Raw genomic sequence first — 259,236 nt, forward strand, 5'->3', positions numbered from 1 at the left:
TTGACTCAAATCTTCTGCATCTAAGCTTGTCATTTAAAATAAATGATGTTATTAAATTGCCACAGTGGTGGATCAGTAAATTGCTGATACAAAGTTTTAATCAGTCAGCTGCTCTTAATTGCTGTGAGCATAATTAAAGTCTCAGACATATACCTAAAATAGACTTGCAGCTTTCAAAACCAACACCCAGTACTTAAGAATGAAGACAAAGTGGTACACAACTATGTATTTATAAAATGTGTTTTAAAATGTCAAGTGGGCAATTGCTCACAGAATGCATTGTTCTTAGTTTTGTATCACGCAAATCAAACTGTGGAAAGCAGATTCTGCACGTCAACTTTACATAAGCTGCAATAAGCTTCTACAACCTGCTACTACCACTGCTTCAGTTGAATGACAGAAACACCCTAAAGAAGAAATTAAACTGGTCTTTAATTTGTAGATGGAACATATCACTCCTGCAGTACGACATTAACAGTATGACCAAACTATGGTGTATATTTGTAGTCTAGTCTAGCAGTGAATGGTGACCCAAACTCAAACATCTGTCAGGATACAATCTGTGATAAATGACTTTTTGTTGACTCAAGAGACATTATTTTCACGTGAAGCAATGCTAATGGCTCTACTGTGGAAAGCCCTGCCAAGACATGTTGTGAAGGCAGATTCTTTTAATGCATTTGTGTACAGGCAAAATATCCAGGGCTACAGTTAGAATTTATAAGTTTGTTTATACATTGACATGTGTCTGCATGCATGTGGCACTCCCCTAACCAATTTGATCAACGTGCCTGGATGCAAAGATGGAAAATGAAATACGAAAAATAGCATTTCACTCTGCAGGTCAATATCAAAAGAGAATTGTATTAATATGTGTGTGTCTGTATATACAGTATTTGTGTATGTATTTACAGAGTTGCAAAGTTGAAAACTTATTTTGCAAATGTGAGTGATGCTGAGAGATCACATATAGTATAGTACAAGCAATGAACTTGAAGAGTTGTCATTATAAATAAAATTTACAATTCTAACCTTATTATTAACTAGGTGACCTGAACAAATGTTTGACTGAAAAAAAGGGTTTGAAAACCAAAACTTCTAAAGAAGATATTATTCCCTTCTGTCTGAAATATGCTGCAAGCATCAGTATGTATATACGCACATTTTAATACATCGAGTTCAGCTGCGATTCTGGGGCTGCTTCCGCCGGAGCAGGTCAAAGGGGGCAGCATCGCTAGTGCATTGAGCGCAATAGCACTCTCTGCACTAGCGGAGCTGAATTTCTGGGTTAAAACACGGAAATTCAGCTCTAAAAGTTAAAAGAGGTGGCTTGTTGCTGCCCTTGTAACCTGCTGCTCGCTGCCACTTGAGGCAAGCTACTCATCTTGCCTCATGGCAGGAGTGGCCCTGATCGAGTTTTAACGCTTGAAACCTTGTGTGGTTTATTGTAAATGCCTACATTTCATGTATGTAAAATACAGAAATCAGCTTTGAAAAATATTACAATAGAACATAATGTTTAATAACTGTATTAAGTTTTATTTACTTTTTTTCTGCAAAGAATGAGTGTATTTAATTTTTTAAGAAACAGCCACTTTGCCCTCATGGGTTCTGGTCATTCTTGTCACACTTTAGCATTACCTTCACTCCCATCCCATTCTTTGTGGTTTCAAATGCCTCAACAGCCTTTTCTAAGGGAAACCGGTGAGTGACCAATGGGGCGACATTGACTCTCTTTGATGACAGCATGGATATAGCCATTGGCCACCTACAAAACACAAAAACCCTCTATTAACCAAACTACCTGAACTAAGCTCCACAGAATAGGTCTGATTTGTTATTCTCATAAATATCCATATGCGTACATGTGAAATCTACAAAAAAATACTATTGTAAATGTGAATGTGCTGTGAATGTCATTGTTGCCTTATGTGAAAGGTCATTTCAAATAAAGTGGCTTTTCCATGATTATGAAAGTGTAATATACAATGCACTTCATATTCAAATCAACCTCTTTGTCAAAAAGATTCAATAAAAGTATAAACCAGTGCTTTTATGAGGCAATATATTTGCCATATGTTGTTTCAGTGTAGTTTCTTTAGTAAATGGGACAAGAAAATTGCTCATAAATTACTGGAGTGTGACTCACTTAGGATTATGTTTATTTCCTTGTGTCAACTGCCTATACCCATGGACAAGTAACTTAATAGATACTATTACCTCTATAGTGCAAGGTCTCATTGTTGTTTAGTAATTATGAGTACCACTATAAAATAATAAATAAATTAATATGAAAGAGGACTATGCTTTCCTTTTTTAATACATACCAAATACCTAATTCTCAAGATATGCCAAGGGCTTGCCATGTTTCTACAGTATTAAGCACTGGGAAAAATACTTACGTATTGCAGTATCTGAATATGCCCCTGATATCGACTTCCCTCACAGCCGCATTTACAATAGGAACATTAACCATTGCAGGACCCAAGCCAACGAGTATTAGGGTTCCACCAGAGCGAGTTGCCTAGAAAATAAATATTGAAACATAAAAGGACGAGAGAGCCCATATAAAGAATACATTAATTATTTGTGCTATGAAGATTCTTTGTTCCATTCAATTGACCCTCAGATGCACATTTGATAATTCAGAAAGACTGTGTCAGAGCGTAAGCAATTTGCTGTTAATGCAGACAGGCCAACTTTAAAGGGGTTGTTCACTGTAAAGTTTGTGAATGTTATAGAAATGTCCTATTCCTAGCTACTTTATTTGTGTTTTAATTATTTGCCTTCCTTTTCTGCATTTTTCCAGCTTTCAAATGGAGGTCACTGACCAAAGCAGGCAAAAAAATATTGCTCTATGACCTATTCATATTTCAGTCTCGTATTCATTGGATCTTCATACCATAAGTCCACTAAAAAATCAGGTAAACATTAAATAAGCTCAATAGGTTGATTTGCTTCTAATATGGATTTCCATAATGTGGAGCTTTCTGGATAACTGGTTTCTGGATAACGATCCCATTTCAAATCAACTGCACAGTTACTGGAATGAGCGGGCTCCCTAACTGTGGGACAGACAGTAGTAATGTGCGGGTTGACCTGATACCCGCGGGACCCGCAGGTCGGGCAGGTTCAGGTTAAATATTGGGTGTCCATGGCGGGTACGGGTTGGGTGCAGGTTATACTGGGGCACTACAATACCTCTTTCTAATTTTCTGGCTTGCCGTTCTGACCCACACATTGCCAGTCCAGGCCTGCTTGAAACCTTTTCTGGCATTTTCGTAGGCACCGCAAACATAGATTAGCCAGAAGCGCTGGACTCCACCAGCAGCCAAAGACCCTCAGGGCAACTCACTCTTCCAGTCACTGACTCGGCCAATGAGCAATCGTTAAAGAAAGCCTAATCGGTTGCAAGTCATGAGACTAGACAGCGGACTTGCTGATTAGCCATTGGGTTGTATGTTGTGGTTTCTATGGAGACGTGTAGAAACTATGCTGTCTCGGGCAGAAAGTTATAAGGAGTCAGGTAATGAGGAATTATAGGGCTGAATCCTGCGAGTCATGCAAAGGAAGTGCCATTCCCTTCTGCCGTGTAATTGCATCTGGTAACTATGGTAACTTGGATCTGTGTACCGCCATCTTGGTTGGGGCTAAAGTGGTTTTGGTTAAAAAGTCACTAGAAACGCATAGTGTTGGCCTCTAACTCCCAGCCTAGAGGCTCATATTAATATATATATTAATCCCCTGAAAGATGAAATATCCCTTCAGCTATGGGCGGAGAATTATATACGGGCTACAGGGGTCACAGCCACACATCAGAACTAGGGTAAAACCCCTCCACCACAGAGAGTTACACGGTGTAAGGAGGAGGGGCCAATTCATGGTGTTAACTCCTGGGGCCCAAGTTATTCCCCTGTGCTATGGGCTGATCATGCTGAGCCTTGGGCTCCATCTCCCCTCTACAAACCCATGGGCATAAGCTGGCCAATAGGATCCCACTACCCGGTCACAAACTGACCAATAAGATCTGCATGAAAGCAAGGGCTTTACTAACCCTTTAAATGTGAATCCTCTTTGGCTGATCTGATACGATGATTAACCCTTTGTGGTGAATGTTATAGGTCTGTACAGAGGGGCAGCACAACTGCACATATCAGCATGTTGCTCTGTCTCACTGTGGCTCATGGGCTCATGTCAATTCATGTCTTTTGCTTTTGTATACCTGACTGATTCTCATTGTGCTGTATTGCATTCATCAGGTCGTGGCTGTGTTTTCTGAGATCTGGCTTTTTGTGACTCGCATTACTCATGCATGTGCAGGTTGGGTGTGGGTCCTACAATGGAAATATTTTGCGGGTTAGGGTCGGGTGCGGGTTATGGGTTTGCGGGTTAGGGTCAGGTGCGGGTTGAGTTTTTCCTGACCCGCACATCTCTACCAGACAGATATACTAAAATAGAAATAGCCATGGGGAGGGAGATATAGTAAGTAAGAGAGTCAACTTAAACAGTTATATCTGAAATGTTTTACAAGTGACATTTAGAACTACTAATCCACTAATTACTAATCCACTAATTCATCTACCATTGTTTGTTGTTTTTTGTGGTACCTTTTTTATGGTGCTGTCTATTTGTGGTTAAAGAATTAGAGCATTAGCAGAAAACTGTCCCTTCCAAACAGTCGGAAGAAGAGTCAATGTTTAACTTACATAGATTCCTGCTTGGATACAGGATTCTGCTCCAGTGCACTCAATAGTAATTTCTGGCATAGTTCCAAGCAATTCCTCAACCCTCTGTGCAATGACCTCTGGTGGCTCAGTGGTAACTTGAACAACAAAATCGGCTCCCAGTTCTTTGGCCTTTTCTAACCTTGGTAAAGATAAATCTAGTAAAAAGTAAATGAAGGTGAGATGAACTTAATCTGTTCATTAGTTATAATTTACTATTACTACTACTACTACTACTACTATTATTACTATTATTTAACAAATCTATTTAGCTCATCATACAGTTCAATATAAGACTTGGAAGACAACTGGGATGCAAGCCTTGTTAACGCTTCCATGGTTATTCATTAAACAGGTATGAGACCTGTTATCCAAAATGTCTTTTAATACCTTCAGTCTACTAAAAAAAATTAAAAACAATACCAGCATGTTTGTTCTCTCTCCAATATATTGATATATATATCAACGTTTCGGCCCTCACATGGAGCTTGATAAAGGCTCCATGCGAGGGCCGAAACGTTGATGTAATAAATGCTTTATCTTTTTGATGAAAATCCTGGTGTGCTTCAGCTTTTTCTGCCTCTATATATATATATATATATATATATATATATATGTATATAGTATACACATACTTACCACTTATTGCAACTTGAGATGCTCCCATCATCTTCGCCACTAGAAGAGAAACCAACCCAATAGGCCCTAAAATATACAAAAGAACATTAAGTCTAAACAAACATAACAAAAAAAGACAGGTAAACTACTTTAATTCCTCAGCTTGGCCATGCTTAGACTACCTGCACCACAGATAAAAACTCTGCTTCCAAGAGTCACTCCAGCTCTTCTACAAGCATGGATCCCAACAGACAGAGGTTCAATCAGTGCACCTTCCTCGAATGTTACATTGTCTGGAAGCCTGAAATAAAATGTAAGCAAACCCCTTTATTGCAAATTACTGAGAACTGTGTTTTGTCACTGAAGAAGAAAGGAGGAGAAGAGAAGCTGAAGAAATGCTAAGGGGAGAGGACAGAGGAGAAAGAACAAGCAAAATTGCAAAATAGAAAAAAGTTGATAAAGGTAGATATTGATAAAAACAAAGATTATGGAAATTATAACATTATAGAAGAGGTCTGCTGGTTGTTCTTCAATAATTTATTAAATAGCCAGTGTCTTTTACCCTGCTGGATGCTCTGAGATACTCCACATGCCTTAAAGCATGTTTATGTTTAAAAATTCGTTAGTGAACAATGAAAAATAAACACCAAGACAAATTAAACTTTTAAATAGCAAAGCCTTTATTAAGAAATAACTTACAGAAAGTCCACTTCCTGTCCTCTTCAGAAACGGCGAAAAGGCGACCATCCATCCTGCAGCGATCGATTTCTCATCCCTGGCTATTCACTGAAAAGGCATCGCCTTCATCCTCCTCCTGGTGTCCAGCATCAGCGGTGTCATGGTCTCTCCTGCAATTTCCCGACTCCTGGTATGATAGCAGTGTCAAGTTTGTTCCTGTGCTGGCGCGATCAACTAACAGCAGCGGGTCCTCTCACATCCCTTCCACTAGAGTCTCCCGACGCACACTCGTTAGTGGCTGTAATAGTGCTGCCAGGACAGAGCACAAGACTTCCCCGGGTGCAGTTTAGTTCCAGCCGGTCCTGAAGCCGCTTTGCAGCTTCTCCTCTCGTTTTTTTTCTCTTGTCCCTAATGAATGAAGAGCTTCGTCTTGCGCCAGGGGTTGCTCCAGTTCAGCGCACTTTGGCTGCTTCTGGCTTCACCTTGTCAGGTGATTAACCCTTTGCTGAAAATAAGAAACAGCCCTTAAAATAAGCACAAAATAAGCAGCCCCTGTGTGTGTGGGGATCAGTTAGATTTCAGAGCGAGGAGGAGACTGAGAGGAGAGGCAGCAAAGCGGCTTCAGGAAATGCTGACTGCGCCCGGCTGGAACTAATCTGCGCCCGGAGAGTCTTGCACTCTGTCCTGGCAGCACTATTACAGCTACTAGCATGAACGAGTGTGCGTTGGGAGACTCTAGTGGAAGGCATGTGAGAGGACCCGCTGCTGTTAGTTGATCGCGCCAGCACAGGAACAAACTTGACAGGAGTCGGGAAAATTGCAGGAGAGCCCGTGACACCGCTGCTGCTGGACACCGCTGCTACTGGACACCGGGAGGAGGATGAAGACGATGCCTTTTCAGTGAATAGCCAGGAATGAGAAATCGATCGCTGCAGGATGGATGGTCGCCTTTTCGCCGTTTCTGAAGAGAACAGGAAGTGGACTTTCTGTAAGTTATTTCTTAATTAAGGCTTTGCTATTTAAAAGTTTAATTTGTCTTGGTGTTTATTTTTCGTTGTGCACTTACGAATTTTTAAACATTTTTTTTTTATGTTACTGGTCCTTTAAGCATTTTCTTTCAACCTGCTGTATGTTCACATAACAATAGCTACTTTAATGTTATGATTATAATAGCACAAAATGGCATTGAGTAGATGAACAAAGCAACTTGAAGGTAGAGATAATAAAGCTTAGACAGACAGAAACAATGGAAAGGACATCTCCTTTAGAGTGCATGTGTGTCCTGTTATTCTTAATTTAATTAAGTTAAATGAGGTGTGGCACAATGAGCCTTGAAAAGCACCCACTGTTGTCACTTAAGGCTGGTGACATACAGAAGGATTAGTCGCCAAGTGATAAATCTTCGCTGCTGCGGGCGACTTATTTCCCAGAAATGCCTTCCCACCAGCAAGAATGTGAATCTTCGAGGGAATTTGCATCACTTCTTTTTACAAAATCTCCCAAAGTTTCCTTGCGAGGTCACTTCGGAAAAAGAAGTGACGTGAATGCCATCCCACTGGTGATTCTAGCTGGTGGGAAGGCATTTCGGGGAGATTAGTCGACCTCAGCAGCGAAGATTTATTGCTTGCTGACTAATCTCCCCATATCCCACCAGCCTAAAGTATGGAAATGATGGATATGATAAGACTACAAAACCCAGAATTCTTCTATCTATGAATAAAAGCTGATTGGGGGGACAGGTCTGCAACATCTGGGGAGCCATAAGTTGGGGCCCTTGACTTATGTTGCTAAATGCAGGTGGCAGTTCTTACTGAAGTCTTTGAGTGGAATAAAACTGTAGCTAAAACTCATACTCACTTGTAGCAAAAGTTGGCATTGTGTGTATAATATCTGCATAAATTCCCATCATCAGGTGGTGTAGCACAGAAGAAAATGGTAGGCGACAAATTATACCTCCCCATTTTACAGAATTCATCTGTTTCTCTAGGAACCCCAGGCTCTATAGCAACTCGGTCACCTGTAAGAAACACTTGCAGCTGTAACTAAAACAAACATACTGTAAATGTGTGTATATCTATACAGTGACAGCTGTTGCCATTAAAAAGAGTCACCCAAAGACTATGCTAATGGCTGAGCTGAAATATGTAATCAGCAAAATATAGAATTGGCTGTTTTCTAAATAATTCAGTGCCAAACAATTAACATCACCTTACAGCTTGGAAACACTACACACCCATATGTTATATACACAGTGATGCCTATAGTATGCACACTATTATAAGTTTAAAATACAATGTTTATTAACTGGCACTAATGTAAAAGGAGGGACCCCGACTTTTGTTATCTTTGATATTATGTTTTTTTTAGAAGACTGTGATTTATTTGAATTTAATTGTTTCAAGAGAAGATCATGGCTAAAATAAGCAGAATTTTGCTACACCAAGCAATTTCTTTTTGTGTACATCACAGGGAATGTGCAAAAGGTGTAAGCAGTAAAATCCACCTTGCAGAGATGTTTGACAGCGGCAAATAGAGGGAACCAAATTAATTTAGTGCAGTCATTTATAATATATTTGGTATAATTGTTCCCTTAGCTAAGTCAATTATCTATAACCTTTTTATGGGTTATTGGTGGGCCTGACAATATTTTGGACCACAAAGAAAAGCCTGAGCCTGAAAGCCATGATCTATATCCTCCCATAGTCCCATAATCCGCATCTGACTAGGCAGCAGCAGTCAACAATGCAGGAAAAGCTTGAGTAATCCATATTCTGTATTTAAAGAACACAAAAGCAATTCCCTGTCCTTGAGAAAAGTTTGTAAATGTCATTTAAACAGCTTTAGGCAAATATTAAAGAGGAGGAGTGAGTATTGACAGAGGTTAAAGTTCATGTCAAGTTGTTTGAACAATCCAACAGCTCTTGCTACTGTAAATTCCTCCCTGCAGAAAGACTTTGGACACATTGAAGGCATCCAAGTTGTTGTTGCATTATTGTGTGCACATTGCCTTATCCCCAAGTTTTTTTTTTGTTGAGTGCCATAAGGAAAACACAGACAGACATGCTGATCTGGTTTCTGTGTGTTCTAAACTGAATTTGATCATAAGGTAACACTATGGATCATGCAACATAATATATTTGAAAATAATTGTGGATTGTATGTATGAATCTTTTTGAAGAAGTTGCATATGCAAATTAGGATTCGGTATTCGGCCCAATCTTTCACCAAGGATTCAGGGATTCGGCCGAATCCCAAATAGTGGATTCGGTGCATCCCTAAATAAATCTGGATGTTAGTATCCCATCTGGCGAACAAAATGCCTAGAGTGATTATTAGTTTTACAAATTACATCAAAAAATCCTGTGTACTACAGGCAATACAATTTTATGAACACTGGAATTTAATAAGGAAGCACTTGTATAAAATACTTATAGGTACTATCAAAATCTGCAAACAGCATGTAAACGCAATACAGCTTTTATTTTACCTGGTTTAAGGTGAGATACAGAGGCTCCTACTTTGACCACTGTTCCCGACGCTTCATGCCCTAGAACCATCGGTTTTTTCACAATGAAATCTCCAATACGACCATGCTGCCAATAGTGGACATCTGAGCCACATATTCCAACAGAATGCATCTTAAGCAAAACTTCTATTGGATGACAAAAAAAGGAAAAACTATAATATATGTTAGGATTCCTCAAGAATAATGTAATAAATGTTTTCAAAAGTCTAGTAAACCACTGCAACAGCTGGAGACAAAGTAATTACAGATACCTAACATATGGGGGATTCACAGAAGTGGAGAGAACATAAGTGGTGTAAATACAGTTTACATACGGAAATGTGTAAAATTCTATTTTAGTCTCCACCTTTCATTTTCTGTTGAAAATGAGTTTTTAAAAACAGAAACGGTGTACAAACATTTTCAATTAAACTCAAACTTGTTTAAGCTCATTAAAAGCCTGACAATAGAATTTAAAAAAAACGAAAAGTGAACCCTTTGTATTTAGATTTGACAGCACTGATCACGACAAACAGAAAAATTCCAATAAACAGCTAAGATCCTGAGTTCAAATCAATTGTGAAATGGCAATGTCTGCAGAGTTTGTATGTTCTTTTAAACTCCAAAAACACACAGACAGTTTAATTGACTGTAAGTTACAGTAGGACAGGGACTATGAGCAATCTCTCTAAAGTGCAGCATAACGTCCCAGCATTTGTTCAGCTACAGTATCCACAAACAGTTTTATGCTGTAGCTGTACAACAGCAGAACAGATCAAATACATTTTTAAAAATGGTTTCTTTCAAAGCTGTTTTACTTGGGGTCCTGTCATAAAACAGAACAATCTGAAACATGATGGGTATAGTAGACAGAGGGTTGCTTTACTTAGAGCATGTTAGCACTGATTCCCTGACTGTGCATCACTAGGAGACAGCTGAATGCCCTGCCATTTATTTATTTATTGCAAAGGGGTAGATATAGCTGGCAAGATAATTTGATTGACATGGTGTCTTATTAAAGCCAAGCACAGTCTGCCTGGAAAAACGTCCTTTGTAAAAGGTGCAAGATCAACACAGTAAGGTTTTTTTGGGCTGGGCTGCTCGCATGCTACTCAAAACGGCATAGTTACAAAATTAAAAAGACTTTTTCTGGTACTGAAAGCTATTTTTTCCCTGGATTCATGGTCCAGAGGTATTTGCCAATACCCTTTTGTCATATCTAGTGTAGATATATACTTTGCCCCACCTAAACCCATCAATTAAGTCATCAATTCTGGGTAGTGGAAAAGTTTATCTTAAGAAAATCAATACAGAATCTTATTTCCCCATTCTTTTTTGGTACCAAGACAATAGGTGAACACCATTCACTTTTTGAGGGTTCTATAACTCCAAGTTGCAACATTTTGTCAACTTCCTGGTCTACCACTGACTTATATTTCTCAGGTATTCTGTATTGTCTCTGCCGAATGGGCTTGGCCTAATGAGTATATTTATAGTATGTTCAATTAAAGAAGTACGTCCAGGGGTTTTTACTAGTGTGTCCCTATTTTGATTTAGTACAACTAAAAGGTCATAATGCTCTCTATCATCAAGGGGACCAATATCAATATCCCTTAAAGGTTCACTTGAGGAAGTTAATCTTTGATAGGCTTGCTCTGCCATATCAGGAACACATTCCTTTAATACCACCATTGATGCTTTCTCATCTCTCTTTCCATTTTCTTAGTAGGTTAACATGGTAGATAGTTTTCTTACGTTTACCTGGCATTTCAATCTCCAAATCAACAGGGCCTACTTTGCGGGTGATTAGAAAAGGACCCTGCCACTTTGCTAGTAGTTTGTTTTCCTTATTTGGCAACAGTAATAAAACCTTCTCACTTGGTTGAAATGTGCGGTACCTTGACTGGTCATACCAAATTTTTTGTTTATGTTGGGCTTCTTTTCGATTCTCCTGTGCTAACTCACATATTTTGGTTAATTGTTCTCTCGTGTTAATAATGTGAGTTAATATTTGAGGCTCTGCAGTATCCTAAACCCAGTTTTCTTTTATCACATCAAGAATTCCCCTGGGTTGTCTCCCATAAAGCATTTCAAAAGGAGAAAATCCAGTGGACATTTGTGGAACCTCCCTATAGGCAAACATTAAGTATGGAAGCCATTTCTCCCAATGTTTTGGGTCCTCCTCAACAAATTTTTGAAGCATGCGCGTCAGTGTCTGATTCATCCGTTCGATCAAGCCATCCATTTGACCTTGTACTTGTACAAACAGATTTTACCCCTAGCAAGTTGTATAGTTATTTTAAGAATGAAGAGGTAAAATAAGTTCCTTAGTCAGTTAATACAACCTTAGGAATTCCTACTCTGCTAAAAATTTTTACAACCTCTTCTGCAACTCTCTTTGCAGTAATGTTACTAAAAGGAATTGCTTCTGGATACCTTGTACAATAGTCACATACAACCAAAATATACCTACTACCCTTATTACTTCTCTCTAAGGGGCCCATTATGTCCATAGCCACCTAAACAAGCATTGCAAGGGAATAGGTATCAGTGGAGCTTTGTCTTTTTGCCTTAATGGTGCTGTCATTTGACAAGTGGAAGATGTATCACAACATGATGCTACATCTTTATGCACACCAGGCCAGAAAAATCTGTACAGAATACTTTTGAGAGTCTTGTCTCTACCCAGGTGACCAGCCATGGGTATTTCACGAGCCAGTCTAAGGATTTCTCTGCGATATTTCACTGGTAACTGCTTAACTCTGTAGCCAAGCTTGGGATGTTGACACACTCTCATCAAAATTCTGTATTTCAATACATACATTGGTATATTTGCACATTCATTGTCATTTTCAACCACATTTTTATCAAATTCTTTAAGAGTTTCATCTTTATATTGTTCATTTGCAATAACAACAGCCCAATTAATATGAGGTGACATTTTTACAAGGTGTTCATGTCTCCATTTTTTTTCTAAGTTTTCTTCTTTCTTATTTAGACTTATGGGGTTTCCCGCCACCTTGGAAAAGGTCATCCTCAAATAGAAAAATCTCATGCGAAGCATTTTTTCCCCTTTTGCTTGAGACCATGTAGTGACAGCTGTAATGGGTGCAGAAGCTTCACTCAGTATTTGAAAAAACCCTGGAAAGTCTCGACCCAAAATCACAGAGTAGGGCAAATTATCCATTACTCCAACAGTAATGGTCTGTAACTCATGTCCAAGATCAACAGTCACTTGGGTTGTTAAATAAGACTTTATATCACCATGGACACATTTGATTAAAGTCTTGCCCTTTCTGGGTAGATGCATCAAGACATTCCTTTTAAGTAAGGTCTGTGGGCATCCAGTGTCGATCAGGGCCTCAACTGGTTTACCATTAACTTTAACAATTTTTAAGAGCCCTTTCCCAGTACCCACTACTGATATTGGACTTGCTTTTTTATCTTTTTTACAAAAGCGAGAAATATACCCCTTTTCCCAACATTTAAAACAGGCCTGCTGAGCAGTAGGAGCTTTTGCCCCTGTATCACCACTCTGTGGAGGGTAGTGACATTGGGGAATCTTACGACAGGCTGCTGAACAGTAATTTTCCTAGCCTGGAAATAATCCTCAGCCAGGGCTACTGCCTTGGACCCTGACTCTGGATCCAGATGCACACACCATCTGGCAGGATGTTAAGGAATTGTTCTAAGACTATCACATCCAGGATCTCCTCCTTACTTTTTCCTGTTAGCTTGATCCACTTCAGGAGCAGCTCTTCCAGCTCTTCAAATGTCACAAAGTTTTCTTCGTGACATTCGGCGCATGCGCAGTAGAGCCGTACCGGTAAATGTTCCTACTGCGCATGCACCAGAAGACGCCGGTCAAAGCAGGAAGAAGACGCGCGTGGGAGAAGATGGCGACTGTGAACTCCGTGGACAGGACCTGCGCAGAGGGGTGAGTAACAAGTTAGGGGCCTTTGCCCAGGGGGGACAGGTAGGCCAGGGGGGAGGAGGGGCAACACAAGGAAGGGGGAGGGGTTTTGCGCCCAGGGGGTTTCCTTCTCCTTTAATCTCTGTTCATGCTTAGTTCCAGCAATGAAATTGCATCCCACTTCTGACACCAAGTGTGGTGTGGGCCCTTTAACAGAGGTTGCTGAAGCTTGCTTGGCAAAGAAAAATGTAGCTTTATTTCTTTAAAGCAGAAGGTAAAGTGTTATACAGCTCAATTCAGCATAGCATCAGAACAGCAGAGCAGTCTTTCCCTAGGTCTTTTCTTGAAGACAGCCAAAACCAGACTGACTCTTGCTGATTGGTAGCAGCCTTTTATACCCGAACATAGAGTGTAGTGCTACACAATCAATCTCACCGCTTTTTGTAGCGTCGGGTGCCGGCTGCGACTCTGTCTGCCCAGGTCCACTTCAAATTCCGATACAAACTCCAGCAGCACTCCGGTATAGTGAAAGCAATGTATTTGTGCAAATGAAGCAACGACGTTTCGGGCATAACCAGCCCTTTATCAAGCTTCTTCAAGCTTGATAAAGGGCTGGTTATGCCCGAAACGTTGCTTCATTTGCACAAATAAATTTCTTTCACTATACCGGAGTGCTGCTGGAGTTTGTATCGGCCTTTTATACCCAAGGCTCCCAGCATGCTTTGTGGTTCTGTGACATCATACATTTAAATTTTAACAATAATTACAATTTTTACCAGTAAATGTACATAACAGTCTGTGCAGATTATAACATAAAAAAATAAAAAAGGAAACCAAGTTTAAATTAAAAGCTATGCAAATGCCTGTGCACAGCTGACAATTATAAGGATACACCCTTGTGTTTCACCAAACCCTGAGCAAACTGAACAACTTGGGAAACTGAGGTAAAGAGTATTTTAAACTTTAAATGTTTAAAGTTTGCGCACTTACATCCAAAAACTGTGTTTTAGGTTTTAGTGGCAAGTTAGATGATTTTCTAAGAGAAAAAACACATTTTTAAATGATTTAGCATTTCAGATCTGCAAACAGCAGTTTTTCACAAGAAAGAACTAGTACTGTCCACAGATATCTTAAAAAAAAAATATTTAAGCTACATGACTCATGTCACAGGGGCGATTTAAAAAATCCAGAAAAGTGTTGGGGAAAAAAAGTGTGACTTTTTCGTGGCTTATTAGGCAACAAAACTGCGACAATTCCCGAATACAAAAATACTCCAGCTAAAACCTGTTGAAAACACGTAGAAGTAAATGGCAGATGTCCCTTTTACAACTGAAAGCTCTTTCTTTGATTAATGGAAGAGGTTTTTGGGTGTTTTTGATGCTGCTTTTGTGCGGCAATATGAAAAAGTTGGTTACAAAATTCTGTCCAGATCTGCAGTATGTCTCTTAGTTTAATGTTGTAGTGTGATGTACTGTAGTTCTACAGATGATCATTTTTGTAATTGTTAATTGGTATTGTTACACAAAAACTAAGGAAAATAAAAAATAAAAAGGAAAGGGAAACTAGAAAATAGCAGTACAAAATACTGTATATATATATATATATATATATATATATATATATATATATATATATATATATATATATATATATATGTAAAAGTCATGTAGCACATCAGGATATCAGAATTTCAAAAGTAACATGACAATTCCCAATCCCAATTCATGCCCCCATATTCCTCTGTAGTCTTAAAGTGGTAGATCCAATATACTTCCTTAGCTAATAACCTTTTATTCATATTACCAGATAACAGATTCCTTTGGAACAGAGATATCAGTGTCAAACATATTATATAATTATATATATATATATATATATATATATATATATATATATATATATATATATATATATATATATTGTTAATACTCTACAGGCTGAACATTGTTTTACTGAACCTGCATATTTAGGGACTGTCCACACGGGTTTAAAGAAAAATTTTTATTTTCTATTCGATTCAATCAAAGGGGCACTATATTGACTTATTTCATAAATTAGTACAGCGGGACATAGAGTCTCTGAGTGCCTCTGAAAAAGCCCATTATAGGCCCAAGAATTTAACCCATGGTGAACATCAGGCTTTACTTTCTTTAAGTCGTAATAAGAAGGTTGTGATAGGGGAGCATGCTTGCAATGGAGTGAGCAGCACGCACTGCGGAGTAGCTCCGTGCCAACTGAGCCCAAACATCTGCTAAAGCGGATTCTAAGGCAACCGGAAAGCACCAGGTAGTGCGGACAGAGAGCTGAGCCATTAGCGATGGGCAAGAAACGGCCCAAAGAAATGGCAGGAACGATGTCCCCGTACCTGCAAAACACACCAAGGGGCACATTTATCAAGGGTCGAATATCGAGGGTTAATTAACCCTCAAAGTTAAAAGCATTTAACAAAGCATTTAGCGCAAATCCTTCGATCGATCGAAGTAAAAATTGTTCGTTGGAGCGATAAAATCCTTCGAATCGAACGATAAAATCATTCAAATCTTACAATTCAAAGGGTTTTAATCGATTGATCGAACGATTTTTCTTCGATCAATAGTCGAACGATTTTTAGTTTGAATCGTTCGAGTCGAAGTCGAAGGTCGTAGTAGCCTATTCGATGGTCGAAGTACCCAAAAAAATACTTCGAAATTCGAAGTTTTTTATATTCGAATCCTTCACTCGAGCTTAGTAAATGTGCCCCCAAGTGTACGCAGGCCTCATCCAGATGGCGGAGAGGATTCGGATGCGGAGCCTCCACTTGACTCCTCAGCCCCTAGCTCTCCCGATCTGAAGGTGAGCAGGCAATTGTGAGTGCCCATACACCTACACAGAACCAAGAGCCAGTGACTGTACAGATCCTCTCACAGCACCTAACTGTACTGCATGATACAATTACCGCTACTATAGCAGATACAGTCAAAGCAACGCTTAAGGATATACAAATGGAGGTAATTAGCCTCGGGGAACGAACTGATCACCTAGAGACCACAACAGATGAGCTTATCCAAAGGCACACAGCCTTAGAAGAGGAAAACCAGTGCCTGAGATCTGAATTGGTCTCTTTAAAATTACATGCAGAAGACCTGGAGAACAGATCCCGCAGGCAGAACCTGAGGATCAGAGGTGTGCCAGAGGAGGTAGGTACACAGTATATTAGAACCTACCTGCGTACTTTATTCTCCACTATCAATCTAGATCTTCCACCGGAAGCTGTCATGCTTAATATTGAATTGTCTACAGCTCCAATGAGAAGTACACATTGGCGCTTGAATGAGTCCCTATTGAATGACACACAGTTATGTCTTGACGTATTACAAAGGATGAAAAATTATTTTAATGAGAATGTGAATTCTGTAACCAATATGTCAGTGCTGTGGGAAGCACATAAAGCAGTCCTCAGGGGTAAATTTATAGCGATATCAGCTCACAGAAAGAAGGCAAAGCTAAAAGGGGGTGGTGACAGAAATAAATTATTGCTACAGCGCGAGGCTAAATGGATCCATAAATAGAACACAATGGCACCACGTGGACAAAATGAGATGCACTCATTGGCATGCTTTATCTAAACTGTGTAAAGAAACCCTACCTATGATGTTCAAACTCGTCGATTCAAGAATGAAGTATATATAACTTATGGGGAATAGTTAGAAATTATTCAGGTTTTTCTTAATGTTATATGGAATACTCTTATTTGGACGATTTATTGGTTAATTTAGTTTACCGAGTATGTTGACAATAGGCAGTATCTCCTCTTTGAATGAATTTTTTTCATTCATCAGTGTGTTCTGAGCAGTCCTGATGCACCCCGAGAATTGGGGAAATATCAGATGATGAGCCCTCTAGAAAAAATGGGTGATATATAGGATGGGTCAGAAAACACTGGTAGGAGATAGACATTTTGCTGATTAACATTTACTCATTGGAAAAAGGAATGGGTCTGTTGATATTGAAAATTACTTATAATAATTGTCTGGATTTGGACTGTGCATTTGATCTGAGGAGATATGTTGAGTTTCCATATAGATATAGTTGAGATTGTTTTTAACCAATGATTTTAGATTTTACATGAAATAATGGTGTTCACTTATAATGTTTTTATATTTATTGCACATTGTCACTTTAGCACATTGAAACAATAAGAATTGGTCACGATGACCCTTAGTTGACATATAGTATAATCAGCATATATTGCTATTTGACTTTGTTACATCTGCAGTAGGTACAGACTTCATTAACTGGATACTTTTAGCACAAAATATATTTATTATCACTATGTAACATCATTTTATACAAACTATATTAGTGTGATGAGTTTAACAAATAGAGCACTCTATACACCTGATGTAAGACTCAATAAGTATGCATGGTGTGAAGGGGGGGTCCTATGTGGGTGGAGGGTATTTTAGTTTATTGGATTTTGGTATATTCACATCCTGATGACGGTCCCTTGAGGTACCGAAATGCGTAGATGTTTATATGATCTAGTAAAGGACTTCTCAAAAATACCTTTATGCCGTGAGTGCTTCCTTTTACTACTGGACTGTATATTGAACTTGGTTAGCACCCGGCGAAATTGCTTAATGGCGGAGGTGAGTGCCGGTAATCAATGTCTTATATATAGTAATTTTCTATGGTGATCTAAGGGTTAATGGTTTTATGGGTGAGGCTTGCCTTAATTCAAACCTGATGTGTGTGTGTGAACCAGTGTGTTTTTGAGAAAGTGGCTGGATAGCTACGAAACGCATTAAGCTTTGGTTCCTTTGGTTATGTGATGGAGTGCCTATTTTAATGAACAAATAAAATATTAACTTTTAAAATGACACTCAAGTTCAAGCTTCTCCTTCCGTGGGGCACCGGGGTTGTTACATGGTTCTGGATTACAAAGCTTACCAGGGAAGTTCTTCACGTGTTGCACATGGAGTATCGGTCTGCTCCCAGGTAATCTCCTTTTCCAATAATTGTACCAAAACACTCTAGGCTATGAACGATACAAGCAATGCCCTGTAAGGCTACAAATGTATAATTATTGGAACTTTTTATTACTCATCTTTATATTAAGGTCCTCTACTGTTCATATTTCAGTCTCATATTTCAATCTGGTTGCTATGGTAATTTGGACCCTAGCAACCAGATTGCTAAAACGGCAAATGGAAGCCAGTGTTGACCATTCCTCCTTTAAAACCATGTTAACCCATTATTTTAAGAACTTTTAAGACCATGTCCACATTAATGGTGGTAGCACACCAAAAAAACCAAATGGTTTGTGTTCACTGCAGAGATACCACTCATCACACATATGTGAAACATTTAAGTCATACCCTTAAATATACAATAAACCTAACCTCCCCAACATTCTTCATACTTTATGGATAACACAGCCCCCCAACACATGATTAAACACCTTAGTGGCCCCTAACAACAACTTCCAAATGTTATAAAACCCCCAGAAAAAACCCCGGGCTCACGTCTCACAGGGTACAGAGTAGGGCAGGTAGTGTATGGTACACCCAGGGAGCATAGGGTAGGCAGAGTATGGCACACACAGGGAGCATAGGGTAGACAGAGTATGGCACACAAGAAGCATAGGGCAGGCAGAGTATGGCACACATAAGGAGCATAGGGAAGGCAGGATAGAGCAGAAGACAGGATAAACTATCAGGACTCTAAGATGAACAGTTCATAATGTGCAACATACAGTGACACAATGCTGGTGCCCCTCCAGCAGTTTGTATGAGGTGTGAACAGGTGAACAATGTGGCCACTTTCAGTCAAGTCTGAGTTGTGAACAATACAGGGATTTATGGGTTTGAACAATAGAAGTGTTACAGGTGTGAACAATGCAGGAGAATTACCGGTGTGAACAATGCAGGAGTTTAATGTCTGTATTTGCAGGGGCCCATTAATATTAGTACTGATACCTTTTAAAGTTTACACAAGGCTAAGGAATCACAGCAGGCAGACTTTCATGTGGGGGCCAAACAATGGAGGATGCTGGTCATGCCAGTTGGACAGACCTGCTCTACATCATACTGAAAGTTAACTCAAAGGTGAATAACCCCTTTAATGGATGGGTTTGTCCTGGAAGTTAAAACAATTACAGTGGTCTTTGCCTTCAATTGACTGATCTATTTTGTCATTTTGTCACTTACCATTTGGACAAGGTTCTGGAATGGTCCGGTTTTCCTATAATCAATGAATGAAATATTTTTAAAACATATTAAATACATGCTGTTCCATCTATACAGGTGTGTTTATAGAGGAAAAGTTTGCGAAATTTAAAGTAGGGAACTCAATTTACAAAATACCTTGTTGCATTATGTCCTGTACCCACAAAAAGACAGGAGAAAATACTTAATGGACATTAACTATGAGGGATAGAAAGTGTATTAAACTAATATCTTACCAGACGAAGATCCCCAATTCCATGGACTACCACAGATAGGTTTTCAACTTCCGCACAGGGTTTATGTGCTGCCATTGCTTTCCCTCTCCCAATCCACTCTGCTGCTCTTTTCAGCACTGTTTCTTCTTTTACTTTGGACTTTTAGGTTAAAGTTTTAACAGAGACTTTTGTTTGCCTGATTAGGTTTAAGCTTTTGACCACAGTCCTGCAATGGAGAGTTTAATAATATTTGGCTTATACTTAACCTTATTACTTGCCTAGAGAAAATATATCATTAGATACACATTTTTAGTTCCAAGGCAGTATATTTTCCAACTGATTAATAAAGCAGTTATTAGTCGAATACTGGGGTGGATGCCAATTAGCAGATAATACCCCCCAGGTTTTTTATATATTAATTTGCAAAATAGAATAATAAAATTACCAATAGCAGAGGGATAAACAGATAGAAAACTACCTGTCTGCCACTTTCCTATGCAGCCAAGAAGCACATAAACTGGTAACAGCAAAACACTTGATTTGTCTTGATTTCATGTTGCCACTTTCTCAAGAATAAACTATAAGCCTGACTACAAAAGCAGATAAATATAAATACCTTCCCTTATGAGGCAATGATAAAACTATATTTAGACAAAACAGTTGTGGGTAACCTAGATTACTATAGTACTAAACTACATGGGAGATTTTGTAGGATGGTGTCAAATCGACAGATTGCATCCTACAAGTAAGATCAGGGACGATCCATGGGTTGCTGCCACCTGAGGCAGCAACCCCAATGCCGCCCCCCTCTCCCGCTCCGCGCTTAAAAGTTTAGCGTCAGAGCGGATCAAAAGGGGCGGTATCGCTAGTGCAATGAGCGTTTACTGTGCTTTCTGCACTAGCAGAGCCGAATTTCCAGTTTAAAAAATGGAAATTCGGCTCTTAAAGTTACAGGATGCAGCTTTTTCCCGCACCTTGCAAATGGCTGTTCACTGCCGCCTGAGGCAAGGTGCTCACCTTGCCTCATGGCAGGAACGGCCCTGAGTAAGATGTAGCTTCATGAGTTAAAAAATAATTGGAATGATAGATACATCTCATGTGTAAACTACATGGAAGTTTTGTTATCAGAAATGGCACTCCTGTCAAAAGGCAACACTGCTACACCTGACTAGATTAAATCCGATCTGACAGACTGAAATACATTGTATGTCTGCATAAACAAAACTCACCATTCAACTTTATCTGATCCGATTTACATTACAGCTGTGGGGAGCAGATGTAGGATCGTAAAAACCTTGTGCTGTTACATGACACGATTTTGTGGGTCAGATAAGATCTGACCCACAAAATCTGATCAAAATGTAGTGTTGTGTAGCCCATAATGACAGATTAGTGGTAGTTACCTCCTAGCATATTTTATCACAAGGACAGCAGTAATGATTTGCTTATTATATTTACAGAACACTAACACACAGCTACATATTTTTTTCACTGCTAGTCAATGATTCAAGTGCAGATTCCAACGTAACAACTTTTTAGCAAATTGAAGACAAGAGTAATGGCAATAAATACATTTTAAGCAACGTTGCAGAGATGTTACTAGAGGACAAACAGACCATGCGCTGCAGGGGTAATTGGGACTGCTGAGGGCTTTATGGGAGCAATTAATGAGCAAATTAAATATACTGTATATTGGTAAGAAATGTACATTTCTTTAAATTGGGGGAGCATTACAATTAATTTGGTGTGGGCCAAGTAATATTTATTTATTAATAATTAGTTATGCAAGTGATATTTAGTAGCGATATGCAAGCAATCTTTTTTAAGTAGCCTAGTAGGCTGCCCCCATTGCCATTTATGTGAATTGGCTAAGAACACTTGTTCATATCCTTATGCTTATCTTGCCAGATAGAAATAAAATGCATTCAGTGCAGCACTTTTTTTAAGGCTTCTCTTTAGTTTGGGCAAAAAAACTGCGATTAATATAGGTTGCAAACACCAACAAAAGTGTGTATTTACCTTTACAAATATCCACTTAATATTCTCCCTTCGACTTACAAAGTTTCATCTGCATTTAAGAGTTAACCTATAAAAATACTGTATATTAACCCCCCCCCTCCATACTGTATATACCAGCCCTCCCCAGTTTTTTTTGATACATGACTCTCTCCAGTCATATTCCTCTCATTCTCAGGAGGTGTAGCCAAGCTACAATGCTTTAGCAGGGAAATTGGTACAATACAAGTGCTATATTCCCCTAATTCCTGCCACTGCAAGTTCATTTGCTATCCTAACCTCCCCTAAAATACTTTCACAAAGAGCACATGCAAATGGAAACGAGTATAGCACACCTGATCTCTGTGCAAAGGTTGCAGCAAGCCTGGCATATGTCGGCAACAGAATGTTTTTTTCTTTCAATTAACTTTACTCAGCAGTGACATGAAACAGAACTGGCAACTGCTCGTGTTCTTGCCTATCTCCCTTGCTTGGTTTATTTATAATGTCTAACTTCGTTTCCATAGGGCATGGTAAGAAGGTGTCTAAGGATTAAATGGGCAAATTGGAGTTAAAAGTCACTAGATTTCAGTCTGTAATAGATTTTGCTTAACAACCTTAGAAATATAAAGTCATTTACAGTGGTGCTGCTTTTTCTGTTAAAGAAGAGTGGAATTAAATCAATGTTTTTCCATAATGAGTAATTTGGCCATTATAAAACTTTATAATGTTGCTTTTTGTAAAGAGTTTTAATATTAACCACAGATTTAAGACTCTGGGCACAAGCAGCATGAAGCAGGCTAAACATGGTTTCATGGTTTTTTTGTGGGGCAAAACAACATATTTTACAAGTAGCTATCAGCATACCTCCCAACTGTCCCTTTTTCGGAGGGACAGTCCCTCTTTTGACAGCTCAACCCGCAGTCCCTCATTTGTACTGGAAAGTCCCTCTTTTCTCGGCACTGAACAGCCAGAAAAAGAAGCAAAGTTTCTCACTTAATTGGCTTTTAGCAGAGAGCCCAGAACAGCTAACAGGTGCAAATAAGATACTTTGTAACAATTTTGAGACACAAAAACACAGTTTAGATAAGGAGAAATATTTTCAAACTTTCATAACCTGCCAAATTTTGTAAAACGAACATGGTAATTAAGGGGTGTGGCCACTGAAAGGGGTGTGGTCAAAAAATTTGCTGCGCTACGTGCAGAAAATAAATTTTTGTCCCTCTTTTTACTTCCAAAATGTTTGGAGGTATGGCTATCAGCAATAAACTTGTGTTACACTCGGTCCCTGATTCGCTCTCTCCGTCTTGTCATTATTTGCTTCATGCTTCATGAAGACAGAACAGAGGCTGTATGTAATTTGTATGTGAATTCAGAATACTAACTAGGAAATCTAAAAGTGTCAAGGTGCGTGACACATCACACGTCACCCCTTTAGGGGTTAATAAGGAAAAAATAGAAATGTTGTTGTTTTTTCTCACATATTTCAAGGTTTACCATATTAACAGTTGTACTACAATCTGTTTTAGATACAGTGATTTGTAATACAATCAGTGTGGCTGATGAAGTGATCACATCAACAACCCTACTGCAATACCTACTGCAATAATGTGCCCGAGGTAGTAACTGGGCTTTCAACCAGACAACTGTATGTAAAAACTCTTGTCTTTCTCTCATGAGCCCAGACTGCATTTGCAAGTAACCTTCACTTGTTTACATTATAAGCCTGTGTCACATTATGAACCAGCAACCCTTAACTGGGATTCAGGGAGACATGACAATCTCTGTTACTAAGGTAATATGTACCCACTGTTAACTCCTAAAACACACTTTCTTTTCTTTAGGTAGCATTCAGCTAAAAATGTATGAATACAGTATATACTTATAGATATACAGTAACATAGTAAGTAAGGTTGAAAAAAGACACATGTCCATCAAGTTCAACCTTTTAGTTTTTTGGGGGTTTTTTTTATCTGCCTAACTGCTAGTTGATCCAGAGGAAGGCAAAAAACCCATCTGAAGCCTCTCCAATTTGCCTCAGATGGGGAAAAATTCCTTCCTGACTCCAAAATGGCAATCGGACCAGTCCCTGGATCAAGTTGTACTATGAGCTATCTCCCAGTACTTATATGAGATCATTTTCTTTACTGTCTTTTCCTAAAAATACACTGTTGTTCTCTTTTCCTCCCTCTCTTTCCTTTCTTCTTCCTGCTACTGTGACTTTCCCTTTGATTTTTTTTCTCTCTTTTAGGGTAGGACTAAACGGACATTTTCGGCGTGATCTGACTCGCTGCAAAAACGCATGAGATCTCTTACCTTATTTCCGTTGCATGCGATTTGTCGCAACTCGTCGGATCACGCCGAAACCGTCCGTGTAGTCCTACCCTTATATTGTTGTTTTTGATGCTGCACTTTTTCCAGCTCTCCTGTGTTGTTTTTTAAATAAACCCACAGGCATGCAGGCTTTGAGAGGACAGCACTGTCCCTGACAATCAATCAGATGATTGCTTTCAGCTGACTGTTACTATGGGTTACTGCCCAGGTGCAAAATTGGTCAGTGTTTATAAATGATCCCCAGTACTGACTCTTTCAGCATCCTCTTGCAATGGCTTTTCCAAACACTCCTTTAGCCAGCCTATTGCACCCAGTGATGCCAGCAAGTAGCCATATTGGTACAGGAGAACCACAGTTCCCCATATCTCCACCTTCTATCTCTCTTCTTCCTCACTCATGTTTAACACTGCAAAAGTAATTGGACTGAGGCAGGAGTGAAAAAAAGAAGCCACCGAAGAATAGGGTTGTGTAACGACTCACCCTGGTGGTCTAGCGGGCCGGCGGGGAAGCCCGCTGCGCCTCCAGCGGGGACGCCCACAGCGTGCATCCTCTTCTGTTGCCGGTTGAGTTCCTAAGGCGCTCGCGGCCAGCATTTTCCGGGTTTTACGAGCCGTGTGCATGACATCACTGCGTTTGTGGAGTGAAATTCAAACTATTTAAAGGGGCTTTGAATACAAACTCATTGCCCGTTGTTTGGTCTAACTTGTTAGTATCCTGGGTGTGATTTGTCTTGTTTGATTCCAGTTTTTGACCCATGCCTGCCTGACTATTCCGAACTCTGCCAATCCTGATCCTTGCCTGCCTGACTATTCTGAACTCTACTGGTATTGACCCTTGCCTGCCTGACTATCCTTTCTACTCCGCCTGTACTGACCCCGGCCTGATTGTCTCTGCTTGAACTCCACCTGTACCGACCCCTGCTTGAACTCTGCCTGTACTGACCCCGGCCTGCCTGACTACGCTCTTTACCTACTCCCTGAACTGTTACCTTCCATCCAAAACCTTGGTAAGACCAAGCCCCTTTGCCTGTCTAGAACCCTTGCTTGGCTTCTCTCTTATCAAGACCTGGCGGCAGTAACTGAGGGCTCCTCCCGAGGCGAAAGGCGGCTGCTACAGGTGGAAGCAGAGCCGTGACCAGGTAGCCTAGCACCTGTTCTGGATTTAGGGAGCTGATCGTGACAGGTTGCCACCTGCACCGTATTTTACCGGGCAGGTGGGGAAATGCATACAAATATAGGAAGGCTGGTATTTTATTCAAGAAAAGGTCGCAACCCTACCGAAGAAGCTCTAAAAAATTGTTCACCTAACAGTTGGGATGTGGACCTGTCACATATCAGCCAACCTTATAGTTTTAAAGGATACACTTTTAAAAAGCAGCATGATAAGGCTGTGGAATTTTTTTTAAAAATTTCTGTATGCCCCACCTCAGGGGGGATGTGTCCAAATGTATCTAGATTGGGAGTTTCAGTGCACTCACGTAAGTATAATGCCTACTGAGAAGACTGAATTTTACAAAAGTCACACAGAAATGCACTTACTACCTCCTGTGTAATAGCTCAAACCCTGAACATAAAATTGGACGTGTCCATTTAGTTTCTACACTAAGCCATACAGCGACTGCAGGTAAAAACACTTCTGCTGTGAACTTTACATTATCAGTAGAAGAAATCTTTTTTTACTTTTTCTACAAGTTCAGAAAAATATATTAAAAAAAATCTCTTAGAGCGATGTCACGTACTGCGGTTTCCATTGCAACAGTGTATTATCCATAATTGTGCCAAAGCAATAATCCCAAATACAGAAACACAAAAAGCTTTATCTATAACATAGTTTATTAGGCAGACTGAAAAGTTAATATATTGTTAATATATTGCGTCATTTGAATATGTTCAGTAATTCTAGTTAGTTCTGTTTTATGGTTTTAAAACATTTGTTGGCACACATATCACAGAACATAAAAATATTTAGCAGTAATTACAGGAAAATATTTTTTCACAAATAAACACAATATCAATTAATCGATTTGAGTTTTGTCATAAATGTTTTTTCTCAAACATCGATATAGATAGATCAGCTGCTCTGCCTCTTCTAGAGAGACCTTGGAAATGCAAGTAAGATGGTGGAGTGGCATTGTGCTATTTTTACCCCAGGCAAGTGCATCCCAGGAAGGGAGAAAATTTAACGATTTAATTCACATATTGGCACCCCCCCCCCATATTGCTTTCCTTGTCCTTTAAAGGGCAAGCACAGGTGATATGTACAGTTATTAGACAGCCCGAATTCCATACCTGTATTGCAATATATTCAAGCTCACCAACTACATCCCGGGTCAGGCCAGTCCTACTCTGACTTTCATCTGATTGCTTAAAAATCATACTGCAGGTATAGGATCCTTTATCCAGAAAGCAGTTATCCAGCAAAGAATTACGGAAAGGCTGTCTCCCAAAGGTTTCATTTTATCCAAATATTCCAATTTTTTTTTCTCTGTAATAATAAAACAGTAGCTTGTTCTTGATCCAAACTAAGATATAATTAATCCTTATTGGAAGCAAAACCAGCCTATTGGGTTTATTTAATGTTTACATGATTTTCTAGTAAAGATCCAAATTACAAAAAGATCTGTTATCGGGAAAACCACACGTCCAGAGCATTCTGGATAAAAGTTCCCTTACCTGTATTTCAATATAGATATTCCTCAGGGACAAAATTTGACCTGCAACTTAATAAATAGAATCAGATGAAAGTAATTGCAGGTCTGTTAAGACCAAGGATGACTTTGCAGTCGGTGCGCATATTGAATATATTACAATATATGGACAAACTCAGGCCAGGATTTGTGGGCAGGCCACAAAGGCCCAGGCCAAGGGTGGAAAAAAGCTTGGGCAGTATGCCACCTGCTAGCCACAACTGAACCCACCCACCCGTTGCTGCACCTGAACATACCTGCCTGCTGCCACTGCATCTGAACTCACAGAGGGTCTTTGCAAGGGGGTTTGAGAGTGGGTCATGAGAAGGGGAGGCGAGCGGCCTGGGGGCGCACCTTTTAGAAATCCAGCCCTGGACAAACTAGGCTTGTTTTATTTAAAGGGAATGTCCGTTTTATTAGCTTCATCCACAAAATGCAGCAGCAATGGCCATTATTTGGTGACAATCTTGAGTACAGTATAAGGTCTTTAAAAAATTTGAGTCAATAAGTATATTATATTAGCATATATTGTGATGAGACTGGCTGAATTTACTGCCAGTAAAAATAATTAGTATTTCCATACCACACTACTACTTCTAATGTAGCTGCTTGATTTAGTTGCTTTTGCTGTCCTCACAAGAGTGCTGATCTCACCAAGCATCAAAGGACTTGAAAAATGTAAATTACAACCACAGTGGTAGTTGCAGGACCACAAAACCCCCCCACAGCCTGTTGTACATAAAACCCCATTTATTAAAGGTATTTGTGTCAACACTGCTCTCACATATAGTTGCACTACATTCTTCCTGTTCCAAATCAAGCACTGCTGCGATTATTAATACAGAGTAATGCTGGAGCTACCGGTTCCCACAGAACTCTTTTTCAATTGGCATTGTGCAGATTTTCCAGCTGAACATTTGAAATGACGCCAGCCAGACTAAATATTTGGCACAATTGTGTCCAATTTGTGTCAAAATGCAAGCCAAGTTGTGTTAATTTTGACACTCTGGTGCAACTGCATCAGTCGCAACTCCCTCCCAGCAACAACTGGGGTTCAGTTGGAAAGGATTAACTTTATGTGCTTTTGTCTTTTTCACCACAAATTACCTGTAACTATGCATGTACCACCATATCAAATATATTTGCTTTGTGTTCTTGGACAATGTATGAGCAATTGTACTGAAATTTTGAAACAACAAATAACAGGAAATAAAGAAACATGACATCAAAAGATATTTGATGGAATTTAATATTAACTTTAAGTTAACAATCTGTTTGTTTATTGGGAGAAAAATACCCCTAAAACTGGTAAAACTGATATTGTTGTGACATCAAAAAGGTTAAATGCAATATTTAGTCGCTGTCTACTTATGTCCAAGTTCCGTTTTCTACTAAGTCCTCACTAACCCCTTAGCCTTGTTGAAAGAAATAAGAACTAAAGAGTTTATAAATGATCCCCAGTTCTGACTCTACCAGCATTTTCTGCAATGGCTTTTCCAATCACTTCTCTAGCCAGCCTATTGCACAAGTGATGCCAGCGAGTGGCCATATTGGTACAGGAGAACCATACATAAATCTAATGGCATGCACTCAAATAAAGGCGATCTTCCAACAAAATGTAGAAATCAAGTAGAAACGATTTATTGTGTCCTCCACCTTACGCGTTTCATGTTACAAACACTTAATCATAGACAGGAGAACCATAGCTCCACATACCTCCACCTTCTATCTCTCATCTTCCAGTGGCCTTTCAAGGAAGGGTCCTTTGTCCTGGTCAAAGATACAAGAACTACATCAAGGGAAATCTTTTCTTCTAGAATTTAAACTGGAAGCAGTGGGCTGGTACTTGTCAGCAAGACACATAAAACAGTGTATCAAAATGTAAGATATGCATTGCAGATACAATACATACTGTATTATTTGTAAGTGTTGAGTGAAACTGTATATGGGAGATGTCCTACATGTATTTCTGAGCTTGCTAAATAAGAGTTTTCCAGATAATGGATCCCATACCTGTATAATGCTTAACTGTTTTCTTTGGAAGTGCTCAGGTGTACTACAGCATTTTTTAACAATATTTCATAAAACATCATAGGACTGTACAGAAACTTAAAACTTGTTCAAGTACAAGGTCTCAGCAACTGAGTAAGAGAACCCAATGAATCAAGTAGGCCAAAATCATGTTCATAAGTGATACATAGAAACAAGGCTAGGGTGCCCAAGAGTCATCCTTAAAGGAGCATTCAACCTGTAGTAAAAAAAAAAAACCCTCCCCCCTACCCTTGGTAGACCCCCCTCCCTATTTTTTTAATCACCCCTCTGTGCAGATTCTGGCCTCAGAGTTCAAGGCAGCCATCTTCTTCTTCTTCTCCGGTAATCTTTGTGTCTTGACGGAAGTTGGAGTATGCGCAGTTGGAGTAAGTTTCCGGTCCTGAGCAACTGCGCATGCACTAAAAGTCACAAAAAAAGACAGAAGAAAGAAGATGGTGCTCGTGAACTCCGAGGTCAGAATCTGCTCGAGGGGGGAGTAAAATATTTGGGGCATTTGCCAGGTAGGCTTTGGGGAAGAGGGAGGGGGGGTCTTCCCAGGGTAGGGGGGAGGGTTTTTTTTATTACAGATTGAATTCTCCTTTAAAAGTGCTCCAAATAAAAAAAAAAGGTGTCATTTTGTTCATACAAGCAGAATGATTTATGGGAATAAGGAAGAAGCTCACATTTCAAATCTGTTCTTTTCTATAGTAATTACAAGGAAGCAGCAAAGTAAAAAAAATCTTTGGCTCTAACGTATGTACACAATTAATAATGTATTTTGTTAACAAAGAAGAAAGTCCAGAAATGATTAATAAACTTAATATTGACAAGGTACATTGCCCTGATGGAATATGTAATAAGGTGGAAAAAAGTCAATTCAAAGAATGACTGTAACAGAGACATAAATGTTAATTTGTATTCTAGTATCAGTGAAGATAACTGTGATTTTGACACCTTAAACCAGAGTTTTTCAAACTATGGGGGATCCCAGCCAACCCCTTCCCCTAAGTAGTGCATGCAGTAGCAGATTGGACCACTAGGGCCAACCAGAGAACCAGATATCTGGGGCCCAGTGTAAACACTGGTTTGGCTCTCTGGCCATAATAAAGAACTGAGGGGAATTGTTCTGCAGATGGTCCACTAAGGACCCAGACACTAGGAGATTCAGGCTAATCTGATCCTGAGTTCATGGAAAGCTCAGTCTGAGGCCAATTTGGCATGATATTTGGGATAAATACTTATTTGTTCTCTAGCTTAGATTTCGGACATACTTATTTGATGCCCAAGATGTTCATGAAACTGAAATGCAAGGCTGCTTAAAACACATTTTCCTTTGGGGGAAGTACAAGACAATACTAGGGCTCCCTTGCAACATATTGAACAGAGCAAAGTAATAATTTACATTGTCCTGGTGATGATTGGAACCAGTCTATAGTTGTGCCCGCCCTATTGGCTGCCATTAGTTCAGAACTGTCATTATTGCCTTTTTTTAGATTAGTATTATTGAGGTTCTAAGGTTTTTTGTGTTCTAAGGTTTTTTGTGTTCTGGAGAGGGGGAAAGGATAAGAGCTAAGCAGGCAATCTAAGAACCATATACAGACTGGGCCAACAGGTACTTAATCTGAAAAAAGTAAACATATAAAATAGTATGATTCAAACAAGTACACAATAACAGACACTTAGTAACATTGAAGGAAGGGAGAAGCAGGAAACTGAAAGATTACTGGAGATCTGGAAAATCCCAAACACAGAAAAGGGCCTCACCCTGTTTCCTGGAAGAATGGAATTGTCAGCAATGTTATTGTACTCGTTTGTGTTTCACTGATACCAGGGGCCCAAATAGAAACCCTTAAAAACACAAGACCTTTCTACACCTCCAGCATTAAGTATTCAGACTGTCCATTTAGATTGTCTATCGCTCCGCTCTAGAGAACACTTTTACAGCACTCAACACAATACTTGCTATTACATATAAGTGTAGCTGTTCACACATAAAAAAAACAAAGTTTACAATAAACAGGTGTAAGGCTATAGTAAATCGGGCAGCAAAAAAAACTTCGACTTAATTTCGGTTGTTTTTTTTTAATTCGAATTTTTGAAGTTTTTCAAATTCAAAATTCGACCCTTAAAATAAATATGCCCCTTAGTCCCTACTTCTGGGCAATTAGTACCTGCGATCCTACTCCAATTTAGCACTCCTCAGTGGAGCCTGTGCTGCTTGAATAACTAGCCCTGATCTTTCACTCGTAGAGTGACCTATGAAAGTAAGTAGCCTATCACTAGCTTGACCTAACCTGGTTCAGCTTCAACTGCAACCTCTTCCTGCTTGCTCAGGTAAGGACCCTGAGCACATGTGTGCTCAGCTTATATATTATATAGGGATGCACCGAATCCAGGATTCGGTTTAGGATTCGGCCAGGATTCAGCCTTTTACAACAGGATTCGGATTCGGCCGAATCCTTCTGTCCAGCCGAACCAAATGGGAATCCTAATTTGCATATGCAAATTAGGGGAGGAGAGGGAAATCGTAAAAAATGTTTTCCCCTTACCACCCCTAATTTGCATATGCAGATTAGGATTCGGTATTCGGCCGAATCCTTCGTGAAGGATTCGGAGGGCTCGGCCGAATCCAAAATAGTGGATTCGGTGCATCACTAATATTATAATAAAACAATGCGACCTAGTGGCTAAATCAGAGAAATCTAGGGGTCATGCTTTGTACCAGGAAGACAAGCCTAGCTCCTATGTAAACTAAGGGGCCCTTCAATGGCCAAACTTTCACTCAATAAAATAAAAATATCATCAATTGACATGCTAAACTTGAGGCTAAAGAATTGGGTGCAGATGTCATTGATGTGGATCACTGGAAATGACTTCACTGAACATTTCAGTACAATTGCATCCCATTCACTTCACATGCAAATGGGATCATTTTAATGCTTGTAGAAAGTGTTTAAAAGTTAATAATCATGAAATTATCTTAATAGCACATGTCACAAAAGCACAGATGTGCTTTACACTCTTTGCCACTTTTTCAAATGCCCTCAAATGGCCTTTTTTCTCAGTGTACCATAATCTGCAGTTTATACACAAGAAGAGAAGGAAAGGTACCGCCCCCTCCTCGCCCACATTTGTGCGATCTTGTTCTGGTGTTTGAAGCTTCCCTGCAAGATATTGGAATCTTTAAAATCTCACCCTTGTAGTTATTGTACTGTTTGACATCAATACTGTGTTATTTAAGGGTCTTCTAAGAATAATACACATTGTGGGGTCCAGGATTCCGGCGCCGGGACTACCGGCCTTGGGGCGCCACACTATGGAATTTGGGCCTGTCTTTAATTTGTCTAAACCCCCCTAAAATGTTTATAGATCTTTTATGTAAATGTTCTGCATAGTTTTTTGTTATCAGCAAACACAGACACATTGATTTTAATGCCATCCTACAACTCTAATAAACAGATTGTTTTATACTCCTAAGAAACCAGCTTCAGTTAAAGCATACACAGTTGACCTCTCTATCCATACACAAATAGCATTTATAAAGCCAAAACTATAAATATTTATATGGGACAGTGTTAAACGCTCCAACGTCTTCCTCAATACATTGTAAAAAAAACATTTTTTACTTGATATGCCCTTCATAAAACCATGCTGAATACTACCTGTCATGCATTTCTCAAGATTTGTTTAATACCAGGTCATAATTTAATCAGAAAAGTCAGGAAACGTCTAATAAATGCTGGATTATACCAACTGCAAACGGATTGCATCCCTTCTACCTTCATTTTCTAATTGTCAGGGAGCCGGGATGCTCCCACCAGGGAGGTTGTCAGGATCAAAGAGGAAGCCCACAAGGGAGTCAAGGTCGCGGTGTCCAACAAGGGGTAAATCAGGAGAATAACCAAAGTCCAGGCAAGGGTTCAAGGGCAGGCAGAATATCAGCAAAGTCCAAAAGTCCAGGCAAGAGGTCAGCAACAAACAGGAACAAGATAAGTCTTCAGAAAAGCAGACAGGAAACCCAGGAAACTCACAGGAATGAATCCTATACTTGGGCGCCATTCTGGCGTCTTGCTATGGCTTTTAAATTTGAATTTGGCGCCATCCTGACGTCATCGGCGTCCTTGCACTGACGTCGACGCGCTGACGTCATCGCGCCGGCGCCGCTACCCACGTGGCGGCCATGGGGGCCGCCATTTTGGGAGCGACGCCGGCAGGGGAGGACCGCCGCCCGGAGCTCCTGCACCTGCTCCGGGCGGCGATCGTGACACTAATTATCTAATTTCTCTAATTATAGGATTATAAATAGGATTGAATAGAAAGTGAATGCATTTTTTGCTGGTGAGCTCACATTTTAATAAATGAATCTGCTCAGCAAATAGAGCCTCGGCAGCTGATATTTCTATAAACGCACGTGATCTGACCTGTCTCTCAAAAAATTACAAAACGGCAAAAAATTTGCTCATTGAAGTCAATTGGCATTATTTTGCATAGACATTTTTTTTTACTATTCATTAGCGTCTTAAGGAATTTTTTTATAGGCAAAACTCAGTGAAAGGTGGCAAAATATTCGGTCATCCCTATGAAACTGCTGCCTATGATTCTTATATCTCTGAATACAAGTAGAAAGCAGACACTCCAGTCTTGGCGGTGGTTCACCTTAAAGTTAATTTTTAGTATGTTATGGAATGGCTCATTCTAAGCAACTTTTCATTTGGTCTTCATTATTTGTTTTTTATAGTTTTTAATAATTTGCCTTTTTCTTCTGACTTCTGAAATGGGGCCACTGACACCATCTAAAATAATGTTCTGTAAAGCTATACATTTATTGATATTGCTACTTTTGATTACTCATCTTTATATTCAGGCCCTATCCTATTCATATTCCAGTTTTTATTTAAATCAGTGCATGGTTACTAGGGGAATTCAGACCCTAGCAACCAGATTGCTGAATTTTAAACTGGAGAGCTGCTAAATAAAAATCTAAATAACTCAAAACCCACATGTGATGGATCTGTGGGGAACTGTCCTGAAATCCAGCTGATTTATTTATGACCAGCTCTTCAAGAATTAAAGGTCCTGACCACACAGACCTCAGTGAAGACAATAGGGGTCAGATAAGCAATACCTTCCCCCTACAGGCTCCAGCAGTTCTGAGCACACCTACCTGAGAACAATAGGTACTTGCTGGGAGGTGGGGCTAGCTGGGGCATGAATAGGGCAACAGGGAGACTTGGTGGGAGAGTTTGTGTGCGAGAGACACGGACTCCTGTACTTTGGTGAGACTCTCTGCCTGCGGGCATGCTACTTTTTCTTAATTGTCACAGGGCATTTGGTACTTCTGAATGGTATCGGGCTTTCAAGGATTCATTGCTATCGCCAGTGTATTGGATATTTGGAATAAATTGTTAAATACAGCATGTTTTGTTTCTGTGCCCTTTCCTGGTGCACGCTGGTCAAACCTTAATGGTCACACCACAAATAATAAAAACATTAAAACCAAATGCAAATTGCAACATTTTGGCATGACTCCGAATACCGTATTGTAATGGCATGCAGTACGTGCCTCACTGGAATCCCCGCCTACTGAAAACAACACCTTTTCTTGCGAACATAATCTACTATCAGTCTTATCACAAAAGCCTTCATTTCCAGATAAGCACATTATTATCTGTATATGTACTGTGTATGTAATAGCCATGGCAATTTGTATTGTTATTTTTCTGAGACATTTACTTTTTTTCTTTTATTCAAAGAGCAAAATACCACTAAGTAGAACCACCTGCAACCAAAAAATACAGATGCTTTGAACTTTCTTAATCAAACATAAAAACAATGCTGACATATATAAAAAGGCATGGAGTTTGGGTTTGTTAGGGCACCATTGTGATGTATCTCCATTAACTGGAAATTCGTCAGAAATGGCATATTGATCACATCTTCTCAAGAACAAAAATTGAAGTGTGAAGTATGTGAACTCTTTACTCTGTATGCCAAATATTGATACAAATTAAATGTGATTTCTTTCTTGACATAACTGTTTCCTAGCCCATTGCCCCTGGCTGGGGTTTCAGGAAAAAAAAAAATTACATATAGAGGTGAATGTTGTCATATTTATAAAGAGCTTGATTTACATGTGAACTGCCCAGCATAATGTGATAATATGCCATATATAACATAGAATTAAAATCCAGATGTAGAATCCAGTGTAGAAAAGCTGTACATTATGTTTTGAGTTTACTTTACTAACTAACACAGCTAGCACAGCAGTCCAATAGCAGGGAGGATCCAAACATACAAAACAGAGGGGCTGATAAATGCAAGTGGAAATGACACTGCAAGGTTTTATAGCATGTTTGGATTATCCATCTGCCCTTCTTCCTGAGACTCTTCTTTTCATATAGGCTTTTGTTGCGCGCTTAGATGTCTGGAAAAATCCAGATTTAGAATCCATGCATTTTAGCCCTTTAGCCCCTAAAAGGTTTCCCTGTCTAGCAAGAATTGCAGGGGTCCTAATCTCTCCCATTCTCCTCTGTGCATTTGGTTAATTAACTGGCCTGGCCAATGTGACATGGAGTTTTTTTAACTCTAAAAAAAGTCTACAAACAAATTTTGTGTGAAATGTCTTCTAAGTATCAGAGGCTCCCTATTAAATAATACTGTTTGGCTGTTTGGAGTTGAGTATACATTTTTGAACTTTGATTAGAGTCAAGTTGCTATTTAAAAATGCTTACTGAAAACAATTCTCTTAGGTTTACTTTAATGATAACTTTTATTTACCCACATGTTACATTTTGCTTGCTTTAATGCTTGCTTCATTTCTTGGTTCCGTAGATTGTAAATTAGAGGGTTCAAGATAGGAATAACCAGTGTATAAACTACAGAAAAATTCTGTCTTGATCCAGGGAATAACTGGAGCTTGGTCTCAAGTACATAAAAACAACAATTCTTAAAAACATGAGACATACATGTTGAAAGAGCTTTGTGTCTTCCCTGAGGAGAGCATCGTCTAAAAAATGATTGTCGAATTGAAGCATAGGATATGACTATAACAACAATTGAACTTATAGTAACAGAAGAGACAAATATTGATACAACATACTCATTTATGGTTGTGTCTGAACAGGAAAGTTTTAGCAAGGGTGGGATATCACAAAAGCAATGTCTGATCTGATGAGAACCACAGAATAAAAGGTGAAATGTGCAACATGTCTGTATTAATGAGTGGAGAAAACCCACTATATAAGCGTCAGTCACCATCTGAAAACAAGTATGTTTGCTCATTTTTGGGGATTACATATTGCAACATAGTGATCAAAAGCCATCCCTGCAAGTACAAAGCTCTCAGTACTGCCCAGGGCTATAAAAATACATTTGCAAGGCACATCCCAAGTGGGATATGTTCTTTTCTGCAGACATCAGGTAAGTCAGCATTTTAGGAGTATTACCAGAGGAATAACAAAGGTCAATAAAGGCTAGATTGGCAAGAAAAAAATACATTTGTTTGTGGAGATGATTCTTCGTCCATATCAACAATATGATTCCAATGTTACCTTCTAAGGTAATAATTTACATGCGGAAAAATAATAGGAAGAGAAAAATATGGGAGTGAACATGGTCACTTAATCCTATGAAGTGGAAATTATTTTGAGATGACTAGTTCTCCATATTGTATCGTCTAGACAAAATATAAGAATTACTGGAAAACAATGATTAATTATATTATGGGAACATAATGTATGGGAATTTAGAAATATTTTTCAAGTTATTAGTATCTTTGTCTAAATGTTAGCAACGCAATAAACACCAGATATGTATAAAAAAAAGATGTAGGACATCTTGCACTGGTCATAACTAGTTAAGATCACTGATACTTGGTACAGTTTACTGAAGGATATATTTGATCTAGCCCTGTCACTTATAGTTTATCTGTTTAAAAATCTCTAGCTCTTCTGTTACATGAGACAGGAAGTCAGTGTAACAGGAAGGGGGAATATTAGAAAGTGTATTGAGTCTACCTTGCCAATTGAAGGCATTGAAGCTCAATGCAGTGTGCAATTAGTGTCTCAAAAATATGCTACAAAATGTGATGCTGTCTGAAGTACTGCACTTGAACTCCTGCCTAAAAATCACATAAATTAATTTTTTCAGAAAAAAAGAGGACAGATAAAAAGGATTGTTTACATTGTTCCTGGTTACTGATATGCACCTATCTGATCCTATATGGGGCATTTGAATGCGGATAGCCCTGCTCTGTATGTGTTGTGTTGTGCTTGAACTCCACCTGTACCGACCCCTGCTTGAACTCTGCCTGTACTGACCCCGGCCTGCCTGACTACGCTCTTTACCTACTCCCTGAACTGTTACCTTCCATCCAAAACCTTGGTAAGACCAAGCCCCTTTGCCTGTCCAGAACCCTTGCTTGGCTTCTCTCTTATTAAGACCTGGCGGCAGTAACTGAGGGCTCCTCCCAAGGCGAAAGGCGGCTGCTACAGTGATGGGTGAATAAATTCGCCAGGCATGGATTTGTGGCGAATTTCCACGTTTCGCCACCTGCAAATGTTTTCATGAAACTGCAGAGCAAATTTTCCGCTAAAGAAAAAATGTTGTGTGTTGACTTTAATGTATCTGGACAAAATAGTTGTGCGTATAAAAATTGTTGCTTGCATAAAAATTGTCTCACGTCAAAATTGTTTTGACGCCCATTGAATGCGTTTTGCAAATTTTTGGAGTGCAATGGGACAGATTCGCCCATCACTACTGCTGACACAACTGAACCATTGCATAATTGGAATTCTTCAGGTTCCAAACCACAAGGACAATATCCTCCACTTTGTCCTGAGGAAGGAAGAATTGCAATCAATTATGTCTATCTGGATTCCGAAAAACAGTTGAGATTTCTGATAATTTTCAGCCACCCGTACTCCGCCAACGTCATCAGTGTGAGATATAAATGGCAGTTCAACTCCTGTATGCTGGGTCCCTTCAAAAATAGGTCTTTTAAGTAACTGAATACCTGTACATCATTCAGGCGCAACAGTGCTACAACTGGGGCCAGTACTTTTGAAAGGCTCTCAGTGAAGCCGAATACCCATATGGAAGTGTGCGATACTGGTAATGATTTCCCAGTACTGAGAACCTGAGGAACTTCTGGTGTGCTGCAAAATCGGAACATTAAAGGGATACTGTCATCGGAAAACATGTTGTTTTCAAAACGCATCAGTTAATAGTGCTACTCCAGCAGAATTCTGCACTGAAATCCATTTCTCAAAAGAGCAAACAGATTTTTTTATATTCAATTTTGAAATCTGACATGGGGCTAGACATTTTGTCAATTTCCCAGCTGCCCCTGGTCATGTGACTTGTGCCTGCACTTTAGGAGAGAAATGCTTTCTGGCAGGCTGCTGTTTTTCCTTCTCAATGTAACTGAATGTGTCTCAGTGAGACATGGGTTTTTACTATTGAGTGCTGTTCTTAGATCTACCAGGCAGCTGTTATCTTGTGTTAGGGAGCTGTTATCTGGTTGCCTTCTCATTGTTCTTTTGTTTGGCTGCTTGGGGGGGAAGGGAGGGGGTGATATCACTCCAACTTGAAGTACAGCAGTAAAGAGTGATTGAAGTTTATCAGAGCACAAGTCACATGACTTGGGGCAGCTGGGAAATTGACAATATGTCTAGCCCCATGTCAGATTTCAAAATTGAATATAAAAAAATCAGTTTGCTCTTTTGTGAAATGGATTTCAGTACAGAATTCTGCTGGAGCAGCACTATTAACTGATTCATTTCGGGAAAAAATTTTTTCCCATGACAGTATCCCTTTAAGATAAACATCTTGCAGATCTATCTTCACTAACTAATCGTTTGCTTGTAGACTCCAGGCAATAAAACTCCAGCATTTCTATTTTGAACGTTCTCACTTTTAGAAAGGTGTTCAGATATCTGAGATGTTTAATAACATGGAATTCCCCCCGAAACTTCCTCTGGAAAAAGTGGGAGAACAAAACTGCCTTTTGATGAATGAGAGTTTTCATTTATGATTTTGTAACGCATTTATTGATAATAAATATTTTTAATTTGTTATTAACTATTATTATATTGCAGGCAATGAATTTTATGCATCACTATGGATTGGCACTTTCATGCTGATTAATGATGAACATGTTTGAAACCTTGTATAAATTGCTGGTGAAGGGTTAACTGAAAAAATGGCCAATCACATGGAGTTGAAGGGTATTTAATGCTATGTGTTCACTTGGGGGCAAATTTACTTATGGTCGAATATTGAGGGTTAATTAACCCTCAATATTCGACTGTCGAAGTTAAATCCTTCGACTTCAAATATCGAAGTCTGCAATTCGTTTGATCGAACGATTAAATTTTAATCCATCAATCGAACAATTTTTCTTCGACCAAAAAAAGATTGCAAAACCTATTGTCGAATAGTCGAACGATTTTTAGTTCGAATCGTTCGATTCGAAGTCGTAGTCGTAGTCGATGGTCGAAGTAGCCAAAAAAAACATTCGAAATGCGAAGTTTTTTTATTCTATTCCTTCACTCAAGCTAAGTAAATGGGCCCCTACGTGTGTAATTCACCTGAGGAAGGGGTTGTCCCCGAAAACTTGTGCCACATCTCTGCTGCAATAAAATGCTTTGAAGGCAGAAGCCGAAGTATGATGTGCTTCTTTTTCCCCTTTTTCAAAAGAACAAAACTGCCTTTGCTGGCTTGGTGGCACCATTGTAATTACCTTCTTTTTGAAAAGGTCTGATATAATATCCAACAGGGCCAGCTGGACTTCTACTGTACCTGGACATCTTGACTCCTACTAAATATTTTTTTCTGGTTTGCTTGTAAACTCCAAATAATAACCTTGAGACACCACCTCCAACACCCATTTGTCTGATGTGGTATTTGCCCAAACAGACTGAAACTGCAGCAGCCTTGCACCCCCAGGAGGCTGCTAGGCTTTGATACCATTGGAAGGATTTAGGCTTGTCTTGTTTGGAGTCCTTCTAGCTCTGATTTTGTACCCAACTCCTCCAAAAGGGCTGCCTCTCTTGCAGGAGAAAAAAACTCTTACGAGCTGACGCTTTGGAAATAATGCTATCCAAAGTGTAATTCCCCTTCAAACAGCAAAGCACAAAGATTACATTTTAAGGAGTATTTGCCTGCCAGTGCATCAGCCATAACATTCTTCTGGCTGCCACAGCACATCCCATATTTCTGCTAGCTAAGAACATCCATTGATGCTTCCATGATATACTCAAAAGCAACCTTGAGATCATTAACAGTGTGGATAAGGTTACCACTGTCTGTCTCCTCCTGAAGCTGTCCTTCCAACTCTTGTTTCAAATTTTCACTGCTTTGGTCACACAGGTAACTTATACTGCGGGCAAATTTATCCTGACAATGAATAAGCCTTCTTAAAGGAGAACTAACCCCCCAATAAGAAAAGCCCCTGCATAGTTCATTACCCTTCAAATTGCTCCTAAGAGTTTGCTCACGTATTGGTGCAGAGTAAGAGTTTTTGGAAGCCACTCTCCAGATCTCCTATATTCTTCTGTAAACGAACGCCATATTGGCGCATGTGCAATTGGAGCAGTCTTCTGGTTCGTAGCAAATGCACATGTGCCAAAAGTGCTAGAAAATACTAAAGCCTCCTTGGAAGGTGCTTTAAACATTGTATCTTGCTTTTTATCCTCTTAGGATCCTCCAGATCCAGGACTTTATGCATGGCTTTGATTAGTGGCTCAACCATATCTGTATCAAACAAATAATCTTTATCAGTGACAATAAGATTCACCTAATCATCTAAACTATCAGACTGGCTTTGTATTGGTGCCAACTGCTGGGGAAGAAGGACATCTTCTGATGATTTAAGGTTAGACGCTTCTACCGAAGGAGAAACATTTCAGAGCACATTCTCTAGGTCCTTCATAGATCTAGCCATTGATTCTTTGAACCATTCCTTCATAGAGGTCCACTGATTATCTGCTTTTTTGCTGGATATGACTTCTCAGCACACCCAACACACTTTTTCGTGGAACATACAATCTTCATCGTCTTCCTGAAGTGATGACTATTCCTGTGTCTTCTGGACGATCTGCTGAAACATAAAGTCACCACCATGAACAGTTGATCAAAACACTCTCTCTCTGTGTAACTTACCCCTTAGAAGGTGAACGGGATCTGTGACTCCTCGCTCCCCCCAAGGGCACCCAGCACAGGCAGCAGCATACTGAACTGTTACTGTGCAGCTCTAAGCAAACACCACAGTTTTTGACTTCTGCGCATCAATTGGCACATGTACAGACTTCATTATTTGGCAACTTACTGCGCATTGCTGCTTACAGCACAAAGGACGGTTTACTGTGCACCCACATGTTTACAGCGTTGGATCTGTGGGTCATAGACCTGAGCCAGGCTCCACCGGCTATCCTATTCAGTGAGGCTGCAGACTCACTCAGATCCCAACGCGAGGATGAACAAAAGAGATGAAGTGAGGGGTCGGTTAAGTCTCTTTTATACTGGTCTTCCTGTCATTCTGCTTTGCGAGGGGGTTAACCCATTACTGGACAGGAAAGAGTTAATAATATGGTCCCCTTATATTTGTGTACATAGTAACATAAACAAGCTCAATTTGGCAAGTCATTCTTTATAACTGAGACTTTCCATTCCCTTTAACAGCTTAGTTGTTCTTATTTGGTCTATAATTCAAATAAAGAGGAAAGGGTACATTAATTTTAATATAATGCTTTACCTGAAAATGCAAATTAATGCTCATTTTGATCTAATAATGGGAATACACTTTTAAAATAAAACCTTCATGTAGTCTAGTGAAGAAGTAACCTGAACGTCATATTTTTTCTAGTTGATTGTTATAAATAATGCTAGTATAAATTAAATTGTAATAGTACCAGTGTTTGGCTGGTTAAGAAATATATATATATATATATATATAAATATATATATATATATATATATATATATATATATATATATATATATATATATATATATATATATAGATATATATATATATATATATCTTCCTGTAATTCAATAGTTTTCAGGGGGTTCTGGAGAAAAATATTTGAAGATATGTTTTTAGAAGCGTCTTTGAATAGCATAGCTCCAAGAAGGCCAAAATCCAATTGTTAAAAAATATGTAATTTATTAATATCCATTTACAATTCGCATAAGCATGCCACAAAAATATTATGGGCTGCATGATTGACACATTTCATGGCTTCCCGACCACTTCCTCAAAAGCTAGTAACAACCATCACCCACCTTACATAAAACACAGACAATCCCTGCTCATATAGAACATCATTTAACACAATGGAAAATCACACCTATTCTCCTTTACAAGTGAAGCATACCAATTAGGAAATACAGAGCCTGTTATATAGCTTTGGTCACTAGGTGGCAGCATAATAATGGGTAAGTATATAAGCATTAAACATATACATTCTAACATAACTTTAAGCTGCTGAAACAGCACAAAAGTCTTTATTCCCCACATATGGCAACATTGTACAACAATATACATACATAAAATTGAGCTTTGAAGATGTTAACGTGCATTAACCTAATTTCCCCAGTAGATGTCAGCAGATGCATAATTTTGTATAGCTACTGTAGCTCACAGAAACCAAACAAATGCATGCTTGGTAATTATTGATTATGCACCAGTGTCAATTAGCAGCTTTGGGAGCAAGCAACGGCTACTAACTTCCCTAATGTAAAGGAAAAAATTATCAGCCAAAAAACGTAGGATAGAGCTGATTTTTACTCACCATTGATTACAAATTGAACAGACACACACAAGCCAGCTCAGATCAAATACATACAACCAAATTCAGAAGATAATCCACCACCAATCCATGATGACTTTGTGTTCATCACATCTACAAAACAACCTGCGTGCTCTCCTACTATAAAAATGTACTTACTTGATACTTCCTTATGGTTCTCAAACTCTACTGCCCACAGTTGGAAAATTTGAATGTGAAATCCGCTATAAAGACAAGCAACTTCCCACCACAGGTCTTATGCAAGTGCTTAAAGTGGTAATCTTGAAGTTTAGTTCTGAAGAAACCAAGGGGGAATTCTCTCTGGATGAATTCAGGAATGGCATTCCAAATGTAAGGCAAAGCAGCAAGACAGAAGTGTTTAAGGTCAGAAAGAGCAGTAGTAGCGGGGTGGTGCAAACTAGTGGTAGCTCTGAGACGAGTGGAGGATATGGCCAGGAACATATGGAGAGACAAGAGACGAGGTGTAGAGGAATGAAAAGGTTTCATTGTTGTGTAGAAGATTGCACTTTAAATTTTAAAATGTGGCCCGTACGGGGATCAAACCCGCGACCTTGGCGTTATTAGCACCATGCTCTAACCAACTGAGCTAACCGGCCAAGTGGCACTGGCAGTTGGATTTTGCTTAGGTGATTTAAGGTTGCCTTGCTTATACTAGAGAAGATATGCTAGGAGTTTGCATCTCCTTTCATAAACGGTGATGTTTCTGAAGTCCCAGCACAAGAGGGGTCGCGGGCCGCCAGTTGGACAGCCCGATATGGGGTGAAGGGGACTACAAAATAAGCAAGTTATTATGGGGAAATGTATCGAGGAATCATATTTAAAGAGTATCATGTCATTGATTTGAAAAACATGAACATAAATTGTGTTTATGTTAGGTTTTTATAACTTCATAAGTCAAACAGTGGCTCTCCAAAATCATACTATCAATGGTCAAGCTGTTAACTTCAGTTTGGCTAGCTTCTGGAAATATAGTTGATCTTGCCTGAGATTTTCCCTCTGTGGGCAGATCCAACACTTTTCCTGATATAGTTTGAGTAGAGTGGGAAATCAGATTTTCCTTGGGCAGAAAGGCAGAATCTTCATGACTAAAGTGTGGTCAAACTTTATCTTTTGAATTATACACAGGAGTCGAAGCATTAATATACGCTATAAGCTGAAAGACCACACTATCAACTTCACTTCCAAGAAAGTTTCTTTGCGATGCTTAATGTTCAACTTGGCCATTGGGCCCATCGGGCATCTCGGTCAGGCAGGTTTCGATTTTCCAGACGGATCGAGGACTGCATCGGCTAGTTGTTCTCACTCCAACGGCTTATATTCTGGCTGTTTTATCACCGTTGGGCCCTAAGCCTGATGTTGCCCACCTACGGTGGACATATATGGGGAAAGATCCGCACGTTTGGTGACCTCGCCAAACAACTCGGAACTTATTGTGTACTGCCAACTGAAGGCGCTACGCTGCAAGTGTTTTGTGCGATCTAATGGTTACATGTGATCTATCTGTTTAGCAGGCATTAGAAACCAAAAGGAATTTAGTGCACATGCTGGGTGAAAGGAGGGAGTAAGTGGAAATAACTGACTACTTTGTGTTTTATTGAGGGTTACCTATCTGACGGAGGTAATCTACTTTATTAACTCAGCTGGTAGATAATGAGAATTCCACTTACCTTATTGTCGTCAATTCCACGTTGTATTATAATGTATTATTTGACTTGTACTAAGGATAATATGGAAGTTTAACACACACACACACGCACATGTTTTGTTTGTTTTTTGTTCTCAAATGCACTTTGAAGTTAAGTAACTGTCTGAAGAACTTTTTTGTTAAAAGCACACCTCCCGGTCGGGGAATTAAACCCCAGTCTCCCGCGTGACAGGCGGGGATACTCACCACTATACTAACGAGGACTGGTTGAGGGGGCAGTTGTCGGATTATGTTACACCTGCAGTGTAGTCCTGCTGTGCACTCCTTTAGCAAACACATCTATATTTTTTATCATTTTGTCGAATGCCGCTTTGAAGACAAGTAATTGTCAGGAGTACTTACATATGAAAGCACATCCAGTAAATTCCAGCTTTGCTGCAGTCACATGGAGGAGTTGCACCTGACACACCTGTGGCTGATGCATTAAAATGAGTGCAGTTGTGTTTGCACTTTGGTGTGAATTGGATTGCGCTAGTAATTGTTTAAGTCCGGTTGATGCCATACTGCCCCTGGGCTGTCTTTCGGGTCTGTTGTTTATGAGCTATGTGTCAATCAGGCAGGTTTAAAAGTTTCATCTGCTGATGTATCATGTTGACATGGTACCTTGGTCGATAAAGACAGCTTCTCTTGACTTCATGCTATTGTCATCGTGGTTTCCAGATCCGCGGACTTATACTGGTACTGAAACAGTGGTGGAACTACAGAGAAGGCTGTGACTGTGAGGGGGAGCGGTTCTGCTTTATCTGCAGGGGGCCCATGGGGGACTTATCCGGACTGAAGGAGCCAAATGGCAGTTATGCCACTGTACTAAAAAGTTCTGTACATTTTGTTGGTTGGTCTATGGCCATTATTTCATTTTAACCAGATCTCAACAAAGGTCACCATTTAAACATTTGTCTTCCTTCCCCTTTAAAACGATAGCTCATATAGGCAATATTGGGAATGATAACAAAGACGGTTCCCGCTCGAGCTCCTTCAGTCTATGCGCGCCTGTATTTTAATAATGAGTCCTATTTCTATGTAATCGCTACCCCAATAATTATGTTAACAGGATGGCTATACCCCTAATTACTGATACTGACTCGTGGGCTTAGCATTTTTGTTCCCATACTCTTTGTCAGTAATAACCATGTTTATACACCTGCAATGCTTGTGTGTGTCTGAATAACACTGATTACTCGCTATGATTGATAGCTATACTTGTATCTCAGTACGGCAGCTAGCTGTGAGTACTTTGATTATCGGTATTTATTTGATAATCTGCTAGTTTAACACACACATGCACATGTTTTCTATTTGTATTTTGTTAAATGCCACTTTGAAGTTAAGTAGCTGTCTGAAGCACTAATTCAAAATCACACCTCCCCGTCGGGGAATTGAACACCGGTCTCCCGCGTGGCAGGCGGGGATACTCACCACTATACTAACGAGGACTGGCTCTGGAGCACTACCTCTGTTGATCTCACACTGGTAATGTACTCCTGCTGTGCGCTAATTTAACACACCTTTGTATTTTTTGATCATTTTGTCAAATGCCACTTTGAAGACAAGTAACTGTCTGGAGTACTTACATATAGAAAAAAAGGCACACTTCCCAGTCGGGGAACGGAACCCTGACGAACCATTGAACAATATTTTTCTTTTAGCGTACTGGTTCTTCCTTACATCCCTAAGCGGGGCAACTGTTTTGATTTCTCCTGCTAGTAGCTGCCTTAAGGTGTTGATTTTAATAGACATGTGCTGGTTGAATCTTTGAATTACTAGTCAATCGACCCTTGCCTGTTTGAGCACTCTTCTGGATCCTGACTCGGTACCATGTTACTGATTGGTTTTGACTCCGGCCTGTTTATCCTGGCTACGCTCCAGGCTCCTGATTCTGTTCTGCACTGTTTGACTGGTACTGATCCGGCCTGGTAATCCTGGCTGCGCCCCTGGTTCCTGAATTTGTACTGCACTGACCAGTAATGTCCCTGCCTGTTCCACATCTGCGCTGTCTGTTCCCCGCCCTTCCTGTAAACATTGCGGTTCCCTTGGCTTCCCAGAACTTACCCCTTGGTCCTCTCACTTTAAGACCTGGCGGCATCTGCGCAGCAGAGGGCTCCTCCCGAAGCGAAAGGCAGTTGTGAGTGGCAGAAGGGAAGCGTGAGCCAGGGCCTTGTGGTTTTACATCTCGCTTTTGGGATACCGTACGTGACAGCCATATAAGTGCCAGTTCCTAGTTCAGGTCTTATGCAAGTGCTTAAAGTGGTAATCTTGAAGTTTAGTTCTGAAGAAACCAAGGGGGAATTCTCTCTGGATGAATGCAGGAATGGCATTCCAAATGTAAGGCAAAGCAGCAAGACAGAAGGGTTTAAGGTCAGAAAGAGCAGTAGTAGCGGCGTGGTGCAAAGGAGTGGTAGCTCTGAGACGAGTGGAGGATTTGGCCAGGAACATATGGAGAGACAAGAGACGAGGTGTAGAGGAATGAAGAGGTTTCATTGTTGTGTAGAAGATTGCACTTTAAATTTTAAAATGTGGCCCGTACGGGGATCGAAACCGCGACCTTGGCGTTATTAGCACCACCCTCTAACCAACTGAGCTAACCGGCCAAGTGGCACTGGCGGTTGGATTTTGCTTAGGTGATTTAAGGTTGCCTTGCTTATACTAGAGAAGATATGCTAGGAGTTTGCATCTCCTTTCATAAACGGTGATGTTTCTGAAGTCCCAGCACAAGAGGGGTCGCGGGCCGCCAGTTGGACAGCCCGATATGGAGTGAAGGGGACTACAAAATAAGCAAGTTATTATGGGGAAATGTATCGAGGAATCATATTTAAAGAGTATCATGTCATTGATTTGAAAAACATGAACATAAATTGTGTTTATGTTAGGTTTTTATAACTTCATAAGTCAAACAGTGGCTCTCCATAATCATACTATCAATGGTCAAGCTGTTAACTTCAGATTCGCTAGCTTCTGGAAATATAGTTGATCTTGCCTGAGATTTTCCCTCTGTGGGCAGATCCAACACTTTTCCTGATATAGTTTGAGTAGAGTGGGAAATCAGATTTTCCTTGGGCAGAAAGGCAGAATCTTCATGACTAAAGTGTGGTCAAACTTTATCTTTTGAATTATACACAGGAGTCGAAGCATTAATATATACGCTATAAGCTGAAAGACCACACTATCAACTTCATTTCCAAGAAAGTTTCTTTGCGATGCTTAATGTTCAACTTGGCCATTGGGCCCATCGGGCATCTCGGTCAGGCAGGTTTAGATTTTCCAGACGGATCGAGGACTGCATCGGCTAGTTGTTCTCACTCCAACGGCTTATATTCTGGCTGTTTTATCACCGTTTGGCCCTAAGCCTGATGTTGCCCACCTACGGTGGACATATATGGTGACCTCGCCAAACAACTCGGAACTTATTGTGTATTGCCAACTGAAGGCGCTACGCAGCAAGTGTTTTGTGCGATCTAATGGTTACATGTGATCTATCTGTTTAGCAGGCATTAGAAACCAAAAGGAATTTAGTGCACATGCTGGGTGAAAGGAGGGAGTAAGTGGAAATAACTGACTACTTTGTGTTTTATTGAGGGTTACCTATCTGACGGAGGTAATCTACTTTATTAACTCAGCTGGTAGATAATGAGAATTCCACTTACCTTATTGTCGTCAATTCCACGTTGTATTATAATGTATTATTTGACTTGTACTAAGGATAATCTGGAAGTTTAACACACACACACGCACATGCTTTGTTTGTTTTTTTGTTCTCAAATGCTACTTTGAAGTTAAGTAACTGTCTGAAGTACTTTTTTGTTAAAAGCACACCTCCCCATCGGGGAATTGAACCCCGGTCTCCCGCGTGACAGGCGGGGATACTCACCACTATACTAACGAGGACTGGTTGAGGGGGCAGTTGTCAGATTATGTTACACCTGTAGTGTAGTCCTGCTGTGCACTCCTTTAGCAAACACATCTATATTTTTTATCATTTTGTCAAATGCCGCTTTGAAGACAAGTAATTGTCAGGAGTACTTACATATGAAAGCACATCCAGCAAATTCCAGCTTTGCTGCAGTCACCTGGAGGAGTTGCACCTGACACACCTGTGGCTGATGCATTAAAATGAGTGCAGTTGTGTTTGCACTTTGGTGTGAATTGGATTGCGCTGGTAATTGTTTAAGTCCGGTTGATGCCATACTGCCCCTGGGCTGTCTTTCGGGGCTGTTGTTTATGAGCTATGTGTCAATCAGGCAGGTTTAAAAGTTTCATCTGCTGATGTATCATGTTGACATGGTACCTTGGTCGATAAAGACAGCTTCTCTTGACTTCATGCTATTGTCATCGTGGTTTCCAGATCCGCAGACTTAAACTGGTACTGAAACAGTGGTGGAACTACAGAGAAGGCTGTGGCTGTGAGGGGGAGCGGTTCTGCTTTATCTGCTGGGGGCCCATGGGGGACTTATCCGAACTGAAGGAGCCAAATGGCAGTTATGCCACTGTACTAAAAAGTTCTGTACATTTTGTTGGTTGGTCTATGGCCATTATTTCATTTTAACCAGATCTCAACAAAGGTCACCATTTAAACATTTGTCTTCCTTCCCCTTTAAAACGATAGCTCATATAGGCAATATTGGGAATGATAACAAAGACGGTTCCCGCTCGAGCTCCTTCAACCTATGCGCGCCTGTATTTTATAATGAGTCCTTTTTCTATGTAATCGCTACCCCAATAATTATGTTAACAGGATGGCTATACCCCTAATTACTGATACTGACTCGTGGGCTTGGCGTTTTTGTTCCCGCACTCTTTGTCAGTAATAACCATGTTTATACACCTGCAATGCTTGTGTGTGTCTGAATAACACTGATTACTCGCTATGATTGATAGCTATACTTGTATCTCAGTATGGCAGCTAGCTGTGAGTACTTTGATTATCGGTATTTATTTGATAATCTGCTAGTTTAACACACACGCACATGTTTTCTATTTGTATTTTGTTAAATGCCACTTTGAAGTTAAGTAGCTGTCTGAAGCACTAATTCAAAATCACACCTCCCCGTCGGGGAATTGAACCCCGGTCTCCCGCGTGACAGGCGGGGATACTCACCACTATACTAACGAGGACTGGCTCTGGTGAGGCACCTCGGTTGATCTCACACTGGTAATGTACTCCTGCTGTGCGCTAATTTAACACACCTTTGTATTTTTTGATCATTTTGTCAAATGCCACTTTGAAGACAAGTAACTGTCTGGAGTACTTACATATAGAAAAAAAGGCACACTTCCCAGTCGGGGAACGGAACCCTGACGAACCATTGAACAATATTTTTCTTTTAGCGTACTGGTTCTTCCTTACATCCCTAAGCGGGGTAACTGTTTTGATTTCTCATGCTAGTAGCTGCCTTAAGGTGTTGATTTTAATAGACATGTGCTGGTTGAATCTTTGAATTACTAGTCAATCGACCCTTGCCTGTTTGAGCACTCTTCTGGATCCTGACTCGGTACCATGTTACTGATTGGTTTTGACTCCGGCCTGTTTATCCTGGCTACGCTTCTGGCTCCTGATTCTGTTCTGCACTGTTTGACTGGTACTGATCCGGCCTGGTAATCCTGGCTGCGCCCCTGGTTCCTGAATTTGTACTGCACTGACCAGTAATGTCCCTGCCTGTTCCACATCTGCGCTGTCTGTTCCCCACCCTTCCTGTAAACATTGCGGTTCCCTTGGCTTCCCAGAACTTCCCCCTTGGTCCTCTCACTTTAAGACCTGGCGGCATCTGCGCAGCAGAGGGCTCCTCCCGAAGCGAAAGGCGGTTGTGAGTGGCAGAAGGGAAGCGTGAGCCAGGGCCTTGTGGTTTTACATCTCGCTTTTGGGATACCGTACGTGACAGCCATATAAGTGCCAGTTCCTAGTTCAGGTCTTATGCAAGTGCTTAAAGTGGTAATCTTGAAGTTTAGTTCTGAAGAAACCAAGGGGGAATTCTCTCTGGATGAATGCAGGAATGGCATTCCAAATATAAGGCAAAGCAGCAAGACAGAAGGGTTTAAGGTCAGAAAGAGCAGTAGTAGCGGCGTGGTGCAAAGGAGTGGTAGCTCTGAGACGAGTGGAGGATTTGGCCAGGAACATATGGAGAGACAAGAGATGAGGTGTAGAGGAATGAAGAGGTTTCATTGTTGTGTAGAAGATTGCCCTTTAAATTTTAAAATGTGGCCCGTACAGGGATCGAACCCGCGATCTTGGCATTATTAGCACCACACTCTAACCAACTGAGCTAACCGGCCAAGTGGCACTGGTGGTTGGATTTTGCTTAGGTGATTTAAGGTTGCCTTGCTTATACTAGAGAAGATATGCTAGGAGTTTGCATCTCCTTTCATAAACGGTGATGTTTCTGAAGTCCCAGCACAAGAGGGGTCGCGGGCCGCCAGTTGGACAGCCCGATATGGGGTGAAGGGGACTACAAAATAAGCAAGTTATTATGGGGAAATGTATCGAGGAATCATATTTAAAGAGTATCATGTCATTGATTTGAAAAACATGAACATAAATTGTGTTTATGTTAGGTTTTTATAACTTCATAAGTCAAACAGTGGCTCTCCAAAATCATACTATCAATGGTCAAGATGTTAACTTCAGATTGGCTAGCTTCTGGAAATATAGTTGATCTTGCCTGAGATTTTCCCTCTGTGGGCAGATCCAACACTTTTCCTGATATAGTTTGAGTAGAGTGGGAAATCAGATTTTCCTTGGGCAGAAAGGCAGAATCTTCATGACTAAAGTGTGGTCAAACTTTATCTTTTGAATTATACACAGGAGTCGAAGCATTAATATACGCTATAAGCTGAAAGACCACACTATCAACTTCACTTCCAAGAAAGTTTCTTTGCGATGCTTAATGTTCAACTTGGCCATTGGGCCCATCGGGCATCTCGGTCAGGCAGGTTTCGATTTTCCAGACGGATCGAGGACTGCATCGGCTAGTTGTTCTCACTCCAACGGCTTATATTCTGGCTGTTTTATCTCCGTTTGGCCCTAAGCCTGATGTTGCCCACCTACGGTGGACATATATGGTGACCTCGCCAAACAACTCGGAACTTATTGTGTACTGCCAACTGAAGGCGCTACGCAGCAAGTGTTTTGTGCGATCTAATGGTTACATGTGATCTATCTGTTTAGCAGGCATTAGAAACCAAAAGGAATTTAGTGCACATGCTGGGTGAAAGGAGGGAGTAAGTGGAAATAACTGACTACTTTGTGTTTTATTGAGGGTTACCTATCTGACGGAGGTAATCTACTTTATTAACTCAGCTGGTAGATAATGAGAATTCCACTTAACTTATTGTCGTCAATTCCACGTTGTATTATAATGTATTATTTGACTTGTACTAAGGATAATCTGGAAGTTTAACACACACACACACGCACATGTTTTGTTTGTTTTTTTGTTCTCAAATGCTACTTTGAAGTTAAGTAACTGTCTGAAGTACTTTTTTGTTAAAAGCACACCTCCCCATCGGGGAATTGAACCCCGGTCTCCCGCGTGACAGGCGGGGACACTCACCACTATACTAACGAGGACTGGTTGAGGGGGCAGTTGTCAGATTATGTTACACCTGTAGTGTAGTCCTGCTGTGCACTCCTTTAGCAAACACATCTATATTTTTTATCATTTTGTCGAATGCCGCTTTGAAGACAAGTAATTGTCAGGAGTACTTACATATGAAAGCACATCCAGCAAATTCCAGCTTTGCTGCAGTCACCTGGAGGAGTTGCACCTGACACACCTGTGGCTGATGCATTAAAATGAGTGCAGTTGTGTTTGCACTTTGGTGTGAATTGGATTGCGCTGGTAATTGTTTAAGTCCGGTTGATGCCATACTGCCCCTGGGCTGTCTTTCGGGTCTGTTGTTTGTGAGCTATGTGTCAATCAGGCAGGTTTAAAAGTTTCATCTGCTGATGTATCATGTTGACATGGTGCCTTGGTCGATAAAGACAGCTTCTCTTGACTTCATGCTATTGTCATCGTGGTTTCCAGATCCACGGACTTATACTGGTACTGAAACAGTGGTGGAACTACAGAGAAGGCTGTGGCTGTGAGGGGGAGCGGTTCTGCTTTATCTGCAGGGGGCCCATGGGGGACTTATCCGGACTGAAGGAGCCAAATGGCAGTTATGCCACTGTACTAAAAAGTTCTGTACATTTTGTTGGTTGGTCTATGGCCATTATTTCATTTTAACCAGATCTCAACAAAGGTCACCATTTAAACATTTGTCTTCCTTCCCCTTTAAAACGATAGCTCAAATAGGCAATATTGGGAATAATAACAAAGACGGTTCCCGCTCGAGCTCCTTCAGTCTATGCGCGCCTGTATTTTAATAATGAGTCCTTTTTCTATGTAATCGCTACCCCAATAATTATGTTAACAGGATGGCTATACCCCTAATTACTGATACTGACTCGTGGGCTTAGCGTTTTTGTTCCCATACTCTTTGTCAGTAATAACCATGTTTATACACCTGCAATGCTTGTGTGTGTCTGAATAACACTGATTACTCGCTATGATTGATAGCTATACTTGTATCTCAGTATGGCAGCTAGCTGTGAGTACTTTGATTATCGGTATTTATTTGATAATCTGCTAGTTTAACACACACATGCACATGTTTTCTATTTGTATTTTGTTAAATGCCACTTTGAAGTTAAGTAGCTGTCTGAAGCACTAATTCAAAATCACACCTCCCCGTCGGGGTATTGAACCCCGGTTTCCCGCGTGACAGGCGGGGATACTCACCACTATACTAACGAGGACTGGCTCTGGTGCGGCGCCTCGGTTGATCTCACACTGGCAATGTACTCCTGCTGTGCGCTAATTTAACACACCTTTGTAATTTTTGATGATTTTGTCAAATGCCACTTTGAAGACAAGTAACTGTCTGGAGTACTTACATATAGAAAAAAAGGCACACTTCCCAGTCGGGGAACGGAACCCTGACGAACCATTGAACAATATTTTTCTTTTAGCGTACTGGTTCTTCCTTACATCCCTAAGCGGGGCAACTGTTTTGATTTCTCCTGCTAGTAGCTGCCTTAAGGTGTTGATTGTAATAGACATGTGCTGGTTGAATCTTTGAATTACTAGTCAATCGACCCTTGCCTGTTTGAGCACTCTTCTGGATCCTGACTCGGTACCATGTTACTGATTGGTTTTGACTCCGGCCTGTTTATCCTGGCTACGCTCCTGGCTCCTGATTCTGTTCTGCACTGTTTGACTGGTACTGATCCGGCCTGGTAATCCTGGCTGCGCCCCTGGTTCCTGAATTTGTACTGCACTGACCAATAATGTCCCTGCCTGTTCCACATCTGCGCTGTCTGTTCCCCGCCCTTCCTGTAAACATTGCGGTTCCCTTGGCTTCCCAGAACTTCCCCCTTGGTCCTCTCACTTTAAGACCTGGCGGCATCTGCGCAGCAGAGGGCTCCTCCCAAAGCGAAAGGCGGTTGTGAGTGGCAGAAGGGAAGCGTGAGCCAGGGCCTTGTGGTTTTACATCTCGCTTTTGGGATACCGTACGTGACAGCCATATAAGTGCCAGTTCCTAGTTCAGGTCTTATGCAAGTGCTTAAAGTGGTAATCTTGTTTTCCAACATGTTTTTTATTCATTAACAACATATATAGTATACGTTCACTTGTTGCATTGATATACACAGTTAGATCCAATATTGCGGAAGCTGAACAGTGTGCATAGATGATGTATCAACAATAATAACAAAACATACAGCTCTAACTATAGTATTAGATTTTAAGATGGACTCGGTGAGTACGTTGCCAACATTCTGTTTATCTGATGACTCCTGGGGGGTGCAAAGACCAGCCTGTCTTGTTCGCATTGCCAGTTGTCGAGGTATTGGGACGACTCCATCACAAGTGGGTGTTCTCTGAGTGTTTCCTCATCGAACCAAGTAGTTCGTCTAAATGTGTAGACCGTAAGACATCTAGTGTGATGTGGGAGTGATATTATATACGATAACCAGGTGTCAAACAATTTTGAAGCATTTTGTTCTTTTCTGGTCATTGCTTCCAACCAGTCCATATGGAACAAATGGTGTAATTTTTGTTTGACTATCAGAATAGATGGGGATTCCGCAGTCAACCATTGTTGTAAGATCGTTTTTTTTGCCGCTGCAGCTAATCTGCCCATTAGGCTTTTCTCAGATTTCGACAGCCGGGTATAGTATGTAGTGTGGCTAAACAACGCCCATTCAATTAGAGGTTGGAGGGGCTTCCCGATTATCTGGCCGCCGTATGCGACCACCTCTTGCCAAAATGTTTGCAGTTTTGAGCATGACCAGAGGTTATGTAGTAAATCAGCTTTCGGTGAGTAACAGCGCAGACAGTTGTCAGAGGAGAGATTTCCCATTTTATGCCTTCTAAGGGGGGTAAGATAGGAGTTGTGTAAAATTTGTAGGGACATCTCTTGATATCTACTCGCGGGGAGTAGCTTCATTAATCTCAAGTGATAGCTTAAAATATCTGATTGTGTTATGTCGGGGATATCCATGGTCCATTTAAAGATTGGGTTGTCCTCATTTTCTGTGTCTATTATTGTCCGTATAGTCTGATATATTAGTGATGTGGATTGTTTGATCATTGTGTTTTTCCATAAGTTATAAAGGGGGTCTTCCTTATCCTTATCATTTAAGTGAGGCAAGGTGTGGGTTGCGAAATGAAGGAGTTGGAGTCTCAAAAAGACGTGTTGCGTAGTGTATGGGTATTTTTCTATAAATTGCGTTTGAGTAATTGGGGAGTATTCATTCGTTAATAAGTCTTTAAGGATAGAAAATCCGTTATTACGCCATTGTAAGAGTATCGGGTTATGTAAACCTATGGGAAAGTGTTTGTTCCCAATCCAAGTCAAACATGGAGATACAGTCGGTGATAGACCTTGTTTCTTCCTGGTAGTGTGCCACGCTTTGTATGTGTCAGCAAAAAGAGGGTTGTCACGGAGGCATGGGGGGGTGTCGGTAGGTGAAATATGTAGTAGATAATTAAGCGAGTAGTCTCGGCTTAAGTATTGATCTAAGGAAGGTGACGCATATTGATCTTTATGGAGGAGCCAATTCCCCGCATACCGCAGTAGTGCTGCGGTGTTGTAATCTGCGATATTAGGGAAATTGACTCCCCCCTGGGCTTTGGGTTGTTCCAATTTGAATAAGCTGATCCTGGGTCATTTTTTGTTCCAAATAAAGGTTCGGAATATATGGTTGATCCGTTTGATATCTGTGGGTTTAATGTAATAAGGTAGCATTTGTACGGGATATAAAAGCTTTGGGAATAGGATCATTTTTATTAAGTGTATTCTGCCTAAAAAGGTGAGGTGTAGATGCTTCCATTGTTGAGTTTCCTGTTGTATTTCATCAATTGTCTTCCTAATGTTTAGTTCATATAGACGGTTATGGTGTGATGGAATCATGATCCCTAGATATTTTATGTGAGTTTTGTTTTTTTTAAAGGGAAAGTGGCGGAGCCAGTCCGTGGGATCGGAATGATGAAGTTGAAGTGCCTCCGATTTAGTTAAATTTATTTGGAATCCAGCTATGTTCCCAAATCTCTGTATGATATTTAATAATATCGGTATGTCAGTTTTGGGTTGTCCGAGAAAGAGAAAAACGTCTGCGAAGGCTGTAACTTTAAGGGTAGTTTGGCCTATTTGTATACCCTTGAACGATGTATTTTGAACTATATGTCTAAGTAGCGGGTCTATGGCAATGTTAAAGAGAAGTGGCGATAAAGGGCAACCTTGTCGGGTACCCCTTTTGATTGGGAATCTGTCTGAATTTATGTTGTTTACGGTTAGAAAAGTTGTGGGTGTGGAGTATAAAGTTTTATATAAGTTGAATATATTTAGGCCGAAATGTTGGAATTTTAATAGACGTCGTAAATGAGCATGTTATATTCTATCAAAAGCTTTGTCCGTGTCTAGGTTTATTAACATGCCGTGTCTTCTTTTTTCCAGGTTGCTATAATAGACTGCCGTCACGATTTTCCGAAGTGCATTAACTGGATGTCTGTTTCTAAGGAAGCCTACCTGATGCTCGGTGAGTATATTGGGTAATATTTGCTGTAATCTATCCACCATGATTTTAGTCATGATTTTAACATCTTGATTTAAGAGTGAAATCGGTCTATAAGAAGCAGGATCAGTCAGGTCTTTATTTTCTTTAGGGATTAAGATTATTCTAGCTACATTGGCTTCTTGCCATAAAGGTACACCCCTCAGGGTATCGTTATATAGCGTAACTAGGGTTGGGGTTATGTCGGCAGAAAGAAGTTTGTAGAATTCTGCGGTCAGACCGTCTGGTCCTGGTGATTTCCCATTTTTTAAGTGTTTAATTGTGTCTAATATTTCTTTCTCTGTTACAGGCTCGTCCAGAATTTCCCTGTCCTGGGCCGTTAGTTTATTCAAGTTGGCTTCCCTGAGAAATTGTAAACCATCGTGGGGATCATCTGTAGCGCTATCATAGAAAGTTTTGAAATAGTCAGTTAAAGTGTGTGTAATATGTTTAGGATCATGCGTCCATCCATCTGATGTTTTTATTTTCTGTATGAATGTATGGCGAGTGCGCCTTTTGGCTATTTGCGCCAGAAGTTTTCCCGATTTATTTCCGTATCTATAGTATTTGTTCGTTGTGTCGCTTATGGTTGTGTATGCTTTTTCTGATATTAAAGTGTCAAAAAGTTGTTTCGTCTCTTTGTATTTATTTCTGTCGTCTTGGGAGTTGGTTCGTTTAAAATCTGCGTAATGTTGGGTTAGTAGTTTTTGTAAGGTATGGTAGTTTGCGTTATAACTCCTTCTTAGTTTGATTAGGTAGGAGATGATCTGTCCTCTTAACACCGGTTTAGCCGCTGCCCATAATAGTTGTGGATTATCCCAATGGTCAACATGGTCGTCCAAGTAATTAGCCCAAGTTGTTTTTAAGAATAATTGAAAGTCTACATCGGCCGCCAGGTAAGCCGGGAATCTCCAATTATAGGATTGGACTCGAGGTATTTTCAACTTAATTGTTGTTAAGATAGGCGCGTGGTCAGAAATGTCAATATTGCCTATAGCAGCGGAGGATAGGGTTGGAAGCAATGTCTGTGATAGGAATATATAATCAATCCTTGAATGTATGTTGTGTACTCCTGAGTAAAAGGTATAATCTATTGTCGTTGGATGTATGTGTCGGTATGTGTCATATAGTTGTAGAACATCACATAAATTATGGAGTGGTTGTGCTCTAGTGCGTGAGTGTGGAGTTGATTTACCTGATTTGTCGATGGAGTCATCCCAGACCACGTTGGCATCACCACCAAGTATTATGCTGGAGGCCTCCCATTAGTTTAGTCTTTGTAGCACATCTGCGAAGAAACATTTATTATCAGTGTTTGGTGCGTACATTTTCACAATAGTATACACAGTCCCTTGTATATCAAGATTCACCATTACATATCTGCCATCTCGATCTTTGTATGTTTTCAGGACTTCACATTGAAGAGAGTTTTTAATGAGTATTGCTACCCCTCTCGATTTAGATCTATAAGGGGCGTCAATTACTAATTGTAACCAGCTATCTTTTAGCGTTTGATTATCTTTTTTACGCCAATGGGTTTCCTGCAAGAGAGAAAAGGGGGGAAAAGGTAAGTTAGAAAAATATAAGTCACTTCTCTCTCTGCCTGAAGAGATCAAGGTCAGGTGAGGCAGTTTGGAATGCAGAATGTCGGAACTTCATAACCGATGTTCAAAGTTAGTGGTAAGTCCCATTATGTAAATATGGATGAGCGAAGTCCTCTATGGATAGAGTTAGTCTCTGCAAAACAACTTTAAAATGAAGTCATTTTTGTTCAGGTGACAGATGTCTTTTCTTTGTAATATGCCATGGCCTGTGTAGGGTTGTCGAAAAATGTGGGTTTTCCGGTGTCTTTATCTATGATCTTTAGCCGTGCCGGAAATAGTAGAGAAAAACGAAAACCCGAGGTGAAGAGATTGGTGCAGACTGGTGAGAATTCCTTCCATTTTGAAGTCACCGAGGCTGAGAAGTCTTGAAAGATCAGTAAGCGGTTGTTCTCGTACTGTAGCGCTTTAGATTTTCTGTAAGCTGCCAGTATGTTGACTTTATCTGCGTAATTGAGCAGCTTGAAGATGACTTGTCTCGGTCTGGCATCAGCAATGGTAGGAGGAGGGCCAATTCGGTGAAATCTTTCTATGATGAAGTCAGATTGGGATTCACTCATGTTGAGTAAGGTCGGAATTTTCGTAGTCAGCAGTAGTAAAGTGGTAATCTTGAAGTTTAGTTCTGAAGAAACCAAGGGGGAATTCCCTCTGGATGAATGCAGGAATGACATTCCAAATGTAAGGCAAAGCAGCAAGACAGAAGGGTTTAAGGTCAGAAAGAGCAGTAGTAGCGGCATGGTGCAAAGGAGTGGTAGCTCTGAGACGAGTGGAGGATTTGTCCAGGAACATATGGAGAGACAAGAGATGAGGTGTAGAGGAATGAAGAGGTTTCATTGTTGTGTAGAAGATTGCCCTTTAAATTTTAAAATGTGGCCCGTACAGGGATCGAACACCACGCTCTAACCAACTGAGCTAACCGGCCAAGTGGAACTGGCGGTTGGATTTTGCTTAGGTGGCTTAAGGTTGCCTTGCTTATACTAGAGAAGATATGCTAGGAGTTTGCATCTCCTTTCATAAACGGTGATGTTTCTGAAGTCCCAGCACAAGAGGGGTCGCGGGCCGCCAGTTGGACAGCCCGATATGGGGTGAAGGGGACTACAAAATAAGCAAGTTATTATGGGGAAATGTATTGAGGAATCATATTTAAAGAGTATCATGTCATTGATTTGAAAAACATGAACATAAATTGTGTTTATGTTAGGTTTTTATAACTTCATAAGTCAAACAATGGCTCTCCAAAATCATACTATCAATGGTCAAGCTGTTAACTTCAGTTTGGCTAGCTTCTGGAAATATAGTTGATCTTGCCTGAGATTTTCCCTCTGTGGGCAGATCCAACACTTTTCCTGATATAGTTTGAGTAGAGTGGGAAATCAGATTTTCCTTGGGCAGAAAGGCAGAATCTTCATGACTAAAGTGTGGTCAAACTTTATCTTTTGAATTATACACAGGAGTCGAAGCATTAATATACGCTATAAGCTGAAAGACCACACTATCAACTTCACTTCCAAGAAAGTTTCTTTGCGATGCTTAATGTTCAACTTGGCCATTGGGCCCATCGGGCATCTCGGTCAGGCAGGTTTCGATTTTCCAGACGGATCGAGGACTGCATCGGCTAGTTGTTCTCACTCCAACGGCTTATATTCTGTACGTTTTATCACCGTTTGGCCCTAAGCCTGATGTTGCCCACCTACGGTGGACATATATGGGGAAAGATCCGCACATTTGGTGACCTCGCCAAACAACTCGGAACTTATTGTGTACTGCCAACTGAAGGCGCTACGCAGCAAGTGTTTTGTGCGATCTAATGGTTACATGTGATCTATCTGTTTAGCAGGCGTTAGAAACCAAAAGGAATTTAGTGCACATGCTGGGTGAAAGGAGGGAGTAAGTGGAAATAACTGACTACTTTGTGTTTTATTGAGGGTTACCTATCTGACGGAGGTAATCTACTTTATTAACTCAGCTGGTAGATAATGAGAATTCCACTTACCTTATTGTCATCAATTCCACGTTGTATTATAATGTATTATTTGACTTGTACTAAGGATAATCTGGAAGTTTAACACACACACACACGCACATGTTTTGTTTGTTTTTTTGTTCTCAAATGCTACTTTGAAGTTAAGTAACTGTCTGAAGTACTTTTTTGTTAAAAGCACACCTCCCCGTCGGGGAATTGAACCCCGGTCTCCCGCGTGACAGGCGGGGATACTCACCACTATACTAACGAGGACTGGTTGAGGGGGCAGTTGTCGGATTATGTTACACCTGTAGTGTAGTCCTGCTGTGCACTCCTTTAGCAAACACATCTATATTTTTTATCATTTTGTCGAATGCCGCTTTGAAGACAAGTAATTGTCAGGAGTACTTACATATGAAAGCACATCCAGCAAATTCCAGCTTTGCTGCAGTCACCTGGAGGAGTTGCACCTGACACACCTGTGGCTGATGCATTAAAATGAGTGCAGTTGTGTTTGCACTTTGGTGTGAATTGGATTGCGCTGGTAATTGTTTAAGTCCGGTTGATGCCATACTGCCCCTGGGCTGTCTTTCGGGTCTGTTGTTTATGAGCTATGTGTCAATCAGGCAGGTTTAAAAGTTGCATCTGCTGATGTATCATGTTGACATGGCGCCTTGGTTGATAAAGACAGCTTCTCTTGACTTCATGCTATTGTCATCGTGGTTTCCAGATCCGCGGACTTATACTGGTACTGAAACAGTGGTGGAACTACAGAGAAGGCTGTGGCTGTGAGGGGGAGCGGTTCTGCTTTATCTGCAGGGGGCCCATGGGGGACTTATCCGGACTGAAGGAGCCAAATGGCAGTTATGCCACTGTACTAAAAAGTTCTGTACATTTTGTTGGTTGGTCTATGGCCATTATTTCATTTTAACCAGATCTCAACAAAGGTCACCATTTAAACATTTGTCTTCCTTCCCGTTTAAAACGATAGCTCATATAGGCAATATTGGGAATGATAACAAAGACGGTTCCCGCTCGAGCTCCTTCAGCCTATGCGCGCCTGTATTTTATAATGAGTCCTTTTTCTATGTAATCGCTACCCCAATAATTATGTTAACAGGATGGCTATACCCCTAATTACTGATACTGACTCGTGGGCTTAGCGTTTTTGTTCCCGTACTCTTTGTCAGTAATAACCATGTTTATACAACTGCAATGCTTGTGTGTGTCTGAATAACACTGATTACTCGCTATGATTGATAGCTATACTTGTATCTCAGTACGGCAGCTAGCTGTGAGTACTTTGATTATCGGTATTTATTTGATAATCTGCTAGTTTAACACACACATGCACATGTTTTCTATTTGTATTTTGTCAAATGCCACTTTGAAGTTAAGTAGCTGTCTGAAGCACTAATTCAAAATCACACCTCCCCGTCGGGGAATTGAACCCCGGTCTCCCGCGTGACAGGCGGGGATACTCACCACTATACTAACGAGGACTGGCTCTGGTGCGGCACCTCGGTTGATCTCACACTGGTAATGTACTCCTGCTGTGCGCTAATTTAACACACCTTTGTATTTTTTTGATGATTTTGTCAAATGCCACTTTGAAGACAAGTAACTGTCTGGAGTACTTACATATAGAAAAAAAGGCACACTTCCCAGTCGGGGAACGGAACCCTGATGAACCATTGAACAATATTTTTCTTTTAGCGTACTGGTTCTTCCTTACATCCCTAAGCGGGGCAACTGTTTTGATTTCTCCTGCTAGTAGCTGCCTTAAGGTGTTGATTTTAATAGACATGTGCTGGTTGAATCTTTGAATTACTAGTCAATCGACCCTTGCCTGTTTGAGCACTCTTCTGGATCCTGACTCGGTACCATGTTACTGATTGGTTTTGACTCCGGCCTGTTTATCCTGGCTACGCTTCTGGCTCCTGATTCTGTTCTGCACTGTTTGACTGGTACTGATCCGGCCTGGTAATCCTGGCTGCGCCCCTGGTTCCTGAATTTGTACTGCACTGACCAGTAATGTCCCTGCCTGTTCCACATCTGTGCTGTCTGTTCCCCGCCCTTCCTGTAAACATTGCGGTTCCCTTGGCTTCCCAGAACTTCCCCCTTGGTCCTCTCACTTTAAGACCTGGTGGCATCTGCGCAGCAGAGGGCTCCTCCCGAAGCGAAAGGCGGTTGTGAGTGGCAGAAGGGAAGCGTGAGCCAGGGCCTTGTGGTTTTACATCTCGCTTTTGGGATACCGTACGTGACAGCCATATAAGTGCCAGTTCCTAGTTCAGGTCTTATGCAAGTGCTTAAAGTGGTAATCTTGAAGTTTAGTTCTGAAGAAACCAAGGGGGAATTCTCTCTGGATGAATGCAGGAATGGCATTCCAAATGTAAGGCAAAGCAGCAAGACAGAAGGGTTTAAGGTCAGAAAGAGCAGTAGTAGCGGCGTGGTGCAAAGGAGTGGTAGCTCTGAGACGAGTGGAGGATTTGGCCAGGAACATATGGAGAGACAAGAGACGAGGTGTAGAGGAATGAAGAGGTTTCATTGTTGTGTAGAAGATTGCACTTTAAATTTTAAAATTGGACAGCCCGATATGGGGTGAAGGGGACTACAAAATAAGCAAGTTATTATGGGGAAATGTATTGAGGAATCATATTTAAAGAGTATCATGTCATTGATTTGAAAAACATGAACATAAATTGTGTTTATGTTAGGTTTTTATAACTTCATAAGTCAAACAGTGGCTCTCCAAAATCATACTATCAATGGTCAAGCTGTTAACTTCAGTTTGGCTAGCTTCTGGAAATATAGTTGATCTTGCCTGAGATTTTCCCTCTGTGGGCAGATCCAACACTTTTCCTGATATAGTTTGAGTAGAGTGGGAAATCAGATTTTCCTTGGGCAGAAAGGCAGAATCTTCATGACTAAAGTGTGGTCAAACTTTATCTTTTGAATTATACACAGGAGTCGAAGCATTAATATACGCTATAAGCTGAAAGACCACACTATCAACTTCACTTCCAAGAAAGTTTCTTTGCGATGCTTAATGTTCAACTTGGCCATTGGGCCCATCGGGCATCTCGGTCAGGCAGGTTTCGATTTTCCAGATGGATCGAGGACTGCATCGGCTAGTTGTTCTCACTCCAACGGCTTATATTCCGGCTGTTTTATCACCGTTTGGCCCTAAGCCTGATGTTGCCCACCTACGGTGGACATATATGGGGAAAGATCCGCACGTTTGGTGACCTCGCCAAACAACTCGGAACTTATTGTGTACTGCCAACTGAAGGCGCTACGCAGCAAGTGTTTTGTGCGATCTAATGGTTACATGTGATCTATCTGTTTAGCAGGCATTAGAAACCAAAAGGAATTTAGTGCACATGCTGGGTGAAAGGAGGGAGTAAGTGGAAATAACTGACTACTTTGTGTTTTATTGAGGGTTACCTATCTGACGGAGGTAATCTACTTTATTAACTCAGCTGGTAGATTGAAGAAAATCTTATCATACTTACCGTGATTTTCTTTTCCTGGACTGTAACATGGCAGTGGGCACTAATGGGTTAACCCCCCCTCGTCATGAGCGGACAGGAAATTACATCTACATAAAAGACCTCCCTTACCCCTGACTCGTCCTCCTATTTTTGACTGTACAGATAAACTCCCCTCAAGGGTTGGGAAGTCTTGCCCACTGCCATGTTACAGTCCAGGAAAAGAAAATCACGGTAAGTATGATAAGATTTTCCTCATTCCTGGTCCTTCACATGGCAGTGGGCACTAATGGGATCTTACCAAGCAGTAAAGACACTAAGAGGGTGGGATAATGCTACTAAGAATTTTTTTATAAGTAACAGCTTGAAGAACTGATCTTCCAAAATTTGTCTGGCTTGAAGACCAAACGTCCAATTTGTAGAATTTTATGAACGTGTTTAAATTAGACCATACAGCGGCTTTGCATAAATCTTCTGCTGAAACTTGGGCTTGGAAGGCCCAAGACGCTGAGACAGCTCTAGTGGAGTGAGCCTTAATGTTAGGCGGGACTTGCACTGCACTTGACTTATAAGCCTCTGAGATACAGGCTTTAATCCATCTTGCCACAGTAGATTTTGAAGCTTTACAACCAGCCTTCATACCTGATGGAATGAGTAAGATATTCTTATCTTTCCTTACTTCCTTCACCCTATACAGGTAGGCTTTCAGGCACCTGATGACATCTAATTTGTGCCACACCGCTTCTTCCTCTGTTTTTGGAGATGGAAAAAACGCTGGTAGTATTATGTCCTGATTCATATGGAATTCGGATACCACTTTGGTTAGAAAGCTTTGAGGAGTTCTCAGAATTACACAATCCTCTTTGAAAATCAGGTGACTATCTAGGGCCAGAAGTGCTTGAATTTCTCCGACTCTCCTGGCGGAAGTTATGGCTAATAAAAAAGCCATTTTCCATGTAACGAATTTTAGAGGGGCCGTTTCCAATGGCTCAAAAGGCTCCTTTGTTAGGGCCTGAAGGACCAAAGACAGATCCCAAGGAGGAATTCTTTCTTTTTGTTTTGGTCTAATTCGTCTCAGAGCCTGAAAAAATCGAACAATCAAAGGCTTAGAAGTCCATGCCTCTCCATAAAGGGCAGACAGAGCTGACACTTGCCCTTTGAGTGTAGACACACTCAATTCTCTTTCCAAACCTTCTTGGAGAAATTCAACAATATTCTCTGGAGAGGTGGTACCTCTTGACTGATCTCTATGACTTGGAATTCGTGTTTTCTGTTCCATTGTCTCAGAAATTCCGACTGAAGGGGTCTTATATGGTGTAAGGCCCAATCGACTGCATCTTTTGTTGCCACTAATTTTCCCAAGGGTTGTTGGCATGTCGGTGCTGTCGAGGCTGGAAACTTGGAGAAACTGGTCACTAATTTTTGGATTTCGACAGCTTTCTCCGGAGTAAGGAAAATTCTGAAGCTTACTGTATCCAGAATTAAACCCAAATAATTTAGCCTTTGGGTGGGAATGAGAGAAGATTTTTCTAGGTTTAAAATCCATCCGTGTTGTTGTAGAACATTTTGTACTATCAATGATTGACGAACTAGGGTTTGAAGACACAATGCTTTTATCATTATGTCGTCCAAATAGGCAAAGATTTCGATGCCCAGGGACCTGATCAGAGCCAGTATAGGAGCTAGAACCTTCGTAAAAGTTCTTGGCGAAGTGGCTAAACCAAAAGGTAGAGCTGCATACTGGTAATGTCTTCCCAGGATGTAAAATCGGAGGAATCTCTGATGAGCTGGGTATACTGGCACATGCAAATAGGCGTCCTTTAGATCTATTTTTACCATCCAATCGTTCGGTCTTATCATCTGGGATATTGAACGAATTGTCTCCATGCGAAATTTTCTTATCTGTAAATATCTGTTTAACCTTTTCAGATTCAGGATAGCTCTGAATTCGCCTGAAGATTTCTTCCTGAGGAATAAAGGGGAGTAAACCCCTTGTCTTATCTCGCTTGGAGGAACTGGTACAATTACTTTCCCTTCTAATAATTGGAAGATGATTGATTCCAGAGCCCTTTCTGCTTCCTGATTCTTTAGTTTTCTTGAAGATACAAAATTTGGCGGAGGCAAGCTCTTGAGTTCTAGACAATAGCCTTGAGACACAATTTGAATCACCCAATCGTCTGAAATAGTTTGAGCCCAAACAGCTTGAAAGTCGAGTAGTCTTCCCCCAACCTTGTGCTGCTGGACTCGCGCACCTTCATAAGTTTTTGGTCTTATCGGGTTTTCCATCTTTTTGGTTTCTTTGAAAATACTGACTTTTTCCTTTCCAATAATTCTGTCTTGAAAACCCTTTGTAAGAAATTGCCATCTGGAGTTCAATTCATGGCATTTAATCCATATTTATGAGTGTGTAATATTGTGTAGTAAATTAATTGATTGTTTTGTGTTGTTTTAATTGTTGTTAAAATAATCATGGAGGTTTTAGCTAAAAAGATGGCCATGGTCAAATGCTCAGGACAGATTGTTAAATGTATGCAAGGATCTCCAGATCCATGGGCTAAGGCTCAAGATTATGTTGCCAGGGCAATTCATGACAAATCTCTGTCTAAATCAAAGGGTAAAGGTGCACTGGTTTATGCTGCCTGTTGGATAGCAGAACAGTATAAAATTTTATCTGTGCAAAAAGGGAATCTTGAAGAAAAGGTTCATTGTCTAAATTTGTTAGTAGATTCTCTAAAATTTTCTGTAGAAAATGCTGCTGCTATTAATGCTAGCAACCAGCGAACAACTGCAAAGTACAAGCAGGTTTGCATAGAGAATGAGCAGCTCAAACAAAGGCTGAGGGATGCAGAAAGTTTGGTTGCAACCTTCAGAAAAGCAGGGGCTGATCATTCAAATTGCAAATCTGAGCTTAAACAGTTAAAGGCTCAGTTAGGAGCAAGAGATTGTGTAGTTTCTGCAGTTAAAGTAGAGAAAACTGCTAAAAATGATAGAAATGTAACTGATGTGAAATGCATAAAAGACAGCAATATGAATTGTGAATTAGCAGTCAAAAGTAAAATGCTAAATGTGGATTGTTGTAGACAGGATAAGCCTCCTATAGCGACACTGAAATGTACAGAAAATAGGACTGCAGTACAAAAGCAGGACGTTCCTAAAGTACAGTTTTACAAACCTGTTCAACCCAAGAAGCAGCCTGGCAGTGAAAGGGTGTTTGCCATAAAGGCTACCCACCCTGAGAAACAAAGTGTGTACAGTACAGATAAAAAATGTTCACAAAAGAAAGTGTTTAGATGCTATGCATGTTCCAGAGTTGGGCACATAGCAAGAAATTGTACCGTGCAATTTAACAACACGAACAATCATAAAAATGTTTACAATGGAAATGGAAGTTGGAAGTCCTCTAGGTGGGGATTCCAAAATAAAAGCAAGAGTTGGAATACATGGATTCCCTACCATGTTCTTAAAACTCAAAATGAAAGGCTGAGTGAAGAGAACTCAAGTCTGAAAAATGCATGGGGAAAATTTAACAATGAATTGGAGAGTCTCAAGATAGAGATTTCTCAAATGAAAAGAACAAAAGATGATGTAAATCAGTGTTAATGTCTTCTATGAGTTTGTTTTCCAGGTAACAGGATGGCAGATCACAAAAAGAAGAATTTCCAAACAATTCCCTTCCCCCTTTTATCTCAAAAAAAAAAAAAGAGTTATAGAGGACCTTACCTATTTGTTTTTTTCTTTTACTTTTTGTACTTAAGAAAAAGCCTCTAAATTGATATGGTACAGTCAGGTTTACCAAATTCTAAAATATTTTTGTTTTTAATAGTTAGAATTGCCTGCACTGTGGAGTTTTGAAATGGTTGCTGCTTTAGTCTACAGAAGAGTAAAAAGCACTGAGGCATATTTTGAATTTTATTTTGGTGTATTTTTGCCTGAGTGACATTTTTGTTTTACTCTTGTTTCAGCAGCAACAGGTTATGAACATTTTTTTACATAGACTGCATGCTGCTTGATAACATCAGTATGTGTTTCTTAATCAAAGCAGTATTCACTCTATATTTTTTTTTCTTTTGATTTCTTTTTCAAAGTTTGTATTCATTGTTTGTAGTTTATAATTATTTGCAGTTCTCAAGGTGGGGTGTTCAAAAGAAAAAAAAAAAAAAGAAAAACACTCCAATATACAGTCTACATGTTAAAAGTTACTAGAGCCTTCAGCAAATGTACAAGTGTCTTACATTGATATGCATGGGGTTATTTACATAACAGATCTGCGAGAGACAGCAGTTTACTTCTTGTGTTGTTCTTTTGTTGTTAAATAACTCTTGTGGGTGTTCTGTCCCAAATGATCTCTCTTCTGATAATAATGCTAATTTCTGTTTTGTTGGGTTGTGATAATCTGGTATGAAACTGATATAGAGATACTGAGACAAAGGCGAGAAACATCTCACTAGTGATTTGGCCAAGATAGTGCTGCACACTTTAGTGTAGGGTATCTTTTGAATTTCCTGAGGCCAGTATTGGCATTACATACACACCTATCACTGAATTGAGGTTCTCTTTCCAGCTATGCTGATTAATAAAATGTGTCGCAGACATTTACACCCTACCCTAAAATAATAAAATGTTTTCCCTGTGTGGTCGCTTTAATATGAAAACTGTGGTAAGCAGAAATGTGTTGGGTGTTGCAAACACCAAAGTGCAAAGACCATGGTTTGTTAAAAGTAGAGGCCTAAAATGGGATCCAGCCCAGACCTGGGTGGAGCAGGGTCAGGTGGTAAGTGGGGCACAGACAAAGCAGCGCAATAAGCTGGATATTAAACCTCTAAAAGTTGGGGTGTGGGCTCATAACTGGCTGAAGGGTTATACATTATGAATATGAACAACTGTGAGTGTTTGCGTAATTAGGTTAAAATTCAACTCACAGTATCCCAAATTTAAAATATTTGTGAGTGTTACATCATTTAGGTCTCAATAATCCTATCACTTTCAGATCCAATACATACAGTAACAGTATATTAATGGTGTCCCTGCATTGGCAATGCTATGCTTTTTGTTAATTTAGAGGTCTCTTTCCTTGTGAAGTCCTGCGCCCTCTAGGTGGGGATTGTAAGAAATTGCCATCTTGATTTTGTTATTTAATATGAAAGCTGTTGTTCAGGGAACTTACATGAAGCCCTGATTATCATAACAAAGGTTTTCCTGTGACTACTAAGGCCTATGTCTGCTGTGGGGACCATAAAACTGATTGTGTATGTGAGAAAACTTGCTCAACAGGATGTAGGCAAGTTGGGGGTTTATCACAGCATCTTGGCAGTTGGGAGGGTTCCTGCGGGGGAAGGTGAGAACGCAGGATAAAAGAACACGAGCAGACATGTGAAGGGGCTGGGCAGCAGAGAGGGAGCTGGGCAGCTGAGAGGAGGCAGCTAGAGAGCTGGAGAAGCCAGAGGAGCCTGGGACAAGACATGTGAGGAATGAAGACCAGAGGGGAAGGCAGAGATGAAGCCGAACTCTATTCCCCTGCCTTTTTGGTAACAACTATGTAGACTTGTGTAATGTGTAACTGTAAATATTGTAATTTTTGTTTAGTCTAAGTGTAATCATTTATGTAGAACAATCAATTGATTTATTTTACAATACATCACTTTACTATACGCTCATTGGTGTGGATTCATTGTCTGCTTGCTCAAAAGAACCAGAAACCCTAGTAAGTGGGTTGAGGTATATTGATATTATTATTAATGATATAATATACATAGAAACTTATACCTTTGCCTGGTCTGTAGGATTTTGCTTCTCTAAAGGACCCTCTTGGAGTTCTATTGCCAAAACCTCCTGTTTGTTTCTTCTCTCTTTTGTCCTGTGGTAAAAAGGAAGATTTACCTGCGGAAGCTTTGGAAATTATACTATCTAACCTCTGTCCAAACAGCAGGTTACCTTCAAAAGGAAGAGAACAAAGATTATCTTTTGAAGGTGTATCAGCCATCCAGTGCCTTAGCCAAATAGAACGTCTGGAAGCAACCGCTAAACTCATCCCTTTAGCTGCGAACATAACTCCATCAAGAGAGGCTTCAGATACAAAATCATTTACTGCTTTAACTTTTTCTAACATCTTTAACATGTCATCTCTGCTGGTCTTTACTTTCAGAGCTTCTTCTAGTTCTTGGATCCAGATTTTGTTAGCTCTAGCCAAAGATGTAATGGCTATTGCTGGTTTGCAAGAAGCCCCAGCCACTAAGTAGGCCTTCTTCAGAATAGTATCCTGCCTTCTTTCCATTGCATCACGAAGTGACACCCCTTCGTCAACTGGCAGCGTGGTCTTCCTAGCTATCCTAGTAATGGAAGCATCCACTTTCGGAGCAGAGTCCCAATCTTTTACTTCCTCATCTTTAAATGGGTACATCTTCTTTATTCTTCTATTTAGAAAGAATTTCTTATCTGGTGAACTCCATTCTTCCTTAATCATATCTTTTATCACTTGATGCACAGGAAAAACTTCATTTTTCCTGGCGGAGGTTCTGAACATCAAATCTTCTGCTTCCGAAGTTTTCGCTGAACCAATCTTTAAGGTTTCCCTCATGGCAGTAATGAGGGGTTCCACCAAATCCACTTCTTCTCTGTCATCTGTTTGCTCATCCTGAGAAAAATCTGAATTACTCGAAATGGGAGATTCTGATAGAGATACACTGTGACTGGTTGCGGTTGGTCTCCTGTCACACTTAAGAGCAACCACTTTGGACATAACATTTTCAGTTACTTTCTCAACCATATCATTCACAGTTTGATCAAAAGATGATTTCATCCATTCCATAAACATCTCTTGTGAGGTGGAAGGTCCTGCTAATTGGTCCAGACATTCCTGACATAACTTTTTATTTATCAAAGTAGGATTGTTGCAGGAAAGGCATTCCTTCCTAGAGGATTTACTTCTGACCTCTTCCTCTCTCCTTTTACCAGGGGAGCTCCTGCAACAATAACATCAACATTAGTATGATGATAGCAAAGGCTCAGCTTTCACTGTCCACTCACCCCCTTGACGTAGAATGAGATCGCCTCCCAGAGCTCATAGCTGTTAGGGAACAGAGTAACAAGTTAGATTCTCATACCTGTTTAGCTGGTGTCAGCAGCATTAATTCCCTAGGGATGCACTTACTGCAGTGACTTAGTCCCAAACTGGAGGCTTTAGCTGTTCTCCTGTTATTTCTCTGAAAGAGTAGCGGGGAAAATCCAAAGAGAACCGCTTCCTATGCGCCGATTTCAAATCTCCCGCAATAGTGACGTCACTTCCGCCCATGCGGTCCGTCTATGCGGTTCAGGATGAACCGCGACTTACTGCGCATGCGCTCCTCAGGCAACCGGAGCATTGCGACTTACTGCGCTGGTTAGGCAACGAAAGGCCATGGCCCGGAGCAGGCCCTGCAGGGACACACAAGGCATTATGCAGGTCCCCCAGCATCAGTGGACAGAGCCCAGTATCCACCGGATTGGGTGAGTTTCCTGACGAGGGACAGGAAAAAATAGGAGGACGAGTCAGGGGTAAGGGAGGTCTTTTATTTTGATGTAATTTCCTGTCCGCTCATGACGAGGGGGGGTTAACCCATTAGTGCCCACTGCCATGTGAAGGACCAGGAAAATGAGAATTCCACTTACCTTATTGTCGTCAATTCCACGTTGTATTATAATGTATTATTTGACTTGTACTAAGGATAATCTGGAAGATTAACACACACGCACATGTTTTGTTTGTTTTTTTGTTCTCAAATGCTACTTTGAAGTTAAGTAACTGTCTGAAGTACTTTTTTGTTAAGAGCACACCTCCCCGTCGGGGAATTGAACCCTGGTCTCCCGCGTGACAGGCGGGGATACTCACCACTATACTAACGATGACTGGTTGAGGGGGGCAGTTGTCGGATTATGTTACACCTGCAGTGTAGTCCTGCTGTGCACTCCTTTAGCAAACACATCTATATTTTTTATCATTTTGTCGAATGCCGCTTTGAAGACAAGTAATTGTCAGGAGTACTTACATATGAAAGCACATCCAGCAAATTCCAGCTTTGCTGCAGTCACCTGGAGGAGTTGCACCTGACACACCTGTGGCTGATGCATTAAAATGAGTGCAGTTGTGTTTGCACTTTGGTGTGAATTGGATTGCGCTGGTAATTGTTTAAGTCCGGTTGATGCCATACTGCCCCTGGGCTTTCTTTCGGGTCTGTTGTTTATGAGCTATGTGTCAATCAGGCAGGTTTAAAAGTTTCATCTGCTGATGTATCATGTTGACATGGTACCTTGGTCGATAAAGACAGCTTCTCTTGACTTCATGCTATTGTCATCGTGGTTTCCAGATCCGCGGACTTATACTGGTACTGAAACAGTGGTGGAACTACAGAGAAGGCTGTGGCTGTGAGGGGGAGCGGTTCTGCTTTATCTGCAGGGGGCTCATGGGGGACTTATCCGGACTGAAGGAGCCAAATGGCAGTTATGCCACTGTACTAAAAAGTTCTGTACATTTTGTTGGTTGGTCTATGGCCATTATTTCATTTTAACCAGATCTCAACAAAGGTCACCATTTAAACATTTGTCTTCCTTCCCGTTTAAAACGATAGCTCATATAGGCAATATTGGGAATGATAACAAAGACGGTTCCCGCTCGAGCTCCTTCAGCCTATGCGCGCCTGTATTTTATAATGAGTCCTTTTTCTATGTAATCGCTACCCCAATAATTATGTTAACAGGATGGCTATACCCCAAATTACTGATACTGACTCGTGGGCTTAGCGTTTTTGTTCCCGTACTCTTTGTCAGTAATAACCATGTTTATACACCTGCAATGCTTGTGTGTGTCTGAATAACACTGATTACTCGCTATGATTGATAGCTATACTTGTATCTCAGTACGGCAGCTAGCTGTGAGTACTTTGATTATCGGTATTTATTTGATAATCTGCTAGTTTAACACACACGCACATGTTTTCTATTTGTATTTTGTCAAATGCCACTTTGAAGTTAAGTAGCTGTCTGAAGCACTAATTCAAAATCACACCTCCCCGTCGGGGAATTGAACCCCGGTCTCCCGCGTGACAGGCGGGGATACTCACCACTATACTAACGAGGACTGGCGCTGGTGCGGCACCTCGGTTGATCTCACACTGGTAATGTACTCCTGCTGTGCGCTAATTTAACACACCTTTGTATTTTTTGATGATTTTGTCAAATGCCACTTTGAAGACAAGTAACTGTCTGGAGTACTTACATATAGAAAAAAAGGCACACTTCCCAGTCGGGGAACGGAACCCTGATGAACCATTGAACAATATTTTTCTTTTAGCGTACTGGTTCTTCCTTACATCCCTAAGCGGGGCAACTGTTTTGATTTCTCCTGCTAGTAGCTGCCTTAAGGTGTTGATTTTAATAGACATGTGCCGGTTGAATCTTTGTATTACTAGTCAATCGACCCTTGCCTGTTTGAGCACTCTTCTGGATCCTGACTCGGTACCATGTTACTGATTGGTTTTGACTCCAGCCTGTTTATCCTGGCTACGCTCCTGGCTCCTGATTCTGTTCTGCACTGTTTGACTGGTACTGATCCGGCCTGGTAATCCTGGCTGCGCCCCTGGTTCCTGAATTTGTACTGCACTGACCAGTAATGTCCCTGCCTGTTCCACATCTGCGCTGTCTGTTCCCCGCCCTTCCTGTAAACATTGCGGTTCCCTTGGCTTCCCAGAACTTCCCCCTTGGTCCTCTCACTTTAAGACCTGGTGGCATCTGCGCAGCAGAGGGCTCCTCCCGAAGCGAAAGGCGGTTGTGAGTGGCAGAAGGGAAGCGTGAGCCAGGGCCTTGTGGTTTTACATCTCGCTTTTGGGATACCGTACGTGACAGCCATATAAGTGCCAGTTCCTAGTTCAGGTCTTATGCAAGTGCTTAAAGTGGTAATCTTGAAGTTTAGTTCTGAAGAAACCAAGGGGGAATTCTCTCTGGATGAATGCAGGAATGGCATTCCAAATGTAAGGCAAAGCAGCAAGACAGAAGGGTTTAAGGTCAGAAAGAGCAGTAGTAGCGGCGTGGTGCAAAGGAGTGGTAGCTCTGAGAGAAGAGGTTTCATTGTTGTGTAGAAGATTGCACTTTAAATTTTAAAATTGGACAGCCCGATATGGGGTGAAGGGGACTACAAAATAAGCAAGTTATTATGGGGAAATGTATCGAGGAATCATATTTAAAGAGTATCATGTCATTGATTTGAAAAACATGAACATAAATTGTGTTTATGTTAGGTTTTTATAACTTCATAAGTCAAACAGTGGCTCTCCAAAATCATACTATCAATGGTCAAGCTGTTAACTTCAGTTTGGCTAGCTTCTGGAAATATAGTTGATCTTGCCTGAGATTTTCCCTCTGTGGGCAGATCCAACACTTTTCCTGATATAGTTTGAGTAGAGTGGGAAATCAGATTTTCCTTGGGCAGAAAGGCAGAATCTTCATGACTAAAGTGTGGTCAAACTTTATCTTTTGAATTATACACAGGAGTCGAAGCATTAATATACGCTATAAGCTGAAAGACCACACTATCAACTTCACTTCCAAGAAAGTTTCTTTGCGATGCTTAATGTTCAACTTGGCCATTGGGCCCATCGGGCATCTCGGTCAGGCAGGTTTCGATTTTCCAGACGGATCGAGGACTGCATCGGCTAGTTGTTCTCACTCCAACGGCTTATATTCTGGCTGTTTTATCACCGTTTGGCCCTAAGCCTGATGTTGCCCACCTACGGTGGACATATATGGGGAAAGATCCGCACGTTTGGTGACCTCGCCAAACAACTCGGAACTTATTGTGTACTGCCAACTGAAGGCGCTACGCAGCAAGTGTTTTGTGCGATCTAATGGTTACATGTGATCTATCTGTTTAGCAGGCATTAGAAACCAAAAGGAATTTAGTGCACATGCTGGGTGAAAGGAGGGAGTAAGTGGAAATAACTGACTACTTTGTGTTTTATTGAGGGTTACCTATCTGACGGAGGTAATCTACTTTATTAACTCAGCTGGTAGATTGAAGAAAATCTAATCATACTTACCGTGATTTTCTTTTCCTGGACTGTAACATGGCAGTGGGCACTAATGGGTTAACCCCCCCTCGTCATGAGCGGACAGGAAATTACATCAAAATAAAAGACCTCCCTTACCCCTGACTCGTCCTCCTATTTTTGACTGTACAGATAAACTCCCCTCAAGGGTTGGGAAGTCTTGCCCACTGCCATGTTACAGTCCAGGAAAAGAAAATCACGGTAAGTATGATAAGATTTTCCTCATTCCTGGTCCTTCACATGGCAGTGGGCACTAATGGGATCTTACCAAGCAGTAAAGACACTAAGAGGGTGGGATAATGCTACTAAGAATTTTTTTATAAGTAACAGCTTGAAGAACTGATCTTCCAAGATTTGTCTGGCTTGAAGACCAAACGTCCAATTTGTAGAATTTTATGAACGTGTTTAAATTAGACCATACAGCGGCTTTGCATAAATCTTCTGCTGAAACTTGGGCTTGGAAGGCCCAAGACGCTGAGACAGCTCTAGTGGAGTGAGCCTTAATGTTAGGCGGGACTTGCACTGCACTTGACTTATAAGCCTCTGAGATACAGGCTTTAATCCATCTTGCCACAGTAGATTTTGAAGCTTTACAACCAGCCTTCATACCTGATGGAATGAGTAAGATATTCTTATCTTTCCTTACTTCCTTCACCCTATACAGGTAGGCTTTCAGGCACCTGATGACATCTAATTTGTGCCACACCGCTTCTTCCTCTGTTTTTGGAGATGGAAAAAACGCTGGTAGTATTATGTCCTGATTCATATGGAATTCGGATACCACTTTGGTTAGAAAGCTTTGAGGAGTTCTCAGAATTACACAATCCTCTTTGAAAATCAGGTGACTATCTAGGGCCAGAAGTGCTTGAATTTCTCCGACTCTCCTGGCGGAAGTTATGGCTAATAAAAAAGCCATTTTCCATGTAACGAATTTTAGAGGGGCCGTTTCCAATGGCTCAAAAGGCTCCTTTGTTAGGGCCTGAAGGACCAAAGACAGATCCCAAGGAGGAATTCTTTCTTTTTGTTTTGGTCTAGTTCGTCTCAGAGCCTGAAAAAATCGAACAATCAAAGGCTTAGAAGTCCATGCCTCTCCATAAAGGGCAGACAGAGCTGACACTTGCCCTTTGAGTGTAGACACACTCAATTCTCTTTCCAAACCTTCTTGGAGAAATTCAACAATATTCTCTGGAGAGGTGGTTTCATAAGCCCTGTTGGTCTTTGTGCACCAATTGAGATAGGTTTCCCAGATTCTGTAATATTTTTGTGATGTTGATGGTTTTCTGGCTGCCAGCAATGTATCTATTGCCTTTTCTGAAAGACCTAGACATCTCATATTCAGCCTTTCAGTCGCCAGGCCGTCAACTTCCAACTTTCTGGTGCTGGGTGAAACAGTGGACCCTGCCGTAACATCCTCGAATGTGCAGGGATTTTGAATGGAGGAGCTTGCTTCACGTTGAATAACTGAGGAAACCAATTCCTCCTGGGCCACCATGCTAAAACAGCAATCACCTCTGCTTTGTCCTCCCTGATCTTCCTGAGGAGTTTGGGAATCAAAGGAATGGGTGGAAATGCATAGGCCAGATTGAAGTTCCACTGGACTCTGAAACAGTCTTGAACTAAGGCCCCTTTGTTCTTGAATCTGGAACAGAATACTGTTACTTTCTTGTTTCTTGAAGTCGCCATCAGATCGATCACTGGTTGGCCCAGAACCTGCCACTATAAGATTGAAAGTGTTCTGATCCAATTCCCATTCTCCTCGGTGAGGATTCCGACTGAGCCAGTCTGCCCAGACATTCATTTTCCCAGGAACATGAAGAGCTGCCAGATCTGTAAGGTGAACTTCTGCCCACTGGAAAATCAGTTGCGCACTCTGCATTAGGGATCTGCTTCTCGTGCCACCCTGTTTCATCAGGTATCTCACCGTAGTCTGAGTTGACCATGACAGCTTTCCCTCTGATCACTTTCTTGAATTTCAGAAGAGCTAGACGGACTGCCATAAGCTCTTTCCAATTCGATGAATACCTCATCTGATAGGATTTCCATCTGCCCCAAACTGAATTCTGTCCTGTATGGGCGCCCCATCCTATCTTGCTCGCATCTGTTGTTAGATGTAGCCATTCCGGGGTCTTCAGAGACTTTCCCTTCAGCATATTCTGAAGATTCTTCCACCACAAAAGGTTTTGCCTTACCTCTTGACTGATCTCTATGACTTGGAATTCGTGTTTTCTGTTCCATTGTCTCAGAAATTCCGACTGAAGGGGTCTTATATGGTGTAAGGCCCAATCGACTGCATCTTTTGTTGCCACTAATTTTCCCAAGGGTTGTTGGCATGTCGGTGCTGTCGAGGCTGGAAACTTGGAGAAACTGGTCACTAATTTTTGGATTTCAACAGCTTTCTCCGGAGTAAGGAAAATTCTGAAGCTTACTGTATCCAGAATTAAACCCAAATAATTTAGCCTTTGGGTGGGAATGAGAGAAGATTTTTCTAGGTTTAAAATCCATCCGTGTTGTTATAGAACATTTTGTACTATCAATGATTGACGAACTAGGGTTTGAAGACACAATGCTTTTATCATTATGTCGTCCAAATAGGCAAAGATTTCGATGCCCAGGGATCTGATCAGAGCCAGTATAGGAGCTAGAACCTTCGTAAAAGTTCTTGGCGAAGTGGCTAAACCAAAAGGTAGCGCTGCATACTGGTAATGTCTTCCCAGGATGTAAAATCGGAGGAATCTCTGATGAGCTGGGTATACTGGCACATGCAAATAGGCGTCCTTTAGATCTATTTTTACCATCCAATCGTTCGGTCTTATCATCTGGGATATTGAACGAATTCTCTCCATGCGAAATTTTCTTATCTGTAAATATCTGTTTAACCTTTTCAGATTCAGGATAGCTCTGAATTCGCCTGAAGATTTCTTCCTGAGGAATAAAGGGGAGTAAACCCCTTGTCTTATCTCGCTTGGAGGAACTGGTACAATTACTTTCCCTTCTAATAATTGGAAGATGATTGATTCCAGAGCCCTTTCTGCTTCCTGATTCTTTGGTTTTCTTGAAGATACAAAATTTGGCGGAGGCAAGCTCTTGAGTTCTAGACAATAGCCTTGAGACACAATTTGAATCACCCAATCGTCTGAAATAGTTTGAGCCCAAACAGCTTGAAAGTCGAGTAGTCTTCCCTCAACCTTGTGCTGCTGGACTCGCGCACCTTCATAAGTTTTTGGTCTTATCGGGTTTTCCATCTTTTTGGTTTCTTTGAAAATACTGACTTTTTCCTTTCCAATAATTCTGTCTTGAAAACCCTTTGCCTGGTCTGTAGGATTTTGCTTCTCTAAAGGACCCTCTTGGAGTTCTATTGCCAAAACCTCCTGTTTGTTTCTTCTCTCTTTTGTCCTGTGGTAAAAAGGAAGATTTACCTGCGGAAGCTTTGGAAATTATACTATCTAACCTCTGTCCAAACAGCAGGTTACCTTCAAAAGGAAGAGAACAAAGATTATCTTTTGAAGGTGTATCAGCCATCCAGTGCCTTAGCCAAAGAGAACGTCTGGAAGCAACCGCTAAACTCATCCCTTTAGCTGCGAACATAACTCCATCAAGAGAGGCTTCAGATACAAAATCATTTACTGCTTTAACTTTTTCTAACATCTTTAACATGTCATCTCTGCTGGTCTTTACTTTCAGAGCTTCTTCTAGTTCTTGGATCCAGATTTTGTTAGCTCTAGCCAAAGATGTAATGGCTATTGCTGGTTTGCAAGAACCCCCCGCCACTAAGTAGGCCTTCTTCAGAATAGTATCCTGCCTTCTTTCCATTGCATCACGAAGTGACACCCCTTCGTCAACTGGCAGCGTGGTCTTCCTAGCTATCCTAGTAATGGAAGCATCCACTTTCGGAGCAGAGTCCCAATCTTTTACTTCCTCATCTTTAAATGGGTACATCTTCTTTATTCTTCTATTTAGAAAGAATTTCTTATCTGGTGAACTCCATTCTTCCTTAATCATATCTTTTATCACTTGATGCACAGGAAAAACTTCATTTTTCCTGGCGGAGGTTCTGAACATCAAATCTTCTGCTTCCGAAGTTTTCGCTGAACCAATCTTTAAGGTTTCCCTCATGGCAGTAATGAGGGGTTCCACCAAATCCACTTCTTCTCTGTCATCTGTTTGCTCATCCTGAGAAAAATCTGAATTACTCGAAATGGGAGATTCTGATAGAGATACACTGTGACTGGTTGCGGTTGGTCTCCTGTCACACTTAAGAGCAACCACTTTGGACATAACATTTTCAGTTACTTTCTCAACCATATCATTCACAGTTTGATCAAAAGATGATTTCATCCATTCCATAAACATCTCTTGTGAGGTGGAAGGTCCTGCTAATTGGTCCAGACATTCCTGACATAACTTTTTATTTATCAAAGCAGGATTGTTGCAGGAAAGGCATTCCTTCCTAGAGGATTTACTTCTGACCTCTTCCTCTCTCCTTTTACCAGGGGAGCTCCTGCAACAATAACATCAACATTAGTATGATGATAGCAAAGGCTCAGCTTTCACTGTCCACTCACCCCCTTGACGTAGAATGAGATCGCCTCCCAGAGCTCATAGCTGTTAGGGAACAGAGTAACAAGTTAGATTCTCATACCTGTTTAGCTGGTGTCAGCAGCATTAATTCCCTAGGGATGCACTTACTGCAGTGACTTAGTCCCAAACTGGAGGCTTTAGCTGTTCTCCTGTTATTTCTCTGAAAGAGTAGCGGGGAAAATCCAAAGAGAACCGCTTCCTATGCGCCGATTTCAAATCTCCCGCAATAGTGACGTCACTTCCGCCCATGCGGTCCGTCTATGCGGTTCAGGATGAACCGCGACTTACTGCGCATGTGCTCCTCAGGCAACCGGAGCATTGCGACTTACTGCGCTGGTTAGGCAACGAAAGGACATGGCCCGGAGCAGGCCTTGCAGGGACACACAAGGCATTATGCAGGTCCCCCAGCATCAGTGGACAGAGCCCAGTATCCACCGGATTGGGTGAGTTTCCTGACGAGGGACAGGAAAAAATAGGAGGACGAGTCAGGGGTAAGGGAGGTCTTTTATTTTGATGTAATTTCCTGTCCGCTCATGACGAGGGGGGGTTAACACATTAGTGCCCACTGCCATGTGAAGGACCAGGAAAATGAGAATTCCACTTACCTTATTGTCGTCAATTCCACGTTGTATTATAATGTATTATTTGACTTGTACTAAGGATAATCTGGAAGTTTAACACACACACACACGCACATGTTTTGTTTGTTTTTTTGTTCTCAAATGCTACTTTGAAGTTAAGTAACTGTCTGAAGTACTTTTTTGTTAAAAGCACACCTCCCCGTCGGGGAATTGAACCCCGGTCTCCCGCGTGACAGGCGGGGATACTCACCACTATACTAACGAGGACTGGTTGAGGGGGCAATTGTCGGATTATGTTACACCTGCAGTGTAGTCCTGCTGTGCACTCCTTTAGCAAACACATCTATATTTTTTATCATTTTGTCGAATGCCGCTTTGAAGACAAGTAATTGTCAGGAGTACTTACATATGAAAGCACATCCAGCAAATTCCAGCTTTGCTGCAGTCACCTGGAGGAGTTGCACCTGACACACCTGTGGCTGATGCATTAAAATGAGTGCAGTTGTGTTTGCACTTTGGTGTGAATTGGATTGCGCTGGTAATTGTTTAAGTCCGGTTGATGCCATACTGCCCCTGGGCTGTCTTTCGGGTCTGTTGTTTATGAGCTATGTGTCAATCAGGCAGGTTTAAAAGTTTCATCTGCTGATGTATCATGTTGACATGGTACCTTGGTCGATAAAGACAGCTTCTCTTGACTTCATGCTATTGTCATCGTGGTTTCCAGATCCGCGGACTTATACTGGTACTGAAACAGTGGTGGAACTACAGAGAAGGCTGTGGCTGTGAGGGGGAGCGGTTCTGCTTTATCTGCAGGGGGCCCATGGGGGACTTATCCGGACTGAAGGAGCCAAATGGCAGTTATGCCACTGTACTAAAAAGTTCTGTACATTTTGTTGGTTGGTCTATGGCCATTATTTCATTTTAACCAGATCTCAACAAAGGTCACCATTTAAACATTTGTCTTCCTTCCCCTTTAAAACGATAGCTCATATAGGCAATATTGGGAATGATAACAAAGACGGTTCCCGCTCGAGCTCCTTCAGCCTATGCGCGCCTTTATTTTATAATGAGTCCTTTTTCTATGTAATCGCTACCCCAATAATTATGTTAACAGGATGGCTATACCCCTATTTACTGATACTGACTCGTGGGCTTAGCATTTTTGTTCCCGTACTCTTTGTCAGTAATAACCATGTTTATACAACTGCAATGCTTGTGTGTGTCTGAATAACACTGATTACTCGCTATGATTGATAGCTATACTTGTATCTCAGTACGGCAGCTAGCTGTGAGTACTTTGATTATCGGTATTTATTTGATAATCTGCTAGTTTAACACACACATGTTTTCTATTTGTATTTTGTCAAATGCCACTTTGAAGTTAAGTAGCTGTCTGAAGCACTAACTCAAAATCACACCTCCCCGTCGGGGAATTGAACCCCGGTCTCCCGCGTGACAGGCGGGGATACTCACCACTATACTAACGAGGACTGGCTCTGGTGCGGGACCTCGGTTGATCTCACACTGGTAATGTACTCCTGCTGTGCGCTAATTTAACACACCTTTGTATTTTTTTGATGATTTTGTCAAATGCCACTTTGAAGACAAGTAACTGTCTGGAGTACTTACATATAGAAAAAAAGGCACACTTCCCAGTCGGGGAACGGAACCCTGATGAACCATTGAACAATATTTTTCTTTTAGCGTACTGGTTCTTCCTTACATCCCTAAGCGGGGCAACTGTTTTGATTTCTCCGGCTAGTAGCTGCCTTAAGGTGTTGATTTTAATAGACATGTGCTGGTTGAATCTTTGAATTACTAGTCAATCGACCCTTGCCTGTTTGAGCACTCTTCTGGATCCTGACTCGGTACCATGTTACTGATTGGTTTTGACTCCGGCCTGTTTATCCTGGCTACGCTCCTGGCTCCTGATTCTGTTCTGCACTGTTTGACTGGTACTGATCCGGCCTGGTAATCCTGGCTGCGCCCCTGGTTCCTGAATTTGTACTGCACTGACCAGTAATGTCCCTGCCTGTTCCACATCTGCGCTGTCTGTTCCCCGCCCATCCTGTAAACATTGCGGTTCCCTTGGCTTCCCAGAACTTCCCCCTTGGTCCTCTCACTTTAAGACCTGGCGGCATCTGCGCAGCAGAGGGCTCCTCCCGAAGCGAAAGGCGGTTGTGAGTGGCAGAAGGGAAGCGTGAGCCAGGGCCTTGTGGTTTTACATCTCGCTTTTGGGATACCGTACGTGACAGCCATATAAGTGCCAGTTCCTAGTTCAGGTCTTATGCAAGTGCTTAAAGTGGTAATCTTGAAGTTTAGTTCTGAAGAAACCAAGGGGGAATTCTCTCTGGATGAATGCAGGAATGGCATTCCAAATGTAAGGCAAAGCAGCAAGACAGAAGGGTTTAAGGTCAGAAAGAGCAGTAGTAGCGGCGTGGTGCAAAGGAGTAGAGATGTCGCGAACTGTTCGCCGGCGAACTTGTTCGCGCGAACATCGGGTGTTCGCGCTCGCCGGAAGTTCGCGAACGTCGCGCGACGTTCGCCATTTTGGGTTCGCCATTGTTGGCGCTTTTTTTTGCCCTCTCACCCCAGACCAGCAGGTACATGGCAGCCAATCAGGAAGCTCTCCCCTGGACCACTCCCCTTCCCTATAAAAACCGAAGCCCTGCAGCGTTTTTTCACTCTGCCTGTGTGTGCTGAAGAGATAGTGTAGGGAGAGAGCTGCTGCCTGTTAGTGATTTCAGGGACAGTTGAAAGTTTGCTGGCTAGTAATCGTTTTGATACTGCTCTGTTATTGGAGGGACAGAAGTCTGCAGGGGTTTGAGGGACATTTAAGCTTAGGTAGCTTTGCTGGCTAGTAATCTACCTTCTACTGCAGTGCTCTGTATGTAGCTGCAGTGGGCAGCTGTCCTGCTTCTGATCTCATCTGCTGACTGCTGCAATAACAGTAGTCCTTGTAAGGACTGCTTTTATTTATTTTTTTGTTGTTTTACTACTACTACTACTACTACTATAAGAGCCCAGTGCTATTAGTCTAGCAGTGTTGGGGAGTGGGACTGGTGTGCTAATCTGCTGCTCCTAGTAGTTCAGCAGCACCAACTTTAATTTTTTTTTTTAATATTCATTTTTTTTTATTTTACTTTTTTTTATTTTACTACCGCTGTAGTAGTGTATAAGTTGACCTTTTAGGCATTATTTGCCCTGTAGGCATTATTTGCACACTGTTTTCTTCAACCCGCCATCTAGCTGTGTGACCTTGTTCACATTCTGTCTAAATATCCATAATATTACCGTCTCCAGAAAAAACACCGGAGTGACTTTTTTCAAGCAGCCATAATATATTTTACGTAATCCGTATCCACCGCTGTAGTAGTGTATACGTTGACCTTGTAGGCATTATTTGCACACTGTTTTCTTCAACCCGCCATCTAGCTGTGTGACCTTGTTCACATTCTGTCTAAATATCCATAATATTACCGTCTCCAGAAAAAACACCGGAGTGACTTTTTTCAAGCAGCCATAATATATTTTACGTAATCCGTATCCACCGCTGTAGTAGTGTATACGTTGACCTTGTAGGCATTATTTGCACACTGTTTTCTTCAACCCGCCATCTAGCTGTGTGACCTTGTTCACATTCTGTCTAAATATCCATAATATTACCGTCTCCAGAAAAAACACCGGAGTGACTTTTTTCAAGCAGCCATAATATATTTTACGTAATCCGTATCCACCGCTGTAGTAGTGTATACGTTGACCTTGTAGGCATTATTTGCACACTGTTTTCTTCAACCCGCCATCTAGCTGTGTGACATTGTTCACATTCTGTCTAAATATCCATAATATTACCGTCTCTAGAAAAACCACTTGAGTTACTTTTTTTCAAGCAGCATTCATATATTTTACGTAATCCGTATCCACCGCTGTAGTAGTGTATACGTTGACCTTGTAGGCATTATTTGCACACTGTTTTCTTCAACCCGCCATCTAGCTGTGTGACATTGTTCACATTCTGTCTAAATATCCATAATATTACCGTCTCTAGAAAAACCACTTGAGTTACTTTTTTTCAAGCAGCATTCATATATTTTACGTAATCCGTATCCACCGCTGTAGTAGTGTATACGTTGACCTTGTAGGCATTATTTGCACACTGTTTTCTTCAACCCGCCATCTAGCTGTGTGACCTTGTTCACATTCTGTCTAAATATCCATAATATTATCGTCTCTAGAAAAACCACTTGAGTTACTTTTTTTCAAGCAGCATTCATATATTTTACGTAATCCGTATCCACCGCTGTAGTAGTGTATACGTTGACCTTGTAGGCATTATGTGCACACTGTTTTCTTCAACCCGCCATCTAGCTGTGTGTATTATCGTTTCCAGAAAAACCAACTGAGTTTTTGTTGTTGTTGTTGTTTTTTTAAAAATAATGCCAGGCAAAGGCAGGCCGCCACGCAGAGGCCGTGCTAGGGGCCGTGCTGCTATGCAATCCTGTGGCCCTAGCAAATTGCCCAGTTTTAAAAAGCCAATGACCCTGAACTCCCAAAATGCTGAAGAGGTAGTTGACTGGCTTACACAGCACACCCCATCCTCTACCGTTTCTAACTTTACCACAACATCCTCCTCATCCTCCACTGCTATGGCCACCCCACGTAACACTTCCTCCACCACCGGTGCCCCTTCTTCACTGGGGTCAGAGGAGTTATTTTCCCATGAGTTTCTTGAACTGAGTAATGCGCAACCATTATTGCCAGAAGAAGATGAAGGAGATGAGGACCTTACACCAGATTTAATTCTGGCAGAGAACACGATAGAGATGGACATAATGAGTGATGAGGAGGAGGTCCCCGCTGCTGCTTCCTTCTGTGATGTGTCAGAAGAAATTGATGCATCTGAGGAGAATGATGATGAGGAGATTGATGTTTTGTGGGTGCCTAGTAGAAGAGAGCAAGAGGAGGGTAGTTCAGATGGAGAGACGGAGAGTCAGAGAGGCAGTAGGAGAATAAGACTTAGAAGAAGCAGGGAGGACAGCCCGCAGGGATCAGTAGGGCAACAACATGTATCGGCACCTGTGTTCAGCCGGCCAACGCACCCGCCATTGCCGCCAATACCGCCAACTCCGCCAACTTCTACTGTTACCGCCAGATCGCACACTTCCAAAAAGTCAGCAGTGTGGGATTTTTTTAATGTGTGTGCCTCTGACAAAAGCATTGTAATTTGCAATGAGTGCAGTCAGAAACTGAGCCTTGGTAAGCCCAACAGCCACATAGGTACAACTTCTATGCGAAGGCACATGAGCGGCAAGCACAAAGCACTTTGGGAGCAACACCTCAAAGGCAACAGGCAAACTAAAAGCCACACTCCTTCTGGTCCAGCATCTTACTGCTCTACCTCTGCTCTCCTTGACCCGTCTGAACCACCCTCCACTCCGCCTTCCACCTTGACCACCTGTTCCCATTCCCAGTCATCTGCCACCAGCCAAGTTTCTGTGAAGGCCATGTTTGAGCGTAAGAAGCCAATGTCTGACTGTCACCCCCTTGCCCGGCGTCTGACAGCTGGCTTGTCTGCACTCTTAGCCCGCCAGCTTTTACCATACCAGCTGGTGGACTCTGAGGCCTTCCGCAAATTTGTAGCAATTGGGACACCGCAGTGGAAGGTACCCAGCCGCAATTTTTTTTCTAAAAAGGGAATACCACACCTGTACCAACATGTGCAGAGCCAAGTTACCGCATCTCTGTCACTTAGTGTTGGGCCAAAGGTCCATATGACTACTGACGCATGGTCCTCCAAGCATGGTCAGGGCAGGTATGTCACCTACACTGCCCACTGGGTGAACTTGGTAATGGCTGGGAAGCAGGGAATGGGTAGCTCAACAACAACAGTGGAGTTGGTGTCACCACCACGGATTGCACGCGGTTCTGCCACCACCTCTACTCCTCCATCGCTCTCTACCTCGTCTTCTTCTTCTTCTTACTCTGCTGCTGGGTCCTCCTTCTCCTCCTCCACACCTGTGCACCCCCAGCTCCCCCTAGGCTATTCGACGTGCCAGGTACGCCGTTGTCACGCTGTCTTGGGGATGACGTGCCTGGAAAGCAAAAACCATACCGGATCTGTACTCCTGTCATCTCTGCAGTCACAGGCCGATCGGTGGCTGACCCCACACCAACTGCAGATCGGAAAAGTGGTGTGTGACAATGGAAGCAATCTGTTGGCAGCGTTGAGACTAGGCAATTTAACACATGTGCCCTGCATGGCACATGTGTTAAATTTAATAGTCCAACGTTTTGTCTCCAAGTACCCAGGATTCCAGGACGTTCTCACCCAGTCCAGAAAGGTGTCGGCCCATTTCAGACGTTCCTACACAGCCATGGCACGCCTTGCTGACATTCAGCAGTGCTACAACATGCCAGTCAGGCGTTTGATTTCTGACAGCCAGACTCGCTGGAATTCAACGCTCCTTATGTTGGAACGTCTGCTGCAACAACAAAGGGCCGTCAACGAGTACCTTTTTGAACTGGGTGGTAGGACTGGATCTGCACAGCTGGGGATTTTTTTCCCCCGTTACTGGGTGCTTATGCGCGATGCCTGCAGGCTCATGCGACCTTTTGAAGAGGTGACAAATATGGTCAGTCGCACCGAAGGCACCATCAGCGACCTAATACCCTTCGCTTTCTTCCTGGAGCGTGCCGTGCGACGAGTGACAGATGAGGCTGTAGACCAGCGTGACGAGGAGCTGGAAGCGCACGATTTCTGGTCGGAATCACCAGAACGAACCCAGGCACCTGCTGCAACGCAGGGAGAGGTGCCAGAAGTGGAGTCAGAGGAGGAAGGTGGCTTTGTGGAGGAGGAGGAGGAGGACCAACAGGAGCAGGCTTCCCAGGGGGCTAGTGGTGACCTTTTGGGGACCCCTGGTCTTGTACGTGGCTGGGGGAGGAGACCGTGGATGATGCAGTCCTTGATAATGAGGAAGCGGAGATGGATAGCTCTGCATCCAACCTTGTGAGAATGGGGTCTTTCATGCTGTCATGCCTGTTGAAGGACCCCCGTATCAAGAGGCTTAAGGAGAAGGACCTGTACTGGGTCGCAACGCTACTAGACCCTCGGTACAAGCATAAAGTGTCAGAAATGTTACCAACATACCACAAGTCCGAAAAGATGCGGCATTTACAAACCAGCCTGCAAAACATGTTGTACAATGCTTTTAAGGGTGATGTCACTTCAGGAACTCATCAACATTCCAGGGGCAGAGGTGCCAGTAATCCTGCCACGAGCACACCTGCAAGGACAAAGCCCTTTGGCCAGTCTGTAACGTCAGACATGCAAATGTTTTTCTGTCCAAGGCAGCGCCACAACCCTTCTGGATCCACCCTCAAAGAACGCCTCGACCGGCAGGTAGCGGACTACCTGGCATTAACTGCAGATATCGACACTCTGAGGAGCGATGAACCCCTGGACTACTGGGTGCGCAGGCTTGATCTGTGGCCAGAGCTGTCACAATTTGCCATGAACCTCTTGTCTTGCCCAGCCTCAAGTGTGCTCTCAGAAAGGACCTTCAGTGCAGCAGGAGGGATTGTAACTGAGAAGAGAACTCGCCTAGGTCACAAAAGTGTCGATTACCTGACCTTTATTAAAATGAATGAGGGGTGGATCTCGGAGGGTTACTGCACGCCGGAAGACTTGTTCTGACTTCTATGCAGCTGTCCTTCTCTTCAAGCCTCATGACTCCACACACAGCTGTCCTTTAGCGTCCTCCTCCTCCCTCCGCCACCGTTACAAACTAGGGTGCAAACCCTACTGGTTTAATTTTTTCTGGCCTCTGTGCTTCAGTGGCTGCAACCAAAAAAACTGGGCAAACAATGTCTACAAGGTCAACGTATGGCAAAAAATGACTATTTTCAGCATTTATATGGCATATTTTTTCTGGCAACTGTGCTTCAGTGGCTGCGTCCAAAAAAATGCATATTTTCTGCATTTATATGGCATAATTTTTCTGGCAACTGTGCTTCAGTGGCTGCGACCAAAAAAATGCATATTTTCTGCATTTATATGGCATAATTTTTCTGGCCTCTGTGCTTCAGTGGCTGCAACCAAAAAAATTTATATTTTCAGCATTTATATGGCATAATTTTTCTGGCCTCTGTGCTTCAGTGGCTGCAACCAAAAAAAATTATATTTTCAGCATTTATATGGCATAATTTTTCTGGCAACTGTGCTTCAGTGGCTGCGACCAAAAAAATTACTATTTTCAGCATTTATATGGCATATTTTTTCTGGCCTCTGTGCTTCAGTGGCTGCGGCCAAAAAAACTGGGCAAACAATGCCTACAAGGTCAACGACGTTGACCTTGTAGGCATTGTTTGCCCAGTTTTTTTGGCCGCAGCCACTGAAGCACAGAGGCCAGAAAAAATATGCCATATAAATGCTGAAAATAGTAATTTTTTGCCATACGTTGACTCAACGTATATGGCAAAAAATGACTATTTTCAGCATTTATATGGCATATTTTTTCTGGCAACTGTGCTTCAGTGGCTGCGACCAAAAAAATGCATATTTTCTGCATTTATATGGCATAATTTTTCTGGCCTCTGTGCTTCAGTGGCTGCAACCAAAAAAATTTATATTTTCAGCATTTATATGGCATAATTTTTCTGGCAACTGTGCTTCAGTGGCTGCGACCAAAAAAATTCATATTTTCTGCATTTATATGGCATAATTTTTCTGGCCTCTGTGCTTCAGTGGCTGCAACCAAAAAAATTTATATTTTCAGCATTTATATGGCATAATTTTTCTGGCAACTGTGCTTCAGTGGCTGCGTCCAAAAAAACTGGGCAAACAATGTCTACAAGGTCAACGTATGGCGAAAAAATTACTATTTTCAGCATTTATATGGCATATTTTTTCTGGCAACTGTGCTTCAGTGGCTGCGTCCAAAAAAACTGGGCAAACAATGCCTACAAGGTCAACGTATGGCAGTTGTTTAAAGAGAACAGTAGATTACTAGCCAGCAAAGCTACCTAAGCTAAAATGTCCCTCAAATCCCTGCAGACTTCTGTCCCTCCAATACAGAGCAGTATCAAGCAGATTACTAGCCAGCAAGCTTACTATCATCTGTCCCTGAAATCACTAACAGCTCTCCCCCTACACTATCTCTTCCAAGCACACACAGGCAGATTTTTCAGATACATTTTTGCCCTTGATCCCCCTCTGGCATGCCACTGTCCAGGTCGTTGCACCCTTTAAACAACTTTAAAATCATTTTTCTGGCCAGAAATGTCTTTTCTAGATGTTAAAGTTCGCCTTCCCATTGAAGTCTATGGGGTTCGCGAACCGTTCGCGAACCGCTCGCATTTTTGCGCAAGTTCGCGAATATGTTCGCGAACTTTTTTTCCGACGTTCGCTACATCCCTACAAAGGAGTGGTAGCTCTGAGACGAGTGGAGGATTTGGCCAGGAACATATGGAGAGACAAGAGACGAGGTGTAGAGGAATGAAGAGGTTTCATTGTTGTGTAGAAGATTGCACTTTAAATTTTAAAAAGTGGCCCGTACGGGGATCGAACCCGCGACCTTGGCGTTATTAGCACCACGCTCTAACCAACTGAGCTAACCGGCCAAGTGGCACTGGTGGTTGGATTTTGCTTAGGTGATTTAAGGTTGCCTTGCTTATACTAGAGAAGATATGCTAGGAGTTTGCATCTCCTTTCACAAACGGTGATGTTTCTGAAGTCCCAGCACAAGAGGGGTCGCGGGCCGCCAGTTGGACAGCCCGATATGGGGTGAAGGGGACTACAAAATAAGCAAGTTATTATGGGGAAATGTATAGAGGAATCATATTTAAAGAGTATCATGTCATTGATTTGAAAAACATGAACATAAATTGTGTTTATGTTAGGTTTTTATAACTTCATAAGTCAAACAGTGGCTCTCCAAAATCATACTATCAATGGTCAAGCTGTTTACTTCAGTTTGGCTAGCTTCTGGAAATATAGTTGATCTTGCCTGAGATTTTCCCTCTGTGGGCAGATCCAACACTTTTCCTGATATAGTTTGAGTAGAGTGGGAAATCAGATTTTCCTTGGGCAGAAAGGCAGAATCTTCATGACTAAAGTGTGGTCAAACTTTATCTTTTGAATTATACACAGGAGTCGAAGCATTAATATACGCTATAAGCTGAAAGACCACACTATCAACTTCACTTCCAAGAAAGTTTCTTTGCGATGCTTAATGTTCAACTTGGCCATTGGGCCCATCGGGCATCTAGGTCAGGCAGGTTTCGATTTTCCAGACGGATCGAGGACTGCATCGGCTAGTTGTTCTCACTCCAACGGCTTATATTCTGGCTGTTTTATCACCGTTTGGCCCTAAGCCTGATGTTGCCCACCTACGGTGGACATATATGGGGAAAGATCCGCACGTTTGGTGACCTCGCCAAACAACTCGGAACTTATTGTGTACTGCCAACTGAAGGCGCTACGCAGCAAGTGTTTTGTGCGATCTAATGGTTACATGTGATCTATCTGTTTAGCAGGCATTAGAAACCAAAAGGAATTTAGTGCACATGCTGGGTGAAAGGAGGGAGTAAGTGGAAATAACTGACTACTTTGTGTTTTATTGAGGGTTACCTATCTGACGGAGGTAATCTACTTTATTAACTCAGCTGGTAGATAATGAGAATTCCACTTACCTTATTGTCGTCAATTCCACGTTGTATTATAATGTATTATTTGACTTGTACTAAGGATAATCTGGAAGTTTAACACACACACACACGCACATGTTTTGTTTGTTTTTTTGTTCTCAAATGCTACTTTGAAGTTAAGTAACTGTCTGAAGTACTTTTTTGTTAAAAGCACACCTCCCTGTCGGGGAATTGAACCCCGGTCTCCCGCGTGACAGGCGGGGATACTCACCACTATACTAACGAGGACTGGTTGAGGGGGTCAGTTGTCGGATTATGTTACACCTGCAGTGTAGTCCTGCTGTGCACTCCTTTAGCAAACACATCTATATTTTTTATCATTTTGTCGAATGCCGCTTTGAAGACAAGTAATTGTCAGGAGTACTTACATATGAAAGCACATCCAGCAAATTCCAGCTTTGCTGCAGTCACCTGGAGGAGTTGCACCTGACACACCTGTGGCTGATGCATTAAAATGAGTGCAGTTGTGTTTGCACTTTGGTGTGAATTGGATTGCGCTGGTAATTGTTTAAGTCCGGTTGATGCCATACTGCCCTGGGCTGTCTTTCGGGTCTGTTGTTTATGAGCTATGTGTCAATCAGGCAGGTTTAAAAGTTTCATCTGCTGATGTATCATGTTGACATGGTACCTTGGTCGATAAAGACAGCTTCTCTTGACTTCATGCTATTGTCATCGTGGTTTCCAGATCCGCGGACTTATACTGGTACTGAAACAGTGGTGGAACTACAGAGAAGGCTGTGGCTGTGAGGGGGAGCGGTTCTGCTTTATCTGCAGGGGGCCCATGGGGGACTTATCCGGACTGAAGGAGCCAAATGGCAGTTATGCCACTGTACTAAAAAGTTCTGTACATTTTGTTGGTTGGTCTATGGCCATTATTTCATTTTAACCAGATCTCAACAAAGGTCACCATTTAAACATTTGTCTTCCTTCCCCTTTAAAACGATAGCTCATATAGGCAATATTGGGAATGATAACAAAGACGGTTCCCGCTCGAGCTCCTTCAGCCTATGCGCGCCTTTATTTTATAATGAGTCCTTTTTCTATGTAATCGCTACCCCCAATAATTATGTTAACAGGATGGCTATACCCCTAATTACTGATACTGACTCGTGGGCTTAGCGTTTTTGTTCCCGTACTCTTTGTCAGTAATAACCATGTTTATACAACTGCAATGCTTGTGTGTGTCTGAATAACACTGATTACTCGCTATGATTGATAGCTATACTTGTATCTCAGTACGGCAGCTAGCTGTGAGTACTTTGATTATCGGTATTTATTTGATAATCTGCTAGTTTAACACACACATGCACATGTTTTCTATTTGTATTTTGTCAAATGCCACTTTGAAGTTAAGTAGCTGTCTGAAGCACTAACTCAAAATCACACCTCCCCGTCGGGGAATTGAACCCCGGTCTCCCGCGTGACAGGCGGGGATACTCACCACTATACTAACGAGGACTGGCTCTGGTGCGGGACCTCGGTTGATCTCACACTGGTAATGTACTCCTGCTGTGCGCTAATTTAACACACCTTTGTATTTTTTTGATGATTTTGTCAAATGCCACTTTGAAGACAAGTAACTGTCTGGAGTACTTACATATAGAAAAAAGGCACACTTCCCAGTCGGGGAACGGAACCCTGATGAACCATTGAACAATATTTTTCTTTTAGCGTACTGGTTCTTCCTTACATCCCTAAGCGGGGCAACTGTTTTGATTTCTCCTGCTAGTAGCTGCCTTAAGGTGTTGATTTTAATAGACATGTGCTGGTTGAATCTTTGAATTACTAGTCAATCGACCCTTGCCTGTTTGAGCACTCTTCTGGATCCTGACTCGGTACCATGTTACTGATTGGTTTTGACTCCGGCCTGTTTATCCTGGCTACGCTCCTGGCTCCTGATTCTGTTCTGCACTGTTTGACTGGTACTGATCCGGCCTGGTAATCCTGGCTGCGCCCCTGGTTCCTGAATTTGTACTGCACTGACCAGTAATGTCCCTGCCTGTTCCACATCTGCGCTGTCTGTTCCCCGCCCATCCTGTAAACATTGCGGTTCCCTTGGCTTCCCAGAACTTCCCCCTTGGTCCTCTCACTTTAAGACCTGGCGGCATCTGCGCAGCAGAGGGCTCCTCCCGAAGCGAAAGGCGGTTGTGAGTGGCAGAAGGGAAGCGTGAGCCAGGGCCTTGTGGTTTTACATCTCGCTTTTGGGATACCGTACGTGACAGCCATATAAGTGCCAGTTCCTAGTTCAGGTCTTATGCAAGTGCTTAAAGTGGTAATCTTGAAGTTTAGTTCTGAAGAAACCAAGGGGGAATTCTCTCTGGATGAATGCAGGAATGGCATTCCAAATGTAAGGCAAAGCAGCAAGACAGAAGGGTTTAAGGTCAGAAAGAGCAGTAGTAGCGGCGTGGTGCAAAGGAGTGGTAGCTCTGAGACGAGTGGAGGATTTGTCCAGGAACATATGGAGAGACAAGAGACGAGGTGTAGAGGAATGAAGAGGTTTCATTGTTGTGTAGAAGATTGCACTTTAAATTTTAAAAAGTGGCCCGTACGGGGATCGAACCCGCGACCTTGGCGTTATTAGCACCACGCTCTAACCAACTGAGCTAACCGGCCAAGTGGCACTGGCGGTTGGATTTTGCTTAGGTGATTTAAGGTTGCCTTGCTTATACTAGAGAAGATATGCTAGGAGTTTGCATCTCCTTTCATAAACGGTGATGTTTCTGAAGTCCCAGCACAAGAGGGGTCGCGGGCCGCCAGTTGGACAGCCCGATATGGGGTGAAGGGGACTACAAAATAAGCAAGTTATTATGGGGAAATGTATAGAGGAATCATATTTAAAGAGTATCATGTCATTGATTTGAAAAACATGAACATAAATTGTGTTTATGTTAGGTTTTTATAACTTCATAAGTCAAACAGTGGCTCTCCAAAATCATACTATCAATGGTCAAGCTGTTAACTTCAGTTTGGCTAGCTTCTGGAAATATAGTTGATCTTGCCTGAGATTTTCCCTCTGTGGGCAGATCCAACACTTTTCCTGATATAGTTTGAGTAGAGTGGGAAATCAGATTTTCCTTGGGCAGAAAGGCAGAATCTTCATGACTAAAGTGTGGTCAAACTTTATCTTTTGAATTATACACAGGAGTCGAAGCATTAATATACGCTATAAGCTGAAAGACCACACTATCAACTTCACTTCCAAGAAAGTTTCTTTGCGATGCTTAATGTTCAACTTGGCCATTGGGCCCATCGGGCATCTCGGTCAGGCAGGTTTCGATTTTCCAGACGGATCGAGGACTGCATCGGCTAGTTGTTCTCACTCCAACGGCTTATATTCTGGCTGTTTTATCACCGTTGGGCCCTAAGCCTGATGTTGCCCACCTACGGTGGACATATATGGGGAAAGATCCGCACGTTTGGTGACCTCGCCAAACAACTCGGAACTTATTGTGTACTGCCAACTGAAGGCGCTACGCAGCAAGTGTTTTGTGCGATCTAATGGTTACATGTGATCTATCTGTTTAGCAGGCATTAGAAACCAAAAGGAATTTAGTGCACATGCTGGGTGAAAGGAGGGAGTAAGTGGAAATAACTGACTACTTTGTGTTTTATTGAGGGTTACCTATCTGACGGAGGTAATCTACTTTATTAACTCAGCTGGTAGATAATGAGAATTCCACTTACCTTATTGTCGTCAATTCCACGTTGTATTATAATGTATTATTTGACTTGTACTAAGGATAATCTGGAAGTTTAACACACACACACACGCACATGTTTTGTTTGTTTTTTTGTTCTCAAATGCTACTTTGAAGTTAAGTAACTGTCTGAAGTACTTTTTTGTTAAAAGCACACCTCCCCGTCGGGGAATTGAACCCCGGTCTCCCGCGTGACAGGCGGGGATACTCACCACTATACTAACGAGGACTGGTTGAGGGGGCAATTGTCGGATTATGTTACACCTGCAGTGTAGTCCTGCTGTGCACTCCTTTAGCAAACACATCTATATTTTTTATCATTTTGTCGAATGCCGCTTTGAAGACAAGTAATTGTCAGGAGTACTTACATATGAAAGCACATCCAGCAAATTCCAGCTTTGCTGCAGTCACCTGGAGGAGTTGCACCTGACACACCTGTGGCTGATGCATTAAAATGAGTGCAGTTGTGTTTGCACTTTGGTGTGAATTGGATTGCGCTGGTAATTGTTTAAGTCCGGTTGATGCCATACTGCCCCTGGGCTGTCTTTCGGGTCTGTTGTTTATGAGCTATGTGTCAATCAGGCAGGTTTAAAAGTTTCATCTGCTGATGTATCATGTTGACATGGTACCTTGGTCGATAAAGACAGCTTCTCTTGACTTCATGCTATTGTCATCGTGGTTTCCAGATCCGCGGACTTATACTGGTACTGAAACAGTGGTGGAACTACAGAGAAGGCTGTGGCTGTGAGGGGGAGCGGTTCTGCTTTATCTGCAGGGGGCCCATGGGGGACTTATCCGGACTGAAGGAGCCAAATGGCAGTTATGCCACTGTACTAAAAAGTTCTGTACATTTTGTTGGTTGGTCTATGGCCATTATTTCATTTTAACCAGATCTCAACAAAGGTCACCATTTAAACATTTGTCTTCCTTCCCCTTTAAAACGATAGCTCATATAGGCAATATTGGGAATGATAACAAAGACGGTTCCCGCTCGAGCTCCTTCAGCCTATGCGCGCCTTTATTTTATAATGAGTCCTTTTTCTATGTAATCGCTACCCCAATAATTATGTTAACAGGATGGCTATACCCCTAATTACTGATACTGACTCGTGGGCTTAGCGTTTTTGTTCCCGTACTCTTTGTCAGTAATAACCATGTTTATACAACTGCAATGCTTGTGTGTGTCTGAATAACACTGATTACTCGCTATGATTGATAGCTATACTTGTATCTCAGTACGGCAGCTAGCTGTGAGTACTTTGATTATCGGTATTTATTTGATAATCTGCTAGTTTAACACACACATGCACATGTTTTCTATTTGTATTTTGTCAAATGCCACTTTGAAGTTAAGTAGCTGTCTGAAGCACTAACTCAAAATCACACCTCCCCGTCGGGGAATTGAACCCCGGTCTCCCGCGTGACAGGCGGGGATACTCACCACTATACTAACGAGGACTGGCTCTGGTGCGGGACCTCGGTTGATCTCACACTGGTAATGTACTCCTGCTGTGCGCTAATTTAACACACCTTTGTATTTTTTTGATGATTTTGTCAAATGCCACTTTGAAGACAAGTAACTGTCTGGAGTACTTACATATAGAAAAAAAGGCACACTTCCCAGTCGGGGAACGGAACCCTGATGAACCATTGAACAATATTTTTCTTTTAGCGTACTGGTTCTTCCTTACATCCCTAAGCGGGGCAACTGTTTTGATTTCTCCTGCTAGTAGCTGCCTTAAGGTGTTGATTTTAATAGACATGTGCTGGTTGAATCTTTGAATTACTAGTCAATCGACCCTTGCCTGTTTGAGCACTCTTCTGGATCCTGACTCGGTACCATGTTACTGATTGGTTTTGACTCCGGCCTGTTTATCCTGGCTACGCTCCTGGCTCCTGATTCTGTTCTGCACTGTTTGACTGGTACTGATCCGGCCTGGTAATCCTGGCTGCGCCCCTGGTTCCTGAATTTGTACTGCACTGACCAGTAATGTCCCTGCCTGTTCCACATCTGCGCTGTCTGTTCCCCGCCCATCCTGTAAACATTGCGGTTCCCTTGGCTTCCCAGAACTTCCCCCTTGGTCCTCTCACTTTAAGACCTGGCGGCATCTGCGCAGCAGAGGGCTCCTCCCGAAGCGAAAGGCGGTTGTGAGTGGCAGAAGGGAAGCGTGAGCCAGGGCCTTGTGGTTTTACATCTCGCTTTTGGGATACCGTACGTGACAGCCATATAAGTGCCAGTTCCTAGTTCAGGTCTTATGCAAGTGCTTAAAGTGGTAATCTTGAAGTTTAGTTCTGAAGAAACCAAGGGGGAATTCTCTCTGGATGAATGCAGGAATGGCATTCCAAATGTAAGGCAAAGCAGCAAGACAGAAGGGTTTAAGGTCAGAAAGAGCAGTAGTAGCGGCGTGGTGCAAAGGAGTGGTAGCTCTGAGACGAGTGGAGGATTTGGCCAGGAACATATGGAGAGACAAGAGACGAGGTGTAGAGGAATGAAGAGGTTTCATTGTTGTGTAGAAGATTGCACTTTAAATTTTAAAAAGTGGCCCGTACGGGGATCGAACCCGCGACCTTGGCGTTATTAGCACCACGCTCTAACCAACTGAGCTAACCGGCCAAGTGGCACTGGCGGTTGGATTTTGCTTAGGTGATTTAAGGTTGCCTTGCTTATACTAGAGAAGATATGCTAGGAGTTTGCATCTCCTTTCATAAACGGTGATGTTTCTGAAGTCCCAGCACAAGAGGGGTCGCGGGCCGCCAGTTGGACAGCCCGATATGGGGTGAAGGGGACTACAAAATAAGCAAGTTATTATGGGGAAATGTATAGAGGAATCATATTTAAAGAGTATCATGTCATTGATTTGAAAAACATGAACATAAATTGTGTTTATGTTAGGTTTTTATAACTTCATAAGTCAAACAGTGGCTCTCCAAAATCATACTATCAATGGTCAAGCTGTTAACTTCAGTTTGGCTAGCTTCTGGAAATATAGTTGATCTTGCCTGAGATTTTCCCTCTGTGGGCAGATCCAACACTTTTCCTGATATAGTTTGAGTAGAGTGGGAAATCAGATTTTCCTTGGGCAGAAAGGCAGAATCTTCATGACTAAAGTGTGGTCAAACTTTATCTTTTGAATTATACACAGGAGTCGAAGCATTAATATACGCTATAAGCTGAAAGACCACACTATCAACTTCACTTCCAAGAAAGTTTCTTTGCGATGCTTAATGTTCAACTTGGCCATTGGGCCCATCGGGCATCTCGGTCAGGCAGGTTTCGATTTTCCAGACGGATCGAGGACTGCATCGGCTAGTTGTTCTCACTCCAACGGCTTATATTCTGGCTGTTTTATCACCGTTTGGCCCTAAGCCTGATGTTGCCCACCTACGGTGGACATATATGGGGAAAGATCCGCACGTTTGGTGACCTCGCCAAACAACTCGGAACTTATTGTGTACTGCCAACTGAAGGCGCTACGCAGCAAGTGTTTTGTGCGATCTAATGGTTACATGTGATCTATCTGTTTAGCAGGCATTAGAAACCAAAAGGAATTTAGTGCACATGCTGGGTGAAAGGAGGGAGTAAGTGGAAATAACTGACTACTTTGTGTTTTATTGAGGGTTACCTATCTGACGGAGGTAATCTACTTTATTAACTCAGCTGGTAGATAATGAGAATTCCACTTACCTTATTGTCGTCAATTCCACGTTGTATTATAATGTATTATTTGACTTGTACTAAGGATAATCTGGAAGTTTAACACACACACACACGCACATGTTTTGTTTGTTTTTTTGTTCTCAAATGCTACTTTGAAGTTAAGTAACTGTCTGAAGTACTTTTTTGTTAAAAGCACACCTCCCCGTCGGGGAATTGAACCCCGGTCTCCCGCGTGACAGGCGGGGATACTCACCACTATACTAACGAGGACTGGTTGAGGGGGCAGTTGTCGGATTATGTTACACCTGCAGTGTAGTCCTGCTGTGCACTCCTTTAGCAAACACATCTATATTTTTTATCATTTTGTCGAATGCCGCTTTGAAGACAAGTAATTGTCAGGAGTACTTACATATGAAAGCACATCCAGCAAATTCCAGCTTTGCTGCAGTCACCTGGAGGAGTTGCACCTGACACACCTGTGGCTGATGCATTAAAATGAGTGCAGTTGTGTTTGCACTTTGGTGTGAATTGGATTGCGCTGGTAATTGTTTAAGTCCGGTTGATGCCATACTGCCCCTGGGCTGTCTTTCGGGTCTGTTGTTTATGAGCTATGTGTCAATCAGGCAGGTTTAAAAGTTTCATCTGCTGATGTATCATGTTGACATGGTACCTTGGTCGATAAAGACAGCTTCTCTTGACTTCATGCTATTGTCATCGTGGTTTCCAGATCCGCGGACTTATACTGGTACTGAAACAGTGGTGGAACTACAGAGAAGGCTGTGGCTGTGAGGGGGAGCGGTTCTGCTTTATCTGCAGGGGGCCCATGGGGGACTTATCCGGACTGAAGGAGCCAAATGGCAGTTATGCCACTGTACTAAAAAGTTCTGTACATTTTGTTGGTTGGTCTATGGCCATTATTTCATTTTAACCAGATCTCAACAAAGGTCACCATTTAAACATTTGTCTTCCTTCCCCTTTAAAACGATAGCTCATATAGGCAATATTGGGAATGATAACAAAGACGGTTCCCGCTCGAGCTCCTTCAGCCTATGCGCGCCTTTATTTTATAATGAGTCCTTTTTCTATGTAATCGCTACCCCAATAATTATGTTAACAGGATGGCTATACCCCTAATTACTGATACTGACTCGTGGGCTTAGCGTTTTTGTTCCCGTACTCTTTGTCAGTAATAACCATGTTTATACAACTGCAATGCTTGTGTGTGTCTGAATAACACTGATTACTCGCTATGATTGATAGCTATACTTGTATCTCAGTACGGCAGCTAGCTGTGAGTACTTTGATTATCGGTATTTATTTGATAATCTGCTAGTTTAACACACACATGCACATGTTTTCTATTTGTATTTTGTCAAATGCCACTTTGAAGTTAAGTAGCTGTCTGAAGCACTAACTCAAAATCACACCTCCCCGTCGGGGAATTGAACCCCGGTCTCCCGCGTGACAGGCGGGGATACTCACCACTATACTAACGAGGACTGGCTCTGGTGCGGGACCTCGGTTGATCTCACACTGGTAATGTACTCCTGCTGTGCGCTAATTTAACACACCTTTGTATTTTTTTGATGATTTTGTCAAATGCCACTTTGAAGACAAGTAACTGTCTGGAGTACTTACATATAGAAAAAAAGGCACACTTCCCAGTCGGGGAACGGAACCCTGATGAACCATTGAACAATATTTTTCTTTTAGCGTACTGGTTCTTCCTTACATCCCTAAGCGGGGCAACTGTTTTGATTTCTCCTGCTAGTAGCTGCCTTAAGGTGTTGATTTTAATAGACATGTGCTGGTTGAATCTTTGAATTACTAGTCAATCGACCCTTGCCTGTTTGAGCACTCTTCTGGATCCTGACTCGGTACCATGTTACTGATTGGTTTTGACTCCGGCCTGTTTATCCTGGCTACGCTCCTGGCTCCTGATTCTGTTCTGCACTGTTTGACTGGTACTGATCCGGCCTGGTAATCCTGGCTGCGCCCCTGGTTCCTGAATTTGTACTGCACTGACCAGTAATGTCCCTGCCTGTTCCACATCTGCGCTGTCTGTTCCCCGCCCATCCTGTAAACATTGCGGTTCCCTTGGCTTCCCAGAACTTCCCCCTTGGTCCTCTCACTTTAAGACCTGGCGGCATCTGCGCAGCAGAGGGCTCCTCCCGAAGCGAAAGGCGGTTGTGAGTGGCAGAAGGGAAGCGTGAGCCAGGGCCTTGTGGTTTTACATCTCGCTTTTGGGATACCGTACGTGACAGCCATATAAGTGCCAGTTCCTAGTTCAGGTCTTATGCAAGTGCTTAAAGTGGTAATCTTGAAGTTTAGTTCTGAAGAAACCAAGGGGGAATTCTCTCTGGATGAATGCAGGAATGGCATTCCAAATGTAAGGCAAAGCAGCAAGACAGAAGGGTTTAAGGTCAGAAAGAGCAGTAGTAGCGGCGTGGTGCAAAGGAGTGGTAGCTCTGAGACGAGTGGAGGATTTGTCCAGGAACATATGGAGAGACAAGAGACGAGGTGTAGAGGAATGAAGAGGTTTCATTGTTGTGTAGAAGATTGCACTTTAAATTTTAAAAAGTGGCCCGTACGGGGATCGAACCCGCGACCTTGGCGTTATTAGCACCACGCTCTAACCAACTGAGCTAACCGGCCAAGTGGCACTGGCGGTTGGATTTTGCTTAGGTGATTTAAGGTTGCCTTGCTTATACTAGAGAAGATATGCTAGGAGTTTGCATCTCCTTTCATAAACGGTGATGTTTCTGAAGTCCCAGCACAAGAGGGGTCGCGGGCCGCCAGTTGGACAGCCCGATATGGGGTGAAGGGGACTACAAAATAAGCAAGTTATTATGGGGAAATGTATAGAGGAATCATATTTAAAGAGTATCATGTCATTGATTTGAAAAACATGAACATAAATTGTGTTTATGTTAGGTTTTTATAACTTCATAAGTCAAACAGTGGCTCTCCAAAATCATACTATCAATGGTCAAGCTGTTAACTTCAGTTTGGCTAGCTTCTGGAAATATAGTTGATCTTGCCTGAGATTTTCCCTCTGTGGGCAGATCCAACACTTTTCCTGATATAGTTTGAGTAGAGTGGGAAATCAGATTTTCCTTGGGCAGAAAGGCAGAATCTTCATGACTAAAGTGTGGTCAAACTTTATCTTTTGAATTATACACAGGAGTCGAAGCATTAATATACGCTATAAGCTGAAAGACCACACTATCAACTTCACTTCCAAGAAAGTTTCTTTGCGATGCTTAATGTTCAACTTGGCCATTGGGCCCATCGGGCATCTCGGTCAGGCAGGTTTCGATTTTCCAGACGGATCGAGGACTGCATCGGCTAGTTGTTCTCACTCCAACGGCTTATATTCTGGCTGTTTTATCACCGTTTGGCCCTAAGCCTGATGTTGCCCACCTACGGTGGACATATATGGGGAAAGATCCGCACGTTTGGTGACCTCGCCAAACAACTCGGAACTTATTGTGTACTGCCAACTGAAGGCGCTACGCAGCAAGTGTTTTGTGCGATCTAATGGTTACATGTGATCTATCTGTTTAGCAGGCATTAGAAACCAAAAGGAATTTAGTGCACATGCTGGGTGAAAGGAGGGAGTAAGTGGAAATAACTGACTACTTTGTGTTTTATTGAGGGTTACCTATCTGACGGAGGTAATCTACTTTATTAACTCAGCTGGTAGATAATGAGAATTCCACTTACCTTATTGTCGTCAATTCCACGTTGTATTATAATGTATTATTTGACTTGTACTAAGGATAATCTGGAAGTTTAACACACACACACACGCACATGTTTTGTTTGTTTTTTTGTTCTCAAATGCTACTTTGAAGTTAAGTAACTGTCTGAAGTACTTTTTTGTTAAAAGCACACCTCCCCGTCGGGGAATTGAACCCCGGTCTCCCGCGTGACAGGCGGGGATACTCACCACTATACTAACGAGGACTGGTTGAGGGGGCAGTTGTCGGATTATGTTACACCTGCAGTGTAGTCCTGCTGTGCACTCCTTTAGCAAACACATCTATATTTTTTATCATTTTGTCGAATGCCGCTTTGAAGACAAGTAATTGTCAGGAGTACTTACATATGAAAGCACATCCAGCAAATTCCAGCTTTGCTGCAGTCACCTGGAGGAGTTGCACCTGACACACCTGTGGCTGATGCATTAAAATGAGTGCAGTTGTGTTTGCACTTTGGTGTGAATTGGATTGCGCTGGTAATTGTTTAAGTCCGGTTGATGCCATACTGCCCCTGGGCTGTCTTTCGGGTCTGTTGTTTATGAGCTATGTGTCAATCAGGCAGGTTTAAAAGTTTCATCTGCTGATGTATCATGTTGACATGGTACCTTGGTCGATAAAGACAGCTTCTCTTGACTTCATGCTATTGTCATCGTGGTTTCCAGATCCGCGGACTTATACTGGTACTGAAACAGTGGTGGAACTACAGAGAAGGCTGTGGCTGTGAGGGGGAGCGGTTCTGCTTTATCTGCAGGGGGCCCATGGGGGACTTATCCGGACTGAAGGAGCCAAATGGCAGTTATGCCACTGTACTAAAAAGTTCTGTACATTTTGTTGGTTGGTCTATGGCCATTATTTCATTTTAACCAGATCTCAACAAAGGTCACCATTTAAACATTTGTCTTCCTTCCCCTTTAAAACGATAGCTCATATAGGCAATATTGGGAATGATAACAAAGACGGTTCCCGCTCGAGCTCCTTCAGCCTATGCGCGCCTTTATTTTATAATGAGTCCTTTTTCTATGTAATCGCTACCCCAATAATTATGTTAACAGGATGGCTATACCCCTAATTACTGATACTGACTCGTGGGCTTAGCGTTTTTGTTCCCGTACTCTTTGTCAGTAATAACCATGTTTATACAACTGCAATGCTTGTGTGTGTCTGAATAACACTGATTACTCGCTATGATTGATAGCTATACTTGTATCTCAGTACGGCAGCTAGCTGTGAGTACTTTGATTATCGGTATTTATTTGATAATCTGCTAGTTTAACACACACATGCACATGTTTTCTATTTGTATTTTGTCAAATGCCACTTTGAAGTTAAGTAGCTGTCTGAAGCACTAACTCAAAATCACACCTCCCCGTCGGGGAATTGAACCCCGGTCTCCCGCGTGACAGGCGGGGATACTCACCACTATACTAACGAGGACTGGCTCTGGTGCGGGACCTCGGTTGATCTCACACTGGTAATGTACTCCTGCTGTGCGCTAATTTAACACACCTTTGTATTTTTTTGATGATTTTGTCAAATGCCACTTTGAAGACAAGTAACTGTCTGGAGTACTTACATATAGAAAAAAAGGCACACTTCCCAGTCGGGGAACGGAACCCTGATGAACCATTGAACAATATTTTTCTTTTAGCGTACTGGTTCTTCCTTACATCCCTAAGCGGGGCAACTGTTTTGATTTCTCCTGCTAGTAGCTGCCTTAAGGTGTTGATTTTAATAGACATGTGCTGGTTGAATCTTTGAATTACTAGTCAATCGACCCTTGCCTGTTTGAGCACTCTTCTGGATCCTGACTCGGTACCACGTTACTGATTGGTTTTGACTCCGGCCTGTTTATCCTGGCTACGCTCCTGGCTCCTGATTCTGTTCTGCACTGTTTGACTGGTACTGATCCGGCCTGGTAATCCTGGCTGCGCCCCTGGTTCCTGAATTTGTACTGCACTGACCAGTAATGTCCCTGCCTGTTCCACATCTGCGCTGTCTGTTCCCCGCCCATCCTGTAAACATTGCGGTTCCCTTGGCTTCCCAGAACTTCCCCCTTGGTCCTCTCACTTTAAGACCTGGCGGCATCTGCGCAGCAGAGGGCTCCTCCCGAAGCGAAAGGCGGTTGTGAGTGGCAGAAGGGAAGCGTGAGCCAGGGCCTTGTGGTTTTACATCTCGCTTTTGGGATACCGTACGTGACAGCCATATAAGTGCCAGTTCCTAGTTCAGGTCTTATGCAAGTGCTTAAAGTGGTAATCTTGAAGTTTAGTTCTGAAGAAACCAAGGGGGAATTCTCTCTGGATGAATGCAGGAATGGCATTCCAAATGTAAGGCAAAGCAGCAAGACAGAAGGGTTTAAGGTCAGAAAGAGCAGTAGTAGCGGCGTGGTGCAAAGGAGTGGTAGCTCTGAGACGAGTGGAGGATTTGGCCAGGAACATATGGAGAGACAAGAGACGAGGTGTAGAGGAATGAAGAGGTTTCATTGTTGTGTAGAAGATTGCACTTTAAATTTTAAAAAGTGGCCCGTACGGGGATCGAACCCGCGACCTTGGCGTTATTAGCACCACGCTCTAACCAACTGAGCTAACCGGCCAAGTGGCACTGGCGGTTGGATTTTGCTTAGGTGATTTAAGGTTGCCTTGCTTATACTAGAGAAGATATGCTAGGAGTTTGCATCTCCTTTCATAAACGGTGATGTTTCTGAAGTCCCAGCACAAGAGGGGTCGCGGGCCGCCAGTTGGACAGCCCGATATGGGGTGAAGGGGACTACAAAATAAGCAAGTTATTATGGGGAAATGTATAGAGGAATCATATTTAAAGAGTATCATGTCATTGATTTGAAAAACATGAACATAAATTGTGTTTATGTTAGGTTTTTATAACTTCATAAGTCAAACAGTGGCTCTCCAAAATCATACTATCAATGGTCAAGCTGTTAACTTCAGTTTGGCTAGCTTCTGGAAATATAGTTGATCTTGCCTGAGATTTTCCCTCTGTGGGCAGATCCAACACTTTTCCTGATATAGTTTGAGTAGAGTGGGAAATCAGATTTTCCTTGGGCAGAAAGGCAGAATCTTCATGACTAAAGTGTGGTCAAACTTTATCTTTTGAATTATACACAGGAGTCGAAGCATTAATATACGCTATAAGCTGAAAGACCACACTATCAACTTCACTTCCAAGAAAGTTTCTTTGCGATGCTTAATGTTCAACTTGGCCATTGGGCCCATCGGGCATCTCGGTCAGGCAGGTTTCGATTTTCCAGACGGATCGAGGACTGCATCGGCTAGTTGTTCTCACTCCAACGGCTTATATTCTGGCTGTTTTATCACCGTTTGGCCCTAAGCCTGATGTTGCCCACCTACGGTGGACATATATGGGGAAAGATCCGCACGTTTGGTGACCTCGCCAAACAACTCGGAACTTATTGTGTACTGCCAACTGAAGGCGCTACGCAGCAAGTGTTTTGTGCGATCTAATGGTTACATGTGATCTATCTGTTTAGCAGGCATTAGAAACCAAAAGGAATTTAGTGCACATGCTGGGTGAAAGGAGGGAGTAAGTGGAAATAACTGACTACTTTGTGTTTTATTGAGGGTTACCTATCTGACGGAGGTAATCTACTTTATTAACTCAGCTGGTAGATAATGAGAATTCCACTTACCTTATTGTCGTCAATTCCACGTTGTATTATAATGTATTATTTGACTTGTACTAAGGATAATCTGGAAGTTTAACACACACACACACGCACATGTTTTGTTTGTTTTTTTGTTCTCAAATGCTACTTTGAAGTTAAGTAACTGTCTGAAGTACTTTTTTGTTAAAAGCACACCTCCCCGTCGGGGAATTGAACCCCGGTCTCCCGCGTGACAGGCGGGGATACTCACCACTATACTAACGAGGACTGGTTGAGGGGGCAGTTGTCGGATTATGTTACACCTGCAGTGTAGTCCTGCTGTGCACTCCTTTAGCAAACACATCTATATTTTTTATCATTTTGTCGAATGCCGCTTTGAAGACAAGTAATTGTCAGGAGTACTTACATATGAAAGCACATCCAGCAAATTCCAGCTTTGCTGCAGTCACCTGGAGGAGTTGCACCTGACACACCTGTGGCTGATGCATTAAAATGAGTGCAGTTGTGTTTGCACTTTGGTGTGAATTGGATTGCGCTGGTAATTGTTTAAGTCCGGTTGATGCCATACTGCCCCTGGGCTGTCTTTCGGGTCTGTTGTTTATGAGCTATGTGTCAATCAGGCAGGTTTAAAAGTTTCATCTGCTGATGTATCATGTTGACATGGTACCTTGGTCGATAAAGACAGCTTCTCTTGACTTCATGCTATTGTCATCGTGGTTTCCAGATCCGCGGACTTATACTGGTACTGAAACAGTGGTGGAACTACAGAGAAGGCTGTGGCTGTGAGGGGGAGCGGTTCTGCTTTATCTGCAGGGGGCCCATGGGGGACTTATCCGGACTGAAGGAGCCAAATGGCAGTTATGCCACTGTACTAAAAAGTTCTGTACATTTTGTTGGTTGGTCTATGGCCATTATTTCATTTTAACCAGATCTCAACAAAGGTCACCATTTAAACATTTGTCTTCCTTCCCCTTTAAAACGATAGCTCATATAGGCAATATTGGGAATGATAACAAAGACGGTTCCCGCTCGAGCTCCTTCAGCCTATGCGCGCCTTTATTTTATAATGAGTCCTTTTTCTATGTAATCGCTACCCCAATAATTATGTTAACAGGATGGCTATACCCCTAATTACTGATACTGACTCGTGGGCTTAGCGTTTTTGTTCCCGTACTCTTTGTCAGTAATAACCATGTTTATACAACTGCAATGCTTGTGTGTGTCTGAATAACACTGATTACTCGCTATGATTGATAGCTATACTTGTATCTCAGTACGGCAGCTAGCTGTGAGTACTTTGATTATCGGTATTTATTTGATAATCTGCTAGTTTAACACACACATGCACATGTTTTCTATTTGTATTTTGTCAAATGCCACTTTGAAGTTAAGTAGCTGTCTGAAGCACTAACTCAAAATCACACCTCCCCGTCGGGGAATTGAACCCCGGTCTCCCGCGTGACAGGCGGGGATACTCACCACTATACTAACGAGGACTGGCTCTGGTGCGGGACCTCGGTTGATCTCACACTGGTAATGTACTCCTGCTGTGCGCTAATTTAACACACCTTTGTATTTTTTTGATGATTTTGTCAAATGCCACTTTGAAGACAAGTAACTGTCTGGAGTACTTACATATAGAAAAAAAGGCACACTTCCCAGTCGGGGAACGGAACCCTGATGAACCATTGAACAATATTTTTCTTTTAGCGTACTGGTTCTTCCTTACATCCCTAAGCGGGGCAACTGTTTTGATTTCTCCTGCTAGTAGCTGCCTTAAGGTGTTGATTTTAATAGACATGTGCTGGTTGAATCTTTGAATTACTAGTCAATCGACCCTTGCCTGTTTGAGCACTCTTCTGGATCCTGACTCGGTACCATGTTACTGATTGGTTTTGACTCCGGCCTGTTTATCCTGGCTACGCTCCTGGCTCCTGATTCTGTTCTGCACTGTTTGACTGGTACTGATCCGGCCTGGTAATCCTGGCTGCGCCCCTGGTTCCTGAATTTGTACTGCACTGACCAGTAATGTCCCTGCCTGTTCCACATCTGCGCTGTCTGTTCCCCGCCCATCCTGTAAACATTGCGGTTCCCTTGGCTTCCCAGAACTTCCCCCTTGGTCCTCTCACTTTAAGACCTGGCGGCATCTGCGCAGCAGAGGGCTCCTCCCGAAGCGAAAGGCGGTTGTGAGTGGCAGAAGGGAAGCGTGAGCCAGGGCCTTGTGGTTTTACATCTCGCTTTTGGGATACCGTACGTGACAGCCATATAAGTGCCAGTTCCTAGTTCAGGTCTTATGCAAGTGCTTAAAGTGGTAATCTTGAAGTTTAGTTCTGAAGAAACCAAGGGGGAATTCTCTCTGGATGAATGCAGGAATGGCATTCCAAATGTAAGGCAAAGCAGCAAGACAGAAGGGTTTAAGGTCAGAAAGAGCAGTAGTAGCGGCGTGGTGCAAAGGAGTGGTAGCTCTGAGACGAGTGGAGGATTTGTCCAGGAACATATGGAGAGACAAGAGACGAGGTGTAGAGGAATGAAGAGGTTTCATTGTTGTGTAGAAGATTGCACTTTAAATTTTAAAAAGTGGCCCGTACGGGGATCGAACCCGCGACCTTGGCGTTATTAGCACCACGCTCTAACCAACTGAGCTAACCGGCCAAGTGGCACTGGCGGTTGGATTTTGCTTAGGTGATTTAAGGTTGCCTTGCTTATACTAGAGAAGATATGCTAGGAGTTTGCATCTCCTTTCATAAACGGTGATGTTTCTGAAGTCCCAGCACAAGAGGGGTCGCGGGCCGCCAGTTGGACAGCCCGATATGGGGTGAAGGGGACTACAAAATAAGCAAGTTATTATGGGGAAATGTATAGAGGAATCATATTTAAAGAGTATCATGTCATTGATTTGAAAAACATGAACATAAATTGTGTTTATGTTAGGTTTTTATAACTTCATAAGTCAAACAGTGGCTCTCCAAAATCATACTATCAATGGTCAAGCTGTTAACTTCAGTTTGGCTAGCTTCTGGAAATATAGTTGATCTTGCCTGAGATTTTCCCTCTGTGGGCAGATCCAACACTTTTCCTGATATAGTTTGAGTAGAGTGGGAAATCAGATTTTCCTTGGGCAGAAAGGCAGAATCTTCATGACTAAAGTGTGGTCAAACTTTATCTTTTGAATTATACACAGGAGTCGAAGCATTAATATACGCTATAAGCTGAAAGACCACACTATCAACTTCACTTCCAAGAAAGTTTCTTTGCGATGCTTAATGTTCAACTTGGCCATTGGGCCCATCGGGCATCTCGGTCAGGCAGGTTTCGATTTTCCAGACGGATCGAGGACTGCATCGGCTAGTTGTTCTCACTCCAACGGCTTATATTCTGGCTGTTTTATCACCGTTTGGCCCTAAGCCTGATGTTGCCCACCTACGGTGGACATATATGGGGAAAGATCCGCACGTTTGGTGACCTCGCCAAACAACTCGGAACTTATTGTGTACTGCCAACTGAAGGCGCTACGCAGCAAGTGTTTTGTGCGATCTAATGGTTACATGTGATCTATCTGTTTAGCAGGCATTAGAAACCAAAAGGAATTTAGTGCACATGCTGGGTGAAAGGAGGGAGTAAGTGGAAATAACTGACTACTTTGTGTTTTATTGAGGGTTACCTATCTGACGGAGGTAATCTACTTTATTAACTCAGCTGGTAGATAATGAGAATTCCACTTACCTTATTGTCGTCAATTCCACGTTGTATTATAATGTATTATTTGACTTGTACTAAGGATAATCTGGAAGTTTAACACACACACACACGCACATGTTTTGTTTGTTTTTTTGTTCTCAAATGCTACTTTGAAGTTAAGTAACTGTCTGAAGTACTTTTTTGTTAAAAGCACACCTCCCCGTCGGGGAATTGAACCCCGGTCTCCCGCGTGACAGGCGGGGATACTCACCACTATACTAACGAGGACTGGTTGAGGGGGCAGTTGTCGGATTATGTTACACCTGCAGTGTAGTCCTGCTGTGCACTCCTTTAGCAAACACATCTATATTTTTTATCATTTTGTCGAATGCCGCTTTGAAGACAAGTAATTGTCAGGAGTACTTACATATGAAAGCACATCCAGCAAATTCCAGCTTTGCTGCAGTCACCTGGAGGAGTTGCACCTGACACACCTGTGGCTGATGCATTAAAATGAGTGCAGTTGTGTTTGCACTTTGGTGTGAATTGGATTGCGCTGGTAATTGTTTAAGTCCGGTTGATGCCATACTGCCCCTGGGCTGTCTTTCGGGTCTGTTGTTTATGAGCTATGTGTCAATCAGGCAGGTTTAAAAGTTTCATCTGCTGATGTATCATGTTGACATGGTACCTTGGTCGATAAAGACAGCTTCTCTTGACTTCATGCTATTGTCATCGTGGTTTCCAGATCCGCGGACTTATACTGGTACTGAAACAGTGGTGGAACTACAGAGAAGGCTGTGGCTGTGAGGGGGAGCGGTTCTGCTTTATCTGCAGGGGGCCCATGGGGGACTTATCCGGACTGAAGGAGCCAAATGGCAGTTATGCCACTGTACTAAAAAGTTCTGTACATTTTGTTGGTTGGTCTATGGCCATTATTTCATTTTAACCAGATCTCAACAAAGGTCACCATTTAAACATTTGTCTTCCTTCCCCTTTAAAACGATAGCTCATATAGGCAATATTGGGAATGATAACAAAGACGGTTCCCGCTCGAGCTCCTTCAGCCTATGCGCGCCTTTATTTTATAATGAGTCCTTTTTCTATGTAATCGCTACCCCAATAATTATGTTAACAGGATGGCTATACCCCTAATTACTGATACTGACTCGTGGGCTTAGCGTTTTTGTTCCCGTACTCTTTGTCAGTAATAACCATGTTTATACAACTGCAATGCTTGTGTGTGTCTGAATAACACTGATTACTCGCTATGATTGATAGCTATACTTGTATCTCAGTACGGCAGCTAGCTGTGAGTACTTTGATTATCGGTATTTATTTGATAATCTGCTAGTTTAACACACACATGCACATGTTTTCTATTTGTATTTTGTCAAATGCCACTTTGAAGTTAAGTAGCTGTCTGAAGCACTAACTCAAAATCACACCTCCCCGTCGGGGAATTGAACCCCGGTCTCCCGCGTGACAGGCGGGGATACTCACCACTATACTAACGAGGACTGGCTCTGGTGCGGGACCTCGGTTGATCTCACACTGGTAATGTACTCCTGCTGTGCGCTAATTTAACACACCTTTGTATTTTTTTGATGATTTTGTCAAATGCCACTTTGAAGACAAGTAACTGTCTGGAGTACTTACATATAGAAAAAAAGGCACACTTCCCAGTCGGGGAACGGAACCCTGATGAACCATTGAACAATATTTTTCTTTTAGCGTACTGGTTCTTCCTTACATCCCTAAGCGGGGCAACTGTTTTGATTTCTCCTGCTAGTAGCTGCCTTAAGGTGTTGATTTTAATAGACATGTGCTGGTTGAATCTTTGAATTACTAGTCAATCGACCCTTGCCTGTTTGAGCACTCTTCTGGATCCTGACTCGGTACCACGTTACTGATTGGTTTTGACTCCGGCCTGTTTATCCTGGCTACGCTCCTGGCTCCTGATTCTGTTCTGCACTGTTTGACTGGTACTGATCCGGCCTGGTAATCCTGGCTGCGCCCCTGGTTCCTGAATTTGTACTGCACTGACCAGTAATGTCCCTGCCTGTTCCACATCTGCGCTGTCTGTTCCCCGCCCATCCTGTAAACATTGCGGTTCCCTTGGCTTCCCAGAACTTCCCCCTTGGTCCTCTCACTTTAAGACCTGGCGGCATCTGCGCAGCAGAGGGCTCCTCCCGAAGCGAAAGGCGGTTGTGAGTGGCAGAAGGGAAGCGTGAGCCAGGGCCTTGTGGTTTTACATCTCGCTTTTGGGATACCGTACGTGACAGCCATATAAGTGCCAGTTCCTAGTTCAGGTCTTATGCAAGTGCTTAAAGTGGTAATCTTGAAGTTTAGTTCTGAAGAAACCAAGGGGGAATTCTCTCTGGATGAATGCAGGAATGGCATTCCAAATGTAAGGCAAAGCAGCAAGACAGAAGGGTTTAAGGTCAGAAAGAGCAGTAGTAGCGGCGTGGTGCAAAGGAGTGGTAGCTCTGAGACGAGTGGAGGATTTGTCCAGGAACATATGGAGAGACAAGAGACGAGGTGTAGAGGAATGAAGAGGTTTCATTGTTGTGTAGAAGATTGCACTTTAAATTTTAAAAAGTGGCCCGTACGGGGATCGAACCCGCGACCTTGGCGTTATTAGCACCACGCTCTAACCAACTGAGCTAACCGGCCAAGTGGCACTGGCGGTTGGATTTTGCTTAGGTGATTTAAGGTTGCCTTGCTTATACTAGAGAAGATATGCTAGGAGTTTGCATCTCCTTTCATAAACGGTGATGTTTCTGAAGTCCCAGCACAAGAGGGGTCGCGGGCCGCCAGTTGGACAGCCCGATATGGGGTGAAGGGGACTACAAAATAAGCAAGTTATTATGGGGAAATGTATAGAGGAATCATATTTAAAGAGTATCATGTCATTGATTTGAAAAACATGAACATAAATTGTGTTTATGTTAGGTTTTTATAACTTCATAAGTCAAACAGTGGCTCTCCAAAATCATACTATCAATGGTCAAGCTGTTAACTTCAGTTTGGCTAGCTTCTGGAAATATAGTTGATCTTGCCTGAGATTTTCCCTCTGTGGGCAGATCCAACACTTTTCCTGATATAGTTTGAGTAGAGTGGGAAATCAGATTTTCCTTGGGCAGAAAGGCAGAATCTTCATGACTAAAGTGTGGTCAAACTTTATCTTTTGAATTATACACAGGAGTCGAAGCATTAATATACGCTATAAGCTGAAAGACCACACTATCAACTTCACTTCCAAGAAAGTTTCTTTGCGATGCTTAATGTTCAACTTGGCCATTGGGCCCATCGGGCATCTCGGTCAGGCAGGTTTCGATTTTCCAGACGGATCGAGGACTGCATCGGCTAGTTGTTCTCACTCCAACGGCTTATATTCTGGCTGTTTTATCACCGTTTGGCCCTAAGCCTGATGTTGCCCACCTACGGTGGACATATATGGGGAAAGATCCGCACGTTTGGTGACCTCGCCAAACAACTCGGAACTTATTGTGTACTGCCAACTGAAGGCGCTACGCAGCAAGTGTTTTGTGCGATCTAATGGTTACATGTGATCTATCTGTTTAGCAGGCATTAGAAACCAAAAGGAATTTAGTGCACATGCTGGGTGAAAGGAGGGAGTAAGTGGAAATAACTGACTACTTTGTGTTTTATTGAGGGTTACCTATCTGACGGAGGTAATCTACTTTATTAACTCAGCTGGTAGATAATGAGAATTCCACTTACCTTATTGTCGTCAATTCCACGTTGTATTATAATGTATTATTTGACTTGTACTAAGGATAATCTGGAAGTTTAACACACACACACACACGCACATGTTTTGTTTGTTTTTTTGTTCTCAAATGCTACTTTGAAGTTAAGTAACTGTCTGAAGTACTTTTTTGTTAAAAGCACACCTCCCCGTCGGGGAATTGAACCCCGGTCTCCCGCGTGACAGGCGGGGATACTCACCACTATACTAACGAGGACTGGTTGAGGGGGCAGTTGTCGGATTATGTTACACCTGCAGTGTAGTCCTGCTGTGCACTCCTTTAGCAAACACATCTATATTTTTTATCATTTTGTCGAATGCCGCTTTGAAGACAAGTAATTGTCAGGAGTACTTACATATGAAAGCACATCCAGCAAATTCCAGCTTTGCTGCAGTCACCTGGAGGAGTTGCACCTGACACACCTGTGGCTGATGCATTAAAATGAGTGCAGTTGTGTTTGCACTTTGGTGTGAATTGGATTGCGCTGGTAATTGTTTAAGTCCGGTTGATGCCATACTGCCCCTGGGCTGTCTTTCGGGTCTGTTGTTTATGAGCTATGTGTCAATCAGGCAGGTTTAAAAGTTTCATCTGCTGATGTATCATGTTGACATGGTACCTTGGTCGATAAAGACAGCTTCTCTTGACTTCATGCTATTGTCATCGTGGTTTCCAGATCCGCGGACTTATACTGGTACTGAAACAGTGGTGGAACTACAGAGAAGGCTGTGGCTGTGAGGGGGAGCGGTTCTGCTTTATCTGCAGGGGGCCCATGGGGGACTTATCCGGACTGAAGGAGCCAAATGGCAGTTATGCCACTGTACTAAAAAGTTCTGTACATTTTGTTGGTTGGTCTATGGCCATTATTTCATTTTAACCAGATCTCAACAAAGGTCACCATTTAAACATTTGTCTTCCTTCCCCTTTAAAACGATAGCTCATATAGGCAATATTGGGAATGATAACAAAGACGGTTCCCGCTCGAGCTCCTTCAGCCTATGCGCGCCTTTATTTTATAATGAGTCCTTTTTCTATGTAATCGCTACCCCAATAATTATGTTAACAGGATGGCTATACCCCTAATTACTGATACTGACTCGTGGGCTTAGCGTTTTTGTTCCCGTACTCTTTGTCAGTAATAACCATGTTTATACAACTGCAATGCTTGTGTGTGTCTGAATAACACTGATTACTCGCTATGATTGATAGCTATACTTGTATCTCAGTACGGCAGCTAGCTGTGAGTACTTTGATTATCGGTATTTATTTGATAATCTGCTAGTTTAACACACACATGCACATGTTTTCTATTTGTATTTTGTCAAATGCCACTTTGAAGTTAAGTAGCTGTCTGAAGCACTAACTCAAAATCACACCTCCCCGTCGGGGAATTGAACCCCGGTCTCCCGCGTGACAGGCGGGGATACTCACCACTATACTAACGAGGACTGGCTCTGGTGCGGGACCTCGGTTGATCTCACACTGGTAATGTACTCCTGCTGTGCGCTAATTTAACACACCTTTGTATTTTTTTGATGATTTTGTCAAATGCCACTTTGAAGACAAGTAACTGTCTGGAGTACTTACATATAGAAAAAAAGGCACACTTCCCAGTCGGGGAACGGAACCCTGATGAACCATTGAACAATATTTTTCTTTTAGCGTACTGGTTCTTCCTTACATCCCTAAGCGGGGCAACTGTTTTGATTTCTCCTGCTAGTAGCTGCCTTAAGGTGTTGATTTTAATAGACATGTGCTGGTTGAATCTTTGAATTACTAGTCAATCGACCCTTGCCTGTTTGAGCACTCTTCTGGATCCTGACTCGGTACCATGTTACTGATTGGTTTTGACTCCGGCCTGTTTATCCTGGCTACGCTCCTGGCTCCTGATTCTGTTCTGCACTGTTTGACTGGTACTGATCCGGCCTGGTAATCCTGGCTGCGCCCCTGGTTCCTGAATTTGTACTGCACTGACCAGTAATGTCCCTGCCTGTTCCACATCTGCGCTGTCTGTTCCCCGCCCATCCTGTAAACATTGCGGTTCCCTTGGCTTCCCAGAACTTCCCCCTTGGTCCTCTCACTTTAAGACCTGGCGGCATCTGCGCAGCAGAGGGCTCCTCCCGAAGCGAAAGGCGGTTGTGAGTGGCAGAAGGGAAGCGTGAGCCAGGGCCTTGTGGTTTTACATCTCGCTTTTGGGATACCGTACGTGACAGCCATATAAGTGCCAGTTCCTAGTTCAGGTCTTATGCAAGTGCTTAAAGTGGTAATCTTGAAGTTTAGTTCTGAAGAAACCAAGGGGGAATTCTCTCTGGATGAATGCAGGAATGGCATTCCAAATGTAAGGCAAAGCAGCAAGACAGAAGGGTTTAAGGTCAGAAAGAGCAGTAGTAGCGGCGTGGTGCAAAGGAGTGGTAGCTCTGAGACGAGTGGAGGATTTGGCCAGGAACATATGGAGAGACAAGAGACGAGGTGTAGAGGAATGAAGAGGTTTCATTGTTGTGTAGAAGATTGCACTTTAAATTTTAAAAAGTGGCCCGTACGGGGATCGAACCCGCGACCTTGGCGTTATTAGCACCACGCTCTAACCAACTGAGCTAACCGGCCAAGTGGCACTGGCGGTTGGATTTTGCTTAGGTGATTTAAGGTTGCCTTGCTTATACTAGAGAAGATATGCTAGGAGTTTGCATCTCCTTTCATAAACGGTGATGTTTCTGAAGTCCCAGCACAAGAGGGGTCGCGGGCCGCCAGTTGGACAGCCCGATATGGGGTGAAGGGGACTACAAAATAAGCAAGTTATTATGGGGAAATGTATAGAGGAATCATATTTAAAGAGTATCATGTCATTGATTTGAAAAACATGAACATAAATTGTGTTTATGTTAGGTTTTTATAACTTCATAAGTCAAACAGTGGCTCTCCAAAATCATACTATCAATGGTCAAGCTGTTAACTTCAGATTGGCTAGCTTCTGGAAATATAGTTGATCTTGCCTGAGATTTTCCCTCTGTGGGCAGATCCAACACTTTTCCTGATATAGTTTGAGTAGAGTGGGAAATCAGATTTTCCTTGGGCAGAAAGGCAGAATCTTCATGACTAAAGTGTGGTCAAACTTTATCTTTTGAATTATACACAGGAGTCGAAGCATTAATATACGCTATAAGCTGAAAGACCACACTATCAACTTCACTTCCAAGAAAGTTTCTTTGCGATGCTTAATGTTCAACTTGGCCATTGGGCCCATCGGGCATCTCGGTCAGGCAGGTTTCGATTTTCCAGACGGATCGAGGACTGCATCGGCTAGTTGTTCTCACTCCAACGGCTTATATTCTGGCTGTTTTATCACCGTTTGGCCCTAAGCCTGATGTTGCCCACCTACGGTGGACATATATGGGGAAAGATCCGCACGTTTGGTGACCTCGCCAAACAACTCGGAACTTATTGTGTACTGCCAACTGAAGGCGCTACGCAGCAAGTGTTTTGTGCGATCTAATGGTTACATGTGCTCTATCTGTTTAGCAGGCATTAGAAACCAAAAGGAATTTAGTGCACATGCTGGGTGAAAGGAGGGAGTAAGTGGAAATAACTGACTACTTTGTGTTTTATTGAGGGTTACCTATCTGACGGAGGTAATCTACTTTATTAACTCAGCTGGTAGATAATGAGAATTCCACTTACCTTATTGTCGTCAATTCCACGTTGTATTATAATGTATTATTTGACTTGTACTAAGGATAATCTGGAAGTTTAACACACACACACACGCACATGTTTTGTTTGTTTTTTTGTTCTCAAATGCTACTTTGAAGTTAAGTAACTGTCTGAAGTACTTTTTTGTTAAAAGCACACCTCCCCGTCGGGGAATTGAACCCCGGTCTCCCGCGTGACAGGCGGGGATACTCACCACTATACTAACGAGGACTGGTTGAGGGGGCAATTGTCGGATTATGTTACACCTGCAGTGTAGTCCTGCTGTGCACTCCTTTAGCAAACACATCTATATTTTTTATCATTTTGTCGAATGCCGCTTTGAAGACAAGTAATTGTCAGGAGTACTTACATATGAAAGCACATCCAGCAAATTCCAGCTTTGCTGCAGTCACCTGGAGGAGTTGCACCTGACACACCTGTGGCTGATGCATTAAAATGAGTGCAGTTGTGTTTGCACTTTGGTGTGAATTGGATTGCGCTGGTAATTGTTTAAGTCCGGTTGATGCCATACTGCCCCTGGGCTGTCTTTCGGGTCTGTTGTTTATGAGCTATGTGTCAATCAGGCAGGTTTAAAAGTTTCATCTGCTGATGTATCATGTTGACATGGTACCTTGGTCGATAAAGACAGCTTCTCTTGACTTCATGCTATTGTCATCGTGGTTTCCAGATCCGCGGACTTATACTGGTACTGAAACAGTGGTGGAACTACAGAGAAGGCTGTGGCTGTGAGGGGGAGCGGTTCTGCTTTATCTGCAGGGGGCCCATGGGGGACTTATCCGGACTGAAGGAGCCAAATGGCAGTTATGCCACTGTACTAAAAAGTTCTGTACATTTTGTTGGTTGGTCTATGGCCATTATTTCATTTTAACCAGATCTCAACAAAGGTCACCATTTAAACATTTGTCTTCCTTCCCCTTTAAAACGATAGCTCATATAGGCAATATTGGGAATGATAACAAAGACGGTTCCCGCTCGAGCTCCTTCAGCCTATGCGCGCCTTTATTTTATAATGAGTCCTTTTTCTATGTAATCGCTACCCCAATAATTATGTTAACAGGATGGCTATACCCCTAATTACTGATACTGACTCGTGGGCTTAGCGTTTTTGTTCCCGTACTCTTTGTCAGTAATAACCATGTTTATACAACTGCAATGCTTGTGTGTGTCTGAATAACACTGATTACTCGCTCACTTACTTGTATCTCAGTACGGCAGCTAGCTGTGAGTACTTTGATTATCGGTATTTATTTGATAATCTGCTAGTTTAACACACACATGCACATGTTTTCTATTTGTATTTTGTCAAATGCCACTTTGAAGTTAAGTAGCTGTCTGAAGCACTAACTCAAAATCACACCTCCCCGTCGGGGAATTGAACCCCGGTCTCCCGCGTGACAGGCGGGGATACTCACCACTATACTAACGAGGACTGGCTCTGGTGCGGGACCTCGGTTGATCTCACACTGGTAATGTACTCCTGCTGTGCGCTAATTTAACACACCTTTGTATTTTTTTGATGATTTTGTCAAATGCCACTTTGAAGACAAGTAACTGTCTGGAGTACTTACATATAGAAAAAAAGGCACACTTCCCAGTCGGGGAACGGAACCCTGATGAACCATTGAACAATATTTTTCTTTTAGCGTACTGGTTCTTCCTTACATCCCTAAGCGGGGCAACTGTTTTGATTTCTCCTGCTAGTAGCTGCCTTAAGGTGTTGATTTTAATAGACATGTGCTGGTTGAATCTTTGAATTACTAGTCAATCGACCCTTGCCTGTTTGAGCACTCTTCTGGATCCTGACTCGGTACCATGTTACTGATTGGTTTTGACTCCGGCCTGTTTATCCTGGCTACGCTCCTGGCTCCTGATTCTGTTCTGCACTGTTTGACTGGTACTGATCCGGCCTGGTAATCCTGGCTGCGCCCCTGGTTCCTGAATTTGTACTGCACTGACCAGTAATGTCCCTGCCTGTTCCACATCTGCGCTGTCTGTTCCCCGCCCATCCTGTAAACATTGCGGTTCCCTTGGCTTCCCAGAACTTCCCCCTTGGTCCTCTCACTTTAAGACCTGGCGGCATCTGCGCAGCAGAGGGCTCCTCCCGAAGCGAAAGGCGGTTGTGAGTGGCAGAAGGGAAGCGTGAGCCAGGGCCTTGTGGTTTTACATCTCGCTTTTGGGATACCGTACGTGACAGCCATATAAGTGCCAGTTCCTAGTTCAGGTCTTATGCAAGTGCTTAAAGTGGTAATCTTGAAGTTTAGTTCTGAAGAAACCAAGGGGGAATTCTCTCTGGATGAATGCAGGAATGGCATTCCAAATGTAAGGCAAAGCAGCAAGACAGAAGGGTTTAAGGTCAGAAAGAGCAGTAGTAGCGGCGTGGTGCAAAGGAGTGGTAGCTCTGAGACGAGTGGAGGATTTGGCCAGGAACATATGGAGAGACAAGAGACGAGGTGTAGAGGAATGAAGAGGTTTCATTGTTGTGTAGAAGATTGCACTTTAAATTTTAAAAAGTGGCCCGTACGGGGATCGAACCCGCGACCTTGGCGTTATTAGCACCACGCTCTAACCAACTGAGCTAACCGGCCAAGTGGCACTGGCGGTTGGATTTTGCTTAGGTGATTTAAGGTTGCCTTGCTTATACTAGAGAAGATATGCTAGGAGTTTGCATCTCCTTTCATAAACGGTGATGTTTCTGAAGTCCCAGCACAAGAGGGGTCGCGGGCCGCCAGTTGGACAGCCCGATATGGGGTGAAGGGGACTACAAAATAAGCAAGTTATTATGGGGAAATGTATAGAGGAATCATATTTAAAGAGTATCATGTCATTGATTTGAAAAACATGAACATAAATTGTGTTTATGTTAGGTTTTTATAACTTCATAAGTCAAACAGTGGCTCTCCAAAATCATACTATCAATGGTCAAGCTGTTAACTTCAGATTGGCTAGCTTCTGGAAATATAGTTGATCTTGCCTGAGATTTTCCCTCTGTGGGCAGATCCAACACTTTTCCTGATATAGTTTGAGTAGAGTGGGAAATCAGATTTTCCTTGGGCAGAAAGGCAGAATCTTCATGACTAAAGTGTGGTCAAACTTTATCTTTTGAATTATACACAGGAGTCGAAGCATTAATATACGCTATAAGCTGAAAAGACCACACTATCAACTTCACTTCCAAGAAAGTTTCTTTGCGATGCTTAATGTTCAACTTGGCCATTGGGCCCATCGGGCATCTCGGTCAGGCAGGTTTCGATTTTCCAGACGGATCGAGGACTGCATCGGCTAGTTGTTCTCACTCCAACGGCTTATATTCTGGCTGTTTTATCACCGTTTGGCCCTAAGCCTGATGTTGCCCACCTACGGTGGACATATATGGGGAAAGATCCGCACGTTTGGTGACCTCGCCAAACAACTCGGAACTTATTGTGTACTGCCAACTGAAGGCGCTACGCAGCAAGTGTTTTGTGCGATCTAATGGTTACATGTGATCTATCTGTTTAGCAGGCATTAGAAACCAAAAGGAATTTAGTGCACATGCTGGGTGAAAGGAGGGAGTAAGTGGAATAACTGACTACTTTGTGTTTTATTGAGGGTTACCTATCTGACGGAGGTAATCTACTTTATTAACTCAGCTGGTAGATAATGAGAATTCCACTTACCTTATTGGTCTGTCAATTCCACGGTTTGTATTATATGTATTATTTGACCTTGTACTAAGGATAAACTGGAAGTTTTAACACACACACACACACGCACATGTTTTGTTTGTTTTTTTGTTCATCAAATGCCTACTTTGGAAGTTAAGTAACCTGTTGAAGTACTTTTTTTTAAAGCACACCTCCCCGTCCGGGATTGAACCCCCGGCTCCCGCGTGACAGGCGGGGATACTCACCACTATACTAACGAGGGACTGGTTGAGGGGGCAGTTGTCGGATTATGGTTACACTGCAGTGGTAGTCCTGCTGTGCACTCCTTTAGCAAACACATCTATATTTTTTATCATTTTGTCGAATGCCGCTTTGAAGACAAGTAATTGTCAGGAGTACTTACATATGAAAGCACATCCAGCAAATTCCAGCTTTGCTGCAGTCACCTGGAGGAGTTGCACCTGACACACCTGTGGCTGATGCATTAAAATGAGTGCAGTTGTGTTTGCACTTTGGTGTGAATTGGATTGCGCTGGTAATTGTTTAAGTCCGGTTGATGCCATACTGCCCCTGGGCTGTCTTTCGGGTCTGTTGTTTATGAGCTATGTGTCAATCAGGCAGGTTTAAAAGTTTCATCTGCTGATGTATCATGTTGACATGGTACCTTGGTCGATAAAGACAGCTTCTCTTGACTTCATGCTATTGTCATCGTGGTTTCCAGATCCGCGGACTTATACTGGTACTGAAACAGTGGTGGAACTACAGAGAAGGCTGTGGCTGTGAGGGGGAGCGGTTCTGCTTTATCTGCAGGGGGCCCATGGGGGACTTATCCGGACTGAAGGAGCCAAATGGCAGTTATGCCACTGTACTAAAAAGTTCTGTACATTTTGTTGGTTGGTCTATGGCCATTATTTCATTTTAACCAGATCTCAACAAAGGTCACCATTTAAACATTTGTCTTCCTTCCCCTTTAAAACGATAGCTCATATAGGCAATATTGGGAATGATAACAAAGACGGTTCCCGCTCGAGCTCCTTCAGCCTATGCGCGCCTTTATTTTATAATGAGTCCTTTTTCTATGTAATCGCTACCCCAATAATTATGTTAACAGGATGGCTATACCCCTAATTACTGATACTGACTCGTGGGCTTAGCGTTTTTGTTCCCGTACTCTTTGTCAGTAATAACCATGTTTATACAACTGCAATGCTTGTGTGTGTCTGAATAACACTGATTACTCGCTATGACTATACTTGTATCTCAGTACGGCAGCTAGCTGTGAGTACTTTGATTATCGGTATTTATTTGATAATCTGCTAGTTTAACACACACATGCACATGTTTTCTATTTGTATTTTGTCAAATGCCACTTTGAAGTTAAGTAGCTGTCTGAAGCACTAACTCAAAATCACACCTCCCCGTCGGGGAATTGAACCCCGGTCTCCCGCGTGACAGGCGGGGATACTCACCACTATACTAACGAGGACTGGCTCTGGTGCGGGACCTCGGTTGATCTCACACTGGTAATGTACTCCTGCTGTGCGCTAATTTAACACACCTTTGTATTTTTTTGATGATTTTGTCAAATGCCACTTTGAAGACAAGTAACTGTCTGGAGTACTTACATATAGAAAAAAAGGCACACTTCCCAGTCGGGGAACGGAACCCTGATGAACCATTGAACAATATTTTTCTTTTAGCGTACTGGTTCTTCCTTACATCCCTAAGCGGGGCAACTGTTTTGATTTCTCCTGCTAGTAGCTGCCTTAAGGTGTTGATTTTAATAGACATGTGCTGGTTGAATCTTTGAATTACTAGTCAATCGACCCTTGCCTGTTTGAGCACTCTTCTGGATCCTGACTCGGTACCATGTTACTGATTGGTTTTGACTCCGGCCTGTTTATCCTGGCTACGCTCCTGGCTCCTGATTCTGTTCTGCACTGTTTGACTGGTACTGATCCGGCCTGGTAATCCTGGCTGCGCCCCTGGTTCCTGAATTTGTACTGCACTGACCAGTAATGTCCCTGCCTGTTCCACATCTGCGCTGTCTGTTCCCCGCCCATCCTGTAAACATTGCGGTTCCCTTGGCTTCCCAGAACTTCCCCCTTGGTCCTCTCACTTTAAGACCTGGCGGCATCTGCGCAGCAGAGGGCTCCTCCCGAAGCGAAAGGCGGTTGTGAGTGGCAGAAGGGAAGCGTGAGCCAGGGCCTTGTGGTTTTACATCTCGCTTTTGGGATACCGTACGTGACAGCCATATAAGTGCCAGTTCCTAGTTCAGGTCTTATGCAAGTGCTTAAAGTGGTAATCTTGAAGTTTAGTTCTGAAGAAACCAAGGGGGAATTCTCTCTGGATGAATGCAGGAATGGCATTCCAAATGTAAGGCAAAGCAGCAAGACAGAAGGGTTTAAGGTCAGAAAGAGCAGTAGTAGCGGCGTGGTGCAAAGGAGTGGTAGCTCTGAGACGAGTGGAGGATTTGTCCAGGAACATATGGAGAGACAAGAGACGAGGTGTAGAGGAATGAAGAGGTTTCATTGTTGTGTAGAAGATTGCACTTTAAATTTTAAAAGTGGCCCGTACGGGGATCGAACCCGCGACCTTGGCGTTATTAGCACCACGCTCTAACCAACTGAGCTAACCGGCCAAGTGGCACTGGCGGTTGGATTTTGCTTAGGTGATTTAAGGTTGCCTTGCTTATACTAGAGAAGATATGCTAGGAGTTTGCATCTCCTTTCATAAACGGTGATGTTTCTGAAGTCCCAGCACAAGAGGGGTCGCGGGCCGCCAGTTGGACAGCCCGATATGGGGTGAAGGGGACTACAAAATAAGCAAGTTATTATGGGGAAATGTATAGAGGAATCATATTTAAAGAGTATCATGTCATTGATTTGAAAAACATGAACATAAATTGTGTTTATGTTAGGTTTTTATAACTTCATAAGTCAAACAGTGGCTCTCCAAAATCATACTATCAATGGTCAAGCTGTTAACTTCAGTTTGGCTAGCTTCTGGAAATATAGTTGATCTTGCCTGAGATTTTCCCTCTGTGGGCAGATCCAACACTTTTCCTGATATAGTTTGAGTAGAGTGGGAAATCAGATTTTCCTTGGGCAGAAAGGCAGAATCTTCATGACTAAAGTGTGGTCAAACTTTATCTTTTGAATTATACACAGGAGTCGAAGCATTAATATACGCTATAAGCTGAAAGACCACACTATCAACTTCACTTCCAAGAAAGTTTCTTTGCGATGCTTAATGTTCAACTTGGCCATTGGGCCCATCGGGCATCTCGGTCAGGCAGGTTTCGATTTTCCAGACGGATCGAGGACTGCATCGGCTAGTTGTTCTCACTCCAACGGCTTATATTCTGGCTGTTTTATCACCGTTTGGCCCTAAGCCTGATGTTGCCCACCTACGGTGGACATATATGGGGAAAGATCCGCACGTTTGGTGACCTCGCCAAACAACTCGGAACTTATTGTGTACTGCCAACTGAAGGCGCTACGCAGCAAGTGTTTTGTGCGATCTAATGGTTACATGTGATCTATCTGTTTAGCAGGCATTAGAAACCAAAAGGAATTTAGTGCACATGCTGGGTGAAAGGAGGGAGTAAGTGGAAATAACTGACTACTTTGTGTTTTATTGAGGGTTACCTATCTGACGGAGGTAATCTACTTTATTAACTCAGCTGGTAGATAATGAGAATTCCACTTACCTTATTGTCGTCAATTCCACGTTGTATTATAATGTATTATTTGACTTGTACTAAGGATAATCTGGAAGTTTAACACACACACACACACGCACATGTTTTGTTTGTTTTTTTGTTCTCAAATGCTACTTTGAAGTTAAGTAACTGTCTGAAGTACTTTTTTGTTAAAAGTCAATTGAACCCCGGTCTCCCGCGTGACAGGCGGGGATACTCACCACTATACTAACGAGGACTGGTTGAGGGGGCAGTTGTCGGATTATGTTACACCTGCAGTGTAGTCCTGCTGTGCACTCCTTTAGCAAACACATCTATATTTTTTATCATTTTGTCGAATGCCGCTTTGAAGACAAGTAATTGTCAGGAGTACTTACATATGAAAGCACATCCAGCAAATTCCAGCTTTGCTGCAGTCACCTGGAGGAGTTGCACCTGACACACCTGTGGCTGATGCATTAAAATGAGTGCAGTTGTGTTTGCACTTTGGTGTGAATTGGATTGCGCTGGTAATTGTTTAAGTCCGGTTGATGCCATACTGCCCCTGGGCTGTCTTTCGGGTCTGTTGTTTATGAGCTATGTGTCAATCAGGCAGGTTTAAAAGTTTCATCTGCTGATGTATCATGTTGACATGGTACCTTGGTCGATAAAGACAGCTTCTCTTGACTTCATGCTATTGTCATCGTGGTTTCCAGATCCGCGGACTTATACTGGTACTGAAACAGTGGTGGAACTACAGAGAAGGCTGTGGCTGTGAGGGGGAGCGGTTCTGCTTTATCTGCAGGGGGCCCATGGGGGACTTATCCGGACTGAAGGAGCCAAATGGCAGTTATGCCACTGTACTAAAAAGTTCTGTACATTTTGTTGGTTGGTCTATGGCCATTATTTCATTTTAACCAGATCTCAACAAAGGTCACCATTTAAACATTTGTCTTCCTTCCCCTTTAAAACGATAGCTCATATAGGCAATATTGGGAATGATAACAAAGACGGTTCCCGCTCGAGCTCCTTCAGCCTATGCGCGCCTTTATTTTATAATGAGTCCTTTTTCTATGTAATCGCTACCCCAATAATTATGTTAACAGGATGGCTATACCCCTAATTACTGATACTGACTCGTGGGCTTAGCGTTTTTGTTCCCGTACTCTTTGTCAGTAATAACCATGTTTATACAACTGCAATGCTTGTGTGTGTCTGAATAACACTGATTACTCGCTATGACTATACTTGTATCTCAGTACGGCAGCTAGCTGTGAGTACTTTGATTATCGGTATTTATTTGATAATCTGCTAGTTTAACACACACATGCACATGTTTTCTATTTGTATTTTGTCAAATGCCACTTTGAAGTTAAGTAGCTGTCTGAAGCACTAACTCAAAATCACACCTCCCCGTCGGGGAATTGAACCCCGGTCTCCCGCGTGACAGGCGGGGATACTCACCACTATACTAACGAGGACTGGCTCTGGTGCGGGACCTCGGTTGATCTCACACTGGTAATGTACTCCTGCTGTGCGCTAATTTAACACACCTTTGTATTTTTTTGATGATTTTGTCAAATGCCACTTTGAAGACAAGTAACTGTCTGGAGTACTTACATATAGAAAAAAAGGCACACTTCCCAGTCGGGGAACGGAACCCTGATGAACCATTGAACAATATTTTTCTTTTAGCGTACTGGTTCTTCCTTACATCCCTAAGCGGGGCAACTGTTTTGATTTCTCCTGCTAGTAGCTGCCTTAAGGTGTTGATTTTAATAGACATGTGCTGGTTGAATCTTTGAATTACTAGTCAATCGACCCTTGCCTGTTTGAGCACTCTTCTGGATCCTGACTCGGTACCATGTTACTGATTGGTTTTGACTCCGGCCTGTTTATCCTGGCTACGCTCCTGGCTCCTGATTCTGTTCTGCACTGTTTGACTGGTACTGATCCGGCCTGGTAATCCTGGCTGCGCCCCTGGTTCCTGAATTTGTACTGCACTGACCAGTAATGTCCCTGCCTGTTCCACATCTGCGCTGTCTGTTCCCCGCCCATCCTGTAAACATTGCGGTTCCCTTGGCTTCCCAGAACTTCCCCCTTGGTCCTCTCACTTTAAGACCTGGCGGCATCTGCGCAGCAGAGGGCTCCTCCCGAAGCGAAAGGCGGTTGTGAGTGGCAGAAGGGAAGCGTGAGCCAGGGCCTTGTGGTTTTACATCTCGCTTTTGGGATACCGTACGTGACAGCCATATAAGTGCCAGTTCCTAGTTCAGGTCTTATGCAAGTGCTTAAAGTGGTAATCTTGAAGTTTAGTTCTGAAGAAACCAAGGGGGAATTCTCTCTGGATGAATGCAGGAATGGCATTCCAAATGTAAGGCAAAGCAGCAAGACAGAAGGGTTTAAGGTCAGAAAGAGCAGTAGTAGCGGCGTGGTGCAAAGGAGTGGTAGCTCTGAGACGAGTGGAGGATTTGTCCAGGAACATATGGAGAGACAAGAGACGAGGTGTAGAGGAATGAAGAGGTTTCATTGTTGTGTAGAAGATTGCACTTTAAATTTTAAAAAAGTGGCCCGTACGGGGATCGAACCCGCGACCTTGGCGTTATTAGCACCACGCTCTAACCAACTGAGCTAACCGGCCAAGTGGCACTGGCGGTTGGATTTTGCTTAGGTGATTTAAGGTTGCCTTGCTTATACTAGAGAAGATATGCTAGGAGTTTGCATCTCCTTTCATAAACGGTGATGTTTCTGAAGTTCCCCAGCACAAGAGGGGGTCGCGGGCGCCAGTTTGGACAGCCCGATATGGGGTGAAGGGGACTACAATAAGGTCAAGTTATTATGGGAAATGTATCGATGGAATCATATTTAAAGAGTATATGTCATTGTTTTGAAAAAACATGAACATAAATTGTTTCTGTTAGGTTTTTTATTAACTTCCAAAGTCAAAAACAGTGGGCTGCTCCAAAATCATACTATCAATGGTCAAGCTGTTAACTTCAGTGTGGCTAGCTTCTGGAAATATAGTTGATCTTGCCTGAGAATTTTCCCCTCCTGGTGGGAGATCCTAACACTTTTCCTGATCTAGTTTGAGTAGTAGTGGGAAATCAGATTTTCCTTGGGCCAGAAAGGCAAGAATCTTCCAAGCTAAGTGTGGTCAAACTTTATCTTTTGAATATACAGGAGTCGAAGCATTAATATAAGCGCTAATAAGCTGAAAGACCACACTATCAACTTCACTTCCAAGAAAGTTTCTTTGCGATGCTTAATGTTCAACTTGGCCATTGGGCCATCGGGATCTCGGTCAGGCAGGTTTTCGATTTTCCAGAGGATTCGAGGACTGCATCGGCTAGTTTGTTCTCGACTCCAACGGCTTATATTCTGGCTGTTTTATCACCGTTTGGCCCTAAGGCCTGATGTTGCCCACTAACGGTGGACATATATGGGGAAAGATCCGCACGTTTGGTGACCTCGCCAACAACTCGGAACTTAATTGTGGGTACTGCCAATGAATGGCGCTACGATTTTGTTGGTTGGTCTGAATGGCCATCTGATTTCGATGTTGTAACCGAGATGGCGTCGAACAGGAGAGTTCACCATTTAAAGACATTTGTCTTCCTTCCCCTTTTTAAAACGAAGCTCCCATCATAGGCAAGTATGTGGACAGATAACAAAAAGACGAGTTCCCGCACTCCTTCAGCCTAGCGCGCCTGTATAAATTTATAATTGATCCTTTTTCTATGATCGCTTACCCCCAATAAAATTAGTGTAACAGGATGGCTATACCCCTAATTTTACTGATACGACCGTAGGCTTAGCGTTTGTGTCCCTACTCTTTTGTCAGTAATAACCATGTTGAACACCTGCAATGTCTGTTAGTCTGAATAACACTGACCTAACTCGCTAGATGTGATAGCTATACTTCATCTCAGTAACGGCCACCTAGCCCTGTGAGTACTTTGATTATCAGTATTATTTGATAATCTGCTAGTTTACACACACATGCACATGTTTTCTATTTTATTTTGTTCAAATGCCACTTTGAGAATACAAGTAGCTGAAAGTCTGAAGCCACTAATCCAAATAACACCTCCCGTCGGGGAATTTGAACCCGGTCTTCCCGCGTGACAGGCGCGTGGGATACTCACCACTATACTAACGAGGACTGCGCGCTTGTGGCGGTGACCTCGGATTGATCTGAGCACTGTAATTACTCGCTCTGTGCGCTTAATTTAACTACAGCCTTTGTACTTTTAATTTGAGGATTTGTCAAATTGGCCACTTGAAGACAAGTAACTGTCGAGTAACTGTAACATATAGAAAAAAAAGCACACTTCCCAGTCGCGAACTGAAACGACCAGAACAATATTTTTTCTTTGAGCGTACTGCTCTTCCTTACATCCCTAAGCGCAACTGTTATTGATTCTCCTGCTAGTAGCGCCTAAGGTGGTTGATTTAATTAGAGCATGTGCTGGTGAATCTTTTGAATTACTATGTCAATCGACCCTGCCTTTCGAGCACTCTTCTGGACTCCTGACTCGGGTACCATGTTACTGATAAATTAGCGTTTTGACTCGCGGGCCGAATAATAGTGCACTGGCTACGCTCCTGCTCACATCTGTTCTGCGACTGTGTGTGACGTGCGTACTGAAATTTCCGGCCTGGTGAATCCTGGCCTGCTGCCCCTGGTTGCCTGAAATTTGCTTACCTAGTCACTGACCAGTTAATGTCCCTGCCTGCTTCCAAATCATTTGCGCTGTCTGTTCCCCGCCCTCCTGTAAAATCATATGCGCGTCTCCCTTGGCCGTCCAGAACTTCCTCCCTTAGGTCCAATCTCACTTAAACAAAACAGATGGCTCCTCCCGAAGCTAGAAAGGCGGTTGTAGCATGGCAGAAGTAATGCGTGAGCTCGAAGGCCTTGTGTTTTGAGCATACATCTCGCTTTTGGGATACCTACGTGACAAGCCATAAATGTGCCGAGTACTCTTAGTTAGTCTTAGTGCAAGTAAGGGTTAAAGTTGTTAAATCTAGTGCGGACACGACGCGGACCATGAGAGTTTAAGTTCTGTAAAAATCCAAGTTGTGTTGAATTCTCTCTGCAATGAATGCAGGTTAATGTGCATTCTTCTAACATGTAAGGCAAAGCAGCAAGACAGAGGTTAAGGTCAGCCAGAAAGCATAGTAGAATTTTCACAGCGTGGTGCCAAAGGAGTGGTACTCTGAGAACGTGTGGCAGGATTTTGGGCCAGAAACATATGGAGAGACAAGAACGATGTAGAGTGAATTGAAAAGGGTTGTCATTGTGTTGTGTAAAGAAATTTGCACTTTAAATTTTAAAATCTGTGGCCCGTACGGGGACCAAACCCGCGACCCTTGGCGTTATTAGCCAACCACGCTCTTAACCAACTGAGCTGAACCGGCGCGAGAGTGCCTGTGGTGAATTTGCTTAGGTTATTTTAAGTTGCCTGCTCCTATACTAGAGAAATATATGCTAGAGTTTGCATCTCCTTCATTAAACGGTGAAGTTTCTGAATCCCAGCACAAGAGGGGCGGAATCAAGCGGCGCAGGCTACAGGCCGATAGGGGTGAAGGGAACTACTAAAATAAGACAAGTTTAATTAGGAAATGAGTATAACGAGGAATCAGTAAAATTTAAAGAGTTATCATTGTCGACTTATTGTCGACCCTAAAAGAACATGAACATAAATTGTTTTATGTAAGGTTTTTAAAACTCATAAAGTCAAACAGTGGCTCTCCCACAAAATCGATACTATCATATGGTCAACTGTTAACTTCAGTTATGCACTTCTGGAAAGTATGACCGTTGATCTTGCCTGAGATTTCCCTGTGGCAGACCACACTTTCCTGATAAGTTGAGTAGATGGAAATCAAAAGTTTTCCTTGGGCAGAAAAAGGCAGAAATCTCATGACTAAAGTGTGGTCAAACTTAAGTATCTTTTGAAATACACAGGAGTCGAAGCATTAATAAACGTCTATATCAAGCAACTGAAAGACCCACTATCAACTTCACGTCACAAAAAGTTTCTTGCAATGCTTTAAGTTCAACTTGGCCATTTGGGCCCATCCACGTAGCATCTCAGGAATCAGCAGTTTCATTTTCCAGCTGACGGATCGAGACGGCACGGCTAGGTTGTTCTCACTCCAACGGCTTATATTCTGGCTGTTTTATCACCGTGCCCTAAAGCCTGATGTTGCCCACCTTATCGGAAGGACATATATGGGGAAAGATCCGCACGTTTGCGGGACCTCGCAAACAAACTCGAAACTTATCGGTGTACTGCCAGACTGAAGGCCTACGCAGCAAGTGTTTTGTGCGTCTAATGGTACAGTGATCTATTGTTAGCAGGCATTAGGAAACCAAAAGTGAATTTATGCACATAGCTGTGAAAGAGGGAGTAAGTAAATAAACTGACTATTATGGGTGTTTATTGAGGTCCACCTATCTGACGGAAGGTAAGTCTACTTTATTAAACTCAGCGAAGTAGATAATGAGAATTCCATCTTAACCTTATTGTCGTCAATTCCACGTGTATTATAATTATTATTTGACTTGCTACTAAGGATTAATCTGGGAAGTTGGTAACACACACACACAGCGCACATGTTTTGTTTGTTTTTTGTTCTCAAATGCTACTTTAAGTTAAGTAACTGTCTGAAGGTACTTTTTTGTTAAAAAGCACACCTCAACCGTCGGGAATGAACCCCGGTCTCCCGCGTTGACAGGCGGGATAGCTCACACATATAAACATAACGACGGACTGTTAGGGGTCAGTGTCGGATTATTTACAGCCTGCATGATAGAAAAACGCTGCTGTGCATAGCGTCCTTGTAGCAGAAACCACATCTATATTAATTTTATCCATTTGTCGAATGCGCTTGAAGACAAGTAATTGTCAGGAGACTACATCAGGAAAGCACATCCAGGCAAATTCCAGCTTAGCTGTCAATCACCTGGAGGAGTTGCAACCTGACCACACACTGTGGCTGATTGCATGAAAATGAGTGCAGTTGTGTTGCCACTTTGGGTGAATTTGGATTGCGCTGACATGTTTAAGTCCGTTTATTCTACAAATGCCCCGGGCTGTCTTTCGCGGTCTGTTGTTTCTATGCGCTATGTGTCAATCTAGAGAAGGCTTTGAAAAGTTTCAGATCTGGCTGGATGACATGTGGACATGGTAACTTGGTCGATAAAGACAGCTTCTCTTGAACTTCATAGCACGTGGTCATGCGTTGTTCCAGATCCGCGGACTATACCTGGTACTGACAACAGTGGTGAACTACAGAGAAGGCTGTGGGTGAGGGGAGCGGTTCTGCTTATCTGCAGGGGGCCCATGGGGACTTATCCGGACTAAAGAGCGCGAGATGGCAGGTTATGCCACTGTACATAAAAAGTCTGTACATTTTGTTGGTTGGTCTATGGCCATTATTTCATTTTAAACCAGATCTCAACAAAGGTCACCATTTAAACATTGTCTCCTTGCCCCTTTAATAAGACTATAGCTCATATAGGCAATATTGGGAATGATAACAAGAGACGTTCCGCTCGAGCTCCTTCACCTATGCGCGCCTTTATTTTATAATGAGTCCTTTTTTCTATGTAGATCCTACCCCAAAATTATGTTAACAGATGGCTATACCCCTAAGAACTATACTGACCATAGGCTAGCCGTTTTTTCCGACTCTTGTCAGTAATAAGCCACTGTTTATACAACTGCAACTTGTGTGTTCGAAATAACACTATTAACTCGCTATGATTGATAGCTATACTTGTATCCTCAGTACGGCAGCTACTGTGAGTACTTTGATTATCGGTATTGATTTTGAATAATCTGCTTAGTTTAAACACACAAACATGCACATGTTGTCTATTTGTATTTTTGGTCAAAATGCCAACTTTTGAAGTAAGTAGCTGTCTGAAGCACTAACTGCAAAAAACACCACCTCCCCGTTCGGGGAAGTGTGAACCCCGGTCTCCCGCCGTGACAGGCGGGATAACTCACCACTTATACAACGAGGACTGGCTCTGGTGCGGGACCTCGGTTGAGTCTCCACACTGTAATGCTACTCCTGCTTGCGCAAATTTAACAACACCTTTGTATTTTTTGATGTGATTTGGTTGCAAATGCCACTTTGAAGACAAGTAAACGTCTGGAGTACTACAATAGATAAAAAGGCACACTTCCCAGTCAGGGAACGGAACCGTGATGAACCATTGAACAATATTATTTCAATTTTAGCGTACTGTTCTTCCTTACATCCCTAAGCGGGCAAACTGTTTTGATTTCTCCTGCTAGTAGCTGCCTTAAGGTGTTGATTTTAATAGACATGTGCTGGTTGAATCTTTGAATTACTAGTCAATCGACCCTTGCCTGTTTGAGCACTCTTCTGGATCCTGACTCGGTACCACGTTACTGATTGGTTTTGACTCCGGCCTGTTTATCCTGGCTACGCTCCTGGCTCCTGATTCTGTTCTGCACTGTTTGACTGGTACTGATCCGGCCTGGTAATCCTGGCTGCGCCCCTGGTCCTGAATTTGTACTGCACTGACCAGTAATGTCCCTGCCTGTTCCACATCTGCGCTGGTCTGTTCCCCGCCCATCCTGTAAACATTGCGGTTCCCTTGGCTTCCAGAACTTCCCCTTGGTCCTCTCACTTTAAGACCTGGCGGCATCTGCGCAGCAGAGGGCTCCTCCCGAAGCGAAAGGCGGTTGTGAGTGGCAGAAGGGAAGCGTGAGCCAGGGCCTTGTGGTTTTACATCTCGCTTTTGGGATACCGTACGTGACAGCCATATAAGTGCCAGTTCCTAGTTCAGGTCTTATGCAAGTGCTTAAAGTGGTAATCTTGAAGTTTAGTTCTGAAGAACCAAGGGGGAATTCTCTCTGGATGAATGCAGGAATGGCATTCCAAATGTAAGGCAAAGCAGCAAGACAGAAGTTTTAAGGTCAGAAAGAGCAGTAGTAGCGGCGTGGTGCAAAGGAGTGGTAGCTCTGAGACGAGTGGAGGATTTGTCCAGGAACATATGGAGAGACAAGAGACGAGGTGTAGAGGAATGAAGAGGTTTCATTGTTGTGTAGAAGATTGCACTTTAAATTTTAAAAAGTGGCCCGTACGGGGATCGAACCCGCGACCTTGGCGTTATTAGCACCACGCTCTAACCAACTGAGCTAACCGCCAAGTGGCACTGGCAGTTGGATTTTGCTTAGGTGATTTAAGGTTGCCTTGCTTTACTAGAGAAGATATATGCTAGGAGTTTGCATCTCCTTTCATAAACGGTGATGTTTCTGAAGTCCCAGCACAAGAGGGGTCGCGGGCCGCCAGTTGGACAGCCCGATATGGGGTGAAGGGGACTACAAAATAAGCAAGTTATTATGGGGAAATGTATAGAGGAATCATATTTAAAGAGTATCATGTCATTGATTTGAAAACATGAACATAAATTGTGTTTATGTTAGGTTTTTATAACTTCATAAGTCAAACAGTGGCTCTCCAAAATCATACTATCAATGGTCAAGCTGTTAACTTCAGTTTGGCTAGCTTCTGGAAATATAGTTGATCTTGCCTGAGATTTTCCCTCTGTGGGCAGATCCAACACTTTTCCTGATATAGTTTGAGTAGAGTGGGAAATCAGATTTTCCTTGGGCAGAAAGGCAGAATCTTCATGACTAAAGTGTGGTCAAACTTTATCTTTTGAATTATACACAGGAGTCGAAGCATTAATACGCTATAAGCTGAAAGACCACACTATCAACTTCACTTCCAAGAAAGTTTCTTTGCGATGCTTAATGTTCAACTTGGCCATTGGGCCCATCGGGCATCTCGGTCAGGCAGGTTTCGATTTTCCAGACGGATCGAGGACTGCATCGGCTAGTTGTTCTCACTCCAACGGCTTATATTCTGGCTGTTTTATCACCGTTTGGCCCTAAGCCTGATGTTGCCCACCTACGGTGGACATATATGGGGAAAGATCCGCACGTTTGGTGACCTCGCCAAACAACTCGGAACTTATTGTGTACTGCCAACTGAAGCGCTACGCAGCAAGTGTTTTGTGCGATCTAATGGTTACATGTGATCTATCTGTTTAGCAGGCATTAGAAACCAAAAGGAATTTAGTGCACATGCTGGGTGAAAGGAGGGAGTAAGTGGAAATTAACTGACTACTTTGTGTTTTATTGAGGGTTACCTATCTGACGGAGGTAATCTACTTTATTAACTCAGCTGGTAGATAATGAGAATTCCACTTACCTTATTGTCGTCAATTCCACGTTGTTATTATAATGTATTATTTGACTTGTACTAAGGATAATCTGGGAAGTTTAACACACACACACACACACGCACATGTTTTGTTTGTTTTTTTGTTCTCAAATGCTACTTTTGAAGTTAAGTAACTGTCTGAAGTACTTTTTTGTTAAAAGCACCACCTCCCCGTCGGGGATTGAACCCCGGTCTCCCGCGTGACAGGCGGGGATACTCACCACGTATACTAACGAGGACTGGTTGAGGGGGCAGTTGTCGGATTATGTACACCTGCAGTGTAGTCCTGCTGTGCACTCCTTTAGCAACACATCTATATTTTTTATCATTTTGTCGAATGGCCGCTTTGAAGACAAGTAATTGTCAGGAGTACTTACATATGAAAGCACATCCAGCAAATTCCAGCTTTGCTGCTGTCACCTGGAGGAGTTACACCTGACACACCTGTGGCTGATGCATTAAAATGAGTGCAGTTGTGTTTGCACTTTGGTGTGAATTGGATTGCGCTTGTAATTGTTTAAGTCCGGTTGATGCCATACCTGCCCCTGGGCTGTCTTTCGGGGTCTGTTGTTTATGAGCTATGTGTCAATCAGGCAGGTTTAAAAGTTTCATCTGCTGATGTATCATGTTGACATGGTACCTTGGTCGATAAAGACAGCTTTCTCTTGACTTCATGCTATTGTCATCGTGGTTTCCAGATCCGCGGACTTATACTGGTACTGAAACAGTGGTGGAACTACAGAGAAGGCTGTGGCTGTGAGGGGGAGCGGTTCTGCTTTATCTGCAGGGGGCCCATGGGGGACTTATCCCGGACTGAAGGAGCCAAATGGCAGTTATGCCACTGTTACTAAAAAGTTCTGTACATTTTGTTGGTTGGTCTATGGCCATTATTTCATTTTAACCAGATCTCAACAAAGGTCACCATTTAAACATTTGTTCTTCCTTCCCCTTTAAAACGATAGCTCAGTATAGGCAATATTGGGAATGTAACAAAGACGGTTCCGCTCGGCTCCTTCAGCCTATGCGCGCCTGTATTTTATAATGAGTCCTTTTTCTATGTTATCGCTACCCCAATAATTATGTTAACAGGATGGCTATACCCCTAATTACTGATACTGACTCGTGGGCTTAGCGTTTTTGTTCCCGTACTCTTTGTCAGTAATAACCATGTTTATACACCTGCAATGCTTGTGTGTGTCTGAATAACACTGATTACTCGCTATGATTGATAGCTATACTTGTATCTCAGTACGGCAGCTAGCTGTGAGTACTTTGATTATCAGTATTGTATTTGATAATCTGCTAGTTTAACACACACATGCACATGTTTTCTATTTGTATTTTGTTCAAATGCCCACTTTGAAGTTAAGTAGCTGTCTGAAGCACTAATTCAAAATAACACCTCCCCGTCGGGGAATTGAACCCCGGTCTCCCGCGTGACAGGCGGGGATACTCACCACTATACTAACGAGGACTGGCGCTTGTGCGGGACCTCCGGTTGATCTGACACTGGTAATGTACTCCTGCTGTGCGCTAATTTAACACACCTTTGTATTTTTTGAGGAATTGTCAAATGCCACTTTGAAGACAAGTAACTGTCTGGAGTACTTACATATAGAAAAAAAGGCACACTTCCCAGTCGGGGAACTGACGAACCATTGAACAATATTTTTCTTTTAGCGTACTGGTTCTTCCTTACATCCCTAAGCGGGGCAACTGTTTTGATTTCTCCTGCTAGTAGCTGCCTTAAGGTGTTGATTTTAATAGACATGTGCTGGTTGAATCTTTGAATTACTAGTCAATCGACCCTTGCCTGTTTGAGCACTCTTCTGGATCCTGACTCGGGTACCATGTTACTGATTGGTTTTGACTCCGGCCTGTTTATCCTGGCTACGCTCCTGGCTCCTGATTCTGTTCTGCACTGTTTGACTGGTACTGATCCGGCCTGGTAATCCTGGCTGCGCCCCTGGTTCCTGAATTTGTACTGCACTGACCAGTAATGTCCCTGCCTGTTCCACATTTGCGCTGTCTGTTCCCCGCCCTTCCTGTAAACATTGCGGTTCCCTTGGCTTCCCAGAACTTCCCCCTTGGTCCTCTCACTTTAAGACAACAGAGGGCTCCTCCCGAAGCGAAAGGCGGTTGTGAGTGGCAGAAGGTAAGCGTGAGCCAGGGCCTTGTGGTTTTACATCTCGCTTTTGGGATACCGTACGTGACAGCCATATAAGTGCCAGTTCCTAGTTCAGGTCTTATGCAAGTGCTTAAAGTGGTAATCTTGAAGTTTAGTTCTGAAGAAACCAAGGGGGAATTCTCTCTGGATGAATGCAGGAATGGCATTCCAAATGTAAGGCAAAGCAGCAAGACAGAAGGGTTTAAGGTCAGAAAGAGCAGTAGTAGCGGCGTGGTGCAAAGGAGTGGTAGCTCTGAGACGAGTGGAGGATTTGGCCAGGAACATATGGAGAGACAAGAGACGAGGTGTAGAGGAATGAAGAGGTTTCATTGTTGTGTAGAGATTGCACTTTAAATTTTAAAATGTGGCCCGTACGGGGATCGAACCCGCGACCTTGGCGTTATTAGCACCACGCTCTAACCAACTGAGCTAACCGGCCAAGTGGCACTGGTGGTTGAATTTTGCTTAGGTGATTTAAGGTTGCCTTGCTTATACTAGAGAAGATATGCTAGGAGTTTGCATCTCCTTTCATAAACGGTGAAGTTTCTGAAGTCCCAGCACAAGAGGGGTCGCGGGCCGCCAGTTGGACAGCCCGATATGGGGTGAAGGGGACTACAAAAATAAGCAAGTTATTATGGGGAAATGTATCGAGGAATCATATTTAAAGAGTATCATGTCATTGATTTGAAAAACATGAACATAAATTGTGTTTATGTTAGGTTTTTATAACTTCATAAGTCAAACAGTGGCTCTCCAAAATCATACTATCAATGGTCAAGCTGTTAACTTCAGTTTGGCTAGCTTCTGGAAATATAGTTGATCTTGCCTGAGATTTTCCCTCTGTGGGCAGATCCAACACTTTTCCTGATATAGTTTGAGTAGAGTGGGAAATCAGATTTTCCTTGGGCAGAAAGGCAGAATCTTCATGACTAAAGTGTGGTCAAACTTTATCTTTTGAATTATACACAGGAGTCGAAGCATTAATATACGCTATAAGCTGAAAGACCACACTATCAACTTCACTTCCAAGAAAGTTTCTTTGCGATGCTTAATGTTCAACTTGGCCATTGGGCCCATCGGGCATCTCGGTCAGGCAGGTTTCGATTTTCCAGACGGATCGAGGACTGCATCGGCTAGTTGTTCTCACTCCAACGGCTTATATTCTGGCTGTTTTATCACCGTTTGGCCCTAAGCCTGATGTTGCCCACCTACGGTGGACATATATGGGGAAAGATCCGCACGTTTGGTGACCTCGCCAAACAACTCGGAACTTATTGTGTACTGCCAACTGAAGGCGCTACGCAGCAAGTGTTTTGTGCGATCTAATGGTTACATGTGATCTATCTGTTTAGCAGGCATTAGAAACCAAAAGGAATTTAGTGCACATGCTGGGTGAAAGGAGGGAGTAAGTGGAAATAACTGACTACTTTGTGTTTTATTGAGGGTTACCTATCTGACGGAGGTAATCTACTTTATTAACTCAGCTGGTAGATAATGAGAATTCCACTTACCTTATTGTCGTCAATTCCACGTTGTATTATAATGTATTATTTGACTTGTACTAAGGATAATCTGGAAGTTTAACACACACACACACGCACATGTTTTGTTTGTTTTTTTGTTCTCAAATGCTACTTTGAAGTTAAGTAACTGTCTGAAGTACTTTTTTGTTAAAAGCACACCTCCCCGTCGGGGAATTGAACCCCGGTCTCCCGCGTGACAGGCGGGGATACTCACCACTATACTAACGAGGACTGGTTGAGGGGGGTCAGTTGTCGGATTATGTTACACCTGCAGTGTAGTCCTGCTGTGCACTCCTTTAGCAAACACATCTATATTTTTTATCATTTTGTCGAATGCCGCTTTGAAGACAAGTAATTGTCAGGAGTACTTACATATGAAAGCACATCCAGCAAATTCCAGCTTTGCTGCAGTCACCTGGAGGAGTTGCACCTGACACACCTGTGGCTGATGCATTAAAATGAGTGCAGTTGTGTTTGCACTTTGGTGTGAATTGGATTGCGCTGGTAATTGTTTAAGTCCGGTTGATGCCATACTGCCCCTGGGCTGTCTTTCGGGTCTGTTGTTTATGAGCTATGTGTCAATCAGGCAGGTTTAAAAGTTTCATCTGCTGATGTATCATGTTGACATGGTACCTTGGTCGATAAAGACAGCTTCTCTTGACTTCATGCTATTGTCATCGTGGTTTCCAGATCCGCGGACTTATACTGGTACTGAAACAGTGGTGGAACTACAGAGAAGGCTGTGGCTGTGAGGGGGAGCGGTTCTGCTTTATCTGCAGGGGGCCCATGGGGGACTTATCCGGACTGAAGGAGCCAAATGGCAGTTATGCCACTGTACTAAAAAGTTCTGTACATTTTGTTGGTTGGTCTATGGCCATTATTTCATTTTAACCAGATCTCAACAAAGGTCACCATTTAAACATTTGTCTTCCTTCCCCTTTAAAACGATAGCTCATATAGGCAATATTGGGAATGATAACAAAGACGGTTCCCGCTCGAGCTCCTTCAGCCTATGCGCGCCTTTATTTTATAATGAGTCCTTTTTCTATGTAATCGCTACCCCCAATAATTATGTTAACAGGATGGCTATACCCCTAATTACTGATACTGACTCGTGGGCTTAGCGTTTTTGTTCCCGTACTCTTTGTCAGTAATAACCATGTTTATACAACTGCAATGCTTGTGTGTGTCTGAATAACACTGATTACTCGCTATGATTGATAGCTATACTTGTATCTCAGTACGGCAGCTAGCTGTGAGTACTTTGATTATCGGTATTTATTTGATAATCTGCTAGTTTAACACACACATGCACATGTTTTCTATTTGTATTTTGTCAAATGCCACTTTGAAGTTAAGTAGCTGTCTGAAGCACTAACTCAAAATCACACCTCCCCGTCGGGGAATTGAACCCCGGTCTCCCGCGTGACAGGCGGGGATACTCACCACTATACTAACGAGGACTGGCTCTGGTGCGGGACCTCGGTTGATCTCACACTGGTAATGTACTCCTGCTGTGCGCCAATTTAACACACCTTTGTATTTTTTTGATGATTTTGTCAAATGCCACTTTGAAGACAAGTAACTGTCTGGAGTACTTACATATAGAAAAAAAGGCACACTTCCCAGTCAGGGAACGGAACCCTGATGAACCATTGAACAATATTTTTCTTTTAGCGTACTGGTTCTTCCTTACATCCCTAAGCGGGGCAACTGTTTTGATTTCTCCTGCTAGTAGCTGCCTTAAGGTGTTGATTTTAATAGACATGTGCTGGTTGAATCTTTGAATTACTAGTCAATCGACCCTTGCCTGTTTGAGCACTCTTCTGGATCCTGACTCGGTACCACGTTACTGATTGGTTTTGACTCCGGCCTGTTTATCCTGGCTACGCTCCTGGCTCCTGATTCTGTTCTGCACTGTTTGACTGGTACTGATCCGGCCTGGTAATCCTGGCTGCGCCCCTGGTTCCTGAATTTGTTCTGCACTGACCAGTAATGTCCCTGCCTGTTCCACATCTGCGCTGTCTGTTCCCCGCCCATCCTGTAAACATTGCGGTTCCCTTGGCTTCCCAGAACTTCCCCCTTGGTCCTCTCACTTTAAGACCTGGCGGCATCTGCGCAGCAGAGGGCTCCTCCCGAAGCGAAAGGCGGTTGTGAGTGGCAGAAGGGAAGCGTGAGCCAGGGCCTTGTGGTTTTACATCTCGCTTTTGGGATACCGTACGTGACAGCCATATAAGTGCCAGTTCCTAGTTCAGGTCTTATGCAAGTGCTTAAAGTGGTAATCTTGAAGTTTAGTTCTGAAGAAAGCAAGGGGGAATTCTCTCTGGATGAATGCAGGAATGGCATTCCAAATGTAAGGCAAAGCAGCAAGACAGAAGGGTTTAAGGTCAGAAAGAGCAGTAGTAGCGGCGTGGTGCAAAGGAGTGGTAGCTCTGAGACGAGTGGAGGATTTGTCCAGGAACATATGGAGAGACAAGAGACGAGGTGTAGAGGAATGAAGAGGTTTCATTGTTGTGTAGAAGATTGCACTTTAAATTTTAAAAAGTGGCCCGTACGGGGATCGAACCCGCGACCTTGGCGTTATTCGCACCACGCTCTAACCAACTGAGCTAACCGGCCAAGTGGCACTAGCAGTTGGATTTTGCTTAGGTGATTTAAGGTTGCCTTGCTTATACTAGAGAAGATATGCTAGGAGTTTGCATCTCCTTTCATAAACGGTGATGTTTCTGAAGTCCCAGCACAAGAGGGGTCGCGGGCCGCCAGTTGGACAGCCCGATATGGGGTGAAGGGGACTACAAAATAAGCAAGTTATTATGGGGAAATGTATAGAGGAATCATATTTAAAGAGTATCATGTCATTGATTTGAAAAACATGAACATAAATTGTGTTTATGTTAGGTTTTTATAACTTCATAAGTCAAACAGTGGCTCTCCAAAATCATACTATCAATGGTCAAGCTGTTAACTTCAGTTTGGCTAGCTTCTGGAAATATAGTTGATCTTGCCTGAGATTTTCCCTCTGTGGGCAGATCCAACACTTTTCCTGATATAGTTTGAGTAGAGTGGGAAATCAGATTTTCCTTGGGCAGAAAGGCAGAATCTTCATGACTAAAGTGTGGTCAAACTTTATCTTTTGAATTATACACAGGAGTCGAAGCATTAATATACGCTATAAGCTGAAAGACCACACTATCAACTTCACTTCCAAGAAAGTTTCTTTGCGATGCTTAATGTTCAACTTGGCCATTGGGCCCATCGGGCATCTCGGTCAGGCAGGTTTCGATTTTCCAGACGGATCGAGGACTGCATCGGCTAGTTGTTCTCACTCCAACGGCTTATATTCTGGCTGTTTTATCACCGTTTGGCCCTAAGCCTGATGTTGCCCACCTACGGTGGACATATATGGGGAAAGATCCGCACGTTTGGTGACCTCGCCAAACAACTCGGAACTTATTGTGTACTGCCAACTGAAGGCGCTACGCAGCAAGTGTTTTGTGCGATCTAATGGTTACATGTGATCTATCTGTTTAGCAGGCATTAGAAACCAAAAGGAATTTAGTGCACATGCTGGGTGAAAGGAGGGAGTAAGTGGAAATAACTGACTACTTTGTGTTTTATTGAGGGTTACCTATCTGACGGAGGTAATCTACTTTATTAACTCAGCTGGTAGATAATGAGAATTCCACTTACCTTATTGTCGTCAATTCCACGTTGTATTATAATGTATTATTTGACTTGTACTAAGGATAATCTGGAAGTTTAACACACACACACACACACGCACATGTTTTGTTTGTTTTTTTGTTCTCAAATGCTACTTTGAAGTTAAGTAACTGTCTGAAGTACTTTTTTGTTAAAAGCACACCTCCCCGTCGGGGAATTGAACCCCGGTCTCCCGCGTGACAGGCGGGGATACTCACCACTATACTAACGAGGACTGGTTGAGGGGGCAGTTGTCGGATTATGTTACACCTGCAGTGTAGTCCTGCTGTGCACTCCTTTAGCAAACACATCTATATTTTTTATCATTTTGTCGAATGCCGCTTTGAAGACAAGTAATTGTCAGGAGTACTTACATATGAAAGCACATCCAGCAAATTCCAGCTTTGCTGCAGTCACCTGGAGGAGTTACACCTGACACACCTGTGGCTGATGCATTAAAATGAGTGCAGTTGTGTTTGCACTTTGGTGTGAATTGGATTGCGCTTGTAATTGTTTAAGTCCGGTTGATGCCATACTGCCCCTGGGCTGTCTTTCGGGTCTGTTGTTTATGAGCTATGTGTCAATCAGGCAGGTTTAAAAGTTTCATCTGCTGATGTATCATGTTGACATGGTACCTTGGTCGATAAAGACAGCTTCTCTTGACTTCATGCTATTGTCATCGTGGTTTCCAGATCCGCGGACTTATACTGGTACTGAAACAGTGGTGGAACTACAGAGAAGGCTGTGGCTGTGAGGGGGAGCGGTTCTGCTTTATCTGCAGGGGGCCCATGGGGGACTTATCCGGACTGAAGGAGCCAAATGGCAGTTATGCCACTGTACTAAAAAGTTCTGTACATTTTGTTGGTTGGTCTATGGCCATTATTTCATTTTAACCAGATCTCAACAAAGGTCACCATTTAAACATTTGTCTTCCTTCCCCTTTAAAACGATAGCTCATATAGGCAATATTGGGAATGATAACAAAGACGGTTCCCGCTCGAGCTCCTTCAGCCTATGCGCGCCTGTATTTTATAATGAGTCCTTTTTCTATGTTATCGCTACCCCAATAATTATGTTAACAGGATGGCTATACCCCTAATTACTGATACTGACTCGTGGGCTTAGCGTTTTTGTTCCCGTACTCTTTGTCAGTAATAACCATGTTTATACACCTGCAATGCTTGTGTGTGTCTGAATAACACTGATTACTCGCTATGATTGATAGCTATACTTGTATCTCAGTACGGCAGCTAGCTGTGAGTACTTTGATTATCGGTATTTATTTGATAATCTGCTAGTTTAACACACACATGCACATGTTTTCTATTTGTATTTTGTCAAATGCCACTTTGAAGTTAAGTAGCTGTCTGAAGCACTAATTCAAAATAACACCTCCCCGTCGGGGAATTGAACCCCGGTCTCCCGCGTGACAGGCGGGGATACTCACCACTATACTAACGAGGACTGGCGCTTGTGCGGGACCTCGGTTGATCTGACACTGGTAATGTACTCCTGCTGTGCGCTAATTTAACACACCTTTGTATTTTTTGAGGAATTTGTCAAATGCCACTTTGAAGACAAGTAACTGTCTGGAGTACTTACATATAGAAAAAAAGGCACACTTCCCAGTCGGGGAACTGACGAACCATTGAACAATATTTTTCTTTTAGCGTACTGGTTCTTCCTTACATCCCTAAGCGGGGCAACTGTTTTGATTTCTCCTGCTAGTAGCTGCCTTAAGGTGTTGATTTTAATAGACATGTGCTGGTTGAATCTTTGAATTACTAGTCAATCGACCCTTGCCTGTTTGAGCACTCTTCTGGATCCTGACTCGGTACCATGTTACTGATTGGTTTTGACTCCGGCCTGTTTATCCTGGCTACGCTCCTGGCTCCTGATTCTGTTCTGCACTGTTTGACTGGTACTGATCCGGCCTGGTAATCCTGGCTGCGCCCCTGGTTCCTGAATTTGTACTGCACTGACCAGTAATGTCCCTGCCTGTTCCACATTTGCGCTGTCTGTTCCCCGCCCTTCCTGTAAACATTGCGGTTCCCTTGGCTTCCCAGAACTTCCCCCTTGGTCCTCTCACTTTAAGACAACAGAGGGCTCCTCCCGAAGCGAAAGGCGGTTGTGAGTGGCAGAAGGTAAGCGTGAGCCAGGGCCTTGTGGTTTTACATCTCGCTTTTGGGATACCGTACGTGACAGCCATATAAGTGCCAGTTCCTAGTTCAGGTCTTATGCAAGTGCTTAAAGTGGTAATCTTGAAGTTTAGTTCTGAAGAAACCAAGGGGGAATTCTCTCTGGATGAATGCAGGAATGGCATTCCAAATGTAAGGCAAAGCAGCAAGACAGAAGGGTTTAAGGTCAGAAAGAGCAGTAGTAGCGGCGTGGTGCAAAGGAGTGATAGCTCTGAGACGAGTGGAGGATTTGGCCAGGAACATATGGAGAGACAAGAGACGAGGTGTAGAGGAATGAAGAGGTTTCATTGTTGTGTAGAAGATTGCACTTTAAATTTTAAAATGTGGCCCGTACGGGGATCGAACCCGCGACCTTGGCGTTATTAGCACCACGCTCTAACCAACTGAGCTAACCGGCCAAGTGGCACTGGTGGTTGAATTTTGCTTAGGTGATTTAAGGTTGCCTTGCTTATACTAGAGAAGATATGCTAGGAGTTTGCATCTCCTTTCATAAACGGTGAAGTTTCTGAAGTCCCAGCACAAGAGGGGTCGCGGGCCGCCAGTTGGACAGCCCGATATGGGGTGAAGGGGACTACAAAATAAGCAAGTTATTATGGGGAAATGTATCGAGGAATCATATTTAAAGAGTATCATGTCATTGATTTGAAAAACATGAACATAAATTGTGTTTATGTTAGGTTTTTATAACTTCATAAGTCAAACAGTGGCTCTCCAAAATCATACTATCAATGGTCAAGCTGTTAACTTCAGTTTGGCTAGCTTCTGGAAATATAGTTGATCTTGCCTGAGATTTTCCCTCTGTGGGCAGATCCAACACTTTTCCTGATATAGTTTGAGTAGAGTGGGAAATCAGATTTTCCTTGGGCAGAAAGGCAGAATCTTCATGACTAAAGTGTGGTCAAACTTTATCTTTTGAATTATACACAGGAGTCGAAGCATTAATATACGCTATAAGCTGAAAGACCACACTATCAACTTCACTTCCAAGAAAGTTTCTTTGCGATGCTTAATGTTCAACTTGGCCATTGGGCCCATCGGGCATCTCGGTCAGGCAGGTTTCGATTTTCCAGACGGATCGAGGACTGCATCGGCTAGTTGTTCTCACTCCAACGGCTTATATTCTGGCTGTTTTATCACCGTTTGGCCCTAAGCCTGATGTTGCCCACCTACGGTGGACATATATGGGGAAAGATCCGCACGTTTGGTGACCTCGCCAAACAACTCGGAACTTATTGTGTACTGCCAACTGAAGGCGCTACGCAGCAAGTGTTTTGTGCGATCTAATGGTTACATGTGATCTATCTGTTTAGCAGGCATTAGAAACCAAAAGGAATTTAGTGCACATGCTGGGTGAAAGGAGGGAGTAAGTGGAAATAACTGACTACTTTGTGTTTTATTGAGGGTTACCTATCTGACGGAGGTAATCTACTTTATTAACTCAGCTGGTAGATAATGAGAATTCCACTTACCTTATTGTCGTCAATTCCACGTTGTATTATAATGTATTATTTGACTTGTACTAAGGATAATCTGGAAGTTTAACACACACACACACACACGCACATGTTTTGTTTGTTTTTTTGTTCTCAAATGCTACTTTGAAGTTAAGTAACTGTCTGAAGTACTTTTTTGTTAAAAGCACACCTCCCCGTCGGGGAATTGAACCCCGGTCTCCCGCGTGACAGGCGGGGATACTCACCACTATACTAACAAGGACTGGTTGAGGGGGCGGTTGTCGGATTATGTTACACCTGCAGTGTAGTCCTGCTGTGCACTCCTTTAGCAACACATCTATATTTTTTATCATTTTGTCGAATGCCGCTTTGAAGACAAGTAATTGTCAGGAGTACTTACATATGAAAGCACATCCAGCAAATTCCAGCTTTGCTGCAGTCACCTGGAGGAGTTGCACCTGACACACCTGTGGCTGATGCATTAAATGAGTGCAGTTGTGTTTGCACTTTGGTGTGAATTGGATTGCGCTGGTAATTGTTTAAGTCCGGTTGATGCCATACTGCCCCTGGGCTGTCTTTCGGGTCTGTTGTTTATGAGCTATGTGTCAATCAGGCAGGTTTAAAAGTTTCATCTGCTGATGTATCATGTTGACATGGTACCTTGGTCGATAAAGACAGCTTCTCTTGACTTCATGCTATTGTCATCGTGGTTTCCAGATCCGCGGACTTATACTGGTACTGAAACAGTGGTGGAACTACAGAGAAGGCTGTGGCTGTGAGGGGGAGCGGTTCTGCTTTATCTGCAGGGGGCCCATGGGGGACTTATCCGGACTGAAGGAGCCAAATGGCAGTTATGCCACTGTACTAAAAAGTTCTGTACATTTTGTTGGTTGGTCTATGGCCATTATTTCATTTTAACCAGATCTCAACAAAGGTCACCATTTAAACATTTGTCTTCCTTCCCCTTTAAAACGATAGCTCATATAGGCAATATTGGGAATGATAACAAAGACGGTTCCCGCTCGAGCTCCTTCAGCCTATGCGCGCCTGTATTTTATAATGAGTCCTTTTTCTATGTTATCGCTACCCCAATAATTATGTTAACAGGATGGCTATACCCCTAATTACTGATACTGACTCGTGGGCTTAGCGTTTTTGTTCCCGTACTCTTTGTCAGTAATAACCATGTTTATACAACTGCAATGCTTGTGTGTGTCTGAATAACACTGATTACTCGCTATGATTGATAGCTATACTTGTATCTCAGTACGGCAGCTAGCTGTGAGTACTTTGATTATCGGTATTTATTTGATAATCTGCTAGTTTAACCCTTTCCCTGCCAGCCGTTTTGTCCTAGATGCGAACATCTACTGCCAAACAGTTTTTAGATATTTTGCACTCTTTCACTTTAAGGGCCTTTCCTGGGGTGGTCTTTTAGTTAACCCAGGAAAACAATATATTGTTTTTTTCAGGACAACCTGAACTTTCACAATATGCAAGAATTTTGGTGTAATTCTACTTCTGTAAAAAAAATATTGGATTCTAAGTGTCAAATAAAATGAAAAAAATCATGTTTCACGAAGAACAATCACATATATCAGAAACATCATTCATTTTATGTACGAGAACACAGCCGATTTAGAAAGGTCTATGTCTCCTGAACGCGACAATACCAAATACATATAGTTTTATGGAGATTTCTCACTTGTATAGCTCAAAATCTACAAGCAGTACACAACCAAATTTACAAAGCAACGCTCCCCAAACGGCATACTTTTGATTTCAAGGCCAAACATTCCGCTAACAGTAGGTTTACCCTAGAAAACTACCCATTACTAGAAAGAACAGATTCTGGTGAATCAAAAATGGGTAGAAATATCTTTGTACTCCAAACTACCAAGTTGCAATTGTTTCCTAAAGTTATAATGTTTTATAGAAATTGGTGAATTTTTTGAAAAATGACCTCAAAGCTTCCGCTCTACAGCAACATATCTCCCACACAGCATTAGGTATCAATGTAAAACACCCCAAATATAAAATCCTGGGTCCACTGAACAGTTTGATGCCCAATATGAATAGATGTACCCAAGCACGTGGCAAAGGGGGCCCCAAAAGGAAGACCCCCCGTTTGTTCTGTCATTTCAGATACTGCAAAATCAACACATTTACATAGTTTTGGGGGGCGGCAAAGGTAGAAAAAAGTACGTTCACCCAAGAAAACCATATATTTTTGGAAAGTACACATTCCCCTGAATCCAAATTGGGTATGCATGTCTTTCTACACCAAAGTACCAAGCCGCAAACCATTCCTAAATTTGGTGATTTTGGCGACATTTCCAAAAATCACCTAAAAATTTCTACCCTGCAGCATCGTATTACCCACATACTTTTAGGTATCAAGAGAAATCACCCCAAATATGAAAGCCTAGGGTCCTCTGAACAGTTTGATGCCCAATATGTATAGGTGTACCCAAGCAAGTGGCATATAGGGGCCTGAAAAGGAAGACCCCCATATGGTCTGTCATTTCAGATACTTCAAAATCAACACATTTACATCGTTTTGAGGGGGGCAAATGTAGAAAAAAGTAAGTTCACCCCAGAAAACCATATATTTTCGGAAAGTTCACATTGCCATGAATCTAAATTGGGTATGCATGTCTTTGTACTCCAAAGTACCAAGCCGCAAATCATTCCTAAATTTGGTGATTTTGGTGACATTTCCAAAAATCACTTAAAAATGTCTACCCTGCAGCATCGTATTTCCCACATACTTTTCGGTATCAAGAGAAATCACCACAAATATGAAAGCCTAGGGTCCTCTGAACAGTTTGATGCCCAATATATATAGGTGTACCCAAGCACGTGGCATATAGGGGCCCCAAAAGGAAGACCCCCCTATGGTCTGTCATTTCCGGTACTGCAAAATCAACACATTTACATCGTTTTGAGGGGGGAAAATGTAGAAAAAAGTAAGTTCACCCCAGAAAACCATATATTTTCAGAAAGAACACATTGCCACGAATCTAAATTGGGTATGCATGCCTTTGTACTCCAAAGTACCAAGCCGCAAATCATTCCTAAATCTGGTAATTTTGGTGACATTTCCAAAAATCACCTCGAAATGTCTACCCTGCAGCATCGTATTAGCCACATACTTTTAGGTATCAAGAGAAATCACCCCAAATATGAAAGCCTAGGGTCCTCTGAACAGTTTGATGCCCAATATATATAGGTGTACCCAAGCACGTGGCATATAGGGGCCCCAAAAGGAAGACCCCCATATGGTCTGTCATTTCAGGTACTGCAAAATCAACACATTTACATCGTTTTGGGGGGCGGCAAAGATAGAAAAAGTACGTTCACCCCAGAAAACCATATATTTTTGGAAAGTACGCATTCCCCTGAATCCAAATTGGGTATGCATGTCTTTCTACGCCAAAGTACCAAGCCGCAAACCATTCCTAAATTTGGTGATTTTGGTGACATTTCCAAAAATCACCTCAAAATATCTACCCTGCAGCATCGTATTACCCACATACTTTTAGGTATCAAGAGAAATCACCCCAAATATGAAAGCCAAGGGTCCTCTGAACAGTTTGACGCCCAATATATATCGGTGTACCCAAGCACGTGGCATATAGGGGCCCCAAAAGGAAGACCCTCATATAGTCTGTCATTTCAGGTACTGCAAAATCAACACATTTACATCGTTTTGGGGGGGGGGGGCAAAAGTAGAAAACAGTAAGTTCACCCAAGAAAACCATATATTTTCGGAAAGTACACATTCCAACAAATCCAAATTGGGTATGCATGTCTTTCTACGCCAAAGTACCAAGCCGCAAATTATTCCTAAATTTGGTGATTTTGGTGACATTTCCAAAAATCACCTCAAAATAACTACCCTGCAGCATCGTATTAGCCACATACTTTTAGGTATCAAGAGAAATCACCCCAAATATAAAAGCCTAGGGTCCTCTGAACAGTTTGATGCCCAATATGTATAGGTGTACCCAAGCACGTGGCATACAGGGGCCCCAAAAGGAAGACCCCCATATATTCTGTCATTTCAGGTACTGCAAAATCAACACATTTACATTGTTTTGGGGGGGGGGGCAAAGGTAGAAAACAGTAAGTTCACCCCAGAAAACCATATATTTTCGGAAAGAACACATTCCCACGAATCCAAATTGGGTATGCATGTCTTTCTACACCAAAGTACCAAGCCGCAAACCATTCCTAAATTTGGTGATTTTGGTGACATTTCCAAAAATCACCTCAAAATATCTACCCTGCAGCATCGTATTAGCCACATACTTTTAGGTATCAAGAGAAATCACCCCAAATATGAAAGCCTAGGGTCCTCTGAACAGTTTGATGCCCAATATGTATAGGTGTACCCAAGCATGTGGCATATAGGGGCCCCAAAAGGAAGACCCCCATATGGTCTGTCATTTCAGGTACTGCAAAATCAACACATATACATAGTTTTGGGGGGAGCAAAGGTAGAAAAAAGTACATTCACCCCAGAAAACCATATATTTTCGGAAAGTACACATTCCTGCGAATCCAAATTGCGTATGCATGTCCTTGTACTCCAAAGTACCAAGCCGCAAGCCTTTCCTAAATTTGGCGATAAAAGCAACAGTTTTTACATTTTTGAAAATTGCCTATAAATATTGCAATTGGCCGAATTTATCTCACCCAATTTCTTACATACAATTCTAAAACACCATAAATACTGATGCCAAGGGTCAACTGAACCGTTTGATGCCCAATATGCATTGATATACCAAGGCAGCTGGCATGTGCGGACCCCAAATGAAAATAGTGCATATGATTTTTCTCCGCTGCCGATTCGCCTTCTGTGAACATAGACCCTTGACTTCATATTATGTGCCTCAAGACCCCCCTAACAGCAAAGACCCCCCCAAAACCATATATTTTTGGAAAGTAAACATTCTGACGAATCCAAAAAAGACGTCTTTCTACACCAAACTGCAAAGCTTTTCTAAACGCAGAGGTTTTTACATTTCTGAAAATCGCCTAAAATTGTTGCAGTTTGCCGCATTTATCGCACACAATGTTTTACGTATAAAGAAAAATCACCCTAAATATGGACGTCAGAGGTCTACTAAATAGTTTGATGCCCAATATGCATAGATTTACCAAAGTATGTGGCGTGTATGGACCCCAAATGAAAAACATGCCTATGAATTTTCACGCTAGCCAACTAAGCTGCAGAAAAGAGAGCCCCAACTGTGCGTTATGTGCCATAAGACCCCAAAACTGTAAAAAGACCCCCAGAAACCCATATATTTTTTGAAAGCATATATTCTGGCGAATCAAACTAAGTAAAATAAATCTTTCTATACCAAAGCACCAAACAGCAAAACTATACTAAAGATACATAAGGAACAATAATGCAAGGATAAAATTGCAATAAAACCACAAAAATAGCGTAAATCAATGAAATAACAAAATAATTGATCCGACAGCGTAATTAGTGTCCGAAATCGATTATCCAATAGTCACGCTGTCAAAATAACATGCTTTTAGGCAAAACAAACAGTACAATGAATAAGTAAAAAAAAACACCTGTTTGTGAGTTTTTGTGTATACATATTTGTGCACTAATAAAAGTTGTCTGAGTGTGCAAATACATGTAATTAAGTGTAAATAAGTGTACAAAATCGACCAAGTGTGCTAAAATAAAAAAATAAAAAATACAAATTTTTACTAAAATGTTTATGTAAGTGTATAAATGTACTGTAGGTATGTGTAAGTGCAGGTAAGTGTGTAAAAAAACGTGCACTTAGTGTGTAAAAAAACGTGTAGCAGGAGGATCGCTGGAAACGAAGGAGGACTCCTGGCAGCGTGTCTGCAGAGTTACTGCGCAGCAGGAAGTGAGTGGGCGGGTGGTGCGACGAGGAGGCGGTAAACCAGCAGCAGCAGCGCTTACATTGCGCTTCTGCTACTTTGAAGTCGGATCTGCGACAATCGCGTCGCAAATCCGTCTTGACAGCCCCCCAGCCACGTTGCCCAGGGGGCTGTCTACCCTCCTGACTCTCTGTTGAGGCGGCAAAAGCCGCCGATGCAGAGAGAAAGGCTCAGCTGCAATAAAACGTACGAGGTACGTTCTTGGCAGCCTTAGCCCTGAACCGCCAGCACGTACGCCGTACGTGCTTGGTGGTTAAAGGGTTAACACACACACATGCACATGTTTTCTATTTGTATTTTGTCAAATGCCACTTTGAAGTTAAGTAGCTGTCTGAAACACTAATTCAAAATCACACCTCCCCGTCGGGGAATTGAACCCCGGTCTCCCGCGTGACAGGCGGGGATACTCACCGCTATACTAACGAGGACTGGCTCTGGTGCTGGATCTCGGTTAATCTCACACTGGTAATGTACTCCTGCTGTGCGCTAATTTAACACACCTTTGTATTTTTTGATGATTTTGTCAAATGCCACTTTGAAGACAAGTAACTGTCTGGAGTACTTACATATAGAAAAAAAGCACACTTCCCAGTCGGGGAACGGAACCCTGACGAACCATTGAACAATATTTTTCTTTTAGCGTACTGGTTCTTCCTTACATCCCTAAGCGGGGCAACTGTTTTGATTTCTCCTGCTAGTAGCTGCCTTAAGGTGTTGATTTTAATAGACATGTGCTGGTTGAATCTTTGAATTACTAGTCAATTGACCCTTGCCTGTTTGAGCACTCTTCTGGATCCTGACTTGGTACCATGTTACTGATTGGTTTTGACTCCGGCCTGTTTATCCTGGCTACGCTCCTGGCTCCTGATTCTGTTCTGCACTGTTTGACTGGTACTAATCCGGCCTGGTAATCCTGGCTGCGCCCCTGGTTCCTGAATTTGTACTGCACTGATCAGTAATGTCCCTGCCTGTTCCACATCTGCGCTGTCTGTTCCCCGCCCTTCCTGTAAACATTGCGGTTCCCTTGGCTTCCCAGAACTTCCCCCTTGGTCCTCTCACTTTAAGACCTGGTGGCATCTGCGCAGCAGAGGACTCCTCCCGAAGCGAAAGGCAGTTGTGAGTGGCAGAAGGGAAGCATGAGCCAGGGCCTTGTGGTTTTACATCTCACTTTTTGAATACCGTACGTGGCAGCCATATAAGTGTCACTTCCTAGTTCAGGTCTTATGCAAGTGCTTAAAGTGGTAATCTTGAAGTTTAGTTCTGAAGAAACCAAGGGGGAATTCTCTCTGGATGAATTCAGGAATGGCATTCCAAATGTAAGGCAAAGCAGCAAGACAGAAGGGTTTAAGGTCAGAAAGAGCAGTAGTAGCGGGGTGGTGCAAAGGAGTCGAGGTGTAGAGGAATGAAGAGGTTTCATTGTTGTATAGAACATTGCACTTTAAATTTTAAAATGTGGATCAAACGGGGATCGAACCCGCGACCTTGGCGTTATTAGCACCACGCTCCAACCAACTGAGCTAACCGGCCAATTGGCACTGGCGGTTGGATTTTGCTTAGGTGATTTAAGGTTGCCTTGCTTATACTAGAGAAGATATGCTAGGAGTTTGCATCTCCTTTCATAAACTGTGATGTTTCTGATGTCCCAGCACAAGAGGGGTCACGGGCCGCCAGTTGGACAGCCCGATATGGGGTGAAGGGGACTACAAAATAAGCAAGTTATTATGGGGAAATGTATCGAGGAATCATATTTAAAGAGTATCATGTAATTGATTTGAAAAACATGAAAATAAATTGTGTCTATGTTAGGTTTTTATAACTTCATAAGTCAAACAGTGGCTCTCCAAAATCATACTATCAATGGTCAAGCTGTTAACTTCAGTTTGGCTAGCTTCTGGAAATATAGTTGATCTTGCCTGAGATTTTCCCTCTGTGGGCAGATCCAACACTTTTCCTGATATAGTTTGAGTAGAGTGGGAAATCAGATTTTCCTTGGGCAGAAAGGCAGAATCTTCATGACTAAAGTGTGGTCAAACTTTATCTTTTGAATTATACACAGGAGTCGAAGCATTAATATACGCTATAAGCTGAAAGACCACACTATCAACTTCACTTCCAAGAAAGTTTCTTTGCGATGCTTAATGTTCAACTTGGCCATTGGACCCATCGGGCATCTCGGTCAGGCAGGTTTTGATTTTCCAGATGGATCGAGGACTGCATCGGCTAGTTGTTCTCACTCCAACGGCTTATATTCTGGCTGTTTTATGATCGTTTGGCCCTAAGCCTGATATTGCCCACCTATGGTGGACATATATGGGGAAAGATCCGCACGTTTGGTGACCTCGCCAAAAAACTCAGAACTTATTGTGTATTGCCAACTGAAGGCGCTATGCAGCAAGTGTTTTGTGCGATCTAATGGTTACATGTGATCTATCTGTTTAGCAGGCATTAGAAACCATTAATACATTGCTCTTTAAATTATGGCCCATAAGAGGATCAATCCCACAACCTTGGAATTATTAGCACCATGTGCTAACCAACTGAGCTAACCTGCCAAGTCAACCTCTTCTGGGGATTTTAATTAGATGATTTACGGTTGCCTTGCTAATACTTTCCTGCAGCTCACTCTTACTTCTCCATCCACAGAAGCTTTCAAAGAGTTTACTTCTTTAGCCTTAGATTTTGTTTTATTTTGTCAACTTTACTTCTGTGAAGACAAATAATTTTCTAAAATGATATACAAATAAAATCATGCTTCCTTGTTGGATTGTAATTCATGCACCATTCAGAGGCAGTTAAAGTAATTAGTCTTCTTTAGCCAGGGAGGAAAAATATATTGAATGTGTGTCTCCTGTAGCCCAGTGCTCCAGGAACCCAACCCCTCCTTCACCAAGACTTAAACTATGCATTTAACTCCTTAAGCTCCCGCTGTCTTCCTAAACTTGAACATGGCATAGGCAATATTTCAGAAAAAAATTACATTGGAAGACTTTCCTTTTATTTATATTGCCTAGATCCCTGAACTCACTCTTTAAAGGGATACTGTCATGGGGAAAAAATTTTTTTCAAAATGAATCAGTTAATAGTGCTGCTCCAGCAGAATTCTGCACTGAAATCCATTTCTCAAAAGAGCAAACAGGTTTTTTTATATTCAATTTTGAAATCTGACATGGGGCTAGACATTTTGTCAATTTCCCATCTGCCCCAAGTCATGTGACTTGTGCTCTGATAAACTTCAATCACTCTTTACTGCTGTACTGCAAGTTGGAGTGATATCACCCCCTCCCTTCCCCCCCCCCAGCAGCCAAACAACAGAACAATGGGAAGGTAACCAGATAGCAGCTCCCTAACACAAGATAACAGCTGCCTGGTAGATCTAAGAACAACACTCAATAGTAAAAACCCATGTCCCACTGGGACACATTCAGTTACATTGAGAAGGAAAAACAGCAGCCTGCCAGAAAGCATTTCTCTCCTGAAGTGCAGGCACAAGTCACATGACATGGGGCAGCTGGGAAATTGACAAAATGTCTAGCCCCATGTCAGATTTCAAAATTGAATATAAAAAAATCTGTTTGCTCTTTTGAGAAATGGATTTCAGTGCGGAATTCTACTGGAGCAGCACTATTAACTGATTCATTTTGAAAAAAAAATTTTTTCCCATGACAGTATCCCTTTAAGGTCTTCCATCTACCATTAATTCTGTCATTAATACCACTATGCACTGGAACTACAAAACATCCACGATGTGGCCCAGCTCCACTCTGAACAGCTCCCCCGCTCTACAGATGCGCCGATGAGCCAGCAATCCTTGGTTATGGAAACCACGCTCCCTGATGCAGCAGCCGCTTCACATGCTGTCAATACAACATGAGACAGAGCCAAGGAGGAGAAATCCAGTGCCACACAATGGATGATCGCCGTGTCGCCTTTTCTGTAGAGGACAGGAAGAGGAGTCTCGGTAAGTTATTTCTTAATAAAGGCTTTGTAATTTTAAACTTTTATTTGTCTTGGTGTTTATTGTTTTTTAAATTGATGTTACTGGTCCTTTAATGCAGGGAATTCTATTGTTGCTTAGCAATGTGATGTCATGTTGGATCTGTAACCCTGCATGTTTTTCTTCTTCTTCTTCCTGTGTATGCTCTCTATGAAAAGTTCCTGTTGCCCACATGTTATGCTGAGTTCTATAAAACAACCAAGTTACTGTCACACAGAAGTTGGTGTGTCTGTCCTCACTTACAGAGAAGCTGCACATGCAGTTCAGATCAGCTCTCTGCTAACAATACCCAGAATGGTTTACCTTAAGGTACTGTCAGTGGTGACAGTGGCATTTCTGAGGGGATTTTTGTTCCACTAGGGAGCACACTGGCCTCCAGGTCTGGACTGAGAATTAAAATAGGCCTGCCATTTCAGGTACACAGAGGCCCAAACAGCCCTCACCAGCACACTAAATACTGACTTTCTATGGCACCTTATAGCAGCCCCTCTGGTATTTGCCAGAACCCACTGATTGCCAGTCCGGGCCTGCTGACATCCCATCTGGAGTTCCCTGCAAGATTCCTGGTGTCTAGTGGGCCAACCCAGTGACATCATCACCAAAGTACTGACTGACACGGTTTGCAGTGGAAAGTAAAGTAAAAATAGATTCTGTGTTAAAGCTGCAAGTAAATAGTACTAATCATTTAAATGTAATATACCCTGGCTTTGTCATCAATTATGACCACAATTATATCACTCAAGACAACAGTTTTGTAATAGAGGAAGTAATGATTGTAAGTCTCAATGCACATATATCTGTTTCTGATTTAATGAGAATATCATATCTATGTGACAATATGACTCTAAGCCATAGGCAGTGCCACATTTCTACACCCAAACCATCAAGAAGCTAGTGCCATGTACTTATAATGTATGATTTATGATCACTTAGTATGCAATCAGTTTCCATGCAAGGCAAATGAGTTTGTGACAAATACAGTAGAATGGGCAGGATTAGCTGTTTATGAGCCTCATATTTCCCCACAGAGGCTGCAATAAAACAGTAACACAGAACAGCAGAATAATCAGCAATAATTCTAAAGTATATTTCATGGAAACCATCAATATGCCAAATTCATATATAATGCCCCAGAATATACAGTATAGTAGTGGCAATGCCAGTTTAATGTTGAATGTACTGAACTTGCACAGACTCAACTCATTGTTCAGATAAATTAAGCCAGCTGGCTGGCTTCATGTTATAGAACAATATATGTGCACATGCTCCACACTGTAACCATATGTTGTGATAAACTAACTGAAGCAGAACTTCAACTCTCTATCAATATCAGGAGCATCCAAATGCAATGAGTGCAATGAGTCAGACTGGTGAACATTTGCAAAACCAAATAACTGCAGCCTGACCAGAACAACCAGGACTTTTGGTTCTGGCCTACAAATACCCTAGCAGCTGCTTTTCTCTGTACAATCACAGAGATCTAGTGAACACACCATTTATCAAATGCTGTCAGACGGCTGGTTCAGGTGATTATTTACAGCAGTGGTCCCCAACCAGTAGCTCGTGAGCAACATGTTGCTCTCCAACCCCTTGGATGTTGCTCCCAGTGGCCTCAAAGCAGGTGATTATTTTTGAATTCCAGGCTTGGAGGCAAGTTTTGGATGTATAAAAAACAGACGTACTGCCAAACAGAGCCTCAGTTTAGGTTGACAATCCACATGGGGCTACCAAATGGCCGATCACAGCACTTATTTGGCACCCCAAGAACATTTTTCATGCTTGTGTTGCTCCCCAACTCCTTTTACTTCTGAATGTTGCTCACAGGTTCAAAAGGTTGGGGATCCCTGATTTACAGCTTTGTTACAGCCTTCATTGAAATCTGTCGCAAGAAAATACCATGTGGCCTGCAATGCAAAACTATGCTGTTACAGGGCAGGTCAATCCAAAGTGCAATTCCCTATTGTGCACTTCGTTTCTTGACTTTTTATGGGACAAGAAAACCAAGGATTTTATCTGACAAAATGAATCAACACTCCATCCACATGACATGCCGCAGGTCTCTGCGCTCCATAAGGGCTAGTCCACACGGGGAGATAGCCACGCGTTTGCGGTCGCGGCGACAAAGCGCCGCGCCAGTCGCCGCGACCGGCGCAGGCGACAGTTTTGTATGGGCGCCTATGTAAAAACGCCTGTGCTAACCACACGAGGCGATGCGCTTTTCAACAGTCGCCTGAAAATGCCTCGCCAGGCTTTTTCAGGCGACTGTTGAAAAGCGCATCGCCTCGTGTGGTTAGCACAGGCGTTTTTACATAGGCGCCCATACAAAACTGTCGCCTGCGCCGGTCGCGGCGACTGGCGCGGCGCTTTGTCGCCGCGACCGCAAACGCGTGGCTATCTCCCCGTGTGGAATAGCCCTAAAGGAGTATTTTGCAAGCTGCATCCTGCATTATGTCCCTTGACGCAAGTCTCTGCTTTCCCGAGGGCCAAACAATCTGATCAGTTTGATATCACCCACCTCAAGTTGTGTGTAAGTTGGCGACCTCATTAAAGAAATGGATTTGTCAGTGTATGGCCAGCTTTCCACATCAACCAGTAGGATGGAAACCTGCTGCTGAAATTGCTACAATTGTAAGCCACTGATGCTACAGGCTACAAAGTGATATTTTCTAAACTTAACCCTAGACTGCATTGTGTCATAATTATTTCATTATTTGATGAGACTTTTTTTTCTGAGAAGGGGCTGCTAACCACACAGAAGAACAATATAAATTATATTCAGAAGAGAGGCTATATGACAGCAGTATAAGCAGAATCAATGTACAGTGAAACTGTAATTTTATATCCTTTGATTTTATGTTTCCCTCATTTTACATAGTTTTTTGTGATCCCGCCAATATATAATGCATGATTTGACAGCATTTTTTACAGATTTTCTTGAAAAACGTAACATGGTGGTTCTACTGTACTTTTAGCTGCATTTCAGCAGTTTTCTTTTTATAAATCCAAAATATAATCCCAGTTGACACCAATGCACATTTAAGATGCTGGTGCATACACATTAATCCTACATGTGAACGTGGTGCAGGGTTGTGTCGATTCACCCCATCTCCAGGCATTATTCTTCCCCTCACTTGTCCTATAAGCACTGTAAATCTGTAGAGAAAATTGTTCCTCGCCAGCTACCATAGTACGAGCTTAGAACACCTTATCCCATCCCCCATGATCCAAGCCTTCTGCATTTATTGACACATAATGAATTTAGCAGGAGACAGTCTGAGCTAGTGTCACTAGCTCCTGTAAGATATGGAAAATGAGCCCATAGTCATTATTTAACCAGGCATTTGCACCCTGTCAGTTAGCTCATCCTCTTTGCAGTATGGATAAGGATAAAGAACTTCAGCCACCCCATTAGCTATTGTGAGCAACAAGGGAGTGTGCGGAGTCACTCCTGCTGTGAATGCTGCTTCCTTGTACTGAACAAAAGGACTGAGATACAAAGGATGACTTGCTGTGCAAAGTATTTTCTTTGGCTATTCTTATGGCAAGATATCCTGCACGGAGCTTGTGGTAAGTACATACACTGTAAATATTTAGCATCTGCGGATTAAGCATCTGGCACTGCTTGACTCTGTGACTTGTGTGTATGCGACAAGAAATCCTGCTTCTTCTCTCATCATTACAGAGGACACGGATTGTGCTCCTAGTACAGTGCTCATGTGTTGCCGTGTTTGGTTCTCTACACAAAGTGTGCTTTTAAGTTTGCCTTAGTAGCTTACACTATGGGCTCTGGGAAGTAAATACGTTTTATTGTGTTGAATGCTGAGCTACTTTATACATTACAGTGTATTGAACTGTCTTGCACACACAATACATTGGCATCATGTTAATAAAGTGACATACAGAAACAGATGTGGCACTTGACTTTTGTTTAGTTATTTCTGCATGGCGCGGCATGGAAAATAATCCTGCAACTGGAATGTTTGTTCAGCCTGTCGCTGTCAATAAACCTGGTACATGTGACAGTTCAGCAAATATTGACCTAGTTTGGCACATTTTGGCCTTTAACTTTTAAAACTGCAACTATATATCAATATTTTATGCCATGTGGAAATTTATATCTAATGACCCTTTACCTTCGACGTTTCTTTTCTGAGTATTTTATACATGGTAATATTACTTAATACATGGGTGCTACCAAGGGGTACCTGAATGCTCCCAGAGTCTGGTAAGTCAGTGCTTGCTGACAGCAGCTGGCTATGAAGAGACAATAGACTTAACCATGTAAGTCCCTGGTGCCGAAAACTCCTCATTCATCTCCAGATAGATTTGTGAATAGTTCTACTGAAGGGAAGCAGCAATAAGTCTCAAATGACTCCTAACAACAGCCTGGGTATAAAACTGTTCCTATCTCTCCAGGCACTTAGGCAGTTGTGTGAATTCCATACAGTAAAAGCCCACCCATGCTGCAAATGGCAGGGGAGCACACACATGTAATAAGCATGGATAACATAACTATGCACAGATGCTAAAACCAAAAATGGATCTTACTGAAATAAATTTAAAAACAAATACCCCTGTGATTTACACAAAATAAGCACATCATTGTTGATAATTACTACAATTTGTGTGACCGTTTGGTTACATGCTTTTAGGCTCTACACAACATATTCATTAGTACTGAATGAAAAAGGATGTTAAACTGGATTTTCTATCTATTTAGATGTTGCTTAGTATTGGGAGTGTATCTTCTTAGCTTTTATTTCTGCCTCCAGGAGGAGGAGATTGTTTATTTAGTCTTACTCTCACTCTCTCATTCCCTTTTTTAAGGGCACAGACAGACTAGAATATAAATCACTCCACAAATAATCTCCTCTGTATGCTTCTCCAGCAGTTAAAATGCAACCGTCTATAGGGAAACATATGCAGCACCCCTACTTTCCAAAGACAGGCAACTTTGTGCTGCCTATGTTTTCCCAGGCGCGATTCACATTTTAGCAAGTGAAGCATTCAGAGGACATTAGTCAGTCTGGCCAGAGGAGATTAATTGTGGGTTGTCTTTTCCCTAAAAAGCAACTCTTTATTTTTATATGTATAAGACATCAGGACCTGGGGTTGGAGGAACTCATTGCAATGGACTCATTATCTCTGATCATTTTAATAGACAGTGTCAGTATGGGGTATCTGGGGCCCACTGGTACTGTCACTCCAAGGGCTCAACACCCCAGCCATGAAGGCCTCCGCCACCCTTGCGTATATCCCTACAGCTGCATACCTTTTCTTGCGGGTTCTGTTGGTTGTTGTAAAGTTCAGGTCCTAGCAAGCAACTCCCCTTGCACCACAGATCACAGACAGTCAGCAGGCCAGGGCTGATGGAGCCCATAACAGCTGTAGCCCATCAGGATTTTGCCCTGTGTCCTGTAGTCCCAGTCCAACCCTGATACTCACACAGAGGGACAAGCTATGTTATTTTACTGTCTCCTACATTGACTCAATGTCAAACAAGGATGCTGATTTATAAAAACAAATTAGCATGCACCACAAATCTTACAATTAGGGATAGCCTGCTTGTCCACAACTTTAAGCTCCTATATAAGTGCAGCCCGACTGTTTATTTGCCTTTTGCTCTTCACAGTTCTTCAACTATACATTGGTGCAACTAGGGGTGCCACGTGGCCAATATTTTACTTGCCTGGATGGTAAAATCATGCCTGATGCCAAAGTTAGGGAATTAGGGAAGAAAGATAAAAATGTATTAATTTGGCATAAGGGAGGGTAATAATTATTATATTATTTCTTTCTTTTATACAATAGCTTCCAAGCTATAAGTTTGTGCTTTAAAAATAAAACTATAATACCAATGAAATATTTCTTGTTTCTGGTGAGCCTATGGTTAATGGCTGTTTCTTTTGTGTGTGTGTGTGTCTGGTGCATCTGCTGCAGAGCCAGAACCCCAAACAAAGAGGTCACAGAGTTATAGACTTGGGAATGTATGACATGAGAACATACACGTACAGAGTACAGGGGCGATCCCGGGCCCTCTGCCACCTGTGGCAGCAACAGTTGCTGCTGCCCCCCTGGAAATTTGCTCTTAAAGTACCAGGAGCAGCATTTTTGCTGCCCCTGGTACCTAGCGGGGCGCTGCCACCTGAGGCGACAGCCTCAACTCGCCTCATTGGTGAAGCACCCCTGACAGAGTACAGGAGTGAAAGGGAGTTACCAGTGGGAGAGCATAAAGATATCTGAGCAAGTGGCTCTGCCTCAAGGCCAGGTTACAAGTGGCCAAGTCTAGCTTGAGAACAAAATCCATTCAAGTAAGGGTGCTCACAAGGGAATCTGTATACACAAAATCGTTTTCTCTTCTAGCACAAAAATACATAAATATAAGCCCTGGCTGAGCGTGGATGTAAGTTTGACAGTAATCACAGTTAGTCTGTCCAAAGTGATAGACTACAACATTGGCAGAACGTTCTTCTTAGATTCGCTCAGAAGAAAGTGTAACTGTATTCTATATCCATGTTGGATGTGGATCAGCAGTAAGTAGGGCACAGGCATTGCAGGCAAGGGAATAATTTCAGTTATACCACATAAGCCAAATCACAGGAGCTGTGTACAAAGATATTGTTCCACTGCAGATAGATTAATAATAGCAGTCCTGCCGGAAGCCCCTAGTTCTCTACTCATGGATAGCTGGGAGAAATGACCATCTCGCCAAATGAACTGAACACACCTTGTGATTTATTATTATTGATCTGTCAATCCAGATACATGTTGATCTTCCCTTTGCCAAAAGAAATGAACAGCTTCAAACTACAAAAATAATGTATTACGAAGGAATAAACAGAAATAATTTGCATTATGTTAGGTGTGTTTCATTTGCATTGGCAATGGAAGAGGGGGGAGTATATTTTTATATAGAATAAGGCATTTTATGCTGTAAAGTAACAACTGAATGATATTGCAGCACAGAGGTCAACTTTCAGCACTCAGTCGGATGCTGAATTAGATGTCTGTTATTCTTAGGCACTTACATGGTGAGGATTATGGGAGTTGTAGTCAGGCCTGGACTGAGAATTAAAATAGGCCCTTGCATTTCAGGTACACAGAGGCCCAATAAGCCCACACAGAGGCCCAGACAGCCCTCACCAGCCCACTAAATAATGACTTTCTATGGAACTTTATAGCAGCCCCTCTGGCATTTGCCAGAACCCACAGATTTCCAGTCTGGGCCTGGTTGTAGTTAACAACAATTATTTTGCTCCTGAGTTTAGCAAGTCAGAATGTTCTAGATGTCAGCCAGACAACACATAGGCAAGATCAAAAGCTAGTTTTTTTATAATTTTATTTTTCTATGCGGATAGTTTAATTGATTCCATCTTTAATCTCAATTTAGACAAGAAGTTCCAATTTAAATTAACAATTAATACGCTATAGATTGGGCTAATGTTTTAGTAGCCTTTAAACTGATCTTCATTTTTATTGTTTATGGTCTTTCAGTTGTTTGCTTTCACATTCTGCCTCTTTTTACACTTATAATAACAATTCTGTGCCTTAACAGATACCTGATGAAATTAGCAAAAGGCTGCAGAACAAAAAGTTAAATAGAAAACAAATACAAGAAGGGCTGTATTCACCAGGCAGACACATGTCTCATTTTGGAGGGCAGAGATTTGAAGAGATTCAGCAATGTGCATGGCAGGGAGCAAGTGTGAAAAAACCTGTTTGTCTGCACTTTAAACCCTGCCCTGCACTTCAATGTACTGTGCAAGTGAAGCCAGGGAACCTAAAGCTTGAAACTTCTGTGAGTCCTACATTTACATTGGTTTTCCAACTAGACTTTAAACAAAAACTTTTATATTCCAACAGTGCCAGAGACTGCAAAGTGATACACTATTTATAACTATAAACAAGTAGGTATACACAGCATTGTTCAATATACAGACCAAAAAGAGATGTGTTTATTGTTTGTCCAGTATATATTGATATTTTAATGATATGATGAAAGACTATTTTACTGTATAATACTGTTACTGATAAGAGTCATTCATGGCATTTACATGTGCAACGTTTCCTATTATTCCTATTGTTATTTCTTTTCTAATTCCTGGGCTCTTGCTAGACATTTTTCTGACAGATATTTATTTCTTGGTTCAATAGAACTGTTTTACATGCGCTTTCACACATTGCTGCTGAACTTCCAGTTCCATGAGCAAAGCAGATAAGCCATAAGTACTAATAACCATTTTCTTTGCTTCTTGGAACTGCTGTGTCATATATATGGTGTTATATAAAAGGAATTCAATGTTTATTTGTTTTTCTTTTAAAAGGTATTTCAGAACCATCTTATATTGCCAAAAGTGAAGACCGATTATTCAAATATTTATTTCAACAGCAAGACTACCAAAGATGGGTTCGTCCAGTTGAACACTTGAACGATACAGTGAAAGTCAAGTTTGGCCTTGCCATTACACAACTTGTGGATGTAGTACGTATAGTAAATTATTTTGTGTTTTCATTTCATATGCTGGCACAGGATGACTACAGTAAGCTTATTCTGATTGTGTCTTGTATTCATGTACATTGCTGGCAGTGCTCAATATAATGTAAGGCTTTTGAAAAACAGGACATTTTGTCCTCTGTGATGAACTAAGTCCCAGCCGAACTGTCCCTAGAATATAAAAGAGAAAGCACTCTGGGTGATGCCAGATAGATAACATTCCCTAAATATACTTATAATAAAGCCCATTGTGTCATTGTTTTCTCTTGCAACTGGTAAAGTTCTGTTCTTACCATGGCACACTCTTACTTTCCATTTGTGGTTTATGTCTTGGCCTGCCCCTAGATTATGACACAGATATATTTATATCTATTATTTATTCTGTATATTTTGTAGGATGAAAAAAATCAACTAATGACTACAAATGTATGGTTAAAGCAGGTAAGTGCAGTAGTCAATTCATTTGTGTGCAATATTGCAAATATTGCAACTGTTTCTGTGAAACAAATTGATGTGAAATAAACACATTCACAATATCCAGAATGTTTAAGGGCACTTCGCTTCTCCCCATCTTTTTTCCTATTCTCACTATAGGACACTATGAGGCAATAATAAACCCTCCAATTCGACCCTCGAAGTTAAATCCTCGAATATCGAATTCTAAGGATTTAGCGCAAACCCTTTGATCGATCAATCGAAGTAAAAATCATTCGATCATCGATAAAACCCTACGATTCGAACGTTTCGAACGATTTTAATCGATCAATTGAAGGATTTTTCAAAAAAAAAATGTTAGAAAAGTGCTGGGGAAGGTCCCCATAGGCTAACATTACACCTCGGTAGGTTTAAAGTGGCAAAGTATGTAGTCAAAGTATTTTTTAAAGAGACAGTACTTCTACTATCGAATGGTCAAATAGTCGAACGATTTTTACTTCGAATCATTCAAATCATTCGATTCGAATTTGGTCGAAGTACCCAAAAAAATACTTCGAAATTCAAATTTTTTATCATTCGAATCCTCCACTCGAGTAAACTCCACTTAGTAAATGTGCCCCTAAGATTATAAAGAAATATTGTTGCACTAGGAATCAAACTGGATAAATTAATTATTCATGTTACATGTGTTGTTGTATCAATCGCCACATAGCTTGCTAAATAGCCCCAGGCTATCTTCTCAAATTCTTATCCCTACAGTTCTGAGCAGCATAAACTTTGGCTTATTTGGTGGGATATATCTGATAAACCAAGAAATGATGAGATATCATAAAAAGAGGCATACTGAGATATACATTTTAGCTGTGGATGGCCAATGTAAAATGTATTTTAGATCCATCAAAATACTGTAATTGTTGTATAATTTAAGTATATTATTGTAAAGGCCTTTCAAAACATAAGGCTCAAAAGATTTGGTCCCCTGGACCCTCTGAAACCTCTTATGAATGCATTATGCATTATGAATGAATGCTGCACCTAAAGTTCCTGTGCCCTTTGCCACTGACTTTTCCAATGACTTAAATGAATTGTTCAGTATAAAAATAAAAACTGGGTAAACTGATAAGCTGTGCAAAAAAAAAAAATGCTTCCAATACAGTTATGTCCCATGTGCCCCCCCTTAAAGTCACTAACTCAGAGTTAGAGAGCTTAATACCAGAGATTAGTGTTCTTGCTATTATGTTAGACATCCAGTCACTCCAGTCTTTATACATTACATTATTAGAAACATTTTGTATTTTTCACAGCCTATCTATTTACCCAGTTTTCATTTTTACACTGAATGAACTCTTTGTTTAAGTAAAATTAATGGCAGCAATGTCTAACAGAAAATACAATTTATAATTTTCCCCTTTCATGCCATTAGAGGAATCTGCAAAACATTGAGTATATGTTTTGTATTGACTTCCTTTATTCATTTCAAATAATTTATTGCATTTGTTCATTCTTAATAACATTATTTGACAGCAAATACACAAGAAATACCAGTGGCTTTTCTTAGTAAGAAAAGGGGAGACCTCATCAAAACTCTAGGATTAAACTTCAGTAAGAAGATAATGTACAGAATTAGTAAATATATCTATGTTTCAATTTCAAAATTAATGGAGAATTAAAGATAATTTTGGGAAGTTACAATGGCAGTCGTTTCAAAATATGTTATTGTGCTGTACATATGAATTGGGTTCAACAGTGTGATTTATTTTTCTGTTATTATAAACTATTGTCTCGCTCTTTGGTTAAAGCTTGATTACATATTCTGCATTCTTCCTTCTAGGAATGGGTTGATGTTAAATTGCAATGGGACCCCAATGAATTTGCTGGAATAACATCAATTCGTGTCCCCTCGGATTCTCTTTGGATTCCTGATATTGTTCTGTATGATAAGTAAGTTCGGTGTGCATATTTATATTTATTATTAGAATGATCTGTAAACTAGTTGCCTGAGTTGAGACACAGCCCACAAGAAATCCATTCCCAAAATTATATACCCTACTTTCAATGTAATCCACAAAGTAATCTAATCTAAAAGGAGAGATTGTTGCATGTTAATTACCCAAAAAGAACCCAGGTATAATAAAATATGTTAAAACTTGTGAAGGAAGCTTAGGCTAGAAATGTTGTACATTATGGGGCAGATTTAATAAGCTCGAGTGAATTTTCGAAGTCCAAAAAGTTAGAATTTCGAAGTAATTTTTTGGTTTCTTCGACCATCGAACTGGATACTACGACTTCGAATTTACTACGACTTTGATTCGAAGTATATTCGACCATTCGATAGTCGAAGTACTGTCTCTTTAAAAATCCTTTGATTTCAATACTTTGCCAAGTTAAAGCTACCGAATTGCTATATTAGCCTATGGGGACCTTCCAGTGCATTATTTAAGTTTTTAACATTGAATAGAAATCCTTCGATCGAACGCTAAAAATCGTTCGAATTGTTCGATTCAAAGTATTTAATCGTGCTTATTCGATCGATCGAATGCTATTTTAGCGCTAAATCCTTCGAATTCGATATTCGAAGGATTTCAATTCGATGGTCGAATTTCGAGGGTTTTAACCCCTCGAAATTCGACCCATAATAAATCTTCCCCTATGTTTTGGGCTCCTGTACCAGCCCAAGGCAACCACAGCCCTTTAGCAGGGAAGTTCTGTGCCTCTGAAGATGTCCCAATTATCTCCCATCTTCTTTTCTGCTGATTCACTGCACATGCTCTGTGCTGCAGTCACTTACTGAGCTTAGGGACTGACTCAATGTATACAGTACACAGAGAATACAAATGTTGTAATATAGGGTTGATTAGTAATCAAAACAGATAATTATTAAGGCAGCACAGAAACCAGTGCAACTAGCATCAGAATCTACCCTGTGGCATCAGTTTATATTACAGGCAAACCTAATTTTCTGCTTGATAATTTCTGACGACCCCTAAGCTTAGCTTCTCAACAGCTGCTCAGAGCCCACTGAGCATGTGAGTGTCACATTCACTTTCCAAGATGGTGACCCCCCTGTGACAAGTTTGAAGTCCTGGATCATTGCTGCTATTGAGAAGCTGAAACTTTAGGCTGGTGCAATAAGGTCATTATATAAAATATCAAATTTTTATCCATATTTATTACTTTAACTGTATGCTTTTATGAACTGGACCCTCTGAAAATCCTGTTTATCAAGCTATTTTTGTTTATTGTTGGACCCTCTGAAAATCCTTTTTATCAAGCTATCTTTGTTTATTGTTGTTCCTTCTTGGTTATGTTTTTTTTCAAATGATGAGTAACTTGATGCTGCTACATAAATTGACAATGATGATATAAATTTTTTGTAAATCTAATTTTAAACTCTTTACAGATATCTTCCTGTACAATGGTAGTAACCGTTACGAAATACAATAAAAACGTTGGTGGGTCTTTAGCAAAACATAACGATTATTTTTTCAAGACACTAAAAAAGGAATTAGTATAAATGAACATGGTGTTTAATTTGTTAATAAACCAGGGTGGTACATTTTTATATTAAGACTTATTATCAGTGTAGTTTAATTTACTTAACGATAACATAATCAATATATTAAAATTAAATGCTGTGGGATGAACAGACGTTATTTAGAGGGCCATGGACAATAGCACTGACCTCAGAAACAGCACAGGACAATTGTTATGTTGTACTAAACACACACACACACAACATATACAGTTTATTGGTTTAAAATAATTAAAGAAGAATCAGCCTGTGTAAATTTGTTTGTATTATACAGTATACTAATGCTGTCAAGGATGTGTGACTTTCTACACACCCACATAGAAACTACTCTAACCTCACATTCTAAACAATGCGACTGATGATGTGTATAACAGGGATTCAGAGCAATTTAAAATACTCTTAGAATATGAATGTCTACATCATATTAAAAGTTAATTTAAAGGCGAACCACCTTTAGGAGACAAACTCTTCTACTTTTTCTTTGACTACTTTTCTTTTGTGCTGTTTTTCTAGTGCTGATGGGCGCTTTGAAGGTTCTGTTACAAAAGCTGTGGTGAGATATGATGGCACCATAAACTGGACACCACCAGCAAATTACAAAAGCTCTTGTATCATAGATGTGACATTTTTCCCTTTTGATCTTCAAAACTGCTCCATGAAGTTTGGCTCATGGACCTATGATGGATCTCAGGTTGACATCATTCTTGAAGATTACCATGTGGACAAGAGAGACTTCTTTGACAATGGAGAATGGGAAATTGTTAATGCAACTGGAAACAAAGGAAATCGAACAGACGGTTGCTGCTTTTATCCATATATTACTTATTCATTCATAATAAGACGTTTACCCCTTTTTTACACACTTTTTCTAATAATTCCTTGCATAGAACTTTCTTTCCTGACAATACTTGTTTTTTATCTGCCTTCCAATGAGGGTGAAAAAATTTCTCTTTGTACCTCGGTCCTTGTATCCCTAACAGTTTTTCTACTTGTGATAGAAGAAATTATTCCTTCTTCATCAAAGGTCATACCTCTTATTGGAGAGTACTTGGTGTTTACCATGATATTTGTAACATTATCAATTGTTTTAACTGTTTTTGCCATAAACATTCATAATCGTTCTTCTGCAACACATAATGCTATGGCACCCTGGGTTCGCAAAATATTTCTTCACAAACTTCCGAAACTTCTATGTATGAGAAGTCACGTGGATAGATACTTCACTAGAAAGGAAGAAAAAATCAGAGGACCAGATTCATCCAGGAATACCTTAGAGGCAGCCTTGGATTCCATCCGTTATATTACGCGAAATGTAATGAAGGAACATGAAGTGCGAGAGGTATGTATTTTATTTCTTAATAGTATGTAGTTGGCTAAAGCAAATATGCTTTAAGGAAGAAATACTAGAAAAAAAATTAGCCTAAAAGTTGAAAGATGATAATTGTAACACAAAGGAACTCTAATGCTCTTATTTATGGTTTTCTGTGTATTTGTGTAATGAAATAGTAATAGAATAAACAATGTGTCCTTATGTGTGATTATATAAGTGAAATCATTCAAAAGCCATAAAACTAATTAGAATTGCTTAAGGTGTTCATATTCAGGTTAACATTAGGTTCCCCTCCATTGTATTGGGCTAAAATAACAGCCTGCCTATTCATATGTCTCTAGAGTAGGTTTGAAAATCCCTTCAGGGGAGGGATGCATTCTGCCATAGATGACTTATTACTCAGTGGGTCTGTACCTTTCATGATCCAATTGTTGACCCTGGGACAAAAGATTGGAAGTTATATAGAAATATAACTTGGAATCTGTTGAAGAAGCACATATTTTGGTGAAATAATATATTTTCATTATGTGATATTACAGATAAAAACATATAAACCTTTTTTTTCTACAAAAACACTATTATTAAACTATTCTAAAGACAGTTTGCCAATAGAGCAAAGAAAAAAAAACCAAGAGTGGCATAAATGTGATGCCTTTAATGGATTTAAATGTTGTATTATCAAAGTAAGAGACCTTGATACTGGGGGTAACTTCAAGCATGTGTTCACCTGTTGGGTATTGACAACATGGTTTTCAAAAAAACAAGGCACTATTCATTTTTTTGTAGCATATTCATTCTTCTGAAACCAGAATACACTACAAATAAGACTTTATATATAAATGTTTATATAATTGTCAGAGAGTGGAATGCTCAAACCCTTGCAGTTTACACATGGCTCATCCTTCATACTGCCTAGCAATGATACGGATCTTGTGTACAGTCAAGGTTCTGTCTTCCAGTAGAATTATTGTATGAATCACACAGCAACTTCATGGCATTTATAGGATTAATATCTGCCCAAAGGGTGCTGCTGACAACATAATATGTGCAAAAACGACATGTGCAGCCATTGATACTGTACATATGTTCTTAAGTATGCCCAAATATGTCATTAATGTCAAACTTCAGATTTAGAGAATCTGATGATATCTACCATGGACTTCATAATAAACAAGTCTAGCCAACCAGGGGGTGTGCCCAAATAACCATGTGGGAAAGAGTGTGCTGCTTACAGTGTGCCTTCTGCGGCCTGAAGATGGGAGACAACTCCTAGCAATGTGTATTATCTGTGGTTCTTCTCACTCTGGTAGGCCTGTCATCTTAATTATATGTCCACTGTCAGTTTAGGCAAATAAGTAAAGGACTAGAGATTTCTTCAAAACCATTAAACTTCTTTATTCATTACTACTGGTGATATCAGACTTTAATAACAAAGGAATAGCATATGAACGCAGCATACATATTTTCTCACACATCTTATAAATTCACAATTGCACTCAAACTCATGATCTGTCCTCTCTGGAGGTGGTAGTGCTCATATTAGTTCCAGTCCCAAGTGTAGTCTGGACCCACTGTGGTCCCTTGCTGCAGGAATCTCACTTCCTGTGTCCCTGAAAATCAACCCTGAATCCCTAAACTAGTGGTCTGATCACTGTGGGGTGCTAACACTAGTTTCCTTGTTGGAGCCTCAAGCTGCTTGACTAGCTGAATCCTTTCTGTCTCTCACTCCTGGAGTGACTATAACAAAGTGTAAACAAGCTGAATTTGGTTGTGACCCAAATGGCAATGTAACACAGAAGAAAGGAGGGGCATATTTACCATCTACACAAGGGATATATAAGAAATAAGTGGATATAAGTGAAATTTGTAATTGTGAAACATCATTAGACTTTATAACTGGCAGACTATAGTGCCGTTATATTGCTCTGATTAAAGTGGCAGTGTCCCAGGGGGCTGCCTTTCGTAGAAATGCCAGTATATGCCGGTATTCTCTACAGGTTCCACTAATTTTCTTTTAGGAGTGTGCCACTGAATACTGGATGGAATGCATTTGCCACCACAATATTCCTACTGTTTATGTAGAGCTACAGTTACACTTTTCTAATGTCTGCATGTTTCCCTCCCACAGGTGGTTGAAGACTGGAAGTTTGTAGCTCAAGTGCTGGACAGAATGTTTTTATGGACATTTCTTCTGGTTTCTGTTATCGGTTCACTTTTCCTATTTATTCCCGTCATACATAAATGGGCCAATATTATTGTGCCTGTACACATTGGAAACATGTATGGAGAGAAAAACACATAAACATTCACAAAAATCATGTGCATAAATTATACATTTGCTGCTTTGCCAATATTTAATGTTTTAAGAGAACCTATATTTTATTATTTAATTAATTAACTTTATTACTTAAGCTATATCCTAAAGTTCCAGAATGTTATATGTTTATTTTGTAATGTTTTATTTATTTTCTTACTATCAGATGTAGGCCTATGCACTGTGTATCCTGCAGAATATCAGATGCATGTCATCCTAATCTGTAAGCAAATCTCTGCGGTGTAAAATAATAACAAACCTCTTGTTACTAAATGGCAGGCTGCGTCTTTTCTCTTCCGTATTGTATATTGGACAGACTACATATAAGTAAAAAAAAGAGCAATATAACCAGCATCCATTACTCCCAGCTTTTAAAATAAATAAACATTTAGTTTTTTGAACAACATCAAATAGTGTACATAGCAATAGTGGCCTGGAAAAGCAGATTGGCACATTTCCAAGCAACTACAAGCAGTTCATGCAAAGCTTTGGTGCTACATTCTTTGTCTGTTTAGAAACATGGAATGTGCCCCATGTGCTATGACTCTGAAGATCAGATTGACACCTGAAGGAGTCTATTGCAGGAGAATGTAGCTAGCCTACTACCTAGAAAAGCTACACTCTTATTTAGCAAGAAAATACAATATTTCTGTGGGATACTCCAGGAGTGAGACATACCTCCCAACATTTAGGAAACAGAAAGAGGGACAAAAAGACACCCCCTAATTAGCATGTTCATTTTACATAATTTGTCAGGTTATGAAAGTTTGAACACATTTCTGTGGTTTTTATATGTTATTACAGTTTTGCAAATGAAGCTGTGAGGCTAAGTTTTTATCTTATCAAACTGTCACAAAAGTATGTATTCTGGGCTGTCTGCCAAGACACAATTAAGTTAGAAACCTTGTATCTGTTTCTGGCTATTCAGTGCAGCAGATCAAAGAGAAACCCGGGACTCATCAGTACAAATCTGTGACAGCGGGTTGAGCTGTCAATAGCGGGACTGTTCCGCTCAAAACGGGACAGTTGGGAGGTATACAGCCCAGTGTTGTGTGACTGGGGACAGCTCCCCTCAGAGTGTCAGTAAGTGCAATTTGACAAATACCTCGGCCTCTTCTTTCCAAATATTCAGCTGCCTCCAGGAGGATTAGCAGAGAGTGTAACTCCATGCTTGCTATAATAGATTTATACACAGGCAGGTGTTATGTTGCTGGATAGAGACAAGAAGAAAAACAATAAGAAAGTTGTTCCCTTGGAACTCTTGCAGGAAAAGGGCTAAAAAAAGCAGTGTTAACCAACTAGAAAGAGTTCAGGCGCTTTGGAGACTTCTTAAGGTGGCCATAGACTCAAAGATCCTATTGTACAAATCGAGGATTCGTACAATTTACGGACCATGTGGGGAGAGTCCCGACATTTTTCGTCCGACGGAGATCGGTCATTTGGTCGATCACAGGCCTGGACTGAGAATTAAAATAAGCCCTGGCATTTCAGGTACACAGAGGCCCAAACAGCCCCCACCAGCCCACTAAATACTGACTTTCTATGGCACCATATAGCAGCCCCTCTGGCATTTACCAGAACCCACAGATTGCCAGTCCAGAGGTAGACTTGTTTTACCAATATTTATTGAAACTGTATATGAATAAGGGCCTCATGGGGCCCCCTGTACCTTCTTGGCCCCCCTGCGGCCGCAGGGTCTGCTTCCTCTATAGTTACACCCCTGACAGTAGCAGATAATGGGGCGAAGGTCAGTGGGATGTACAGGGGCTCATTTATAAACTTTGCGCAGTTCAGAATGGTTTGTACAGTGAACATATTTGCCCTGTGCATGGTGAAATTTATAAAGCTGGATAAGAGTGGTGTATTTAATGTACAAACAGAATTGCGGATTTCTTTTCGCACTGCGTATGTTCATAAGAGCTTTTTAAATATGGCCAAAATTGGAAATTGCAAATATTTATGTGCACACTCTGTGTTTGAGTTACGCAACGGCTTTGGTGGCGGAGAAAATATTTGCAAAACAGTTTTGCAAATTGTTTTAAATTTAAATGACTGTCAATGCTATTTTTTTTCAACCCTTGACTAAACCCACATTTTAAAAATCACCAAAAAAAAGTTTATTAAAAGATTCAAATATAAAAAGAATCAATAAGTAAAAACACAGAATGAATCCGAATAAAGATATGAAAACCTTAATCCTTGTATTTTATTGTGTTTACAAACGAAGAAAAAAAAAACCTGAAAAACCTCGAAAAGCTCAAAGAAAGGTTTAACAATCTGCAAAGGACAACTCCCACTGACTTCTAGATGACTTCATCTGTATTTAGTATTTTTAGTGCTAAAAAGTTTGTTTCAGGGAAATTTAAAAAATATGAGCATTAGTAACGTTTTCCCCTTAGGGAAAATTAGATCTATATAAAGGCTAACGGGCCGATTTACTAAAGGTAAAAGCTTTCGAGGTCTATGGTAACTGTGCACATTCTATTGGACATTTCAGACATTGAGGTTTTATAATTTTTTTTTGTATTAATTATCCAAAATAACTCAACATTTTTTGTATTTTTTTGGTCAGCATTCAGCATTTTTTTCCATGCATACATGTCATATGTAGATCTTTTAATAGCTTTCATGTCATTCATGGTTTTAGAGAAATAATAAAAAATAATTTAATTGTGATTTCAAAAACCTCTGAAACCACTTAAATTCAGCCTTTAATAAATATGCTTCTGTGTGTTTATTTTATTATTACCAAACTTATACATTTGGAGACACATATGGGCATACCTTTTTATTTTATACAGAGCACATGCCATGATACTATGTAGTTTATGCTGACCTAAAAGAAGAAATTGCCTTTAATTATCAGTTATTTTTATCCAATTTACAGTATATTATGAAAGCTGATTATGCTGCATATTTGTATACAAACTCAATATAAATATCTGAAAAGCATAATTCAATAGTGGGAGAACAATTCTGTTAATAAGACTGATGATTAGAGAAGCAGTATATACTGTATGGGTTTTGACTTATTTGCCATTATTTTAAATTTCAAGAAATCGTTTGTTTGATTAATTAACTTAACTCCCAACTGACCTGTTTTTCGCGGGATAGTCCCGATTTTGACAGCTCAGCCAGCAGTCCCAGATTGTTAGTGAAATGTCCCAAGTTTCTCTTTGTATATTTTTCTGGTGTCAGTGATGGAGGTCAAACTTTCTGAAATTTAATTAAATAAGAGGCTATTGGCAAAGAGCACAGGACTCTCAGCACCTGCACTTTATGTAACAATTTCAGATAAGCAAAGATACAGTTGTAACTATTTAAGATAAGCAAGCCTCTTGGGAGAACTGAGACTAGCATCTTAAAGGCAATTAACTTTCATTAGCAAAAACTTAAAAGACCTTAAAAATTTTTGTTCCTCTTTCTATTTTTGAAATATTGGAAGGTATGAAATAGTGCTGATTGCACATTACTTTTATACTTAATCACATGTTCTGAGCACTATTAGCCAAGGCAGAGGACCCCCCTTATGCAACAACAAAATTAAACATCTTTGCCTCCACATTAATTAAAAGGTTTTTCTCAACATGCTACAGAAAGCTTTAGCATTGAAAAGTATGGATTAATGGTGGTAAAGGGCCACTAAACCTTTTTATTATCCCTTTGTGGTTGTCTAATGGAAGCCTGACCAACTACATACAGAATTCTTTATTAGTGATAAGTGAATCCGTGCCATTTTCCTTTGCCAAAAAATTTGGGAAACCATGGAATAATGCGCGCCACTCAATGGGTGTTTTTGTGTTGTGTTATTTCCATTCAAAATGCATTGAAGTCATTGAGTGTTTTTATATGTGTTTTTGTCACACAAAATGCATTGAAGCCAATGGGCTTTTTTTTGAGATGTATTTTTTTTAATAATATGTGCCGAACACATAAAATTGTTGTAACTCAAGTAGTATAGCAACAAGAACACATACAGATTTAGCAATGTATTCCATATAAAGGCCACCATAGTAGGGTATAGTATAATAAATATTTTTACTTTTTGAAGTTTATGTAGCTATAGAAATCCTTTGCTACAAAATTCTTTTCCCAGTATAAAATAACTGTTTCGAAATATTCTAAAACAGCCTTTTGAATTCACTTATGAGTAAAAAGCTTTAGACATGATATTCATGAAAGCAGATCTGACTTGTATATTTCTAAGACTATAAATAATTGGATTCAGTAAAGGAATAACTACAGTGTAAAACAATGATATCACTTTATCCGTCTGGATTGAGTGACTTGAAATAGGTCTTATATAAACAAATATAGCTGTTCCAAAGAATAAAATGACTACCAGCAGATGAGAGGAGCACGTTGAAAATGCTTTGAGTCTTCCATCTGATGACTTTATCTTCAGGATAGAAGAAATTATGTTGCCATAGGAAATCAAGATGATGAGAAGAGAGAATGTTCCTAAAATACTGGATAAAAGAAACATAAAGAGTTCACTCATAGAAGTATTTGTGCAGGAAAGCTTCAGCAGTGGGGGGATGTCACAATATAAATGGTTGACCTTGTTGGAATTACAAAATGACAACCTAAAAGTACAGCTTGTGTGTATTATTGATGTTATAAGTCCACCAGAATATGCCATTCCAACCAGTTTCAGCTGTAGATCTCTGCTCATAATCATGACATAAAGTAAAGGATAACAAATTGCTACATAACGATCATATGCCATTACAGTTACAAGAAAACATTCAGCACCTACAAAGAGGGCAAAAAAGAAGAGCTGAGCAGCGCAGCCTTGAAAGGATATAACCATTCGCTTGGAGACCATGTTGCTAAGAATCTTAGGAGTAATGACAGAAGAATAGCAGACATCTGAGAAAGAAAGATGGCACAGAAAAAAATACATAGGGTTCCGAAGTTTAGAGGAGCAGCAAATTAAAGTAATCATAGAAATATTACCCAGTAATGTAATTAGGTACATTAATAAGAAGATCAGGAAAAAGAGATAATTTAGGCTGGGGTCATCAACTAAACCCGAAAGCAGAAATTCTGTAACAGATGTTTGATTTCTTACTTCCATCAAACAGCTTTCTGCAAACGTTAAAACAAATATTGAGGTTAATTGTAGTTAAAATACATTATAAACCTGTACTGTAAAGTTCTGATCTCTGAAAAAATCTGGACAGTATCCAGATCTAGAGGCCAATATAATCCAAAATAAGATTAAAAATAACCCATAAAAATGTTGTGCGTGTAACAAATGTGTATTATGTTACAAACATCAGTATAAGAGACAAACGCTATGTTCAGATACATTGACCCAGATATCCTCCTTAAAGGAGAACTAAAAAAAAGAAGTGGGGTAGAAACGCTAGCAGAATATGTTTTGAGATTGTTTACCAAGCTAAGGTGACTACAGATCTTTAAAGGTAAAGATCTGTACAAGGATAAAAAAAAAAGCTATAGAGCACACCCGCTCAAAAATCGTTATTTATTAATGATTCATTGTTCAACTTATGTGCTGCTGTCACTTACCTGAGGTTAGGAACCAACTCAAAATAAATTGAATATATGGAATATAAAAGCCACAATACAAGGCTGATTAGTAATTCAGAGTCTCATTAAATGGCAGCCCATAAACAAGTGCAACTTGCATCAGAATTAAATAATCAGCCCCGATTGACATGTGAACCTCATTTTCTGCTTGATGACTTGCGACAACGCCTAAGCTTACCTTCGCAACAGCTACTCAAAGCCCACTGAGCAAGTGCAGTGTCACTTATACTCCTAACAAAATCCAAGATGGTGGGCTGCTGTGTACAGCTTTTAATTACAGTAAAACTGGTGTACTAGTTCAATATGAAATACAGCATTTCTTGCTATATTTGTTTTTAGTATTTAGTTCTCCTTTAAAAAATATGTCTAATTAAATACTTTCCTGCATTGGCATTTTTTCCCCATACATGTTGAAAGTATCATATTCCTGGGAACCCAGATTCTCCAGTTAGAAATTTGATAAGTCTGTCCTTGAATATTTTTTATGGGAATTGGCAACAAAACTCTTTCTGCATGTGGCAGTGGATCAGGTAATGACTTTGAACAATCATGATGGGGGCCAATAGCAAATGAGCAATTCATACAGACAATATTTCTCACTGAACCAAATAACTGAATTTGTGCTATTTGGGGTTACTATGTATTTCACCAACTGCATATTATTGACTAGTCACATGATGCCTTATAAAAGGTATCTCGTTCTGATGAATAGTAATGTGCACTTCTTGTACAGCTGTACAGCTTTCGAGGCAGGGTAGTAGTAGTAGTATCTACTCAGCAGTAATCATTACTGCATGTAAACCTTTATTCTTATGATTTTATAGCTAAAATACATTCATAAATTTTGATATACTTCATCACCTTTCCCTGAAACTATGCTACTGACACTGAAGAATCAAAGTGCCAGTTGATGATTCTATGCTTCCAGTTTATATTGGGTATTATTAGGCAACAGCTAATACCATTTGTGGCTGGAAGGTAAAGATGTAAAGCCTTGCTCTCCCCATGCCACACATCTCTTAGTAATGTAGCTAAATATATTAGTTTAATGATCCTTTAGGAATTACCCTTTCTAAAAAGGTGGAATTTACTAAGTCAATACTTTATAATTGTAATATACAGGGAGGTCACCAATCTGTAGAATCCAGACTGTTGGGTTACAAAACCTTTATGGCTGGTGCAGTACTGTGCTGACCAAATACTTTTACAGGTCATCTTTGTGACATTGCCCTGGAATTTTATTGTCAAGCACTTGAAGATTTACCGACCCAAATGATTATTTACCAGTTTTATGAAATATCTGTGAATGGTCTGCCATCTTATCTAATAGTAAAGAAATGACCAATGAGGGTGTATATAGAAACAGTCAATTAGGGTTCATATTAGAATCTACAACATACAGACTGTTCAAAATACTATTTCCATCTAAATATGTACTGTGCAACTAAATGATATGCCCAAAGGAAGGTAATAAAAGCAAAGTTATATGAATTTGGTTGTTGACACTGTAAGGAATACTCATCGATATGGCCTCCGCTCTGGTTCCGGTCCTCTTCGGCAAGATAGCGGCACCCAGGGCTCCCATGTGGCACGTTCTGACGCCAGTGCGTCAAACGTGCGCAACGTCTTGATGCAGCATCATGATGCCAGCGCGTCAAAGTGCGCAGCGTTAGCACGTAGTACCATGACATCATCACGCCTGTTTTGGCGCCAAATTGGCCTATTTGAGACGCCAGAACATTACAGACCTTGCCCAATTATAGGTTCATCTTATTGAGTTCCTGGGTGTGATCTATTTGCTATTATATCTGATTCCTGTTATTGACCTCGGCCTATTTCGATTGTGAACCTTGCTGCTTGGATTGATCTTTTGCCTGGACTTTGATTACTCTTTTGCTTAACCCTTTTGATACCGTGAACTGTGTTGGACTAATTGATTCCTTCTTGGTCCGCAAAATCCTAGCGGAGCCTCTCTCTCTGTGGTGCTCTCTAAGAAAAACCCCGGCCGGTGCAGTTTTCTGCTGATAGGAGTAACGGCCCGGGGTTTCAATCTTAATAGACCTTCTGAATCATTGCTATTAAAGTGGTAGAATTAGGCAATAATGCAGACTTGGTTATATATTTAACTGTGGGTAATGGCAGTGATGGCAATTAAACTATTGCAGCTGTAAAACAACTTGCTATGCCAATATCTTCTATCCTCTACTTTGACAGACAACAATGCACTATGCCATCCACTCCAACTGGTTTCTAGTGCACAAAAAATAAATACTAGAAAAATAAATTGGAGGGCCTAGGTGCACTGCCCTGATCCTACAGCAAAGGTGGGTGGATGAACTGTACATGCCAAAGTAGCAGGCATTTCTTTGGAATTAAATGAGTACGGCACAAAATGTGTAAGCCTGAGGTCATGTCTGTAATTCAGTAAAGAAACTACTTTATGATATTAAAAGTCTGAGTGTTCTTTTGGACCCCTTTACCTGAAAAGAATAAAACAAATTACAGATACATATAAACTGATACCCTCCTATCATTTTAGAAATATCTTGGAAAGAAAATAAATATTTTGGTTCAGACTGTGCCCCTCCCTAAATTGATTATGCCCACAAATAGGACAGCCCAAACTGACCTGTGCAAAGGATTGTCTCTCACCGCCAAGAAGGTATTAAAAGTGCTGGTTTACAATGTATTTATTTATTCTGTAGCAATAAATTCTACCTTGGGAAGACATCCCAAGAGTTTTTATATCACTACAATTATATTAATTAAGCAACTAAATGTAAAAAAAAAAATTCCCTCTTCTTTCTTGAACTCAAAATTAACAATCCCTGAAAACTTCAGAAGAGGCTCAGGCCTAACTTACTAAATTCATATTTCTTTGCTACCCTGCTAAAGATCCGTTCATTCTAACTAACAATCCATCAATGGATGATATATAAACTTTGAGACTTTGTTGTATTGGTTGCACAATCATACAAATATTAACTGATGACCATCCGACCATAAGTGGAAATTTTTATTTCTGTCTGATCAACAGAAAATGTGGTTGGAACAATTATAAATTTTACAATAGTTTCTACTCAATCAGTGTAAAGATGAGTAGGCAATTTTATCAGCCTGGCCTAAAACTGGTCTTTCGCACAACAAACCATGCTCGTGTACGGCCACCTTAAGTTATAAATACTAGAAATATTATGATACAAATATTCTAGCTACAAAGTATCCAATTTTTTAGCCCTTTGTTATCAATTAGTTTCCTTACTGATAAATTCTCCTCATTCATAAAGGGAATCCACCTGGAAGCTGCAGCAGCGGAATCCCAAAATGAATAAACCAAATTTGAAGGTTTTGGTATTTTGGAGGTCTTAAACTAATTGTACTTCTGTGAGTGCATTTGTATTTTCATTATTATTAAACTATACGCAATAGGTATGCAGTCCTCTGTACTTTTTATGTTGTAGATTCTATGAGTATACCTCTTTGTACCCAATATCTAACTGTGTAAGCATTGACTAACTGTAACGGTCGGGGCACCCAACACCAGAACAAATGCCAGGCACCTTGGTCTCGGCTCGTGCTTCATCTGTAGTGTGACCGCCTTTGGCCTCGGGAGGAGCTCTCAGCTACTTGGATGCCACCAGGACTTAAATGAGAGGTGCAAGGCTATAGGTTCTGGATAGGCAGAGGGGCACTACTGTAAAGCAAAGTCTTTGGGCAGAAGGTCGTAGTACAAGGCGTTAGGCAATAGAGTAGTCAGATCAGGTTGGGTCGAGGCAGGCAGAGAATAATCGTAGTCAGGCAGGCAAGGGTCAAACCAGGTAGTCAATCAGAAAGGATTTATCAGAAGAGGTAGTCGGTATTCAGGCAAGGGTCAAGATCCAGAGGTCAGAATAGTCAAAAAGCCAGGCAGGGGTCACAACAGTAATCAAAACAGTTTCAGACAGATTTAGCTTAAAGCTCAGAAGCACCAGGAACAAATCCTATAACGGGCAATGTGATAAAAGAAAATGTACCTTTAAGTACTTTTAAATTTCGCCGCCATTGCGCACTGACGTCAAACGTCAGCGCGTCTGCGACTTTAAGACACTAGGAGGAGCGCCGTGCGCGCCCTAGGAACCTGCGCAGCACACCATAATGGCGGTAGTCCCCGCTTGGAGTGCGGCGGGCGTCCCCGCCGACCCCCCCACGAACCCCAGATTTTGTTACACTAACCCTGAATTAACCAGTGCAAATTCTCATTGACCCTGGATTAATCAAGAGGCATTTTCTGAAGTGCTGACTTGAATTCTGTCCTTAGTTTAACGATTATTAACAACTACTTACTCTCTCTCTCTTCTTGTAAAGTTTGACATTACTGATTCTTCTTTTGTCTACACCTATCTTTGTCAGCCTGACGTTACCACCTCTACTCCAAAAAACTATTTTATACACATTCATAGTCTTGCCCTAAATTTCTATGGGAATAAAGACCAGATCAGAAGTGTAGCAGAAGCTCCATGGCCCAGTGAACAACAGTACCATGATACCCTGCATGCTAATTATTGCTCATATAGAGCACCTGGTACATTTGGCTTTTCTAATAATAAAAAAAAGATTCTGGCAATAGCCTTTTGATAAATATTTAAGACCAGAGGATGGATTTACATGTAAAGTTTACTGGAATAATCATTTTTCAATCTAAATGAGGCACTTTATTCAGAATAAATAGGTAAGCAGATAAACTGGTACAATGCTGCCCTAAGATAACTTTTCCAGTATCACAGCACCTTGCTTCCATCCAAAAGCCAGCAATATAGAAATTCAAATGTAGGTGTAGATACAAACAAGCGCAGGCGAATCTGCTGCAAACGGTGCCTTTATTCATGGATAAAGGCACCGTGTGCAGCAGATTCGGCTGCGCTTGTTTGTATCCACAGAATAAATAGGTCTCCTGCTGACTGTAGTAATTCTAGCATTGCCTTCTTTAATCAGTAAACCAGAAAGCTTTGTGAGTTTCCCTGATAAGAAGCAATTAGGGGGTTTGATAAATTTGTCTGGAAATTTACACTTACCCTTCCAAACATAATCAGCAGCTCTTTACTATTCATGTTAGTCCATATTACGATGTACCTGTGATTAACAAGACAAAAGGTCTTATTAAAGAAGTGCATAAAATTGTCGAGATTTACCTTGCTCCTTGGATAGAAGTGGTGAAATGTGACTGGACATGAATGTGCATTTTCATGCCCTTTAATGTGCTTCCTTATTGCCTGCTAACTACAAAGCTCCCTTACCCCCGAGAGCACGTCATTACTGTATGTTCCCCCTTGTAAGATGGTGAAATAAAATTTATTTCATATGTAAATACTTTGGACAATATTATAATTCAGCCAGCAGGTGGTGCCATTTCTAAAGATTGGGCTGGAGGAGAATTCTCCGTCAGGAGGCTATATAAGGAAGCGAAGAAGCAGGGAACTTCCTCTTTGGCTTAACGTCAAAAAGGCAGGACAGAAGATCATTGTGGCCAGACCAAGTGGGAGACTGTATCCTTAAAGGCTATAAAGTGGATAGTAGTGGGGTGTTAGCTCACTCTTGGGGCAGATTTACTAAATTACAAAGTGGCCATCGGTAGCGAAATTTCACCAGAAATCCAATCCTCAGGGACATCGCCAACTTACTCAACAGGCATAGAGGACAATTCACTAGCGAAAGAGACCATCACTCAAAGTTTCGCACCCTATCGACAGGGGAATTTTCGCTCAGGTGAACGATTGTTACTCCGATGGCCTTTTTTTAACTTTTTAAAGCGAGATTGCCTTCAAAAGTTCTAGCTATTAAAGATTTTTGTATTAACATTTTTTCCCAACTATTTGAGGGGCATGCCACATTTGTTTTAGGGTGGGCTCATGTCTAGGGCATTAGAGGATCTATTTTGTCTTTATTATGCTTCTTTTGACATTTGTAATAATAAGTGGCCTCTTCAAGAATTTGCACCAACATCTCTAATAAAGATGTCCATGTGAACTATATGTACCCGCCCTATTCAAATTGACCTAAGTGTAAGTATCCTAACGAAGTTTCGCAATGCAGAAATGCACACTAGAGAAAGATCGCTATGGAATGGTTGTGCTGACCAATTAACGCTAGCGAAACAGCAGAGGAGAAGAGGCAAAGCTTTATTGGGAGAGGAGACACCCTTGTGACAGAGGTCGTGGAGGCTTTGTGAGAGGAATGATGTGTCAGGGGCCTATCGGCTCCCAGCGGGGAGTAGTCAGGACCAAGGAGTAAGCTTAGGGTTTAAAGTCCAAGTTTGCGGTGCAGACAAGGGTTCAAGAGTCAGCGTAAACAAATCCAGGTAATATTTCAATGGGCAGGCAGAAGTGTAATGAAATCCAAGTTCAGGCAGGGTCAGAAAGGTTCAGAAATCAATCAGCAGGAAATATACATGCACCCAAGAACCACACAGGAAATCCTATTATTGAGCATTGAACCCGTGACCTGGAAGGGCTTAAATCTTCAAATTTTGCGACAAGCGCATGAAGTCATCATGCCAGCGTTATGGGGCTGGCATCAAACCACGTGGGTCATGGGTGCCGCCATCTTGGATCTGAAGCAGATAAAACAGGAGCGCCATCGGGCACTCCTGAAAGTTCCCCCTGGGGGGCACTGGACCACCATCTCATTGTTTCTTTGGAAATTGTTTGAAGAATTCCCTCACCAATCGAGTAGCGTGGACATCACAAGGGCCATTTCTCGGAACCAAAGCCCATCCATTGGATCAGAAATTGTAGAGACCCTCTGGAGATTCTTGAGTCTAGTATCCTTTTCTCTTCATATTCTTGTTGGCCATTCAAAGAGACAGAAGCAGGAGGAGTTTGTTCCAAAGAGAAGCGATTAAGGAATGCTGGTTTCACCAGGGATACTTGATTCGCATCTCCGGGAGAAGCTGAAGTCGGACAGCCACAGGATTAACAATCTCCACAATGGAGTATTGACCAACAAATTTTGGACCCAATTTGGGAGAAGGAATGTTTAGATGAATGTTCCTCATCGCGAGCCATACTTTGTCCCCAACTTTACATAAGGGAGAAGACTTCCGTCCTTGATCAGCATACTTCTTGTGGGACAAGGAACTGTTCTCCAAGTTGGTCTTGGTGGCCGACCAAATGGCTGACATGTGGGCTGCATGATCATCAGCAGCTGGAACATAAGACAAGAGGAAGTCCCGAGGGAAGGCTCGTGGATATTGTACTTACACGGTCAAGAAGGGCGACCTTCCAGTGGAGGCATGGCAAGCATTGTTGTGAGTGAATTCCGCCCAGGAAAGTAGATCAGCCCAATCGTCCTGACAGAGGAATACATGACTTCTCAGGAATTGTTCCAACACTTGGTTTACTCTCTCAGCTGCTCCGTTGGATTGAGGGTGATAGGCAGAGGAGAATTGAAGAGTGATGCCCAGGTTTGTACACAAAGAGCGCCAGAACTTGGACATGAACTGGGAACCTCTGTCAGATGCAATCTCCGCTGGGAAGCCATGGAGTCTGAAGATGTATTGAATGAAGAACTGAGAAAGTTCAATGGCAGAGGGAAGTTTGTGCAAATGGATAAAGTGTGCCTTCTTGCTGAAGCAGTCAATAACCACCCATATCACGGTGTTTCCCTTGCAAGGTGGTAATCCAAATGAGTCCAAGGACAAGAAGGAATGGGCAGAGGTTGTAATAGCCCGCTAGGGCGAGAGTGGCTGAACTTAGATGAGGCACAGATGGCACAAGCCCCCACAAAGTCTTTCACATCCTTTCATAGAAACAGCCACCAGAGAAGTTGACTAACAAGCTCCAATGTCTTTTGAGTACCTGGATTTCCTGCTTGCTTGGAACAAGGCTTTGCTGAAGGATGGGTATACAGAGTTCAGGTGGCACGTAAACCATACCAATGGGTGTATCAGTCGGAGCAGACGACTGGACACATAGGATCTGACTGGCCAGTTGTGGAAACAATGATCTTCGTGGGAGGAACAATTGACTCGTGATCTTCACTGATATGCCCCTCAGGGAGAATGCTTCGGGATAGGGCATCCGCCTTACAGTTTCTGGGGCGTGCGCGATATGTAAGGACAAAATTAAATCGAGTGAAGAAGAGTGCCCATCGAGCCTGACGGGGATTCAATCTCTTGAGAGACTGGATTAACTCTAAGTTCTTGTGATCGGTGTAAATGGTCCCTCCAGGAAATGTCGCCACTCCTCGAGTGCAAGTTTCACTGCCAGAAGCTCACGATTCCCCAGTCGTAATTTTCCTCTGCAGGAGAGAACTTTTTAGAGAAATAAACACAAGGGTGAAGTTTCCCATCAGCGGCTTGTCTCTGAGAGATGATGACACCAGCCCTGATGTCGAAAGCATCTACTTCAATGAAGAAGGGTTGCAAAAGGTCTGGATGTCGAAGGACAGGAGCCGAAGCAAACAAATCTTTTGTAATGGAAAGTGAAGAACTTACCCCATGGGACATCCAAGATGGCGACCTCCTGCTCCACCATGCGGCTCTTCCTGGTCGTAATATGACCGCGTCAGAAACGTGTCGCCCCAGGATTGGTCGCCGGCGACGGAATGGACACCGGCGTCAGAATGTGCGTCGGCGTCAGGACGCCAACGTGAGGACGCCGGCGTCGACGTCATGACGTCACTGCGTCAAGTTTTGGCGCCAACTCTGGACTATTTATTTCCAATTGCCCTTTCTGTCCTTGCCCAATTATAAGTCTATCTTGTATAGTTCCTGGGTGTGATTTCTTGATATTCTGCTTATCCCTGTACCGACTTCTTGCCTGTTTCATCGATTCTGATCCTTGCTGCCTGTATTGACCATTTGCCTGATTACGACTATTCTTCTGATAAATCCTTTTGTACCGCAAACTTGGTGTTGTTGTCTCCTCCTTGGTCCACACTACAACAGAGCCTTCGGGCCCTGACAGTATAATTGGGCCATGGACCCCTCTGAGGAGCCCCAAGTTCCTACTGATGTCGGCAGAGCCGTTCGTGGATTGGCTTCCCGTATGCACACCTATGAAGCCCAGCAAACCCACTTCGGCCAGGCACTTGAAGCAATCCTGGAGAAATTATCTGCTTTATCTCCTGTGGCTCCAGTCCCTATGCCGGTTCCTGCAACTCCGCTCCAGGTTTCCGAGCCTCGCATCCCTGCACCTCCTCTGTATAGCGGTGATCCGGAATCATGCCGTGGTTTCATCAACCAGAGTGAGATCCAATTCACCCTGCTTCCAGGTCAGTTTGTCTTGGAGCGAGCTAAAGTGGGCTATATTATCACCCGCCTGCAAGGGAAAGCTCTGGAGTGGGCTTCTCCTTTTTGGGAGAAGGAAGATCCGGTAATCGACGATGCCAAGGCCTTCATCCGGGACCTTCGCACAGTGTTCGATGCTCCAGGTCGGGCTACTTCTGCCTCGGCTCGTTTATTCCAGCTGCAGCAAGGGACTCGTTCTGTTCCGGAATATGCCATCGAATTCCAAACTCTCCTGGCAGAAACTTCGTGGAATAATGACGGATACCATGCTGCCTTCTACAACGGCCTGGCGATGCGCATCAAGAACGATCTTGTATCTCGTGAGATTCCTTCTCGATGGGAGGACCTTGTTGCGTTGGCTATGAAGGTTGACACCCGACAGAGGGAGTTCCAAGTCGAACTTGACAGGGAACGTGCTAGGAAGTTTTCCAGGTACCAACCTACCCTGGCTCCACGCTTCCAAAGACCCTTACTTCCCAGTCCGGCTTCCAACCTCTCTCCTCCTCCTCCTCCGGCACCTGCTACTTCTTCTTTACCACCTGAAGAACCAATGCAGATTGGGCGGGCACGCCTTTCCGAACAGGAGAAGCTCCGGAGAAGGGCCGCTGGGTTATGCCTCTACTGTGGGGGAAAAGCCCACTTCGCCCAGGAATGCCCAGTGAAGCCGGAAAACTCCAAAACCTAGGTAAGCTTATGGAGACTTACCTGGGTGGAATTTGTTCTCCTCCCCATTCCTCTGCTCAACGCTTTCTTCTTCCTGTTCAAATCCAGTTCGGCTCCAAGAAGATCTCTTCTCAGGCTTTCCTCGATTCTGGTGCTGCAGGCAACTTCATGGATCGTGCCTTTGCTGATAACCATGCCATTCCGCTCCAACCCTTGGCAACCCCTCTTCGAGTCCTGGCGATTGATGATCGTACCCTTTCTTCTGCCATCATCTCGCAGTCTACTCAGGAACTCTCCTTCAAGGTGGGCACTATGCATTTGGAAAGACTGTCTTTTCTTCTTATCGATTGCCCTTCAACTCCCGTTGTCCTGGGATTGCCTTGGCTGTGTGTTCATAATCCGGTCATTGACTGGTCCTTTTCTCAAATTTCCCGTTGGAGTCCATTTTGTGTACACAACTGTTTACCTGCTGTTCCTGTTGTCAAAGTTTCTTCAGTATCTTCAAGTTCTTCTCTCCCTCCTGTGTACCAAGCCTTTTCCGATGTCTTTGATAAGAAGTCCGCTGAGACTCTCCCACCTCATCGTCCCTATGATTGTCCTATCGAACTTTTACCCGGCTCCATGCCTCCCCGAGGCCGCACTTATCCGCTTTCTCCCTCCGAAACTTCTGCTATGAAGTCTTATATCCAGGAGAATCTTCAGAGAGGTTTTATTCGTCCTTCTACCTCCCCTGCCGGAGCAGGGTTCTTCTTTGTTGAAAAGAAAGACGGTAGTCTGCGGCCCTGCATTGACTAGAGGGGGTTAAATAAAATCACCGTAAAGAACAGATATCCTCTTCCTCTCATCTCTGAACTTTTTGATCAGCTCCAGGGGGCTAGTTTCTTTACTAAATTGGATTTACGAGGGGCCTACAATCTTATTCGGATTCGTGAGGGAGACGAATGGAAGACCGCTTTTAATACTCGTGATGGCCATTACGAGTATCTCGTCATGCCTTTCGGTCTTTGCAATGCTCCTGCGGTCTTCCAAGAGTTGGTCAATGACATTTTTCGTGATCTTTTGGGACAGTGTGTGGTCGTGTACTTAGACGACATTCTTATTTTTTCCAAAAACCTTTTTGATCATCGTTGCCAAGTGCGTGAAGTTCTTTCCAGGTTGAGGAAAAACAATCTCTTTGCCAAATTGGAAAAATGCACCTTCGAAGTTTCTTCCATTCCTTTTCTTGGCTACATCATTTCTCCACAAAGTTTTAAGATGGATCCCGCCAAAGTTTCTGCAATTTTGGATTGGCCCCTTCCTACCAGCGTCAAGGCAGTTCAGAGATTTATTGGCTTCGCCAATTATTATAGACAATTTATCAAAAACTTTTCTTTCAAGATCCATCCAATCCTTGCCCTGATCCGTAAAGGGAATAAACCTCAACACTGGCCCCCTCAAGCTCTCGAAGCCTTCAAGACCCTCAAGGAAGCCTTTTCTTCTGCTCCAATTCTTAGACACCCTGAACCCCTTCAACCCTTCTTCATTGAAGTCGATGCCTCTGATGTAGGAGCTGGAGCAGTTCTATCTCAAAGATCTTCTTCTGACGGTAAACTCCACCCTTGTGCCTTTTTCTCCAAAAAATTTTCTTCCCCTGAGCAGAACTATGATGTGGGCAATCGGGAGCTACTTGCCGTTAAGTTGGCCTTGGAAGAATGGAGACATTTGCTGGAGGGTTCTTCTATTCCGGTGACAATCTTTACCGACCACAAGAACCTTGAATTTATTCAATCCCTCAAGTGCCTCAATCCCCGTCAAGCCAGGTGGGCACTTTTCTTTTCTCGTTTTAATTTTATCACCTTTCGTCCTGGCTCCAGAAACAGGAAGGCTGACGCTCTGTCCAGAAGCTTTGCTCCTGAAGATTCCTGCCCCGAAGATCCTGTACCCATTGTGCCCTCTACCAAGATTATTGCTGCCTTGTTTCCCTCCTGTGCCTCTCAGTTACTTTCTGCTCAGTCTTCGGCTCCTGTAGAGACTCCTCTTGGTGTTGCCTTTGTCCCTCCGGAATTTCGTCATGCCATTTTATCCCAATCTCACAGTTCCAAACAGGCCGGTCATCCTGGGATTAAGAAGACAACCGAGCTCCTGTCTCGTTTGGTCTGGTGGCCGACCCTAAGGAAAGATGTCAAAGACTTTGTTTTGTCCTGTTCCACTTGTGCTGTTTCCAAGTCCGGACATTCCCCCCCAAGGGTTTACTCTTGCCACTTCCCATTCCATATCGACCTTGGACTCACTTGGCGATGGATTTCATTGTCTGGTTTCGTCTGGTCACACTGTCATCTGGGTGGTGATCGACAGATTCAGCAAAATGGCTCACTTCACGCCTCTTCGGAAACTGCCTTCTGCTCCTGAACTCTCTGAACTTTTCATCAAACATATATTTCGTCTCCATGGGTTTCCTGCCGAGATTGTGTCTGATCGGGGTTCCCAGTTTATTTCCAAGTTCTGGAGATCTCTTTGCAAAGCTCTTAACATTTCCCTTCAATTTTCTTCTGCCTACCACCCACAGTCTAATGGAGCCGCAGAACGGGTCAATCAGGCTTTGGAACAGTTTCTTCATTGTCATGTGTCCTTGTGCCAGGATGATTGGTCGGATCTTCTTCCCTGGGCTGAATTTGCCCACAACAACGCTCTGCATTCTTCTTCCCAAAAGTCTCCTTTCTTCTGTGTTTATGGTCTCAATCCTTTGGCTTTTTCCCAAGATTTTCTTCTTACCAATGTGCCTGCGGCCAATGACCAAGCTGCTCACATGTTGGCTATTTGGCATGCTACTGCAGCAAACTTAGAGAAGAGTTCCCTGGTGCAGAAAAAGTTTGCTGATAAAAGAAGGATTTCTTCCCCTCCATACAGTCCTGGTGATAAAGTTTTTCTTTCCACACGCAACATTCGTCTCAAGATTCCTACACCCAAGCTTGGTCCCAAATTCATCGGCCCCTTCCCTATCATCGAAATCATCAACCCTGTGGCTGTTCGTCTTCAACTTCCTCTTGAGCTGCGGATACCTAATGTTTTTCATGTTTCCCTGCTTAAACCTGCTATGTCTTGCCCCTCTTCTTCTTCCTCTCCAGCTCCTGTTTTGGTTGACGATCACAAGGAATTTGAAGTCAAAAGAATCTTGGACTCTCGTATTTCCAGGGGCTCTCTTCAATATCTTATCGAGTGGAAGGGGTTCGGTCCAGAGGAGTGTTCTTGGGCTCGGACGTACATGCACCTGTCCTGGTTCGTAAGTTCCACAGACTTTTTCCTTCTTCCCCTAGCCTCGGTGGTCCTGAGGCCCCCCCTAAGGAGGGGGGTACTGTAATGGAAAGTGAAGAACTTACCCCACGGGACATCCAAGATGGCGACCTCCTGCTCCACCATGCGGCTCTTCCTGGTCGTAATATGACCGCGTCAGAAACGAGTCGCCCCAGGATTGGTCGCCGGCGACGGAATGGACGCCGGCGTCAGAATGTGCGTCGGCGTCAGGACGCCAACGTGAGGACGCCGGCGTCGGCGTCATGACGTCACTGCGTCAAGTTTTGGCGCCAACTCTGGACTATTTATTTCCAATTGCCCTTTCTGTCCTTGCCCAATTATAGGTCTATCTTGTATAGTTCCTGGGTGTGATTTCTTGATATTCTGCTTATCCGTGTACCGACTTCTTGCCTGTTTCATCGATTCTGATCCTTGCTGCCTGTATTGACCATTTGCCTGATTACGACTATTCTTCTGATAAATCCTTTTGTACCGCGAACTTGGTGTTGTTGTCTCCTCCTTGGTCCACACTACAACAGAGCCTTCGGGCCCTGACATCTTTCAAGTCCTGGAAAGCTTCCAGAGCATGAGGAGGCCTGACATTAGGTTTTCCTCCCTTCCGGATAAGAGACAAGACAGGAGCAATATGGGAGGAGAACCCCTTGATAAATTGTCGGTAATAATTAGTGAAACCGACAAATCTTTGGATGGCCTTTGTACTTGTGGGGGAGAGGCCAATCTTGGATTGCTGAAACCGTGGGTCCATCTCAAATCCCTCATGAGAGATAATGTACCCCAGGAACGGAATCTTGGGCACCTTGAAGACGCACTTCTCCAACTTGGCAAAAGGAAGGAGCATTACCAGGTACTCGTAATGCCCATCTCTGGTGTTGAATGCAGTCTTCCATTCATCTCCCTCCAGGATGCAGATTAGATTGTAAGCTCCTCGGAGATCCAACTTAGTGAAAATCTTCGAATATGGAAGCAGAGCTGACCAGCTCTTAAACGGATTCACAGGACCAAAGGAATTCAGTTAAAAAACAATTTTATTTGTAGAAAAGTTAAGTTTATCAGCATTTCCATCTACCCTATGCGTTTTGCACCCCTAAGGGGCGATTAAGTGCAATAATTAAGTGCCCTTAGGGGTGCGAAATGCATAAAAAATATATGGCAAAATATAAAGCAATACATACATACATAAAGACCCAGAAATATAATGAAGCTGAGAATTAAAAAAAAGTAAACTAATGAACTGAAACTGTATGTTTGATAAAATAAGCCAGCTGTCTGGTTTGAATATGTCATTCTACATGTGCAGGTCATCTTCTTGCTCTGGATGTAATAACTACACTTGACTTCTGAGATCTCTCAAGTCTCTCAGGTTCTCAGTAGGGATAAGAATATTAATACATAGTCTGTAGTGTAGCATTTAACATGAAATATATTTATCAATGTTTTGTAATATGGCACCTGTTATCCCTGGCCATTTAATAGAGAATAATGTACCTCCTATAGTAAAATGTAAGGATTTCACTCATAAAAGTATTAGTGCAGGACAGCTTCAGAAGTGCAGGGATGTCACAGAAGAAATATTTGACCGTGTATGAATCACAGAAAGACAGACGAAAAGTACAGCCTGTTTGCACCGCTGATAATAGAAATCCCCTGCAATAGACAACACAAACCAGTTTCAGCAGGAGATCTCTGCTCATAATCATGACATAAAGTAAAGGATTACAAATTGTCACATAACGATTGTATGCCATTACAGTTACAAGGAAACATTCAGTACCATCAAACAGGCAAAAAAAGAAGATCTGAGAAACACAGCCCTTAAAGTATATGATCATTCATTCTGAGACCATGTTGCTAAGAATTTTTAGAGTAATGACAGAAGAATAGCAGACATCTGAGAAAAAAATACATAGGGTTCATGGAAATATTGCAAAGTAACGTCACTAAGAATATGAATAAAAAGAGTTAAAAAAAGATTCCATTTAAGTTGGGGTCATCAACTATACTGGACAGCAGAAATTCTGTAACAGATTACAATTCTGTAACAAACTAGATAGCTGGAAATGTATATTTGACAATAAAATAAAAATCCAAATGTTTTATGTTGCTGGTAAAAAAAAAGGTAACAGGCTGATCTTTAAAGATGAACTTGTGTGTCTGTAATTAATGCATATCTTGGGCTGTATTTATTGTATTCTATCCTATATGCTACAGTGGCAAGATATCCCAGGAGTTTTGTAAACATTCCACTGGGTTAATTAAACATTTTTTTAAGCTATTGTGTTTTATATTCAATATCCTTTACATTATGTTATAAACCACTCATAAACAACTGTGGGGCAAATTGATGAAAGAACAAAGTCAGGGATTCCAGATATATTCCAAACATAGCCTAAGCATGCAGTATGTGTTTTGTCTTTTTTTCCTGTCAGTCAGAATGTATTAAATAGACACATTTATTATAGGAAATTAAGATGTCAGTTTGTTTGAATTCACAGTTGAATATACTCATTTTCCATGGGTATTACTGATTAGTACAGCTCAGTATCAGCACCGAGCACTAACACTAATCTGAATTGTTCATTCCCAATGAAAATTACATGCATGTGTAAGAGATTTGGATAATTATTTACTGTGGAGAAAACAAATGGTTAAAATTAATCGAATCTGTTTGTAGCTTGTCGGTACCGCTTATATAAAGGTAATGATTGTTGGTAAATCAAGCCAGTAAGTTTAAGACAACTGGGGCTCATTTATCAACACTGGGCAAATTTGCCCATGGGCAGTTACCTATAGCAACCAATCAGTGATTAGCTGTTTCAAACCAGCTGCAAGTAGAACAATGAATGCAGCAATCTGATTGGTTGCCATGGGTTACTGCCCATGGGCAAATTTGCCCAGTGTTGATAAATGACCCCCAGTATGTAAATTAGCTATATAGCATTTTGGAGATTCTGAATCTACAATGTGCAAATGTTCAGGACAGGACATCCAGTAAAGAGCCTATGATTAAGTATCCTGTTGTTACGAAATGCGTTAGGCTGTGTCCTAGTGCTCTTCAATAAATAAATACTTTTTTAATTGAAAAGTCTACCTGGCAGATTGGTTCCTAGAAGTGCCTGCTCTATTTCTAGATACGGTTATCCACTCCCTCAGCTGAAGGTTGACCTGGACCCCTTCCTTAAACTGGTGAGTGTTTTTCACTTTGAGACCTGAAAGATTTACTGCATCTACCCATCGGTGTTCATGATTCTAATTAGATTATATGAACTCAAGGTGCCATAGCAAATGCATCGGAATGTGTTGACATCATGATTTAGGACAGAAAGCAGATATAAGAATTATTTGTTTTCCGATTATGATTCACATTGGATGGACATTTAGTACATCAAACCTTTATTTATGTGACAAGTATTGCATTGAAATTTGTGATATATAAACTTGTCATTAATGCAAGCTTTTCATTAGTGGTGTAAAATGTCTGACATTATTAATTCACATGTATTATACAAATATAAAGAAATGTACATTTGCAATAGCATAAATCATAAATTATATCAATGTTTATATATATATGAGTTGCATTAGAGATTAGTGATGAAATATCTGCTTCTGAAAAAGGCATCTAATATATAAATTCTACAACAATTTTAGGCCTCTTTGTATACAAAATAAGGAGCACAAGTTTGCATATTTAGTCAAATATAAGCAATAATCCTGATGTGTACAGATTTCAACTTGAATTGTAAACTTCTTTTTTGTTTTCTACATGTTGTTTTAGTCCACTGATGTTTATACAATTAACTTTACTCAAGACATTTCCACACAAGTCTTAAGAGATATAACCCTATGTGAGTTTGGCTCCCACCAGATTTTGTGATAAAAATACATTTTATCGGTTAAATTAATACTTTACACTTGGAAGATCAGAAAACAAAAATGTAATTTAAAGGAACAACATACTGTATGTTAAGGGTTTATTTGTTAATTTGCTCTTTTTCATTTTAAAGGGGTTGTTCACCTTGAAGTTAATTTTTGTATGTTATAAAATGTTTTATTCTTAGCAACTTTTCAGGTGGTCTTCATTTTTATTTTATTTTTTACAGTTTTTGAATTCCTTGTCTTTTTCTTCTGTCTCTTTTAAGCTGTCAGATGGGGGTCACTGACACCGTCAGCCAAAAAACTATTACTCTGTGAGACTACAACTCTATTGTTACTTTTTATTATGTATCTTTCTATGCACACCCTTTACTATTCATATTCCAGTCACTCAAATCACTGCCTGGTTTCCAGGGTAAATTTCACCCTAGCGAATGCAAAGTGAATTTGTTTCTTATAATAAACATACACAATAGCACTACCATCTGAGCAATACAGTTCACCTGAAATAATTTGGCTTTGTTGCCATTTGAACTATGCTATCGTTTTTTTTTTAATCTCTTTTATTTCTTGCTTTTCATAGGATAATGCAATTGGAAACATTCATGTCATATGTCATATAGTCTGTGATGTTACTTTAAATTGTTTGCAAAGATAGATAGAACAGGTTAAACAAAAGTTTCTATATTTTTCTCTATGCCAATTGAAATGTAGAAGCATGGAAAGCTCTGTAGCTCTGTTTAACAAAGAAGAAGGTAGTGACAAATAATTTACAACACCTACAACCTTGCACTGTAAAACATGAGTGAGCCAGCCTCTAGCTTTAGAAAAATCATCACCTGTTTTGAAGAAGGTGTGAAATGGACAAAGCCAATGTTCAATGTGTTCTGATCTGCATTAAGATGCTGTACGTGGATGCCTATTTATTAGAGGTTGAATTTTAGTGGTTTTTTAAACCACCATTAAACTCTGTTTCTCTAAAATCACAAATGCTATGAAAGTTATAAAAAGATCCAGATACAAAGGGGCACATTTACTTAGCTCGAATGAAGGATTAGAATGAAAAATACTTCGAATTTCAAAGTATTTTTGTTGGCTACTTCGACCATCGAATTGGCAACGATTCGAACTAAAAATCGTTTGACTATTCGACCAGTCAATTGTTGAAGTACTGTCTCTTTAAAAAAACTTTGACCACCTACTTCGCCACCTAAAACCTACCGAGCACCAATGTTAGCCTATGGGGAAGGTCCCCATAGGCTTTCCTTGCAATTTCTGATCGAAGGAAAATCGTTCAATTGTTGGATTAAAATCCGTGAATCGTTTGATCGATCGAACGAATAGCGGTAAATCCTTCGACTTCGATATTTGAAGTCGAAGGATTTAACTTCAATGGTCGAATATCGAGGGTTAATTAACCCTCGATATTCGACCCATAGTAAATGTGCCCCTAAGAGTATGAAAAAAAATAAAAATAAAAAACCTCCAATTTCTAGCAAAAACCCCCCCAGAAATGTCCGAATGTAAAAATGGTCCAATAAGATCTGACAAATTTTTGTATCACAGTTTTTCGTGGTTTTTACACCTAATACATCTGACTTTTTGAGTTTTAAAGAAATATAGAAAAAACACAAATTCATCATAAAAAATAAATTTTAATGTTAGTAGGTCCCTTAATCGAATGCTTTTATCATTTATGTAATGTGTAGCAGATACTGTACAACAATGTTTGGACATTGTAATAATAATAATATTTAGATCCTTTTTGTAAGTAGAGATGTCGCGAACTGTTCGCCGGCGAACTTGTTCGCGCGAACATCGGGTGTTCGCGCTCGCCGGAAGTTCGCGAACGTCGCGCGACGTTCGCCATTTTGGGTTCGCCATTGTTGGCGCTTTTTTTTGCCCTCTCACCCCAGACCAGCAGGTACATGGCAGCCAATCAGGAAGCTCTCCCCTGGACCACTCCCCTTCCCTATAAAAACCGAAGCCCTGCAGCGTTTTTTCACTCTGCCTGTGTGTGCTGAAGAGATAGTGTAGGCAGAGAGCTGCTGCCTGTTAGTGATTTCAGGGACAGTTGAAAGTTTGCTGGCTAGTAATCGTTTTGATACTGCTCTGTTATTGGAGGGACAGAAGTCTGCAGGGGTTTGAGGGACATTTAAGCTTAGGTAGCTTTGCTGGCTAGTAATCTACCTTCTACTGCAGTGCTCTGTATGTAGCTGCAGTGGGCAGCTGTCCTGCTTCTGATCTCATCTGCTGACTGCTGCAATAACAGTAGTCCTTGTAAGGACTGCTTTTATTTATTTTTTTGTTGTTTTACTACTACTACTACTACTACTATAAGAGCCCAGTGCTATTAGTCTAGCAGTGTTGGGGAGTGGGACTGGTGTGCTAATCTGCTGCTCCTAGTAGTTCAGCAGCACCAACTTTAATTTTTTTTTTTTAATATTCATTTTTTTTTATTTTACTTTTTTTTATTTTACTACCGCTGTAGTAGTGTATAAGTTGACCTTTTAGGCATTATTTGCCCTGTAGGCATTATTTGCACACTGTTTTCTTCAACCCGCCATCTAGCTGTGTGACCTTGTTCACATTCTGTCTAAATATCCATAATATTACCGTCTCCAGAAAAAACACCGGAGTGACTTTTTTCAAGCAGCCATAATATATTTTACGTAATCCGTATCCACCGCTGTAGTAGTGTATACGTTGACCTTGTAGGCATTATTTGCACACTGTTTTCTTCAACCCGCCATCTAGCTGTGTGACCTTGTTCACATTCTGTCTAAATATCCATAATATTACCGTCTCCAGAAAAAACACCGGAGTGACTTTTTTCAAGCAGCCATAATATATTTTACGTAATCCGTATCCACCGCTGTAGTAGTGTATACGTTGACCTTGTAGGCATTATTTGCACACTGTTTTCTTCAACCCGCCATCTAGCTGTGTGACCTTGTTCACATTCTGTCTAAATATCCATAATATTACCGTCTCCAGAAAAAACACCGGAGTGACTTTTTTCAAGCAGCCATAATATATTTTACGTAATCCGTATCCACCGCTGTAGTAGTGTATACGTTGACCTTGTAGGCATTATTTGCACACTGTTTTCTTCAACCCGCCATCTAGCTGTGTGACCTTGTTCACATTCTGTCTAAATATCCATAATATTACCGTCTCCAGAAAAAACACCGGAGTGACTTTTTTCAAGCAGCCATAATATATTTTACGTAATCCGTATCCACCGCTGTAGTAGTGTATACGTTGACCTTGTAGGCATTATTTGCACACTGTTTTCTTCAACCCGCCATCTAGCTGTGTGACCTTGTTCACATTCTGTCTAAATATCCATAATATTACCGTCTCCAGAAAAAACACCGGAGTGACTTTTTTCAAGCAGCCATAATATATTTTACGTAATCCGTATCCACCGCTGTAGTAGTGTATACGTTGACCTTGTAGGCATTATTTGCACACTGTTTTCTTCAACCCGCCATCTAGCTGTGTGACATTGTTCACATTCTGTCTAAATATCCATAATATTACCGTCTCTAGAAAAACCACTTGAGTTACTTTTTTTCAAGCAGCATTCATATATTTTACGTAATCCGTATCCACCGCTGTAGTAGTGTATACGTTGACCTTGTAGGCATTATTTGCACACTGTTTTCTTCAACCCGCCATCTAGCTGTGTGACCTTGTTCACATTCTGTCTAAATATCCATAATATTACCGTCTCCAGAAAAAACACCGGAGTGACTTTTTTCAAGCAGCCATAAAATATTTTACGTAATCCGTATCCACCGCTGTAGTAGTGTATACGTTGACCTTGTAGGCATTATTTGCACACTGTTTTCTTCAACCCGCCATCTAGCTGTGTGTATTATCGTTTCCAGAAAAACCAACTGAGTTTTTGTTGTTGTTGTTGTTTTTTTAAAAATAATGCCAGGCAAAGGCAGGCCGCCACGCAGAGGCCGTGCTAGGGGCCGTGCTGCTATGCAATCCTGTGGCCCTAGCAAATTGCCCAGTTTTAAAAAGCCAATGACCCTGAACTCCCAAAATGCTGAAGAGGTAGTTGACTGGCTTACACAGCACACCCCATCCTCTACCGTTTCTAACTTTACCACAACATCCTCCTCATCCTCCACTGCTATGGCCACCCCACGTAACACTTCCTCCACCACCGGTGCCCCTTCTTCACTGGGGTCAGAGGAGTTATTTTCCCATGAGTTTCTTGAACTGAGTAATGCGCAACCATTATTGCCAGAAGAAGATGAAGGAGATGAGGACCTTACACCAGATTTAATTCTGGCAGAGAACACGATAGAGATGGACATAATGAGTGATGAGGAGGAGGTCCCCGCTGCTGCTTCCTTCTGTGATGTGTCAGAAGAAATTGATGCATCTGAGGAGAATGATGATGAGGAGATTGATGTTTTGTGGGTGCCTAGTAGAAGAGAGCAAGAGGAGGGTAGTTCAGATGGAGAGACGGAGAGTCAGAGAGGCAGTAGGAGAATAAGACTTAGAAGAAGCAGGGAGGACAGCCCGCAGGGATCAGTAGGGCAACAACATGTATCGGCACCTGTGTTCAGCCGGCCAACGCACCCGCCATTGCCGCCAATACCGCCAACTCCGCCAACTTCTACTGTTACCGCCAGATCGCACACTTCCAAAAAGTCAGCAGTGTGGGATTTTTTTAATGTGTGTGCCTCTGACAAAAGCATTGTAATTTGCAATGAGTGCAGTCAGAAACTGAGCCTTGGTAAGCCCAACAGCCACATAGGTACAACTTCTATGCGAAGGCACATGAGCGGCAAGCACAAAGCACTTTGGGAGCAACACCTCAAAGGCAACAGGCAAACTAAAAGCCACACTCCTTCTGGTCCAGCATCTTACTGCTCTACCTCTGCTCTCCTTGACCCGTCTGAACCACCCTCCACTCCGCCTTCCACCTTGACCACCTGTTCCCATTCCCAGTCATCTGCCACCAGCCAAGTTTCTGTGAAGGCCATGTTTGAGCGTAAGAAGCCAATGTCTGACTGTCACCCCCTTGCCCGGCGTCTGACAGCTGGCTTGTCTGCACTCTTAGCCCGCCAGCTTTTACCATACCAGCTGGTGGACTCTGAGGCCTTCCGCAAATTTGTAGCAATTGGGACACCGCAGTGGAAGGTACCCAGCCGCAATTTTTTTTCTAAAAAGGGAATACCACACCTGTACCAACATGTGCAGAGCCAAGTTACCGCATCTCTGTCACTTAGTGTTGGGCCAAAGGTCCATATGACTACTGACGCATGGTCCTCCAAGCATGGTCAGGGCAGGTATGTCACCTACACTGCCCACTGGGTGAACTTGGTAATGGCTGGGAAGCAGGGAATGGGTAGCTCAACAACAACAGTGGAGTTGGTGTCACCGCCACGGATTGCACGCGGTTCTGCCACCACCTCTACTCCTCCATCGCTCTCTACCTCGTCTTCTTCTTCTTCTTACTCTGCTGCTGGGTCCTCCTTCTCCTCCTCCACACCTGTGCACCCCCAGCTCCCCCTAGGCTATTCGACGTGCCAGGTACGCCGTTGTCACGCTGTCTTGGGGATGACGTGCCTGGAAAGCAAAAACCATACCGGATCTGTACTCCTGTCATCTCTGCAGTCACAGGCCGATCGGTGGCTGACCCCACACCAACTGCAGATCGGAAAAGTGGTGTGTGACAATGGAAGCAATCTGTTGGCAGCGTTGAGACTAGGCAATTTAACACATGTGCCCTGCATGGCACATGTGTTAAATTTAATAGTCCAACGTTTTGTCTCCAAGTACCCAGGATTCCAGGACGTTCTCACCCAGTCCAGAAAGGTGTCGGCCCATTTCAGACGTTCCTACACAGCCATGGCACGCCTTGCTGACATTCAGCAGCGCTACAACATGCCAGTCAGGCGTTTGATTTCTGACAGCCAGACTCGCTGGAATTCAACGCTCCTTATGTTGGAACGTCTGCTGCAACAACAAAGGGCCGTCAACGAGTACCTTTTTGAACTGGGTGGTAGGACTGGATCTGCACAGCTGGGGATTTTTTTCCCCCGTTACTGGGTGCTTATGCGCGATGCCTGCAGGCTCATGCGACCTTTTGAAGAGGTGACAAATATGGTCAGTCGCACCGAAGGCACCATCAGCGACCTAATACCCTTCGCTTTCTTCCTGGAGCGTGCCGTGCGACGAGTGACAGATGAGGCTGTAGACCAGCGTGACGAGGAGCTGGAAGCGCACGATTTCTGGTCGGAATCACCAGAACGAACCCAGGCACCTGCTGCAACGCAGGGAGAGGTGCCAGAAGTGGAGTCAGAGGAGGAAGGTGGCTTTGTGGAGGAGGAGGAGGAGGACCAACAGGAGCAGGCTTCCCAGGGGGCTAGTGGTGACCTTTTGGGGACCCCTGGTCTTGTACGTGGCTGGGGGGAGGAGACCGTGGATGATGCAGTCCTTGATAATGAGGAAGCGGAGATGGATAGCTCTGCATCCAACCTTGTGAGAATGGGGTCTTTCATGCTGTCATGCCTGTTGAAGGACCCCCGTATCAAGAGGCTTAAGGAGAAGGACCTGTACTGGGTCGCAACGCTACTAGACCCTCGGTACAAGCATAAAGTGTCAGAAATGTTACCAACATACCACAAGTCCGAAAAGATGCGGCATTTACAAACCAGCCTGCAAAACATGTTGTACAATGCTTTTAAGGGTGATGTCACTTCAGGAACTCATCAACATTCCAGGGGCAGAGGTGCCAGTAATCCTGCCACGAGCACACCTGCAAGGACAAAGCCCTTTGGCCAGTCTGTAACGTCAGACATGCAAATGTTTTTCTGTCCAAGGCAGCGCCACAACCCTTCTGGATCCACCCTCAAAGAACGCCTCGACCGGCAGGTAGCGGACTACCTGGCATTAACTGCAGATATCGACACTCTGAGGAGCGATGAACCCCTGGACTACTGGGTGCGCAGGCTTGATCTGTGGCCAGAGCTGTCACAATTTGCCATGAACCTCTTGTCTTGCCCAGCCTCAAGTGTGCTCTCAGAAAGGACCTTCAGTGCAGCAGGAGGGATTGTAACTGAGAAGAGAACTCGCCTAGGTCACAAAAGTGTTGATTACCTGACCTTTATTAAAATGAATGAGGGGTGGATCTCGGAGGGTTACTGCACGCCGGAAGACTTGTTCTGACTTCTATGCAGCTGTCCTTCTCTTCAAGCCTCATGACTCCACACACAGCTGTCCTTTAGCGTCCTCCTCCTCCCTCCGCCACCGTTACAAACTAGGGTGCAAACCCTACTGGTTTAATTTTTTCTGGCCTCTGTGCTTCAGTGGCTGCAACCAAAAAAACTGGGCAAACAATGTCTACAAGGTCAACGTATGGCAAAAAATGACTATTTTCAGCATTTATATGGCATATTTTTTCTGGCAACTGTGCTTCAGTGTCTGCGTCCAAAAAAATGCATATTTTCTGCATTTATATGGCATAATTTTTCTGGCAACTGTGCTTCAGTGGCTGCGACCAAAAAAATGCATATTTTCTGCATTTATATGGCATAATTTTTCTGGCCTCTGTGCTTCAGTGGCTGCAACCAAAAAAATTTATATTTTCAGCATTTATATGGCATAATTTTTCTGGCCTCTGTGCTTCAGTGGCTGCAACCAAAAAAATTTATATTTTCAGCATTTATATGGCATAATTTTTCTGGCAACTGTGCTTCAGTGGCTGCGACCAAAAAAATTACTATTTTCAGCATTTATATGGCATATTTTTTCTGGCCTCTGTGCTTCAGTGGCTGCGGCCAAAAAAACTGGGCAAACAATGCCTACAAGGTCAACGACGTTGACCTTGTAGGCATTGTTTGCCCAGTTTTTTTGGCCGCAGCCACTGAAGCACAGAGGCCAGAAAAAATATGCCATATAAATGCTGAAAATAGTAATTTTTTGCCATACGTTGACTCAACGTATATGGCAAAAAATGACTATTTTCAGCATTTATATGGCATATTTTTTCTGGCAACTGTGCTTCAGTGGCTGCGACCAAAAAAATGCATATTTTCTGCATTTATATGGCATAATTTTTCTGGCCTCTGTGCTTCAGTGGCTGCAACCAAAAAAATTTATATTTTCAGCATTTATATGGCATAATTTTTCTGGCAACTGTGCTTCAGTGGCTGCGACCAAAAAAATGCATATTTTCTGCATTTATATGGCATAATTTTTCTGGCCTCTGTGCTTCAGTGGCTGCAACCAAAAAAATTTATATTTTCAGCATTTATATGGCATAATTTTTCTGGCAACTGTGCTTCAGTGGCTGCGTCCAAAAAAACTGGGCAAACAATGTCTACAAGGTCAACGTATGGCGAAAAATTACTATTTTCAGCATTTATATGGCATATTTTTTCTGGCAACTGTGCTTCAGTGGCTGCGTCCAAAAAAACTGGGCAAACAATGCCTACAAGGTCAACGTATGGCAGTTGTTTAAAGAGAACAGTAGATTACTAGCCAGCAAAGCTACCTAAGCTAAAATGTCCCTCAAATCCCTGCAGACTTCTGTCCCTCCAATACAGAGCAGTATCAAGCAGATTACTAGCCAGCAAGCTTACTATCATCTGTCCCTGAAATCACTAACAGCTCTCCCCCTACACTATCTCTTCCAAGCACACACAGGCAGATTTTTCAGATACATTTTTGCCCTTGATCCCCCTCTGGCATGCCACTGTCCAGGTCGTTGCACCCTTTAAACAACTTTAAAATCATTTTTCTGGCCAGAAATGTCTTTTCTAGATGTTAAAGTTCGCCTTCCCATTGAAGTCTATGGGGTTCGCGAACCGTTCGCGAACCGCTCGCATTTTTGCGCAAGTTCGCGAATATGTTCGCGAACTTTTTTTCCGACGTTCGCTACATCCCTATTTGTAAGCACAGTTAATCCTGCTTATTTTTAACACTGTCCGAGCCATATCTTACATTTGAATTTACATAATAATTGGTATGCTTCGGGTACAATTTAATGCTACTTATTTATGTGTCTTACAGCTGGTACACATGAATATAATTCTGGGCAATGTTTTTTTGTAGAGAGCAGCTCTACTGTGAGCAGAGAAAATACTATGGCAACTAATGAATATTTGCTTTTCTCCTTATGAGATTTGACCCTGTTCATCTGTATGCCATAGTGCTGTGGAATATGTCAGATCATTATGAGATTATAATAAAAACTAGCAATGAATACTTTTAACTAGGGGTAATTTAGAACTGACACTGAGATAAGGCATTGTACAAATATCAGTTCACATAAAAATTGGCAAATGCCACTCACATACAGTGGAGAATATTTAATGACCCCATAAATATGAAGTGCCAAACTGCAATTAAAAATCCTGGGTTGAGGACACTGGGTGACAAAGAAGGAGGGTACTCTAGTTAAAAATGTACTTTATTTGATCCTGATTGAAAAACAACAAAAGATCTGATGTGTTTTAGTTGTGGGTAGTTTCTCAAAGGCAGGTGGGACATAAAATCTATAAACATCACTATTCGTTAAAATATTTTTGTTAAACAATAGTTTGCCCAAACATAAGCACATTACAGAACAAAGTGTATAAGTATTGCATAAATCTGTTTACAAATATTATAAAATGTTAATACCAAGTAACTATAGGAAAATTAGGGAAAAACACACACAAAATACAACCCATACTGAGAGTTACAGATCAAACAATACAACTTGTATCAATAACCAAATTCACGCCTAGTGGCTGCCTAGTTTAAAGTTTGATCTCACTTCTACCCTCTGAAGTTTAATTTCTAAATCTCCCTTTTCTATTGCTAAAATATTTGTTTCAATACCTTTAATAGACAAATGGTTCATCTCACTTCTACTGCAAATGTTCCAATACTTTTCAGACTTGGATAGCCTCACTTCTCAAGTTAAAGGGGTTGTGTACCCACATATATAATGTATAAGCAAAGGAAATAGAACTTTAATTTAATTTATTTAGAATTAAAATGTATTCTGTCTATTCTAATTAAAGAAATCCATATTTTCTTATTTTTCCTTTATGTATAAAACACTGACAGATTATTTTGGTTTGACGCTTACTATCGGAGCTGGGCAAGTTTAAGTAGCTGTGTAAACAAACTCCTCCACCTTAAAGATATAGAGAAGTTCATTATGAGGGGGTTATTTGTGTATTGCCATTATGATAAATGTCATCAAAAGAACCAGGACACTGATGAGTTTCATCTTCTTTAATTGCCTTGTTTAGCTCAAAACATAAGAATATCTATTGATTTTAAGTCATGAGGGTAAGGACACACAGGACAAATCGCCTCTTCTTCAGGGCGACAATATCCCTGAATTGCCTTCCCCTTCCTATACTGAAAAATTGCCAGCAGGATGGCACTGGCGTTGCTTCGTTTCCGAAGTCGCCCGAAGTTTCCTCATGAGGCCATCCCGCTGGCAATTTTTCATTATAGCCGGCGGGAAGGCTGAGGCGACTAATCTCTCCGAATCTGCCCGTGTGCCCTTTCCCTTAAACTAGCACTGAAAAATAGTTCCCCCCACTGGAAATGCAGGCTTATAGTCTCTCTTAAAGCTGTTTTTTGAGGGTTCAAAGAAGTTGTAGTGATTTTGTTCAAGCTGGATAATCAGGCTTCAGAATAGGCTATAACTTGACATTTACAAGATACAGTAGGCTTCTGAGGACAGAAGTAAGATCAATGAGATCAGTAAGGGCAGGTTGTATTTTCTGTTTGTCCAGCACCTGGCAATAAATTAAAGATTTATTCATTAAGGTATGAGTTTATTTAAACATTATATTATACTGAAACCTGGTACTAAGATACTGCAATATATTGCAATATTTGTAAACGGATTCATACGTAAACACATTGTGCAGTACTGATATTTGGTAAACAAAGCGTGACAACTTGTTTTATTGGAAACTGAACTCAGTAGATGTTTTAACTACACTTTGCCTTCTTTGTGACCTGCACCAGGTCAGACTTCACCTATCTATTCGCTTTGCTGTTTGCCTACACGTTTTAAACAGAATAAAGCCATCAAAGTGCAAAGTGCTTGGTTTAGGGCTTTCTGCACAGCAACTTTTATTTCCATATGGTAAATTATGCACTCACTGCTATGTTGTTATATTTTATATTATATATATTATATATTATATATATATATTATATATATATTTTACCCCATTATATAAGTATGGTTAACCAAGAAAATGAGTTGGGGATCATTTATTAACACTTAAAGGACCAGTAACATCAATTTTTTTTTGAAAAAAACTATTTGTTTGTATAGAACGAAAAAAAAACACCAAGCCATATGTAAGTTTAAAATTGCAAAGTCTTTATTAAAAAATAACTTACCGAAACTTTGCTTGCACTGCTCTTCTGAAAAGGCGACCGGGTGACGATCCATCATGCGGCACTCGATTTCTCCTCCCTATAGGAGATAGCCAGGGAGGAGAAATCGAGCACCACAAAATGGATCGTCACCGTGTCGCCTTTTCTGAAGAGGAGCGCAAGCAGAGTTTTGGTCAGTTATTTCTTAATACAGACTTAGCAATTTTAAAGTTAAAATATGGCTTGGTGTTTTTTTTCAGTTATATACAAATGATTTTCTTTTTTAAAAAATTGATGTTACTGGTCCTTTAAAGGAAAACTATACCCCCTGAACAATGTATGTCTCTATAAAAATATATTTCATAAAACAGCTCATATGTAAAACCCTGCTTCATGTAAATAAACCATTTTCATAATAATATTCTTTAGTAGTGTGTGCCATGGGGTAATCATAAATAGAAAATTGCAATTTTAAAATATAAGGGCCATCCCCTGGGACCATAGGATTCACAGTGCAAACAAAACATACATGTTAGGTTCTGTCTTTTGCTTCCATGCTTCTTCCTGTTACAGTTAGATTGTAGTATTTCTGGTCAGGTGATCTCTGAGGCAGCACACAGACCATCACCAAATGGTGGTTCAAGGCAAGAGATGTAAAAAGGCGATATTTACTTAAATATATATACCAGTTTGGTAAGATTCTTTAATATGCTATAATATAGTTTTTATATAAACTATCTGTTGCCTAAATATTAATTTTGGGGGTAAAGTTTTCCTACAAATTTGTTAACAAATTTGCTCCAGTACAGCAACCCAAAATCAGTCAATGAGAAATTGGCCTTTATGATCTATTGCAGGTAATATAATGAAAGAATTACCTGTAACTTCTTGTAATGTTTTATTGCCCTGGTGTTAGAAAACAAACATCCCCAGTGAAATGTTGGGACTAATATAAGAACATAGGGTACTACACTGCATAAGTTCAGATACAAGTAGCAAAAATAAAAGCATAGTTCTGATTTTTATTGGGAATTGCACTTGTGCAGATTTAGCACCATTGTATATGAACCCCAGACCCACGCTTTCCTCTTCTCAGGATCCTATTTAAAGCTCTATACAAAATGCAATACAACATAGGACAGAGAAAATAAAGCTTTTGTCTTTGCTTTTTGCAACCTAATCTGCAGTAATGAATCTGCAGCGAGACTCTCTGAGTTCCATCAATTAGAATTAGACAAACTCAGTCTGACACCAGCACACTATATTTCTGAAGACGTCCCCTTTGGGAACTACTGGCTCCGTTAGCAAACATTTCCTAATTTGTCACCAAGAGACATATTAAATTACATGCTACCAGGCTGAGCTCGAGGACAAAAATGGAAAAAGTATCATTAATATCCTGACAGCTTTTGACAAGGGATTCTAAAACTACCAGTTTTAATTGTATTACGCTTATTTTCAAGAGACACAATTTATTTAGATAGCAGTGGGAGAAACTTAATTAAAGCAATTTATTGCATAGAAAAAATAGCCATTGTTAGTCAGCTATGCTACTGTACAATACTATTTATTGTAGCATTCATTATATATTATAGTCAGTTTTTCCTTGCCCTTTAACATATTATGTTACGTTAACATATCATGTCATAGAACTAAGCAGCAACAGCTGTAATCTGTTTCTATAATAGTGTTCTTTGAGGTTACTGGCTGTTCTCTGTGTTGTATCAGCAGCACTCACAGGGCCACAAATTACTGATATTTATGCTCAATCCATGGAAAATATGAGTGCAAAGCCATGTTAATTTAATTTATAACCATGAGCTAATGTTACGGTGGCCAAAGAAAGAGATACACACAGTAGAAACCTTGTTTGTTTTGGATTTGAACTTCCTCTAGTTAAATTGCTGTGCTTATATGTAGACAGAGAAAGCAATGAGCAGAGGTAAATGTGTGGATCTTGATTAGGGTTGCCACCTGGCTGTAAAATTATGGTTGATCCCAATGTTATTAATAGGGAAAAAAGATAAAAATATAGGAAGGCCAGTATTTCTTTCCGGAAAAGGTGACAACCCTAATCTTGATTGATGTATAATATCTCAGTATGACATTCCATTAGATATGTGTGAAGTGCTTTTTTTTATAACCTATCATCTGTGGCCCTCTTACTGCTGCCAGCTAGTTCATACCCACCGCACATTTTTTAGTTCAGTGCCTACTGCCTCTGACTCAGGGTAAAAGCGATCTGCAGTCTGCAAACCAATCAGACTTTACCACTGCAAAACCCTATGTTCATGAAGAATAATTCAACCCTTCCAGCTGGAAATCACAAAATCCCTTGGTTCCATCACTACTAATTATACTAAATACAGTATGTTTATCTCCATTTGGCTGATTGGGGTTTCGGTAAGGAGTAATATAAAACACATTGGAATCCTTGCAAGATTCTCCATGCAGGTACCTATTGACTACCTATCGCATCAACAGAAATCACACGAAAATTGGGCTCTCACTCACTTTCCAAAAGTGACACAACCTTCACTGTGAAAAGGGTGCAATTGTGCTGGAATTATGGGAGAGTACTGGATTAGTGGTTAAAAAAAAATATGGAGATTTGAGGCTCATATCATACTTTGTACACTGTGCTTGCATTCATAAATGACTCCTATAGACTTAATTGTAAGACAACAGTTGTTTTTTCAATTGTTTACATTTTCTGTCATGCAGCTATAAGGCTTGTAATTTGAAAAAATATCTGGTTGCTAGAGTTTAATAACCCATGCAACCAGATTTTGGAAGTAAAAATAAATAAAATATGCCTAAATAAATACAAGCAATAAAAAATCAAGAATAACGATAAAAGCATAATAATTTTTTTTTTTTTTTTGGTTCCTGAGTTTGATGGTGCGACAAGCAGAAGTATGACAATTAAAAATGCAGACAAACTGAAAACGTTCTAAGAATATGTCCGACATATTTATTATCTATTTGAATGTGGATTTCCCCTTTTCCCCCTTTTAACATGTAAATGAATAAGCCTCTTTATAAGATGGGTGGCAGAATAATTATCATAAGGTCCTCGTGAGGAAACTTCGGGCAACTACGGAAAACGAAGCGCTGCGAGTGCCATCCCCCTTGCGATTTTTAATTATAGCCGGAGGGAAGGTAGGGGAAGGCTGTTCGGGGCGATTGTTACCCCGAAGAAGAGGTGATTTGTTGCCGGGGTGAGTTTTTTCCCTGAAGCTGCCCGTGTGCCCTTCCCTTAAATGTACATTTCACACCCACAAGAGGCATTTCCCATTGTAGTCAACTGACAATTATACTATTTCGTTTTTTTACTCCTACTTATCTGACAAGTTAGATCAGTTTCAAAATAAATGTAAATGTTGGAAAGTGTAGGTGCAGATTCACAGGCTAGAGCCACGGTGCTGGGTAATATGGTAGAAACATGAGTGTAACTGGTGTGCTTTAAAGAAACAGCAGCATCAAAAAAAGAAACTGTTTAAAAGAAATTAAACATTCTTAGTAAGACTAAGTCACACCTGGAGATTTGGGGAGATTTAGTCTCCCGGCGACTAATCGCCTCCTCTTTGGGGCTTGCGGCATGGTCTCCCGAAGTTGCCTCACAAGGAAACTACTAGAAGACTACTACCTTTTATAAATAAGCTGCTGTGTAGCCATGGGGACTAGGGATGTAGCGAACGTCGGAAAAAAAGTTCGCGAACATATTCGCGAACTTGCGCAAAAACGCGAGCGGTTCGCGAACGGTTCGCGAACCCCATAGACTTCAATGGGAAGGCGAACTTTAACATCTAGAAAAGACATTTCTGGCCAGAAAAATGATTTTAAAGTTGTTTAAAGGGTGCAACGACCTGGACAGTGGCATGCCAGAGGGGGATCAAGGGCAAAAATGTATCTGAAAAATCTGCCTGTGTGTGCTTGGAAGAGATAGTGTAGGGGGAGAGCTGTTAGTGATTTCAGGGACAGATGATAGTAAGTTTGCTGGCTAGTAATCTGCTTGATACTGCTCTGTATTGGAGGGACAGAAGTCTGCAGGGATTTGAGGGACATTTTAGCTTAGGTAGCTTTGCTGGCTAGTAATCTACTGTTCTCTTTAAACAACTGCCATACGTTGACCTTGTAGGCATTGTTTGCCCAGTTTTTTTGGACGCAGCCACTGAAGCACAGTTGCCAGAAAAAATATGCCATATAAATGCTGAAAATAGTCATTTTTCGCCATACGTTGACCTTGTAGACATTGTTTGCCCAGTTTTTTTGGACGCAGCCACTGAAGCACAGTTGCCAGAAAAATTATGCCATATAAATGCTGAAAATATAAATTTTTTTGGTTGCAGCCACTGAAGCACAGAGGCCAGAAAAATTATGCCATATAAATGCAGAAAACATGCATTTTTTGGTCGCAGCCACTGAAGCACAGTTGACAGAAAAATTATGCCATATAAATGCTGAAAATATACATTTTTTTGGTTGCAGCCACTGAAGCACAGAGGCCAGAAAAATTATGCCATATAAATGCAGAAAATATGCATTTTTTTGGTCGCAGCCACTGAAGCACAGTTGCCAGAAAAAATATGCCATATAAATGCTGAAAATAGTCATTTTTTGCCATATACGTTGAGTCAACGTATGGCAAAAAATGACTATTTTCAGCATTTATATGGCATATTTTTTCTGGCCTCTGTGCTTCAGTGGCTGCGGCCAAAAAAACTGGGCAAACAATGCCTACAAGGTCAACGTCGTTGACCTTGTAGGCATTGTTTGCCCAGTTTTTTTGGCCGCAGCCACTGAAGCACAGAGGCCAGAAAAAATATGCCATATAAATGCTGAAAATAGTCATTTTTTTGGTCGCAGCCACTGAAGCACAGTTGCCAGAAAAATTATGCCATATAAATGCTGAAAATATAAATTTTTTTGGTTGCAGCCACTGAAGCACAGAGGCCAGAAAAATTATGCCATATAAATGCAGAAAATATGCATTTTTTTGGTCGCAGCCACTGAAGCACAGAGGCCAGAAAAATTATGCCATATAAATGCAGAAAATATGCATTTTTTTGGATGCAGCCACTGAAGCACAGTTGCCAGAAAAAATATGCCATATAAATGCTGAAAATAGTCATTTTTTGCCATACGTTGACCTTGTAGACATTGTTTGCCCAGTTTTTTTGGTTGCAGCCACTGAAGCACAGAGGCCAGAAAAAATTAAACCAGTAGGGTTTGCACCCTAGTTTGTAACGGTGGCGGAGGGAGGAGGAGGACGCTAAAGGACAGCTGTGTGTGGAGTCATGAGGCTTGAAGAGAAGGACAGCTGCATAGAAGTCAGAACAAGTCTTCCGGCGTGCAGTAACCCTCCGAGATCCACCCCTCATTCATTTTAATAAAGGTCAGGTAATCGACACTTTTGTGACCTAGGCGAGTTCTCTTCTCAGTTACAATCCCTCCTGCTGCACTGAAGGTCCTTTCTGAGAGCACACTTGAGGCTGGGCAAGACAAGAGGTTCATGGCAAATTGTGACAGCTCTGGCCACAGATCAAGCCTGCGCACCCAGTAGTCCAGGGGTTCATCGCTCCTCAGAGTGTCGATATCTGCAGTTAATGCCAGGTAGTCCGCTACCTGCCGGTCGAGGCGTTCTTTGAGGGTGGATCCAGAAGGGTTGTGGCGCTGCCTTGGACAGAAAAACATTTGCATGTCTGACGTTACAGACTGGCCAAAGGGCTTTGTCCTTGCAGGTGTGCTCGTGGCAGGATTACTGGCACCTCTGCCCCTGGAATGTTGATGAGTTCCTGAAGTGACATCACCCTTAAAAGCATTGTACAACATGTTTTGCAGGCTGGTTTGTAAATGCCGCATCTTTTCGGACTTGTGGTATGTTGGTAACATTTCTGACACTTTATGCTTGTACCGAGGGTCTAGTAGCGTTGCGACCCAGTACAGGTCCTTCTCCTTAAGCCTCTTGATACGGGGGTCCTTCAACAGGCATGACAGCATGAAAGACCCCATTCTCACAAGGTTGGATGCAGAGCTATCCATCTCCGCTTCCTCATTATCAAGGACTGCATCATCCACGGTCTCCTCCCCCCAGCCACGTACAAGACCAGGGGTCCCCAAAAGGTCACCACTAGCCCCCTGGGAAGCCTGCTCCTGTTGGTCCTCCTCCTCCTCCTCCACAAAGCCACCTTCCTCCTCTGACTCCACTTCTGGCACCTCTCCCTGCGTTGCAGCAGGTGCCTGGGTTCGTTCTGGTGATTCCGACCAGAAATCGTGCGCTTCCAGCTCCTCGTCACGCTGGTCTACAGCCTCATCTGTCACTCGTCGCACGGCACGCTCCAGGAAGAAAGCGAAGGGTATTAGGTCGCTGATGGTGCCTTCGGTGCGACTGACCATATTTGTCACCTCTTCAAAAGGTCGCATGAGCCTGCAGGCATCGCGCATAAGCACCCAGTAACGGGGGAAAAAAATCCCCAGCTGTGCAGATCCAGTCCTACCACCCAGTTCAAAAAGGTACTCGTTGACGGCCCTTTGTTGTTGCAGCAGACGTTCCAACATAAGGAGCGTTGAATTCCAGCGAGTCTGGCTGTCAGAAATCAAACGCCTGACTGGCATGTTGTAGCGCTGCTGAATGTCAGCAAGGCGTGCCATGGCTGTGTAGGAACGTCTGAAATGGGCCGACACCTTTCTGGACTGGGTGAGAACGTCCTGGAATCCTGGGTACTTGGAGACAAAACGTTGGACTATTAAATTTAACACATGTGCCATGCAGGGCACATGTGTTAAATTGCCTAGTCTCAACGCTGCCAACAGATTGCTTCCATTGTCACACACCACTTTTCCGATCTGCAGTTGGTGTGGGGTCAGCCACCGATCGGCCTGTGACTGCAGAGATGACAGGAGTACAGATCCGGTATGGTTTTTGCTTTCCAGGCACGTCATCCCCAAGACAGCGTGACAACGGCGTACCTGGCACGTCGAATAGCCTAGGGGGAGCTGGGGGTGCACAGGTGTGGAGGAGGAGAAGGAGGACCCAGCAGCAGAGTAAGAAGAAGAAGAAGACGAGGTAGAGAGCGATGGAGGAGTAGAGGTGGTGGCAGAACCGCGTGCAATCCGTGGCGGTGACACCAACTCCACTGTTGTTGTTGAGCTACCCATTCCCTGCTTCCCAGCCATTACCAAGTTCACCCAGTGGGCAGTGTAGGTGACATACCTGCCCTGACCATGCTTGGAGGACCATGCGTCAGTAGTCATATGGACCTTTGGCCCAACACTAAGTGACAGAGATGCGGTAACTTGGCTCTGCACATGTTGGTACAGGTGTGGTATTCCCTTTTTAGAAAAAAAATTGCGGCTGGGTACCTTCCACTGCGGTGTCCCAATTGCTACAAATTTGCGGAAGGCCTCAGAGTCCACCAGCTGGTATGGTAAAAGCTGGCGGGCTAAGAGTGCAGACAAGCCAGCTGTCAGACGCCGGGCAAGGGGGTGACAGTCAGACATTGGCTTCTTACGCTCAAACATGGCCTTCACAGAAACTTGGCTGGTGGCAGATGACTGGGAATGGGAACAGGTGGTCAAGGTGGAAGGCGGAGTGGAGGGTGGTTCAGACGGGTCAAGGAGAGCAGAGGTAGAGCAGTAAGATGCTGGACCAGAAGGAGTGTGGCTTTTAGTTTGCCTGTTGCCTTTGAGGTGTTGCTCCCAAAGTGCTTTGTGCTTGCCGCTCATGTGCCTTCGCATAGAAGTTGTACCTATGTGGCTGTTGGGCTTACCAAGGCTCAGTTTCTGACTGCACTCATTGCAAATTACAATGCTTTTGTCAGAGGCACACACATTAAAAAAATCCCACACTGCTGACTTTTTGGAAGTGTGCGATCTGGCGGTAACAGTAGAAGTTGGCGGAGTTGGCGGTATTGGCGGCAATGGCGGGTGCGTTGGCCGGCTGAACACAGGTGCCGATACATGTTGTTGCCCTGCTGATCCCTGCGGGCTGTCCTCCCTGCTTCTTCTAAGTCTTATTCTCCTACTGCCTCTCTGACTCTCCGTCTCTCCATCTGAACTACCCTCCTCTTGCTCTCTTCTACTAGGCACCCACAAAACATCAATCTCCTCATCATCATTCTCCTCAGATGCATCAATTTCTTCTGACACATCACAGAAGGAAGCAGCAGCGGGGACCTCCTCCTCATCACTCATTATGTCCATCTCTATCGTGTTCTCTGCCAGAATTAAATCTGGTGTAAGGTCCTCATCTCCTTCATCTTCTTCTGGCAATAATGGTTGCGCATTACTCAGTTCAAGAAACTCATTGGAAAATAACTCCTCTGACCCCAGTGAAGAAGGGGCACCGGTGGTGGAGGAAGTGTTACGTGGGGTGGCCATAGCAGTGGAGGATGAGGAGGATGTTGTGGTAAAGTTAGAAATGGTAGAGGATGGGGTGTGCTGTGTAAGCCAGTCAACTACCTCTTCAGCATTTTGGGAGTTCAGGGTCATTGGCTTTTTAAAACTGGGCAATTTGCTAGGGCCACAGGATTGCATAGCAGCACGGCCCCTAGCACGGCCTCTGCGTGGCGGCCTGCCTTTGCCTGGCATTATTTTTAAAAAAACAACAACAACAACAAAAACTCAGTTGGTTTTTCTGGAAACGATAATACACACAGCTAGATGGCGGGTTGAAGAAAACACTGTGCAAATAATGCCTACAAGGTCAACGTATACACTACTACAGCGGTGGATACGGATTACGTAAAATATATGAATGCTGCTTGAAAAAAAGTAACTCAAGTGGTTTTTCTAGAGACGATAATATTATCAATATTTAGACAAAATGTGAACAAGCTCACACAGCTCGATGGCGGGTTGAAGAAAACACTGTGCAAATAATGCCTACAAGGTCAACGTATACACTACTACAGCGGTGGATACGGATTACGTAAAATATATGAATGCTGCTTGAAAAAAAGTAACTCAAGTGGTTTTTCTAGAGACGATAATATTATCAATATTTAGACAAAATGTGAACAAGCTCACACAGCTCGATGGCGGGTTGAAGAAAACAGTGTGCAAATAATGCCTACAAGGCCAACGTATACACTACTACAGCGGTGGATACGGATTACGTAAAATATATGAATGCTGCTTGAAAAAAGTGACTCCGGTGTTTTTTCTGGAGACGGTAATATTATGGATATTTAGACAGAATGTGAACAAGGTCACACAGCTCGATGGCGGGTTGAAGAAAACAGTGTGCAAATAATGCCTACAAGGCCAACGTATACACTACTACAGCGGTGGATACGGATTACGTAAAATATATGAATGCTGCTTGAAAAAAGTGACTCCGGTGTTTTTTCTGGAGACGGTAATATTATGGATATTTAGACAGAATGTGAACAAGGTCACACAGCTCGATGGCGGGTTGAAGAAAACAGTGTGCAAATAATGCCTACAAGGCCAACGTATACACTACTACAGCGGTGGATACGGATTACGTAAAATATATTATGGCTGCTTGAAAAAAGTGACTCCGGTGTTTTTTCTGGAGACGGTAATATTATGGATATTTAGACAGAATGTGAACAAGGTCACACAGCTCGATGGCGGGTTGAAGAAAACAGTGTGCAAATAATGCCTACAAGGCCAACGTATACACTACTACAGCGGTGGATACGGATTACGTAAAATATATTATGGCTGCTTGAAAAAAGTGACTCCGGTGTTTTTTCTGGAGACGGTAATATTATGGATATTTAGACAGAATGTGAACAAGGTCACACAGCTCGATGGCGGGTTGAAGAAAACAGTGTGCAAATAATGCCTACAAGGCCAACGTATACACTACTACAGCGGTGGATACGGATTACGTAAAATATATGAATGCTGCTTGAAAAAAGTGACTCCGGTGTTTTTTCTGGAGACGGTAATATTATGGATATTTAGACAGAATGTGAACAAGGTCACACAGCTCGATGGCGGGTTGAAGAAAACAGTGTGCAAATAATGCCTACAAGGCCAACGTATACACTACTACAGCGGTGGATACGGATTACGTAAAATATATTATGGCTGCTTGAAAAAAGTGACTCCGGTGTTTTTTCTGGAGACGGTAATATTATGGATATTTAGACAGAATGTGAACAAGGTCACACAGCTCGATGGCGGGTTGAAGAAAACAGTGTGCAAATAATGCCTACAAGGCCAACGTATACACTACTACAGCGGTGGATACGGATTACGTAAAATATATTATGGCTGCTTGAAAAAAGTGACTCCGGTGTTTTTTCTGGAGACGGTAATATTATGGATATTTAGACAGAATGTGAACAAGGTCACACAGCTCGATGGCGGGTTGAAGAAAACAGTGTGCAAATAATGCCTACAGGGCAAATAATGCCTAAAAGGTCAACTTATACACTACTACAGCGGTAGTAAAATAAAAAAAAGTAAAATAAAAAAAAAATGAATATTAAAAAAAAAAATTAAAGTTGGTGCTGCTGAACTACTAGGAGCAGCAGATTAGCACACCAGTCCCACTCCCCAACACTGCTAGACTAATAGCACTGGGCTCTTATAGTAGTAGTAGTAGTAGTAGTAGTAAAACAACAAAAAAATAAATAAAAGCAGTCCTTACAAGGACTACTGTTATTGCAGCAGTCAGCAGATGAGATCAGAAGCAGGACAGCTGCCCACTGCAGCTACATACAGAGCACTGCAGTAGAAGGTAGATTACTAGCCAGCAAAGCTACCTAAGCTTAAATGTCCCTCAAACCCCTGCAGACTTCTGTCCCTCCAATAACAGAGCAGTATCAAAACGATTACTAGCCAGCAAACTTTCAACTGTCCCTGAAATCACTAACAGGCAGCAGCTCTCTCCCTACACTATCTCTTCAGCACACACAGGCAGAGTGAAAAAACGCTGCAGGGCTTCGGTTTTTATAGGGAAGGGGAGTGGTCCAGGGGAGAGCTTCCTGATTGGCTGCCATGTACCTGCTGGTCTGGGGTGAGAGGGCAAAAAAAAGCGCCAACAATGGCGAACCCAAAATGGCGAACGTCGCGCGACGTTCGCGAACTTCCGGCGAGCGCGAACACCCGATGTTCGCGCGAACAAGTTCGCCGGCGAACAGTTCGCGACATCTCTAATGGGGACAACCATTTAAGCTATAAAAGGAGCATGTTTACATAGCAAATAACAGATAAGCTCAATGGGTTTACTTTTCAGCGTAAATCCGATGTGTACAAGCACAGAACATTTCAGTAACTTCAGCAGGAGCAATGTGTACAGGCCCAGTGCTGTTTCTGTGGCTTCCAGAGAAGTTGTGAGAATACGTGTGATGTCATTTCTGCTGACATCACCTTCTCTTGCGTCATATACCCAGAAATTATTCAGCCATTATTATTAAGTCCTCTGTTGCTCTGCAAGGTTGACAGCTCTGAAAATCTCAAAGAAATGAATAGAGAGTGGTGGAATTTTACTGTGGTGAGCTGTAATTTTACATGTTGATAAATCTTCCCCTAAATAATACAAAAATAAATATTTTGCTGTTTTGCCATTACTGGTCCTTTAAAGGAGAAATAACCCCCAATAAGAAAAGGCCCTCCCTACTACCCTAGGAAGTTCCCTTCCCTGCTCCCCCTGCATAGTTCGTAACTCCTAAAATTGCCCCTAAGAGTTTGATCACATATGGGTACAGAGTAAGCACAGCGGAGCTCATGGGCGTCATCTTCTGGATCTCCGGTCTTTTTCGGGTCCTCTTCCCTTCAGCAATTTCCGGCACTTTTGGTGTATGTGCATTTGCTACGAACTGGGAGACTGCTCCAACTACACATGTTCCAATATGGAGCTCACTTACAGAAGAAGACTGGAGATCCGGAAGGTGGCGCCCTTGAGCTCCGCTGTGCTTACTCTGCACCGATACATGAGCAAACTCTTAGGGGCATTTTCTGGGGTAACTAAATATGCGGGGGGAAGCAGGGGGGGGGACTGCCTAGGGTAGTAGGTATAGAGGGGTTAGTTCTCCTTTAAACAAAATATATGGCATTAATATTGAGACAGGTGGATGACAGATATAGAATGTGGACAAGATCAGAAGCAGGGAAGCCTCAGCATAGATACAAGGATAGGAACTAAGGGCTAGATGACAGCCAAGAAGATTAACGACCAAGCCAAACAGCCAGGAATCTGCTTGTCACATTGTTGAGAATGATCTTTTCACAGGCTGCTGGCGACTAGCTTCAGTTAATGAAAATGAAACTTTCTCCGCTCCAGAGCATATGCAAATAAGGCTCATAATCCCATTGTCTGTTCCTCCCTTTGTTTTACAGTAGGTAAATGTCACAAAGTCACCCAGGTAATGGGCCAGCCCACAGCTCACCTGTTTGCCGCCTGCATTTCCTTACAGTTGTCATCAAATAAACATTTTTTACCTTCCTTCTCATAGCAATATAACATACACCAGAAAATTGGCAAGGTACACTGGTACTATAAACCCATATATTATTACATTCTCTGCATGTGCATACAAATAAATCCAAAATGTATTTTCTAAATAGATATTCTTGATTAAGATAACTGAAGATATTATATTAGTTGATGGGATATTTACATATTTAAATATATTTACATGTTATATTTTAACCCTTAGGCACCCAGAGTCCAGAATAAAACTACAGAAATATCCTGAAAAAAAATGTTTTGGGATAGCAAGAATACCATATACCACAGATTTTGCTTGTAAGCTAAGTATAAATACAGCTTTCACTTGATAAAATATACAGCTTTGCAATTCCTAGATTCATTTTTGCAGAGAGCCCCTGCCTTGAACTTTCTCTGCATTCTACTATGTACTATAGATCATGAATAACAGTTAGCTCCATTGGCTGTCCTTTTTAGTTTGTGGGCTGGACATAACAGCAGAAGTTACTGATACAGGAAGCATCTCTTTATGCCTCTCTGCTCCATTCTATCTCTCCCATTCACGTCCCCTTTAAAGATTTTTCGTTTGAAAGGTGAATTTGCATAATAAACTGATTTGTGGAAACATTTCTGTTCAGCATTTTATATTCTCATAAAATTCACCGTATTATTACATGTAATCAGCATTTTACTGGTAGATAATGCATACCTCCCAACATTTTGAAAACAGAAAGAGGGATAAAGAGAAAGTTTTTTTACCATGCTCATTTTGTGGCCACACCCCCTAATTACCATGTTCATTTTACAAAATCTGGCAGGTTGTGAAAGTTTGAACACATTTCTGTGGTTTTTATGTGTTACAGTTTTTATTGTTTTGCTAATGAAGGTGAATTGCCCTTTAAGATGTGAGTCTAAGTTCTCCCAAGAGACCAACTTCTCTGCCAAAACCCAATTAAGTTAGAAACGTTGTATCTTTTTCTGGCTGTTCAGTGCACGAGATCAAAGAGAAAGTCGGGACATTTCAGTAACAAACCCGGGACTGCGGGCTGAGCTGTGTATAATCGGGGCTGTCCCGTAAAAAATGAATTACAAGAAGGTTGTCTCCCATATACTCCATTTTATTCAAAAGTTATTATGTTTATTCAAACATTTTAAAACATATTCCCTTTTCCTCTGTTATAATAAAATAGTATATTGTACTTGATACCAACTAAGATATTATTCAGGGCCGGGCCATGCTGGATGGGCGCCCCAGGCAACCCAGCCAGCCGTGACGCCCCATCCGCTGCACATGCGCACTGACGTGCACATAGGACGCCTGCACGCATGCGCACTGACCGCACGCATAGGAGGCGCACACATGCGCATTTACCGGCTGCGTCAACCACTCCTCTCCAGGTACGCTCTCCCCTCATGTACGCGCATGTGCACAAATAGGCGCATGGACTGGAGCGGCACTTACTCAGCCGGACTAGGGGTAGGTAGCAGTGAAAGGTACGTGCCTGGTGCCCCTCAAGCTTTGCGCCCTAGATACGTGCCTACTCTGCCTACCCCTAGTTCCGGCACTGATATAATTAATCTTTATTACTGGGGAAACAATTTTATTGGGTTTATTTAATGATTAAATGATTTTTATCAGAATTAAGGTATGAAGTTCCACATTACAGAAAGATCCCTTATCAGGAAAACCCCAAGTCCCAAGCATTCTGGATAAAAGGTCCCATACCTGTACTGTCACATGTAAACAGTTACCTGCATTCCCAAGTAATACACCTTTACATGTCTCTACTTGGATTTGTGAAAGATTAAATACAACTGTAAGTACCATACAAGCCTAAGGGTTTGGACTAATTAGCTTTTCATTTGCACCATGCAGGTGAGTGCCGAGACCTCTTAGGGTAATGCAATACAAGTTAGAATAACATCTAGTAACCCATGGCAACTAATATGTTTTCTATTAAACAGGTGACCGTTAACTGCTCTTTTGTTGCTACGGTTTCCTAGACCTGGTACAAACATTGCAAATTTTATTACATTACCCTGAGTAAATTGTGGCAGAGATGTAACATAATTACATATAAAATTGTGGAATGGTTTTACTGAACCAAAAAATAGAGATTGTGTCTGGCTGCATCCAGGTAAAGGAAACTGCTGTCTTAGAAGTTCACTATATACTAGCAAGCAAACAATCAAATGTGAGATTAGAACTCACACAGAAAAACTCACTCACTTTCTATTCATTCCTATGGGATTTTTAAAAGCATATTTATCAAATGGTTAACACCACTGATAAATATGTTTGAGTTTTTCTGTGTTGAGTTCTTATCTCACATTTTGATAAATCTACCCGCAATGTTGCTTTGATTGAGTCAAGGAAGGAGAATGTCTGAACTTTGTAACACAGTCATGTCAATAAATAAAAATGTGGGTGTATCTCAAATTAGCATAATAATGCAAGGTAGGTTAAAATAGCAAATGAAGAAATTAGCAATAAAGATACCTGGCCTGGCTTAAGGTGCATTAAAGGAGAATGAAAGCCTAACTAAAGAAGTAGCTAGAAATGTTGTACAAGTTTTGTGTTTCTGTACCAGCCCAAGGCAACCACAGCCCTTTAGCAGTAAAGATCTGTGTCTCCAAAGATGCCCCAGTAGCTCCCCATCTTCTTTTCTGCTGATTCACTGCACATGCTCTGTGCTGCTGTCACTTACTGAGTTTAGGGACTGACTCAAAATATACAGTACATATAGAATATAAATGTCACAATATAAGGCTGATTAGAAATTAATACAGATCATTTCTACATGGTGGCACAGAAACCAGTGTAATTAGCATCAGAATTTAATAATCAGCCCGGTAACATCACAGACCAACCTCATTTTCTGCTTGATAATTTGTGACAACCCCTAAGCTTAGCTTCTCAACAGCTGCTCAGAGCCCACTGAGCATTTGAGTGTTGCACGCACTTTCCAAGATGGTGACTCCCTGTGACAAGTTTGAAGTCCTGGATCATTGCTGCTATTGACAAGCTGAAACTTTAGGCTGGTGCAATAAGTTCAGTATATAAAATATGGCATTTTTAGCCATATTCATTTTTAGGCTTTTGTTCTCCTTTAAATATAATGTAGAAATTAATAGTCTGTGGGTTTATATTGTAAGCAGTGTATAACTATGATACGAAAATGAACTACATGAACATTATGGATACTTTTTAAGCTTAAGTGCTTAGGTACAAGTAAAAGAGATGCTTGGCTGCCAGGGGGATCACCCTGATCTGACAAGAGGACAATAAAATGTTACTATATAGATAATCATTTTGCAGAACATTTGTTTAAAGCTAGTGCAGAAGTAGTAAAGTGTAAGGTTTATGCCTACACTGTTAAGGAAATTTTCCAGAATTAATCCACTTGCATACTCGCGTAGCCACTTTTAACTTTGCTTTGTATCCTTCACCACCCAAACAGGTTGGGTGAGCCTTACATTCTGAACTGAAACTAGCTGCTTTAAAGCACCAGACGAAAAAAGCTGAGCACAGGTAAGAACACTTCATACTCTCTGCTAAATATTTATTCTGCCATTTCTATTTAGACTAAAATAAATGTTCCTCTGTGATTACAAATTGTTCTGTTTCCTGGGGGAATATATTGTTTCAGAAAACGTCTTGCAGACATTATTTAGGGAAGTAATTGCTGTAAATGTATAGCCACAACCCTTCAGCCAGAGGCTGTCTAAGGATGATGGGATTTAGTACAGCCACTATTGGCACAGAGCGATGATAAATAAGGGATACATACCACTTCTTACAACACATGCTTGAAGCAGCTGTAACTGGCAATATCATATATCAGCTGGAATCCACAGAGGAATTAACTACAATTTCATTATACTTGTTCTGCTGGATATATGTCTATACTATAACAAACAAGGGAAAGTTGTGCTTACTAATCATTTTTAAGACATTTTGTGCCTTAAGATATAAAAATTGCCCACCCCTTTTAACAAAACAGAGATTGTTTGTCCATATATTGCAATATATTTAAGCTGGCCAACTATGTCAGTGTTCATCCGTATAAAATCATGGTCATGTACCTCCCGTATTACAATAGGAGATACATTATGTATTATAATACACCAATTCCAATGAGTCATGTGACAGAAATTACATAGCTAAGCACCTATTACAGGATATTTATGGCTAAAAACATAAGACAAGACATAGAAAAACCACCTAACCCATTAGCTGCCATATGTAAATGCCAATGTGCACTAATACAATGTATGTAAGGTCTATAATGTAGAACTATAATAATTAACACCAATAATACATGGCCCCTATAGATTAAAGGGAAATTCAAGACACTAATATGCATTCAAGCTTTACTGACTTTTTAAGAAATTAATTTAATTTATAGTTAAATTTCCCTTTTTCTTTTTTAGATATTTTCTATTTGATTAATGAGGTCTCATTTTATTTTGTTGTCGACAAATTTCAAGCATTTGAGGGAAGATAAACCAGTTTAAATTGTGTGGATAAACAAGCTGATTCCAGATCAGATTTCAGAGCAACAGAAACAAAAACAAAACAAGGTTGGATGTAAGAGAAATAAAATTAACCCTCCAATGCTATAAATGTGTGCCCAGATGCAGTAGCCCCTAGCAACCAATAGACGACTACTTCCTGATTGGTTGCGTTAGATGACCTATAGCAGACATTTCACCTTGTATTGTTTAACCCAGAAATATAATAAAACCTACAAGAATAAAATAATAAAATCTTATCTATGAAACTTTCACTACAGTTTATGTGCATTTTTATAGATTTGAGATTGCCCCTACTTTTCAACATAAGTGCTCAATGGACCTCTGCTTATCTGTGCTCTGATAATCTAAATTATCACTATTGCAAGACCCAGATATGAAGTAGCTTTAAATTCCATTTTTTTCTTGTTTACTCAAAAAATGTTTTTATCCGGAATTCTCTCAGCAATTGTTAATGGTAAGAGGTAGGAGGAGAAACATATTTCTCTGATTTGTTTTTGGTGCACCTCTAAATCAATTGCTAAATTGTACAGACATAATTTATTTACCTGGCCAAATAGTAAATCCTCCACCATAGCTGGTAATGGCATTTTGATTGCAGTATGTGCCATAGCCCTAAAGAAATGACTCTGACTGACAATGCTATACTAGTTAGATGGTTGAACTATTCCCAAACAGTATTTTATTGTCACAATGTGAACACTCACAAACCCCTGTTTATACAGTGAGTGATACTGAACCTGTTCCACCGCTAGACAAGTACTGCACTGCCTCACTATTTATAACATCTCTCTTTTCCTGCCTGCATTCCATCTGCTACCCACAATGCACTGTTTTTAAATACAGGTATGGGACTTGTTATCCAGAAAACATTTCTTTCCTTCAATAGTATATACATGGGTTTCTGTATCAGACTTCCTGTTTTCACCTTAAACCTCCAGGGCTTGGGCTTGAGCATGCTGCATAATGGATCTTTCTGTAATTTTGGAACTTCATACCTTAAGTCTACTAATAAATCATGTAAACATTAAATAAACCCAATAGGCTAGTTGTGCTTTCAATAAGGATTAACTATATCTTAGTTTTGATCAAGTACAAGGTACAGCTTTATTATTACAGAGAAAGGGGAAATCATTTTTAAACACTTGAATTATTTGGATAAAATGGAGTCTATGATAGACAGCTTTTCTGCAATTCGTAGCTTTCTGGATAATGGGTTTCCATAAACGGATCCCATACCTGTAAAATAAATCTCCTTTGAGATGATCCCTGCTTTTTGGGGATCTATAATTGTTAGGCGTAGCCTTTGCTTGTCTCTAAGTCCCCTGGTACTTACATATGTTAAAAAAGTTTTTCTACCCCATGCATTTTAAACCCTTGAACTACTTTTTTATCTTGTCTTTATATACCATTTGGCACTATATTTAATCTGCTTTAACAGTCCTCGTAACTGGCTTATTTATGGTGACTTCCCAGTACTGTTCTCTTTCATTCTGGTACTTGACTCATTCATATTACAAACATTGGCGTCTGAAATGGATGGCCTCTAGTACAGATGCACAGTTTGGAGAAAGTGCAAAAACTAGGATTAATATGGATTTAAGGTGTTTAATGTATAAAAGTTTGTCAGGAATCAACAACTTTGACACCAAATGGGAGTCTAACCAGTTAAAACTCACCAGGTAGGTCTTTAAAGAGTTTGGTGAATGAGTTATGGCAGGTATCTTTCACCATGCAGTATATTTAACAATATCGCAACTGATGCATGAAACTGCTATATACATACAGTCAGTAATGTGATGAACTATGTTTAGATCAGGGGTGTCCAAACTACGGGCCGCGGGCCAAATGCGGCCCGATATCCATTTTTTAATTGGCCCGCAGCGTGAAAAAATCCCTCCCCCCTCTCAGCATCCAGAAAAAAAAGTTTCCTACCACGGCGTCATTGAGGGGCGGAACCTACAGTGTAGACTCGAGGAAGCTTTTCCTAAACTCCGCCCTCCCCTCCCCGTGACTGGAGTTTAGTGTAGTGCGGGGAGGGAGGGGGGTGCCGGTAAACAACTGAAAGCATGGCTGGATTTCGTGCATCTGATGAACTGTGAGTAACTGCTAGGTGCTCGGCTTGGGGGAGGGGTGGATTTAGTGAGGCTGCAGCCGGGCAAGGGAGTCAGTTACAGATCGAGTGTGTGAGTTACTGTGTGTGTGTCTGTCTGTATGTGTGCCACTGTGTGTGTGTGTCATTGTATGTGTGTCTGTGTGTGTGTGTGTATATCTGTCTGTATGTGTTTCACTGTGTGTGTGTGTGTGTCACTGTATGTTTGTGTGCCTCACTGTATGTGTGTGTGTCTGTATGTGTGTCACTGTGTGTGTGTGTCACTGTGTGTGTGTGTGTGTCATTGTGTGTGTGTGTGTCACTATATGTATGTGTGTGTCTCACTGTATGTGTGTATGTGTATCTGTCTGTATGTGTGTGTGTGTCTGTGTGTCACTATATGTATGTGTTTCACTGTGTGTGTGTGTCACTGTATTTGTGTGTGTGTCTGTATGTGTGTCACTGTGTGTGTGTGTCACTGTGTGTGTGTGTGTCATTGTGTGTGTGTGTCACTATATGTATGTGTGTGTCTCACTGTATGTGTGTGTGTGTATCTGTCTGTATGTGTGTGTGTGTCTGTGTGTGTCACTATATGTATGTGTTTCACTGTGTGTGTGTGTCACTGTATGTGTGTGTGTGTCTGTATGTGTGTCACTGTGTGTATGTGTGTATCTGTCTGTATGTGTCACTGTATGTATGTGTGTCACTGTGTGTGTGTGTATGTGTATCTGTCTGTGTGTTTGTATGTGTGTGTTACTTATTTAAAATTTGTAAAATGAACATGGTAATCAGGGGGTGTGGCCACAAAATGGGCGTGTCCACAGTGAGTGGCCCGGCTGTTTGTATATTTTACCGCATATGGCCCTTGGTGAAAAAAGTTTGGACACCCCTGGTTTAGATTATATGTGTGAATATATGTACAGTCCCTAGAAGGGAAGCAAAAGGATGGCTCTCTAGTTAAAAGTATATTAGCTCAATGCCAGAGCTTGAAAGCTTTTATAATACAGACATGATGTTCTGGCAATGTTCTAAAACAATAACAAACACCACTGATACTCCTTTTACTAACTGACATAAACAGGAATGTTTTTATACTGCAGTCGTTTCAATAATGCCTTTCAGGTTGCAGCAAATGTTATAAATGTTATAAATGTTTTTCAGTTTAGAGTTGAGCGTCAGTCAATCTGGATAAAGTGTTTTGGGCCCTTCCTTCTTCAATGAAGAATGAGCTGCTGTAAGGCAGAAAGGCTAAAAACTGTAACTGCCAGGCGAGCTAAATATAACCCTTAACTGTGTTGTAAATAAATAAAACCAAGGTGTGGATGTGTTCACTTTTGTATTAGTATCTGAAAGCCACATGCTATATTTACTAGCATGAAGTTGGTGGCCACCACCTCATACTACCTGATTTCCTTTCCCCAGCAATCTCTGACAGAAGCATGAACAGCCCAACAGACTTGGTCCTGGCACAAGAGAGCTGGGAAAATAATGGCAGCCACACTGTGCTCCTTTGATTTTTATTAGAAACTGCAGCGCTGGGTTCTGCCATGGGGCTGTTTGAGAGGGTATGAAGACCTCTAGAGGGGGTCTTGATAATTTTTCGGGAAAGGATTTTGATCTCTTTCAAACATTCCCAATGAATGTGAGTAAAGAAGTCATTCCCCCATGTAAAATTGTTTTATTGTGAATTACAGAACTACAGTGATAAACCATATAATCTCCTCCTGTTCTCCTTCCCAGAATCAGCTGCCATGGGTCTAGTGGGGACGGATTCTAAGCTGAAATATGTGCATTTAGTTTTGCTTCTATTGGTAACTGGTGTAATTATTCTGGGACTGGTCTACTTGAATGAAACATCGCAACGAGTGCAACTGCAGGTAAAAATGTTTTCTCTGTCCTTTTAATTCTACTCAGTCTATTAAATGATAACTTCAGGTATTATAAATATGTAAAATTTACAATATTTTTTTAAAGTAAGATTTTTAGTGTTCCCCCTAAATAAAAGAACATTTCTGTTTAAATAAAAACTTCGGAATCATTCTGAACCGTAGTTTGTAGTGCCAAATTTAATCGCAGCATTCCATCAGTGCTGAAGCTCAACCTCTCCTTAGAAGTTTTTTTTTAAAGGAAAACTATACCCCCCAAACAATGTAGGTCTCTATAAAAAGATATTGCATAAAACAGCTCATATGTAAAACCCTGCTTCATGTAAACAAACCATTTTCATAATAATATACTTTTCTAGTAGTATGTGCCATTGGGTAATCATAAATAGAAAACTGCCATTTTAAAAAATAAGGGCCACCCCCTGGGATCGTATGATTCACGGTGCACACAAACATACCAAACAAACTATACTTCTTAGGTCACATGAGCCAATTAACAGACAGAGTTGTGTCTTTTGCGTCTACACTTCTTCCTGTTACAGTTAGAGTTGTAGTATTTCTGGTCAGGTGATCCCTGAGGCAGCACACAGACCATCACAAAATGGTAGTTTAAGGCAAGAGATGTAAAAGGTTAATATTTACTTAAATATTTATTCCAGTTTGGTACGATTCTTTAATATGCCACTTAATATGATATAAACTATCTGTTGCTCAAGTATTCATTTTGGGGGTATAGTTTTCCTTTAAGTTTTCTGCACTGTATGAATACCACACTAAACCACCAGTCTGGACATCTGATATGAACTCACCACTATGGGTGGCCTGGGTGCATCCATCTTGTGAGTGAATCCCCCTGTCACTGAGCCAACAGTGCAAATGTCCACCCGCAAATGCTTGAGTGTATTCTGGCCGACGTGCACTTAGAGAAGCTAATTGCATTATTGTCACTACGCACACAGGACTGACTCAGACCCAATCAGCCTTTTCTCCAACAGCAACTTAAAGCTGGGTGAGAAAAAGTTTTTGCAATAGGCCTTAAAAACAATTAAAGGAAACACAAGAAAAAGGTATGTTCAGCACAATCCCTGTTTATTGAGCTAGTGTTAAAAAGGAAAAAAAATTCTTGATTATTCAGCAACTTTCCAGAAATAGCATCTCAAAGTGGGAAAAATTATAATAACTGTAATCATCTGTGATATACAAGCTACAGTTTTCTCTCATTGTACAGTGTAGTAAGCTAACTAATCAATAGGGATATTTTTCAATCATGAAAGAATGTTTAATAAGCCTGACATTTTCATATTTTTTTAAGCAAAAGGTTTTATTTATGGAAAAGCAAGCGCACCATGTAGTAGCTGAGCGGTCTATAATACGAACAAGAGCAAATAATTTACAGGAGGTGATAGAAAACCAGAAGAATGAGATAAAAAACATGCAAGAAATCTTTAATACACAGTTAGAAGAACAAGAACAAATATTCTGGATACAAAAGGTAAGGGACAAACCATTTTTAATGGTGTTTCATAACACAAGATAAAAAAAAAATAATCCAAAATTAATTTAAAGGAGAATGAAAGCTACCAAGGCAGTTTATTGCCATTAGATTAGCCACAGCAGTGCAAGCTAGAACATCATTTTTATTCTTAGAATGCTTTTCCATACCTGAGTAAACAGCTCTAGACACTGTCTCTGTTTGTTTAGGATAGCAGCTGCCATATTAGCTTGCTGTGACATCACTTCCTGCCTGAGTCTCTCCCTGCTCGATCATAGTTCTGAGCTCATATTACAGCAGGGAGGGAAGGAGCAAGGGGGAAGAATTAAACTGAGCATGCTCAAGCCCAAGCCCTGGAGGTTTAAGGTGAAAACAGTAAGTTTGATACAGAAGCCCATGTAGGACTCAGAGCAGCATTACTTTGGTTTACTGATGTATTTATATAGAGTTAGACCATTCTGATAAAGCTTACTTAGTTTTAACCTTTCCTTCTCCTTAAAGTGTGGGTACTTCAAAACTGATGCAGTTGGGAGAGCATGTACAGTAGATGCTTTTCATTAGGGTGCTTGTGTCCAAACACATTCCTGCACTTCCACATGGTTGCCAATGTGTCCATCCTGCCAATATGTTCATTCTGATGAATGGTGCATAACTGTGCCTACTGAGGCTGGAGAAACCAGGAGATTACTCCAAGGTTCTCACAGCAAGTTGCATCATTTGCTGCACCAGATATGTGCCAGTAAATTAGTTATTTTAAATGCACTCTTAAATACACTTCAATCAAAGTGCAGCAAGATATACTCTGAGAATACAAGCAGAGCCGGAACTAATGGTAGAGAGAAGAGGCACATACCTAGGGCACAAAGGTGATGGGAATGCTGGGCACATACCTCTTCCAACCACTTACCTGTAGTCTGGCCCCCCTACCCCACACTATGTGCGCTCTCTGGTGCACCCTCCAAATGTCAGCATGCGAAAGAGCACAAGCACCCATAACGTGGGGAAGGGGTGGAGGGGGCAAGGTGGCCAGCTGGGTTGCCTAGGGCACCTGACTGGCTTAGCCCGACTCTGAATAAAAGATGCAACATGCTCCAGATTCACATCAAAATGCTAGCACAATTGTGTCTTTTTTTTTTTTAACAAACTGGGCGCAATCGCAAATCAGAGTAAGACCATAGTTATGCTGGAATTATGGGAAAATGCTGTATTATAAGAAAAAAATAGCAATTCGGGTCCAAAATTGCAATTCACACACTTCACTTGTGCTTGTAAATGACCTGTTATACAGGTTATTGTAATAGTCTTTCAGGCTGAACCCCCATGATCCACTGCAATACAGTTTGGCAATCATTGCTATAAAACATATGGCAAGGATAATTGCCCATACTGTGTGTGAATGTAATAGGGACCTTATATTTTAAGCTCCACATGTGCAGCCTCTGATGTGATTGATGTGTCATCTCTGTAAAGAAAATATGTATCTCTGTAAAGAAATATTTATAAAAATGTAAAGAATTGCTCAAAAAAAGCAATGACAAATTGAATGAATGGGAAAGACATTTTTAATCTAAAATTTCTCTATTTAGAATGACCTTTTAAAAACGATTTCGACTAAGGACGAAGTAATCATAAATCTAAAACGTAAGTTTTCTGTTACTTGCCAAGTGCTAGATTTACATGCTTAATTTGCTTTTATTTAATCAGAAAAATCAGTTTCTAGTCTCAAAAGTACCAAACTTCTATCCTTGCATGAGATGAAGGTTACTTTAAGGGATTCTGTCATGATTTTTATGATGTAGTTTTTATTTCTAAATTACACTGTTTACACTGCAAATAATTCACTCTACAATATAAAATTTCATTCCTGAACCAGCAAGTGTATATTTTTTTAGTTGTAATACTGGTGTGTAGGCAGCCATCTCACATCATTTTTCCTGGTCATGTGCTTTCAGAAAGAGCCAGCATTTTAGGATGCAACTGTTTTCTGGCAGGCTGTTGTTTCTCCTTCTCAATGTAACTGAATGTGTCACAGTGGGACCTGGATTTTACTATAGAGTGATGTTCTTAGATCTACCAGGCAGCTGTTATCTTGTGTTAGACAATATATCTAGCCCTTATGTCAAATTTCAAAATTAAATATAATAAAATCTGTTTGCTCTTTTGAGAAATGGATTTCAGTGCAGAATTCTGCTGGAGCAGCACTATTTACTGATGCTTTTTTGAAAAAATATTTTCCCATGACAGTATCCCTTTAATAATAATCTTGTCCTCATAAAGTTCCTTTATGAAAAACCTTTGGAGAATGGACTGAATGGTTCATTTAAGAGTACTAAAAAAAATGTTACCTGTATGATGCAAACATCTATTTGGGTGCTGTTGAAAATTGTGTTACACATTTACCATTAAAGCAAAGTTAACTCAATCACACATACAAATAATGCAAACTTTATGCATTTGTACATGTAACTGAAGTTCTTTGTATTATTATTAATCTGCTGGTTTTTCTCTGAATTCTCTTTAATTGCATAATATCATGACAATGATAAAAATTCAAACATATTATATGTAATTTGTAATCATTCTTACAGCATGTGGATTATACTAAAGCATTTATGCATATAGCACACAAAAAGTACTTGTACAAATTAAACATTATCTTTTCATAATGACTGATTTTATATCCTGGAAAGTCAAATCTTCTGTATTTACAGGTGATTATGAGCTTTTAAAGAAACATTTTGACTCATTGAATTTACAAATGGAGGAGTTTGAAAAGAATCAATCAAGACTATTAGAAAAATTTTCCACCCAGTCGTAAGTGCATAATTACACATTACATTTTATATGTGTTGCATTTTAAAAATAAGACATTTTTTTACAATTATGTGCTTAGCTCTGCAACAGTAGATGGCAATTTAAGAATTAAAAAAAAAAATATGAGAAATGAGATGGAGAGAAAACTTTATGTACCCCATGGGAGTAAATATATAGGAAGTAAACCCCGAGGTTGAAGGGGATTAGACCCTAAATAATGAGCAATATCAATATATGTTCTTAGAATCAATCAAGCTTCTCCAATGAATTTACAGTGGGTCACAGTAAAATCTAGTTACACCACTGATGTTCACTCCACCCAAAAATGTTTTTATTCCAACAAATATGCCTTTAAATTAACAATGCATGCAATGTAAGGCAACATAAACCTGCAGTTGTCTGTGTTTATTATGACACCTGTACAGTCATCATTTGTAGTTATTAGGGACACCCTCACTTTTGGTGCTTGTTTTGTTCTAATGGGTGTCAGATTGATTGTGATAATTAGTCCCTTGAGCACAGTCCAAATTTTTTTTATAGGGGCTATTTACAACCACATGTTTGATCAAAGTTCAGTATCAAGCCTTCAAGTCTTTATTCCCCCATAATGCAGTTTTTTCCCAAGGAACTCCAGCCTTCTTGTGGTTGCAAGGGAGCATTGCTTCTGATGCAAGTGCACTGCATCTGACATGTCAAAAGTAAAGCAATTAAACAATTCCATTTAAAGTTTTCCAAGTCCAGTTGGCATTATTTCCAGTGTTCATTGTGAAAGTAATGTGTGCATCTAATTCTTTAGACACAAGTGTGCTACACACATTGACACAAAACACTGAGGGAACCCTGGAGCTACTGCCTTGTTTAGAGGTGGTGATAGCTCCAGGGTTTCTCTGCATCACTAGCTGCAACTGCACTCAATAAAGAATTAGAGGCAAGAAAGACTGAGCGGCATTGAGAGCAACTATGCAGAAGTAGTAAAAGCAATTTTAGAGCAAGAACCTTTCATTTAACTTCAATTAACTTCTGGAAAATGCAACTGTGATAGCAGACATAAATGACCCAGTCTGTCATGGGACAGTGCAGAGTATGTTATGCAGTGTTAGATAGAATATACAGTATAATAATGTGTTTACTTTTAAATTACATAGACACCTCGCAAAGCATGTATTTTTTTATTTTCTTTAAAGGACACAATGTATGAAGGTGATCAATTTGGTCAGTGAACTTTGTAATGTAAAAAATGGCAACAAATCAAGAAAAGTGTCAGTATCAAATTCCACCAATGGCATTTTCTTAAAGAGGACTACAGTAGGAGAAGAAATAAACAGAACTCAAGAGATTTCCCTTATATCAAATGCCAGTTCCACTAACAGCACGGAGAAGCCAAGCAATCATGAAGGCAGAACCACAAACAAACATTTCACAGAATTTTCAGGTGAGTTTGACACCATATCAGTGGTTTTGGAACTGCATGCAGAATGGGGAGTAATATAAAAATGCACAATACTATTATATACTATAGTGGCTTATTATTTATAGAATTAGGTTACTTCATTTTAATCCACAAATATATACACTTTCTGACTCTTTCTACAGATGTTATCATCACTGTTATATACATTACATTCCCACTAGTGATGGGCGAATTTATTCGCCAGGCGCGAATTCGCTGCGAATTTGCGATTCGCGCCGAGCGAATAAATTCGCGAAACGCCAGCGAAAATTCGCGGTAAAAAAAAAAAACGTTTCGCGAATTTTTTGCCGTTTCGCGAATTTTTCGCAGTTTCGCGAATTTTTCGCCGTTTCGCGAATTTCGAGCGAAATTCGCAAACGGCGCAAATTCGCCCATCACTAATTCCCACCCCCTTCTTTTACTGCTTAAAATTACTGTGTTGTGTGTCCTTTAGTAATTTTTTTTGTTATTACCATTATCCACATTCACAGTTATAATTTATAGACAATGTTATTTAGGAAGGTTTTTTATCACTTCGGCTCGCTTTCTGATTTGGATAGGAAGTGCCACAGTTAAATTTATCTGAGACATTGATACATTTAGGTAAATTAAAGGACAATGAAACCTAAAATCACTGGCATGTGAGCAAAAATAAATAAATACATGTCACCCCATGCATCTACAAACAATGAGCCAACCCCTGATACTTGGTTGTTGAGTGTGGTGCTGCCATTATTCTTCGGCTAGTTACTTCATGTGTCTGCTTAGTCTGGGTATATGTGCAGTATAGCAATACTAGCCAGAGCATACTGCATATGTATCACTATCTTTTAAAGTGCCTTTAATGTGGAAATGGAAGCAACCCAAAACATTTACAGCATTTGGTGTAGTACCATACTACAGGTTACTAATTAAATCAAGGACTATAATACATAAGACTTAGTAGACAAAGGTGGTATTAAAAAATTTTTCTTTCATTGTAAATGGCAATAATTTTTTTTTTTACATCAGACAGGCTGATATTTCAAATACAACAGTATTAGCAGAAATATATACATACCACCAAGTAACAAGATCAAGGCAAAAAGAGACAAATCACAGGGAGCAGATACACTTGCCAAAAGTGTGATTGATCCTTATGTACTGTATGATTATGTTTGCATACATATGTTGATATAAATACCCATAATTGTTTATAGATGTTGTTTATCTGTTGGCAGAATTAGGTGACCAAATCTCCATATTTTGTTAAAAAGCGCTGCTCCTGGGCATTTACCCAGCGTAAAAACGACAGCAGAATAACGCTGGCGTACATGACGTCACGAATGGGGAATTGCAGGAAGCGCGTGAAAATGGAGATTCTTTGAGACTAATTGAATGGGGTATTTATACTTCAGATTGCTTGGTGACACATCAGAATTCCCCTAGACAAAGGCTTTAGTGCCGAAACGTTGGGGTGTTCTCATTTTTGCGAAGTGTATCTGCTCCCTGTGGTTTGTCTCTTTTTGCCTTGATCTTGATTACTTGGTGGTATGTATATATTTCTGCTAATACTGTTGTATTTTATATACCAGCCTGTCTGATGCAAAAAAAATTTTTTTGCCATTTACTATAAAATAATTTTTTTTTAATACCACCTTTGTCTACTAAGTCTCATTGAGTGTGCAACCCCTCTCCATTTCTATATACTGTTTTGGGTAACTGACTGTGGGATTGCCTGGGGTTATTTGCTCATATACCTTAAAAAAGCATTTTTTCTATTGTGAATATTGGGAGTGCCCTCCACCAACTTATTTTCGTATATAATATATCAAGGCCTGGAACATAATAGAGCTCATTTAAAAAGCACCTGGGTGCATGTGAAATCGAGCCCTGTCCTTACCACATGCCTTAGAGCCTTTTCCTCCTGTCACTCCATACCTTGTGTGACTAAATGACAAGCAAGGCCTGATGTGGGTAGGGGGGCAAGAGGGGGGATATTTACCTCCCCCTGCCTGCTCCTTTTGATTCTAGCTCAGCCTTACAAAGAACATATTAGATTCAAACGTCAGTCCAAAGGTCTCTGCTTGGCTATACGCACAATGCCTCACACAGTGGGCAACATGCATGCACATCAGACATTGTGAAAGTGCCCTAATATTTGCTAATAATAAATAAGTTCTCTAACAGATAAATTACAAAGACAAATGGAAGATAAAGTCTATATTTTTTTAATTGTTGGCACAACTCACCGGGGAATATTTTATACAAAATTAAACATTTGGTTAAGAATGTGTGATAACAATGCTAATAATGATTTTTACCAGAGACTAAAGTCTTAAGGTTCCTATACACAAGTCAATATAAGTTGCTAACAGATTAAGTCAGCAGCATATTGGGCAGTGTATGGGGCCCTCCAATGGGCTCCCCTGATCAATATTTGTCCGAAAGTCAGGCAGATGTTGATATGACAGGTTTAAAAATCCTGATGGATCGAGGAACCGCATCTAGAAACCAATGTATTCTGTTCGTTGTGAGCCCATGATCGGATCGGATATCATACACCTCAAGGTGGGCATATCAGGGAGAGATCTGCCTATTTGACAACCTTGCCAAATGAGCAGAGCTCTGTATGTAGGGCCACCTTAACAAAAGTTGCTAAAACAAAATTATTGGCTAAATTAGACAAAAGAAATATATATCAAGAAAAAAAAATGTTGGAAAACTCAGCCAGAGCTAAATTTCTGAGCACTAATGGCAATGTATATTTTGCCCCATAACACCTCCACAATCCTTATCTCACTGAGGATGGTGAGAATGTTTTCATCAAGAAATGTGAGGCATTGTGCGCCAAGTAATTGTTACTAGAATTGTCTTACTTTAGTTAATAGACGCCTTGAAAGTTTTTTTTCTTGCTGCATGCTCCTGTTTTTAAAATTAAACAAAATCCTTTAAAATCTGGTAAACTATATTACATTTTCCTTAATATCATTTGCAGGAGACATAAACACTACAGCCTCCCTTGAAACATTTGAAAACACCACCCAGATGATTTCAACAGATAGAAAACAAAATGAAGAAAGCAATATTAGTGCTGAATTTGAAGAAAGGATGATTGAGGACATCTTAGAAGGCAATGCTAAAGAAAGCAATGACACTGGCAAGCAGACACTGAGTGCAAAGCCTGTATACAAAGGGGACAAGGACTATCCTGACAGTTTAGAGGATGAGGAGGATATTATAACTCTCCAGCTACAGGAGAAAAAAAGTCAAGACATTCAAAAGCATGAAGCTCTTCAGACAAAAAAGAAGAATGACTTTATTGATGATCAGAATGTTGCATTAGACCACAGACACAACACAAAGGTACTGGAAAGGCAAGCAACTCAGAAAGATGAGCAAATGATTCAATTTTCAAACAACATAAAAAATGTAAATCCTAAAATAAATGAGACTGACAACATGAATGATACGGGGTCAATGCAGGATGCTGCTTCTCAAGAATTAAGTGATACCAAAGTATTTGCCTTGAAAAATGAAACTGCACAAGTAAAAGAAAATGTAAAAGCAATAAATAATATTTATGATCTGGTTGAATCCATGGAAGATGAGCACTCTGCAAGATTAAACAGATCTCTATTTATAAACATTAAAAAAAAATTAAATACTAAAAAAAACAAGGCAGACAACATGAATGATATGGAGTCAATGCAGGATGCTGCTGCTCAAGAATCAATTGAATACAAAGTAGTTGCCTTGAAAAATGAAACTGCACAAGTAAAAGAGAATGCAAAACCATTAAACAATCATTATGATCTGCTTAAATCCATGCAAGAGGAGGACTCTGCAAAGTTATATAACTCGAAACAGACTGATCATCAAATAAATATCACAGTCCCAAATTTAGTTCCAGACCCAATAACAAATGGCATTTCAGCAGAGGAATCAGATTTGGATACAGACAACATAGATAAAAATGAAAAGGAAAGTTACAGCACAAGAAGTAATGATGGGAAAATCATAATAAATATTCCAAACAATAAAGAAACAACAAAGGAACCAATTGCAAAGATAAATATCCCAGAGGCTATTCACAAGAAAAACACCCTCACATTTGGAGACAGAAAAAATAATAACTACAAAAACAATAAGATAAACCAGTTATAGAAGAGTCAGTGATCCTTTGCAAAGGGTCTGGAATGTTATATATACTGTAATAATTGTAAGGTTGCCAAAGTTCACTTGCAATTACTCTAAAGGAGTATTAATTGTTAATCCTTTAGTATTGTTTAGACAGGCAAACAATAATCTGCAGGAATTAGGGTTATGTGTTAGAGATGCTAAATCCCTGCACTTTTTTAAGGATTCAAATTAATTTGAATTGTTCCGCCAACATGAATTCATGTGTGTGACTTTACAGCTCTGGACAACTACAGTAAGCATGACATTTTTTTGTGCTTATTCTTCTCATCCCAGAATATGCAAATTAGGGTTTTGATTCAGATGGATCTTTTATGGAGGATTCGCTATCCAAAAACATCCAAAAATTATAGATTTCGTGACACCCTTTATATTATCTTTAGGGATATTTACATAGGAGTATGCAACAATGAGAGCAATGCAAAGCTGCAACTGTTTTTAAATTGCACTTATTTTCAGTCTGCATCCATCTTCATGGAAGATGAAGAAACTATTTTGGGTTTTGATATTTCTAATTAGAGGACAAAGATTCAATACATATATGGTTTGAGCAGCACATTATTTATTGGTTTACATGTTATCATTGCTAAAATAATGGATGTTAGGTGTATTTTTTTGATTCATTATGATCGTAACATAAAATATTTTTATACTGAATTAAGCTAAATTTTTTTTAAAAAAAAAGTCGGAAACAGAAAAATCCTTTGCAATGCAAAATTGTATGCCTTTACTTTCCTTTGAGAAAATTAAATATAGCCTTTATGAACCTGGAAACTGTTTAGCGACCACTTCCAACAGTGGAAGAAAGATTGAGAATTTTATAGTTTAGACCAGTACCCAATGAATGTAATAAAACTTCATACTAAAAGAGTTATTAAGCTTGCTCCAAAAGCTCACTTCTTAAAAGTGTACAGTGCACAATTAAACTTTATAATGCAAAAATAGTCTAAGGAAGAATATAACATTGTGAAATTCAATTTTTTTTCTTATTTGTGCAAATTGTTTTTCACTATGTGACTTTTATTACATTTCCCCCTAAGGGGTTATGGCATCAAATGGTCTTAAGTTGCAGGTAGCATTTGCTGGGCAGCAGTTTGACATCATCTTGTTGCTATAGGTGTGGGCAAACATATATTAAATTACCCCAAAAGTATTAACTTGCTGAAGGCGTTTCGAGAAGGAGTTTATAATTAAGCCTTAAGGATCAAAACATCATCAATTTAGTTCGATAATAATGGGCAAGAACATGTCAAGAATTTTAAAAATTAGGTCACAGAACATATTATGCCTTGCATATATTCATGACTTTAGATATTGAACTGTGAGGCCTCTAGTACAAAAAAAAGAAAAAATAGTACAGGTACAAAAGAAGATAAAAAACAGCATGAAATATTATTTCTGACATCCCGTTATTTCTCAATAATTCAAGTCCTCCCTCTGCATTGTTTGGATATGTATCTTAAGTCCTGATAAAAATTGAACAACAGTCAACTGATTTTGACTGATCTATCAAAATACACAATTTTAAATTTCACCAGCCTAATAAAGTTTAAATTAGCAAGTTTTTAAATTAGCAAGTTTTTATATTACATTATAAAGTCCTCCTCAATTAACATCTTGTGTTGCTAAATGTGTAACATGGAGTTCAACTTTTTCATATAATACACAAAGGCAGTCAGGCTTCATTTGAAAGAAGAAGAAATTGAAAAAAAATTGCATTTAAATATGGCAAACCCCAGCCATTTTCTAGGGAAGATGCTTTTATAAACATGACAACCTCATGAGTGTTAATGTTATACCCAGTAACATCATGATATGAAGGTGAACCCCTTCCTTGTCAGCACAAAGAGTGCATAGCCACAGATGTGGAATTAAACGGGTGCTAACAAATCACATTATTATGATTATGTTTGGCTTCTTGTGTTTTACTGTTTCTGGGATACCAGGTGGGCAGTGGGCTTAGGTGGGGCCTCTTTCATAGTCATTCCCTATTCTTGATGGGGGGAAAAAAACCTGATGATGGAAGAATATAGGAAGAAGATCTAAAATATTAGGAGCATAAAGAGGTTAAGTGAGGAGAGAGGAGGATTATTAGTTTGGAAAGGTTGTAAAAAGTCCAAATAGAAAAGTACTTCAGCTCAGACCTGTCAGGTAGAAGTCAGTGGGAGAAGTCATGAAGATATCCCGATCTGCAATGGGTTTCGTGCAATAATCCAAAAATTTTGTGGTTTTCGGGCATCACATATGAAAAAGTTGCAGTTTTCAAGGACAAATCTGAAAAAGTCACGATATTCGGATTTTTTCATGATTTTATCGAGTTTTTTCCAGAACAATCAATTTTCAGGAAAATGTAACGTGCGGATTTGGTCAGAGTAGCTTTCAGAAAATAATCAGATTTTTTCAATTTTGATATTTTACCCCCAGAATGTCTATTTGTGTTTAAATATACATAAATGGTCAGTCAATGGAGACAAATTTTGCAGCATTAGAAAAATAACTAATGGAGTTATGTTGTAACATAGGCAAAAGTACATTCCAACAGCAAAGCAAAGAAACAAGTCAGCAGCTGGTGTGAATTACAAGCCAATATTTGATTGTTACAGTATATCTGTGTGACTACACTGCTGTCATGGGTGTCACAGCAGAATGCATTTCATTCCCAACAACGTAGGTGGAACCTGACTTGAATGACAAGCCAACACTACCATCACAACCACCTCTCACCTAGAACTCTTTGTTTCCACATGCTTAAACTAGCGCAAGTATAGGAGGGCAGGTCCAAATGCACAACAGTCATGCTAAAGACTTGGCACTTGACAGATCTCTTGCTATTCAGGTTCTTAAAATCACGGATATCCCAACCATCAGAAATATGTGTCCATGGCTATCTTTAGTCTTGATAACAAGTGAGGCAACAATAAATATATTAGCAGGGAAAGGCATTCAGAAAGGCAGGTTCATTCTCCATCACAAACAGTTTACAATCTAATCCAATCTAATAAATAATGTGAACTAAGTTTCAAAAAGGGGAGTAGAAAAATCAGCAAATGCTGGTAACATTTGCCTATAAGCAAAACACAGTTACAAAACAGCTTTCTTCCCTTCTGATAAATGCAAACTAGCATATATCCATTATTCAGTGATATGCATATAATCCCATAGAATGTTCTACTGTATTTGTATGTATGTATTTATGTATGTACAACTTTATACATACACAGTGCTGTACAATCTTACAATGTACAAAAGTACACAGGAGGATGTTACATAGTAAATATAATAAATATGCATAAATACACAGGAATTAAGTGAGAGACAAGAGAGACAATAGGAAGATGGTCCCTGCCCCATAGAGCTTACAGTCTAAATGGGTGGAAAACACACAGTTACAGATTGCACATGGCTAGGGCATTGTATTTTAAGAGCCAGGACCAGACTAGACTAGAGCTCCAAAAGGTACAATCTGAGTTTCTTCTTGAAGAGATGTAGGGATTTCTCTTTATGGATGAATTCGGGAATGGAATTCCAGAGGTGAGGAGCAGAGAGGGCTTTGAATGTTAGCAGGCGGATTTTATATGGTATTTGGTGCTTAACAGGCATGTTAAAGATTTTACCTGAGCTTGAACATATCCCCTCTGAGGAGAGAGCAAAAGGATTCTAGCAGCTTAAGACTGATTGCAGGGGAAAGAGATTGGAGTCTGGGAGACTAGTTATTCAGATATTGCAATAGCCTAAAAACATCACAGACTAAGGGTATGAATTAATGAAAAAATGCTGCCACCTACTGGGCAAACACTGAATTGCTATTTCATTACTGACCCTGGAAAGAAAAATAATCACCCAGTGCTAAGGGACTGTGTAAAAGGGACAGATAAACTGACAGGGACAGTGACAAATGTAGCCTTCCTTTGCACAGTATATGTATGAGCCAAAAAGGTCCATACCCACATGTCTTATGTAGAAACAATTAGGTTATTTTATTAGTTGAGGCTTAGGTCCTACAAATGCAGACCTTTTTGACTTGTTATACAGTATACCCTAACCTTCTGACTGAAGGAGGTAACTAACTAACACATGTAATTAATAGTAAAATAGGAAACGTGAAAACAAGATATCCATTTATTGTGAAAAATAAGTACAAATTGTGCATTTTAAAAATTAGCAGAATGTCTTTTTGTCATAACAGTTATAAAAAGGTGAATATAGGTGTATACTGTCTTTTTAAGTGTACAGATATGGGTTCCATCAGTGCCGGGCAAACGCGGGCAGGCGCCCTAGGCAGCCTGGCCTGGCAAAGCGCCCAATACGTGAGTGTGCATGCGCGAAAAGACACAAGTGCGCATGCGCCAAAAAATACAAGTGCATGCGCACTTTCGTTTTTTGCGCATGCGCACTAGTATTTTTCACGCATGCGCAAACGCGCACGTCGGCCAGAGCAGGGACTGGACTAGGGGATAGCAGAAGCAGAGAAGGTGCGTGCCTGGCGCCCCTCCAGCTTTGCGCCCTAGGCACGTGTCTACTCTGCCTACCCCTAGTTCCGTCCCTGGGTTCCATTATTCGGAAAACCATTACCCAGAAAATTCAGAATTACAGAAAGGCTGTCTCCCATAGACTCCATTATAATCAAATAATCCACATTTTTAAAAATAATTTCCTTTTTCTCTGTAATAATAAAACAGTATATTGCACTTGACCCAAACTAATATATAATTAATCTTTATTGGAAGCAAAACCAGCCTATTAGGTTTATTTAATGTTTACATGATTTTTAGTAGACTTAAAAGGGACCCAAATTTTATTCTATCACGTTAATTATTTATTATTTCAATTTAGTTTCCTTTAGTCTTGGAATTCAAAATCATAGTAAGCAGGCAGGTGACATTTTGTGGACAAGGCAAGTTGTGTATCACCCCAAAATCTTGTGTATGCACCAGAATGGGTGACCTAATGCCCATGAATTGTACCCTACACAATCATAAAGTGGGAGGAGGAAAGGGGAATGTGACATCTTAAGAAGTACTGAATGGAAAGTGAAAGTGCCTTGCCTCTATGCCTGGTATGGATGTTTACATGAAAAAAAGAATCTAGGTTTCATGTTTCATTACACAGTTTTTTATGTCCGGATGACAGGTCCACATTAAAGCATGAAGATCCAAATTACAGAAAGATTAATTATCCAGAAAACCTCAGATCCCGAGTATTCTGGATCACAGATCCCATACTTGTATTTGATTGCTGCCTGCCAATGCCTTATAATATCCAAGTACCTCATTGTCCCTAAAAACTGCATCATGGCCACTGTGTAGCCCCTGTGCTGTGTCCCCAAACTATAACCCTATGTCAGAGAGATATGTTTTATAATCATGCACTTTTCTGTCTGGTTTTGGGACATTTCAAACATGAACAGCCATTTCAGACAGGGATAGAGTCTAGTCTGAAGCCTAGGAGTGTAAGGAAGACTTACCTGGCGTCCCAAGATGGCGGTGTCCAAGATGGCGGCGTCCAAGATGGCGGCATCCCCCATGTGGTTCCTCCTGGGGGTAGCTCTGTGACATCAGACGGGTCGCGGGCGTCGGACTGGTCACTAGCGCCGAAGTGTCAGTGGTTCTTCCTTGTCAATGCGCTTCTAGTAATTTAAGTCTTGATTCTGTATATTGACCCTTGCCTGTTTCCGTGTACTGAACCTTTGCTGCTGAACCGACCACATTGCCTGAACTCGACCACTCTTCTTCTAAATCCTTATCTGTACCTCAAACTATTTGACTGGTGCTTCCTCCTAGGTCTGCTACGCCTGGCTGAGCCTTCGGGCCCCTTACAAGGAGACAGTGTGAACATTCTTTCAAAACTTTTAATATTTATTTTAATTTTGCTGGCGAGCCCTGTGGAAAGTATAGCCTGGGAAGCCTCGCATATCATTAATCTGCTAAAATCAGATTATGCAATTCAAAACCAGACAGGTGACAAACCTAGATGCACATAATAACCTTTTCTAGGTTCACTAACCTCTCTATAACTTCATTATTACATTGCAAATGTTAATTGCACTTGCTTAAAGGTGGAAACAAAATGTAACAACCTTTTCATTAAGAAGTTTTATTACATACTCTGCACACTTTTGCAAACTATAAAATTCGCACTTGCTATCCTTCTGTCGTGTGATGGGCAAAATTGTTTTTTCAAATTTATTCGCATTGAGAACTGTTTTTGCATCACCGACCAATATTACATTCCCCATTTAGACTGCAAGCACAATGTAAATAAACAGCCTGGTGACCTCTAAGAAGTGGATTGAACTGAACTGTTGTATTCATTAGGTGTTAGAGCTCATTTTAATATTTATGGAGAAATAGAATTTTATACTAATAAAGTGTTCCCTTGGTGTGCTCAGCTTTTGTTTCTTATTCTGTTCAGCTACTGCATCTCTTGAACTGTATAAATTCCTGCAACATTTGTACCATTTTAAGTGTCCCTTTAGATACACAAAAATATTTTTTGGTTGATATTGTAAATAAATAATCTCTTGCAGTTAATAATAATTTAAATAAGTTGCAGTTAATATTCAGTACTTATTTCTCTCCATCCATTTAAAGGAAGAGTAACACCAAAAAATTAAAGTGGTATAAAGGACTGTTGCCCTGCACTGGTAAAACAGTTGTGTTTGCTTTACAACAACTATAGTTCATATAAGCAAGCTGCTGTGTAACAATTGGGGGCAGCCATTCAAGCACAGGATACACAGTAGATAACAGATAAGTTCTGAAGGATCCCATTGTATATTACAGAGTTTATCTGTTATCAGCTGCATATCCTTTACCAGCTTTGAATGGCTGCCCCTTGGCTACACAGCCGCTTGTTTATATCAACTACTGTTGTGTTTCTGAAGCAAACACCCCAGTTGTACCAGTGCAGGGCAGTAGTACATTATATTGTCATTCATTTAAAACACTTTCATTTTTTTTGGTGTTACTGTTCATTTAAAATCTTATTGCTTAAGTCTTAATCTTACTACAAATAAGGTAACCAAGGAGCTGGGAGCTGTGAAGCTGTGGAGATAGGTGGGGGCAGAATCCAGTCCTTTGCCTATGTGGGTGCTTCTTTTAGGTAAAAAAATTCACGGTTTGGGGTAAAAAGTAATGCTGCACTCCCATTTTTCTTATCATTCCAAGTTATACGTAACACACAGTTGCCGTCTGAAGAGTGACATCTGGGAATGGTTTAACATCACTTTTGACTGTTGCTCCTTTAATTAGTACTTATCTATGAAATCAACAGAAACGTGTACATTATGGATAATTAAACCTGGATGTAACATTTACACAAGGAAAAGCATAGCTTTAGTAATGCAAGAGATGTTAGTATTGTGTGGCTCAAACTTGATTGTTTTTTTTTTTTTAAAGATAGAGATTTGAGCGATCTCAGCACCATGTGACTGCATTTGTGGAGCACTCCAATGGAAATGTGGTAGTCTCGGCCTCTTCCCATGAATGGGCGGTGAAGAGGCACCTTTACAGCACAGGATGCAATGACCTGTGGGAACATTGGTTATGTACTAGCTCAGCACTGTTCAGAAGCTGGAATCAGTTATATGATATTTTGTGAGATCCCCTGGATTTTCTGCTCTGAAGTTGTTTTTCAGGGGCACTAATCTGGGGTATTACTTACCTGTATGCTCAGTTTTTTTCCTTTTTTTAAAATCTGAGAGACCCTCATATATTTAAAGGAATAAATGTAAAATCATTGGGGCAGGTCCCATCATCACCTTTGCAGTTCTCAGGCATTCCCTGGGCATACAGATTTTGGATAGGCAGTGATGGGAATGCATTAGAAAGCATAAGAATGTGGTGGCGCAATGCTTGGAATAAAGAACCCTGAGCTGGTGAATTTTTTGAAGAGAGCCGGCTTGATGTTGCAGGTTAGCGTTTAAAGTCACTGGGGGTACCTTACAAATTGTCACCAGCCCTCTTCATTGCTTTAACTTTATTTCTCATTAAAAGGAGAAGGAAAGTCATTTACACTTGGTTGTAGTTGTATTTACTCACCTTCACTGCCAGCGACAACGACAGAGTGATCCACTTCTTCTCTTTTCGTAGTTACCATTTGATTCAAAAGTAAAGGATTGGATACATTAATTAAAATGATCAGATTAAGTGGTATACCACCTACAGTATAACTAATAGGAGAACAAAAGGCAAACTTTAACCAGATGTTCCTCCTGCACTGCTCCATCTCCCCTCTCTCCAACTGTGTCAAGGACAACCTGCTCCCCCATACCACATTGTCGTTTCTGTTAATTAAGTAACATAGGGGGTCATTTACTTTGCAAAGTGAAAAAAAGGCCATTTTCTTGCATTTTTCTTTGCACTCCGTGTTCTGATCTTGCAGAATGGCTGCAGGCCACGACTAGCCCCCTGATCAGAACGCCCCCTGCATTAGGCAAGGTAGGCATGTAGGTGCGCAGCCTCTCACTCCCTACCATCCCTTAACTTAGGTGTTTTACAAGGAGGCACAGGCTGCAACAGGACCCTGTCTTTTTCACCTGCCCTCCAGATGCTGCACTCTCCTGGGCACAGTACAGCTATCTCAGGGATCTGTCAATGACCCTTATATTCTTCTTAACACAAAAGTTTACCTTATACCAAATATCTTATAAAAATGTATTTTTAATGGAAACTGGTAAGTGTCTAAGTATTGTGCACAATATCCAAAAGATGGCACTATATTACCACATTGCTTATCTTTGTTGAAATATTGTGCAGTATAGTCATGAAGCCATGTAAACAAATAGACATGAGAAAGGGAAATGTACCTTGATAAGAAATGGGACTGGATGTATGCTATTCTTACTTGAAAGTGGGATTCTCTTATCTCCCAACTGACCTATTTTTAGAGGGACAGTCACTCTTTTGACAGTTCATCCCGCAGCCCCTTGTTTGTACTGGAGTCCCTATTTTCTCTGCACTGAACAGCCAGAAAATGTTTCAAACTTAATTGGCATTTGGCAGAGAGCCCAGAACAGCCACAGCTGCAGATAAAATACTTTTGTAACAATTTTGAGATAAGCAAATAAGTAATTGTAACAATATAAGATAACAGGTCCGTTGGGAGAAGTTAGACTCACAGCTTAAAGGGCAAAACACCTTATTTAGCAACACTGTAATAACTGAAAAAAAAACCACAGAAATATGTTCAAACTTTCATAACCTGCTACATTTTGTAAAATGAACATGGTAATTAGGGGGTGTAGCCACAAAAATGGGCATGGTCAAAAAAATTGCCTCGCTACACGCAGCAACTTTTTTGTCCCTCTTCTTATTTCCAAAATGTTGGGAGGTATGGATTCTTACTGAACAATTCCTTTGCATACTGATTAGGGTACTGGCCCGCAATTTTTATTGTGCAATATTGCTTTACGTATACGCCCTGATGTTGTTGGACTTCAACTCCCAGCATGCTTAAAGGACTTGGCGCTTTCATGCTGGTGTATGCTGTGATTTGTAGTGCAGCAACATTTGGGTAAAGTTCTGTTTAAAAAAGCATATTTTCATATCCTTTAAGTGTGCTGAACAAAATTTAAGTTTTTCTAGGCCAATATAAGTGTTGCACATATGAAAATGAATTCAGAGTGCGAGGGTAGGGTAAGAGAGAAGTAATTCCATTTATTGCAGGGAGCTGAAAGACAATAGGAACATTCTCTAAGTCCTGCACATGGGAACTGGTGCATCAAGTAAAAGTTCCTAAACTAAATAACATATATACTTCTATACAAACAAATCAGCATACAGGTCATATAACATTATGCTGTTTTAACAATACTGTTCTGGAAACACAAATAGCATAGCAATTCTATACATATCATAGTGTGGCTTTTATAAAACAATATTCTTTATATGAGACAACATAAAGGATCTGTAATCAGTATAAACTACTGTGCAACATGTGCACTGATTCTGCAGGTGTAACTGTCTGCTTTAGTTCACTGCAGGCTGTGTGTGCTGTAGACAGTATTAAACTACTTTGCAGTGGCATATAAACGGTTTTTAACAAGTTTGTAAAACATTAAACTAAGGATTACTACCTGAAAGACAATAGGAACATTCTCTTAGTCCTGCACATGGGAACTGGTGCATCAAGTAAAAGTTCCTACCTTGGCTGTGCACATTAGTTCCCTCTGCAGTAGCAGGGCAGGAAGTGTTCCTGGAAAATGCAATCTTACAGGAAACAAATATAAGTAAGTGCTGAACTTGTTTTATTGCACAAATTTTATTAGGGGGGTGCTTAACTTTATACCTCTTACACTCTCCCCCACTAAATTTATGTCGTCCCGACATACACAAAATAGGTATTCTCAACCATTTTTTATGTATACCATATGTCTGTGGAGTCTTGGGTTAGTATCAACTTATATTGACACTTGAGGAAACATCCTCCTTGTGACATTTGCTCCATTATATATTTTGTCACAAGTTTACACTAGGCCCATTGCGCGCTCTGGTACCCAGTGAAGTATACTTGCAGTTTAATGCAAGGGGTAACCCTTTAACACAAGTTTTGTGCAGACTATAATACTTAGACCCAATGATGATGGAAACTAGGGAGCACATATGTGTTATCTCTGTGTTTCTTTTGTGTATGGAGGAATACTTATGAATAACATCCAAAAATATTATCTCCACCTACACCATATTAATTTCGGCCTACTTAATCTTACCTAGCATCATCAACATTCAAAATACATTGTCATATCAAAGAATGTAATCATTTCAAATGCATATCAAGCAATGCAATATAAACATTCTTATGTGTTCACATAAAATTTTCAATTCTATTACCACTGTCTAGAGTCCTCTGAAAAATAACAGGGTGATAGATACCACAGTGGAGTGACTGTTGTCAACTTTTCACAGTCCATGCTCTGTATTTTGGTATCTCTGTATACAGTACCTGGTTGACCTAATGTATCATAAGTTAGAGTCTTTGGCTGTCTCTTGGTTCTATTGGGTTGTATCCTTCTTAGAGGTGTTGGATCACAAAAGTCATCATCTTCATCTGGTACCTCTTCATGATTTATCTCTTCTTGCTGAGAGTTTTCTTCTATAGCAGTCTCTGCTGGATCTTCTGTTCTTTCCATATCACAGGGGTAGAATTCCTCTGCCTCTGGGTTTAACTCTACTGTAACTTCAGGTGGTTGGTCATTCTGAGTTAGAGGAATCAGTGATCTCCATTGGTCTTGTTCTTCATCTGATTCATCTGATTCATCTGAATCTTTGTTTGATCTTTGAACAAACTGCTTCTTATTCTGGACTTTATGCTTTCTTGTTTTGCTGGGGTATTTCTTTGGTGTTACTTCATTATTTGTCCCTGTTGGTAGAAAGTCACATGGTAGTAACAAATTCCTGTGTAAAATTCTTGTTCTGCCTTTTCCAGTTTCTGGTTTGACTTCATAAACTGGGCTGTCATCATGTTTTCTTTTGGTAACAACATAGATTGTTTCTTCCCAGTATGATCTTAGCTTTCCAGGACCTCCTTTTTCATTGAGATTTCTTACTAACACTCTACTACCGGGTGTTAATTCAGCTCCATGAATTTTTCTATCATAATAGTCTTTACCTTTACTAGCTCCTTTCCTTGCAGTTCTTGAAGCAAGTTCATAGGCCTCATTCAATCTATTTGTCCAAGTTTTTACATACTCTGGATAGTTGTCATACTTTTCTGTTGCTGGGGTGTCGAACATATGGTCAACTGGTAGTCTGGGTGATCTCCCAAAAAGAAGAAAGAAGGGTGAATATCCGGTAGCTTCACTTCTTGTGCAGTTATAGGCATGAACTACTTTTGCTAGTGAGCTTTTCCAATCCTTCTTTGATTCTTTTGAAAGCGTACGGAGCATTGACAGAAGTGTTCGATTAAACCTTTCAACTTGTCCATTTCCTTCTGGATGGTATGGAGTAGTATGAGAATTTTGGATGTGGCAATATTCTCCTAAAGCGGCAAAGAGTTGGTTCTCAAATTCTCTGCCCATGTCATGGTGAATCTTAGTTGGAAATCCAAATTTCAGTACAAAGTCATTGAATATTTTGTCTGCAGCCGTCCTTGCTGACTTGTTCTTGATTGCATAAGCCTGAGCAAATCTTGTAAAATGGTCTATAACAACCAAAATATATTCATAGCCTCCTTTACATGTTTCCAGGTGTAGAAAGTCGATTGAGATCATCTCAAATGGATATGTTGTGACTATATTGTTCAGTGGTGCTCTGGTAGGCTTGTTTGGACGCTTGTCTTTCAAACAACGACACTGATGGGTAATATAGTGTTCTATATCACGCTGCATATGTGGCCAATAAAATCTGTCTCTTGCCAAATCAACAGTTCTTTCCACTCCTAGGTGTCCCATTTCTTCATGTAGCTCTTTGTACACTAAGTTGTGGTATACTGCAGGCAATACTAGTTGAGAACCTGAGGCTGTTTTTCTTCTCAAAATCTCTTCAGAGTCTAGACACAGTTTATGCCATTGTCGCATTAGTGCAGAAAGTTCCTGAGACTCTTCTTTTCTCTGCTTTCTTGTTGGAAATCTGTTCTCCTTTTTACATTGCCATACTTTCCCTATTACTGGATCTTCCTTTTGTGCATTTCTTATGGTTTCCTTGGAAAATTGAGCCATTGTTGGAACAGACCACAAATCCACATTGGCTGTTGTGTTACATATTGTCAGTGGACACAAATATGGCATTCTTTCTTCTTGTTGCACTTGAATACCTTGTGCTGTACTTTGGATTACTTTGGGGTCAATTTCCTTACAGCATTGTTCCATATACTTTTCAGGAGTTAGTGGCATGCGGGAAAGTACATCTGCATCAGTATTTATTTTACCTGGTCGGTATTTGATGGTGAAATTGAAATCAGCAAGTTCTGCTACCCACCTATGGCCTGTTGCATTGAGTTTTGCTGTGGTCAGGATGTAGGTTAGCGGATTGTTATCTGTGTACACCAGGAATGATGGACAGTAGTACAGATAGTCTCTGAATCTTTCACATATTGACCATTTCAATGCTAGGAATTCAAGCTTTCCTGAGTGCATATGGTAGTTTTTCTCAGCTGGTGTTAGTGTTCTTGAGCCATAAGCAATGACTCTTAGTTTCCCATCTTGTTCTTGATAAAGAACAGCACCTAGTCCCTCTTGTGATGCATCACAATGAAGTACAAATGGTTTTGCAAAGTCTGGATAACTCATTACTGGTGGATGAGTCAATACTTGAATCAGCTGGTTTAACACTTCCTGGTGCTGGTCTGTCCATATGATGGGGTAATGGGACGGTAACTGACCATTCTGTTTTGGTTTAGGTCGAGATGCTTTCCGTGATTTGTTCACAGACCTAGGACTGGATGTAGGTACTGAGTCTGCTGATAACAAGTCATATAATGGTCTTGCAATTCTGGAGAAATCTTTAATATAGGGGCGATAATATGAAATAAAGCCCAGGATTCTTCTAAGTTCTCCAATATCCTTTGGCTTTTTCTCTTTTAGTGCTAAAACAGGTGCAATTTCAGCTGGATCCATAGAGTGACCATCTTTTGACACAATTTTCCCAAGAAATCTGACATGGTCCTTAAAAAGTTCACATTTTTTTGCAGTGAGTTTGACTCCATGTTGCTGATAACACTTTAATACTGCTCGTACATCTTCCACATGGTCATAAAAAGATTTGCTATGAACCAAGTTGTCATCTAGATAGGGTTGACAAATCTCATCTCTTATTCCAGTCAGACATTCTTCCATGCTCCTTTGGAATTCTGCTGGTGCTGAGCTGAGGCCAAAGGGGATACGAACCCATTCATACAACCCCCATGGTGTTATGAAAGCTGTTAAAGGTCGGCTGGATTCTTCTACAAAGCCTTGATGATAGGCCTTCCCTTGGTCAAGCACCGAGAACCACGAGCGTCCTCCCAAACTATCAAGCATGTCTTGGATTCTTGGTATTGGGTGACGATCAGGGATTGACTTTTGGTTCAATTCTCTGTAGTCACAGCAAAGTCTTAAACTGCCATCCTTCTTTCTTACACATACAATGGGTGAAGAGTATGAGGATTTGGATGTTGTGATCCACCCACGGTTTAGTAAGTCCTGCAGGTACTCCTTCACCTCCTTGTGCAGTGGCTTTGGGACTGACATATAAGTTCGCTTCACAGGAGTGTTATCCTTGAGCCGGATACTTAGCTGTAAAGAAGGGATACATCCAACGTCTGAGTCATCTTTTGCAAAGGCATGACACTCCTCTCTTAACATCTGCCTCACAGTGTCTTGTTGGTCTTTTGTTAAGTGCTCTAAGGACACTGGTGGGTCCCACAACTCCTCAGTAGGGCTTGGTAGCCTAAAATTTAGTTTTCTGGCAGTATGTTCTTTTGAGATTACTGCAGAATGCTCAATCTCCTGAGTTACTGAAGTGACTTGTGCCGCTGAAAATCCTTTTGGTTCCACTTCTGCAGGGTAAGCTGTCTTAATGTGTTCAACACTTCCAAGGCTAGTTTTGCCTTTTAGGATGATGTCATGTTTGCTTGAGTTCCACACTGGTATAGATAGTCTGGAAAGGTAACCTCTGTGGAGAGAAATTAAAGTTTCACTTATGCAGAGCCCCTCGGGTAACTGAAACAAATCATGGGGTGTGAACAGCATAGTCTGGTTCTGCTGGGATGGTCCTGTGCGGACAGTACATTTTATTCTGATGGCAGACTTTGCAGGTATCTTTTGGTCTTTGGTGCCAGTCGTTACCACTGAACCCACGGGTTCTGTACAGTTTACTGTTACTAGTTTTAGGAAACTATCTGCCTCTACTTTGGGCAGAGAAAAAGATGTTCCTATAGTTTCCACTATACTTGGAACTGATTCAGCTATCTCTCTGGAGTCCTTTATGATTTCTTCAATCACATTGTATCCAATGATTGGCTGTTCAGCAACGTTTGGGTCTTCAGAAACTAATACAGGCACTAACAATTGTTTGGTGCAGTTGACCTTTGAAGTGAGCTGGAACTGGACTTCAATCCATCCTGTGAAAGGAATTTCTGTTTTGTTTGCTGCTCTTGCACACAGGGTTACAGGTCCTAGTAGTTCCTCTATTGCTCTCACTTTGGTATGTGGAAGGACAATTTCCCTCCAGGCATCATTGATTATGGTAACTTGGGAGCCTGTGTCCCACAAAGCCTGAACAGGAATTCCATCCATTTGGCAGTTCACAAGGCATTTTTTTCCAGTGAGGTGCAGAAGCTTGGATCGGTACTTAGGAACAATACAATTTACTTGACCTACTATACTTGCAAACATTTTTCTTTTTGAGGGATTGTGAGCACTGCAGTGTTGCAGATCTGTACTCTTGGCTTTCTCGCTCACCCCTGAAGTACTGCTGTTTGCAGTTTGAATTTTGTTCTGGGACCTGGATGTTTGGCAGGCTACTGCATGTCCCTCTGCAGCAACCACCACCCGTTTCCCGAATGTTGCTTTGTTACTCTGCATCCTCTGGCTAGATGTCCATACTGGCCACATTTAAAGCAATGGTTACAATTTTGCTCCTGATTGACTGCTTTGCAGGCTTCACAGCTCTGTTTGAAAGTTCTTTGCCTGGGTTCTAGGCATTTAGATGTGTTCTGTTGCCAACAGAATTTCTAAAGAGTGACTTTATCTCTGCCATCTCTTTCTGTAGCTGTATGATTGTATTCTGCATGTCAGACTTGGTATCCTGATGCAACTGCATATGAGCATTAACATTTTGCTTTCTGTTTGGCATTGTTGGAGCAACACTGGGAGCTGAACTTAACTCCATAGAACTGGATTGGGTAGTCACTTGGCACTCACTTGTTTTTGCTGATTTGCTTGGAGGTGCTTTCTTCTGCTTTTGTTCCCTCTCCAACTCAATATTTGCTGCTTCGTTCATTTTCTCTATCAGTAGCTCATCAGAAGCAGACAGGTTGTCCAAGTATGGCTTTAAGTGAAATTTAATATTGTCACTGATCAGTCCAGTACTTACAGACCTTAGAAACTTTTTCTGTATGAGCTCAGTACTAAAATGCTCCTCTGCGCCAACACCTTGGGATGCAAACAGTAGCCTATCTTTTAACTCAATAGCTCTGAACAGAAAGTCTTGAGGAGATTCTTTGCAGTCCTGTGCAATATTCACCAACTGATGATACAAATCAGAAGCACTCTCCTCCTTGTAGTGACTCTTTAAGATGATTTTCAGTTGTCCAAGTGTTAATTCACTTTTCATTTCAAGCATGCCTCTCAGACTTAGGCCTGGACTTATGGCCTTAACTACAGCCTCTATAATTTCAGATTCAGTATAGCCTCTTTGAAGTCCAATGTCAATCTGATGTATGAGGTTAGTATAGGAAAGTTTCTCCCTTTGCCCTCTTTCACCTATCTGGCCACAAATCTTAAAGTCTTTCCGTATAGCGACTTCTGGTAACTTACTGTAAAGGGATATTCTGGGAGCTGTATCCGGTTCTCTTAGCTCCTGGTTGCTCCCTGTACACTTTACCTTTTTGCTTAGTACCTTTATCTCCTCTTCAATTAACCTGGTTGCTTTCTGAAAATCATTTTGCAAAGTATGGTACTGGCTCTTTAAATTTTCAAGCTGCTGTTGTTGTGCTTGAAGATCACTATTTCTGTCACTGTGAGCTTCAGCTGGCAACTCTTTCTCTAAATCCATAATGAATTGCTTGGTTTGCTTTAGGAAGGACATTGCACTATCCTCTTCCTCTGTATCAACCACAGCATCTAGTACATTGTTAATCAGTCCCATGAAATGGCGGCAAGACTTGCCCTTTGCCATGCTCTCTTCTGTTATTTTAACAAACTGGCATGTCTTAATTAAGTCCTCCACTGCCATCTCAAATAGCAATTGACTGATTTCATTCTGCACTCTTTCTAACTCCATTTTGGATTTAATTGCTGAAAGCAGCTGATGTCTCTCTGGTTGCTCAGTTTCCCTTGCAATACACACACTCTCTTGACTGTGGGATTTTACTTCTAGACTGAGTGAATTTCTCTCTATGATGCATCTTATTTTTCACCCAGTCCCTATTCGGGCGCCATTTTTGTTGCACATATGAAAATGAATTCAGAGTGCGAGGGTAGGGTAAGAGAGAAGTAATTCCATTTATTGCAGGGAGCTGAAAGACAATAGGAACATTCTCTTAGTCCTGCACATGGGAACTGGTGCATCAAGTAAAAGTTCCTAAACTAAATAACATATATACTTCTATACAAACAAATCAGCATACAGGTCATATAACATTATGCTGTTTTAACAATACTGTTCTGGAAACACAAATAGCATAGCAATTCTATACATATTGTTAGGGAATAATCCAAAGACCGGAGATCACCGAGGTAAAAGGAATAATCCAGGTTTATTATTTATATAATAAACATACACGAGCTCCGTGGGTTCTGATACACAAGTAGGTCAGAACCGAGAAACAAAAGATTGACCACACATTATATACCCTTCAGGAGAGGAACTTCAATGGGAAAAGGCCTCTCTAGGGAGAAAAGGGAGTATTGCCAAGTATCTATCATAGTGTCTCAGTGTACAATTATCTAGTGTTAGCTAGCTATGTGAACGAGAAGGGAGTAACATAGTGGGAGAGCTTCAAGGCCAGGGCACCTGCTAGAAGCAAAAGGATAACATAACATACTACTGATAAGGACCTTCTCAGATGGCACACTGTCTCCTGGGTAGTCTTGAAACAGTTCATAGAAGGGCCCCATGGGCACTTTGAAACTGCTCAGTCTACCTTGGAGGGGGGCTTAGGAATGCGAGGGGCCATCTAGGGCCTGCAAGACTTTTCCTTCCACAATATCATAGTGTGGTTTTTATAAAACAATATTCTTTATATGAGACAACATAAAGGATCTGTAATCAGCATAAACCACTGTGCAACATGTGCACTGATTCTGCAGGTGTAACTGTCTGTCTGCTTTAGTTCACTGCAGGCTGTGTGTATTAAACTACTTTGCAGAGGCATATAAACGGTTTTTAACAAGTTTGTAAGACATTAAACTAAGGATTACTACCTGAAAGACAATAGGAACATTCTCTTAGTCCTGCACATGGGAACTGGTGCATCAAGTAAAAGTTCCTACCTTGGCTGTGCACATTAGTTCCCTCTGCAGTAGCAGGGCAGGAAGTGTTCCTGGAAAATGCAGTCTTACAGGAAACAAATATAAGTAAGTGCTGAACTTGTTTTATTGCACAAATTTTATTAGGGGGGTGCTTAACTTTATACCTCTTACATAAGGCTTCAGGCATGTGTGGTGCCAGGTTTGTGCATGTCCTAAGTCAGTGCAAATATCATCATGTACTTTTGCATTTGACAACTAAATATCCCTTCCTTTTCATTTGAATGAACTTAACCCTTTAAGTGCCACAGAACGTAGAATCTACGTTCTGTGGAAAAGTAACTTGAAATGCCACAGAACGTAGATTCTACGTTCTGCAGCACTTCCGGGTTCAGAAGCGGAGGAGCGGCTGTTAGAGCCGCTCGCTCCGTTCCTGCTCGATCCCCTGCCCCTAGACAACGAGCAGAGCAGGGGATCGAGTGGCCCCTGGGGCGCGATCGCCCAGGGGCCCAAAAACAGCAGCAGGCACGTGCTACTTACGTGTCCTGCTGCTGCAGCCTACACCGCGCCGGAGATCTCCGCCCCCACAGCACAGGGACACAGAAGACGTTGCAGATTTCTTCCAGGGCCTCTTCCTGATCGTGTGCAACAGTCTCCAGCGACTTTTTCAGGTTAGTGCAACAATTACACACACAAACACACCAAAACACACTTATTACAGTAATACACACTTAGATTCACACTTACACACACTTACACATACATTTTTGGGGATTGGGGGGGTCACTTACACTCACTGCACTTACACACATGTGCACATGCACACATGTGCAAATAACATGTAATTTACCATTTGTACACACGCACACGCACATACATGGCATTGTGGCTTTTTTTTTTTTTTTCTTATCGCATCGTCTCTTTTTTTGGCTGAAAAAAATGTTTTATTGCCATTACGAATAGCGTATTCGCTAACCGTACTGTGCAATATCTTTTTTATGTTATTTCGGTGATTATATTGCAATTTTGGGTATTTTGGTGCATTTTTAGCCATTTTATTGAATTTTTAGCCATTTTATTGCATTTTCAGCTCTGCGTATGTTGTGTTCACTTGTTTCTAGCCGTATAACCTGTTTGGCCCAGCTAAAATATTCAAACTGTGATTCTGATGGCCGATAACACTAGTCTGGAAAAAAAACATTGATTTTTGTGGTTTTATTGGATTTTTTTGCATTTCACTCTTTACTGCCTTATTTTTTTTACCTTGTAAATTTTATCTACTATATATCCATTTGGGGGTCTCTGTGCGCCACATAGTTTGGTATATCTATGCATATTGGGCATCAAAGTGTTCAGTAGACCCCTGGTGTTCATATTTAGGATGTTTTATGCTGATACGTTACGAAATGTGGGGCATATAATGGGGTAAAATTCAAGCTTTGTGACGATTTTCAGAAATTTGATAAAAACTGTTATGTTCAGCATTGCTTTGCAGTTTGGCAGTTTGCAGTAGAAACACTTATTTACCCATATTGGATTCGTCAGAATGTGTACTTTCTGAAAATATATGGTTTTCTGGGGTCTCTGTACTGTTAGGGGGGTCTAATGTCGCATAATACACACACCAGGTGCTCATATTGCAGCAGCCAGCGCGTCAGCCGTGAAAATGTATATACACTATTGTCATTTGGGGGTCTCTGTTCGCCACATAGTTTGGTATATCTATGCATATTGGGCATCAAAGTGTTCAGTAGACCCCTGGCGTTCATATTTAGGATGTTTTATGCTGATACGTTACGAAATGTGGGGCATATAATGGGGTAAAATTCAAGCTTTGTGAAGATTTTCAGAAATTTGATAAAAACCGTTATGTTCAGCATTGCTTTGCAGTTTGGCAGTTTGCAGTAGAAACACTTATTTACCCATATTGGATTCGTCAGAATGTGTACTTTCTGAAAATATATGGTTTTCTGGGGTCTCTGTACTGTTAGGGGGGTCTAATGTCGCATCATACACACACCAGGTGCTCATATTGCAGCAGCCAGCGCGTCAGCCGTGAAAATGTATATACACTATTGTCATTTGGGGGTCTCTGTACGCCACATAGTTTGGTATATCTATGCATACTGGGCATCAAAGTGTTCAGTAGACCCCTGGCGTTCATATTTAGGATGTTTTATGCTGATACGTTACGAAATGTGTGGCATATAATGGGGTAGAATTCAAGCTTTGTGACGATTTTCAGAAATTTGATAAAAACCATTATGTTCAGCATTGCTTTGCAGTTTGGCAGTTTGCAGTAGAAACACTTATTTACCCATATTGGATTTGTCAGAATGTGTACTTTCTGAAAATATATGGTTTTCTGGGGTCTCTGTACTGTTAGGGGGGTCTAATGTCGCATAATACACACACCAGGTGCTCATATTGCAGCAGCCAGCGCGTCAGCCGTGAAAATGTATATACACTATTGTCATTTGGGGGTCTCTGTACGCCACATAGTTTGGTATATCTATGCATACTGGGCATCGAAGTGTTCAGTAGACCCCTGGCGTTCATATTTAGGATGTTTTATGCTGATACGTTACGAAATGTGTGGCATATAATGCGGTAGAATTCAAGCTTTGTGACGATTTTCAGAAATTTGATAAAAACCATTATGTTCAGCATTGCTTTGCAGTTTGGCAGTTTGCAGTAGAAACACTTATTTACCCATATTGGATTCGTCAGAATGTGTACTTTCTGAAAATATATGGTTTTCTGGGGTCTCTGTACTGTTAGGGGGGGTCTAATGTTGCATAATACACACACCAGGTGCTTATATTGCAGCAGGCAGCGCAGCGCGTCAGCCGTGAAAATGTATATACACTATTGTCATTTGGGGGTCTCTGTGCGCCACATAGTTTGGTATATCTATGCATATTGGGCATCAAAGTGTTCAGTAGACCCCTGGCGTTCATATTTAGGATGTTTTATGCTGATACGTTACGAAATGTGGGGCATATAATGGGGTAAAATTCAAGCTTTGTGAAGATTTTCAGAAATTTGATAAAAACCGTTATGTTCAGCATTGCTTTGCAGTTTGGCAGTTTGCAGTAGAAACACTTATTTACCCATATTGGATTCATCAGAATGTGTACTTTCTGAAAATATATGGTTTTCTGGGGTCTCTGTACTGTTAGGGGGGTCTAATGTCGCATAATACACACACCAGGTGCTCATATTGCAGCAGCCAGCGCGTCAGCCATGAAAATGTATATACACTATTGTCATTTGGGGGTCTCTGTGCGCCACATAGTTTGGTATATCTATGCATATTGGGCATCAAAGTGTTCAGTAGACCCCTGGCGTTCATATTTAGGATGTTTTATGCTGATACGTTACGAAATGTGGGGCATATAATGGGGTAAAATTCAAGCTTTGTGACGATTTTCAGAAATTTGATAAAAACCGTTATGTTCAGCATTGCTTTGCAGTTTGGCAGTTTGCAGTAGAAACACTTATTTACCCATATTGGATTCGTCAGAATGTGTACTTTCTGAAAATATATGGTTTTCTGGGGTCTCTGTACTGTTAGGGGGGTCTAATGTCGCATCATACACACACCAGGTGCTCATATTGCAGCAGCCAGCGCGTCAGCCGTGAAAATGTATATACACTATTGTCATTTGGGGGTCTCTGTACGCCACATAGTTTGGTATATCTATGCATACTGGGCATCAAAGTGTTCAGTAGACCCCTGGCGTTCATATTTAGGATGTTTTATGCTGATACGTTACGAAATGTGTGGCATATAATGGGGTAGAATTCAAGCTTTGTGACGATTTTCAGAAATTTGATAAAAACCATTATGTTCAGCATTGCTTTGCAGTTTGGCAGTTTGCAGTAGAAACACTTATTTACCCATATTGGATTTGTCAGAATGTGTACTTTCTGAAAATATATGGTTTTCTGGGGTCTCTGTACTGTTAGGGGGGTCTAATGTCGCATAATACACACACCAGGTGCTCATATTGCAGCAGCCAGCGCGTCAGCCGTGAAAATGTATATACACTATTGTCATTTGGGGGTCTCTGTACGCCACATAGTTTGGTATATCTATGCATACTGGGCATCGAAGTGTTCAGTAGACCCCTGGCGTTCATATTTAGGATGTTTTATGCTGATACGTTACGAAATGTGTGGCATATAATGCGGTAGAATTCAAGCTTTGTGACGATTTTCAGAAATTTGATAAAAACCATTATGTTCAGCATTGCTTTGCAGTTTGGCAGTTTGCAGTAGAAACACTTATTTACCCATATTGGATTCGTCAGAATGTGTACTTTCTGAAAATATATGGTTTTCTGGGGTCTCTGTACTGTTAGGGGGGGTCTAATGTTGCATAATACACACACCAGGTGCTTATATTGCAGCAGGCAGCGCAGCGCGTCAGCCGTGAAAATGTATATACACTATTGTCATTTGGGGGTCTCTGTGCGCCACATAGTTTGGTATATCTATGCATATTGGGCATCAAAGTGTTCAGTAGACCCCTGGCGTTCATATTTAGGATGTTTTATGCTGATACGTTACGAAATGTGGGGCATATAATGGGGTAAAATTCAAGCTTTGTGAAGATTTTCAGAAATTTGATAAAAACCGTTATGTTCAGCATTGCTTTGCAGTTTGGCAGTTTGCAGTAGAAACACTTATTTACCCATATTGGATTCATCAGAATGTGTACTTTCTGAAAATATATGGTTTTCTGGGGTCTCTGTACTGTTAGGGGGGTCTAATGTCGCATAATACACACACCAGGTGCTCATATTGCAGCAGCCAGCGCGTCAGCCATGAAAATGTATATACACTATTGTCATTTGGGGGTCTCTGTGCGCCTCATAGTTTGGTATATCTATGCATATTGGGCATCAAAGTGTTCAGTAGACCCCTGGCGTTCATATTTAGGATGTTTTATGCTGATACGTTACGAAATGTGGGGCATATAATGGGGTAAAATTCAAGCTTTGTGACGATTTTCAGAAATTTGATAAAAACCGTTATGTTCAGCATTGCTTTGCAGTTTGGCAGTTTGCAGTAGAAACACTTATTTACCCATATTGGATTCGTCAGAATGTGTACTTTCTGAAAATATATGGTTTTCTGGGGTCTCTGTACTGTTAGG

General features: G+C 41.3%; 4 protein-coding genes, 3 long non-coding RNA genes and 54 other non-coding genes across 62 annotated transcripts; 2 read left to right on the forward strand and 59 right to left on the reverse strand.

Annotated features, from left to right (window-relative positions):
* Positions 1-1,518: 1,518 nt before the first annotated feature.
* On the reverse strand, positions 1,519-22,304 carry sord.S (sorbitol dehydrogenase S homeolog). Its single transcript, XM_018255525.2, has 10 exons — positions 22,211-22,304; positions 19,881-20,085; positions 19,627-19,660; positions 9,508-9,672; positions 7,878-8,037; positions 5,525-5,643; positions 5,364-5,429; positions 4,707-4,882; positions 2,403-2,524; positions 1,519-1,768 (listed from the first exon to the last, which is right to left on the reverse strand). Exons 2-10 carry the CDS (start codon positions 19,953-19,955, stop codon positions 1,603-1,605), a joined length of 1,083 nt encoding a protein of 360 aa, XP_018111014.1. The 5' UTR covers positions 19,956-20,085; positions 22,211-22,304; the 3' UTR covers positions 1,519-1,602.
* Positions 22,305-43,241: 20,937 nt separating this feature from the next.
* Positions 43,242-43,315, reverse strand: trnai-aau. Its single transcript has one exon. It is a non-coding gene; the product is annotated as a tRNA-Ile (tRNA).
* A 2,470-nt stretch (positions 43,316-45,785) lies between these two features.
* Positions 45,786-45,857, reverse strand: trnag-gcc. Its single transcript has one exon. It is a non-coding gene; the product is annotated as a tRNA-Gly (tRNA).
* Positions 45,858-46,938: 1,081 nt separating this feature from the next.
* trnai-aau lies at positions 46,939-47,012 on the reverse strand. Its single transcript has one exon. It is a non-coding gene; the product is annotated as a tRNA-Ile (tRNA).
* Positions 47,013-48,234: 1,222 nt separating this feature from the next.
* Positions 48,235-48,306, reverse strand: trnad-guc. Its single transcript has one exon. It is a non-coding gene; the product is annotated as a tRNA-Asp (tRNA).
* Positions 48,307-49,461: 1,155 nt separating this feature from the next.
* On the reverse strand, positions 49,462-49,533 carry trnad-guc. The gene has a single exon. It is a non-coding gene; the product is annotated as a tRNA-Asp (tRNA).
* Positions 49,534-50,614: 1,081 nt separating this feature from the next.
* Positions 50,615-50,688, reverse strand: trnai-aau. The gene has a single exon. It is a non-coding gene; the product is annotated as a tRNA-Ile (tRNA).
* Positions 50,689-51,910: 1,222 nt separating this feature from the next.
* Positions 51,911-51,982, reverse strand: trnad-guc. Its single transcript has one exon. It is a non-coding gene; the product is annotated as a tRNA-Asp (tRNA).
* Positions 51,983-53,140: 1,158 nt separating this feature from the next.
* Positions 53,141-53,212, reverse strand: trnad-guc. The gene has a single exon. It is a non-coding gene; the product is annotated as a tRNA-Asp (tRNA).
* Positions 53,213-60,274: 7,062 nt separating this feature from the next.
* On the reverse strand, positions 60,275-60,346 carry trnad-guc. The gene has a single exon. It is a non-coding gene; the product is annotated as a tRNA-Asp (tRNA).
* Positions 60,347-61,503: 1,157 nt separating this feature from the next.
* On the reverse strand, positions 61,504-61,575 carry trnad-guc. Its single transcript has one exon. It is a non-coding gene; the product is annotated as a tRNA-Asp (tRNA).
* An 11,026-nt stretch (positions 61,576-72,601) lies between these two features.
* trnad-guc lies at positions 72,602-72,673 on the reverse strand. The gene has a single exon. It is a non-coding gene; the product is annotated as a tRNA-Asp (tRNA).
* A 7,317-nt stretch (positions 72,674-79,990) lies between these two features.
* Positions 79,991-80,062, reverse strand: trnad-guc. Its single transcript has one exon. It is a non-coding gene; the product is annotated as a tRNA-Asp (tRNA).
* Positions 80,063-81,213: 1,151 nt separating this feature from the next.
* Positions 81,214-81,285, reverse strand: trnad-guc. Its single transcript has one exon. It is a non-coding gene; the product is annotated as a tRNA-Asp (tRNA).
* Positions 81,286-89,339: 8,054 nt separating this feature from the next.
* trnai-aau lies at positions 89,340-89,413 on the reverse strand. The gene has a single exon. It is a non-coding gene; the product is annotated as a tRNA-Ile (tRNA).
* Positions 89,414-90,655: 1,242 nt separating this feature from the next.
* Positions 90,656-90,727, reverse strand: trnad-guc. The gene has a single exon. It is a non-coding gene; the product is annotated as a tRNA-Asp (tRNA).
* Positions 90,728-91,812: 1,085 nt separating this feature from the next.
* On the reverse strand, positions 91,813-119,544 carry LOC121402165. Its single transcript, XR_005966640.1, has 2 exons — positions 105,452-119,544; positions 91,813-102,981 (listed from the first exon to the last, which is right to left on the reverse strand). It is a non-coding gene; the product is annotated as an uncharacterized LOC121402165 (long non-coding RNA).
* trnad-guc lies at positions 91,886-91,957 on the reverse strand. Its single transcript has one exon. It is a non-coding gene; the product is annotated as a tRNA-Asp (tRNA).
* trnai-aau lies at positions 93,039-93,112 on the reverse strand. The gene has a single exon. It is a non-coding gene; the product is annotated as a tRNA-Ile (tRNA).
* Positions 94,355-94,426, reverse strand: trnad-guc. The gene has a single exon. It is a non-coding gene; the product is annotated as a tRNA-Asp (tRNA).
* On the reverse strand, positions 95,584-95,655 carry trnad-guc. The gene has a single exon. It is a non-coding gene; the product is annotated as a tRNA-Asp (tRNA).
* trnai-aau lies at positions 96,738-96,811 on the reverse strand. Its single transcript has one exon. It is a non-coding gene; the product is annotated as a tRNA-Ile (tRNA).
* Positions 98,054-98,125, reverse strand: trnad-guc. Its single transcript has one exon. It is a non-coding gene; the product is annotated as a tRNA-Asp (tRNA).
* On the reverse strand, positions 99,283-99,354 carry trnad-guc. The gene has a single exon. It is a non-coding gene; the product is annotated as a tRNA-Asp (tRNA).
* Positions 100,437-100,510, reverse strand: trnai-aau. The gene has a single exon. It is a non-coding gene; the product is annotated as a tRNA-Ile (tRNA).
* Positions 101,753-101,824, reverse strand: trnad-guc. Its single transcript has one exon. It is a non-coding gene; the product is annotated as a tRNA-Asp (tRNA).
* On the reverse strand, positions 102,982-103,053 carry trnad-guc. The gene has a single exon. It is a non-coding gene; the product is annotated as a tRNA-Asp (tRNA).
* Positions 104,136-104,209, reverse strand: trnai-aau. The gene has a single exon. It is a non-coding gene; the product is annotated as a tRNA-Ile (tRNA).
* Positions 105,452-105,523, reverse strand: trnad-guc. The gene has a single exon. It is a non-coding gene; the product is annotated as a tRNA-Asp (tRNA).
* trnad-guc lies at positions 106,681-106,752 on the reverse strand. The gene has a single exon. It is a non-coding gene; the product is annotated as a tRNA-Asp (tRNA).
* On the reverse strand, positions 107,835-107,908 carry trnai-aau. Its single transcript has one exon. It is a non-coding gene; the product is annotated as a tRNA-Ile (tRNA).
* trnad-guc lies at positions 109,151-109,222 on the reverse strand. The gene has a single exon. It is a non-coding gene; the product is annotated as a tRNA-Asp (tRNA).
* Positions 110,380-110,451, reverse strand: trnad-guc. Its single transcript has one exon. It is a non-coding gene; the product is annotated as a tRNA-Asp (tRNA).
* trnai-aau lies at positions 111,534-111,607 on the reverse strand. The gene has a single exon. It is a non-coding gene; the product is annotated as a tRNA-Ile (tRNA).
* Positions 112,852-112,923, reverse strand: trnad-guc. Its single transcript has one exon. It is a non-coding gene; the product is annotated as a tRNA-Asp (tRNA).
* On the reverse strand, positions 114,081-114,152 carry trnad-guc. The gene has a single exon. It is a non-coding gene; the product is annotated as a tRNA-Asp (tRNA).
* trnai-aau lies at positions 115,235-115,308 on the reverse strand. Its single transcript has one exon. It is a non-coding gene; the product is annotated as a tRNA-Ile (tRNA).
* On the reverse strand, positions 116,551-116,622 carry trnad-guc. Its single transcript has one exon. It is a non-coding gene; the product is annotated as a tRNA-Asp (tRNA).
* Positions 117,770-117,841, reverse strand: trnad-guc. The gene has a single exon. It is a non-coding gene; the product is annotated as a tRNA-Asp (tRNA).
* trnai-aau lies at positions 118,924-118,997 on the reverse strand. Its single transcript has one exon. It is a non-coding gene; the product is annotated as a tRNA-Ile (tRNA).
* A 1,926-nt stretch (positions 119,545-121,470) lies between the features above and the next one.
* Positions 121,471-121,542, reverse strand: trnad-guc. The gene has a single exon. It is a non-coding gene; the product is annotated as a tRNA-Asp (tRNA).
* Positions 121,543-122,623: 1,081 nt separating this feature from the next.
* On the reverse strand, positions 122,624-122,697 carry trnai-aau. The gene has a single exon. It is a non-coding gene; the product is annotated as a tRNA-Ile (tRNA).
* A 2,377-nt stretch (positions 122,698-125,074) lies between these two features.
* On the reverse strand, positions 125,075-137,929 carry LOC121402167. The gene is made up of 2 exons (XR_005966642.1): positions 137,857-137,929; positions 125,075-125,147 (listed from the first exon to the last, which is right to left on the reverse strand). It is a non-coding gene; the product is annotated as an uncharacterized LOC121402167 (long non-coding RNA).
* trnad-guc lies at positions 125,148-125,219 on the reverse strand. Its single transcript has one exon. It is a non-coding gene; the product is annotated as a tRNA-Asp (tRNA).
* On the reverse strand, positions 126,303-126,376 carry trnai-aau. The gene has a single exon. It is a non-coding gene; the product is annotated as a tRNA-Ile (tRNA).
* Positions 132,854-132,926, reverse strand: trnai-aau. The gene has a single exon. It is a non-coding gene; the product is annotated as a tRNA-Ile (tRNA).
* On the reverse strand, positions 135,410-135,481 carry trnad-guc. The gene has a single exon. It is a non-coding gene; the product is annotated as a tRNA-Asp (tRNA).
* Positions 136,540-136,613, reverse strand: trnai-aau. The gene has a single exon. It is a non-coding gene; the product is annotated as a tRNA-Ile (tRNA).
* On the reverse strand, positions 137,857-137,928 carry trnad-guc. Its single transcript has one exon. It is a non-coding gene; the product is annotated as a tRNA-Asp (tRNA).
* Positions 137,930-139,015: 1,086 nt separating the features above from the next.
* On the reverse strand, positions 139,016-141,808 carry LOC121402166. The gene is made up of 2 exons (XR_005966641.1): positions 141,563-141,808; positions 139,016-139,088 (listed from the first exon to the last, which is right to left on the reverse strand). It is a non-coding gene; the product is annotated as an uncharacterized LOC121402166 (long non-coding RNA).
* On the reverse strand, positions 139,089-139,160 carry trnad-guc. Its single transcript has one exon. It is a non-coding gene; the product is annotated as a tRNA-Asp (tRNA).
* trnai-aau lies at positions 140,243-140,316 on the reverse strand. Its single transcript has one exon. It is a non-coding gene; the product is annotated as a tRNA-Ile (tRNA).
* Positions 141,563-141,634, reverse strand: trnad-guc. The gene has a single exon. It is a non-coding gene; the product is annotated as a tRNA-Asp (tRNA).
* A 983-nt stretch (positions 141,809-142,791) lies between the features above and the next one.
* On the reverse strand, positions 142,792-142,863 carry trnad-guc. The gene has a single exon. It is a non-coding gene; the product is annotated as a tRNA-Asp (tRNA).
* A 1,058-nt stretch (positions 142,864-143,921) lies between these two features.
* Positions 143,922-143,995, reverse strand: trnai-aau. The gene has a single exon. It is a non-coding gene; the product is annotated as a tRNA-Ile (tRNA).
* Positions 143,996-145,241: 1,246 nt separating this feature from the next.
* Positions 145,242-145,313, reverse strand: trnad-guc. Its single transcript has one exon. It is a non-coding gene; the product is annotated as a tRNA-Asp (tRNA).
* A 6,031-nt stretch (positions 145,314-151,344) lies between these two features.
* On the reverse strand, positions 151,345-151,416 carry trnad-guc. Its single transcript has one exon. It is a non-coding gene; the product is annotated as a tRNA-Asp (tRNA).
* A 1,025-nt stretch (positions 151,417-152,441) lies between these two features.
* trnai-aau lies at positions 152,442-152,511 on the reverse strand. The gene has a single exon. It is a non-coding gene; the product is annotated as a tRNA-Ile (tRNA).
* Positions 152,512-158,097: 5,586 nt separating this feature from the next.
* Positions 158,098-171,360, forward strand: chrna5.S (cholinergic receptor nicotinic alpha 5 subunit S homeolog). The gene is made up of 6 exons (XM_018255527.2): positions 158,098-158,549; positions 163,307-163,464; positions 163,873-163,917; positions 165,743-165,852; positions 167,957-168,782; positions 170,902-171,360. The coding sequence occupies exons 1-6, from the start codon at positions 158,483-158,485 to the stop codon at positions 171,073-171,075; spliced, it is 1,380 nt and encodes a 459-aa protein (XP_018111016.2). The 5' UTR covers positions 158,098-158,482; the 3' UTR covers positions 171,076-171,360.
* Positions 171,361-175,231: 3,871 nt separating this feature from the next.
* Positions 175,232-176,167, reverse strand: LOC108712331 (olfactory receptor 1019). Its single transcript, XM_018254567.1, has one exon. The coding sequence runs from the start codon at positions 176,165-176,167 to the stop codon at positions 175,232-175,234; it is 936 nt and encodes a 311-aa protein (XP_018110056.1).
* A 44,778-nt stretch (positions 176,168-220,945) lies between these two features.
* On the forward strand, positions 220,946-237,859 carry LOC108712963 (interaptin). Of its 2 annotated transcripts, none has more exons than XM_018255528.2 (7): positions 220,946-221,049; positions 225,886-226,022; positions 227,344-227,523; positions 229,110-229,164; positions 230,235-230,337; positions 231,522-231,769; positions 234,765-237,859. In XM_018255528.2, the coding sequence occupies exons 2-7, from the start codon at positions 225,897-225,899 to the stop codon at positions 235,931-235,933; spliced, it is 1,881 nt and encodes a 626-aa protein (XP_018111017.1). In that variant the 5' UTR covers positions 220,946-221,049; positions 225,886-225,896; the 3' UTR covers positions 235,934-237,859. The 2 variants fall into 2 exon arrangements, with proteins under 2 accessions (XP_018111017.1, XP_018111018.1); XM_018255529.2 differs by lacking the exon at positions 220,946-221,049 and adding an exon at positions 224,036-224,151.
* Positions 237,860-259,236: the final 21,377 nt, after the last annotated feature.

Source organism: Xenopus laevis, chromosome 3S (assembly GCF_017654675.1).
Source record: "Xenopus laevis strain J_2021 chromosome 3S, Xenopus_laevis_v10.1, whole genome shotgun sequence".
Lineage (NCBI taxonomy): Eukaryota > Metazoa > Chordata > Amphibia > Anura > Pipidae > Xenopus > Xenopus laevis.

Bases quoted from the DNA above. Each gene is read 5' to 3' on its own strand.
- chrna5.S (XM_018255527.2), top strand. From the start codon at position 158,483: ATGACTTGCTGTGCAAAGTATTTTCTTTGGCTATTCTTATGGCAAGAT. The intron at 163,918-165,742 runs GTAAGTGCAGTA...TCTTCCTTCTAG, and splicing joins CAAATGTATGGTTAAAGCAG to GAATGGGTTGATGTTAAATT. The intron at 168,783-170,901 runs GTATGTATTTTA...TCCCTCCCACAG, and splicing joins AGGAACATGAAGTGCGAGAG to GTGGTTGAAGACTGGAAGTT.
- sord.S (XM_018255525.2), bottom strand. From the start codon at position 19,955: ATGGCAGCACATAAACCCTGTGCGGAAGTTGAAAACCTATCTGTGGTA. The intron at 2,525-4,706 runs GTAAGTTAAACA...TTTATTTTCTAG, and splicing joins GTATCCAAGCAGGAATCTAT to GCAACTCGCTCTGGTGGAAC. The intron at 1,769-2,402 runs GTAAGTATTTTT...TGTGTTTTGTAG, and splicing joins ATATTCAGATACTGCAATAC to GTGGCCAATGGCTATATCCA.
- LOC108712963 (XM_018255528.2), top strand. From the start codon at position 225,897: ATGGGTCTAGTGGGGACGGATTCTAAGCTGAAATATGTGCATTTAGTT. The intron at 229,165-230,234 runs GTAAGTTTTCTG...CTGTATTTACAG, and splicing joins AGTAATCATAAATCTAAAAC to GTGATTATGAGCTTTTAAAG. The intron at 231,770-234,764 runs GTGAGTTTGACA...TATCATTTGCAG, and splicing joins ACATTTCACAGAATTTTCAG to GAGACATAAACACTACAGCC.
- LOC108712331 (XM_018254567.1), bottom strand. From the start codon at position 176,167: ATGGAAGTAAGAAATCAAACATCTGTTACAGAATTTCTGCTTTCGGGT.